Source organism: Artibeus jamaicensis, unplaced genomic scaffold, assembly GCF_021234435.1.
Source record: "Artibeus jamaicensis isolate MK-2021 breed Jamaican fruit bat unplaced genomic scaffold, CSHL_Jam_final scaffold_1019, whole genome shotgun sequence".
Taxonomy (NCBI): Eukaryota; Metazoa; Chordata; class Mammalia; order Chiroptera; family Phyllostomidae; genus Artibeus; species Artibeus jamaicensis.
Genome location: NW_026522025.1, coordinates 4,733,135 through 5,013,807, shown reverse-complemented (window position 1 = coordinate 5,013,807; position 280,673 = coordinate 4,733,135). Strand labels below are relative to the sequence as shown.

Here is a 280,673-nt window from a genome sequence, read left to right as displayed (position 1 = left end):
GGCATTTAAAATATTCCGCAGGGAGTGTGCCCATGGAGGAAGGCTCCGGCCATCCTCTGGTTTCATCTCCCATTTCTCAACTCCACACACCCCACCAACGGAACTGCCTGCTGTCCCCGGCCATACCTCACGCTTTCCCAGCTCCGTGGCCTTGCCCACGCTGTCTGCTCTACCTGGAAAGCCCTTCCCCCACAGCTTCATGCATTTGATTCCCACCTGGTCTTCCAGGCCTGTACTAAGTGCTAACGTTACAGAAAAAGGGGTCGGGGGTGACCAAGATCCTCTCTCCCACCCCACACACCCCACCCCTGGGTAATTTTGGCCTCCTGGGATCTCCCAGGAGCACTCCATTTGAACCCCATTTCCACACACCAATTTCCCAGTGTCCCTGAGCTATGTGTCTGTGGCCTGTCTCTGCCACAGCAGTGAGCTTCTAGGGGCAGGGCCTCAGCACCCAGCACAGGGCCTGGCTTGGACTGAGTGCTCAGGATCAACTGATGAGTCTTAGAGCTGGCTCAGAAGGAAGGACATTAAAATGGCCCAAAGAAGCAGGCAGCACGAGCCACTGCTTCCTCCGCAGGGCCCCTGCGCCCGCATCCAGGCCCTCACCAGCTCACAGGAGAAAAGGCCTCATCCCTGGTCCCTGCAGCCCACCTCTACCCAACAGCGGCCAAAGCAAGCCTTCTAAGCTGCGAGCAGATTCTGCTATTCCTTGGCATAAGACCCGCCTCACCAGGGATAAGTCCCTTAGTTCAGTGTTCCAGGCTCTCCACGACCACAGCGGGCACTGTGACTGCTGCCAGCACCGGGCACCGCCACACTCTCTCCTTTTGAAGACCCCACCCCACCACACACAGGCCAAGGCCCGAAACCGCAGGTTTGTACCTCACAGATGACTGGGCCTCAGCTGAACCTACCCGGTCCAAGCTCAGACTGTTGGGTTTTCTCTCTTCCCCTGGGATGCAGAACTGAGGGGTATAGAAGGGCTCAGGCCTCGAGGGGAGGTCTGTCTACTTGGAACCCAGAGAGGACGAATGAAGGGAGGAGCCTGAGGCAGGGGAGGAAGAGGGGCTCAGACAGACAAGGACCCAGACCCGGCTCCGTCGGGGTCCAGGAGAGGCTCCTGTCTCTTTTAAACGTTGTCCTTTCTTTCTTACATTGCTGTTAAATGTGTAAAAAGCTGGAGGAAATTTTGCTCATTCAAACACCTCAGCTGGGCATTTAAAATAGGAGAGGAAAAATTTTCCTCTACTTCCAAGTTTTTTTCTTGGTCTAATAGTCAAATTGACATAAGACTGATTAACAAGAGAGAAAAAAGTATTTTTTAAAGATTTAATTAATTAATTTATTTAAGATTTCATTTATTTATCTTTAGAGGGGAAGGGAAGGAGAGAGGGAGAGAAATATCAATGTATGGTTGCTTCTCATGCGTCCCCTACTAGGAACTGGCCTGCAACCCAGGCATGTGCCCTGACTAGGAATCGAACCAGTGACCCTTTGGTTCATAGCCCGTGCTCAATCCACTGAGCTACACCAGCCAGGGCAAGAGAAAAAAATTGAATTTCATATACAAGGAGGCCCAAAGATAGGAGACTCAAGGACAAGCTGGGCACAAGGCTTATACACCATTCTGAGCTAAGGAGTGGGATAAGGGCGTTGGTCTTCAAAGGGAAGGACGGCGATGCACAGGACAACAAGAAGGGTGGATGCTCGGCCCTGGCCGCAGACTGCGGTTTCTCATCTTCTCCTCTTCACTCTTCTCTCTCCCCTCCCCAGTCAATAAATAAAGTAATAATAAAATAATAATCATAGTAAAGGGCAGGTGTTTGGTGATTAGGTCATTCAGATCAAAGTTATCTCCAGTGCCCTGGCCTGTGTGGCTCAGTCGGAGCGTCATGCCATGATCAAAGGGTTACAGGTTCGATTCCCAGTCAGGGCATATGCCTAGGCTGTGGGTTCAATCCCTGGTCCAGGCACTGTTACACCAGGCAACCCACCGCTGTTTCTCTCACTTCGATGTTTCTGTCTCTCCCTTCCTCTCTCTAAAATGAAAAAAAAGTCCTCAGGTGAGGATAAAAATTTTGTTTTAAGTTATCTCTGGTAATAGTTCTCTTTCTGAGCCAGACTCCCTATCTAAAGTCTTTTAGGTAGTTATGGGAGAGGTAAAAGCTTTTCTGGACTCTACTGGATCTTGATGGCCTTTAGCTCAAAATAGTCCGCATGCCGAAGTGGCACATTTTTGGGTGGCCTGTTCTGCTGCCCCTCACATGTACAGTTTGCAACAAAAATCACACGTGTTAGAGAAAAATACTCTGAAAAGCCATTTGGGGAGCAGCGGGGCTGCAGGGGTGAAGTTCCAAGGGTTTGTCCACATTCCTTGTGCACATTCCCTCTGAGAGGCAGGCAAGAGCATCGCACGGCTTCTAGATTAGAAGCAGCCTGGAGTAGGGATTCCAGAGAACCAGCCATTCCATTTCAATCGCAGCCCTGCCACTTACTGACTGGCCCAGTGATCTCTGGCCTCAGTTTCCCCATCTGTAAAAGGGGCGTGCTGATAACAACAGTACTACCTCCGTGATACTAGTTCATTAGTATGAAGAATGCACACAGTAGTGCCCGTTAACGGTAAACTTCAAGGGTTTGCAACAGTGACAGCTATTGACATAAATCGCTATTAACTAGAGTTCTGAGGCAAATTCAGGTGCATAAATTTGAAGCCAGGAGCTGGCACACAGGTGAATTTGAGAAGAAAGGAACTTAAAGTGGATTATTCAGCACTGCATTGCTGGTGGCATTCTGGGCACTAGGCAGGCCGAGTCCCTGCTCTCACACAGCTTCTATCTAGAGGAGGGACAGGCCATCAATGAGGTCCTTTCAGATGACAGTGCAAAGGCAGCAGAAGCCAGGGAGGTGATGGGGGCGGCTGGAGGGCTCCCCTGGATCAAGGAAGGCCTCTCTGAGGAGGCGACTGAGAGAGGACCAAATGTTCGAAGGTGCCAGCCTTGTGCAGGGGAGCCGTCAAGGAGGGCACAGCATGGACAAAGGCTGATGAGGGAGGGAGAGGGGAGAGATGCCAGCGAGACGGAAGTAGTGCCCAAGAGGGCAAGATGGGGGGAGCCCCGAGCAGGCAGCAGAGCCGGTTCATGGGAGAACAGAGCCGCCCACAGATTCTGTCAGGTCCTTTGCTGTTAAGCCTCGTTTATCTCTGCTTTAATTATCTGTCCATCCCCGTGCTCATTCATGGGTTTTTTTAAGATTTTTTTTTCATTTATTTTTAGAGGGGAAGGGAAGGAAAGAAGGAGAGAAACACCAATGTAAGGTTGCTTTTCTGGTGCATCCCCTGCTGGGAACTGGCCCCTGCAGGGAACTGGCCTGCAACCCAGGCATGTGCCCTGAAGGGGAATCAAACCACGATCGTCTGCTTCGCAGGCCCACACTCAATCCACTGAGCTACACCAGCCAGGGTGCTCACTCATGTTTTGAGGTGGCTTGGTCTCTTAGGGGGATGCAGGGACATTCTGAGTTCAGAGAAGAACCAAAACCAAGAGGTACAGCTACCCAGTGGGCCAGGCCCCTCCAAGCCCCTCTTCCTCCAAACTTGGCTCTTCTTAAAAAAGGTCCACAAATTTCCAGATGCACTCAGAGCCCAAGGCTGCTTCACCTGCCACACAGAAGAAGTAGAGAGAACTCACCTCTGTCCTGAGGCCCTGCCAAGGGCTGGGAAGCCCGCTCAGTGCCCTCTGAGAACGGGAGGAAGGAGCGCTGGTTTGGGGCAGCAGAATGAAGTTCAGTCCTTGCTGGCCACTTGTGCTCTGGATGCCTGGACAAGTCACCCAGCTGCCCGGCTCTGTGAAACGGGGTCCCTAGGGAAGGCGTGGGCCTTGCTCACACCACGTCAGGGGCTGTCAGTCTCCAGAGACCCTTCGAGTTGTCCCTTTCTCCCACCTTGGGGATGGGACCAGTGGGACAGCCTCGTCTCTGATATGAAGAGCAGGCCAGGTGCCCCCGATGAATGCCTTTCCAGTGCCAAAGAAAAATAGCAATAGATTAAAAACACAAAGAATGAGCACTGAGTAGGACACTTTTACTACTGAGCAGGTCACCCAATCTGACACACAGTCCAAGCTCTCGGGGATATGGGTTTGATGGGGAAAACGATGAATTAGGTTTTTAAAAACCCAAATACCAAACACCATCTTTGTTCAATGCATAGAAAGTAAAGCTTCTGAACAGGCCAGTGATCCTCAGGTGGCAAGGACTGAACCAGAGTTATGTGGCCCAGTATGTCTGCCCCAAGGTCAAGGCAGAGTTTATCACTCTGTACAGAGCTCTACATACATTACTGCTGATCCTCAGAACAACCCATAAATATGGCTTCTTAAAACAGGAAACTGAGGCCTAGAGAGGTCCAGGACAGTCCCACCGTCACCCAGGTCACAGTTAGAAGGTGGCTGAGCTGGGATTTGCACCTAGATCTACCTGGCTGCATAGGACATAACTGTCATATCCAGCTGCAGAAATGCCAGCTCTGGGGGACAATAGGCAGTAGCTGGCAGGCTGAGCTCAGAAGTCTGGGCGGGGTGGGGTGGGGTGGGGTGGGGAGGAGCCAGGCCAGAATCCTCCCTCTCAAGCCCCTGGAGCTGGTGGGAAGCTGCAGCAGGAGGGCACACGAAGATACGTGGAACGCTCCCAGGGTGCCTGGGCAGGACCAGCCTCCCCACTCACTTCAGCAGCCCCCCCACTCCCCCACCACCACCACCAGGGGTTGATTTTCAACCCAGATTTTCCAACCTCGCCTCTCCCTGGACAGCAGAGGCCCCTGACCCCCCACAGACAGCTGCGTGCCAGCCCAGCCTCGCTCCTGGAGCTGCCGGAAGCCCGAAGTCGCTCTGCAGACACCCCCTGGTGGAAACAGCTCATTATGGGATGGGGAAAATGTGCTAGAACATTAGCTTAATAAATCAAGCGCTCCTGGAGCCCTGCAGCCATGCTGCTCTGTGAGGAGGGGCCTCAGCGCCCAGCCCTGCTGAGCCTGGAGGGCCCTGGCGCTCAGAACCACAGCGGATCCGCCCGCCCCTCCTGCCCTACAGAGCCAGGCTTGCAACCCTACCTCTCTGAGTTAGCACTCCCACCCCAGGGCTGCCTCCCCTATGGTACCAAGAAGACTGTGGAGGGGGCTTGGGAGCTCAGATCACCCAGGGTTTCAATCCCGGAGCTCAGCTGTGACCAAGAAAGAGGACCTCCTGGGAGCCTCGGCATCTTCCTCTCCACAACGAGGCAAGGACCGACACTGCTGATGGAGAGCTAAGGAGCAGGTGCCCTCCGAGGCTCACCACGGCCCTGCGAGGTGTGGGCCACCCCATCTTCCAAAAGGAGGAGGTTCAGAGATTGCAGCATGGTTATTTCCAGCCTTGCTGACCCTCTGCCCAAGGTTACTACCAACCTCTGTCCCCGCCTCTGTGTCTCGAGGGTACTGTGTGTGAAGAGACCTGCCAGGCGACTGGACCTGTGCGGCAACAGGCTCACCTCTTGGGTGCCTGGAGGCTGGTCGCCCCACCCCAGCCAAGGAAACCCCACCAATGGTAAAGGGGCTCCCTCCTTCCAGGAACTCAGGAGCCCCAGGTTTCCAGCAGGCTGTCACCCCTGTGTCCCTGCTACACACCAAACCGCTCCCAGTGCCTGCTCCCCACCTGCCTGGGCCAGTGCAAGACCAGCCCCTCACCTCTCCCTTCTAGCCCTGCTCAGATGCTAAACCACTGAACACCTGCAGCGAATCCCTCCCCTCCCTGGGCCTCAGTTTCCTCCCCTGTATAAGGCTTAGCCCAGAGAATCCTAAGAAGGCTCCTGTCTGCCACCCCGCCCCACTCCCTGCTGGTCTGGGCAGGGAGGGGTTGCAACACAGAGCTCCTTAGCAGGGAAAACCACTGTCTAGAGAGCTAATTCCTCCTGCTCTCTGGGGGGCAGAGAGAGGGCTGGAGAGAAAAAAATTCAATTACCAGACCGTCTATTTGTCAACTCCTCCCTCCCCATTGACTTCATTTTCTCCAGCCAAACCCAGAGTCAGAGGAGGCAGGAGGAGTGAGCCTGCCCACGGTGGGGGGGAGAAGCTAGAACAGAGAGAGGGAAGGAAGAACCCCAAAATGCACATGGGGATGGGCCCAGGGGACACACAGCAAGCCAGGGAGCCTCATTTGGGCGAAGAACAAACAAGCAACACCCAGAGACAAGGAACAGATATTCGTGTGAGTCTAGACCTGCCCAGCACCGCTTCCCCCAGGAAGCCGTCCTGGATCTCCCAGGCCCAGTTAGAAGCCTCCTCTGGGCTCCTACAACCCCTTGGGTTTCCCAGTGCCATGCTGATCTGTTCTGCTCACTTGCATTCATTTATACAACAAGTATCTGTGGAGCATAGTAGGTTCAAAGCTAAACACCAGGAACAGAGCTGAAAATAAAAACTATAGTTGACCAGGGAAGGCTGGTAACAGAATACGTGTAAACCTGTTTGGAATATTTACTACTGTGTAACAAATCATATCAAACCTTCATGGCTTAAAATAACAACCACCACTGTCTTCCCTCCCATTTCTGTGGGTAAGGAATTCGGAAAGGAAGCAGCCAGGCGGCTGTGGCTCAGAGCCCCCCAGACAGAAAGACAGACAGCAGCTGGAGACGGAAGAACAGAGGGCTGGGCAGCTGGGGGATGGCTGAGACTCCCCTCTCCATTTAGTCTCAGGACTCTCCACATCATCTAAGCATCTCTTCCTGGAAGCGAGCTTGGGCTTCCTCACAGCATGGCAGTTCCGGGGCAGTCGGGGCGGCTTCCACCACAATAAATTTTCCAAGAGAACAAAGCAGACAGGCTTGGCATCTTTACAGCCCAGCCTTAATCACAAAAACAGGGTCACTTCTGCCACTCTGCTGGTCAGGGCAGTCATAAAGGTCCACCCAGGCTCAAAGAGAGGACACATAGATCACATCTTTTGATTTTACGGGAGGGAGGAGTGTAAGAGTCACAATGAAAGAGGAACATGTGGGATGGGAGATATTAATGCAATGATTTTTGGAAAATATTATCTATTACAAAACCCACCTGGACTTAAATAAAATCGCTTCAAATGCTCACTCACCCTCAGAAGTTACTCCTTCATGTTTTGCGTTTCTGCAAAGTGCCCAGGGGCTGACTTACAGCCCCACGACCACCTCTGATTCTAAATTACCGCTTCAGCTGTACTGGATCAGTGTGCGGAGACGTCACTGGCCTGTGGTTGCTCATTCCGTCACAACTCAACCCCTGCCTCAAGTTAAACAAAACCATCACCTAAGGCAAGTGAGGACGTACTGGGCTTTGCTAAAGATTTAAGGAGGCAGAGGACAACTCTGGTGCCTTGAAAATGAATATCCGACATCCCTGCTTGTAGTGGAGAGTTGTTTCCGGGCCTCTCCGCTGCCCGTAGCTCAGCCGCTCTCCCATCTCCCCTTCCCCCTCCTCTGCCCTCCTCTCTCTTCCTCACACCTTCCTCTCAGTTCCACCCCTCCACCCAAATTTTCGTCAGCTAAGCAGTTCTCCTACACCCCTTGCTGCAAACTTGACCCTGGGCAATCTGGGCAACCTTTTGGAAGCTGAAGGCTTTCCAAGTTCAGAGCCACCTTCCCTAACAGTTTGGCGATGGATTTTTCCTCCATTCCCCAAGCCAGGACCATCGAATGGGACAGGGGGGCTAATGGGGAAGAGGCTTTGTATGTGTCGTATCATAAAACCTCTGGAATAACTCTGTCTACTCTGCCTCCCTCACTGCACTGAGTCCTTTGAGGCAGAAGCAGCCTAAGTCGTTTGGACCCTCGGAGCCCACGCAGGGTAAGCACACAGGAAAGGTTTATGAAAGGACAGCAACAGCAATTCAAATGGCAGTGAGCCAGAACTCAGGCCCTGTCCAGGGTCATGTATGGAATTCACTGCAGGGGCCCTGTTTTCAAAAAAGATTGTATTTACTTATTTTTTAGAGAAAGGGGAAGGGAGGGAGAAAGAGAGAAACATCAATGCATGGTTGCCTCTCACGGGCCCCCACTGGGGACCTGGCCCACAACTCGGGCATGTGCCCTGACTGGGAATAGAACTGGCAGCACTTTGGTTCGCAGCCCACACTCAATCCACTGAGCTACATGAGCCAGGGAAACTGCAGGGGCCCTTTAAGCCAACCTGACCCTTCCGTCCCCAGAGGACAGGCCTGTGCTGAGACAGTTGCTGTAGGTTGTCCTCAATGCTAACTGTGGAGCACCCAACAGAAAGATGAGGAAAACTAGCAGGAAAGTACACACAGGACGTAAACAATACATGGGAGGAGAAGCCCAGATGGCTAGCAAGTGCATAAGGAGCTGTTTGTATTCACGAATAATGCAAGAAACCCAAATCAATGTGTTGGCACTTTACATCCATCATACTGGCAAAAACTAGAACGGTGGGTAATACCAAGTGCTGGCAGGCACGCAAGGACGGGGAACACACTGCTGGCACGGTGCAAATGGTTCATTCATTCATTCATTCATTCCAGAAAGCAACCAAACAATATCGAGTACAATTAAGTAGGTGTGTGTCCCCATACCTCGCCACCGCACCCCTGGATATCCCAAGGACATTCTCACACAGGACCAAGGGGATACATCCATGATGTGTGCAAGGGTGCTTCGTCAGCGAATTATTTGGGGGAGGAAGAAACTTGAGGTAATGTAAATGTCCACCACCAGGAGAATGCGTAAGTAAAATCAGAATGGGTAAGTGCCATCAGAAAACTATGCAGCAACCAAAAGCAACCCGCCGTGTTGGGGTGGGGGTGAGAGACACAGAATGAGACCTCGAGCACCCAAAACAACACTCGTGTTTTACACACATACATGCACATTTAGGGTCCTACCTGGAATTCACTGATGTGGGTGCTCATGGGAAGAAGAGGCTGCGCCAGGGGACCGGAAGTGGGGTTAAGAAGAAGAAAAGCCCAACATAAATGATGCACTTTCTACAAGCCAGGCACCGTACGCAGAGCTTTGTATCACCTCATGTACTCTTTAGAAAATTCTACGAGGCGGGCACTGTCAGTATCTCCACTTGTTCAGTTGAGAAAACTGAGGCTAGGAGAGGTCATTGTATCATCCAAGGTCACATCGCTGTGGCAGTGAGAGGAAGTGCCAGGTCTCCACTATGGGCCTTGGCCATGGCAGTCACACCCTTCCCGCCCTGCCTGCCTTCACCCAATCCCAGCTCTGCTGAACTCTGACTTTGGTCCCCGAGCCTGGCCTTGCTTCACCATCTGGTGCTGTGGCCTCAGGGTGTCCACTAGGCTCCTGGCACTCACACCTCCTCGGACTCTGCCTTTCCTTTGCCTGTCTCCACGCTCTGGGATTTTCCCCACCACTACCGGCCCTGGTCCCTTCAACTCCAGCCCCACACCAGCCAGCAATCAGCACCTCTCACCCAAGAATGGACCTCTCCAAGAGAAGATCAGTGCCCTCTAGAAGCGGATGGCTCCCACCGCCTAGCCAGGGGTATTCAATGCTCCCCATCCTTGGACCCGGCTGGTCTGAGAAGCCTCATCTCTCATTATTCCCCTACGCGCTTCTAACACCAGTCCTACGTCAGACCAAGCTTCTGGTCTTGACATGCCATGGACATTCGTGCCACCTGAACCCCTCTTCCGTCCCCCTCTGCCAGTGGGACCCTCGAATCCTGGAAGAACCATTTTCTCCTGGGAAGCCTTCTTGGGGCCCTCCAGATGGCTTACTGGACAACAGTGACATTGGACCGACATAGGCTTAGAGAGGGACCTCATGGATCGGGGCTGGCCTTGCCTCTCATCAGCTGTGCCTTCTTTTTCTTTGGTAATAACAAAAAACTACTGATCAAAGATTTTTTTCAGACATAAGAAATATTATATGCTATATAATCGCATATAATGGTACTTTTCTTGCTTTTTAAAAATTTTTAAATTGAAGTATAATTTGCATGCACTAATCTTAACTTCAAGGAATTCAATGAGTTTTGACAAATACCTTAGTCATTCGGCTAGCCATCCTCCCTCTCTGAGTCACAGTTTCCCCATCTACAAAGTGGAATAACGTCAGCCCATAGCGTTGTTGTAAGACAGACAAGCAACATGACAAGGGGTTAGCACAGTGCCTGGCACACGGCAGGGACTCAGTGAATGTCTATCACTGTTATTCATCACAGGCAGCTCGTACACAGTCTTCAACAACAAAACCTTAACTGAGCATCGACTCTGTGCCCGGGCGTGTATGGCCTGCAGGGGACCAAGAGGCGAATCAGAAATGGAGGCTGCCAGTCTCCTCTGGATGATTAAACTAAGCTGGGATGGATGCTGTGACAAAAGATAAGCACAAGAGCCCTGACCGGTGTGGCTCAGTTGGTTGGGTGTCATCCTGCAAAGTGAAAGGTCGCTGGTTCCATTCCGGGTCAGAGCTCACACCCGGGCTGCAGATCCCGTCCCTGGTCGGGGTACCTACGAGAGGCAATCAGTTCATGTTTTTCTCTCCCTCTCTTTCTTCCTCCCTTCCCCTCTCTCTAAAATAAGTAAATAATTTTTTAAAAAATAAAAATAATTCTAAAAAAGAAAGCGCAAGGGCCATGGCTGGTGTAGCTCAGTGGATTGAGTGCGGGCCTGCGAACCACACGATCTCGGTTCGATTCCCAGTCAGGGCACATGCCTGGGTTGCAGGCCGGTTCCCTGCAGGCCAGTTCCCAGCAGGGGACGCACGAAAGGCAACCATACATTGATGTTTCTCTCCCTCTCTCCTTCCCTTCCCCTCTAAAGATAAATAAATAAAATCTTAAAAATAAATAAATAAAACTGTGCCTTGTTAAAATTATTTTTAAAAAAGAAAGAAAGAAAGAAAGAAAGCACAAGGGACCACAGGAGTTCAAAACAGGGACCCAGGCCAGCTTTGGGGATCAGCCAGGTCTTCCTCAAGGGGGTGATGCCTCAGCAGCATTTTCAAAAAGCCAACCGTTGAATGAAGAAAGGGTGAGAGACCTGGGTGAGGTAAGATTTGGGACAGAACAAACAGTACCAGCACAGACGTGATGGCCGGAGGGAACATGGTGTAACTGAAGAACTGCAAATACCTCAACTGGCTGGAGTAAAAGGACTGTGAAGGGTACGGCTGAGACAGGTCGGAGAGGCCAACAGGGCAGACCGTGAGGGACTCCAATGCCACAGGAAGGAAACCGCTTGCCCCTGAGGGCACCACGGAGCCAGTGAAGAGGTTTACAGCGGGGACAAGCAGGGCCACTCCGTGGATATATCAGAAAGGTCTCACTGTGCTTTTTTCGCTCTGCTTGACGCAGCGCATTCTTCACATACCCCAGTGTGCCAGCTCCTTGAAGGCAAGAACCATGTCTGAATTCTCCTTAGAGCCTTTCAGATCCTTTATGGAAAGAGACAGGGAATAAGAGGGTACATGGGTAAATGAAAATAGTCATTTCCGCCTTCCCAGGGCCTGGTTGCAAGAGAAATGATGTACCACCGTGCGGTTCAGCCCAGAGCTCAGCGCCCTCCCACGGCTCCCTGTGGCGGCACACAAGGACCACCTCTATCTGGCTTCCTCTCCACTGCCCTCTCCCTTTACACTTCAGACACACGGTCTCCTTGTTTCCTTAGGGCTCAGGCTCTCTCACGACTCGTGCCGGCCCATGCTGTTGTCTGTTCGTATCATTCCCTCTTCCTGGACTGTCTTCCCCTTTACCTCTGTGTATCTGCCCAATTCCTACTCCTCCACTGGGACTCAGCACAAGCATCACCTCCTTCGGGGAGTTTTCCTTGATTACCTCCCAGGCTGGGTAAGGGGCCTCTCAAGGCCCCTTACTGCCACAATCATTATACGACCCTGTGGGTCGTCTCTGCCCTGGTCTGTGGGCTCTGCAGGGATGGGTGGTCTTGTTCGCCTTAGTTTCCCCGAGACCTGGCAGGACCTCACGGCGATGAGTCCAGGGAACAGGGCAGGCTCTGGAAGTCACAGGCAGTGTCACCAGGAGACAAAGGATGTGTCAGAGAAAGGCCCAAAATGAGGTGGAGAGGTGAGGCTGATCCTGAGGGCAGTGGAAGGCAGGGCAGGAAATGTGATTCAGAAAGTTCAGGGTTGGGGACAGCTAGAGGAAGGCTCAGAGAGGCCTTTCAGAGCCCAGGGGAGACCAGCAGCTCTGCAGATTAGGGTGCTGGCTGACAGATGGGGGAAAAGGGATGACTGCAGAGAGGTTTCAGGAGAGAAAAGACTAGGCTTTGTGCCTGAATGTTCATGGGTGGTAAGGAAGAGGAAGGAATCCAAAGGGCTCCCAGTGCAGCTCCCCTGGCCTTAAGGGAGAGAGGAAGGAGGCCAGCAGCCAGCTCCGCACCAGTTACCTTGGACACAATCCCCTGAGACCCTTCCCCCACCAGCGCCAAGCTGCAGCCTCTGACAGCAGCCCCAACCCACCCAGTTTTCCCAAGGGGTTGACCTGACGCTCTGCTGGCTCCTTGCCCACTGCTCCCTCCCGCAGTCGGCTCAGCGCTTGCAGAAGGGCAGGGGAGGGGCGGCCGCAGAAGCCCTGCAGGGAGGGAGGAAGGGCGGTTGGAGGAAACCGCCTGGCCGACCCTAGCCGAGAAGCAGGGAGGCGCTAAGGAGAGGGCGTGACAGACAAAAGAGGAGGAGGAGACTCATGGTGTCACCTAGCACTGGAGAAGCCAGATGCCCTCCCACTCTCTTGCCCACCCCCCATTTTAGAGATGAGGAAGCTGAGGCCTAGAGACGGCAGCAGTTTAGGGGCCTGGAATCCAGGTTTCAGTAGACCTACACCTTTCCGTTGGACCCCCTCAACCTGAAGCAGGCACCTTCACCCAAATCTCATGGGCCCCAGTGGAAGGGCAGACTCACAGTTCAAGTCCCCCAAGTCCCCATGGTATAGAGGGCTGTACTGAAAAATAGGATACTTCGGGTCTAACCGTGACTGAGCAAGTCAAGACCACTCATTTTTCACTTGTAAAATGCCTGAAAATGCTTCTCTGACAAGGAGTCACTGAAATCGGGGATGAAAAAGGACTTTGGGAATCCAAAAAAACACAGGACCCCAGGACGATTGGGCTCAACCCTCATGTCCTTGTCCTGAGCGAGTTACCCCCCTCTTGGGCCCTCAGTTTCCCCAACTGCACATTGAGGCAACCATAGCCATTGATCTTAAAGGCCCCGTCCATTGGCAGCCTGTAGGATGCAGCCAACTACCCGCGAAAGCTTTAAATTCTAGAGCAAACAACTCTTCCCCCACCACACACCCCTCAAACCCTCATTACTGACGCTTGGAAGCCCTCCTCTGGTCTGTCACTGGTGGGCCACGGGATCACTGCAGCTTCCGCCAAGGTACTCCTGGCTCCATCCAGAACTAGCCTGAAATCTCAAGGCCCCTGGACGCCCCGGCTGCAAACCTCCGTCGGAGGCCCCTAGGGGGCAGTGTTGCCCCGAACTTGGGCTGTTGCCGCCGCTGCCCCCGCCCGAACCGGCGCCGGGAGAATACTTGAGTTCTGGGAATGTTTGACACCCCCAGCACACACACTGTCCCCCGCTGCGGGCCTCAGCCCCAGGGGCTCCCGCGCCGTGCGCAGCCCGCCCGGTGCGGACTCGCTGCTGGCATCCCATCCTCTCCCAACAGAATACACTTCGCTGGCACGGGGCTTTTGTTTTTGTTTTTGTTTTTGCAGGAGTGGGGGGACAGGTATTGGGCTCAGGCTGCTCGCGCGGACTAGGACGTTAGGGTTTAGATCACGGGGAGAAATTTGAAGGGCGAGGGGCTTGTTTTTCCAAGAGACTGTGAGCTGCTTCTCCCATCACCCATCATCCCTTTGACACCCGCTCCCCGACGTTTGGCTAGCGTCCACCTCCAAGGATCCCCCAAACCCTCCAGAAAGTGCCCCGGAGCTGAGAGTAGGTTCCTGATTCCGCCAGCAGCCTCGCTTTCCCCTGTTCAAAGCCCTAGGACTGGGACACAGCCGGGATTTGAGGGGTTGGTTTTGGGGGGTAATTCCTGCTGCGAAATCACCCCACCCACAGCTGTGAGCAGCAAAGTCAGGGGCTGGAGTGAAGACGGTAAAGGGGAAACGGAGGGAAAACCCCATTCAAGTTCGGTCCAACGGTTTAATGGGAGGGGGGTTTAAGGAAGAATTTAAAAGCCCCGAACCCACAAAGCAGACTTTTTTAAAAATTATAATTGAAAACATCTCGAAGTAGGGACCGCCAGAAGCGGACCAGCTCCCCCCACCCCGCCTCATCCCCCTCCCCTGCTCCCCGGAGTCCGATGAAGTCATGATAAGTAGGCTGCAACAAAAAGTGGGCGGGAGGGGCTAGGGGCACAGGGGTCCTAGGCTGGGGCCCCGCGCGGACACAGTTTGGATACTATGGTTACGCGATCCGACCCAAACAGCGAAACCGGACAACAATAGCGGCCGCCAGAGGAGGAAATTCCTTCCGGGGTGGACGGCGCGGGGGGAGGGGCGCCTGGCTGGAACGCCGAGGCGGCGGCTCAGCCAATCAGCGCGCGGCCGCCGGCGGTTTCAAGGTGCCCCGCGCCGCGCGCCCCATACCCCCCCGCGCGCTCCGCTCCGGCGCTGGAATTGCTGAGACGTTTCCCTGCACGCGCCCGGGTAACCCTGCGGGGGCTGCTGCCCAGGCCGACCCCCTCCCCAGTCCTTCTCCCCTTCCCCCCTCCCAGAGCCCACCGCCCAGAGAAGGCCGAGCGTTCCACTGCATGCGTTGCTCGTATTGGAGGGAGGTGGGGGAAAAAATCGCTCCAAACCACCCTTTTCTATGGGGTTGGTTCCTTGTACAAGCCTGTTTTCTATTTTAAAGCTTGTCTAAAGAAAAATGAGAGAAGGGGAAAGGAAGAGAGCAAGGAGAGCGAAGGTCCACCCCAACTCGTGAAGCTTGGGAGTCTCTGACCCCTGCCTGGCTGGTCGCAGGGGCTGTTACATAAGTTAGGTTATTGGTATTGGCTGTCCTGTCGGGGCATCTGACATGCAGAAGTCCAAGGGCAAAGCTGGCGTTTAAAACCACCCCCCACCCTCCAGTTAAAGTTACCTGTATTGTAGTAGACCAAAGAAGCCAGGTTATTTATGTGGTGCCCTTGGGTGACTGCCCTCCTCTCCCCTACTTAGTAGGGATTCTGTGCCCAAGTGCCCCTCATTTAGAAGCTCTGGAACTGGCTCCCAAACCTCCCGCGCCCCGCACGCCCGCAGCCAGGCCCTCCACCTTGCCTCCTGCTCTCCTGCCAACTACCCATAGCGGGCATGCTCAGCACTGCCAACACCAAGTTGGTCCCCGTTCTTTTTTTAAGCTCCCTGAACAGGGTTTCTGCTTTCTGATGCCCCCTGGGCATGGAGCGCCTCTTCGCTGAGGAGTAGATGCCTTTTTATTCATTTTACTTCTCCGGAAGGATCTAATGTTCAAAAAGTATTTGCCTCTCTCCCACTCTTTCTCTCCCTCTCTTCATATATAATGGGGATAGCCCTAATTCTCCAGTTCCTCGTGTGTCTCCTTATAAATAAATAATGAGATTTTATTAATTATGCACGTATACTATCTGCAAGCAGATTGCTATGTCTCTCGATGCTTAATAAGATAAAAATAAAGGAAACCCCTCCACACTGATGCTGGATATTTTTCCCTTGCAAGCAAACAAAAACTTCAAGGGGCCATATGTCCTCCAAGGGTGGGGAGGAAGGTAGAAGTTGGGGAGTGCACCGGCTAGGGAGGGAGGGATTTAAAAGGGTTACTTTGCAGATTTTCAAGGCAGCTGGAGGCGACCTGCTTCAGTTTATGATTGAGCTGCAGGTCTGAAAACACACCAAGCTTTCGCTTGGGCGTTTGTGCGCTAGGCGGGATGGGCAGCTGTTAATGGTAAACAGGAAACCAGTGAGCAGAGAGCTGGCCGCAGCCCAGTCCCTCTCTCAATTCTGTGCCCCTCTTCAGAGCCCCCAAGCCCCAGAGCTCTCAAAACACACTTGATTTCTGGGCATGTGTGCAACTATGTCCTGAGTGGCCAACACAATTCCTGGCCCATAGTCGTGGCTCAACAAATATTTGCACGTTGAGCAAATGGAGCATGGAACATATACAGGGGATGGGGGAATAGTTACAAAAGTGGCCAGTGGGTAGGTCTTGGGGCGCCATGCATTAAAGATGCAAGAGTTCAGACTTAAGCCCTCAGATAATGGGAGAGGGCTTCGCCCCTCAAGTTTTCTGGTCCAGGAAGTGGCACAGCAGAGCTAAGCATTGAAGACCTAATCTGGATGAGGGACACCAGAGAGAGAGGTGCAACAATACAGGGGACGTTAGGCAGAGTTAGTTTGGCTAGACAGAAAAGGGTGTGGTGGGGTAAGAAGGTTAGTACCTTTTTAGTTCCTGGAGATCAGGGAGTGGGAGGGGTCAGAGGTGAGCTTTAATTCAATATGTTCTGGGTCCAGTTCTGAATAGCAAGTCGGTAAGGAAGTAGGGATTTGAAGGGTGCAGAGGTGAGATGCTGGGTCTTTCATGGAACAGTCACCTCAGGCTGAAATTAACAAAACCCAACAGGAAGTGCATACAGTTAACTGTCCTTAGAGTTGTTTGTCCAGGGAATGGTCCCTAGGGACCCAGAGGCCCTAAGAAGACCATGGACCAGTCTTGGGTCCCAAATCAAGACAGCGGCAGAGCTGGCATACCAGCTCTGTGTCTTTTGCCTCTTTCTCAATAATTTGCACGACACCCATCTCACAGGAGAGAAACAGTTTTCTCACCCAGCCCAGGGCAGACCAAGCAAACTGACAAAAGGGTTAATTAAGCTGGGCATATGTTGTGCAAGTTCAAAAATAATTTTTTTTTCCAAGGGAGAAGTTCTGGATGCCATTTCTCCTGCCTGTGAGAGGTCTATATATTACTGAGGGGCTGAGACATAAAAATGAAGTTTGTGCTGGTTGAGGTTACCACAGAGCTATCAAGCTGGGTCTTGTTGCTGGAGCCCTGGCATCTGCTGTGTGATTTGGGGTGCATTTAGTCTCCCAGCTGTGGGTGGGGGCAGATGCCTGACTCCTCCCTCTCTACAATCCTAGTTAGAAAGCACCAGGATCCTTTTCCACAAGTGTCCAAGAACATTCCTTGTGCCTAGGGAAAGTAAGGAGAGGCAGGTGCCATAGGCACTTGGGATTTGGGGAGGTAGTGTCCAGATTTGAGCATGAGCCTCTCTCTCCGAGAAGCCATGACCTGCTGTGGGGCCTTGGGCATGGTCCTCAGGTTTCCCACAAACCAAATAGGAAGGAGGAAGAGAGGCTGGTTGAAGGTCAAGGATCCTTCTTACTGGGGTCCAGCAGGATCTCAGAGCTGTTTTCTGTCATGGTCTGTTGGGATGGAGCCTCTGCCCCCCACAGCAGCCATCATGCCTGTATCCTGCCCCCAGTTCAGATTCCGGGCCAAGACAAAAAAAACACAAACCACCTGTGGACTGCAAAGGTCCCTAAGTTACAGACATGACCAAGTTCCAATATTCAGTATGTTCAGTATCTCCTACACACACACACACAGCGCCAAACTGCACCGTCAGGCCCCACCTAGGCTGAGAGGGCATTTGGGACACACACAAGCCCTCTACGACACCCCAGGCTAGTGTGTGTCCTGCCCCTGCTGGAACACCACAGCCCCTTACGAACTCCAGCACAGTGTGTCCCAGACACTTACTAGTCCTGTGCCTGAGATGTCCTGCTGATATTTCAAAGCCCGCATGGAACAGCATTGAACTTGATAGCCTCAACAGACTCTCTCCTCCTCCCCTTCTTCCTATATGTCCTGGCTCAAAAAACTATTATAAAAAATTAATTAAAATAAAATAAAGTATAAAATGTAGACCAAAAAAAAACAAACAGTACCCCAAGCTAAAAACTTGGGACTTACTTTTGACTTTCAATTCCCCTTCAAATCACTCGGTCTCCAAGTCCCGCTGTTCAACCTTCTTATTGTGTCCACAGTCCTGCCTCCTCAGATCCACCGCCTCACGGTCACTCACCCCTGTGGTGGCATCAGCTTCCTAGCTGGTCTCCCTGCCTCCTCACTGTTTCCACCCAGATTATCCTGCACAATGCTGACCAGAGGGCTATTTCTAAAGCCTAACCTGAATACAACACTTACTCTGTTTATAAATAAATGATCTGAGTTGCCCACATAATCAAAATCCAAATTCCTTAGCACACTCTTCGGGGCTTCTCTCAGTCTGGCTGTAGACACACATGCAACCCCCCGCCCACCCCACCTAATGGGTTTTTTTGCTCCGGCCACTGCACGTGGCTGCCTCTTCCCCGAACATACTTTTCTTCTCGCGTGCCTGTCCCTTGGTCCACGCCAAGCTTCTGCCTGGGGCACCCCTCCTGGTGCTGAAGAAAGGGATGAAAAGGACAGGGACCCTGCCCTAGGAGAACCCACATGTGAGAGCTGCACTATCCACTCTGCTAACCGCCCCCACGCAGACTGACGTGCCCAGGAAATGTGCTAATCCACATCCAGGTTCTGTGAGCGCCTAACATGCGCCAGGCTTCAAAAAGGTAGTGAAAAAAACAAAACTGTAGATTACCTCACTAATAACTTGTTCACATCAATTAGATGTTTATAATATTTGGGATATATTGGGCTTAACAAAATATATTATTAAAAGTAATTCCAGCCTTGTCTGGGTAGCTAAGCTCAGTTGGTTAGAGCGCTGATCTGATATGCCAAGGGTACGAGTTCAATCCCCAGTCAGGGCACATACAAGAAGCAACCAATGAATGCATAAATAAGTGAAATAACAAATTGATGTTTTTGTCCCTCTCCTTTCCTCTCTCAATGTAAACTCAGTAATAATCTTTTAAAGTAATTCCATCTGTTCTTTTCACTTTTTAAAACATGTCTACTAGCCCTGGCTGGTGTAGCTCAGTGGATTGAGTGTGGGCCTTCAAACCAGAGGGTCGCGGTTTGAATCCCGGTCAGGGCACATGCCTGGGTTGCAGGCCAGTTCCCGGCAGGGGACACACGAGAGGCAACCATACACTGATGCTTCTCTCCCTCTCTCCTTCCCTTCCCCTGTAAAGATAAATAAAGTATTTTTTTAAAAAACATGTCTACTGAAGAATGTTACCCTGCAGATATACCTCACCATTGTGACTTGCAGGGGCACAGCATGAAAACAAGTGACAGTGGTGGGAGTGAGCAGGGGGGTTAGGAAACGCAACGTGGGGGGCTTGAGGCCCGAGTTAGGGGACAGCCCGAGCTGACAGTGGCCGATTCAGGCTTCCCAGCATAACCACAGGCCTCAGTCCCACCTGGGTCGCCCTGGCACACGGTGACCAACCCGTGTTGGTGGGACTGGTGCAGAAAGGAGGCGAGGCAGACACCCACACCCCAGCCTGGCTCTCACCCAGTCCCTTCCTCTGGGGGGCCGTCCCTGACCACCCCGTCCCTGCCCCCACCTGGGTTAGGTCCTCGTGAAGGCTCTGCACCCTCCTCCCCTTCTCTGTCACAGCAGGACCAGGACTCTGCCTTGTCTTGTCATCGCCCTTAATGGCTGTGACCATCTGCCCACCCCTCCCGACTCTGAGCCTGAGGGCAGTGCCTGCTCCCACACAGCGCTGTGTCGCAGGGCACACACTGTTGTGTCCCCAAGGGGTGCTCTGGGAAGTGTTGAAAGCTGAATGAATATCTTCGTTCAACAAACATTCACTGACCCCGAGCAACCTTTCCAACTACATCCTTAACTTCTTTGGACCAACCACGTGAACCCACACAACTGCTGTGACAATAATGGGGGTCAGCTTTCAGTGAGCACCAGCCATAAGGCAAGTACTTGCAGGTTATTTCGTTCCATTTTCTCAATGATTTTGTGAGGTCTCCATTTTTGTACAGATGAGGCACTTGAAGCTGAAGAAATGAAGTGACCTGCCCAAGGCCAAGGTCACAAGGTAGGTTTGAATGGGGCTGACTTTCACAAATCTAGCCTCCAACCCACAGGCCTTTGGCTCATCCAGGGTGTTCTTGGGACTCTCCCAGCTGAGCCCTCTCCATTCTCTCCCCTTCACTTGCTTTTCTGTCTTCTTCTATCACCTCCAGCCTGTGAGACAGCTGAGTTTAAGTCAGGCCCCAGCAACAGGAAGGGCCCCTGCCCCACACCCTGTGCAGGGGAGGTGCCTCCCCCCAGACCGCCAAAGGCTGAGCACCCTGCCCCCAGCTGGGGAAGGGAGGAGGGAGGGAAAGAGAAACCCACCGGGGGCCTCTGGGGCACAGCCCTGGAGGAGCCCCGGTGTTTGGTTTCAATTAGGAGGACAAATTCCAGGAAGCCAGGCCAGTGCTGGGGGGATGGGGGTGTGCAGTGCAGGGCTCAGAATGAGGAGGCTCCTGGAATCTGGCCGCAGGAAGAGGCTCCCAAAGGGCGTAGGGCTGAGGGGCCTGCTGGGAAACAAGCCCGGCCTGGCAGTTTAAGTCCCAATTCACAGTTACTAACTTCCAGTGCGTTGTCAGGAAGGTGGACAACACATGTCAGGTGCCGGCACACAGTAGGCTCTCATGGGCTCAGTAAACAGTGGCCAGCACTGCTTCTGTTCAAGCCCACGCACGTTGTTCTATAAATTCCAGCTCCGGGGGGTGGCGAAGGTGCCTGGTGTTCGACAACCCATCCTGCAGTGTACGAAGCTGAGGGCCAGGCCCTGGGCGTGATACGACCGCAGCCGGGAGCTCCGGCACAGCCCAGGGGCAGCAGGCACAAACAGAGACTGTGTTGCGTATGGTCAGTTAGAGAGCAGCACTAAGAGCAGGGGCTCTGGGAGGCTCAGAGGAGAACGGAAGATCCAAGAGGAAAGGAACCTTGTCTGTCCTGTTCATTCTTGTCTCCTTAGCCAGTAGCGTCATGCCTGGCACAGAGGAAGCACTCAACAGATCTTTGTTGAATGACAGGGTGATGAACTTTTCTGGGAAAATTTAGGGAAAGCTTCTTAGGAGAGAGGTCCATCTACACAGGGCTTTAAGAAAGGAATCAAAGCTTGGAGACCAAGAAAGGAAGAAAGGGCATTCAAAGCAAATGGCCGACGCGGGGATGAGGCGGCACGGAACACGTGGCAGAGCAGTCAGATTCACTCGTTCCACAAACGCTGATGGCGTGCTGCCTGTGACGAGGCAGGCACTGCGCTCGGCAGATGGCTGTGGCTGGGTTGCGAGGGGAAGAGCTGGAGGAGGCAGGGCCAGGCCATGGGAGTGAGGATGGGGGCGGGCTTGTATGTCTCGCAAGGGACTCGGGACTCTGTTCTGCAAGCCATGCAGTAGCACTGAGGGGTTTCTGTTTTCTGGGACATAATCCTGGGAACAAAACTAGAGCGTGGGTGTGGAGGGGTCCTGCCACACATCGAGGAACCCGAGGCTCTGGGCGGTGCTGGCACATGCTCAGGGACCCCCGGGGAGGCCATGGCAGAGCTGGGCCACTTGGGTTCCTCCCTCAGCGCAAATCTTGGGTCCCTGGCTCCAGCTGGCTAAATGGCCTTAGGGACATTTCCTCCTCTCTCCAGACCACAGGGCTTGAACTGTGACAGTCTCCCAAAGTGTGGGTCAGGTAGACCCAGTGGATGGGGATGAGGTCAGGGGGTGCATGGACCTGACCACACAGAACAGGCGACCTCAAGCTCCTCAGGGGAGTTATTCCTTTTCAGTTCTTGCTTCCCATCCAGTCAAGGAGAAGGAGAAAGGCCTAGTTTTCTAGAGGTAGGCGTGTCTTTAACACCTCTTGGCTGCTCTCTCATCAACCTTTATAGCAAAAGGAGAGGATTCCTAGCAAGACTATCTAAGCTAAAATTGTCTTGTTTGCATAGAATTTATTTTTATATTTACCTTCTGTTTTTATAAAGCCAAAATATTTAGAGTACCTGCACAGTTCCCTCGTTAAATTTTTGTAAAAGTGAGTTCATTTAAAGAAAAACACTAAGCAAATGAGGTAAGACAATCTGGCAAAAATTATGGAGGAGATACCAATGACAGGACCTTAGGGAACTGCTAGGGGGTGCATTTCAGACGCTTCAGCTCCAACATCAGCCATTTTTCTAGGGAACTGATTTAGAGTATAGGTGCTGCTGTTCCTTTTGACAGAGGAGGGAAAGGCTCATGGAATTTCACTGAGCATTTCATGAAGCAACTCTATTAACCAAGGAATTTCCCTCGACAAGCTTCCACGGCAGCTGCATCACCTTGGCTGCGCCCTCTGTGAAGGTGGGGATGAGGAAGGAACCCCAGGCTGGGGTGGCTGGTCCTGAGCCATTGTCAAGCTCCCTCTCCTGATACTGGTGGTGCCCTAGAGAGTTAACTCTGAGACTTCGACACCCCCAGAGTCCAGAGCAGCTGTCAGGAGGGCCGTCAGCAGGATGTCTGACCTTGCAGCCACTTGGAGAGTGAGTCCAGGGAGGGCGAAGACTTGCGATTTCACTGCCCTCACCTTTCTTTCTTTTAAGATTCTTGTGTCATCCCCAAAGTGTCTGTGCATATGTCTTGTCTACCTAGCTGATCCTTACTTCCCCTTCAAACTCCCTTGTCACCACTTCTGGGGGAGCCCTCTCTCAACCTCTCCGCCCCCCCCCCGTCTCTGTCTGAGTTGGGGCCTCCTGTGGGGTCCCGGCCCCCCTGACATCCCAGCCCCAGGCGCCCCGGGTCAGCTCTGTCTGTTTGTGCGCCTGCTCTCCTGGTCCATGGGGAGACAGCGTCTGTTTCAGCTCCATGTCTCAGCGCCCAGCACAGGGTCTGCAGCAGGGAATACGGTACTTCTAGAGCACGCAGTGGTGACATCAGTCCCAAGCCCCTCTGGGACCTTTCACAGGCTTCCTCCTCCTCTGCCAAGTCTCCTGTAGGTAAAGGTGCCTGTGAAGAGTAGTGAGAGCCAGGGGAAAGGCCAAGATGTGACACCGGGTAGGTGCGGGTTCAAATCCTGTTTAGCTGTTCAACTAATGTAGCTTAGCCAGAGTGTTCTTGTGAGTTAAAGGGGGACCCTAATCCCCACCACAGAGGCAGAGAGGGTGTGATGAATAAATGACATGATGCGAGGAAAGCAACAGCCACAGGTCAGGCACACAGTTGCTTATGGCATTATGGAAGCATTAGAACTGTAGAAAGTGCAGAAAGCCCAGATGCCCGGGGAAGACAGGAGCTCACTCTGCCCAAGGGACTGAGGCAGGGAAACCTCTCGACTTTTGAGGGGACTTTTGACTGGAGCTTTGAAGGATAAATAAAGGTTCCTCATAAATCATCAGGAAAAAAATTTAAGTGTTTATTTACTGATTTTTAGAGAGAGAGAGAGAGAGACGTAGACTTGTTGTTCCACTTATTCATGCATTCACTAGTTGATTCTTGTATGTGCCTTGACTGGGGGTCGAACCCCCAACCTTGGTGTGTCTGGATGATTCTCTAACCAACTGACACCCTGGCTGGGGCTTTCTCAGGCAACTGAGATCAGAAGGCTGAGGGCCACACAGGGCGTGTACTCCTGTCCTCTACATGGACATACAGCAAGAAGAATTTGGGTTAAGTAGGAAGGACTGCTCATTCTGGAGCTTTGGGCAGCATTCTCATCCAGAATTTGACCAACAGTGTAAAATGGCCTAAGAAACGTCAAGGGGCCCTTCACCATAAATCAAAGGTCAACTGCACAGCCACACAATTACTTTTGTCCCTAAACCTTGAGTGAGTAGGAGAAGGGGGACACTCCCTCCCAGTGCCTGGGTTTGTAGCCGACAGGCTGGGCCCTTGGTCAATCGACCCCCTTCTCTCCTCCAAAAGCCCGAACCCCACCTTGCCTGGGCCCTTCTTTTGCCCGTGAAGCCCTGACCCAGAGCAGTGACACCAAATTGTTAAATAAGCCCTGTTTCCTAGGCCAGGGATGGGCAGGAGGCAGGGTCCACCTCCTAGGTCAGAACTCTTTGTTGTTCCTTTCCGAGCCCGTTTTTCAAAATTAGACCTTAGGGAGGGAAGAAGAGAGTATGGATGTGTGCGTGAGAGAGAGAGGGAGAGAATGTCTGTGTGGAGAGAGGGAGAATGGAGCCAGGGAGTGTGTGTAGCTGTGAGACCGCATGGCTGTGTGCAAGAGAGACTGTGGTGTGTGTGTGGCACTCCAGCAGCCAACTGTACCTTAAAGGTACAGACCCTGCCTCTGCCCTGCTCCGCACCCCCCCACGTCCAACCCCAGCCAGAACCCCCCCTACACACACACACACACACCATCAGCTGGGAACCAGAGCAGGCCAGTCCCCAGTGACTCCTGCCTGCAGGGGAGAAGCAAGCCCAGCCCTCTCAGACACACCCCTCCCCTTCACGGCTGAGAGCTCAGAAATGGGTCCCACCAGAGGAAGGTGAAAGGGGCTTTATTCCTGAGGAAAGCAAGGCCTCCCAGACGACTGGGGGCCGGGGAGGAGGCCCAAATCTGGGGCATACTGGCTGGTTGGGGTCCCAGCCCTTCACTTACTAGGGGTGGGGTGAGTGGATGGAGGGCACAGCCTCCGCACCTCTCTTGCAGGGCGGGGACACCTGCGCAGAGCTGTGCAGCAGTCACGGGTGGAGACCACGAGGGTGTGGGCGGCGGCAGGACGACCACGAGGGTCTCTGTGGCGGACAGGAAGCCCCGACCTCAGGTTTGCTCTCAGGCAGCCTTCCTGCCGTCTTGGCAGCTGGAGCTTGCACAACAGAGCGCGGGGGTGTTTGTTTTCTTCCCACAGCGACCCGCCCCTCCCCCCACGCTCACACCCGGTTCGGGCTCCCAGGCTGCAGGTGATGACGGGTGGAGCACTGCGAGGCCAAGACCTCGTTCCTCATCCTGCCTCTACCTCCGCTCCTGCTCGCTGTGTGACTCTGGACAGGCCCCTCTCCTCTGGGCTTGCCGTTGCTTGCTCTATATAATGGAGTCGTTGGGGTCGGAGATTCTAGCAGCTTTTCTAACTTCAACCTTCCTAGGTTCTGATTCCTACGACGGGTGTAATTGATGAGAAAATGCCTTCATCTGGGAAGACAATGAGAAACTACCCAGCTCTGCATTCTCCAGCCCTGTCCCACCGACACAGAAAGTTGTGGCGCTAAACCGTCCGTGAAAATCTCGCGGCCCGACTGCTCCATTTCACACTTGAGGAAACTGAGGCAGTGATTTGGCCGAGTGAAGTGGCTTTCATAGAGAGTGAGAACCGACGCTGAACAAGAGCCCTGGTCCTCTAGCCCCAGCCTCCTGCTACGAGGCAGGGCCCAGGTCGCCCAGAGAGCAGCGGGAGCCGGGAGGCAGGGAAGAGGAGGAGGAACCGGGGGCGCGCCCCACCGGCCCCGGCGCCCCAGCGGGCCCCTTCCGGCCCCTCTCCCAGCCTGCGCACCGTCCCGCCACCTGCTCCCCCGCCCGGTGGGGCGGGGCCGCCGCCCTGTCTCCACGGCAACGCGCGGCCCAGCAGGCTGCCCTGGCCTCCCTGCCGCGGCGCAGCCCATCTGGCCCCAAGCCCGTCCCTACTGGGCTGCCCGAGGCCCCGTCGCGGGGAGGGGAGGGGAGGGGCACTTTACAGCCCCGCAGCAGCCCGAGCCCCAGGCAGGAGCTCCAGGCGTAAGGGCCCTTACCCGAGCCAGCATCTGGGCTGGCTGCCGGGCTCATCTTGACGGATTAAAAGCCTCCTACCCTCTGGGACCTCACATTCTAGAGAGACACCCTACCCCCAATATCCGCCCAGTGGGGCAGGAGGCAGAATCTCAGGATTAGAGGCCCGCTTTCTGGAGGCAGCCACCTGGGCTCAAATCCCCAAGTAGTGTGACCCTAGGCAATTTACTTAACCTTTTGCCCATCTGAAAAATGGAGGTGATCGTAGAACCTGCCTCATGAGGTGGCTAGGAGGGTTAAATGAGTCATTAAAGAAAAATACACGGAGTTAGCACTCAGTAAATATCAGCTATTATTATTACTGCAGGTGGCAAGCGCTGTAAGAGAGGTCTTCGGGAACTCACCCTGGGGGCAGCGGGGAAGGCTTCTCAGAGGAGGGAACAGCAGTGAGGATGGAGAGTGGAAAACAAGGGTGTGGGAAGGGAATAGGGAGACTCACAAAGCCTTTCCGTGTTGCTTGGCTTCATACAGAGGGCGCTGGGACAGGAGCCCCTGAGGGTTTTGAACAGAGTGGTGACGTGCCCCTTGTTTTCCTAGAGACTCCAGCTGCTATAGACATGCAATGGCTTGGGGGGTCCAGTGGTTCGCCTGAGAGATGATAAGGCCTGAACTAGGGGAGATACAAGGTCAATAGAAGGTGGGGACAGGTTCATAGCTGTTAAGGAAGTAGACCTGGCAGAATGGTAACCTATATAGTGGTTGGGACTGGAGAGGGCAGAGTTAAGAATGGACATGGAACCCTGGCTGGTATGGCACAGTGGATTGAGCGCCAGCCTGCCAACCCCAAGGTGGCAGGTTTGATTCCCACTCAGGGCACATGCCTGGTTTGCGGGCCAAGGGGAATGTGAGAGGCAACTGATTGATGTATCTCTCACCCACTGCTGTTTCTCTCCCTCCCTTCCCCTCTCTAAAAGTAAATAAATAAAATCTTGGGGGAAAAAAAGAATGGACATGGACACTTGGGTTGTTGGCTTGGGTACCAGGAGGGTGGCAGGGCCAGAAAGACTGGCAGGTGTGGGGCGGGAAAGATGTTGAGCTGTGAGGGTGTAGCCAGGAGCGGGAGGTGCTGACCGTGTGGGAGACATCAGTGCCTGGATGCTCACCAGTCCTGCCGTGGTCTGAGAGCTGCCCAGAGTCAGCAGCGGTAGGGTCCTCACCAGGACACTTCCTCCTCCACTGAGAAGGGGACTTAGGCTTCAGGATTCTACGACGTTTTCTCAGTTGCATTTCCCTGGGTCCAAGCAAAATTTGTCCAAGAGGAATTCAGGAATTCCAACCCAAAGTCTATGTTTGTCATTCTTTCTTTTTTTTTCTCTCTCTTTTTACTTTTGTTTCTTTTTCAAATTTTTTATTTATTTTATTTTTAGAGAGCAGGGAAAGGAGGGAGAAAGAGGGGGAAAGAAACGTCAGTGTGTGGCTGTTTCCCGCGCACCCGCCACCAGAGACCTGGCCCACACCCCAGGCATGTGCCCTGACTGGGAATCGAACCAGCAACCCCTTCATTCACAGCCCAGAGTTCAATCCCCTGAGCCACACCAGCCAGAACTGTGTGCCACTATTTCTTTCTGGGGTTTGAGGAGGGGATTTGGGAAGGTCGTTGGGGTGAGGGAGAGGCAGAAGAATGCCAGGCCATAGCATGTTGGGCCAGTCTGTCCCAGTTTGCTGTGTACCAGCTGTGAGGCCTTAGGCAATTCTTTCCTTCCAGCCTTGATTGCCTCGTAGCTACCTACCACACGGTGTTATTCTAGGGATTAAATGGGATAGTGGACACAAAGCTCCCAGCATGGCCTCCGGCCGTCTTTGTTAAACATGAAAATGCCAGCCCTGGCTGGTGTGGCTCAGTGGGTTGAGTACCAGCCTGCACACGAAAACAGTCGAGGGTTCGATTCTCAGGGCACATGCGTGGGTTGTGGGCCAGCCTCCAACTGGGGTGTGTGAGAGGCAGCCAATCGATGTTTCCTTCACACACCAGTATTTCTATCCCCCTCTTTCTCCCTCCTTTCCCTGCTTTCTAAAAACAAATAAAATCTTTAAAGAAAAGAGAAAACTCCAGAATCTTCCCCAAGACACACAAATATGAACTTCCATAGGGAGGGGTCTGGGAATCTCTAGGTAAAACTGGTCCATCGTTGGATTAAAGCCTCCAGCTGTCACCCTGGTACCCCTCTGACACCAGTCCACCCCTGACATTTGCAGCCTGGGGCAAGAGTACAAATGACAGCCCCTCCTGCCAGGTTCCTTCTTCTTTTCTCGCCTGCCTCATTTCGACTGCAGGAGTCCTTATGTGCAGATGTGAACTCAGGCTTCAAGTCTAAACTCTCAGGCACACCTGTCCCCTCCAGCCCCTCCCCCCGCCCGGCGAAACGGCTTGCTTCCTTGTTCAGCCCTCACCCCTGGCACATACCTGCACGGTCCACAGGAAGGATAGACTCAGGTCCTGGAAGTGGGCTCAGGGCCTCTTGGGCAGGAATTCCAGATTCCAGATACCTGGATAATGGTCTAGAATGATAAGCTTGGGCTCCAGATGGCTAAGCGCGTGTCCCCTTGACCCCATCCATGTACACCTCACCTTATGGGGAGAAGTGGGGCTGGAAGAAGGAGCAGGGGAACCCTATATAACAACCTCGAGAGCACTGCCCACCCTGTGAATTCCCTTGCCTCTGTTCCTGTCGACTGTTCCCACCAAGGCCCTCTGCCAGCCCCCTGGTTTCCAGCAGCCATATCATGGAGGCTGTAGATATTTGTCCATTTGCCTGGTCGCTGCCCTGCTGAGGTTACCTCAGATTTTGCCTCCAGCCTCTGCTGGCCCTGAGAAATTTGGGGTTCTGGGGCCTCCCACACAGCCACCTCATGGGCCATCATAGCCCCGTATGTGCCCAGGCCCTGGCTAGTCGTGGGAGGTTCCATTAGTATTCTCCTTTAAAAATGAGAAAACAGGTTCAGAGAAGGCAAAGGAGGAATTACAGAGCACCTACTAAATGCCAAGGGCTGAAGCTGGTGCTTTTTAAAGACATGACCACGCAACACCCCTGTAAGAATTATGCCCAATTTATAGGGGAGACCCTGCGGCTCAGGAAGGGGAGGTCCCTGGCCCGAGGATCACCCAGTTTGTAGAAAGCAGGGTCAAAAGTCAAAGTCAGACCGTTCAGACTGCCCAGCCAGGACCTCAGGGATGCATAGTAGGCCTGCAGTGAGGTCTTGCCAAGAGGAGCCGAGGCTGGTTGGAGACCAGGCCTACCGTTTCCTGTGAGGGCCGAGGAATGTGAGGAATGTTCACCCCCAGGGCGGTGCTGTGGGCAAGGTGACCTTCCGGGAGATAAAGTCAAATTCCAGTACTCAGGAGGCAACCTGTGGAGGTGGATCTGGGCTGGTACTGCCAGGGACCAGGACCCGCTGCAGAGGGGCTCCCACCCTCCCTGAGGCAGGATTTACAACCGCTACACCTCAGCCCCTGCTCTTTCCCCACCTGGAATTTCCCTTCCCCACCCAGTCTGCCAAGAACTCCTCAGTGGCTGTGACTCCAACCCCTTCCCCAACTGTCCCCTGAACATTTCCACTTGGAGAGGCTTGGTGAATCTCAGTCATAACTGTCCATAACTAAACTTACCATACCTTCTGCCGACCTCCCGCCCTCCTGGGAATGCCACCCCGACTTGATTGCTCCAGTATCAGGGTGCCAACCTTCCTCTTCCTTCTCCCTCCCACCTTTCCAACGCCACCTCTGTGGGCTGCCTCTGACCCCCAGCCTCAGACCCTCTGACCCGTCCCTGCGGGGCAGCCAAGGCAGAGCTGCCAGATAGAGCAAATTAAAAATATAGGACTCTCAGTTACATTTGAACTTCAGACAATGAATAATTGTTTAAAATAAGTATGTCCCAGTATTGCATAGGGCATACTTAGACACACAAAAAGTATTCTTCGTTTATTTGAAACTTCACTGGGCATCTTGTATTTTACCTGGCAATCCTAAAATGAGGTGTACTTCACCACTTAAAACTCTCTGGTGGCTGGCTGGTGTGGCTCAGTGGCTTGAGCACTGGCCTGCGAACTAAAGGGTTGCTAGTTTGATTCCCAGTCAGGGCACATGCCTGGGTTGCAGGGCAGGTCCCTCAGTGGGGGCCACATGAGATGCAACCACACATTGATGTTTTTCTCCCTCTTTCTCCCTCCCTTCCCCTCTCTCTAAAAATAAATAAATAAAATCTAAAAAATTGTAAAGAAAAGCAGCTCTCCAGTGGTTCCCTGAGGGACAGAGGGTGCTTGGCACACTGTTCCTGCACTGATCCTTCTCCGCCTGTCTCTGGCTGCCTTTCCATTCTCAGAAATCCCTTCCTCCAGGAAGCCTTGTGAACAGCTGTAAAACTGGGTCAGGGGCTTCTCTCTGCAATTAGAAGTTCCCATACTTCCGTTTTGAGGACCTAAAGTGCACTGCCGGACCCCCGTTGGCAAGAACTCATGAGACCAGCGTCTTGTCTTTTATCCCCTGTATTTTCTCCCCAGCCCCTAGCACCTCAAATGGCATTTGGAACTTGCTTAGAACCTGGCTAAGCCCATTGCCTTCTCCGGACCTCAGTCTATCCATCCATATGAGAAGGGGTTATTTAAAATGGTCTGTGAGACCCCGTACAGCTCTGATGTCTGCCCATCTCAGCCTGACCCTGCACTTTGACCCTGGAAATCCTGGTCGGGGGTGGCCTAGGAGAGAATTCTGAGTTCAGCCTGGAGGACTTGAGGACAAGTCCCAGCACTGCTCACATGTGGCCTTGGGCAGGTCTCCACCCTCTCCCAGCCTGACTTTTCCACTCTGCCCGGTTCTACACTTGTGGGGATCACACCACCGGCGGGAATAACCTGGTATGGCTGTTAGGAGGTGGAAATAGAGAGGTAAGGCATGTAGCACAGCACAGGGCACTTCGGAGGCCCTCAAAGACCACAGGTTCCTGCCTGCTCTTCCTCTCAGCTGGGAGGCCTGGATGCCCAGGAGGGCCCTGGAGAAGCTGCAAGAGCTCCCGGGGGAGAGAGGCAGGGAGGATGAAAGAAGCTGGACTGGAAGCATTCAGGCAAGACTTTAAATCTGGTCTTAGATTTATTTACTTATTTACTCATTTATTTTTTAAAGGGCCTGAGCATCTTCTGTGAGAGACCCAGGAACCAATCCAGCTGACATATGCACCACCCGAAGTCTACCCCCCACCCCTCTGTGGAGGGGGGGCGGCAGGGAATGTGTGGGGGAAGCCTGTGGGTCGAGTGGGGGCAGACTGGGAGACCTGGGTCCAAGGAGACACCCAGGTAGGGAGGGGCCTTTGTCCAGACTTCGTGTTCCTATAACCGCTGGACTCCCCAGGCCACCCCAGGTAAGCATGCCTGAGTGAGAACAGGATGCTCACTGGCTTCAGGACGAGCTTTCACCACCCCCATCCCAGCCCCCTTCCCACCAGCGGGCCCATGAGGTGGGGAAATCCTGGCAGGCTGCTGGGGGTGGGGCAGCCCCACCCGTGACCTTGCTCTTCCAGTGCTTGGATGGGGCCTTCCCATAGCCCAGTTTCGTCTCCTCATCTGGACGACTTGGGGAAAGGATGGGAGATGCTGGCTTCCAGGACAGGCAGTCCAGCTTCCTGGAGGGTGAGGCTACTTGAGTAACTCAAGTGTTATGAGCCCCCAGGAAATGAATTCTTGCTTCGAAACAGGAATCTTAATACAAAGCTCTCTCTCACACCACCTCCTTCTCTTCTGCACTTACTGCTCTTCCCTAGTTCCTCTCCTGCCTCTGCCTCCTCCCGCTCCCTGGCCTCTGCTCAACTAGCTTCCTATAGCCCATTCACTGGGCCTGATCTGACCTCAAGGCCAAGGAGGCGAAAGGAGAAGTGAGGGAGGGAGGAAGAGAGAGGGAAGGAGAAAATTAGCCTTCACTGAGACCTGGTCAGCTCTGCTCACCTCACCTGAGTGGTCTCCTGCGCCCCCAGCCCCCTGCCAAGGCAGAGCCTATTTACAGAGGAGCAAGCTCAGCCTCCCAGAGCCTCAGTGGCAGTTCTGACAGACAGCACACTGATAAGGAGCCAGCTTTCGTGCTTCCCTTCCTCACTCCCAGGCTCTAAGGTGAAGTCCAGGAACTTAAACTGACCCAAGAGGAAGAAGACAGCCTCCCGGATGCTGAGACTCCAAGTCCTGGAAAAGGTTGTTTCCTGTCGCCAGTCAGAGCAGGTGGGAGGACCAGGCTGGCCGGTCCCTGTCCCAAAGAGGTTCAGTGACTTGAGGCAAGTCGCTTCACCTTTCTGAGTTAAAATCTGTATCGGAGTAACCTTTGCCCTCAAGGGAAAGGTGATAATGGCCTGGGGCGTGGGAGCTAGATGATTTCAAATCCTGGTTCCTCTTTTCCCTAGTTAAGTGGCTAGACAAGTCACTGCCCTCTCTGACTGTCACTTCCCACACCTGTGAAATAGCTGTGACAAGGCCACCCACGTTGGGTTTTCTGAAGATGAGGCATATAGAAAGGGCCATACAGTGCTCAGTACCCTGAAGGGCCCCGTGGTTGGTGGGCAAGGGGTGGAGAGAAACCCGATGGGAAAGCTTAGTGGCTGTGATCTGTGGGATCCTGGCCTGCAAGGCTCCCGCAACCTTGCTATGGGCCAAGGGAAGTGGTTTCTCTGACCAAGAGGCCAAAACACTCTTGGGCTTGGGAGGGCAGACTAGAAACTCATGTGCGACCCTCTTGGACCCTCAGAGAGTGACCCCTCACCCATCCTACCTTGCCCCCGCCCCTACACATCCACCCTGCTCTATTCCTCCCCACGCAAGCCCAGGCTCTGTCTCCACCCTGCCCCAGAACAAAAGGGACATTTGACATTCTTTGTCTGGTGCAGACTCATTCTGTGAGCGTAGGTCCCACCGGGCCTTGCAGCTGGGACCTGCCACCTTCCCCCAGTCCTGGTCCAGCTCTCCAGAGAGCTTCGCTCTAAGAGAACAGAGTGAGGGAGAGAAGGAGGGAGGGAGGGAAGGGCCTTAAAGGAGCAGAGCCTTCTCTCGGAAGAATCAGCAGGAAGGAAACCAGGTGGGGGAAGGTAATAGGAGAAGAGTCCGAGGAGATTACAGTGTGTGACATGTTCGAGATTGGGGTGGGGGCTACATCGGGGTTCACAACTAGTCCTCTGGCTCCCGGGGCGGGGGGCTCTTTTCATTAAGAGGTTTCTTAGTATCTTTGAAAGAAACCGGTTCCAACCTTGCCCTGATTTCTGTATGACCTTGGGTGAATTCCTTTCCCTCTCTGGGCCTTGGTCTCCGTTGTATAACAAGATGAGAAAGAACTAGAAGATCTTGATCTCGCACAAGCACATGAGAGATTTCCTGAGCCAGACCCTGGCCAGGGGGCTGGGATGCCAGAGACAAGCCATACTCCCAGAATCTAGCTCTAGAAATCCACCAGGAAAGAGCACAAATGTCTCCTTCTTAAACAAGATTTATTTATTTTTAGAGAGAGAGGAGAAGGGAGGGAGAAAGAGAGGGAGAGAAACATCGACTGGCTGCCTCTTGTACGCCCCCAACTGGGTACCTGGACAGCAACGCAGGCGTGTGCCCTGACTGGCGATCCGACCCCCAACCTTTCGGGTCACAGGACGGTGCTCAATCTACAGAGCCCCACCAGCCAGGACACAAATGAGTCTTGAGGTAAGAGCAATGTTTCCAGGAAAGCAGGACCACCCCCTGCCAAACGATGAAGAGCTGACCTCCATCCCCTCAGACTGATACAGGGCCACACACCCTGCACAGCTCTCCGCCCCTCTTCTATTCATAGATGCATGAGACAAGACCAAATCGTGTTTTCCTTTTACAGAGCACAAGGCTGCAGGCACACACCCTGACCTGGCCTGAGAATGGGGGTCCTGGGAGATGCTGTCTGAGCCCAGTGGGAAAGATGGGCAGGATATTCTGGTGGAGGGACCCAGATGAGCGAGGGAGAGGGTGCTGTGCTGTAGTGTGTTTGGCTGAAGCCCTGGGTGTGCCTGAGGGCAGTGGGGAGAGGAGGCTGAAGATCTTGGCTGCCCTGGCCAAGGAGTTTGTTCTATGGGTGCAGAGGAGCCAGGGCGGGCTGGGGTGGGATTTTATGCCAGGTGGTGGTCATTCACCGCAGTGAAGGGAATGAATGGCGGGGGCCCTGCCGGAGACCAAGGGAGTCGGGACAGCTGTACACACAGGTACCTCCTGACAAAGGGGCCATGGAGCCTTGGTGGGGGAGGGGAGCAGAGCAATTCCTCCCGGGAAAGAGGGGAAGTGAGAGGGGAGATGAAGCAGGGTAGAGGAAATGAAAGATTAAGTGCATAAAGGCCATAAAGCTCAGGATCGTCCAGGCCGGATGGATTCCAGTTTATAGATACATTTATGTCCGAGGATGCCCAGCCAGGCCTGATGTCCCAGCAAGAGGAGCCACCCAGGGAGGCAGAGAGGACGCTAGGCTGGAAGGGATCCCTCACGCCCCGGTGTTCCTCTCTTCTGCTGCCCCCCTTACCTACCCCCAAGTCCTCGGGCTGGCGGACGGCCCAGCTGGAAGCAATTGTGGGAGCCTCCAGCCTGGAGAGCTGCATCCCACAAAGGGCCCTGGTAAATAGCAGCCCACACCCCAGACGGCCTGCAGCTCCCCCTCCTTGCAGCCCCCTGCCCGGAAATTTAAAACAACTGCTCAACACAGTCTTAAATCCTCCAGGAAGGAGCTGGGGTTGGCAGGCAGGAAGCACGAGGCTGGCCAGGGCCCTGCCTGAAACTCCCACTCTCCCCAGCTCCCACCCCGAACTCTGCTGAAATACCACTTGCCCCCTACCGAAGCCTTGCCATGGGCTTTCCATGTTGGTGTTCCTGGCAGGGCACTGCAGCTGCAACTTGGAATTACCAGGTAGACTGTGAACATCCAGCACAGGGGAGGTCTTGTCCCCTGATGATACCCAGCACTGGGTCTGCTACGGAGCAAATATATAGTGTGTATATGGAAAACGAATGAATGAATGAAGCCACCAAGTGATCCTGAGCCATTGCTCTGCTCTTTGGGCTTCAGTTACCTCATCTATCGATGGGCATGATATGAGAGCGAAGTAAGAACCTCTGTGCAAGTATTTTATTTATTTATTTATTTTTAAATACTTTTTTTTAGATTTTTTTTATTCATTTCAGAAAGAGAGGAAGGGAAGGAGAAGGACTGCAAGAGAAACATCAATGTGTGGCTGCCTCTCATGTGTCTCCTACTGGGGACCTGGCCCGCAACCCAGGCATGTGCCCTGACTGGAAATTGAACCAGCAACCCTTTGGTTCACAGCTGGAGCTCAATCCACTGAGCTACACCAGCCAGGGCTGCAAGTCTGATGAGTCACAATGACTCCACTCTTGCCTTCCTGGCCTCAGTTTGCTTGTTTGTAAAGTGAAGTCTAAAGTTGTGCTAGCTAGGGTCCCTCACAATTTTGATAAAGGTCTCGATGCCCAGACTTTTCTAGGCTCTGTATATACCAGCTAGGTGGTAATAGGGAGGGCAGAGAGAGTGATGCCAGGGAAAGAGCCTTGCCAAAGGTGCAGAAGGCCACTATTTTAGCTCCAGCATGACCCCTGACCCACTATATGAGCTTCTCTGGGCCTCAATATTTTCTTTTCTGCAAAATGGGAGTGGGTGGATGCAAGATGCCTGAAGTGGCCTCTAGCATTCAAGTTCTATGGTGATGGGACATTATCCAGAGGGCAGGGAGGAGCACTGAAGGGCTCTGGAAGGGGAGTGGCATGGTCAGAGGCATGTTTCAGAGTTCACTCCGCCAGCCATGTGGGTTATAGACCGGAGGCTGGGCAGTCCAGAGTCTGGGGACCTGGAAGAGGGCCATTGCTTTTGCCCAGGCGGCAGAAGATGGCAGCCTCCAGATCCTTCCTCATTCTATGCCCCGTGCCTTGGCAGCATCTCCAGCTCCCCCACCCCCACCCTGTGTATCCAGCTTTTTAAAACCCACTCATCTTTAAGACACAGTTCAGGGATTACCTCCTTCCTAAGGTCTTCCAAGATTGTCTCTGATACGGTTAGTCCCCTCTGCCACCCAGTGTCCTGGCTCTAGGTATCCTCATCACAGGACCCGCTTGAAGTAGTGTTGTGTGTGTGTACACATGTGTGCATGCGTGCCCACTCCTGGGCTGTGAGCTCCTGAGGTCAAGAGGGCTGTGCCGCCCATTGCCGTGTCATCCCCAGCCCTGTCACCTGGCCCAGCCCGGACCAGAGGAGGTACTCAGTACAAGCAGACAGGGTCCTGAGGATGCCAAAGCATCCTACACTTTGAGTCCGGCTACAGGGTAGGAGGCCAGACCCAGTTTAACAGCTAAGAGCCGTGTTATTTGGGCAAGTTGCTTCTCTCTGGAGTGAGGTCCTTCTTGGCCACATAGCAATTATCTCTATTATTCATTCTTAGGTCAGGACTCTGAAGGGAGGACCTGTCCTTGGGTCTCTTCCCCTGCACCTTGCTCGCCTCTGCGTTTCTTTCCCCGTGCCCTGGATCACAATGCCATGATGCTCTGCTCCCATGCTATTCCCACCAGAGCCTGAGCTCACCGAGAACCTTGTGCCTGGGTACTGCACAGTGCTCTGCACGGTGGTGGTGGTGGGGGCGGTGGTGCTCCACAGGCCTGTGTAAGAGGCGCTTGTCCACTCCTCAGCCCTGAGAGGGGGAGCGGTGGGGTCTCCACAAACAGCGACTTGCCATCAGGTATGTGGCTCTGTGAGAGACCAAGAGCATTCACTGTCCAGGTCCGGCTGCAGCCTTGCCTCTGTGTCCCTATCCTCCTGCCCAGCCACCCTCCTGGGGCTGGGCTGGCCTCTCCTGAGAGGTGTGGGGAAGGGGTGCTGTCAGCCCCTAAAGCATATGGCTCTCGAGCCAACACTACTCTGCCCCAGGCAAGCCTTGCTTGAAATCTCAGCCAGAATCCCCCTCCCGCTCCCCCACCCCCACGGGCTGGGACAGACCTCAGCCAGCAGGCCTCCCAGCTTTGATCAATACAGGGCAAGCAGCCAAGGCGGCTGCAGGCTCCATCCTCCCAGGAGGCCCTAGCTCAGCCGGGGTCACATGGGGGAGGGGCTGCAGCCTGGCTCAGGGGCTCTGGGGGGTGGGGCGGAGCAGCGGAGAGCAGGAGAGGCAGGCATCCCTGGCAGAGTCCTTCACCCCTTCACCCACCCACTCTTATGCACACAGCTGTTCAGTCCACAGATGTTTAGTGAGCACCAACTATGTACCAGGCCTGCCATCGGCTCTGGGGACACAGTAAAGATAAGATAGTGGCCCTCATGGACCTGATGTTCTAGTGGGGGAGAGAGATAATGGACAAATGAACAAATAAAAATAAGAGCTAATTTCAAAAAGAGATAAAAATGGCCCTGGCTGGTGTAGCTCAGTGGATTGAGCTCAGGCCCGCGAACCAGAGGATCGCGGTTTGATTCCCAGTCAGGGCACATGTCTGGGTTGCAGGCCAGTTCCCGGCAGGGGACACACAAGAGGCAACCACACATCGATGTTTCTCTCCCTCTCTCCTTCCCTTCCCCTCTAAAGATAAATAAATAAATAAATAAATAAATAAATAAATAACAAAAATGAAACAGGGCAGGGTGACAGAGAGATCAGGGCCACAGGGGATGCGGTGGCCAGGGGAGGTGGCACCCACCAGGCTGGCCCAGGTGAACTCCCAGAAGCAGGCGAACATGGAAACTTGCATGCAGGCAGCTTACTGGGGCACACACGTGGGCTCCATGCCCTGTGGTGAGTGAGGGAGGCAGGGTGGAGTAAAGGGAGAAGTCAGTCAGTCAGCCGACCCCCAGGGGCCTTTGGAGCAAAAGCCTTTCACAGTTGTCCCAGCTGGAGGCAACAGGGCCAGGACTTGGCACCCCATGCCGAGCAGCCGTTGGGTAGTGGCCTCCAGGAAGGAGCAAGGCTTTGGGCAAGCCAGCTACCTTCAGTGGAGTCACAGGTCTCTGCTGAGAGCTGCGGCCACCAACACTTTGCAGCTGGGAGATGAGGACCTTGGCCTTGAAGCGGGATCTGGGTAGCACATGTCAGCACCTACTAGGTGTGCGAAGACCAGGAGGAAGAACTTTTCAGTCAGAGGGAACAGCAAGCAAAAAATTCGTGAGGCAGAAATGAGCTTAGCCTGAGGCATAGGAGTGAGCAGAGTTAAGGGACAGTCACCTGCAGCTGCCAGGGAGGTGGAGAAGGCCAACCCCAAAGGGCTGAGGAACCAGGGAGCTTTAGGTGTGAAGGGCCGCCCTGGGGGGGCTTGAAGAAGAGAGGGATCTGGTAATTACCTGTTCACATTACTCTGATTTCAGGCTGGAGAAGGCCAGGCGAGAGGAGGGAAGAGAAGGGAGGGGGAGAACAGTTGGGAAGTGGTGGGAGGGGCCCGGGAGACAGCGTCACTGGTGGTTTAACTAAGGCGAGGACATTCTAGTCTCAGCGAGATGAGTGAGGGTTGAGGGAGGTCCGGTGTTACAGGGGCTCAGGGGAGGGCCCCAGATGAGTCCCAGCTGTCGTGGGATGTGGTGGAGATGCTTCTAGCACCCCATGGGGGATGTTAAACCAGATGATTTGATTTTTCCCAACTTGAAGGTCCCGAAATTTGTGGACTGGGGAGGAACCTCAGAGACCACTGGGCAGGAATCCCCTTTCCCAAACCCTGGGCTCATGGTTATGCAGCCCTCGCTGTGTCCCGAGGGAGATGAGGAGCCCCCGACCCCACGGATCACTGTGCTGCTAAGTTCTGAGAGCTGCCTCCTTGTGGTGACTCCCAGGGGCCCCTGCTGTGATCCAGACCACCAAACTAACCGCCTGTGTTGTCTCCACCCCAAGGGGCCCCCAAAGGTGAGGACGTGGCCCTTATCTCCACTTCCACCCCATGTCTTCTTACCTTCTGAGTCGCCCTGGGGAGGATCCCAGACAGTGCCTCCTCCCTGCCTCAAGCCTGGTTCCTTGCCCCTCCGGGAATTCATTGTTGCAGAAAGAACGTGGAGAGAAGTCATTTTGTAGAATTTGTAGAAGTACATTTTCTTCTGAGGCCTGTTGCCTGTGGAAACATAACCAGGCTCAGAGTTAGGAAAGCTGGCTTCTAACCTGCCTGTGTGAGCTTGGACCAATCACTTCCGCTTTCTGGGCTTCATTTGCTCCCCTGTAAATGAGGCTGGCCAGCTGGGTGGTACTCAAGGGCTGAACCAAAATACGGTGAGTCCATGTGTAGATTTGCCCTTTTCATTCTTCAAAGCCTGAGCCAAAGAATTTTCTGTTTCCTGTTCCTCTGATTCTTAGAGTCAGAGAATTGCAGAATGAAGGGCTAGAAAGGCCCTGAAAAGTCTAACCAACTTCCCCTGCCATGTCACCTGCTCTGCTGAACTTTGTTCCAACATCACTCTCAGCTGATTGTCTACCTTCAGAGCTTGTACACTTCTAGACATGGGAAGCTCACTACCTTACTTAGGACAGTTCCACCAGAAAGTTTTTCAGCTAAACACAAAGATTTTATGAGTCTATCATTCAGCAATATTTACTGAGCTTCCATCAAAAGGAGCAAAGCAATCACAGCCAAGTGATGGAGCGCAATCATAATTATGAAGGTAGTTTATCCCCCACCAGTGTGGCTTAGTTGGACGGGCGTCTTCTTACAAAGCAAAAGGTCCTTGGTTCAAATTCCTGGTCGGGGTACATGCCCGGGTTGTAGGTTCGGTGCCTGGCCAGGGTATGTGCAGGGGACAGCCAGCTGATGTTTCTCTCCTTCTCTTTGTCCCTCTCTTCCCCTCTCTCTAAAAAATAAATAAATAAAAGCTTAAAAAAATAAAGGTAGTTTATGTGCTGTGAGCACTTACCGCAGCCAGTACTGTATGCAGCACTTGCAGCCACACGTCTCATTTAATCGCCACAGCTGCCTCCCAGTTTACAAATGAGCAAAGGAGGGGTCGAGAGGATGCAGGGCTGCGTCCCAGCAGAAGAAGGATGGCAACTGAGGGTTTTTTGAACAGTTTAGCATGGGTACTATTTACAGAGGTGAGGGAAGGGTTAAAGAAACCTGTAAGGAACAGTGGGGTGCCCAAGGTTAGTGACAGTGAGGAGCTGTTACCAACTACAGGTCTGAAAGGGGAAGCATTGTCACTAGCACCTGGTGAAGCCAGGGCTGCAGAGAACCGGGTGGGAGGTGAGGAATTAATGTCCTCTTCTCTGGCTACTGCTTGTAGTTCCCATTGGTTGAATCCACAGGAAAGCAGGAGGCAAGGTTTCCTAGGTGATGTAGTCCACAGAGGTCAGCCTTCTGGGGCACACAAAGGGAAGAGAGCGATAAAGAATAGGTCTTTGGGAGGGGGCGGCACAAACTGAGAATAACCAGCCCAGAGAGTTAGGCAATTGTGTGAGGTCTCCAAGTCAGGAAGGTGTGGGGCCATAGACACAAAGACGTAATGATAAAGATGCTGTGTTCACGTTTTAAGAACATGAAGAAGTGAGTTGTGGGAGGGATTGGAAGGGCCTGGAGAATAGGCAGGAGTCTGTGAGACAGAGAGAGGAGAAAGGGCATTCCAGAACAACTTCTGCAAAGGCTAGACATGTGTAAGGACACTGCCCGCTGGGCAGGAGTGAGCCACTCTGTAGCGCTAGAGAGTGCTAGGAAGGTTCCAGAAACCTGGAAACCTGACGGGAGCTGAAGAGGGAGCTCAGAAATGTTGCTGTTGGAACAAGATAAAGCCAGTGCTCATGCATGAATGTATTAAAAAATATGTATTGGTTGCACATCTTCTCTTTGCCAGGAACTGTGCTAGGAGTTGGGGGTTACTGCAGTGAAAAGTGTAGGCAAGGCCCTGGCCTCATGGAGCTTAGTCTAGTGGGGGGACGGGCAAGAGCCAAACAGTGAGCTAATTACAGTCGGGTTTAGTGCTCTGCAGCAAAAGCGAGATTTTCTCTTGTAAGCAACGGGGAGACCTTGATGGATACCAATGGTTTAAACTCTTCACTTTTTTATTTAATTGAGGTATAGCTTACAAACAGAAGACTGTCCAAATCTTAATGCATCTTTTAATGAATTGTAACCACTGCTCACATCAAGATTCAAAAGGCCCTTCCATGGCCTTCCTGGTCACACCCTCTATAGAGTAGTCACTGTCTTGGTCTCTGTCACCATTTATTTGTTTTGTCTGGTTTTGAACTCCATATAAATAGCATCGTATAGTATGTGACTGTTTGTGCCTGGCTCCTTTTGTCCAACATTATGTCCAAGAGATCCATTTGCGTGGCCTCATGCAGCAATGGGCCGTTCCTGCCACTGGTTGTGTAATAGTCCATTGCAAACATATGTATTGTGTTTTATTTATCCACTCTACTGTTAACAAACACTTGGGTTATTCCCAATTTTTGACCATTATAATGCTGTGATGAATAGTCCTGGACATTGCTTCTGGTGAACATATGCACACTCATTTTTGTTGGGTATATACCCATGAGCGGAATTCCTGAGGTGTAGAATATACATATGTACCTTGCTTTGGTAAATACTGTAGTTTTCCAGAGAACTGTATTGATCTATATCCTCACTAACAGTGTATAAGAGTTCCAGTTTCTCCACATCCTGGTAGACATTTGAAAGTGTCCGTCCTTTTCGCTTTAGTCACTCTGATGGGTGGAAAATTGTACCTCATTGCAGGTTAGATGTGCATTTCTTTTTTTTTTTAAAGATTTTATTTATTTATCTTTAGAGGGGAAGGGAAGGAGAGAGGGAGAGAAATATCAGTGTATGGTTGCCTCTTTTGCGTCCCCTGCTGGGAACTGGCCTGCAACCCAGGCATGTGCCCTAATGGGAAATCGAACCATGATCTTTTGGTTTGCAGGCCCACGCTCAATCCACTGAGCTACACCAGCCAGGGCTAGTAGACATGTTTTAAAAAGTGAAAAGAACAGATGGAATTACTTTAAAAGATTATTACTGAGTTTACATTGAGAGAGGAAATGAGAGGGACAAAAACATCAATTTGTTATTTCACTTATTTATGCATTCATTGGTTGCTTCTTGTATGTGCCCTGACTGGGGATTGAACTCGTACCCTTGGCATATCAGATCAGCGCTCTAACCAACTGAGCTTAGCTACCCAGACAAGGCTGGAATTACTTTTAATAATATATTTTGTTAAGCCAAATATATCCCAAAATTATAAACATCTAATTGATGTGAACAAGTTATTAGTGAGGTAATCTACAGTTTTGTTTTTTTCACTACCTTTTTGAAGCCTGGCGCATGTTAGGCGCTCACAGAACCTGGATGTGGATTAGCACATTTCCTGGGCACGTCAGTCTGCATGGGGGCGGTTAGCAGAGTGGATAGTGCAGCTCTCACATGTGGGTTCTCCTAGGGCAGGGTCCCTGTCCTTTTCATCCCTTTCTTCAGCACCAGGAGGGGTGCCCCAGGCAGAAGCTCGGCGTGGACCAAGGGACAGGCATGCGAGAAGAAAAGTATGTTCGGGGAAGAGGCAGCCACGTGCAGTGGCCGGAGCAAAAAAACCCATTAGGTGGGGTGGGCGGGGGGTTGCATGTGTGTCTACAGCCAGACTGAGAGAAGCCCCGAAGAGTGTGCTAAGGAATTTGGATTTTGATTATGTTTGACGAAGCAAACACCAATCCACTGAGCTACACCAGCCAGGTCAGAGTGTTAAGTTTTAAAAAGCTGTTGTGTGGAAAAAATAAAATAAAAAGCTGTTGTGTAAGTAGCTAGGCAGAGGGCTTAGCAACACTCAAGCCTCCCAGGGACATTTACACCCTGTGCCTGTGAAGCTTCGGGCAGGAATGCAGGTGCTCCCCTTCTACGTGGGTCTCTGAAAAGAAGAGTGTAATTCATTCAGCAAATGGACTATTCTATTAATATCAGAAACACTAGGGCAGGATGATAGCCAATTACCTTACTCTGCCTGTTCAAGATTCATCCCCATTCTTTGGTGACAAAGCCCACCTTTCATTTCAGAAGCTCATTCTGTCTTACTCTTGGTTCCAGTGAGGTTGACTTCAGGCTGCCTAGCTTTATCAGAGCATTTTAAGGCACAGTGATTGGTCCTGGTGTGGTCATGTGACCCACACCAGGCCAATGAGAGAACAACCTGGGATTTTTGGCAGAGTAACCAAGAGAGAAATGTTGCTTTTTCTCATGGGAGAGACTGAGCTGGTAGAACATAAGCCTGGAACCATCAGTGGCTATCTTTGAGGTTTTCTAGGGAGTGTCTGTTTGACGAAGCAAACACCAAAGAAAGCAGTGCCAAGGCTTAGAAACACATGTTTCATTGTGGTGTTTGAGGGTCTGGACTCAGCCAAGCCTAAAGCGAATACTACTCCTGGGCTTTTCAGAACATAAGCCAAAAAGTTCCATTTTGTTAAGCCACTTTGAGTTAGGTTTCTGTCAGCTCCAGGTTAAGTCAATAGGTGTGGGAATCTTTTTCTATCTCAAAAGTCGCACTAGGAAAAAGCAACTAGCAAATTGGTGATAGTGGAGGTCACTGCGGAGAGTCCCCAGTGCTTGCAGGACAGACCTGGGCAGGAACTCTATCCATATACATAAAGCTTTGTGCCTTTCATTTTTCTGACCTTTAGAATGTATTTTCGATACAAATTCATCTATCGACATTCAAACCATGTCCTTTATTTAAAGAACAATGAAAACAGTTTGCTTACTACCTAAATTCATATACTTCTTTTCTTTTTTAAATGTTCATTTACTTATTTTTAGAGAGAAGGGAAAGGAGGAAAAAAGAGAGGGAAAGAAACATCAGAGTGCGAGAGAAACATTGACTGGCTGCCTCTCACAACCCCCCAACTGGGGACCTGGCCTATGTGACCCAGGCATGCGCCCTGAAGAGGGAGTGAACCACTGGCCTTTCAGTTTGCAGGAGAACGCCCAACGCACAGAGCCTCACCAGTCAGTGCGAACTTACCAAATATTATTAACCAATGTTACCCTAATCAATTTAATTAAAAAAAAATGAACCAAGACCAAAAAGGAAACAATGAAATATGTTTAGAATATGAGAAGACATAAAACAAAGGAATTACTATAGTTTTCCTATTATTTAAAAAAAAAACACTTTAAATTTCCACGTGGCCAAAACACTATAAACAAAGTCAAAAGATAATTAATATATACAGGGACTGTCTGGGGAAAGTCCGGCCATTGTTAATGTAATGAGAACAGTTTGCTTGACATCGATGTCACCTGGCGGCCAAGGAGAGTGGACTGGAATGCGCATGTGTGAACAATGACGACTTCACTGTGCTAGTCAGTGGGGGCAGTAGACACCATTGAGTGAGCATGTGTACTGTGTGGCTGTCACATTCAAAATGAGCGATGTTTTCTTTAATGTTTGCTTCAATGTTTTCTTTAGAGTCACAAATCTGCATCAAATTTTACATTAAGGCCAGAGCTGTGGGCAACAACTGGTGATTGGCAGCTACATCATGACAATGTGCCCACTCATATATCACAACTCACACGGAGGTTTTCTTTGACCAATACAAAAATTTATTTAACAAAAGTTCAATGTGAAAATGTACATGACTCAGTTTTTATGTTGTAGTAAAACAGGAGATGGGGAAAGGGGACGTGGAAGCAGCTGGTTTCTCTGGTGAACACAGCCATTCTTTATACTCATTCCAAGGCTTGTGACATGATGATACTCGTATTACCACCCAGTATTGTTCTGCTGCCCACTGGTTGCCATCTTCACACATTCATCTATCACAAGATTCATAAAGGGGTCAAAGCCCCACAAGATTCCTTGGATATGTCTGCCACCATTAATTTCAATGATAACTTCTTGTCTGTAAATTTTTTTAGCTCAGGGGGTGGTGAGCTTTGCTCATGGTGTCTGTTCAGTGGGCTCAAAGATACCTCTCACACAGAGGTTTTTGGTGAAACATCAAATCACCCAGGTGACTCAGGCCCCCTACAGCCCAGATTTGGAGCCCTACAAGTTCTGGCTTTTCCCAAAATTAAACCATCAATGACATTCGAGAAAATATTCGAATGGGGCGGCTGATGGCAGTTGATTGAACTGTGTGAGGTACCAAGATGCCTGCTTTGAAGGGGACTGAGGTATCATTGTCTCATGTACAATGTTTCCTGTATCTTGTATTTTGTTCAATAAATGCCTCTGTTTTCATATTACATGGCTGAATACCTTCTGGACAGACCGTGTGTGTGTGTGTGTGTGTGTGAGGTATATAGAGAATATTTGGAGGGATATACAAGAAACTGCTGCCCTATAGACTGTTAATTACCTGAAGGGCCCTAGCTGGTGAGCCTCAGTGGGTTGAATGCTGGCTTGTGAACCAAAGGGTCGCTGGTTTGGTTCCCAGTCAGGGCACATGCCTGGGTTGTGGGCCAAGTCCTCAGTAGGGGGCATGCAAGAGACAACCACAGATCGTTGTTTCTCTCTCTTTCTACCCTCCCTTCCCCTGTCTAAAAACAAATAAATAAAATATTTTTTAAAAAAAAGATTACTTGAGGAGATTTAGGTGGGTGGAAAGGACAATGGGGCCTATTCCTTTTTACTTTTTCTGTACTATTTGAACTTTTCAAAAAACATCACCAATATTTTCTTTAAAATATACAGAACGTGCATACACGAGTGTTATTTCCCAAATGAAATCTCCTTTTCCTACAGGATCAAGTACAGGAGCTACTCCCCACCATTACCGTTCACGGGGTCCCCTAACGCACCACGTGCTGTTTCATGTCTCTGTGATTTCATTCTGTTGGTTCCTTGTTTGTTGTTCTTTATTTCCCCATCATCTGCCTGGAAACTCCTCCTGGTCCCTCAAGGCCCACCTGAGCACTTCCTCCTCTGGGCGGTCTCTCCAGATTTCACAGCGTAACTTACTCCCTTGTGATACATTGCCTATTCCTGTGTCTTAGCTCTTATAACTTCCTACTAAGCTCTACATCTGTGTCTGTCGGCTTCATTAGACCTGGAGGGCACAGGTACTAGTATATAGGGGTAGTTGATGAAAACAATGCACACCACTTGGTGTGTCTCTAGTCACCGATTTATCTTTACTTGCCATTTTCTCCCTAAAAGTGATGTTTGGTCAGTGACTATCAGTATTGTTTCTGCTGAGGAAAGCTGGCCCAGTTGGCACGCAAGCGAGCAAGCGTATGCCATGAATACACTCCCCCCACCCCACACATGCTCATGTTTCACTTGTGGTGTGATTCCATCCTGGGCCCATAAACTCATGAGGCCCCAAACCCAAGGTCAAGACCTTGGTCAAAGCCAGCCACTTTTCAACCATTTTCACCTCACAGCACACATAAACTAATGACCAAAATTAACAAATACATTCTTGCTGATCTGACCAAAAAGAGATATAATTGTGATCCATTTGTAGCAGACACCTACTTGTTGCGTTGGCTGTTGTCATTATTTTATTTGAAAAACGAAGGGAAAAGAGGTCAGTGTGGCACACCTTGACCGGTGTGGCTCAGAGGGTTGGACGTCATCCCACAAAGTGAGCGGTCACCAGTTCCATTCCCGGTCAGGGCACATGCTGGGGCTGTGGGTTAGGTCCCGGTTGGGGGTGTGCAAGAGGCAACCCATCAATGTTTCTCTCCCTCCCTTCCCTTCTTGCTACAAAAATAAATAAATAAAATCTTTTAAAATTCTTGCAGTATACCAGATGAAAATTGCTGGTCTAAGTTGGCCCACCCTCAGAGGCTCTGCCTTAATGACTCTCTGGTAGCCCAGGAGCATAACCATCCAGGGGTGTTGATGAGACACAGGCGTATCCTGCTGTTCTTAGTCAGGAGCCTGGGTGATCAGGCAGGTGGACCCTCTCCCTGAAGTGTCCAAGTGTTCTCTTAGCTTCAGGGTGGGGGCGATGTGTAGGGAGGCCACACCCTCAGAAAACATGCCTCAGCCCTTCGTTTTTATCAAAGGACTTCTTGAGAAATATCACAGAAACATGTTTTGTTTGCTTCACATCAGTTTTTGAGTTGGCTCTCTGGGATGTGACGTGCTGCGTCCATTAGTGCTGTTTGGTCTCAAGCAACAGAAACAACTATGGCTGCTGTGAGCCCACCGGGAGGCTATGGTGTGGCCTGGAGAACTGTAAGAAGAGCTGGACCCCGGGGCCTTGCAGGCATAGTTCCGGAGATCTGAGCCGCAGGAGTGGCAGACGCTGTTCGAGGCCTGTACCACACATCTCTTGTGCTTTGCATACTTCCAGCCTCCCCTCTGCTACTGCGGTCTTTTCTGCACAGGTTTTGACCCAGTTTGCACTGACAGTGCTTCATCTCAAAGTTAAGATGCACTACAGCCTCTCACTTCCTGTCCCAGGCTTCTCTGGTGCTGCCGCCTGAGTTGCCTATAGGAGTCTTCTGAGCACACATGCATGGGCCACCCAGAGATGCGTGGATCACCCCCCTTACCAGTGGGGTCAGGAGCCAATGGACACACCAATGGAAGCTCCCTTCACCCCTCTTGCAGACTGTTCTGAGACTTACAGTCTACTCCTCAGAAGGTTCCAGTGGGCTGGAGCACCCAAATGGGACAGACTTTAGGTTAGATTTCTCCTCCCAGCTCCTCTCTCCTGCTCCCTGGAACCACTTCCCAAATACACTTCTTACACACCAAGCCCTTGCTCAGGCTGTAAGTTCAGGGGAGCCCAAACTAAGCCAAAATTTAATCTTGAGGGGATGATTGAATACTTTGATTGAGGCAGGTGGAGGCTCAGATTCCAAGAAAAGCATTTAATTGTCCAGGCTCGGATTGTGGTCTACACTTTGACCAGATGGCTGGCAGGTCCCCCAACTCTCTGTCTAGTGGTGGAGGGAGGGCTCCCCAGAGCGAATCAAGATGGTTAGCAAAAAAAAGGTGATCGATGCCCTTCAGTAGGTTTTCCTACACGTGTAGCATCTTGGGGCACCATGTACATGGCACGTCTACACCAACCAAGCTCCTCGTTTCCCACACAAGCCTGCCTCTGGCATTGCCTTTCTCAGGACGTGATGCCAGTGGCCTCCCAGACACCCAGGTGTGAACCCTGGGAGGGAGCCCCATCCCTTCTCCTCTCCACCACAGTCAGCTGAACACCCAGCCTGGCGACTCTGCCTCCTTCATATTTCTTGACTTTCTCTTGCTCTCCACCTCAATGTCATTGCCCAGTCATCTCTCCCCATAAGCAACAGTCTTCCAGCGGATCTCCCTGAGCGCTGCGCTTTCCCTCTCTCTCTTGCGTATTGTTCTTATCTACTAGAGTGACTTTCATAAAACACAGATTTGAGCAAATAACTTTGCTGCTTGTTACGGTTAACCAGCTCCCCACTGCTGTTTCATTAAATCATGAAACCTTTGATGACATAATTTTGTCATGACCCAGCCTTACTGGCCTGTCCATTGTCAGCCTGTGGCATTCCCTGCCTCCCATCCAGCTTCCCTGGCAGCGATACAAACTACAGGCTGTTCTCTCTCACCTGTTTTTGGTGCTTGGAAGGCTCTTCTGCAATAGTTAGCATGCTTTCAGCTGCAAGTAACATGACACCCCCTGACTCAAACCTGCTTGCACAATCAGGATATACAGTATCTCCCTTCATATAGAGGCAAGAGGGATCTCAGGCACTATATAATCAATGCTCAAAAATGTCGAGGAACCAGTCTTTTATGTCTCTTTTCTCTGCCACCCTTGGTATCAGGTTCACTGTAAAGTTGAATCTTCTCTGGGTTGGAAGAAGGTGGCAGTAAATTCAAACTTCACACCTAGATGTGAAAACATCCACAGAAATAAAGAAACCATGTCTAGTGTCTTTACTAGGCACTCAAAAACTTTTCCTAGAAGCCCCCTAGGAGACTGCCCCTTGCCTCATATTGGCCAGAATTGGCCACGTGCCCATTTCTGAACCAACTGCCAGCAGCTAAAATGGAATTATGGTTGGCGGAAGGGATGAGTGGTGTTCAACTTCATGACTACAACACTTTTGTAGTCATGTGTTGTATTTTACTTAACACAACACTGCGGTCTTCATTTTTCTGGCTAATTTACTGCAAAATTCAACTCAAGTGTTATCTCCTCTGGGGGGTTACCAAAGTGAAACACCCTCCTCTTGTGTATCTGTCTGCCGCCACCACGAGCACCACCACCACCCTGCCCCGGGATGTGAGCTCTTTCAGATCTGGAGCTGGTTCTTATTTGCTCTGTGTCCCTGTCCCCAGCGCCTAGCACAGAGCTGGCACAGGAGAAACTCAATGAGCCTGTGGAATATGTCTATAATTAAAGAGAAAAAGCAGCATTGTAGTCCTGACAGATGTGGCCCAGGGGTTGGGTGTTGTCTCACAAACTGAAAGGTCACTGCTTTGATTCCTGGTCAGGGCACATGCGTGGGTTCCAGGACAGATCCCTGTTGGGGGCAAGTGAGAGGCAACTGATCGATATTTCTCTCACACATTGATATTTTCCTCCCTCTTTCTCACTGCCTTCTCCTCTCTCTAAAAATAAAATCTTTAAAAAAATTGCATTCTTTAAATCAAAATATATCTTACCATATGATCTTTCTGCAACCGACTTTTCATTTAACAATATATTGTAAAAATCTTTCCATCCTATTATATCATCTTTCTAAATAGCTACATAGTATTCACAGTATCGACGCCGTGTGACGCACTGCACCACAAATCATGAAACCGACCCCTGTGGGCTGCTGGCCGTTTAGCTGGTTTCCAGTTTTTCGGCATTATGAACAATATTGGGACATAAACTTCCTTTTGCATACATCTCAGACACTTGTATGAATTCCCTATGATAAATCCCTACAAGCAGTGTGTGGTTTAAAAAAGAAACAAAAACAAATGGTTGCCCTGGCTAATGTGGCTCATTTGGTTAGAGTGTCATCCTGTAAACTGAAGTGTCGTGGGTTTGATTCCCGCTCAGCACACATGCCTGGGTTGTGGGCCAGGTTCCCGGCCGAGGGCATGCAAGAGGCAACCAATCCATGTTTCTCTTTCCCATTCGTTTTTTTCCTCTCTTTCTCTTTCTCCCTCTCTCCCCACCCCTTTCTAAAAATAAATAAATAAAGTCTTTTAAAAAATCAATAAACAGGGTGAGGAAATAAACAAATAAATACATTCATATTAGAAAAGCAAATGGTTGCGAAGTCTTTGTTACTCCTCCCATTGAGAGGTGAGTTCTACATTTTCTCTCCTGAAAGCTGGGTGAGACCGTGAAGCTGGGACCCAGGAGCACAGCAGAGGCAGTGACACCCGACCTCTGAGGCAAGGTCAGAAACACGGGCGCAGCTTCCACCTTAGATTTTTGGAATGCTTCCTGTACGGATTTTTTCTTCAGAAACTCAAGCGACATGCAGGGAAGTGCCCAAGGCATGTGAAGAGGCCGTAATAATTCTAGCTGAACTCAACTCTTGAGTCATCTGAAGCTAGGCACTAGATGTGTAAGAGGAAAAGCCTCTAGAATATTCCAGCCCCTCCACTGTTGGAGTCTTGCTAGCCGAGTTCCGCAGACACCGTGGAGCAGAGAGTAGCCGGCCCTGCTGAGCCCTGTCCAAGGTCTGCTGAAATCTCCTAGCACGACAAAACAGCTGTGCTACACACGACTAAGTCTGGGGACGTTATATAAAAGTACCTCAAAAACTTTATAAAGAATACACACATTGCTCTGACCACAGGCAACATCCCACAAAGCGGAAGGTCACGGGTTTGATTCTGGGTCGGGGCACATGCTGGTGCTGCAGGTCCAGACCTTGGTCTGGGCAGGTACGGGACACATTTGATTGGTGTTTCTCTCCCGCTCTTCTCTCTCTAAACAATAAATACTTTTTAGAAGAATATACATATTGTAAACCTCTCGATTCTCTATTTTTAGAAAATATTTTATTTATTTATTTTCAGAGAGGGGGAAGCGAAGGAGAAAGAGAGGGAGAGAAACATTAATGTGTGGTTGCCTCTCATGCGCCCCCAACTGGGGACCTGGCTGGCCTGCAACCCAGGCATGTGCCCGGACTGGGAATCAAACCGGCAACCCTTTGGTTCGCAGGCCGGCACTCAATCCACTGAGCCGCACCAGCCAGGACTGATTCTTTATCAAATAATTAAAATTTTAAAACTTAATGCAAAAACATTGTTGTCACCTTGAGAAACTGTCTTCATGACACGGTGGGACAGGCATATTATTGGGCTACTACCTCGAGCAAGTTTACCAACACGTCTGTTTCAATGAGCTTCTCTAGAAACTGACCCCGACTTTGAGAGTGTTGGCCTAAGGCTTTTTGGGGACTGTTCTTGGAAGAATGTGCCTGTAAGGAAGGTAGGAAGGCAAGACTGGTCTGAGGCCAGAGCCGACCTGTAATATGGCCGTGACCGAGGCCTCAGCTGATCCTAGTGAGAGTCTGGGAGCTGGCATGGCCCTACAGAAGTGCCCCCAGTCGCAGGTAGACGGGCCTGCAGTTCCACATCAGCCACTCCTGGGAGGGGGCAGAACGATTCTAAGCAGCTCAGGATGGGCGAGATCCAGGTGGAAGACCAGAGTGTCCACCACAGTCTACCCTGCACGCTGCCCCAATCCACTTGCTTCTCTGAACTTGGATCCATTTGGGAATCACTTCACATTTCTGGCTGGGTTTGCTTCCTGGGAAACTTGAAAGAGGTTAGTGGGTGAACTACAGCACCAGCTGTGAAGTTGATTTCAAGGCCATAACTGATAGCAGGATCGCCCTCCCACCACCTGATGTAGGTTCCCCTCACCCACTCTCCCATCACCTCTGCTCACATCTCTTCTGGTCTAGGCAGGCTTTCTGGTGGAGAGCTGGACCCTCAGCCGTGAAGGGTCTGAGTCTGGGTCACTGGACTCTGCTTGATGGGCCCAGGCACCATTCAAGCTGGGCATGGAACTCAGAGGACGTCCCCCTGGGTCAGGTGAGTGTGACATGCATCCCTCCCTGCTCCTGCGCCTTAGCCACACAGTCGTACCTTTGCCTGATGACCAGGGTCGAAGACCTCCGCCAGCATGGGCTCTCCTCCCCTTGCTCATGGTCTGTTAGCTCAAGGAGTTCCAACTAATCAGGCAGAAGCCCTAGTTTAAAGTTCATTGGAACCCTTACTGTGTCCCCTGATGGAAGCATTACTCCTTTGGGACCCTCAGACCTTCCGAGCAGGACTAGGAAGCCCCCTTGGAAGGGGGTGTGACTCTGGGGGATGTGGTTCTCCGTGGCCAAAGGCAGTTCCTGCGGAGGAATGCCACAGCCAGCAGTCTGCAGCCCCAGCCCCTGAGGCTGAGGAACGAGTGCGTGGCTCCCGGAGCAGGCTCCTCGGTGAAGCGCCACCGCGGTGTCCACGGCCGCATCTGACGTTCACGTTCCTTCCCAGAACACGAGGATAACAACGGCTTGTTGGCGTGGGTATTGGGAAGGAAGTGAGATCATGTATGTTAAAAATCCCAGATTGTTCTCGACAAGCATTAGTTTCTATCTCTTTTATGTCAAGAGCTCCATAAGTGATCGTGTTTCCCTTTTTGCCTCGGAGGTTAAGGAACGTATAACTTCATCTCCTGTTCAGTCACAGCAGATGTACTGCCCATTTTCATGCTCTCTCTTATTTCCTCGATCCTGCGTGTTTTTGTTTTTGTTTTCTCTTTAACGAACCTTGAACATAATCCCTTTGTTGCAAGCTCCTTGAACTGGAATCACGTTGCCAAGTGGCAGAGGATAAGTGAACAACTAGTAGAGAGACCTGCTGCTCTGAAGACAGTTCGTTTTCCGAGAAGTGGCAGTCCCTCACCCACAACACCGGCACCTCGCTCAGACTCAGCCAAGCAGCTCGCTACTGGGTCTTTGCTTTGTCTCGGCATCTGCCAGCCAACCAGCACCTAGACCTGGGAATCCCTTTGGGGTGACTCACAGCTCTAGCAAGTTGGACAAATAGAAAAAGGGGGGATTAGTGCTTATCAGGCACTGCATTCAGCCAAAGACACTGCTGGTAATCTCCATTCCCATCTTCCGTTTTCGGAAGGGCCCCTGGACTCCCCCCAGATGGCTCCGTTACTAGTCCCATCCTGCTATTGGGATGGAGCCATGTGGGGGCAGAATGGGGCATATGTGGCCCAGATGTTGTGACTGGGCTGGGTCCTCCCACTCCAGGCTACCCGTCAAATTTGCACCCAAACTCAAGGCACTGGGGGGACGCAGTCATGGAGTCGGCAGGTTCAAGGAGTGCCCTGCTGGGTTTTCTCCCTTGAGAGCCCTTCACCAGCTCCAGGAGAACTCTTGTGAGCAAAGGCCTCCTTCTCTTCCCTCCCTCCACAGAAGACCCCTGAGTGCCAATGGAGGGGGCATGCCTTTTATTCTTGATTCCAGGTCAGTATATCAGATGAACCACTCATGAATGACACTGCCCTAGAACTTCTCAGGAGACACTTTTGCTGAAGGACTTCATGTGTCCCACTGTTCATGGCTCTTGGCTCCCCGAACCCCTGGTCCCACCATTGGTGGTTCTATGTCAAGTTCAAGAGCCTGGGGTATCCTGAAGGAGCCTGGGTATTTAGCCTCCCAAGTCAGGTGTCTTACTCACCCAGGTTTGTTCCTCTAGCAATCACATCGTTACCAAGGAAGAGCGAGACACGAGAGTGGCTGGAGCTCCTGGGTTTGGGGAGCTCGGGGAGGAAGGGCGAGGGCTGAAACACTGCCACTGCTGACAAAGAGGCTGGGGTCAGGACTCCCGATTCCGTTCTCGCCCGGCCCCCCCCTGGGTGACCTAAGGAGTCACCTCTCCTCTCCAAGCCTCAACTTGCACCACTGGAAAAAGAGCCAAATAACAGCTACTTTTAGGATCCTGTGACAGCCAACAAGTGAACGTTTGGAAAACCAGTACCTAATGATTCCTGATCCCGCACCAGGCCAGGCTCGTGGCCCAGCCTTTGTTGCTGTTTTCTCGTTTAACCCCCTGACAAACCCGAAGGCGGTATGATGCCTCCTGTTTCACAGACGAGGAAACCAAGGCCCGGAGAAGTGTCGCAGCAGCAGTGGCAGACTCAGACTTCACAATGAGGCTTCTCTCACCCTGAAGTAACCACCGCACCAGCACAGGGGCTGGAGCCTCAGGCGCCTAGTACAGCTTTACTGCATTTTCTTCTCAGCAAACTCTGCGCACGGAGAGCAATCTGAGCGATCATCCACCGAGCGTGTCCTGCGTGTGAGGGGCTCCAGACGCCTTGCTCTCAGTCTTGCCCCAGAAGAATGGCAGCACGACTCCCAGTTTCCAAATGAGGAAACAGAAGTTCAGAGAGGTCAAATAACTTGCCTTAGGCCACACAGCAGATGAGGGGTAGAAGAGGCTGAACCAGGTCCTCGTTGGCCTTCATACCCATGTTCCCACCGCCACATCACACTGTCCCTGGACTATGGGGTTGTCTACAAGGTGGGTATCTGGGGACACGCAACCTCTTTCTCTAACCCCCGCACATACTGCCCCACATATTTCCAGGGACCTAAGACTCCACTTACGGGGCAAAACCTTCATCTTCCACCCCACACTCCACAGAAGAAACTTTGTGACAGACTCCCGAAGAAGTCTGCTGGTGACTAGGGTCACAGCAGGGCAGTGAGTGGCTGGTCTCAGGACCTGTCCCTAGAGCGGATTATTGGAAGGGGCGGTCTTTTGGCCCTGGGGGTCCTGCAGTTCCGAAGGGGCGCTGGGCAGAGAGAAACAGTGACTCGGGAGCCGGCTAAAGGCATTAGCAACAAATTGCTGACTTCCCAGCTTTGCTGCGGGCTGCCCAGGGCCTGGCCCTGTTTATGATGGTGATTTGGGAGAGGAGGGAATGTGTGTAGGCGGCTTGCTGAGGGTTGGAGCTGCAGGCTTGAAGTCAGGTTTCTGAAACCCACATGAACCTAGGAAACAGTTACAGGAAAGAAGGCCACAGATGGTTTTCTGCGTGTGTGAGTGTGCACGTAGGAGAGAGGCCGGCAGCGCCTGGGAGGCAGAGCAGGGAGAGACAGGGCGAGAGACAAAGAAAGGAGAGAAGAGAAGAGAAGAGAAGAGAAGAGAAGAGAAGAGAAGAGAAGAGAAGCAAAAGTCAAAAATTACACAATAGCAGACGTGGCCAAGAGCGGACAGAGAGAGGGGGCAAAAATATGCAAGAGGAAAGGGGTAGGAAGAGAGGGAAATGGCTATTTAAAAAGAAATTCTTTCAACAAATGCTTGTTGAGTACCTACTATGTGCCAGGTGCTGTCCCAGGTAGCGGGAATGCAACAATGGACAAAACAGACAAAATCTCCGTCCTTATGGATGTCAGCAGTGGGAGACTAGAGGCCCCCAGAAAGGCAGGCGAAAGTCTAGAGAAGCCCAAAGAAGGACGGAGAGAGAGCGATGGGAGGAGAAGCCGGGACGGGGAGACAGAGGAGGCAGAGACAGACGAGGGTACGTAGATAAAGAGAGCGATGGGCCCGAGACGGAGACAGGGCAGAGCGACAAGAAGGTGGAGGTGTGAGCACAGACAGACGTGTAGCATTTCGGAAGCGGAGGCAGGCAGAGCCCAGTGGAAGAGAAACCCTCCCGTTCACCCCTGCGGTGTCCTCTGAGGCAGGGCTCCAGCACTGACCGACCAGGGAGGCGGTCTTGGGTTCCCGTGCCAGCAGCCCTGGCGTCTGTGGGCAGCCAAGTTCCCAGACCCACCACCTCTGTACTCATTGTTCTGGGTTCGCCTGCACTGAGCGGGCGAGATCTGAGGTGCTCAACAAGCATGTGTTGGCTTCAAATACTTTCTCATTATTTGAATGGATGGGCAAACGAGGCCGAGGCTGATGGGCAGATGGCTGCGGGGCCTCCCAGGTTGGGGGCTGCATGAGATGAGCACTGAATTGGGAGCTGAGATGACGCGACCCAGCCTCAGTTCCCCTCCTCACAGCCAGTGGAGGGTGGGACCCTCGCTAAGGCTCTTGCGGCCTCACCATCGTGGAGTCTATGAATCATGCGAGAGCAAGTTTTGGAAGAGACCGGCGCTGGAAAGCTCGAAAAGCTGGGACTTTGACGGTTGCCGATGTCTGTTTCCGTGGAAACGGGGCTCGGAATCAGAGGCTGAGCCTGTGAGCTCTGCTCTGGGTGCCCCAGATAGCTGAGGGAGATGGCCACGCTGCAGCTCCTTCATCTCTGGTCCCTGGAGTCCCCTCAGCCTCACCATGCTGATCCCGGAGGGGGAGGTGACTGGGAAGGAGGCTGCGAACTCAGGGCTCCTAGGGACATAACTCACAGTTACGTTTACGGGGCGCTCACTGGGTGCCCCACCCCAGCACAGTGTTGGCACGTGGAAGGAACAGAATGGGTGATTCAGATGAAGGAACCTTCTGATCTCCATGATACTCAGCCTCTGGACAGACTTGCTCTATTCCAACATGGGTCCTTTTTTCACTCGGCACACATGCAGTCCTCGGAGATGAACCACAAACAGTCCCTGGCTTCCCTCAGGACCCACGAGTGCCCACACGGGGCCCTGAGGGCACAGACGCTCCTGAAGTGAGCGAGGAAGGGTCCGAGAAGCCCCGGTCCCCCCTGCCAGGCCCCTGCCGTGCCCGTGTGCCACTTCCTGAACCACTGTGGTCCTCTAACATGTTGTCCTCTAACATGTTGGCTGCGCCTTGCCTCCTGCTGCACCTTGCTCAGGATCAGCTTGTCACTGCTGGTGTGCCTACAAACTCCTGCTCAATCTTCAAAGCCCAACTCCAAGTGTACGTCCTCTGCAAAGTCCCCTCCCCTAGACTGCGAGGGCTGGTCTACTCGTCGCTGTTCCGAGGTGAAGGCATCTGTCCATCTGCGCCGAGTCCTTTTCCTTCCCACCCTCTCACGGGCTTCGCTGTGACTGGCTAGGTGTTGGCGCGGTGTCCACATGTGGAGTGAACAGGAGTTAGACGTGGAGACATAATGAGTCCAGGTCGGGACACACGGATTTCCACGCACCTAAGGGACATCCAGGTGGGAATGCCTCTGAACTAAACAGATGGCGGACCGGTGCTCAGAAGTCATCGTGGAAGTTCAGGTGTGGTCAATGCCATGTGCATGGCTGAACACACCCAAAAGAGAAGGTCAAAGACAGCGCCCAAGAAAAGCTCATTTGTGGTAGGTTGTATTACTGTTCAGCAAATACCCGCCCCCTCTCTGTGGGAGGCACACACGTACTTCCCTGCCCCGCTGAGTTGGGGCCGGCCGTGCCACTTGGGAGCGGATGCGGTGCTTGCAAGGGTGGGCTTGGCCTCTGGTGCCCCTCTCATCCACTCTGAAAAGAACCTGCCAGGCAGCCTCTGCCCTTCAGCCGGGCCCTGGCCAGGGAGGCCGGCAGAGCCCGCCACAGCTGCTCCCGGAGGGCGTGGCACCCAGTCAACGACAGAGCTGTGAGTGAGAAGTAAACGGCTTTTATTATGAGCCACTGAGATGTAGGGGCTTCTGGTTATGTAACCTGGTATCAGTAATAGCTTGACTAATAGAATGGTAAGAGGAGGCCGGAGAAAAAAGAATCCTTTAAAGCACCAATTTTCAATCATCTGCTGTAAGAATGTTTAAAACAGGCAACCCTGCCCCAGCTGGGTAGGTCGGTTGGTTAGGCTGCTGTCCTGATGCACCAAGGTTGGGGGTTCAATCCCTGGTCAGGGCACATTCAAGAATCAGCCAATGGACACATAAATACGTGTGGAACAACAGACTGATGTTTCCTCTCTCTCTCTCAAAAAATCAATTAAAACAAAACCAAAAATCCAACAACATGCACTGCCTGACAAAACGTCAGGGGCACTGACCTCTGTTCCCTTCGATTTTCAAATAACAAAATGACAACAGCCAACCCCACAGTAGCCGTCTGGTGTGGATAAATAAAAATTATATTTATTTTTATCAGATCAGCAAGAGATGTATATTTTGGTGAGCCACAGAATTTTAGTAACTGGTCTATGTGTGCCACGGGATGGAAAAGGCTGGAAATCGCTGCTTTAAAGGACAGCAGGAAGGACAGTCAGAGGGGAAGGAAGGACCTCGGGGACAGCAGAGTCCGGGATGGTGGAGGGGGGTTTAGAGGCACCCTGACCTCCGCGCGCACCCCGGGTCCTCACACCCGGTGCTGGGTCACCCGACTCCCGCCCGGGCTTGCATCTAAATCTCACATGTCGATGACCCGCAGGCTGCTGCACCTTCAGGCCAGACTTCTCCCCGGAGCTCCAGCCTCATCATCACCTACCTGCCTCCTGGATCTCTCTACCAGGACGTGGCGTGGGTCTGTCACACTCCACACGTCCGAGTCTGACCCCCGCATACTCCCTATCGACAGGCTTGCTTGGTTTCCTGGGCTCCCTGCCCGGCAGCCCCGCCGCCCACACCAGAAGCCTGGGAGTCATCTTCCACACCCTCACGTCCATCAGTTACCAAGCCCAGGAAATTCTCACCCATTGGCCTCTCTCCTCTGTCTCTCCATCCCCAGCACCTCTTGTCCCACCTGCTTGCTACTGGGCCCCTCGTCGCCCTCCAGGCAGGCTTGCTTCTTCCACTGGGGTTCCCAGAATGCTTTTCTGTCCCTGGTTAAAGCCCCTGCCTGCAGGGCAGAGACCAAACTTAGCATGATACTCAAAGCTCTGAATGGTCGAGTCTCAGTCAAATAAATTAATAAATGCAGTCCCTTCTGTCTGAAACATATTCCATACCGCATCCCCTCACCCCCTGACTCCCACTCAAACCTCAGCTGAGACGTGTCCTCCGCCAGGCAGCTCTCCCTGCAGCCTCCCACTCTGCCCCCCGACCCCCACCCCCACTGGGCTGGGCTGAGTGTCTCTCTCTCTCTCTAGCACCTCTTCTGAGGCCTCGTTACACCCTGCATCAGGTCCCTTTTGTGCTTCGTCTTGTAGCTCTCAGCCCAGTATTTTTCCTTTCTTTTTTAAATTGTGGGAAAGTATACATAACATCAATTCTACCATTTTAAATGTACAGTTTAGTGGCATTGAGTACATTCGCCATCCAGTCCCAGAACTTCATCTTCCCTGACTGGAAATTTGTACCCATTAACCAATAGCTCCCCACTCCCCCTGCCCCTAGCTCAAGGCAACAGCGCTGGAGTTTCTGTCTCTATGAATCTGATTACCTTAGGTGCCCGTGCCAGTGAACTTATACAATATTTGTACTTTGTTGTCTGCTTATTTCACTTAGCATAATGCGCTCAGGATTCACCATGTCGGAGGATCCCTCAGAGCTGTGTGCCTTTTTGAAGGCCGAACAATATTTTATTGTTTGGACACATGGCACTTTGTTCATCCCTTCATCTGTCGACGGGCATTTGGGTTGTTTCTGTCTTTTAGCTATTGAGGAAGATGCTGCTATGATTATTGGTGTAAAATATCTGTATTGTGCGCCTGCTTTCAGTTATTTGGTGCATATGTTCCACCCAGACGTGGAACTGGTGAATCACATAGTCATCCTGTGTTTAACTTTTTGAGATACCACCGTACTATTTCCCACTGTGGCTGTCTGTTTGACAGTCCCAGCACCGGTGCACAGGGGCTCCAGTGTCTCCATCCGGCCAACATTTATTTTCTCGCCCTTTCTCCCCAACAGGTACACGCCCTCTCTTTTCTGTGATGGCCACCATAACGGGTGGGAGCGCGGTCGGCCCATTTCCACTCCAGCAACCCCGTGCCCACAGTGTGGCCCAGCAGCACCTCCCCTCAGCTCCCCTCGTTTTCTGTCCTGGGGTTTCTCTCGTACCGTGGCAAGGGACACCAGGAGAACCTCGGGGCAATCCGCTCCTGCCAGAAGGGCCTGCTATCGATAACTCCAGTTGGCAGGGCTCCTCCCAGCTGCAGAGACTTCCCTTCCCTGCCTGGAACATGGTTAACTCTCTCACATCCTTTAGAACTCTGTCACCTCCACAGAGAAGCCCTCCCTGACCACCACCGCCTCCCCCCAGAGTCAGACTTACGGTTGGTTACTTTGCTCTTACAGCATCTTCTACTTGGCAGTTTGCGATGATGTGTTTATCTGTGTGCCGACTGAAGTCACCGCTGTCTTTCCCACTGGGGTGTAATCTCCATGCGGAAGGAGCCTGAGATCATCTCAATCATCACTGCATTCTCAGCACCTACCATGATGCCCAGGCCATCCCAGAAAGCCTTTGTTAAATGAATTCCTTACTCAACATTTAACGCATTTGTATTGAATACCTGTTCTAAAAATGGGGCTAAAATTCTCACAGTGCTTAAATTCTAATGAGGGAAATAGGTAATAAAAAATAAACAAACATAATATGCCAGGTGGTGGTTGTTGCCATGGAGAAAAACAGAACAGGATGGGGGGGCAGATGCAGTCCCATTGAGGTTCGCTGGGGGAGGGGCTCTGGTGGTGTTTGATCAGGAACCTGGAGGGAGTGAGGAAATGAGTGAAGCTGGGAGACAGTGTTCCAGGCAGAGAACACAGCATGAGTACTCGTGTGGCAGGTGAGCGGAAACAGAGACGTCCTGGTCCGAGGCCAGGTAGAGGACACAAGGGGGAACTGTAGGCTGGCACGCGCGGAGGCTGGGATGGGAGTAAGCTCAAGGCCAGCACACTCTGGAGCGGGGGTGGGGGAGGTGCCCCAGGAACCTGGGAAGGACCACAGCACCAGCTTCCTCTCTCCAGCTACTCCTGGCAGGACCTTGCCTTATATTTTCCTATACTTCCCAGCATCCCTGGCTCAGGGCCCAGCACTTAGTAGGTGCTTTCTAGATAGAACCAAACCCATTGAAGAAATTGCCTAAAACCATTTTGCTGTAAGTTGGCTCAGGATAGGTATGCGTCCATAAGAAGGTATTTCAAAACACATTTGATTTTAAACTTAAATCCACTACCTTTTTCCTTAGCGCCTCTTTATTTGCTGGCTCTGCTATGCTAATAACATCAGGAGTAATTTTTTTTCAATTTACAAAACGTTTCTCCAATCACTATCTCTGCTGAGCCTCTGAACCAACTTCAAAGCAGTGACGCCCCATTGCCCGAGGTGCTCAGAACCTGGGCTGGGCCAGCCTTAACGGACAGCCGAGTAGGTGGTTCCTTATCAGGGCTTGCTCTTCATCTTCCCGTCTGCCTGCCTTCGACGGAGGCAGTAACATCCTCCTTTCACAGCCAGGCTCAGAGAGGGGGCATCGCCTGCCCAAAGTCCACCTGTGAGCCACTAACCCAGGTCGAAGCCAGGTCTCTGGGTGCTGGATTTTGCAATCTTTTCCATGGAGGCCCTATCCCCTTGGGGGAACTTCCCCCCCTTTGTATTGAATTTGTCGGGTGACAAATTTATACAGGTTAACAAAATTATACAGGTTTCAGGTGTACAATTCTCCAACACATCATCTGTACACTGTACCCTTGGGAAAACTTCCGCTGAAACCAGGTTCTGACCAGTGTGGGCCCAGCCTCCCTTGGCAGAGTAGCCCAAGCTTTTAACCAGAGCTGTCTCTGCGCAATTCCAGCACCCAGCGTGCTGTGGGCAGGAGGGAGATGGGCTGCATGCTCAGCTTCCCAGGGAGGCCCCCATCCTCCCAGCAGCTGTGAGAAGTACAGCAGGAACCACAGAGAAGAAACGAGGTCCTTTGTATCCTTGGCAGGCATGGCCCCCTGGGTTGAGCCTATGGGTTTGAAGTCTCTTTCCACTGACTGCTACCTTCTGGAGGCTTACGCACCCCCCTTCCAACTGATCCCAGAACCCAGGATTTCTGCCCCCTTCCCCCTCGTTTCTGGCAGCTGCGAGAAGGGGTGGCCATTCTGGCCTAAGCTTGGAATTTACCTCTCCTTTTTCTCTGCTGCCTCCCCTGCCTGTCTCTTCACACTCTGGTCACTGCTGCTCACATCTCTGTTCCTTTCACTGCAGTCGTGGCACACTGGAAGCCCACAGGAGAACGGCTGTCTGTCGTTCCCTGGTCGGGAGCAGCCCACGTTTCTTGGGGGAAGTGAATACATGACCACGCCTGTTCAGTGTTGCTGATGGCAATCAGCTGTGGTCCAGGGAGGTGCAGGGGTCGCCAGGGGACACTTGGCCCACACTGGGAGCTCAGAGAGGGCTTCCCGGGAAGGTTTTCTGGAGAAGATGCTGCCCATCAGCCTGGATTTTAGAAGAATTAATAGGAGTCTGTTACAGGAAGAGACTTTTGGGCAGAGGATTTCACAACAGTGTAAGCTCCACAGGGTAAGAATTTTTTTAAAAAGATTTATTTATTTATTTTTAGAGGGCAGGAGAAAGAGAGGTAGAGAAACATCAATTTCATGCCCCCAACCGGGGAACCCAGCTCACAACCTAGGCATGTGCTCTGATTGGGAATGGAACCAGCAACCCTTTGGTTTGCAGGCCGACGCTCAATCCACTGAGCCACACCTTCCATGGCAGAAATTTTGTTTGGTTTATTACCCAGTTCCTAGAACAGTGCTTGGTACATAGTAGATGCTCAATAAACATAGCTTAAAAGAGAGGAAAAAAGGAAGAGAAGGAGGGACAGAAGGAGGGAGGGAGGGAACCAGGGGGAGAGAGAGAGAGAAACAGAAAGGTCTGGAAGATGTGTGAAACCCCTTAGCACATTCTAGGAGGAAGTACAGTAGTTCCAGGTGGCCAGTAGCTGCGGTGGGCGGGGCTAGGGGGAGTAGCCTTATCCAATCCTATTGTTTGTGGTGTCCATTTCTTATCTCCCCACTGGGCCCAGAGCTACTGTGGGGATGGGACCATTTTTCATCTTGTCCTTACATCCCTTGGTGTCTGAATTGAATGTTAACGTGCACACAGGTATTAAACCTGTGCTGGGTGCTGGAGACACATGGATGACTCAGAAGTAGTTTCTGCCCCTCCCCCACCTCCCCAGTCTGGCTGGGGAGACAGACAGTAAACAACTGATTGCAACAATGGGCAGAATGAACAGGGGGAGCTACTATGTAGATTCAAACAAAATGAGACCAAGCACAGGGATGGAGTGATAGGTTTTGCTCCAGAAGTGAAAAGCAGAAGGGGAGTATGCTGGGCGCGTTGTGGAGGAGATGGCATTGGAGGGGGTGTCAGACTTAAGTAATGGAAAGGTTAAAGAAGGGGGTTGAGGTGGGAGGCACTCTAAGGAGAGAAACCAGGCCCAAAGATGTGGTTCAGGGACGGTGGTGACTGGGGGACAGAGTGGGGAAGGACGGGTTGGGATTTTGAATGCTGTTTCTGGATGTTTGGATTCGATGCTTAGTGACTGCGTTTTGGATTCCAGTACCGGCAGCTGCACACTGCACAGTTAGTGGACCTGCTGAGTGCTTCTGCTTCTCCGGAACCCATCAGCTCCCTTCTCTCCTGCAGCCTGGGTCCTCCCACTGTGTCTTTTAGCTACACTGGGAACCTACTGACACAGGGCATCGTTCTATGTGAAGTCCCAGCAAAGGGACAGAGGGCCTGGCACAGGTTTCCCCAAAGCCAACCCTTTCTAATTGCCCCAAAGCCTCTGGAAGGAGGTGCTAGTCCTTTTTTAGGGGTGGGGAAATCAGCATCACAGAACAGTAGGCTCTCAGAAGATAGTAAAGATCTCTTAAAGCCCCTTCTCATTTGACAGATGAGGAAAATGGCGCACAAACAGCTACGCCTGTGCTGCAGCCCGTGCTGACAGTCCATGGCCAATTTGGTAGTGTCCCCGATTAGATGGGCCAGGGAAGGGCAGTGTTTTCCTTTGCCAGGACCTAACAAGTACTCACGATTTGTGGGCCTTGCAACCCAAGATGAGTCAGGCTTCTCGTGAGTCAGTCTGTTGTCAAGCCATCCCTGGCCCTTCCTACCCCATCAAAAATAGAAGTCCAGGGGAAGGGTATGAGCAGGCCAATTTAATTAGTGTGAGCTCTATGGTACCTTAAGTTAGCCCTGTTAAATTAAACTGCCTAGGGGAAAAAATAACTGTAATTATTTCCTTCTCTCCCTTATCGTTGTATTTCAACTCTCTCCCAACCTCCATGTCTCTCTCATTCACAAAACAACCTTCAAACTAGGGGCTAAGAACAGTCAACCGCAGACTAGGGTTCTGTGTTTCTCTTTTTCTGTCCTCTTCTCCTGAGAGCTCCAGGTCCCGCAGAGAACAGAGGCGTCCCTAGGGCCTGGCTGTATTCTAATTTAGGGAGGCTGTTACATTGAGTAGAACATTATTCCAAAAATGCATCCAGTGCCTTCTTCCTGAACCAACGCAGATCTGTTTGCTGCGGGGTATTTCTTTTTAAGGCTCCTTTTCTCTCTTCTATAGATCAGAATAAGCAAACTTTAATGGTAGGGAATTATTCTTTATTTTCTTGAAATCTAGTTCTGAGTTTTCTTACTCGAAACGTGTTTTCCCCAGGACACTGACCTACCCTTTAATTGTTTGGAGCTAGGCATGTTAGGGGGAGGGGCGTTACTTGTTTATTGGAACAGCGCAGTAAAAAAAAAAAAAAAAAAAAAAAATCAACCTAGGCTAACAGTTTCAAGGCTCCCCTAAAGATGTATCCAAACAGGCAGCCAATCAGCGCTTACACAGCTTTTTCTGCCTGACTCTTTTAAAGAGACAGTGCCGACGGTGTTTTATCACATTTAAAGAGAACCGCGCTCTAAAAACATTCTGAAAATGGGGCGTTCTCCCTATTTCGCTGGTTTCTGGTCTTAAGAGTCTCTAATGAGGGACTCACAGTGTGTCCTCGGGGTTCTCGGTGTGGGCAGAAAGGAGTCAGCAGCAAATAGCTGGGTCACTCTGCCAACCTTCCTTCAATTTCCCATTGTACACCTGGGTCACTGACAATGGAAGCTCCCCTCCCCCCATTCCTGACTCTCGTCACCCACCCCCAATTTAGCTCCATTTATTTGAAGTTCGCCGATTTCTGTGGCGCGCATTTTACGTCGCGGGGCACCCAGGTGACGCCCCCCCACCCCAGAATGGCACTGTCTCCCCAAGTCAAGGGCTAACTTGCCAGTGCTGTCCGATCTTGGAAATTAAGGGGCAATCACTCTCCCTTATCTTAGCCCAAGTGTCCTGTCCCCTCCCCCAGACTCCGCAAAGCAAGCCAAAGGCCATTTTCGCGCGGCTCCACTTTGGGGCTTTCCAAAGTATTTTAATGATCTAGTAAAGGAGCAGCCGCGCACCTCGGCGCCCGCTCCAGCCGCCCAGCTCGCAGCGTGGAACCCCAGGCCGGGCGCTCGGAAACCAGATTGGGAGAGAGGGAGGGCCGGGGGTGGGGTGCTGGTGTCTGGGCGGCCGGAGGGGCCGGGTTGTAGTCTGAAGGGGTGGTCAGTGTCCGAACCCAGGGGGAGAACCAGCGAAGGGGCGGCGGAGATAAGGTTTGGGCCAACACGGGCCGTAGCTGGAAGAGGCGAGGGCAGATAAGAGAGGAACGTGGCGGGAGGGAGACCGCGCTGCCCGGTTTAGGGGTCTGCGCCCCCTCTCCTCCGAGACTGCCGCAGCGCCCCCCCCCCCCCGCCCACCCCCAAAGGTCCACACCGCGGAGAGCTCTGGTCAAAACCCATCCTCGCTGGCGTCAGGAGGCCAGAGTTCCCCCACCCTGATTCGTGTCCCCTCCCCACACCTACAGAAAAGAGGCTCGCACCCCCCGTCCCCCCGCAAGAGCACGGGCAACGGCCCCACTGAGGTGGCCGCAGCGGGGACTGCCGCGGCTGGGCGCTGACAGGGCGTCCCTCCCGGGCCGCCCCGGGCCCGCCCCCACACGCCTATTGGCCGGAGCGGCTATCAATCGCGGGACGTTGACGCCCGCCTCGCTCCCTCGCCGGGGTAGCCACGTTCGGTTGAGCTCCAAGTAGACCAGCGGCAGCGGCGGCGGCGGCAGCGGTGCTGGAGGCGCAGAGGGCGGCGCAGGCGGAGCGGGGCGGGCGGGCGCGCGAGCGAGCCAGCGGGCAGCTGGGCCGGCGGGCGAGCGGCGGCGGCGGCGGCCGCCCCGGCACCCCAGGCCGAGCCGGCGCGGGAGGAGTTCCAGGGCGATGGGGCCGCGGCCGGGGCTGACGCTTTGACAGCTGGAAAGAGCGCGGAGCCAGCGCCTGGGGGGGAGGGAGGGGAGCGCAGCTAGGAGAGCGCGAGCGAGCGAGCGGGCGAGCGCTGGGGAGGGGGCCGGGAGCGAGGGGCAGCTCGGGAGCAGCCGGAGCGGTAGCGGCGAGGTTCGGCGCCCTCTTCTCTGCGAAACATGTTTGCCAAAGGCAAAGGCTCGGCGGTGCCCTCGGACGGGCAGGCTCGAGAAAAGTAAGCTTTATTTTCGAAGTGGCCGCCGGGCTGCGGGCGGGTGGGCTAGCGGGCGGAGGCAGGTGGGCGGGTGGGGGCTGCTGCGCCCCGGGCCCCGGCGCCGCCTGCCTGGTCCGGTCCCCGAGGCCGCGGCGGCGGCGTGGGAGAGCCCATTGTTGGGATCCGGCAGAGGTTGGGGTATCGGGGAAGGGGCGGCGGGAGGCGCTGCCGGAGGAGGGGGCACTTCGTGGCCGTGGGGCGTGCCGGGCATGGGGGCCAGCGGTGAGGGGTGGGCGAGGTCCCGTGAGCGAGCCGGGAAGGCCGCCCCACTCGGAGCGTTCGTCGCGGTGGCCGCACTTTGCCCACCGGGCGCGGGCAGGGGGCGCGTGGCTTCTGCAGCCCCGAAGGCTCCTTTTGTCCGCCCGCGGCGTGAGGAGTGCGTGCTGGGGGCTTTGTTCGGCTGGGAGCGTTCTCCCTTCCCTCCCCTCGGTCTCGCCGCCGGTCCCGTGCTCTCCGGGGCGCCGGTCTAGTCAGGGACGGCGGCGCCGGCTTGGCCCTAGGCTTGGGGGACAGTTGTTTGTGGGGGGAGGTGGTGAGGGCGGGCTTTACTGCTTTTTCCAGAGCTCGCCAAGCACCCCGAAGTCCAGGACTGAGTGTCCGGGATCTTCAAAGCTGGGGAGAGGGTGGCAAAGGAGTCGGTCTTGAAAAGGAAGGAGGCTTTGGGATCGGGTGGTTTTTGAGTTTGAGAGAGTTGGGTGGGTTTGTTCTGACGCCACTTGTAAGTTAAAGTTTGGGGCTCTTTTTCGGGCCCCCATGGCTTGAGATAAGGTGTCCCCTGATATCCTGCCGGTAACTACTTTACTCGCAGCTTCAGGCAGGGCCGAGGTAGCTGCTCACCTCTGGTCAGGGCCACAATGGGACAGCGCAGACAGGGCTGTAAGCCGGCTGGCAAGGTCCAGGAGCAGTTGCTCCTTGTGATTTGACACCTTTCTCTCTCTCTATGCCCCCTGCCTACTTTCCAGGTTAGCTTTATACGTCTACGAATATTTACTGCACGTAGGAGCACAGAAATCTGCACAGACCTTCTTGTCAGAGGTGAGTGGAACTCCCCCCATCATCCAATTTCTTGACACCCCCTCCTCCCCACCATTCTTAGAGCCTTTGTTTTCAGGAGCAGTCACTGTGGCCACCATTTTGAATTTTTATCACCTTTTGGCATTTATTGTTAGTTGGTCTTCACAACCTTTTGGCTCTGAGAAGCCCCCAGCCCACCCCTTCCCTCTGCTCCTCTAAGCTATCTCTGATCTCTCCTTTCTAGATTCGATGGGAAAAAAACATCACGTTGGGGGAACCGCCTGGGTTTTTGCACTCGTGGTGGTGGTAAGTTTGTGTGATAATCTTGTGTATGTGTATTTTGTCTGAGTCCCCGGTCCAAGCAAGCAAAGACGGGCAACCTGGAGCAGACCCCTGCCTTCCCCTCAGCACTGCGTAGAGCGGGCACCTCTGGGCCCTCAGCCCAGCATCTGTGAAGGAGGAAAACGGCAGAAGAGGCTGGTGCCTAAAGTTTTTGCCTCTTCTTTTCTCTTCTATTGAGAACCTACTAAATCATGTCTACTGTGTGGATGGAAACTCCTTACTTTTCCATCTCATTCCTATCCACTAGGCAGGCTTGAAAAAAAATACCTTGAAGGATTTTTGTCAATTCTGCATGCTGCTTTAATTAGAGAGAGTTGGGGGATGGGGTGGGGTGGAGGGGATACCAGGTCTGTTTTACAACTGGTCTATTTTTTTTTTTTACACCATACACTCAGATTCTTGAGAGAGAATGAAGGGGAATGGGAATGAGAATCTACCGGGGTCTTTTCCACGGCACCCTGAGAAAGCAAGAAGGGGCTGCCACTTCCTTTAAAGATACTAATTCAGACTGACTGGACCTTCCTCTGCTCTGTGGACTCTCCCTCCTCCCCACCCCACCCCCAGCATCCTTGAAACCACAAGTTTCATTTTACTGAGAACCTTAACTTGTCGCTGTTGACCTCACAGAGTGTCTGTAGTCGGTAGTTAGGGGTTGTCTTACTTACGTGGGACTCTCTCTCCTGCTCCTGGGCCCTGCTCCTTGTGGGACCACCTCAGTCTGTCTTCCGTTTGCCTGCTGGCAGGAGGGAGGCTTAAGGTCAGCGGGAGCCAGTTGCAGTACAAGGAAGACCTGGGTGTTTTGTGCGACTGATCGGTGGAGTCTTTGACATGCTTTTGAAAAGGAAAAGAAAGCACAGTGGCTTTTGATGTTTTGGTGGAGTTCAGGAAAATGGGAGTGCCATGTCTTGGGATCTTAGTGCATTTACCTGACCACCAGCTCAGGTTACTGTTTCAGATCTCTTTGAAATGCAGGGGGATGAAGTGTTTGTTCTACCTTAGGCAGGGAAAAATGAGTTTTTAATTACTTCTGCCAACCTCACCACTGCCAGTGTTGTAGGCATCTGGTGTGGTGGAGGGATTCTGCCTGTTGCAGTGGGTGGTGGGTTTTGGAGAGGGGCGTGGATGGGGTTAACGGGTCTGACCATCATAGGTTTTGCAAAAACCTAGCTTATGAGTAAAAGTTACTTAGAAGGAGTTGGGGAGTTTGTAGTGTTAGCAGCTTATAGTGTGTGAAAGAGTTAATCAAGTATGTGCAGCTTCACAGGACAGCAAGGAATGTTCTTGAGCCTCCCTCTGCAGCTAAGTGGAAGTAGCTGATTTTCCTGTTTTATCCATAATCTCCCTGAAACTTTTCCAGCCCTTGTCTGTGGTTCTGGGCTCAGGCAGTGGTGGCTCTGGCTGTGGTCTTGTTAGTTAGAGAGCACCTCATGATTTGACGCTGAGCAAATGACCACGGCTTGTGGGGTGGGAGGAAGCGGCGGAGCTGATCCAGAGAGGGTCAGGCTGTGTTATTCATACAGCTTGGTGGCTGGCAGAGCTGGCAGTTGAGATGGTTCCTTCTCTGCTGGCTGTGCACAGCAGGGGCAAGAGCACTGGACCAGGATTCAGACTTTCACTCTGGTGCCCATTTTACCCTTCAGTCAGTTCCCATCCCTGGGCTTTGGGCTCCTGACCCAAGGAGGGTTTACAAGGCCTCTTGTTAATACATTGAGTACCCCCGGTTGCATAGGGTTTTCTGGTCGACGAAGGGCTTGCATACCCGGTCTTATGTAATACAAAGTGTTGGAGTGACTGGACAAACTCCTGGGGGGGCTGGGGCAGAGATATCAACCCCTCCTCCCCGACACCAGATCCTGCCCTTGACGGACTGGTGGACAGTGCCTCTCTAAGGGGGGCTCTCTCTTTCAACATGAAAGAACAAGATATTTGGTGGACCTTTGGCTAATTGTTACTTGTTCTTTGGTGGGATGGGGTAGAGTGGTTCTTGTATAAGAATATTTTGTGGGGAGTCCTGGCTAGCAGTGGGGGTGAGGTGGGAGTGGTGGGGGCATGAGTTCCTGCATTAAGAACCTGTGGGTTTCCCTTATTGGTAGAGTCACCCAGTTTGCTCTGTGTGTGAATCATAGCCCTGACTTTGACAGTTTAATCTTTTAACCAAAGGGTGCAGCCCTTTTTGGTTGGGGGGGCCGTAAAAGAAGCCCAGACGAGACGCACAGAGTCTCATCCAGATTCCTACCTGTGCTGTCCGGGCCTCTTGTGCTTGCGGGTGGGCTGCACTAACCCGTGTGAGCTTCAGTGCTCCTGGCTAATGTGGGGATAAATGTCTTCAGCACTGTGGTCGTCACAAGCAGCATCACAGGTGTAAGGCGTTTTAGCACACAGTAGGTGCTTGATAGATGAGAGCCATTGCTCTTATCTCAGATAGCTGGCTTGCTAGAAGAGGTTAGGTCCCTGGTGATCTCCGGGCTGAGTCTACCCAGTGAGGGCTGGAAAGGAGGGGTAGAACCTTCGGGAGATGGTGCCACTAGCGCCTTGCATTGTGCACTTGCCGTTGTGTACACAAGTCATGATTAGTAACCCGATCTCATTTTATTTTTCAACTTGCAGTGTATTTTGGGACCTTTACTGTGCAGCTCCTGAAAGGCGAGACACTTGTGAACATTCAAGTGAAGCGAAAGCCTTTCATGATTACGTGAGTAACAAAATTTTAATCCTGGCAATAATTACAGGGTTGGATAGCTCTAACTTCTTCAGGACCAAAAGCAAATGCACGGCCAATTGGCAGTGGGTTTTGTTTTCTCCTCGCCTTTCTTTACTGCCCATCTCCCTGTTGCCCTCGCCCTGTACCCTCCTCCTGCACCGTTCTGACTTGGGGAACGGAGTTTTATAATGTTGTCATTATGCAAAAGAGCGTGTAGATACTTATCTGAGAATTAAATGGCGTTGAGCAGGGCTCAGCTGTGTGAGGTTTGTTCGGAGTAGACAGTTAGCTGGGAGGGGACTGAGCCTGTTTGGTGTTGGTTTAAAAAAAAATGGGCCACAACCAAAAAATAAAAAAAAAGCAAGTGTGAAACTTGTGTTTTAGAGTACAAGGGAGGTTGAGAATTTGGCGAAGTGTGCTTGTGCGTTACTTTCCGGGGAACGATCTTTCATTTTCTTTTTTTCTGAGATTTTACTTATTTTTAGAGACGGGAAGGGGGAGGGAGAGAGGGAAAGCAACATCGGTTGGTTGCCTCTGCCCCTCCGCCATAAAAACTGGACTCCAAACCTGAGTTGGTGTCAGACTTTATGGGCAGATGATATAGGTGAGTTAGGATGTTTTGGGGAAGGTGGAAGGGGGAGTGTCTTGAAAGTCTTCCCAGCCTCCTTCCAGTCTGCTTTCCATTGGCTGTAACCTTCTACAGGAAGGTTAAGTGTGTGCCTGCCTGTGCGTACATACGCACGTGAGAGAGGCACCATTGCTGTGTCTTATCCTCCGTGTGAGGTGGAGAGGAATTGGTCCCTAGACTCTGGGGCATGGAAGTAGTTTTTTTAGTGGCATCTGGGCACGCCTATTTGGTCAGGCCATTTGTGTCCCCTGCATGCAGAATTTGAAACTGGCCTAGGAGACCAGAACCCATCTTGGTTGAGTTTCACAAGTGGTCAAATCCCATTACCACGAATCTCTTCATGGTGAAAATTTTCTCCTGTAACACGAGGAGCTACAGACTCAGCCGGAGGCTGCCCGGTTTTGAGACTATTCAATGTGATGAAATTCTGCTTATGACTGAACAGTTAAGGCCCTTGGAGTGGAATGCTGAGGGCATTGACCAGTTCTCATGCCCTCTCTAGGGCTGAAAATGAGAAGCTGGCAAATGGTACTTACGGCCTGGTAAACTTCTAGTAGTGAAAGGTGAGGAGACTTGTTTACTTGTGATGTGGTTCTTCTGGGAAAATCCGTGGTGACGATCATAGGGTTTCCTGAACTGGAGGTCTGAGGAGGAGGCTAAGAGGTACATCACCTGTAGAAAAATAGTTGGTGAATTTGACCTTTCTGCCTAGTAAAAAAGTCTCGTGTTTGTTGTTTTGTCTTTTTCAACCTATGGACAGCCAGTTCCTGTGTGGCCAGTGTTCGACTGCTATGCAAGTAGTTTTGTTTTCGGGGGCGGTGGGCAGGTGTGTCTGTTTCAAGTCAATCACTTGATACAGGTACCTGTGCTATCTTTTGGAGTTATTTCTTCAGTGACGTTAATGATTTCTGACTGAGCTGAGTACTCGAGTGAATCATGAGAGCTGCTCCGGGTGGTCTGTGGTGTGGTCCGCCTCCTCGAAATGACGCGGTGGCGAGCGCTTGCATGGGTTTGCTTTCAGTGCCTTACTAAGGAATGGTGGTAGGGATTTGTGAGGTCGGCACTGATATTTAGAAGATGCAACTAAGAGATGAGGTCACGTTGAGGCCAAGGTTTTAGGGTCCAAACCCTTTTTTGGGGGTTTGGAATCCACTTACTGTTATGTGCCCAGAGAGTCAGGTCATGTGGGAGGAGGGAAGGCGTGATGAATGGGGACGGGAGAGGATCATCTCCGCTGTGAAGGAGTCAAGAGGTAGCATTGAGTTGCAGAGAAGACAGAGGCAACTCGAACAATTAAGAACTATTTAAGAAAACTAAGAAAAGAAACACTTTTCTAGATCTTTGTCCTTCTCAAATCTTCTTCTGTTCTCTCCACTCCCATGGCTACTATCTAGATAGCCCATATTCTTTCTGGACTCCTGTCTGGAATGCATGCTTCTTATACCTACTCACATCCTATCCATCTTTTTAGTTCTCTGTCCTGGAGGCCTTTCACGGTAGTTCTGCGTACCTGGATTGCTCCCTAATCTCAGTGTCTATAAAAACCACCTGTACAAAGCCTTTGTTGGTGGCTTTCTACCTGTTGGGTACCTGTGCTGGAGTGGTAGAGGTTCGGTGACTCTGTGAGAGAAGGCCTGTTGGTAACTCCATTTTGCAGATGGAGAAACTAAGGCACAGAGGTTAATTCACAGCTGGTAGGGGGTAGCATTGGAATCTAAACGCAGGTCAGAACTGACTCCAGAATCGGTTCTCTTTAACCATGCCAAGGCTTGGCCTCACAGGTCTGTGGCATTGTTTGTCTGCACCTATTCTGACGTTGAACTTCTCATTCAGGTTGTCTTTCCAACCACAGCTTATTAATTTTTTCCATGGCAGAGACCATTTGTCCACAGAGCTGCTGTTCATCTCTGTAGCTCCCACAGTATCTTGCACGTAGTAGGCAAGCATGCTAATTGAATGAAGGAGTGAGGAACTATGTGGGTAAGAAAAAGTAGGTAATTTGGGGTCAGTAAGTAGCCTGGTCTGGAACAGTCGATGGAATACTGGACGATGTTCATTTTTGGTGGTGATCTTGAGCCAAGAGATTTTATGTGGGTTAACTGGTTACTTTAAATCTTTTTTAGAAGATTAAAGCGGAATATCCATTTTCCATCAAGGAGATTTAGAGGTTCTCAGGGTTTGTGGGGGAGTCCTACTAGCCCAGGTCCCAGGTTCAGGTCGTGGTGGGTGCTCACTGGGCAGGGATGGGGTGGGCACCTGATTCCTGAGGGGCTGGAAAGGACCTCTGTCCATTCAGAAGATCTTGGTCTCAGCTCTCTTAGGGAAATGATTTTCTGTTGCTGGCAGGTCGTCTCCTCTTCCTGATGGGTCAGGGCCTTCTCAAAGGCTCTTTTCAGGTCAAGGCCAGGCTATAGGGCCTGGAATGAGCTGTATGACTCAGCAGGGAGGAGGTTTAAATTTTCTTTGAATTGGTGAGTTTTTATTTGAGTCACAGTCTATTTTCCCCCACACATCTGGCAACTTCAGGTTTCTTGGCTCATTGTTCATAAGCCCGAGTGCCCTGCTGTTGACCACATGCGTCTGTGGAACATTGGGGGATTTGGTACCTGGAGTGGACTCTTCTGGAAATTAGTTTCTTTTAAGCCAGAAGAGCTCTGAGGCCATGTACAGAGGCTCACAGGGGCCCAGCCTATGGTTTCCTTGCTGTTCCCCTCCGGCTGGAACAGTGATTGTGGAGTGGCGATGAGAGCCCTTGGGGTCCCAGTGGGTTTTCTTAGATGTCGCGGCCTGCGTTCTGGCCCTCTGTGGAGTGGATGTTCCCAGCTGCCTGCCGTGTCTCTGACTGTGGGCCCAGCGGTGTGCTGGCCTTCTTCCCCACCTTGCCCCCCAGTGTCTGCGTGGTTAGGAGGGTCCTAGGTGCCCTCTCAACCACCAGCAGTCCTTTCCCTCCTTGTGGGAGCTAATTTTGTGTTTCCCTTTTGGTGGTGAGAACTGAAGGGAGTAGATAAGGTCCTTGAAGTGGCATCTGAGTGGAAGGCGCTGGAGGGCAGTGATGGGTTCACGCACAGCTCATGTTGCTGCACTTCTCATGACGCTTTTTCAGTGTGTGGTTGCGGGCTGGTCTCACTGCTGCCTTTTTGTTAGGTTTTATTAAGTCTCATCACCGTTCTACAGGTGAGGAAACGGAGGCTTAGAGTTCAGATGCTTTGTCCAAGGGCATGTGGCCAGAGGGTGGAGGGAAGGTGTGTACTCTTGACTCAGAGTGTGCCTGCACATTTTCACTGAAGAAATGACTTGAGGACAGAATGAAACCCAGGTCCCTGAGAGGTGAGTTGCAGAGTCCTGGCAGAGGCGAGCCCTGAGCCCTGGGAAGGGGGTTTGTTACGGTGCGCCGGCTCTTTTGGCAGGGAAATGTGATAAAAGCTATGGCGTTTCCTTCCATAAAAACACACGTGTGTCTCCACAAAGGAGACTTTGTGATTTCAGGAGGTGCGTGGACTGCTGCCCCAAATTCCAAAGCCCTCTTATGATCCCCAGTGAAGAACTTAGGTTTGTAGTGGAGATAGAGTCCCATGATCTTGTGAGCCTTGAGCCTCAGTTTCCCTACTCTGAAAACCTCTGCCGTATGAGCCCCTGAGTCAGCCTCTCTCTGTGGGGCTGGCTCCGTTGCCTCGGTGCTCCTGCCCAGAGAGACTCTGCCGACCCCTCTGCCCCCTGCTGTGAGTGAGCCTGGTTCTCCAGGTAGGTTGGTTAAGAGGTCCTGGGCGTGCATGGGAATAGAGGTATTTGTGGCTCTATGGCAGGGGTCCAGCGTCCTTGGTGGGTTTGAAATAGCAAAGTGATATTTGAGAGGGCTCTCCTTGGATGTGCTGAGCCGAGGTGCCTGCCAGGCAGGGAGTGTCCACGCCTGCCAGAGCCAGTGGGAGCAGGGGCATGGGAAGGTGGCGGTGCGGGCGGGCATGGGCGGAGAAGGCTGCAGCGGGGCTCTGAGTAGCTTGGGGGAGCGCTCTCCCCTGGGTAAGCCAGCGTAGCCAGTAGCCAGCATCGCTATCTGCTCAGAGGTTCTGACAAGTTCACAGAGTTGCCTTTGGCTCTGACCCTTGTGTGGCAGATTATGGAAACAAAACATACACACAGTTGTTTCTGCCCCCACTCCCCTTGAAGCTGAGGCTTTGTGTTGTGTCCTTTCTTCAGCCTCCCACCCCACTTGCTGCAATTCCTCTTAACCCCCGGAGGCTGGCAGACTCCTCCATCGGTAGTTAATTAAACACTAAATGAGTAACTGGAATTGCATTTTGCCAGAACCCAGGCAATGTGGCCACTTTAATGGGTTTCAAGTGGCAGCAAGACCCCAAATTGCAAATCCTTGCCCTTTATTTCAAGGCGGGAGGTGAGGCGGGGGGAGCAGTGGGGACCTAAACAAAGTTTTTGGCAGTGGTCACTTCATTTGAACTCCAAGACTGGCCGTGCACACCAGTCTGCATAATACCATCCTTGTTAGCTAAGCATTTGCAAACTTGGATGGAGAGCCAGCTCCGTGCCAACCGCTCTTCTGAGGGAGCTGGGAGACACCCGGCTCTCCCTGCAGTGTCCCTTAGGTCGTCTTAATTTTCCAAGGGAAGCAGGCTCTTTGCTGGGGGCCTCAGGCCAGAGCTGCCGCGCCCCCTTCCCTTGACCTTCCCAGCTCTACGTATGAGTGTGTGTGTGCTTAAGTCTGAAGAGGGAGAAGTGGAAAGGAGGTGTGTGCGCTTGAGGGTCTGTCAGCCAAGATAACAGAAATGTTACACTAGCTGTAGCCTTTACTGTAGTGTCTGGGGTTTAGAGTATTTAGAAAAATGAATCTTTCTTAGCTTGGTAATAACTCTGACCATGGCACAAGTGCATTAGGCGATCCACATACACTGTAATACGTGCTGCAGGGGCTTCAGCAAATGGACGGTACTGATGGTTTCTCACTTGCCAGGGTGATGGGGTTTTTTGTAGGTTTGGTTAGAAGAGTTTTAGGAATGTTTCTCTCACTGTTATGCTTTTTTTAAAAAAATATTTATTTATTCATTTATCTTTAGAGGGGAAGGAGAGAGGGAGAGAAACATCAATGTATGGCTGCCTCTAGTGCGTCCCCTGCTGGGAACTGGCCTGCAACCCAGGCATGTGCCCTGACTGGGAATTGAACTGCGATCCTCTGGTTCGAAGACCTGTGTTCAATCCACTGAGCTATACCAGCCAGGGCTTCACTGTTATGCTTTTAAAAAAATACTCTATTTTTTTATTTTCCAGAGCCTTGAATCCCCTGGATTTTGAAGGGTTTGGGCTCTAACTAGCGACTGGGGTGCATACCTGAGCCCCATCTTTGTTCTGTCATTTCCTGGCAGGGTGGACTTTCAGGGACTCAGTTTCCCCATTTGTAAGGTAGGGAAATGGTGGTTCCTTTGTGTGGTTGTCATGGGGGTTAAGTAGTTACGTGCGCACACACACACAATGGTTGTCTCTCTGTGGCTAGTACTTGGTGAGTTTGTTCTGTTCTCTTCTACAGCTTTACAGCTTTAAAAGTTTTCCCCCCAAACTCTTACTGTCATGGAAACAATAGCATGTTTCTCTGGGAATAAGTGGACCCTAGGGAACTGGACAGTGGAGTTTCCCAGTGATGCCCTCTGGTCCCTGGAGTCCTCCCTCCATCCCAGCTGTCTGCTCTCACCCCCACACCCCTGCACAGGGCAGGGCAGGGCAGGGGTCCTGCCACAGGCTGGCGCTGATAAATGCTTCCCTGAGATGTCTGTGCCCCTTATCTGTGTGGGCCAGAGTGGTCCTGTCCCAACCCCACGTGTGGCTGCCACACAGCTGAATAGTGAGACCCAGAGGGCTGGCCACTTGACATTAGCGAAATCTGAGTTTAAATTTTGGTTTCCTACCTATAGCTGGGGAGGGGCTTTGCTTCACTTCTGGAGGTCTGTTCTCTTGACTGTGAAACAGGTGCAAAGGGTGGACCTTGCTCTGCCCACCGTGGGGGTGGCTGGGAGAAAGGCACGGAAGGCTGTTGTGCTGCTAAGTGCTGTGTGAATGTTTACAGGGACGAACAGAATTGAAAGCTCCCCCGGCAGGATCTTGTCATCATTCTCTCAGGGTGTATGCTGCTCTGGCTGGCCTCACCTAACTTCGTGACTGAGTGAGGTGTTCCAAAGGGGCCTGCCTGAAGGAGAAGGTGGGCTTGGGGAAGGTCCATGGGAAACTGGTTCTGGGTGCATTGGCTACTTTCTCCTTCACTTTCCTAGGCCTTGGTCAGCTGGCCCCCAGGCCAGGAGCAGAAGATACTGCCAAGTTTTGGGGTGTTCATTCAGTCCTGCCACGGAGTGGCTGCTCTGCTTAGTGTAGTCAAAGAAAGAAATGCAGCTCAGGATGTGCTAAGTGCTTGAAAAAACCCTTGTGCAGAATGATTTCATTCTTTGGAGAGATGGATGCAGAGTCAGAACAGGTGGCAGGAATAGGTGAACAGTCCCACCCCTGGTGGTGGCTGGGAAATTATTTAATGCAGGGTTGCAGCTAATGGAAGTGGAGGTTACGTAGTCATCATACAAGTAGGTAAACTGAGGCCTGGAGAGGAAAGATGCCTCACGCGATGTTACCAGCAGGACTCCAGTCTACAAACCCAGTAGGATACAGGACTTGTTCCTTTGCCCTGTGCTGCCCTGCCACATTTACAGGCTGTGCGGACTTGGGCATCTTAACCTTTTCTATGCTTCAGTTTCCTTAAGCCAAAGTGGGGTTAACAAAACACACCTGCCTCATCAGGTTGTCCTGAGGATCGAATGAGTCAATGTGTGTGTGTACATGCACACATGCACAGCACACATGGTGCCTGGTACAGCGTGAGTGCTGTATAAACATGTGCTACAATTGTCATCTCCCCTGGCCTGGAATGAATTCCAGCTCTGTGATGGCCAAAAGAGGGGTGGCAGCAGGGGCTTTGGGTGTGAGGAGTGTGAAACATGAGCCATCATTGGTTTGTTCACGTTGGTTAGTTCTCTAGGGATTCGATCGGTAGGTTTGAATCTACCTTCTTCAGGCTCATTCAGTTGACTGGGGTGGAGGTGGGGGGGTCCAACACCCAGCCTCCCTACTAACCCCCCATGCTCGTGAGGATGAGAGGAGATGAGTGCAGACGTTTCTGGCCAGCACCTGGTCTGTGCTATTCAGTCAGTGTCTGTTTTCTCCTTTTCCAGCCACTTCTCTTGCTCTGGGGGCTTGGAGCTTTCCCCAGCCCTCTCTGACCCTTCCCTGTAGTCCCTACTTGGTACTGCTCCGCCTGAGATGGGTGTTTTTGTTTCCGTGCCAACCATCCCTCCTGTAAAGCAGATGCCGGCCTGGAACGTGGCCGCCTCCACCAGGCCTGCCAGGACCACGCTCCTGGGAACGCCGCCTTTTCTCCTCCTTCCCCCAAGAACTTGGTGTCTTTCTTACTCATTTGCTACTTGCTTCCTGAAAGTGGAGTGATTGACTGGGTCACGGTGTGTCCCTTCCCTTCCTCCTTCTAGATTGGAAGCTCCTGAGGGTATCTTCGTGCCTTTCTGCTCTCCCACTTCTGGGGCCATTGCAGAATCATGAACAGACCCCGGGGTTGGTGAGCTGCAGTCTGGGCCTTGAGAAATGAGAATAGTTCGATTGCTGCCCAGGGATCAGGCACGTTAATACACATTTTGATGGAGATGGACGAGTGGCGCATGGTGACCCATTGCTCCGAAAACCGAGTTGGGACCCGTTGGTGTTAGTGCCTCATAAAGTCAGCTTAGTGGGCCAAGTTGGTAATTACAGAAAATGAAACAACTGTATCACAGACAGTAAACCTGAGTATTAGTGCAGGAAACTTGTTTTCCATGATTTATGTGTGCCTATAAATGAACGTGTGCCCTGGATTGCGATGTGAAATTTGCCTTATTGTGGATCTCACTCTAAACTTGGAAAGCCACTGTGCTGGAGAGGCTGAGATTGAACCTTGGGACCTGCAGGTTGGATGACGGAGGCAAAGTGACAAGCGATTGCTGACCTCAGTTCCCTGATCTGTAATAAGGAGGGAATCATCCCCACCTCTGAGGGTTCTTGAGAGAGTCATCTCCCCATTTTGCTTCCTGAGTGGTGCCTGGGGGGTGCTCAGCACCTCTGCCTTTGGTGTTGGCTGCCGTAGTGCTGGGTACTGAACACACGTGGAAGGTGCCAGCAGATGCTCGCTGAATGCTGAGTAAGCAGTAGCTCTCACTCGAAGTCTGCAACTCCATCCCTGCTGGCTGGCCTTGAGCAGCTACTCCTGCCCGTCTGCAGCTGAGGGGCGCTGGGGCGCTGGCCCCTGTGGGGGGTGTCGTCTGAACGTCTGCAGGGCCCGGGCTCTGGCCACAGCGAGAGTCTTGAGACTGGATCTCAGGGCATCCTGTCTGACCCAAGTTGGCCCAGCCTCCCAAATTCCCTTTCCCCTCCGGACGACAGCTGTTTGCATAGCTCCCAGGCAGGCTTTGTGTCCCCTGCTCTTTGTGTGTTTGGGTGAAGAGCCTGACATTTCACTTCTGTTTCACAGTCCTCTGACCTTAAGAAGCACGGCTGCTCCCTGTGGCCTCTGTCTGAGGTTTTTTTCTGATCCTTCTTTCCCGTCACAAAAGGCTGTTTGAGAGAGCAGGCTCTGGGGTGGCAGACCTCCCCCATGCCTGGGGCGTTAGCCTCAGCTTTGCCAGCTCTCTTGGGGTGGACAGTGTGGCTTTGCAGACTGGGCCGGAGCGGCAGTTGGTTGTTGGGGTGTGAGTCCTGCGTTCTTACCTTGTGCCTGGCTCTGTGGTGGTTGGTGATGGGGACTGAGCTTGTGCCATGGACAAGACAGTACATAGGATTTAGACTTGGAGGGCCAGGGTTCAAGTTTCAAGTTGGGATTCTTTCAGACGGCCTTGGGTAAGTCATTTGGTCTCTCTGAGCTTTAGCGTGTCTACCGTATGAAAGTATATGAAAATATATGAAATAAGCTTTTTTAATTATTTTAAGTCAGGTGAAAGCATTTGAAAATCGTTCGTAAATGGTCCCCTTTTGAGAAGGCGATTTGAAATTTGGACAGACCATCAAATCACAGAAACGTGTATAAAAAAGGAGCCTCTCTGTTTACAGGTGGGGAGACTGAGGCCTGGAATAGGGCAGTAACACAGCAAGTCCGTGGCCAGATCGGCTCCTGATTCCTGGGACAGCCACTGACGTTAGCAAACCTCCCCTTAAGAGCTTGGCGCCTGTGTCCGTGTCTGTGCCACCCGTTAGGAATTTTGCAGCTTTCTTTGGGAGATGCCCTGGGCTTCCCGTGGCTTTGGCCGCCCGGCCTGTGCTGGGGGGGCCAGCGGCCCAGCGGGCAGGCTTGGTGTCGGGCGTGTGCACGCTGCCCTTCTTTTCTTGCTGTCTTTTAGAAGGCTTCCAGTAGAAAATGTTATCCTCTCTCTGGAGGCCCTTGCTCTTGGCAGCGCTGCCGCCAGATCCCGCTCTGCAAGCCCACTTGTGTTACACGCGGCAGTGCTGGCCCGCAGCTGCGGACCTCCGGGCTGGCGGGCTTCTTCAAAAGGGGATTTTACAGCGTGACAGGGAATTTCAGCCACCGCGTTATCTCCGAATTGGCCAATTGATGGTTTCAGCAGAGCATTTCAGCATTGGGGAAGTCAATACAATTTGAGTTAGTTGTGATGGCTGCCACTTTAAATACCGCAGTGAATTTCTGTCAGCGAGCAATGTGCGGAATAGGGAATTGCAGAAAACTTGATCACCAGAGCGCTCCAGTCAATTCTGACCCCAAGCTACAGAAAATGAACTGAAATCTAGTTCACTGTCGCCACGTACTTTCTTTGGCATTATTTTGCTGGCAGCACCTTCATCAAGGGCAACTCGGAGAGGTGAGACTTGGTAAAAGTCGTGGTGCCCGACGCTGGCCCTCGGTTTTGGGGAGCAGTGATCTTTCCATGGGGCTTGGAGCTGTTGGGAGTCGGAGTGGCGGTTTCTTGCTAAGGAATAAATTACTAAACTACAGTGTTGTGGTTCAATAGTAATGAATCCCTTATTGAATGAAAGCAATGAGCGTTTATTGGGCACTTACTATGTGCCAAGACACTTAAAAGTGTTATTTCATTCTTACTCTGTTGGGCAGTGTAGGGAACAGGATTTTCTTCCCATTTCATGGACGGAGAACTGATAGCAGCAACGCACAGTTGCTGAGTGCTAACTGAATGCCAGGTACTGTTCTAAGTGCTATAGGTTTTATTTCATGTCACTCAAAACAGCTCTGTGGGTTAGGTCCCGTTTTCCTGTATGGTAGTGAAGGAAACAGAGGCACTGGAAGGACTCAGCAGTGTTGAAGATGGGCTTAAAATAAAGTGCTCTTCACTACTCCCTAAGAATTATACCAGATTTGACATCTTTACTGCCTGATTTATTGGTGACCCACGGCCCAGCCCAGGGTAACTGGGCACAGGCGGTGGCAGGACTAGGGTGGGAGGTGGGCCCTGAGGGGCCCGGGCGCGCTCAAGCCCGGGGTTACTTTGCTTCTCCCTGGGTGAAAGGGCTGGGCTGCTTTTCTGTGACCTTACCCCAGAAGCAGATACCCTGCTTTGGACCCGTATACCTTAAAGAAGAATTTCTGCATCTCTTTGCTTATAAGGCCTTTTTTATTAATCCTCCGTCACCCATTGAGGGTTCCATGCTTGGAAATATTTTGTTCACAAATAGATTGCATGCATTGAGTCACCATTCTTCTTCTTTTTTTTAAAGATTTTATTTGTTTATTTTTAGAGAGAGGGGAAGGGAGGGAGAAAGGGAGAGAAACATCGATGTGTGAGAGAAGCGCATTGCATACCTCCAACTGGGGACCTGGCCTGCAGTCCAGGCATGTGCCCTGACTGGGAATCCAACTGGCGACCTTTCAGTTTGTAGGACGACACTCAACCCACTAAGCCACATCAGTCAGGGCAGTCACCATTCATTTTGATGATAAAATAGGAACAAGAAGAACTATATAGTTTCTGATAATCAGAGCTTCTTACTAGCTCAGGGCAACTGATGTGAGCATACCAGTTTGGGGAAATTCTAGTCAACAGCAAACATTGGGAATTGGGATTCTAGTTCCATTGAGACAGAGCTGGTTCTTACTGAGCTTAAAAATAACAGCAGTTCTCCAGAATCCCTGAAATTTTCAGGAGACCTGAGTCCTCAGGCTGGGAACCTTCGGCGTAACCTCTGTGCTCATCACACCCATCTGGCAATGTAGGGGGTTCCTTCTCGCTTTGCTCTGGAATGGCTGGGGTTGGTCTGTGAAACAGCGGTGACCAGCGTTTATTGCAAATGCCCTGGGGCAGGCACTGTGCGTGCTTACAGCATTTAATCCCTGTAACTCTACCAGGCAGAGTCTGTTTTTATCCTGTTCCTTTGATAAACGCAACTGAGGCTCAGGAAGTGAAGTCATGGCCCATGGTTCTGAAGTCATTCAGTAAGGGAGTCTGGACTTGAATCTGGATCCCCATTCTTTGAGCCGCACTATATATTTTGACAAACTTTTGGACGACTTTAGGAGATGGGGACCTTGGGGGAAAAATGCACTTTGAAAGAATTAGATCACATCAGTAGAAACATATAAATAAATGCGTCTTTAAAAAAAAAGATACCACTGACAGTTTGCCTCTCAGTGAGATGAATGCAGATAAACCTATTTTGACTGTTAACTTATTTTGTTGCTTAAAAGCCAGTGACATGTAGTAGCATTGAATTTACTTTTCTTCACAGCATTTAAGTGTTTGCCATTTCTTAAGTGACGTGTGGGAATTGCCTGTACTTTGGGAATGGAGGTCACTGTGCGCACTTAAGGATTTTGCCTTAGGAGGGCCCTGTAGAAAAGTTGCTGCGGCCCAGGCTGTGGCCGAGAGGTGCTGGGGGCCGCGTGGGCACCTGTGTCTGAGGATGGCGATGGAGCTCTGAAGTTGGGGTCACAGCGGAGAGCTGATCGCAGGAGTCTTTGTGACTAGAAGCCTAAATATTTATTCTGTTCTGTCCCTAATGAAAACAAATTGTCAACAGTTGTTCAGTAACTGACTAAATTAAAATCTGTAATTAGTCAATTAGATTAAAGAGTTGGCACAACCTGATTGTATCATGCTGGTTAGGTTATTAAGAGAAAGGGTGTGATTTTTAATTACTGAATGCTAATTTTGACAGTTTCAAATGGAAACAGACGTGTTTTTCCCCCTTTCCCTAATTCCGAATGGTTTGGAAAGGAAAGACACTCAATGTATAAATTAGGTTTTTGGTTTCGAAGGAAAATGATGTGAAAAGGCTCTCCTGCAGGGGCGGTTGTGGGGCCGGGGTTTTAGTTGAGGGCCCGCTGGATTTTGGTGGAAGGTTTAGTTGGAAGTCCTTCCTTTTTGGAAGGAAGGGTGGCCTGGTGTTTGGCAGCTTTGCTTTTGCTTCAAAGGAGAAGTTGGATTTCAGTTGGGTTTCAGCTCCAAGCAGTCACGTCACTGAGTTAAAGTTCTTTTTAGGGTCTCCCCCGGTCTGTCACCCGAGGGGTTTTTCTGATCAGCACTCAGTAAGCTACAGGCCATAGGAGACAGACTCCAGTGAGGAAACAGGCTCACCGTGTACCGGGGTGGGCAAGAGTAGGTTTAAAGTGGTAAGTACACGAGATAACAGAGTTTATTCTGATGCCATTATTTTGTGATTTTGTATTATTTATTAGTATTACAACTGTAAACCCCTCTTGCCCACCCCGGTATACGAAGTATGGTGGGCCCTCAGACACTAATGCAGCTGAATAATAATATCCAACTTTTACTAAAATATTTTCTTATTCATGGGGCAGTCCAGTTAGAAGGACGAATGGAAAGAAAGTTCTTGCTGCCTCTGCTTTAGGACAGAGCTAAGTGAAGAGCTGGGGATGGGGAAGCAAGGTTCTAGGTGTGGGGTGTTGAGGAAGGAGGGGTGGAGACAGGCCGAGGAAACGAGGGAGTTTTATAGGTAGTAGTTGGGGGTGGACAGAGACCAGAGAGGAGAGGGGCGTCTGGCTTGGGAGGAAGACGGGATCAAAAGGTAGGGCCAGTTCATGGGTCCGGAGGCGTAGAAAGCCAGCCAGAGAAGTTAGGATGAATAGGGTAGGCCAGTTGGAAGTGGAGCAAGTGTTTTTCCTTTTCACGTTTCTGCGGGATGCCATGGTGTCACCCCTGGGGACATGGGAACATGGGTTATAAGTTGTGTCCTTGGAGCTTGGGGTGAGAGAATCGGGCTGTGGCCGGATACTGGCCGCAGCACACGGTGTGGGTCTCATCTGCCAGAAGGAGCCTCCCGTCACCTCATCCCCCTCCCCAGCTCCTGGATGTTCATGACGGGTTCAGTTCTAAGCTCGAAGGCCCTGTGCACGTGGGTCATTTTATCTGGAGAGCCTTAGAAGAGGTCTAGGGCCACTATAGAAAGGCCACCCAGCTCTCACTTCTTGCCCAAAGTCCTGTGGGCAGCAAGAGGTTGAGAGACTAACTCTAGGCCGCTGACCGGCTTGCTACAAAGCCACTGGGCGCAGCCTCCCTGTCTTGGGGAAGCTGCCCCAACCCCTGTGCCTGCAGGCTGTGCACTCTGCTGCTTGTGTTTTCCGTGCTCCTTTTGGGAAAAAGGAGTTCAAATAACCTTTAGCTTTCAGGATTTAATATTAGAGCGGCTGGTGATCCATAAGTGTCTTTCTTTCTTTTTTTTTTTTGGAGGAAGCAACTTTGCTTTGTGTCTGATATACATGGGGTGCTGGGGAGTTAGGGTACAGAGAACCAGGTGAGGCTGCCTGTGCGCTGATCCCCCTCTAGGCCCTCTGCTCACAGTGTAACCAGTGCTAGTTGCTTCTGTGCTTCATGTCCTCATCCGTGAGGCGGAGATTGCATTCAGCTGGCAGTACGGTTTTGAGGTAAAGTTACAGAGCGCCCTCAAAAGGTGCCCAGTAAATACTTCTGGAATGACCACATGAGAGGCAGATAGTGTTTTTGGGAAAGTGTCTGCTGAGGGTACTCTACTGGAGTATGTTCAGATGCATGAGTAACTGAGAGGAGCAGAATGAAAACCAGGAAGTATTTATAAGCGGTGGATTGATGTATGTTCTCAATTTGGAATTCTTCTTTTAGACTCAGGATCCACAGCTAAGGTTGAAGAAACCCAGAGGAGAGAGAGAGAGAGACAGAGAGAGTGAATGTGTGTGTGTGTGTGTGTGTGTGTGTGTGTGTGTGTGTGTGTGTGTGTTGGTGGTAGCAGCCCATAGAAGAAAGGAAGTGACAGCGCTTGGGAGAGAGTTTATTTTAAAAGCTTCCCCACTGATAGATTTGCAGCCCTGGGTAAATAGGGAAGCTTGTAAAACTTGATTCATTTTCTTCCTAAAGTCTGTTTTTGGTGGGGATTGGGGGTGAGGACAGAGTCCGCCAAGGGAACCAAGTGCTGTGAGGTTAGAAGTGTTTGTTGTACCCAGTGCACGCCATGAAGAGGGCCAGAGCAGTCAGCATTCGGACCCCCGCTCCCTGCCCTCAAAGGATCTTTCCCTTCCCAGGAGGGAGGAGGGCCTTCTGTTGCTGGGGTCTCATGTAGGGATGAGCAAGGACTTCCTGCATCCTTCCTGGCCTATGCTGCCCAGAGCAGGTCCGGTTTGCTTGTTTCTTTTGCTTAGGAAACATGTCCTCCCTCTGTCCCTGTCCCAGGCCTGCTCTGGAGACATGGACAGGCAGCTGGGACAGCCATTGGCCAGCAGAGAGCTAGGGTGTGTCCTAAACTGGAGGCCCATGTGAGCTGTTCAGGAATTAGAAGCTGCTGCTTCTGGGCAACTGCTGCAGAAATGGATGGTCAGCAGGGAAAGGTGAGAAGGTACTGGACTTGGTGCATTAGAAAAAAAATATTTTGGGGAATTTCACAATGTTTTGAAATAAAAATTACCACTGTATATTTTCGTAGTTAGGGTGGAGTGAACTGTGAGATTCTGATAGCACCCTATTGCTGGGCTATAGTAGCAGAAAAGAAAGGGCCAGCCTCCCTACGTCAGGGCCTTTGCACAGGCTGTCCTCCTTGTTCAAAGCACTTCCCTCTGTAAAGTCAGGGCCTGACACCTGATGGATATACCCAGTTCATATTTGTGGGCTGAAAGACTGATCAGGAAGTGCAGGAGACTGCCCACCTGCCAGGGCCATGTCTGTGCATTTGAACGGCTCCCTGAAGCCTTTATGCCCTCAGAACAAGGCCAAGTTTGGCTGCTTGGTTTGAGTCTGGCATTGGCATTCGCCTTTCTTTTCTGAAATAGGTCTTTGACATATTAATGTAAGTTTAGATGTGATGTGTCCTCAGAGATGCGTGCAAAAATGCTCAGTGTTCAGTTAGCCCAGCCTTTTGCCAACTAATGAGGCTGCTCAGGCTGGAAGCCCCATGACTCCTCTCTTGCCAGTTTTTGCCTCTGGTACAGGGGTTAGGGGGGTGGGTGGGCAGGGATGTGGGCTGGAATCCTGAGCAGCCTCCCAGCCCACGTCTTCGTGGAGTGTTAGCCTGCGATGATGGGAAGTAGCTGCTTCTGATTCCTCTAACTCTCCCGCTTATCTGAGCAGGAATATTTTATGATTTGACCCCTGTAATTCAGGGTTGGTGGCGATATTATCAGGCCACACAAGTCTACATTGTCTGAGGAGACTCCTGTTTGCTTAGCTGAGGAAGCTAACCAAGATTCTGGGGGCTGGTGTGGGCAGGAGGTGGCTTCTCATGGTGAGTAGCTCAGTCTATCCCTCAGGCAGGGGCCAGCCACACCCCGGCCCAGGGGCTTCTTTAGTTCTAAGTCGGCCATTCAGGCTTTTCCAGGGTCTTGAAATAAATGCTCACTTCCTTGAAATCCCCGGTTCCTGTCAGTACAGTCCTAAGGGGAGGACACTTTATCAAAAATCCACTGAAGGGGTCAGAGCAGAAACCAGGCTTTCTCAGGTAGTCACCCCATCACTTACCAAGTAGTTGACGCCTCTCGGGTGTGGCTGTAGACAGGACACTGGCAAAGTCTTTGCCCTCACAGACCTGAAAGACGTCCTTCCCCTCGAAATGGGGTTTGTGTGTTTAAGATGCTAATTGTGCATCTTTAAGTGGAAGATACATCCTGCAGCGTCAGCTGGTGCGTCCCCCAGGAAGGCACTGGAATGCATTCCCGCCTCCCCTCCCTGGTCACTGCTGCCGGTGAGGACCAGTGAGGTTACTCTTGCCTGGGCCGGCCCTGGCCCTGATGCCGCACCTGTTGGCTCGGTGACTTCTGGACAAAGTGCTTGAAGTTAATTGTGTACTCACTTCCTTCTGTGTGAAGTGGTGGTTAAGGGCACCTTCGAGGTTCCCGAGTTGGCGTGTGGCTGCTTGGGGCCCGGTAAAGGTATGGCGAAGAATTAGTTTGGAGAAGGCAGCGACTGCATCTTGAGGACAGAGGAGTTGAAACAAAGATGTTCTTGTCCAGCTTATTCTAGTAAAAATTTTTAAAAAATGGGTTATTGAGAACATATATCCGGGGGAACATAAACTAAAAGAATGAAGGATATCTAGTTTAGGGAAGCTTGAAGGGGCCTATGTTCTCTTAGATTAGAGCTAATTTTTCTAGGCTTTACCGAAAACAACAAATCCCCTCCTCATGGTTGGGGGTTGGCCATTGCAGCCAGGCCTTGGCTACCTCCTGGCCACGTCCCGGCCACCTCCAAGGCACAGGTGCCTGCCACAGCCCCATCCTTTCCGTCGAGTCAGCGAGTTGGCCCTGGAGTGTCCCTTCCCTGGTGAGGGCCGGGGTCATGGGCCGGGGCTGCTCTGGGCCGCAGTTTCTCAGGAATCTGGCGTCCGCCCCATCCAGAGCTGCCTCGCAGACTTGAGGTACAGATGGCTTCTCTCCCCCTTCCTTTTTTCTTTTTGAAGATGTTTTGAATTCTGAGCGTGTGTCACACCAGCATTCTTTCTTCAGGACAGAGGACAGAAGCTGTCGCTGCATGCAGCTGAGAGACTGGTTCCAATCCAGAGCCAACTGTGGCCTGATCCTTGGTCTGGTCACTTGGCAGGCCAGTTGTTAGGGTCCTCTCCAGGGTCTATTCGGGGCTCAAGCTTTAGGGTCGGGGCGAGGAGGAACCCTGGGGAGGGGCTGCTGCTGCCCTAGGGAAAGGGAGAGGAGTGGGAGGGGAGGTGTGACTGAGGCTGACCAGGCCACAGAAAGGGTCACTCCCCTCTGGAGCAGCAGCATTTGCTGCTCTGGGGAAGGGTCGCCCCTGACCTAATGCAGGCAGGGGCCACGGCCACCATGACCACCACCAGCATGGCCACCCAAGCCAGACCCCACGGGGTGGGGGGGGGAGCCTGGAGCGGCTCTCGTGGTTCTGGTTTGGTTGGCCCAGTTTAATTTTTTCTCCTCTGGAGATAGGCTTTTTTTTTTTTTTTTTTTTACCATTCCTCAAGCCTCCATCGAGAGACCAGCATGCCTCTCTTGGAGCCCTAACAAATGAGCGAGCCCCAGCACCTGGCATACAGTTGGTGCTCAATAAAAATGTTACATTTTTAAAGCGGCAGGCCTGAAGGACTTCACGCAGCCTAAATGATGCCCTGCTGGAAGGGCAGGGGCCGTACTGCCCTGGGCTGCACCCCGCACACGGGAGCCATGCAGCCATGTGGGTGAATGGAGTTGTGTCCAGGACAGGACTCCTGTGTGGGCAGAGGCACAGGGGGCAGCAGGGAGCGAGGGAGCCAAGCTTTGTGGCCTCTGCTGTTCTCTTGCTGTCCCTGTGGGTGGTGACAGCCAGCCTCCTGGCCTCACCCTTAAACTGCCCCTTGGTTGGCTTGGATCTCCATACGGGTGCCAGATTGGCTTTGTTAATGTAGAATGTGACTGCATTGTGACTGCATCATGTCTCTCTCCCTCACTAAAATCAAACCAAAACCAAAATAAGACAATTCAGAATCTGCCCTGAAGACAGCACTGAGGTTCCCCCGACTGTGGGACAGAGGCCCCAGACTGTGAGCCAGACGTTCAAGGTCTTTCTGGTCTGACCTCGCTCATGTTGCAGATTTTGCCATCTTTATTGCAGACTCGTCCTGCTGCTGGACACTCTCACCTTCAGTATAGATTAATCATCACAAGCATCTGGTGGGGTGGACAGTGGTCTCAAGGGGAGAAGTCCAAAGAGCTGAGTGGGTGGGATTTTAGGGAGCATGTGAGGCCTGTCGTGTGTGGTGACAGCGACTGCCCCCCACCCCAGCCTGGCACCTCACTTCTCTCTCCTTACTTCTTTGTAGAAAGTGTCGTGTCTGTCACTGGCTGGCACTTTGAGGGGTTTTCTTCTCTCCTAATAAATAATTCTTTGTCTGTCTTCAGGGTGGCAGATCAGGTTGGAGAGAGGCAGCTCATCAAACAAGTGGGCTGAGGAGGGGGCCTGGACAGGCAGGAGGAGGGACGAGGCAAACCCACGAGCAGCCGAGGCAGCAGGGGTGTTGGGGACACCTGAAGCCATGTCCTGAAACGTGTAGTGTGCTTTTCTTGCCCAGGGGTGTGAGTGAAATATTAGGCTAAATGGAGACTTTCTTCCTCAGAGGAGAAAGCGGCTCCCTTTTCCTGTCCCTTTGTCTCTTGTCCCCTTTGTCCCAGCCCTCGCCTCTGTGGCCTCCCCTCCCCCAGCGGTTCCTTCCTTTGTGCCCCCGCCACTCACCAGCGAAACTTAACTCGAGCCTCCAGCGTCCGTCCGCAGGGGCCCCTGCCTTCTCTGCTCCCCGTGAAACAAAAGTAGCTGGTAGGTCCTGGCCTGGCTGTCAGCACACGGACTGAAAGGAACCAGACAGGGGCCCCAAACCCCAGAGGTGGTGGTTAGTTTTGAAGTTTGGTGCTGGCTGGTGGCAGTCCCGACAGAGGGAGCAGCATTGTTGGGGGGCCTGCTGCTCTGGTCTGAGGGGCCTGGCAGAGGGAGGGGCGGACCCTTTCCTGGCGAAGGGCTCTGGGCCTTCCTTCTGAGCCACTTGTCCACTCCGAGTGGTTCGGGGCCCTCTCGGTCATGAGTTCTGTGTGCGACCCCTGGAAATAGGGATGTGTTGACCTGCAAGAGAGGCAGAGCCACGCTGCTGAGTGCAGAACAACCCCTTTGTTCCACCACAGTCTTAGTTGTCTTTGAGCAAGCGTTAGCAGTCACTTGGGGGTTAAGCAGAAATCGGGGGAGAAAAACTGAACATTCGGGAAGAATCTACCCATTAACTCAGTTTGCTGAGAAATATGGAAAGGGTGGGCTTGATTCCATTTTCCATGATGAAAATGGGCCCGCCGTGCCTGGTCTCTAGAGGTCGTGTGCTTTCTGGGGTCACGGGGCAGAGGACCTCCGTGTCCGCAGAGGCTCAGTGGAAGTGGGGGTGGCGTTGCTGGGGCAGAGCCGAACTGTGGTCCGTCCATGTAGGTTCCCTGTTGCCAGAGTGTCTTTACTTAAAATACTGGTTACTGATTTCAGTATACATGCTTGAAATCATATGTTCCTGAAAACATGTAAATTTAGAAGTAGCATGTTCTGCTCTCAACTTGCATAGTTTTTATGTCTTCACAAGAGTTTCTGACATCAGTGTCTTAAATGCTTTTGTCCAAAGCCACTTCGTAATCTAACCCCCCTCTCAGCACATGTTGCCAACACTCTCCAAGTTGTTTGAGATGTGCTTTTCACGTTTCTGTGTGGTTCTCTCTCTCGGATTTTTTCTGAGGCCACAGGGACCCATTATAACATTAAGACAGTGGATTTGTATAATTTGTCTCGTAGATGTTTACTGCTGGAGGTGTTCCAGCAGATCGGAGACTCTGTTCTGATGTGGGGGTGACACTGCCCTTCTGGAGTGTCCCTGTGTGACCCTGATATTTTTCTGAGCCTTAGTTTCTTTATCTGTAAAAAACACAGCAGTGTCAAAGGCTCACTTGTCAGGATTAAGAGTGAAGAACGTAGGACAGTGTCCTGTATACAGTAAGTACTCAGCAAGTGCACTGTTGGAGGCTGACTGGTGGGAGCACCCTGGCCCTTGCTGGTTTTGCAGGGTGACTCTGAGGGCTTATCAGGCGAGGCCTGGAGCAGCCCTTGTGGGGAAGAGCCAAGGACCACGGTGGTTTTTGGTTTTTGGTTTTGGAGTGGGGAATCTATTCCAGGGGAGAGAGGGTGCACTTTCAGCTGATGGGGACATAGTAATGGGGCCAGGTGAGGCCTGTGGCCCAATAACCATTTTATTGAGTCTTTAAAAGGAACTCCTGTGGTGGGCTCTCTGGCACTCCCAGAGTGGCATGTTTGAAATGTCCTGGCTTAGGGGCCTGTGTGCCCTGGAGGTGAGAGAAGTCTACCAGTCTGCAGATAGGAAAAACGTTTAGGCTTTGTCTTTTTACAGTCTTTCATTTCAAAGCTGGCAAAAGCTTAAGTGGAGATATACCGGGTGCCAGGTTCTGCGTGTGCCTGCAGATGCTTGTCATTGTCATGGTCATTGTTTGCCATCTCTGGGTTTCGGGTGACAGATGACACACTCCTGGTCCTTGGTAGGGATGGAAGCTCCTGGGATGGACGGTGGCCACAGTGTGTGCCGCCAGTGTCCAGGTTTACAGGGCAGATTTGCATCTCCCTTTGTAAGCGAGGGCTGCTTTGAATATCCACCTCTGATGCACCAGTGCCAGGGGCCCCGGGATCCCCAATTTAGATGACTGACGGTAATTTGAAACTGAAACAATCAGAAGTATTTATCTCTCTCTTTTTTAAAAAAGATTTTATTTAGTTATCTTTAGAGGGGAAGGGAAGGAGAGAGGGAGAGAAACATCAATGTATGGTTGCCTCTCGTGTGTCCCCTGCTGAGAACTGGCCTGCAACCCAGACATGTGCCCTGACTGGGAATTGAACCACGATCCTTTGGTTCGATCCTTTGGTTCGCAGGCCTGTGCTCAATCTTCTGAGCTACACCAGCCAGGGCAGAAGTATTTATCTCTTGAAAAAAGAAGAGCGTGTGTTTGTGGGGGGAATAAGAACTACCCTACCTCACTCCCAGCTGCTGGAAGTTGTCACCTGGCTGAAACTTCCCATGTGGACCGCAGGGGTCTAGACTGACCACAGGTCAAAGGCACTGCCTCGAAGCCAGTCTTTCCTTCAGATTCTTGCATGTCGCTGAGGGACTTAGTGAGATGAAATGGAAGTGGGTGGTGTGTTCAGTTATACCTTTAAGGGCTGCATCCTTCCAGTGTGTACTGTCTCCCCAGCCCCAAAGTGAGAAATGTGTAATGGTTTAAGAAGCTGGCATTGGTAAAATTGGGGTAAAATTAATTTCCAAAGACCACAGACAGACCTTGAGTGAGGGAGGGCTTGGGTGGGGGATAGGGGCAGGCTTCTGAATGGCCAAGGCATCAGGCCCCTGTGCCTGTGAGCGGGCGAGGGCTGGGGGGGGAAGGAGGGAGAGAAAAGAGGGAGACACCCGAGACTGAGCCCTGGAGACCCAGAGGGAGGGGGAGGGGCCAGGAGAGGTGGACGGCTCAGGCTGGGGGAGGGGTCACTATTTGCATAACTGATTGTGTGGCTCCTGGGGATGGTGGTGGGGGAAGGGAGGGCAGCACAAAGGCTCTTTCCTCCTTCTCCCCTCCCTGGCGGTCCTTTCCTGTTCCCTCCTCCTTCCCCCTTTCTTCTCCTCCCCTGTTCTTCCCGGCAGGCTCCGAGTCTTGTCAGCACCACCTGTGCCCCCTCCCTCTGATGGTGCAGGGTTGGCCTTGCCCTTGTTGCCCAGTGGACAGGGTTTTATGGCCTGGATTCCAATTGCAGGCAGGGCCACCGCAGCCGCCTGTCAAGTCAAGATAAAGTCCAAAGGAAGGCCTCTGGCGGTGCGTCCCTCTTTAAGAGCTAGTGCCTTATGAAAAACGGTTCCTTGTGTGAGCTCTGAAGTGCTTGCCCATCATCTTTTGGGGGGAGGCTGCGACGGGAGTCTCCGTGCAGTGGTGTCTGGGCCTGTTTCCTGTGGCCCACAGCTTGACACTTGGAGATTCATTAGAGTTGAGGGCACCTCAGGAAATGAAAGGGGGCTGGTGGCGGGGTGTCCTTTAGCAGCATCAACCAGGTGTCAAAATGGGAGTCCCAGGGAGGTGAGGCGGAGATGCCGGTGTCCGAGTTCAGAGGGTCTCTGTCTACTGCAGACCCCGAACATCACTATCTGGTGGGCCCACTACACGTCTCTGCTAAACCAGTGAGTGACGCACACATGTGGTGTGACCCCCCAGGTAGGAATAAACCTTACCTAGTGGTTTGTCACCGACCGTGGGCTTTCCTGCGTAGCGAGCCCGTGTCATCGAGTGTGCCCGCCCGAGCCTCAGTTTCCCCCATCTGTGAGATGGTGGTGGCTTTCCTTGGTCAGGTTGTCTGTCAGACTCCAGTCAGGTACTCCGTGGTGATTGTTGGAGTAATGCTGCGCCCAGTGAGCCCTCCAGGCTCTGACCAGAGGGTTCTGCCCAACGTCTGGGGCACAGGGGCAGAAGCAGGACCTGGATTCACTGTAGACAGGGGAGAACCCCCTGGCTGAAAGCCAGGGCCAGTGCCGGTTGCTGATCTGAAAAGGGCCTCTTCTGTAGCCACCACCCTTGTTTATTTTGCTCCAGGACAAGATTATTTCTTGTTCGGTAAAACTACAGTTTCCTCCAGGTGGTGAGGGGCTGCTCCATTTGCATCTTCCCAGGGGGTGCTGTCCTGCCCACACCCTCATACCAGATCTTTGTGCTTAGGTCATGGTTCTGTCACCACACGAGGACTGAAAACATTTGAAAGCAAGCAAGTTCAGGCCCTAGCGGCCCGTTAGTCCCCCGGTACCCTGGGTTGGATTGGGTGGGGTCACTGCTTTACACATCAGCTACAACTCTCTCTCTCGGGGTTCCTGGGGGCCAGGGCTGGGTGCTGCTTTTTCCTTGGCAGGTTGCCAGAGGGGAGTGTGTTTGCTCACACCCCACACTGCTAGGTGGGGTGGGGGGCAGAGGGAGAAGAAGGGCGATGGCCTGTTCCGTGGGGCACAGGCTTCACTGACTGTTTCACTTCTCTGAGCCGCAACTTCTGGGAAATGAGGAGAATGAAAGCATCCATCATAGGCTGGTTGAAGGTAGTTTGTGAGCAAATTTCATCTGGAAAGTGTTAGATCTTTGGTATTGACAGTCCCAGAAAGACCTGGACAGGTCAAGAACTTGCAGGTGGGGAGGAGGTGGGCCGGTGCTGCCTGAGGGGACCATGTCTCTGCCCTCTGTGGCTTGTTGAGGGGACTAATAACGAAGGTCATATGGGGAAACAGCTTTCCCAGGGTGTTTTCTCAGAGGGGCCATCTTCCCAGAGCTCATGCCCCCTCAGCCGTAGGAGCCAGGTCTCAGGCCTGCCAGCCACCCAGCTGCTCTGGTCACTGACCCGAGGCACCCTGTGTGCTGCCCACCACCTGGCCCCCTGCACGTGTTCCTGCCCTCCTGCCTCTGAACACTGCTCCCGGGAAGCTGCTTGGACTGCACGGCACTTCTCAGAGACAGGCTTCCAGCCCCGTGTTCGTGGCTCTTTGAGCCTTTCGGTCAGCTCATGAATGTCCTGGGCGCTGGGTCTAAGGGGAAGCATCAGTAGTAGCCTGTCTTCTCTGTCCGAGTGGGTTGCAGTCCGGAAGCGGTGATGGGATGGAAGCAATTCCTGCAGCTCTGGCTCCGGTGGTCCCGAGTTACACACGGTCTCAAACAGGCTCAGCTCAGGGCCCCAACTCAGACACCGATATGTGTAGCTCTGGGCGTAAGTAGGTGGGGGGCTGGGGGGTCAGCTGAGCTAGGGTGCTGAGGGACATCCCCAGTTTTTAAAAACACTTGCTGACACTTGAGCCCATCCAGGGCACCGTCCAGAGGCCTGCACACTGGGTTCCCTTAACCTTTCTTAGTTCTGCAACTAGAACCGTGGAATGGTAGCATCTGATACTTTACTAAAGAAGAGGAAACTGAGGCCCAGGCAGGGTAGAGGCCGCCTTGATTGACAGAAAAGGGGCCCCAGAGGCTGTTGAAAATTTCCCTCCAGCCCTCAGCAGTGGGCTGATAGGTCTCACCTTGCTCCCAAGGCCGTTGCCATTAGCAACCAACTTCCCCTGTTGGTTCTGGGGGCCCTCGAGGGGAAGAGGGAAGAAGGTGGAAGCCAGGCTGTCAGTCAGTCAAGTGGCATTTCATCGTCTGTGTCAGTGGGTTAGTGCCGGTGACACCGGGAGGAGGGTTGGGCACATCAGAGTCATCGGGTGCATAGGCCCTTTGGTTTGCTATTAATTGTCCCAGTAATGGGGGAATGATAGCAGGGACACCTTGCTTTGTGCAGAGAGACGCCTCCCCAACTCCATTACCCCGCACACACCAACAAATGGAGGAGGACAGAAAGCACGAAGGAGAGGGTCGCTGGGCAGTAAGGTCTCTGGGGTCTGGTAGGCCTTGCTCGTGACCTGGCTCAGTTGTTCTCCAGTTCTGTGGTCTTGGGTAAATCACTTGGTCCCCCTGAGCGTCAGTTTACCCATCCATAGAACAAGGGTCAAGGTACAGGTGTAAATCATCAGTGCAGGTGTACAGTGCTTAGCACCTTGCCTGACACCCCTGAACTCTCAGTGAAACATTGCTGGTGTGGGAAGCATTGGAAACCAGATGAGGGGTTGCCAGTGACTCGGTTACCATTTATGGAACGTCATCCGGGACCTGCCAGAGGCGTGGCGCTGAGGGGCTATAAAGCTAGGTGAGGGTCAAGGTGATTGTTGTTCAGACCATCAGACAGAGCAGTTGATAACTGAGAGGCAGCACATGGTTCATGCTGAGAGGGGAACACAGACTCTGGAGGGAGCCCAGAGAGGGCAGTTGCTGGCTGCTTTAGAAGATGGGAGGGCTTCCTGGAGGGGCTGTTGTTGCTGGACCTCAGAAGGCAGAGGAAGAGGAAGGCCATGCAGGTCTTTGTCTGCAAGGATTGTGGACAATGTACAGTGATAGCAGCTGGTATTTTTTGGGCCTTTAGTCTGTGCCAGGCCCTGGTCCAAGTGGTTGGCATATATGAAGTAATTTAATTCCTATAACCAACCCTGTGAGGCAGGTGTTATCCTGTTTTACACTTGAAAAATGGGGCCATGGAGAAAATTCAGGAACTTTTCCAGGCTCAAGCACATGCAAGATCCAGTGTTCAGACACCACCAGTATCCAGAGAGCACACACGCACACGGCCACTCAAGTCACTGCCTTGCCTGCCAGGACCCAGGTCTGGCTTTTGGGAGACGGATGCTCATTAACTAGTGGTGTGACCCACTAGCCACTGGTTGGGTGAGTTGTGGAGTCCCTCCCTACCTCCACCTCAGTTTCTTTATCTGTAAAATGAGAATAACCCATGTCCATAAACTGAGGTGTAGTTTGCCTTTTGGGGTTGTTCAGACATGCTCCGTGGGTGGGGAGCTGACACTCCAGCAACTTTACCAGGCTGTGGTTGCAAGGTAGAAGGTATTCAACTTAAGGCAGGCTTCCCTGCCCCGCCCCAACTGTCCTTGTTTGAGAGGCCAGGAGCCTGTGGGACTTAGACAGGATTAGATAAAACGTGGGCAGAGTGCCCAGCATAGCACTGGCACGCGCATAGCCCCTGTAAACAGTAGTCGTGTTCATTATTGTGTCTTATCTCTTGATATTAGTAATTATTATTGATGGTTCTCTCATCAGTTCTGTGGGGTGATTTTAGTCTTCCCTTGATAGAAGAGGAAACACTTGGAGAGTGGAAAATGCATCCAAAGTCATAGTAATTGGCAGACAGACCGACACTGAGTTGGGTGTGTCATAATCCTGTCCCTGCGCTCCTGTGTTACATCACAGGAAGGCTCCAGCAGGCCCTCCCGTGTGTCCTAAAGCAAGGCTGCAAGTTGCCAAGGCTTCCTCGGAGACGGCCTTCCAGAGCGTGCTCAGGACACGTGTCCACCAGGCTCTTTCTCCCTCGTGAATGAATACTGGACTCAGGATGGCGTCTGTGCCCCGCCGGCTGTGCAGTTATGCTCCGTGCCGGTGTGCGCGCATACCCCAAACCTAATCCGGGCTCCGAACAGCTCAGTCTTACAGAACCTGCAGCTTCTGTCTAAGGACTGTAGTGTTTGCCTGCTGGGTGACCCAGTGGGCTATAAAAATAATGTGGTGGAAGAAGTGGCCATAGCTTTGGGGTTGCCTGCAGGCCTCTCACTTTGGCCCCAATTTGGCACAGCCTCTTTGAGTGGTCTTTTGGCTGTGATAGCCCTGCTCTTTCCCCGCCCCTCCAAGGCTGGGAGGGGTGGGCCCTGTCAGTTTGCCGAGGGGCCTTTTGGCTCCAAACAGTCAGGTCCCTGGGCTGGTGTGCTCTTGGCCTTACATTGGACAGCACCTGGGAAAACCCAGTGAAGACATGGCGATCCTGTGTCACAGGAGTAGAGACTCGGGGCCCTGGGCTCCTCCTCAGTTTAAAATGGACTCATCGTGCCGCCACCACTTGCAGCCACCAACTTGGTGCTAATTCTTTGTTGATCTAGAAGCCGCTTCAGGATCATGTAGTGCCTTGGGGTCACTCTTGTGGAGAGGAACTGTGATCCCTTAAATACAATAATCCCCTGCACTGGACACTTTATAGAACAGTGTCCTGTGCATGGTTTGTTGTCACCCTGCAGCAGTCCCAGGGGAGCATTAGACAAGGCCTTTCATACCATTTTGTTGATGAAAAGACAGGTAGGTGGCTTTTGTGACTTTCCAAAGGCACGCAACGTATCCCGTATATGCTGTAGCTAAGATAAACATCCAGTCTGAGGCTAGTCATGGGGTACAGGCCAGATGGCAGATGCTTGGCACACACGCGGACGTACGTGCCTTGCTCACAGCAGACCCTGAAAGTTAATCGCACACCTCTCTTCCTTCCGACCCTGGTTCAGCATTATTTTCAGTACTGTATTCTAGTCGTCCATTGACAGTTGAATAACATGGCATGCAAGCTGAGTTCCTTGTTGTTGGGTCACAACTGGGCTGGAAGTTGGCCAGTGATGTGTGAGTTTCCTGGTTGTTTGGATTTCCAGGTTAGTGAAAGGTGGATCCAGAGCGTAGCTGAATTCCAGTCGGAAGCCCCATCCCTGTCTGACAGAGCCAGCTGCCAGCTTTCGGAAAGGCCCTAGAGAATCTCAGTGAGGTGTGCGGTGAGGGAGGGCCGCTCCAGGTGGAGGGCCAGATAGTGACCCAGACAGGCACGGACGGTGGGACAGGTGAGGCGCCAAAAAGTGATCGAACCCTTCCAGTTGGAAGAAGCATGGAGAAGGAAGGACAAATGCCTTTCTCTTTTAGATACCTTGATGGAGTTCCACTCTAAGTTTTGATTTCTCCAGGGATATGACCTTTGATTCCACACAGGATCCTCAGAGGACCTGGGTGTTCTGAGCAGTAGGGGGTGTGTGTGTCCGGGATATTGGGTGTGCAGTCCTCGGGAATCCCATCTCAGCCAGAGGGACAAGATCGAGTTCTCAGACTGATTGGCAGGCCTGAATACCCAGTGATGTTCAGGCATCATTGTACACCAGGGCTGAGCTGGAGGTTGAGTTTGAAGCTCTTGTTCAAGTGGAACCTTGAATTCTGCCTGTGCCCTTGTAGTCAGACACGAGCACAGGTGACTGTGGCACTTCTTCACCTCAGTCTTTCTGCCACGCTGAGCCACAGAAACGGTCTGCCATGGTCACCTAACTAGTGGCTCTCTTGTTTTGATCTCATAATTCTTCAAACACCAGCCGCTTTCTTACTGTCAGCCTCCATGTGGATAATCTTGACCTTGGTGTTCAAGATGCCTTTCATCTGTCCACGTACTTGCACGGTCCCTCTCATCTCCACCAGCAGTGCTCACCCCCACTCCCCGCCTTCCTGCCCAGAGCCAGGCTCCCTGGTTCGTCCCCAGCCTTAAACCCATGGAGCCTCTTTTGGAGTGAGTTCAGCTCAAACCCTTGCTTTTCCAGGAAGCCCGGCTTGGCCTCTCCATTTGAGAGGACTTTTTCCTGCATGAAATACAGATTTAAAGAAAATCAACAGTAATGGTTAGAAGTGACTTTACAGGACATAGCCTTTGGTGGCTTTTAACTTTTTTTCTCTTTTTAGCAAGAAAGCCCTTTCTTTAAATGAAGTCTTGTGTGGAAGTCCAAGTAATAAAACAGAAAAATCGGAGCTGTCTACTAGCTTAAGGAGAGGGGGATACCAAGAGTCCTACCTGTTGAGCGTCCCATCTTCTTTAAGCACCCCCACCCCCGTTCCCCCTCTCCTCTGTGGCTCCCAAGAGTTTCGCCCTCTCGTTCATCAGTTCGGCTCCCAGATGGACAGGTTGTGCCCAGGAATAGAAGAGGACATGACTGCAGATTCCCCAGTAAATGAGAGGCACAGGGGTCCCCAGGCCGCCCAGCCCCATCCACAGTGCTTTCTGGACCAGCCGCATTCCCAGCCCAGTGAGATGCTCAGATGTGTTTCAGTAAAATGTCTGCAGCCAGATGCTTGTGGGAAATGCAGGTTTAGGCAGTTTCTTTAATGTAGGGCTTCTCAAGGTTTATTAATGCATCAGGATGCATTGTAGGTCTCAGAAGTGGGGTGTAGAGTAAGATACGGGGTGGGTAAACAGTGTAATAGAGAGTGATTCTCAGACTTACTTTGACCGTAGGACCTCATCTGGTTAAGGAATCCTAAAACCGTTTCAGAAACATTACAGGCCGGGAGGTGATTGGGTTGTGAGCTGGTGCCTGGTATCACTCAAGACGTGGGCAGCTGTGGGTCCAGTTGGCAGTGTAAGAACAAGTCCCTTGTCCTGGGTGATAGCCTAGCATCTCCATCCTCTAGAGCTGTCTGTCTTTCTCCTTTAAGCACCTGCTTTGGCGTCGGGCGGAGGGTTCCCATAAACCTGTGCCCTCTGTGCCATGAGGTATATTCCATCTTTTTCAGTGATCACCTAGTATTCTGCTTCTTGGATGTCACGTAATCTCCTGGTCCCCCACTGTGGAACATCGTGATTGAGTGCAGTTTTCTCATGTTGTGAACAACACAGTCACGGACATCTTGGTGGCTAAATGTTTGTGCACTTTGGTGTGATAGTATCCTTACGTGTGGAACGGTTGGCTCATGTGATACAGACACAGCACGCTTTAAAAACACAAGTCCATCCGAACTGTCAGCACATTGCTTTACTGATGGTCCAGGTTTCACTTCCTGGCAAAAGCACTATGATGAGTAGTGTCGGAAGGTGTCAGCTGCAGAGGCAGCCTTGGCCTAGGTACCAGTGCCTGGGAAGTCAGAGTGGGGCCTCCTGACAGTGACTCTGCTGCCTCCTCCTGCCCATCCCCTCGTTCTGCCTCCTCTCACCCTTCAATGGTTGGTTCCTGTGGTGGGCCCTGTGGGGACTGAGCACATATTATTAATTGATTTAGATTTAGATGGTTTTCCCTATGTAAGATCCCAGTAGTGAAGACCCATTTATCTGAATGCTTTTTTATGTTCCTGAAACCTTGTGTGAGAGGCACAGATTGGACTACAGAGACAATGGGGCATCAGGGACCGAGTTGGTGAGGTTTCTGTCGCCGCTTTTATTGTCTGGATCTTGTCTGACTCCTACATGGCTGGTGTCTCAGAAGGGGAGTCTCGGGCAGGGGTTGAAGGGCTTGCGTGGTTGATGACATTCTTTTTCTTTTTAACCCCCCCCCGCCCCCCAGCTTTCTTTTTACCCAAATAGATCATTTTGGAGAAGGACTGCCTCGTGGATCTAGAGCAGGATTAACCCCTCACAACCAGGGGGAGGCGGCATACTCTGGCGCATGTGTGGCGCCTGTATCAGAATTTTGCTCACCACTTCAAGTCAGCCTCGTGAGAACCCATGGGTAAATAAATAAGATCATATTCCCTTCCTGCAGAAGGAACAAGTCTCCTGAGAGGTTTAGTGACTTCAATAGTGTCACTCGGCTGTAAAGAGAGGGATGGTATCGGGACTCGAAGTTCGGTTGGTCTGACTCTAAAGCTGGTTCTTAGCAGGTTCTTAGCATGCTTTTTGTCCAGGAAGGTAGAACACCTCTAAAGTTTTACTAGAATTAAATCTGAATAGTTCCGAGGTCTTCTGTGGGAGGTGAGTTTAACATGATTCTTTTTTTTCAAAAAAGATTTTAATGTATTTTTTAGAGAGGAGGGGAGGGAGAAGGAGAGGGAGAGACACATCTATGTATAAAAGATACATCAGTTGGTTGTTTCTTGCACACCCCCAGCCGTGGACCTGGCTGGCAACCCAGGCATGTACCCTGACTGGGAATTGAACTGGTGACCTTTTGATTTGCAGGCTGGCACTCAATCCACTGAGCTACAGCAGCCATGGCCATTTCTTGTTATTTTTAATTATATACGTAATATCTAAGTATGTTGTGTACTAAATATTGCTAAAACATAAAGATATATAAAGTAAAAAAGTATATGAATAAAAAGATATATAAAGTAAAGTGAACCCTTTCCCCCACCCCCCACTGACCTCTTCCTTGCCCTAACCAGATTTGACCAGGTGGAGGGTGCCCTTCCAGACCTGTTTTTGTGCATTTATATACGTTAATATGTCTTGATTGAGGCCCGAAAGCTGTTTCAGTTCTGACTGGAAGCCCCATCATTTCCCTACTTATTTAATTTCAATAAACCTGAATTGAATAGCAGTTTAATAACTCACTCTGTGATTTCGGGTAGGTCACCTATCCCCAAGACATTAAGGGTTGGATTCCTCCTCCGCCTACCTGGGGTAGCAGTCTGGAGTATCGCAGGTTTCGCCGAGAGGGTTGCAGGAGCACCGCGTGATGGCCCCGTCGTTCAGGGGCACGAGTGAAAGTTCCAGGAAGTTTGCTGAGATTGCGCTCCTGTGTTGCAGGATGCGGGAAGGGGTATGGTCAGGACTGCCTCACTCAGTTGTGTGGACAAAAGATTGCATAAATATCCATGAATATGAAATGATCTATAAATAAACTATACTCCATCAGAGAGGTGGTGGCTGCAGTGAGCCCACGGACGGAATTCGGGGCAGCGTTCCGGAGGAAGTGCCCTTTAAGAAGGGGCAGTGTGGGCCTTGGTGATACTAACTTACTTAGGTCTGACTTTGTGCCAGGCAGTGTTCTCAGTGCTCCATGTAAACTAACTCATTTAAACTGCACCATTAATTATAAGGTCAGAACTAGTACAGTTTTCTAGATGAGGAAACTGAGGCGGAGAAGAGGTTAAGTAGCCTGCCCAAGGTCACACAGCTAGTAAATGTTGGAGCAAGGATTTGAGCGTGGGCATTCAGTGCTTCTAATGGCTAGGTTGCACAGCCCACCGGATTTCAAGGCGAGTCTGGGCTGGGCAGAGGAGTGGAGGAACCAGTGTGAGCAAGGCAGGGTGGGGGTGGGGAAGAGGCAGCTGTTGGCAGATCTGGGAAATCGCAGTGTGCAGCCCAGTGGGAGTGGTAGTTCATGACATGGCTGGGTAGGGTGATTGCAGGCAGATAAGGGAGCACCTAGCGTCCCTGGGGGAGAGCATCCGCCCTCCCTGGCATCCTCTGCAGTGAGCACCAGCTCCCAGCCCACCTGCCTTCCTCTGGCAGGCCACTCATAGTTCATAGGCAAGCCTGGTGCTGTTCAGTTCCTCAGTTGTTGTCTTTCGTTGTAGGTCCTCTAACACAGCAGTTCCCAGCCTTTCTGACACTGGGGATCAGCTTCGTGGAAGACAGTTTTTCCACTGGGGTGGGGAGAGGTGGTTTCGGCCTGGTGAGGCCTGGTTCCTAACAGTGTGGACTGATACCAGTCCACAGCAGGAGGTTGGGGACGCTGCTCTAATAGTAGTTCGATATTTTAATTACTGCTTTTTTTCTTTTTTAAAAAATCTTTATGGTAGTTTTTTCCTATTAACCACTTAGTCCCCTTATACCCCCCGCCCCCCAGCAGTCACCACACTGTTGTGTTTTTTGAAATTAATTTAAATCTGACCTCAGACTCGTCTTACTACCAGCGTTACACATACAAGCACGCATCTTCAGGGAACCCTGTTGGTGACATGACAGAGCATGTCCTCACCTCTCGTACCTGTGGCTGCCAAGGGCCTTTCAACATTGTGTGTGATGCCCTTGCACTACGATTGCTTCACTGCGCGGCACAATGAGCCTCTGTCAACATGCCAGCTAATTAATTTTAACTTTGTGATGTTGCTTCATCTCTGTGCACCACTCACATTGTCCAGGGTTTTCCTCAGTGAGGGTTCAAGGAAAGCTCTGGAAATGGAGGCTGTGGATTCTGGTGCTCCCTCCTTCTGTGAAGGCCTGGTCCTTCCCATCTGCATTGCCCTCTCAGCCTGATACTCCACTGCTGCTTTGGGGGAATTACTGAGCACTGTGCGGGGAGAGGTCTTAGTTACTGGATTGTTAAAGTTGAGCACAAACCTCACTAATTTGGCCTCCTTGAGGGCAGAGCAGTGTGAGAACCAGGAAAAGCTGAAATTGCAGGCAACTGGTAAAGGCTGTTCAGGTTCAGTCCTGCCAAGTTCACTATCACTGCAGAGAGGAGTAGTGGCCATCTGCCTGGGCAGAGGGCGGAGGCAGGATTTGTAATTGGCACATGTGCTTTGGGTAGGTGGAAGGGGTATTTCTAAAGGGCTTAAAATAGTCTGTGCTTTTGGATATGAATTTGTTTAGACCATCCTGTGTCCTCCTCCTCCCTCCCCGTTTTTCACATTTTTGATGTTTAAATTTGGGGCAAGCACTAATATTTGTTTCTAGGATTTAACTTTCTATTTATATTTTTCTCTGCTGGTGTTGTGTTGCGAGAAGCCTGTCCTCTACTTTGTGGCGAGCAGTCTTTCTAGTAGTCTGACCCTGACAGGTAGGCCACTTTCTCCTTTCTAGGTCTGTGTCTCCATCTCCGAAGTGGAGCTGCTGGACTGGCTGTCTTCATTCTTTGTAACCTGTCTGTCACTACACCCTTTATAATGGAATGCATTTGCCTCTGGAGTAGGGTTCAGCATACTTTTTTTTGTAAAGGGCCAGATAGTAGGCTTTGTGAGTTGTGTGGTCTCTGTTGCAGCTACTCAGCTCTGCCATCATAGCACAAAAGCAGGCAGCAGTACAGATACGAATGGGTGTGCCTGTGTTCCAATAAAACTTTATTTACAAATACAGGCAGCAGTGGGCTGGATTTGGATCTGGGACCTTAGTTATCAACTGCAACTCTGGAGCGTTCTCTTTGGATACTCTAACGTCTTCTCATGCACCAGGCTGCTCTACAGGAAAGAAGTTCTTACTTGAGATAGAGACCAACACTTGAATCCTTCTGAGGCCCAGCCTTGCCAGAACCTGGTCTTTCCCCTGTGTTTCCCCATCTCATAACACCTCTAGGGAGTTGCCCCTTCCAGAAGTCTCTAGAGAGCAGGTATGGCTAGCTCTATGCAAATCACTCTACTCCTGAAGAATTGGGAGATTTGGTAAATCCCAAGTTAAGTCTGATTAAGGAAACTCTGCCACAAATAGTATACCTTTCCCTGTATATTTTTCCTGTGATATACCTTTCTAGTGGCAGAAAAAAAACCAAATCCTGTTTGCTTTTGTCAGTGTGGGGCTTTTATTTTAACATTAAAAAGAATCGGTGGTGAACAGGGTGGTTTCAGGGATAATAATGTTGTGCTCCCCCATCACACGTAACTTCTTGGTTTTTAAAGAAGCTGTTACTTTGAGGGCCAGAGAAGACTGTTGGGTGGGGAGAAAGGACTATAAATAAAGGGCACTCCTCTCCTTTGTAACTGTCCAATGTGGCACCAGATGGCTGATTTGGTTAGCAAGATTGTCTCTTACTTCTTTGAATCCGCTAAATACTTTTCCTCCTAGTGAAAAACGCTCTTCATTCACATTATTGCCGATGGTGGTGTGTGTTCTGCCCTGGCTTACCCCTCTGAGCTGGGGAGAAGGGAACACTTGTCCCACTTCCCAGATGAGCAGAACAAGGCAGGATGCAGTTAGGAGGTTTGCAGTTCTGGATTGGAAATCTCATCTGGCTGCAGTAAGCAAAGTGTCTTCATCATTTTCCCTTGGAAACCAAGATGTGACTCAGCAGTCAGTTCTGGGTGTTCAGGGACACTGTGCTAGAGTGGGCTTCCTGAGGCTTGGGGCCTCCCTTCCCAGGTATGCGCTGCAGAGAGTGGTGCATCCAGACCCCAGTGGCCGAGGGGATTATGGTACACCCCGCTGTGCAAGACTCTCCATGTAAATATGTAATCTAAATAAAGCAACAGTGTGCTGTGCAGACTGCTTCAAGGCGGTCTGCTCTATCCCACCACCCCCAGCCAGAGGACTACTCCCGCGAAGTATACAGCTCTTATGAATGTGAGGCCTTGGTATTGTCTGGGGGAGAGAATGAGGGGGAAAAAATCCTCCACTAAAAGCAGAACTAACCCCCAGGGCAGCCGAGCCTGTGGCGAAGGTGCTCTGACAAATATTTGGACAGCTTAAAAGATAAACTAGAACTTAAATAAATAAAACCAACTACCTGGTCTGAAAAAGTTAGCTTTGGGGGCTGCAGCTCTCAAGGCCAGGATCTTCCCCAGTGGGAGGTACACTGTAGGCTGTACCTTCCTGGTGGAAAAGGCTGTACCTTCCTCCCCTGTGCCTGTGTGGGGGCCCCTAGAGGAGTTGGGGTGGGGGCAGGCTCCCACCCATTGAGGTCCTCACAGAGTGGAAAGCCACTGCTGGTAGCCCTAAAATGGGGACCTGACCACAGGTGGCCTTCTGTCTTTGTTAGGGAAGTCAGTCCCTCACAAAGTGGCACTGGGGGCCCCCCACCTATTGCCAGGCCATTTTGGGCTGTTGGGGAGAGTCTGGTCTGCAGACCAGCACCTTTTGGCGAACATGAAGTTCTTAACTGAGTGCCTGCCTGGTACCAGGGCCTGTCCAGGGGTGCAGTTCTGGCAGCAGCCACCCAGCAGCACACTCTGGGGAGGGAGCTCCTGCTCCAGGGAGGGACTAGTGAAAGTGAGGAAAGGGACGGAGTTTTTTTCTTGCTCCGGTATTTGCATGGATGCATTTATTTGTGGTTACCTCTGCTTGTCTCTGCCACAGAAATGAAAAGCTGATGCAGATAATTAAATGAGATGGCAGGCTAGGAATGAGAGGTAAATTCTAAATTTTGCTTGAAGCCACCCAAGGCTTCAGTAAGGACTTGACCCCCTCTTTTCCCTGAAATTTTAATTATGTCCCTTCTCTTCTCAGGAGACCTTCTGGTTGCACCCCATTTTAATGAGGAAGGGAGAACTCCTGGAGTTGGAAGGCCAGCCAGAGAGAGTTAAAATGAGGCTTTTCACCCTTTTAATGATAACGCACATTGCCTGGCAGGATTGTTGTGGTGTGTGGGGCCTGGATGCATCTGGGGGCCCAGAAAGGCCACTTGTCTTGATTTTGGCTGTCACTGCTGCTGCTCGTAGATGCCGTGTCTGCATAGCCCACTGATCGTGGCCTTGCTTGTTTTCCTGGCTGTGGGGAGGAGGGAGGCTTCACACCCTCTGTCCCAGGCCCTGCTCAGGCCTACAGCTATCCTGGGGGGGAGGTCCTGTTCCACTGGGGTGAGCATTTTTCTGCTTATCCCGTGCAGGCCATCAGGGTGGGGTTGAGTTGTAGCCTTGGAATGGCTCCTCTCTCTCTTTTAGGGGTGTTCAGTTTTTCCCAATATTTCTTTCTTTTTTAAATTGATTTTAGAAAGAGAGAGGAAGGAGGGGAGGGGAGAGAAAGACATCAGTTTGTAATTCCACTTAGTTATGCATTCATTGGTTGATTCTTGTACGTGCACTGACCAGAGATAGAACCCACAACTTGGCATGTCGGGATGACACTCTAATCAACTGAGCTACCTGGCCAGGGCCTAATTTTCCTAATACATTCTCTTCTCTGCTCTAAACCACTGTCCATTCTCCTGAGAAAGGCGCAAAATGCTCGACATGAACCAAGTTGCAGATCGCAAATCTTTGATGTGGTTTTGTGATCTGGTCTTGATCATACTTTGTCTCTAATTGGCATTGCCCATTGTGGATAGAAATAATTGTAAGGTTCTTCGCTGGAAGTGACTCACAGTCACTCTAACCCAAACCTGCTACTAACCTGGTTAGAACCACCGCTAACCCTAACCCCTACAGTGTGCTTTTACACGCATTTTCATAGAATCCAGGCTGCAAACTGGGGAGTGAGCCAGGCTTGGTTCCCGCTTTGCAGATGAGGAGATTGAGGCTCAGAAGATTCAGTGGCGTCCTCAAGGTCCTGCCTGTGTCCTGAGCTGAGCTGAGACAAGCTTTTGGGCTTTAAAGCCGGTGCTTTTCTGTGGCACCACACTGCCTCCTAGCTTCTTCCTCGGTGGAAACATCTGGGGACACCCAGGCCGACTTTCTCTGACGGAAGCCCTTCCTCGGCCGGCTTACCTGGGTCACAGACTTTCAAACACATGAGAACTAGCTGGAGACTCTATGAGCCTCCCTAGGACTGTCACTTTACGGTTGAGAAGAGATGGCCTGGAGAGAAAAGTGACTTGCCACTGTCACACAGTAAATGAGTTTGCTGATTCTTTAGATACCCGTGGAGTGCCTGCCCTGTCCCCACATTGCACCACGTTGTTGGGGCTGAAGTGGTGAACAAAACAGATAAAAATTCCTACCCTTGTGGAGCTTAGACTGAGCGTTTTATATGCTAAGCTTGTAGGTAACCTCCTTTATCCCATCATGGACTCAGGAAATGCAAAAGAACTTTGGCATAATATTTTATTTAATATTTTGAGCTGAATGAAAGGAGATGGGTGAGTGAGTGGGGGGCGGGGGCTTGAGGGAGAAGTTATGTAACTGATTCAAAACTAAGAGAAAAGATACTTGGTTTGCTGACTGATTTTAAATATCCATTATTTCTACAAGTAAGAGGTATTTCATGAGCACATGTTATGTGCCAAGGATTGTTCTAGTTCCTGAGAACTCATCAAGCTCTGAAGGATGTGGCAGTTATAATGCACCCTTTTCCTACTGAAACCCACTGGAGGCAGAGGTCCTGGTTTATTTCTGTGGTGGCCACTGGTCTGTGTGATCTGAACGTTTTTCCAGGGTACGTGGTGCGTGTTTACTAATCTCTGTGCTAGGCCATCACACTCTGCATGCCAGGCCGGGTGACACTGGGGCAGGATGCCACCAGGGCAGCGTGTCCTCCCGAAACGATGAATGCTGACCTGCTCGCTCTATTCCTTACACAGGGTCTGCTCCCCAACCTTGTTTTCTGACTTCCTGCTCCATAGAAGCGTCTTAAAACATTTGTGTTTTTACATAATGGAGCTTTTCTTACCCAGCAGCTCAGTCACCACCTGCAGCTTTTGCCACAAAAACACAGTGACCTCTGCAGCCTTCAAGAAGGGTGGGTGGAGTCTGACCAAGATGATGGGAAACCTGTTTATAAAAAAACCACTCTGCAGGTTAGTTAGGGGCAGGCAGAATATTTTCATGTTCCCTTAGAAGTCTCTCTCTCTGTAAAGAAAAGTTGTTTTAAAATATGAAAGGCCTGAATACTTCCCTTCGTATATTTCTGATGTCAGCATTTTATCAGTTGGTAATCTCTAAAGTCCCATGAGAGTCTCCTTGGCCCAAGTTCCCTTTACAGCCTCTGCTTCACCTCCAGTGACGGGGAACTCACTACCTGACAGGGCAGCACATTCCAGTTTTAGGGCAGTTAGAATGGTTGTAAATCTTTGTTCTTGGTATTACCACCACCAAGTGGAAGGATTTCCTCTTCTTTATGACAGCTTTTTGGGGCTGTTAATTATAGCATCTCATTCATGTTCTCTGTTCTTCCCATAAAACTCCTCCGCCTCCATCAGGGGGTTTCCATTTAAAATAGCTCCTGTTTTGTTTTGGAAGGCATCTTGCCTGGCTTCTGGTTTGCCAATGTTCTTCTGAAAATGTGGCTTTCAAAACTGACCTCCAGCCCCCACTCTTTGGCCTGGCACCGTGGAAGTGTTGGAGTTCGCAAGTGGGAGAATGTCGCAGCAGCCGAAGATGCGCGTGAGTCAGGAGCTGGCCGTGATCCGCTTTGCTCTGCGGTAGGTATTAAGTGCATTCCCAGGCCCGTTTCCTGCTCCCAAATGCCAGCATCCCTGCCTCTTAAGTGAGGTTTAGCTTAATCCCTAACCTTACCTAAATGTTACTTCTGTTATTATTCAGAGCCATGTGTAGAATTTCTGTGTCGTTGAGAGTGTGGGTGGAGAGGTAGCAGCAGGTTGCCCACTCTGCCTGGAATCTGCTGCTGCACCTTTGGTTCCCACAGCCCTGTCCAGCCGGGGTGCCGCTGCTCTCTTCATGTTTTGTGTTAGTCTGTCTTTAGAGATCTGACTGGACAACCCCTTAGTTGTACCCACGGGGGAAACTGAGGGCTGGAGGGTGGAAGTCAACTTGTCCCCATTCTCCTGTCACACAGCAGGTTAAGTTAGTTTTTGTGGCTGGAAGCCAGGCTTCTTGTCTCTTGTTCCAGTGTTCTTTCTGCTCTGCAGCAAGGTACCAGCTGCAGCCCCTGAAAAATGGCCTTTAGTTCAGTTATGGAATTGCTTGTGGATGTTCTGGTTGGTCAGCACTGTCAGCAGTTACTGGGATTTGCACAGAAACGCCAGGACCCTGCCCTTGCTTTCCTCTCCACCCGAGCGGAGCGCAATGGCCGAGCCGTGGGAGCACGCCTTCTGGGAGTCTGGGAGTCCAGTGCATCCGTCAGATACCGAGGGCCAGCGGTGCAGTGGGCGGGTGGAGCGCTGGGAGAGTGCAGCGCTCGGTTGCCAGGTGAGAGGTACTCCTTGAGGGCAGACAGGTGTGCTAGTCTTCGGTTTTGTGCGCATAGTGCTTGGCACAAAGTAAGTGCCCAGTAAAGCTTTGTGGAATGAAGGTTTGGGATAGATGAGACCAAACAGTAGATGAGCTTGGTGGCCACCCATCCATCTGGGGGGTTAAGTTCTTTTTTCTTTCTTGCAAGTGTTGTTGGATCCGCTGCCCTGTCTGTCCACTGCAGAGGGATATAAAGTTCACAGCCCTGCCTGCCCTTGAGTAGGTTAGGGGAGTAGACCCTAATATAAGGGCACCCCTGTGCCTGGATGGTATAGGAGGTGCTCTGTAAGTGCTGATCGCTCACCCACCTTGCCTCCTCCATCAGAGTCCCAGATGTAGTAACACAGTGCCCAGGTGCCTGTTTTTTAAAGAATTTATTTATTTTTAGGGGGGGAAGGGAGGGAGAAAGGGAGAAACATCAGTGTGTGGTTGCCTCTCGTGGCCCCCACTGGGACCTGGCCTGTAACCCAGGCATGTGCCCTGACTGGGAATCGAACTGGTGACCCTTTATTCGCAGCCCACGTTCCATCCACTGAGCTGCACCAGCCAGGGCCCAGGTGCCTGTTAAGTGTGCAGCCCAGTGATGCGTCTCCAGCTGAAGCTGCACCCTCCCTCTCCCCAGGGACAGGGCCTGTACTCACCCTCTCCCTCACCCCACAGGCCTCTCCTTAGCTCCTTTTAACCCAACTGGCCACTGCACGTGCAGAAGGGCTAGGTGATGGGTGAGCGTGCTAATAAAAATTGTCACTCCTCGCGGGGCCGTTGTGGTACGTCTTGTTAATGACTTGGCAGAGAGAACATAGGGACTTTAATTCACTGGACTGGATTTCTTCCAGGGTGTCCCCCTGCACGGGTGAGAGGTGGGGGTGGCCAGCCTATCCGGGCAGCAGGCCGCAGGAAGATAAGGCGGGTGGGGGTGAGTGAGGGTGAATCTCTCTCCCTTCTCCCTACAGCGATGCTAGTACGCTGGGAGGGCACCTTTGCTCCCTTGCACCCCAAGCCCTGCTGAAGCACCGCCTGCCCCATTTTGCACACCCTGCCCCCATTCCCCCTCACCCCTCGCCCTTCACACCCATGAGGGAATTTGGAGCCTCTGTCTGGAGTGGGGCTGTGAGCTGTGTGCATTCTAGCAGCCTCGTTGACCAAGTGCCCTGGGCGGCTGCCCGTTGCCAGGCCTTCCTTGCCCCCTCACTGTGTTTTTCTTTTCCTCTCCTTTATCCTGCCCCCTTTGACTTTCTCTTGCCTCTTAGTGGGGGGCCCAGTTTTCTCTCCTGTTTTCCCTTCTTTCCTTCCCAGGCACCTTCTCTGGGTCCTCTAGGGAAATCACACAGGCCTCCTGTTGGCTGGTCGGTCGGTCGGTCAGTCCGGAGCCTCTGCTGCCCCCGGTGAGCCCCATTCCCTCCCCTCCGTGACTCCCCTGCTGAAGAACTGGTGTGAGGTGAGGGGGCTTCACCCCCAGTGGTGAGGCCATGGAGGGCATTTTTCTGTCTCTGTGGTTTTATTAAGTCTCTCCTGTCAAATCTGAGAGGCTGAGGAAAGTCATTTTGAAGATTGATTCTTGAAGGACCCCATGAACTCCGGTTGCTGAGCACAGAGACAGTTGATTGGTGAGGGCTGGTGGGGGAAGACTTCTGCTCTGACATGGAGAGAAGGAGTGGCCTGGGCAGTTTGGGGAGCGGTGGCCCTCTCCCAGAAGTTGCAGGTGTGGGGGCAGTACAGGCTGGGAGAGGTCGGCTCCCCCAGCACCAGCTTTTGGCATGGCGTCCCGTCCCTTTAGAGTCGCACCGCGGTTTCCAGGAGCAGTGTGTGGGATTGGGGAGGATGCTGCAAGGAGGCGGGGGCTTGGTTGGCAGCAGGCGCCCATCAGACAACTGGAAAGTGCCAGTGCTTGCCCGGCCATCTGTCCCCCTCCGCCTGGCTCCCATCCGCCTTCTGCCTCCCGCAGAAGGGCCCACGGTCGTCTGCAGCGCGAGGGCACGGAGCCTGGCCGAGAGGGCGGGCGGAGTCTCGTCTCGCCTTGGTTTCTCCCCATCCTTTTTTCAGCTGCTCCCATTGGATCGTTTGCCAGGTGTGCGAAAAGTTCTACGGCATAGCCAACAAGTACGGCGGTGGCACGGCCGTGGGAAGGAACGGTGGACACGTGCAGGGCTCCCTTTCCACTGTCTGTGTTTGCTTAACGGGGGGCCTTCCCCGCACGTCCCCCTTCCGGCCCCTGGCCAGTGTTTTTCTTTTTTCTTGCTTGAATCTGTAAAAGTACATTCAGAGGAGGACAACTCTCTGGGAATTCGGGCTCATTTGCACATCACCCTCCCCCAGCCAGTTAAAGGGTTAAAAATTATGGGGAAGTTCAGCCAGCACTTGCAAGATATGGTTGCCGTAGCAACAGGCCTTCTAATCTGGTAGGTGACCTGAGAGACTGGAGAAGATGTAGGGGTTGGTTTGGCATTTCATTATTTCATGAGGCTGCCTCTCCAGCTGGTTTCTCTGCTGAGCTTAAAGCTTGCTGTTCCTGCCACTAGAATCACTGGCACATTCCAAAACAACAGTGTTGATGGCGCGAGCAGTGCTTTAATGGGGCCCGGCCAGGCCGGGTGGGCTGGGCGAGAGGGAACTGGGTTCCAGGAGCCCAACCCGGTACTGCGTCCCTCTCGCAAAGGGAAGGGTGTGCGCCCAGGTTCACGTTCCTGCGTATAATAGCTGCCTCCGTGAAACACCCGTCGTCGTGTAAGCGGAATCCTGTTTTTTAGTGTCTGAAGAGGGACTGCCTTTTTAGGAAAATTTAGACTGGATTTCAGGAGAACCTCTTTAGTTTGCCAAGCATTCTCCTCAAATCCGTGGGGCTTGCTTCAAGTGGGAGGAGCCCCCCCACTGCAGTATCTGCACTTGGCGCCCTTCTCTTTCGTTTACGTCCAGATAGATGCTGTCCAGAGCTGCGGCGCAGTCCCGCACGCCAGCTGCGCATCTTCTGTGTGCCCGGCCCTGTGCCGGCGCAGAGAGGAGCAGGGTGCAACACCTGGTTTTGTTCACTCACTCGGCAGACGTTCATTGGATGCCGCGTGTGCCAGGCACCATGGAGGAGGGCAGGTTACAGCGGTGTCCTGGCCTGAGAGCCTCCCAGTATGTGAGGGACCTGCCACCTGACTCACTTTGCCTTTTTAGGGGATCTGGTATTGAGGGCCTCGAGTGGCCTTTCAGCGTGGGAAGGCATGACACATTCACATTTCTCACCCCAGCTCTCCCTGAGGGGTCTGCTTCATTTCCCCCTTTTCCTCTTGGCTGTAGTTCCCCACGTGTATGGCGTGTGTAGATGGTGTGTTCAGAGTCCATGCCTCCCTAAGCACTGTGTCCTGTGCAGAGTTGTTTTCTCCCAGACCCAGGTTCAAAGGGACTTCCGGTTGGGTGGCTTCTGGGGTTTCTGGCTCTTGAGTTCCTTCAGAGGTTGGGTGTTCCTGGGAGGGAATCGTACGTGGTTCACTTCCTCTCCCCATCGCAGTTACGAGCTCTCTGAAGAGCAGGCTGTGTGTTACAGGCGCAGCAGGTAGTTGTGGAGGGTCATCGCTCTGATTTCTTAGGTGCACGTGTTGAGGATCAGAGAGACAAGGTGGTGTCTACTCCTGGGGCTGAGGGGTCCCAGGCAAGAACGCGTCCCATGTCTTTGTAGCACCGGGCTGGGATGTGGGTCTTGATGGGTGGGGTGCGTGGCCTTGGGTGGTACATCTACACTGCAGAGGGCCAAGGGGCTGGCACCTCTCTGTAAGGCCAGAAGAGCCGCAGACAGTAGGATACACTGGCTGCGGACTTCAGCTTTTGGGGTCAGAGGATTGGGTTGGTGGCAGTGAAGTGGGAGAGTTTCTCCTTGCTGGCCAGCCAGGTCTGGTGTTGGAATGTCGGTGTTCCAGGGTCTGCAGCCGAGGGTCTGGGGCTAGCCCAGCTTCTCTGGTTGCGTGTGATTTGGGTAGTGAGTCCCCTCTTCGCTGTTGTCCTCTCTCTGTAAAACCCAGGAATTGACCTCACCATCCTCAGTCCCACTCAGGTCCCTCGATCGCGCCTGTGGACGGGAGCAGTGTGTTGGCAGTGTCTGTGCACCGCTGGGCCTCAGGCTGGCTTCTCATTGCAGAGGGTGGCTTTAGGGTTTTCCGGTTTTTTTTCTGGCTTGGGTGTAATTTGCTCAGTTCAGTGCATTTCAGTGAGGACTGTTGAGTGCCCCCTCCCTTGCTTTTTGGGCTGCTGCCTGGGGGAGACTAGGGTCAGGCCATACCTTGGGGACCCGCCCGCTTTTGCCGACTACTGTGGAGCCTGGGAGAAGGTGTCTGACTCAGTGTATGGTTCACCGGGATACTCCAAACTCTAATTTCCCTCTCGGAGGGTCTTCCTGGCGTAGGGGTGGGGCGAGCATAGTGGGTGCCTAGGGATTTTACAAATGGAAGCATCTTAGAACAGCTAAAGGGAGCAGTCTTCCAGTTGAAGCTGCTGGTGTTGGACTGGCTCTGTGTGTGTGTGTGTGTGTGTGTGTGTGTGTGTGTGTGTGTGTAAGTTATGGGGTATAGGGGGTGGGTTGAGCTGAAGATTTCTGGGACCTGTAGGACATAAAAGTAGAGGTTACTTTGGTCTTTACCACTTTGGCTTAGATTTTGGTCCAGAGTCCTTCCTCTCGCAATGGGCCTGATTTCTTTGGAAAGAGTAGATCTGCCCTGTTCTTATTGGAGAGCTGAGGCCTCATCAGATGCAGACTAAACAAAACAAACTGTGTTTAGCTCCCAAGTTGACTGAATCCCTGAGAGAACTGCCCTCCCCTGGCAGGGGTATGTGAGGAATGTGAGTGCTTACCTCACAGATGAGGAAACCTAGGGTCGCAGCAGGGATGGAGTGACTGCCCAAGGATGCGGGGCCAGCGCCAGGTTTCTCACATTCGCCGTTTAGAGTCTGCTGAGGGACCCAGTGCGGGCTCGTGTTTTGTGGGTTTTGTGCTCTGTTGAGGGGGATCTTGGTTGAGCCTCATGCATCCTGCTGATGTTTTTCTGTCATTAATCATTCTCTGTTATGCAGTGGGTCATCATGACAGAGAATTTACCCCCACACTGAAGTTCCAGACCAGTGGGTTGAGATATGGCGCGTCTCAGATTTGGTATTGCCTGCACGTTCCCACAGACGGTGATGGTAGTAGTGCAGTGCAGATTGTGGTGGATGCTGGGATGGTCAGGAAGGTGCGTGCAGTGCCGCTGCCTCCTGCTGCTGTGGATCCTCGTGAGGTGAGACTCGTGAAGAGAGCCACCCAGCTCACACTTGCCTTCCGTGTCAGAGTTGCCCCAGGAGGACACGGGGCCGATGGCTTTCTCTCTGGGGAGAGGGAGGCGAGGGGAAGGGAGGAAGGGTTTGGACAGTTTTGGCAAAGGTGCCCTATGATATTTTGTGAGGAAGTTTGACTTCACGATGTTGCTGGAGATGCCATGCCACCTTACCTACCTACCAGCCGAGAAATTTAGATCCATTTGGCCTTTCTGGAGAATGCCCCTTATTGGGGCAACAAGTGGATTCCTTGCTAGGTGAAGGAGGACTTCATTTTTTTTTTTCAAGCTTCCTGAGGTGTCCTGTGCTAGTTCTGAAATTTTGGTCTTTGATGAGCAAACTAGTATGTCCAGGTCTTCGGTCCTTTTACGTACTTTGAACCCAGGGCTATACAGACTGAGGGTGCTTAACATTTTGTCCTTCGTATTAAGGAAGCCTGTTAGTTTGCAGAGCATTTGCACTGCGTTATGGCTCACTAGGAGTTCCTTACAGAGAATGTATTAGAGAGGATTGGCTGGGTGGTGAATGGGTAGATGGGTGGGTGCGTGGATGCGTGGGTATAGGAGAGTGCTGATCCAGGCTGGGTTGAGTTAGGAGTCCTTCCAAAATGCCATGTAACTGAGGACTTTTCTATAGCTGAGTGTACAGGCAGCAGAGCAGGCCCCGAATTGCACAAAGGCCCAGCAGAGTTTCTGAGGGTCCTTAGTGGATCTGCTGGAGGTTCCTGTCCTGTGGGCTTGGTCCATTCAGGAACCTTGTGTGATATGTACATTCCACACACCAAATGCGTATGGAATGATAAAGATTGTTTTTAAAGTTTAATTTATATTGAAATGATTGCAGCATTACTCTTGAGATCTGCGAGTTTTAGCATTTGTGGCTTCAACAGTTCAGTTTACCACAAGTGACAGCAGTAATTATTTACAGCCTCCCTGAGCATAACAGATTCTTGGTCCAAATGGCAGGGTGGGTGCTTGAGTCGCTCAACTGGGGGGTGGGCCTGGCACTCTGTCCGGTACCCATGGCTGTAGGGGTCTGCTTGTCTGGTACGTACTTTCACTTCATCCTCACAGGACTTGGGTGTAATTGCTGTGGCTTTACACTTGAGAAAACTGAAATTTTGTGTCCTACATTTGCTTATTTTGAAAACTAGAAGGAAGAAAAATTCACCCATCATTCTACCACCAAAACTAACTTTGGGCTAACTTTTTTCGGGGGGAAGCATTTCCTTTCAGGCTGTTTTCCTCCTTTTTTTACTTAACATTTTTGCATAATTGTGTTCCAGTCTGAAAATTCTTGTCACCAAAAAAATAGTATTTAAGAAGCTATGTTGGCTCTGTTTTTCTTTTCGAATGGAGCACTCTCCCCGTGTCGGTGTGGCTTTCGGAGGGACCGCGCCAGCGCGCTGTGGGCCAGCCGGGCTGCAGCAGCCCGGGAGCAGGAGCAGCGCATTCAGCGCAGCTCCCTGGGCTCAGGCATTCAGCCCCAAGCAGGGCCCATTGTGTCTAAAGTACTAGTTGATTGGAGTGCTAATGAATCAATTAGAAAATTACTTGCTGCTGAGATCCTCAGCCAAACGAGGGTTGTGCACAGTCTTAGAAAACCATCTGAAGGCCACACGCGTGTAAATCTCTCTTGGCTGTGGCCCTCGTAAATTGCGCCGCAGCCTTTCTTGGACCTGTTAATCACTTGAGAAAAACGGGACTACTTCTGCTTTGCAGGGCTGCCTTGGGCTTGGCATGGTGTTCTAACTTGTACTTGGGTCCATTCTTCCACTGGTGAGAAAGAGAAGATTGGAGCTCCAAGTGACAGCATTTGTCCCCACTTTAAAAAAAGAGCCATTTAGGGGCACGTCTCCTGTTTTTTCCTGAATACCCTACAACAGCCCTGTTGGGAGGGACCATTGTTATGACGCTCATTTTTATGGACAGTGGGAACTGGGCTTAGTTTTCTTACCTAAGCGAGACAGTGCTTCAGCCTTCAGGTTCTCAAGTCCTCAAACTCCCATCTGCTATAATGCTGTTCCACACGGATGCCTCCTAATCATGTATCTTAGTGGGTTTTAATGGGCCTGTGGTGGGAGTGGCGGTTGGGACACAGCCAGTAGGGATGGAAATGGTTAAATACCTAGCGTTGGGGTTTGGTGAGGTTTATTCTGGGGCAGAAGAGTTGGAGTGACAGCTAACCCCTGTGGCTAAAAGGACCCTGGCTGGCTGGGTACCAGGGGGCTCCAGATGGCCATTGATTTGTGTTACGCACTTCAGGACACTCACCAGGTATGTTTGAACCTGAGATGGACATGGGTAGTAGAAGAGAAGGAAGTTAAAGAAGATGATGATATTGTGAATCCTGACCGAAGCTGGAGCTATCGTCTCTTGAAGAAGACATCTGCCAAATAAAAGGTTTTGATATGTTTTTGTGGCTCTTCCACACCTGTTTTCTCATTGGATACCCACTTGTGTGAACATGACTAAAGAGGCACTAATCTTTCACCTGTTTTCTTGAAGAGGCGCCATCACATTCTCTGAGGCTGAGCCTGTGGTGGTCTCCTGCTTTAATTTGGTTTCATTTTGGGGGAACCAGTGGGTGCCTGGCCATTTTGCTCCTTGGCCTGGGGACAGGACTACTTACTTACAATCTCAGATTCTGTCCTTTTCTCCCCCGTGTGTCGTGGTGGTTTTCAAATTTCTGCATCCACCATTGGTGCCTTGGCTACCTGACAGTTTGCTTCGTATAACAAACATCTGAGTGCCTGCCATGTGCCAGGCCCGTCGTGGGCACCAGGAGTGCGGCAGGGAGCAGCGTAGATGGTAACCCTGACCGTCCTCACGGAGCCCGACATTCTAGTAGACGGCACAGAAATCTGCTGCGGACCTTCTGTCTCAAGGTCGGACACGGAAGATAGGACCAGAACAGTTGTTTGAAAAATACTTACTGCTTTCTAGAGAGAGGGACAGGGAGAGAGGTGGAGAGAGAAAGAAACATCATCCTTAGCTGGTATAGCTTAGTGGATTGATTGCGGGCCTATGAGCCAAAGGGTTGTTGATTCGATTCCTAGTTGGGGCACATGCCTGGGTTGCTGGCTGGATCCCCAGTAGGGGGCGTGCTGGAGGCAACCACACATTGATGTTTTTCTCCCTCTCTGTCTCCCTCCCTTCCCCTCTCTAAAAAGTAAGTAAATAAAATATTTATGACCTTTTTGTTCATGGGCCACATTGACCAGGGCAGGACCATAACAATTCTAATCTTTTTCATAGTAGCTCTTTTGTGTGCCCAGCATTGTGCTGATATATTTATCGTGTTTCATGCTCAGAAGAGCTTTGTTAAAGTAGGTGTTGTCACTTCATTTTTGCAAATGAGGCCACTGGTAGCCCATAGTAAGAGCTCAGTAAATTTTTGTTGGCAGGATGACTTACAAGTGGTGGAGCTGGGTTTCCAGTGCAGTCAACTAGACATCAGGCTGCCTCTGTAGTGCCTGTCGCTTGGGGATGGCGTCATTTGTGGATTTGATTTGCGTGTGAGTGCGTATCAGAGCCTAGGAAGACTGCGGCGTGAGGCCCTGGTGGGATCTGCAACCAGCTAGATCTGTATGAGTCTTCATCACTGCCGCTGCTGGAGGATTCCTTTGTTCTGGTTTTAAAGGAGTGGGGGTGAGATTTACAGGTCACTCACTTCCTTGGCCCTGTTAGTCTCTCAGTTTCGCTGCTTGCGGCACATCCGTCAGTGCTGTGAGTATGGGAGAGGAGTGAGACTGGGACGTGTTCTGCTTCCCCGGGACCCCGGGTGACTCTGCTCCTTGACCTGGCACAGGTGAGGTGATGGGTCCGACTGTCTGCCCCATCTATCTGCCCAGGCAGCTCCTTGGTCGTTTGATGTTGACTTGGCCCCACCAAGTCCCAGATATTGCAAATCCAAAACAAATAAAGCCCAGCTTCTGGACGGAAGAGGGCTGGCTTTCTCTTTGTGGAAGCTCAAAGTACAACAGCTATGTGGATAGATAGTTTTCTGGGTGTTAACCTGCTTGGCAGGCCGTTGGAGTAAAGTTCCAGGCAGGTGTCTAGCAGGTGGGGGAGGGAGTAAGAAGCGTGGGGCTGGCCATTGGGGACAGTGGAAAGCAGGTCCTCTTCCTTTGCCTCTTTGTCTGTGCTACTGATCTTCAGGCTCCTTTCTGAAACTTTTTCCTCTTTTCTCCCCGTTTGTGCCAACTCTCCTAATTTCCACCGACCTTCCATCCCCATACCCCCCATCTTCTCTGTTTTCCCAACACCCTGTGCATTGCCTCAGAGTCTGCCACCCAGTAAAGATGACCTTGTGTTGCTGTGACTCAGACAGGGATGGGCACTCTTGACCTGTTCCAGATGGTGTTGGTAGAGGGTCAAGGCTGGTTGCACGTATGTCAAAGTACAGCTATGCTATTTCAAGTCACCTCACTCTGACCCGAGAAACAGTACAGAGGAAGAGGAAGGGGGTGGGTGGGTGAGTAGGTGAGGAGGGTTGGAAGGAATTCAGGGCGTACGAGTCTCCCAGCCTTCAGTAACAGTGCCACAAATAGGGTGACTTTAAACAACACAGATTTATTCTCTTGGAGTTCTAGAGGCTAGAAGTCCAGAATCAAGATGTCTCAGCAGGGGCCATGTTCCCTCCGAAGGTCCTCGAAATGAATCTGTTCTAGGCCTTTCTCTTTTGGTGTTGCTAGCAACTCTCGGCATTCTTTGGCTTACCTCAGTCCCAGTATTCTCCCTGTGTGTCTGTGTGTACCAGTTTCCCTTATTTTGTAAGTACATCAGTCATTGGATCAGGGCCCTGCCTACTCTAGGATGACCTCATCTTAACTTTATTATATCTGCAAAGGATCCATTTCTAACTAAGGTCACATTCACAGGGAGTGGGGGTTAGGACCTGAACGTATGTTCAGGGGGTCCGTAGTACAGGGTGACAGTGCTGGGCCCCAAATCTAGATGGCATATTCTAATTCCTGTTTTAAGGGATCTTAAAGCCCTAACCACTCTGTAATGTCAGTCAGACCAGTAAACTCAGGTTAGTGATGTGCTGCGCGCCAGGTCGTGGGCTCGGCCCTGCACAGAGGCAAGACACTGCTTGGCATTGTGGCGAGAAGCCTGGTTCTGTGGAAATCAGAGTTTTTAGAAGAAAGTTTAATGGAAACGTTAATGCATGTACTTCAGGGATGTCCTTAGAAATATATAGGTGTTTCCTTCCTGCCCTCTTAATTTTGAGGCAGCTGGATTAAGCTTGGATTTGTGGTCACTTGTTGTCTGGAAGGAGGTGACTCAGGGAGGTGGTCGGAACCTCTGGGTCTTGAGGTTCTTTCAGTGCCTCAGTTTCCTCTGTGCAAGTAAGGGGGGCACTTAGATGGTCATTAAAATGTGCTTCTTGGTGCTGTCTGCCCCAGGCCGCCTTGGTGGCTAGGGACCGTTTTATTGGAAGAGCAAATACTGTGCACTGTCAGTGAGGATGTGTTTTGTACGGGCTCCTGTGTTTTTGCTGCGGATAAACAAGAAGCAGCCAAGTGTGGGTTAGTGGCTCGTGGCTTGGGTCAGCCCCTTTCCTTCCCACACGGAAGTTTCCTGGACAAGCGGGAAGAAGTGAGACTTGAGTCCTCTCACCACTCACGGGAATTCTTCCCATGACTTTACAGTCTTCCTGCATTGGAGAAGGATTTCCATACGGGTGACAGGAATGGAGTAGAAAGCATTTGTAGCTATTGTGTTGGTGAAAACCAATGTAATGTAAATAGGAAGTCTGGATTATATGTGTCCTCAAAACACTGAGACTGAAAACCGCACACCCCAGATGAAGTTTACAGCCGTGTGCCTGCAGGGTTTAGAGCGCCGCCTGCAGGCGGCGAGGGAGTAGGCTCTTTCCTCCATCTTCCTCCTCTTGTCCTCCACTCCTCACCAAAAAAGTAAACTAGGCATTTTGTCCAGTTCTTTAATCTCTTTACAGGGAACACGTTGATTCATCAGGATTTGATGCTCTTTCTTTCCTTCAGTCATCACAGGGAGCCAGAGCACATGATGTATGTCCCTAAGAGACCAAACCATGGAGGGTCCAAGGAGCCATTTGGAACGTACTTCATCTCCCTACTCTGTCCCAGAGTGACACCTTTCCTGGGAGTGGTGTGGGTCACCCATTCCCAGACAGAGCCTTCCGGAGCCCATTTGGGGCAGAAGCACACGTACTTCCATTGTTCCAAGGCTAATTGTGTACTCAGCATGGGTAGCTTTGTGAGTACATTAGTTTCACGTTTTATTTCCAGAGGAGTACATGGGTATATGCTCGTTGTGAAGGGAATTAGATAATAAATGCAAAATTCTGGCACGTCACTATCCAAAGGTTAATAGTGTTAATACGCTGATTTATCTTGTTGGTATGATTTATTTTCTAAACACGTGCCTGTCCTGAAGAGGTTAAGTCTGGCAGGCTCGTGTCAGTCCCCTTGGCCAACGTGCCCCACCCCTTATGTGCTTCCTCAGTTGCCAGGTGCCCAGCTTCCTGCCTCCCTCTCCCCTCTACCCCTCCTGGCCGTCTCAGGGCCTTCTGACGTGCAGGCCACCTTCCTCTGTTTGCCGAGTTGAGTTTCCTAAGATTCTGGAACCTGTGTCACACAGTTCCCTTCCCTTCTAGGAGGCTTGCCCACACACTTAACTGCCTGTGGCTCTGCTGGCTTCTTCCTTCAGTCGGGAGCTTTTTGTAACTGATGTTGCCAAGAACTGATTTCTTCCCCTTGGGGAGAGGAGAGTGGGGCATAGTTCTTGCTCCAAATCCCAGAGTCCAGGACTGCTCTGCCGGGGGACCTCATGAGTGTCAAGCAGACAGAGCTCTATCTGGAGCTGTGGTTTCTAACCTTTATCTGGACCCTGGGTCCCTGCAAGGTGGCTGCGCTCTGCATTCTGGTGCCCTCTTCAGACACTGCACGTTCCCATAGACGAATCGCTGTGCATAAGAAGTCCAGGGCTTTGCAGACCCTTGGAAGCCCATCCCTGAGGCCCTTTGGAGACAGACATGCCCCCTACCACTGGTTTGCCCCGTAGCTGGCATTGCCTTCTGTAGGATAGCGGCGGTGGTGGCTACCTGACAGTCACGCTGTTGTGACAGTGACAGCAGTGGTTACAGCAGCTCACATTTGGTTGTTCACCTAATCCTCACTGGACCGGGTGAGGGAAGGTACTGCCAACCCCAACTGAAGCTCAGAGAGCTAAAGGAACTTGCCTAGGGCCTAAGCTGTGCGACCTGAGAGTGTGTGCCAAACACACTGCTCATTTGCACCAAGGGGGTGGGTGCCCAGTAAGTGGTTGTAACAGCATTAAAAGTGGCAGAGGGTTAGGGCACAGCCAACCTGTTGGTTGCGGGGCGGGGGGGCTTCCCCTCCCCCACCCCAGGCACCCCCAGTCTTAGGTATCCTCCAGGTGCAGGATCCAGGCTCTAGAGCTGGCTGGTGGAGGCAAGGGCAGATCAGCCAGTCCTGGGAAATGTGTAAAATCCTGTTCCTGAAAACCGGCCGGGTTCTCATGGTGTCCCGGCTGGCATGTTTTGCTAGTCACGAAACATGATCCATACGGTGTATTTTAGGACTCCCCATCTGTCGGCATTGGGCACTGGGAGGTTTTCACTTGAGGGAGTTCATAGCTTGCCAGCTCATGGGGAGTGGGGGGTAGGAGGGGAAGGGTAGGGGGTGGGGGGACCCAGAGGGAGGTGGGCACGGAGGATCTGTGACAGCAGGGTGGGTCTGCTCCTCCATGAAGGGCAGTCTCCTGGGGTGGGAGCCTTGGAGTCTGGAGATGGGGGTAGAGGTCCTTGGGGTTTGCTGGGTGGCAGCACCCCAGATCCCCTTTCCCATTACTTTCCTCAATTTTTAGATAAGATCCCCCACTTTTTAGTTAAGGAAACCGAACACTGGGAGGTAGAGGTTAGGTCTCTTGTCCAAGATTTCAAGGCTGTGAAGAGAAGAGGCGCTGAGATTTGAACATAAGTCTTGAGACTCTGTTCAGTGTTCTCACGTCTACCGGAGTCTCTCCTCTTGTTTCCCGGGCTTTACCTCTCTAGGGGGTGCAGGGCAGGGTGGGCTGTGAGGGCGGCCTTGCTCCTAGGCCCACCTTGCAGGGGCACAGGGCCTGCCCTGGTGCCCACCCACCCCTCTGGCCTCCTGGTGGTAGAGGAAGAATGCTAAGGGGGCTGTTGATCTGCCCATCTCCCCTGAGGGAGGGCCACGGCCTTTTTAAAAAAAAAATGCATTAACTTGACCATAAGCAGGCCCCGGTTTAAAAATAAATAAATAAAACCCAGTAGGAGTGGGGGGAGCAGGGATGGAGCAAACCCTTAGAAAAACCTTAAAAAGGGTATTTGGGGAGGCTTCTTGTCAGTGTTTGTGCCAGTGCTAGGCTGGGAACTCTGCCTGGATTTCGGAGCCCTCGGCTGCCTTGTTCTGCTGTGACCTGGGTCATCCCTACCTCTCCTGCTTGGTGTATGCAAGGAAACTACCCAAATCCCGAATTTTCAGGAAACCCCGCTGGGGTGGGAGTGGGACGGAGGGAGCCTCCCAGGGTAGTGGCAGGCCATATTTGACCTGCCGTGCAAGCCCCGACTTGGACTTGGGCGATTCCTGTCTCCTTCCTGCCCTCAAGCTGCGCTGGCCTTCTCTTGATTTCTGAAAAGTGCCTTTGCACCTGCTGTTCCCTCTACCTGGAAGGTGTGTTCCTCCCTTCCCTTTTCCCTGGTCTCTAAATTAGCACCTGCTCATCTTTCAGGTCTGCCTGAAGGGTGCATCCTGGCCCTCAGTGGGTCACAGGCTTCTTGTGTGCCCTAAGGCTCCTAGTACTTCTGTTTTGCAGCTCTTAGCACAAGCACAGTAAAACAATTAGCTTACGTTCTACAGCATTTAGCAGTTAAGCTTTGGGGGAGAAGGGCTGGTCTGTCCTGTTTGCTAAATGGCCATTGCCCAGCCCTGCACAATAGAGGGGGAGGGGTAGCAAATTCTTGTGTAGGGGATGGATGGTCCATGATACTGTTTGGGGGAGGGTGGGCAGGAAAAAACATTCTAGTCAGAATTTGGCCCATATTGAGGTCAGGATATGACTTCAGAGTGGAACCCAGCACTTGAAAGGGCATACTTCTGCCAGTAGTCTGTAGGCCGCCGTTCAGCATCCCAGCCTGTGAGGGCAGGACCATCTCACAGGTTGAGTGTTCAGCTGGTTCCCTTTGTGGGTGGAGAGATGTGGAGCCCAGTGGACAGAAAGGTCTTGGCCAAGATCACACAACAGAGCCTTTGCGAACCTTTTTCTGGACTCCAATTTAATTGATAAAAGATAATTAATCATGTGCCAGGTGCCTACCAGGCAGGCACTGCTTCATTGGCTCTTACAGTGGCTCAGTTGTGGTAGTGCCAGCGTGTGGAAGAAAAAATGGAGGCTCAGTGCACTTTGGTGGCTGGCTTCAGAATACAGCAGAGGCAGCATTGATTGGGACACGGATCTTTCTGATTTATCCGTAGCCTGGTGCCTCCCACTGAGAGATGGGAGATCGAAGACCCCCTTGCCTCCTGCTAGCCAGTGGAGCTGCAGCCACTTGTAGGAGTCTCAGGTGCTTCCAGCCCTTCAGGTTGGGTCTCCCGAGACTACCTTCTCTCCCCTTCCTGACTTCACCTTCTTTTTTCTGCATCCTCCCTCTCTTCCTCTGAGAGAGCCTCAGAAATTGCTCTCTCCCCTTATCAGTGGCCCTTTCTCTGGGAAGCCACCGGGGATCCTGGAAAGGTACTGAGGGTGATGTAGCAGATTTGTACCATTCTGGGAGTAACTGTCCATCATTTGTAGCTAAAAATAAAGCATGTATTTGCTCCTCATTGCATGTAGGCTTTTTTGGGGGGGTGGTTTCGGTGGGAGCCACATACCCTCTTGTCCCCTGGCTGACGTGTGGATTCCCACAACTTGGGCACGTGGGTGGGCCTGATGCTGCATACTCCCCCCTGCAGAGGGCCTGTGGGGTCTCCTCCTCCAGAGGAAGCACCTCTGCCTCTCTGCCGCAGCAAGCAGCTCTGGAGCACACAGGGATGCCAACTCCCTTCGCAAATACAACTGCAGCTGAAAAGAGTCAAGCCATGTTTAGAGGACTTTGTGCAGCCTGCTTCTTTTTGATATCTGGAATGCGCAGAGGCAAGAGAGATAAAATTAATTTGTTCAATTAGTTTTGTAAATATTGACTGAGCAGAAGTTTTATGCTAGTCACATGTTAGAGACCTGGGGGTTACCACAAAGTGACATGACACAGTCCCTTCCTTGAAGGCACTCATCCTGTAGATGGGGAAGAAGGATGTAAGGGTCAAGACAGAATTAGAGCAGGAGAGCCACGGGGTCCTCATCCTCACACCACCCTTCCTCCCAGAATTCCCTTATGTCTGCCTGCTGCATGGGGAGATAACTGCTGCACCATAAGGTTGCCTTTCCCCTCTCTTAAGGCGCTTGAAGTTTCCCACAGTCAATTTTTATTTTTTGGGTGCTTACTGTGTACTAGGTCTGGGCACCTTGGTAGTGCTTTACTTGTATTTATTTTATTGGATGCACCGTGACCCAGTGAAGTAATTACCATCATCCTCATTTTCCAGTTCATGAAACTGAGGTCCAGAAAGGTTAATTAACTTGCCCAAGATCCCACAGCTACAGTGTTTCAGAGCCTGGATTCAAATGTAAGCAGATTAATTCCAGAGCGCACTCCCCTAACCTGCTAGTGGTATAGACACGTCCACACTGAGAGTATGTGTCTATTAAGCATCCACTATTTGCCCAGCATGAATTATCCTAAGTAGGTGCTTTCTCTTTAAAAATCTTCACTATGCTTCCCATTTGATCTTTAATATACCTAGTAATCCTGTGGGATAAGAATTTCACCCCCAGCCTCCAATTTCCCTTTTTTTAATCCAAGTTCTCTGTAGTAGGCCCCCTACTTCAGAGGCCGGGTGGAACCAGAGCCCACGAGAGAGCGGAGGCCCCCGAGAGCAGTCTGGAAGTGCCCCGGGAACTGAAGAACGTGGGGGAGAGGGTGTGTGTGTAGAAGCCTGGCTTGTAACGTGGACCTCATGCATCATACTTGGGGGTTTCTTGCACCATTGTCATGGTCTTGCTTCAGGTACCTGTGAAAAATTATGGTAATTAAAATGTAATTTGGAATCCCCTGTTGGTTCACAGCAGCTGGTCCAGATGTAGGAGGCTGGGGCTGTCTGTGCTGGAACAAGCTAAGGCTTGTTAGGGGTGTCACTTTGCTCTGCCCTTTGTGTTGCTGGAGAGAAGGGAGGGAGCAGGAGATACAGGAGCTATTTTTACATTGTTCACGTCATGTTCAGCATTACTGGATGTTTGTGGCTGGGTCCCTGTTTAGCCTCAGCCAGGAAGAGAGAACTCCCTTTGCTGCTTGGGTCTGTTTGGAAACTCAGGCTCGTCCCCCCTGGGTATATATAGTTCTCTAAAGGTGGAGGGACCCAGAGTGACCATGCGGTCACCCCGGATAGTTGGAGGTTGTTTTAGTTGGGCTTGATTTTCAAGGGCTCTTCAGACTCCTAGAAGCCATGTACTCATCCACTCCCTGTTTACTAAACAGATGGTTTTTCAATGTGAGATAAATGCTAGATCCACTTCCAGGTTCTTGCAAAGTGAAGTCAAAGTACTGCTCCTCAGGGATGTTCACAGTCTAATCGGGGAAATGGCAAGTAAGCATTGGGTTTAGTGTATGCAAACCATGCACGTGTTTGGCTCCGTTGGAGGGACTGAGGATCCAGTGCTGTCACAGAGGGCACAGGGGCTGTGGCAGCACGGAAGAGGGGTGCCCAGATCACACAGGGGGGTCAGAGGTGGCTTCCTGGAGGAAGCGGTGTCTTGGACAGATGGGAGACAAGAGGTTTCGGGTGTGTACTTGGATTTATTTGCTGTTGAGCTTTATTCGTATACATAGATGATGTTATGGTTATGGTCATTACCTCTTCTTGTATTACTCAGTTGAGGTCTTGGGATTTTATTTTTATACCCAGAGGGGCTCACTGTCTTTGAAAAGTTTGAGAAAAAAAATGCGTTGTGTCAGCCAAGCCCTTGTTGCTTCAGAGGTCGGAGACTGGAGGTCAGCCTCGGCCACACAAAACCTGCCCTTGACGTCCTTGCCTCCCTTGGCCACTGGGCACTCCCTGTGCCACTTCCTGTTTAAAGGGCAGGCCAGAGTGGGTTCATACTGCAGGATTTACAGCAGTCCCCTCCCCCCCAGCCCTGGGTCCTGCCTTGCCTGTGCACTGGGCCTCAAGTGTGCGTGACAGAGTTGACCATGTGGTCCTGCCTGTGTGTCCTGCTGACTGAGGTGTGGTCTGGATATGGAGGGGTTGCTGGAGGACCCCGCTGTCCGATCCAGCTGTGGATCCCGTGACTGTTGGAAAGTGGAAGTGCAGAGAAGCAGGGTACTTCGCCTGAGGCAGCCCCGGGTATGGTGGCTGTTTGGGACTGGGGTTTACAAGTAGAGTTTGCAGAACGCTGGTTCATTGCCTTTTCCACTCCCACTGTATGCATTCATCTAAGAGGGCATCTCTCCTCTCCCCGGGGTGCCGAGAAAGCCAGTGAATTAGGTACAGCCCTGCCCTTGGGGGAGCTGGCAGCTCCCTAGGGTCTGTTCTCCCCTCCTCTTCCCTGCCCCACACGGTGCGCCTTCTGGGACCCTCTGCAGATAACTGGAATGTCCCCACCATCCTTGTGAGCCACATGCTGACACTGCAGCACTCCAGGTCCTGTCCTTGGTGTGGATTATTTGCAGTTAGTATTCCAAATGTCAAGTTCCCCTTGACTTGAGCTGAGCAGACAAAACAAAATGGCAGACAGATTAGAAGAGGCTTGAGAATCCTTTTAGGATTTGAAAAATTTACGCTGTTGACTTTGAAAAGCTGCTGAACCATGCCAGCTTGGTGCCCATTGGCTCCCTGCGTTTCAGGGGCTCTGGCTGTGTGGGTTCTTACCGCCCCACCTCCAGGGGTGCTCACTGAGCTTGGGCAGGAATCAAATCCAGTCCCTTCTCATTAGTGTCATGAAAGCAGGAAGGGAGGAGGGCAGGAGTTGAGGCAGGGTCTCTGAGGGCTTTAGCAGGGGTTTGGGCAGGTCCACCGAGGTGGGGGTCCATGTAGGTCAGTATCTGTTTAATCTCCTGTTTGCCTTGCCTACCGCAAAAACCTGGTAGGCGAAAGAGAATTAGGTAGCCTGTTATATTATAGTCTCTCTGAATGGATGGTGAGAGGTTTAACAAAGGTGCAGAAGTTTCTGGCTAGAACCTAGAGTGTCCAGTTGCCAGAAGAGGCTTAGAGATGGCCCTGTTCTTTCTCTCCTTTCTGTAGATGTAACTAAAGCTCAGAGAGGTTAAGTCATCTGTGTAAAGCCACACGGGAAGTGGTGAGGCTGGAATTCAATCAGTGTCTCTGGCTCCGGTACCCATACTTGTCCTATGACATCACGTTGGTTCCTGCTCTGAGTCCTCCCTTTTTGTGAGGCTCAGTCTTCTGCCCTTCCCCCAATGACTTCCTTTTCCTACCCAGATTCCCTAGGAATCCCTCCTACTGGTGCTTCCTTGTCCAGCCTGGAAAGTAGTAAGAGCTTAAGGGGTGAGTGAGGACCCAGCCCCCAGCTGCTTCTCTGCCACCTTCCTGGGGACAGACGCTTATCTTACAGGATTGTGTATACCTGTCTCCTGAGGACAGATCAAGATGAGTCTCATGCCCCATTGGTCTGCTCAGGGTCCCAAGAAAGGTTTATTGACTGACATCTGGGTTTGAGGGAAATATACTTGAAATGGCATGAAGCTTCGCAGACTGGCATGGTTTGAGTCGGGCCTGACACGTGTTCCTGACCCCCAGCCTTAGTCTGCCTCTGTATCTCCTGGAGCCGCCGCAGGGCAGGTTGTGTAGAGGTTCTGGATGTGGCTCACAGTTGCCTGACCTGGAATCTGGAAGGCAGTTTTGCCTTTTCTCTCCTTTTCCTTTGCACACTTATGCTCAAGTGCCTATTGTTCCCAGGAAAGGCAGCTTTCTCACTCTCCGTCCCGGAAATGGTGCGTGAATGTAGTAAATCCGACTGTGTTTATGGTGAAGAAATGAAACACATACTGCGTGGGGAGGAATGCAGCAGGGGCCTCGGAAGGGGGCTGCGTGGATGACGACAGTGTGCACATGTGGCTGTATTTTTGGAAGTGGTACTTTCCCTCCTCCTGATAGAGTTCTGGTAATAAGAGCTGAGCTGTCTGTTGTGTGTGGGCGTTGGACTAACGCAGGGCAGAGCTGGCCAGGGCCTCACAGCTGTGACTGTCACCTTCTCAGTTCTGTGAGTTTGGCTTCTCTGGATTCTGAGTTTCTCAGGGATTGCAGCTCTTTGGGGACAGCGCCTCTGTGCTGACTGAGTCAGAGCTGATTAGCAGATCCTCCCGCTCCCATTTCACGTTGCAAACAATAGGAGGAAATTTAATAGGCATAAATGTAAAGTCCTGTATACGGGTTAACAAAAACCAGCTTCATAGGCACAGGATGACGAAGCTACATTTGAACAGCGAGTGAGCTCGCTGTTCAAAAGTGACCCTCAGGTTTTACCTGATGGCTGTAATGTGTGCCAGCAGTTGGCTGTCACCAAAGGAGAGTGACGGAGGCTCGCTGAACAAGGACCACCGCCAAAACGAGAAGGTGAGCCTTGACCAATGTGGCCCAGTTGGTTGGGTGTTGTCCCACAAAACGAAGGGTGGCCAGTTTGATTCCCAGTCAGATCACAAGCTTAGGTTGTAGATTTGACCCCCCAGTTGGGGCACCTCTGAGAGGCAACCAGTCGATGTTTGTGTCCCTCTCTTTCTCTCTGCTTCCCCCCTTTTTAAAAAAGTGAATGAATAAATAAATACATATATAAATAAATATCTTAAGAGCAGAAGAATGATGTTACTGTTAATAATTCATAATAATAGCTAGGTGCTTTACATACATTATAATTCCATCTATAAAGTCATCCTTTGAGGTAGATCAGAAGATCTTTTTTTTTTTTTGGAAAAGGAAACCCAGACCTGAGAGGTTAAGTTACTTGCCCAACATTACATTGCAAGGAAGTGCCGGAACCAGCTGGAACCCAGAGCTTGTGCTGTCAACAGTGAACTGGAGTGCCATAGAGGGTGGTGGTTCTGATAGGAACCGATAGCACCCTTGACCTTAGCCAAAAGGCCGAGAAGTGGTGGTGGTGGTGGTGGTGGTTCTGAATGAAGAAATGCTGAGGGACATGGTGGCGTTTTGCTTGAAGGCAGTTTTAATAACGCTTGACTTTTCTATAGTCCCTGCTGTCTACCAGGCCCCATTCTAGACAGTTCATACATATGTCAGCTGCATTATTATCTCTGTTTTATAGATGAGGAAGCTGAGGCATGGAGAGGTTAAGTTGCTTGTTAAACGATAGAGCTTGTTAAGTGGCATATCTGGAACCCAGATAGAGTGAGTGGCTTAGGGTTCTTAGTTTCTGGGTCTTGTGGCTTTGGAGAAAAAAGACTGGGGGGAGAGAGAGCCTGCTGTGCCTGCTCTTTCGTTCTTTGAGGCAGCCTGTCTGCAGGATGGCTGTTGTGTTGGGGTCCAGGGCAGGACCATGGCCTGCGGGTGGATGTATATAGGGGAGCAGCTTCCTGCTCTCGTAAATCTAGACACCAGGTGGCCGTGGAGTAGGCCCCTTGAGGTGTAGGTAGTAACCTTCCTGCTGCCAGGTGACTGCCCACCTGTTGGGGGCAGTGCGGAGGCAGGATGTGGAGACCACCTTCGTGGGTCGTGGTAGGTCCCCAGGGCTCATCTGTGTAGCTGGCCGGCTCCCAGTCCTTTGTTGAGGACAAGCCCAGCTTTCCTGGCACATCCCCCACCCCCAGGCAGTGGTATGTCCCCATGGACCACTGGAGGGGAAGTGACCGGTGTCTGCTGGGTCAGCCTGCCCTATTAGGAAGACCCGGCTCTCATGCCGGCAGAACTGCTGACAGAGGCACTGGGAACAATGCTGCGTGGGAGGAGGCCTGTGCATGTGTTTGCTCGCCTCCTGACCTGAGTGCCAGCAGTGACATACTTTATTTGTCTCCTGTGGTCCCCTGTGGGCACCCAGTCTGACTCCTTGATGTGTCGGACTCCCACTCAGGTCCCTTGTTCAGCTGCAACTTTGGCTGCAGGGCATGGGAGCCGGTCAGCTGGCTCTGGTCCCTCGTGATGTCAGGGCAGTTAGGGTCACCACTGAGGTTTACAGAGCTTCCTTCCCTTGCCAAGGAACTCAGGGAGCTTGTCACCTCCTTGTCTCAGGTTAGGGAATGGTGGCACAGAGAGGTGAAGTGACTTTTGGAGGCCACAAAAGCAGCAAGTATGGTTGAAGCTATAACCAGGCCCTGGTGACTTGAAATGAGGGTGAGCGAGCTTTCCAGATCGTCTTGTCCAGCCTTTTTGTTTTACAGATGAGAAAACAAGGCCCAGATTGGCAGCTTGACCTGGTCAGAGTATCTCGGGTTGTCAGAGCTAGGAGTGGAACCTGCGTGTCCTGGCTCCACATTCTGTGTCCTGCCCACCCTGCAGCTCCCTCCTCCACCTGCGGTTTCCTTGAGTCTCATTTCTGCTCTGCTTCTCCTGCAGGGCTGATGCGATGGTTGTGACTGCCTTGTGTTTTAGCTGCCATTGTCTCAATTTTCCCAGTCGTCATTTTCTTTGCCTCCCAGGACTGGTGGCAGCAGCTGATTTACAGGACTTAGCTGAGTGGAAGGAGCACAGGCTTAGCTAGACAGCTTTGGGATCTAGTCCCGGCTCTTCCACTTGGGAGCTCTGTGACCTTAGGCAAGTCACCTGACCTTCTGAGCCCTGGTTTTTATCTAAGAGATAAGATGATTTGGACTAGATAATGCCCGGCGACCTTCCAGCCCCGCAGGTCTTTGACAGGTGATTTTCCTGTAAGGAGTGAGACCCACAGAGACCTGTGGTTGGATGCTGTCGGGAAGGGCAGGTGGCCTGGCCTAGTGGGAAAGGCCTGTGTCGGGAGGCACAGGGCATGTGTACGTGTCATGTTTTGGCTTCATCCAAAGACTGTTGCCTTGGCTTTGGTGCTGGAGGGCGATTTGGGGCAAGGGATCCCACCGCTCCTGGCCCCTACTCGGCCACCACTTCTTCTGCACTCTTGCTGTGTGCACAGACACTGCTCGTCCTTGGCAGTGACCACCAGGGTAGCCAGATTGCGGGTGCAGGGCCGGCCAGCTGATTGGCATGTCCTCGGAGGCAGAAAGGACAGCCAGGCACAGGCGGGCAGCCAATCTGCAACCTCTCCCCTGGATTGGATGCCACTGGATTTTGTCATGGGAAGAACTGGAGTTGTTACTAGGCCTGAGAGATCCCCCGCTCCAGATTAGATCACAGGTGTGGGGTAGAGGGAGGGGCGCCGGCACAGAACCAGAAGTCTTTGGCCTTTTGTCACTGTGCTCAGTCTCGCAGTTGCACTGGCTGTTTACAAGGTTTTCATTCTTTGGTTTTTCTCCTTGGCTGTGAAGTTGTACTATTTTCTGAACTAACCCTGTTTCTTGTAATCTGACCCCAAGTATCTGGACATGAAGGGTAAGCTTTTTTCCTCCTCTGCCTGAACAAAGGCTATCCTGCCCTGTAGCATCTGGAAATGATTCGGCATCTGGTTTAAGTGTGCGTGCGTGCATGCACACACTTCTGTAATGTAACATGCCTTTACCCAGATAATACGTCTTTGTCTCCCCAGCCAGGCATAGACCTGCATTTCTTTTTGCATAGATGAGATGACTTTACACGTAGGGCTATTATATTGGGACATATGCTTATGTGCACATACAGTCACATGTATAAACCTTTATTTCTACTTGGAATGAGGACAGTTTCAAGGGCTTGATGTATAGAAAAGCGTTTGCACTGATGGATGTTGGTGTATTTTTCTTTGCCAAGTTTAATAAACCATTTAACAATGCCTTCAGTGATTGTAATGAGCTGTTTCTTCATTATTCCCAGGCTTTGCCTTAACAGGCATTCCAGGACCCCCGTCCCTACCGCCAGTATGGCGATCCCCACCCAGTTTTCAAGTTCTGGAGAGGCCACATGGTTCGAGGTGGCCTTGTGGGCCAGCTGTTAAGGGTGCCTCCCTGGTACTGGCGTGGGTGGGAGTCTGTCCCAGGGGTTTCTGGGTTAGTTCTGTCCTTCAGATTTAGGCTCGGGAGAGCTCCTCTGACTGCACAAGGGAGGAGCTGTTGGTTGTATTGAAGTTTGAGTTATGTCAGCAAATAGAACCTTGGCGACAACAGACTGGGAGCACTGAGTTTCTCTGTTCAGTCAAGCGTAGAACGGCCAGGGCAAAGGGAGTGAGATGGCTGATGGTGGTGGAGAGGGACCCCTGTGAACAAGGGGTTGCCCTTGCTCCCCTTTGCCCCTAGGACTCCTGGCTGGCTGGTTTGTAGTAATATCCTAGACTCGATACCAGGAAGAAGTTGGTAACCACAAGGGTGAGTGAAACAGCACAAATGGACAGCCTTGGAGGAGGAGGCACACGGAGGCGAGTGAGGCCAGGCTGTGTGAGCCCTGGAGACAGAGTACCGGCTCTTCTCTGAATTTCAGGGTACAGTGGGACTGGCAGTGCCTTCGTTGTGGTCACCACTCATCCTTCTTCACCCAGCTCGAGTACCCTTGGAATAGGTGGCCTTCCCTCCTGGAAGTGGCAGTTAAGTTTATTGATTTCTGCCTTTTTTCTGTTGACAGTGGAGTTGGGCCCAGGTCTCCACTAGCTCAGGGCTGATGGAGAGCCCAGCGACGAGATCCCTTGAGAGCACTTTCCCAAAGGTTTCAGGCCTGCCTTCTCTGCTTTGGGGGCTGCCGGTGGGGGTTTGGTGCAGGTCTTTCCTTCTTTGGCTCAGTGCTGAGGGAGACAGAATGAATGAGAACGAGGGACTGTTTACTATGTAGACCAGATGACTCAGTAACCAGGCCATGCTGTGCATCAGAACACCCTCCGTGAATGTAGACTTGCATCATTTGGGGTGTACTCCCCTGGATATGTTGAAGGCTCTCCACCCAGCTTATGGAATATTGGGCTAAATCTACCCAAAAAGCCATTCAGGGTTTCTTTGCCCTAGAAGCCTAACTTGAATTATGATGGGAAGAGGACAGCCAACTAAGGCCATCGTCCCTCAGCTCCTGGGAGAGGTGCAGCTGGGGCAGCTGTGTTGTGTAGAGCATTTGCTGCCATGGCATCCAGATTCCTAAGAAGCTGGGAGCTCCCTGTTTGGGGTTGTGCCTTGGAACACTTGATGGGAAGCTAGATCCCTAGGTCTGGAAAGTGTCCATTTCTGCTGAACCCTTGCAGAGCCCGTGGTCCATGGGGCTTGTTCAGCACCCCTGTAGCACGGAAGCAGTTCCCTCCAAGGGGCTGCATGTGGTGGTGAGCCCCAGCCTGGCCCTCTGTCCTGTTGCCTCAGAGCAGGGCGCTCGCTCAGTTGCAGGAAGCCAGACTCTTATCATGTGCTGTGGTCCTTGTTCCACAGCAGGCGTGCTCCTTGAAGGGAGAAAGGAGCCGGTTTTGTCCCTGGTATAAATGCCTTTAAAAATGCACCTTGATTTAAGATTCAGCTTTTTGCAGCATATTTTAAAATGTCAGAAAGATAAATGTGCAGCCTTCTTAATGTGTCTGCCTTGAACAGCCTTCAAAAAAAAGTCTATCAGTCATCCTCAGGGTCATAGGCGTGTTCACACCCACCCCTACCCTCCTGCCTTGGATGGGGTGTCCGTCTCTCCCTCACCAGGAGAGGGTTGGTGGGGCTAGTACTAAACTCAAAGTCCCTTTCTTTCAGAAGTCCAGGAGATACAATGGTTTCTCCAGTTTTGAGACAGATAAAGCCCTACAGAGAGTTTCCAAAATATTCTGGCGACTTTTCCTGTTGGGTCTGCAAAACAGGCACTGGCTCTGGCTGCTTCTGTCAGGGGACCCTTTTCTCTTCCCATGAGAACCCACCAGCCAGAGGATCAGAGGAGGGAGGGTCCGTGCACGCCCCAGCCTTGGCCCTTTGAGACTGGCAGGCCCCCGCACCCTGTTCTTTGGTCTCCACTCTGTTTCCACGGTGGGCATGGGGTAGAAAGGGGCAGGGTCACAGGGAGGAAGATGCCACTGGAAGGGTGTCAGTCCGTGGGGTTTATGTCCTGTTGTCATGTGCTGTGTAGCTTTTACAAAGACACCCTGGCGTCTCAGCTGTTGATTTTCTCCCAGAAGGAATTGGAGGAACCCTGGGGTTTCTCAAAGTGTGAGTGAGGCTGTCAAAACATTGTTCCACTGGTTGAGGAACTTAAAAACCTCTGTGGGCACAGCAGCCTTCTGCCTAAAGGAGAGCTCTCAGGGGAGCTGCTGGTGTGCTGCTGGCTATGCCTGGTGAGGCCTGGAACAGAGCTGGAGGATTCTCTGTAGGCTAGGCTCTGCAATTAGGTAGATGAAGAAGTGGAGGCTCGGAGAGGGGCAGTGACTTGGTCAAGGCCATGCATATCAGCGGTGGAGCCAGAACCAGAGCCCAGCCAGGCATCCTGACCTCTAGTCAGAAGCCTCGAGTTACTTCCCTCTATGGTCTCAGGTGAGTCTTGCTGGTGTCGCAGGTGAACAGAGCTCTACCACACCTGCCTTGTGCAGGGCCACCTGCCCTCTTGTGGATCTGTGGGTTGTACCTCTGGGGACCATCCCTTTAGCCTTGTGGTCTTTGCCTGGGCCTGTTTTTCCCCTTCTGGGGGTGTGGCTCACAGAGGGCAGGCAGAGAGGGGGCGGGGTCTGCCTGGGTGTGAGCCATCTGTCAAGATGGCTGTAGGGCCCAAGGGCAGACTCGGGTAAAACCCCCATTCTCCTCCTAGGCCCTCTAGTCGCTCTTCCTCTCCCCCTGAAAATCATTTTAAGGATCATAACATTTATCATGAGCTTTATTATGGGAGACTCTTCTTTATGTTTAAAAATAAATGCTGGCTTAGAGAACTATATTTGGTATATGGAAGTCGTTTGCATGTAAATGTGCTTATAGGACAGCTGCTTTACTTAAGATGCAGAGTGAGCCCCAGCTAGACCGGGATGGAGGGGTAGGGTGCGGAAAGAACCCCCAGTCTGCCTTGCTTAGGACCGTCGGGTTGCAGTCTTTGGTCCTGTTGAATCTGCTGTCCCTTCCCTGGGGACAGTTGCAAAACAGGATAACTGGTACTTAAAAATTAATAGGAAATTTTTCTATCACAATATCATAATTTCGGGGACTCAGAAGAGTAGAATTGTGGTTCCACTCTGCCTGTCTGTCCTCATTTCTGTTGCCTACTGAGTCCGCAGCAGCAGCTGCAGAATCATGAAGAAAGAGCTTAGATAGAGGGGAGAGAAAAAGGAGAGAAATAAATAAAGAAATGAATGAATGAATAAATAAATAAATAAATAAATAAATCCAGGGCCATGCTTTATTTATGTTAACGGCTACATTTGACTTGAAAATTCTGTCCCCTGAGCTTTGAGGTCAGCACATTACTGGGTGATTGATGGCTGTCAAGGTCGGGCAGGGCAGCAGATTGCAGGGGGGAAGTGGACAGATGATGCCATGGCTTTTGGGGGCTTAGCAGAGCCCAGGCCTTTGAAAGGAGTACTGCGGGAAAACAAAAGCAGATGGAGAACTCCGCTTCAGCCCCTGCCTTCCCCCCTCCCCCCTTTTTCTTTCTTTCCTTTTCCCTCCTCAGTTTGTTGAACATTAGGAAGTGAGGGGGCACCTCACTCCAGCATACTCCAGAATGTATCACTTTTGGATGTGATGCTGGAGTAAGGCCTTAGAGAGACGGGCCCCCACCCCGAGCATGTGAGTCGTGTTGAGAACCAACGAGGCACTTCCTTGTGTTCCCTGTCGGTGAACGCCCCACGGACGCTTTGGGCTTCCCCACCTTCTCGCCTCGCTTCCCAGGTCCGAGAACCAAACAGGGAGGACCAGTTCCACTGGCAGACTGTCCCACCTGATGGTCTAGGCTACTTCAGGTTAGGTTTCCAGAGGGCTTCCTGGCTAATCCTTGTGTATTTTCACTGGTGGAAACAAATGCTATTGGACCCACAGGCCTGTTTACAGATGGGGAGACATGGGAGTGATGGAGGGGCTTTGAATTTTAAACATTAGTTAATGAAATTGCAGACAGGGGCACTGGGTGGAACAGCCAGTGTATTCCCACGAAACTCTGCCCAGTCGTAAGGGAGAAGCAGGCTGGCCTTATTCGTGTGCTCCACAAATATTTGCGGGGAGTTCTGAGTCTTGCTGGGGGGTCCCAGCCTGGTTAGAGAGTAAATACTCCACTAAAAGGGACGGGGAGTGGGCCCTGGGGAGCGGAGGAACAGCCCGGCCGCTGGAAACTTTCTGCTGGAGGAGAGCGAGTCAGATACCTCACTGAAAAGCAGGAAAAGGAGGCTGACCTCCTAGCTACAAAGGGGAATGCACCAGGGAGGGCATTCCGGGCAGATGCTGGTGGGGTGGGCTGGCAGGAGGAGCAGGAGGTGAGGCCGGAGCAGTGTGTCTCCTGTGTTAGAAATAGAATGCCTGTCCCCAGGCATGGGCAGGGTGGCCGGTGGCTGGAATTTGTCATTTCCCTTGCCTCCGCCTCCCCTGCACTGCTGCTCCTGTGTGCTCACTCCTGTCAGAGACAGGACTGGTTGGCTGTTCATTCATCCGCTAATTGTTTTGATAAGAGACTAATTATCCACCTCGATCATCAGATTACCGTGAGCTCCAGGAGGGAGATTTGAGAGTTTGAGCGGCTGCTGCAGCCACCAGCAGCACCATCTCCCCTGAAAGGGACTCAGCCTTAGCACCTACGCAGGTTGCTGCTTCCTATTCCTGTCTGCTAAGCCGTTGCAGGAAGGTGTCACAAATGGCTGGGGGTGGGACCTGGAGATGCACCCAAAAGTGCAACCCCTGATGTCAGACAGGACTTTCCCTGGGATTATCTTTGCCACTGTGTTAAGTCCACAGATGAGAGGTTTGGTTCTAGGGATTTCAAAGTAGGGCAAGGAGTGTGGGGAAAACACCAGGAAGCTGTAGTAATGCCCCTGATGAACTGACATCAGTAGTCGAGACGCCTGGGTGTTTTGGGGGCTAAGTCCTACTTACATGTGTCTTTGGCATAAGAAAAGCAGTAAAAAAAAACAAAAAACCCATGAAGGGAGATTATAAATTAATCCAGTAATTGAATCCCCAGCAAAGGTAATGGGGAATGATGGCATCATAATTGATTTGATACTGCCATCAGTGAGAGCTGCAAAATAAGGGAGGCCAGCATCTCTTCTTGGGAGGAGTGGTCGCGATCCGTGCATTGTGTCTCTGCTGCAGCCTTGGCCCAGGCACACGCAGGTGTGACCATCCCCCGTAGGGCTTGTCAGAGATGAGGGTTTTACCCTCCGTGCCTCTGTCTTTATTCAGGTCACATCTGTAGATCCCAAAGAACTGGTGAGCCTGGTGATCCTTGAGCTAGAGAATGAGGATTCCATCCTGCCACGTCCCTGTGAGGTCAGAGGCCCCTCGAAGGAAGGGCAGGCCGAAGCTGTGGGGTCTGGCTGGGTTTTGGAGGTTTGGGCGTGGGTGCACTTGCCTGTGTAAAAGTTAGATCCTGGTCCGAGACTCTGGGCTGGTGCCTGAGGTTCTGTTTTTCCATTGATAAGTTGGAATTGCAGTAGGTGATATCTAAGTTCCCATTTGGCTCTACTGTCTTTGGTTCCTTTGTTCTTGAACCCTCTGCTCCCAGCAGAGCAGAAAGCCAGAGAACTTAAAAGTCCAGCTCTCCTTGGTTCCCCAGCACTGACCGGCTGCTTCCACATAGTTTGGGGGCTGACTGCAGCCTGACTCTCTCCCATTGTCTTCACATTTGGGGCTCAGCTCTCTGGGAAGTTTGGCAACATGTCAGGCTGTATATCTTGAAAACCGCCCTCTGGAAATGACCTCGTTTAGCAGATTTACCGACATAGCGGGCCTGCCTGTTCTCAGGGGCCACTGTACTAAATCACACAGGTCCACTGGACTTGGATGCCTTGACACAGAACTTTTCAAAAAATTTCAGGCAGGGTATATCACTGCCCCATTAACTCCCTGTCATTAATCTACTTCTCCTAAAAACCTGGAGTTTTCCCAAAAGGACTGGAACGTGGTGAAAAACAGTCCCATTTGGTAAATTCTGTAAATCAGGCTGGTTTTCGCCTCTCCTTGCTCCCCAGCGGGACCGCCTAATTGCCTTGGTGATGGAATGCCAAGGGTGGTGGGGTGGTTGGAGCTTCAGCCTCGCAGGGTTGGGGAGCCTGTCCCAGGGAGGGACATGGGTCTGGTGGGTTGCTGCTCTTTATCCTGCCCTGTACTATGTAGGGTCACTGGGTGAAAGGATACTTGGGGTGGGGGAGAGGTGGAGATTAGGGCCATCTTCAGGCGGGGTTACAGCAGCTGCACAGGCCCCTTGGTACACTGAGGCTGAGCTGGGCTCTGGTCCTGGCAAGGGAAGGGCTAAGGACTGTCTGGAAGGGGCAGGCTCCTTCCCCCATTGTCCCCTGATTGCCGGAGGAGGAGGATTTTGTGGTGGTGGGCCTTTGTCCACAGCCTTGAAGACTGTCGAGAGTCTAACTGTGCTTCTGGTTTCAATGATCAGGGCCTTTCTCCTTTTGGAAGGAGATGGTATCCGTGAGTTGGGGTTTTGGAGCCCACAGACCTGGGTTTGAATGCTAGCTTTCTTGACCACTACCTTTGGAATTCAGAGGCACTTGAAAAAGATGTGCCTTTTTCTACATCTTCTACTGAGCGCCTAGGATGAGCAAAAGGAAGAAAACTAATGAACAGTTACTGTCTTCAAGAAAACAAGCCTGCTCCCTCCTCACCTTCCAGCCCCTCCATTCTGCATCTGTACAGTGGGACAGCACAGCCCGCAAGCATGCTGGGGGATTAAATGAGTTAATTCTTGTAAAATGGGTGGGATAATTCCTGGTGCAGTACTGGCGTTCTATAAATAATACTTAGTAAATGTTATGGTGGGGGACACATGGGCGTATCTGTTGTACCCCACTTGTTCATCCGTGCTAGCCTGAAAGAAGAAGACCCCCTTTTCCGCTTATTCCCCACCGTCCTCTGCGCAGTGTTAGCTTCCTCACTGTGTGGGTAGACACGGAGCTGAACCGGAGCTGGAGGTCAGTGCCTTCCCCTGTTCCTTCTAGTATCAGTCCTTTTTAACCTCTAGAACTGGAGAGAATTCCACGAATTCAATGCATGTGTCAGCTGTCCCTGGAATCCAGGCTTCTGGAATCCAAGACTGAACCCCACCGCCTGGGCAGGCCTTCGGCCCACCCTCTGCTTTCCTGAGGCGGCTAGTGTGGCAGGCCAGGCCAGGAGCAGACCCTTCCTACCTGTTGGGACAGGGTCTGGCAAGCAGGCCAGGACAGGAGGCTGGAGCGCCACCTTCTCCAGGGAAGATGGGAGCCTCATTCCAGTAGGACATCTTGGCATCCTGCCCTGCTGGAGGGACTGGTTTCAGGGGCCTGATTACCTAGTACACTTGCCTGCAGGGTGCTGGGGGCTGGCGCATCAGTCTTGTCTTTGTTTCCTGGAGTAGTTTACTCTCTTCTAGTCTTGGTGAAAGCACCTGTTATCTGTGCATCTCCTGGCCTTTTACAAAGTTAATTGATCCCTAGAGGCAGAGTTTTGGGGCTTAGATTTTTTTTTCATTCCCAACCAAAGAGTAGTTTTAGGTGCCCTGGGAGCTTAATTGACGTGTTCAAGGAGCGAACATTGTTCCGAAGACTGGAATGGGGGAGGGCAAGGACCCTGGACCTCTCTCCTCCGCCTCCCACCTAAGTCATTATTAGTAATGTCCCAGAATGCAGGAATCCTGCCTGTTTTTAATCCCAGCACCCCAGTAAGGGACCTGGTGCAGTTTCGGAGGAGGTGAGCGATTATGTGGGGTGCCTGCCCTGTGGTAGGCACTGTATTGGACTTTCAGCAGCTCCCGGTCGGGCCAGCTGACACAACACTGGAGGCACAAACGAGTTCCCTGCACCTGGCTCCCTAGTTGATTGGGGTGCTAGGCTGCAGGGGGTGGGGCAAGACAGCTGACTTGTTCTTAGAGACCATGGCTGTTCCTTCCTGTTCTTTCTCCGTGTCCTGGGAGTAGGGACCTTGTCTTCTGCTCTCTTTCACACACCCGCTGTGATCCTGCTTGACTTGGCCTGGCTGTCAACTTTCGGTATTTGAAGGTTGTCATCTTGAATTTGTGTGCCAGATGCACCCTTTGGTGGAGGTGGTAAGAAGGTGGCACACCAGATCCTCGAGGGGCTTACCTCCTGGCCCGGGGCAGCAGCGTAGTGGTGGGCACCAGTCAGAGAAGGCTGGCAGTTGTTCACACTGGTGGATGCTGGCCACAGCTGGTCGTAAACATACACCTCAACTCACCAAAGCATTCTGCTTGCTCACACCACAAAACGTCACAGGCAGCGCTGTGGTGGACCTCTTAAGACCACAGATCCACGTGATTCTTTAGTCCTCACCAGCACTGGCTTCCTCCACTCACCACTCACTGCCTGAAAATCTACCTCCTGGTTCTTCTGTTCCAGCAGCCATCCATGGGCAGGAGGCTTGTGACTGGACCAGAACTTTCATGTACAGTGATTTCATAAACTGTGTCTTGGGAAGGCTGGAACTAGGGCCATGGCTGTCCCCACCCCCCTTCTCTACCTTGGATGTCAGGTAGACCCACTAATTTTCTAGTCCTGAAGCTTTGGAAGGGGCAAGGTAGAGCAGTTTACATTCCATTTTTCCAGCCTCTTTACGGACCAGCTTTTCATAACCAAGTCACCAAGCATTGCCTAACACATTATGGCTGTACCCTCTTCCTTGCTTACCCAGACCCCTCACTTTATAGGCCAAAGGGCTCAGACACCTGCCCTCCAGTATCAGGGACAGTCTGTCGATTTTTATTCTGGTGGACTTTCAATCCCTTTAACTCATCCTGCCCTTAATGATCAGAACAGCTCGTAGTGGACACTCAGGTGTGTTCCAGTGAGTGAATGATACTGACCTACCATCCTCAGAGGGTTTACCTTGTGCACATCAGCATGCAGAACTTGTACACGTCTCCTCCACCTTACTTGCATAGCACCTCTCTGGGTTCAGCATTGATGCCCTCATCTTTCACAAGAGGAGGAAGCTGGAGCGCAGGCAGGTTAAGGACTTCCCAGGTCCCTGGCCTGTGAGCTGCACTGCTTGTTCATGCAGGCTCGTCCAGCATTGGTGGAATGAATGTTTAGGTAATGCGGTGACGCTTTTAGGATGGTAGTGGAGTGTGGTGAAAGGGGCCTGGACCAAAGCCAGGGATCGACACCATCTAGCCACTTGGCCTCAGGCAAGTGATGTTCCTACTCCAGTCCTCAGTTTCCTCACCTGGAAATGGGGGGCATTGGGATGAATGGAAACTGCTGCCAAAGTTCTCTCTCTGAAACGTCAACCTGGCCATGCTGTACCATTGTCTGTGCATCTCGAGGAGTCTCTTTTCTTCTTTAGAATGAAACCCAAGCTCCACAGCTAGGCCTCCAAGGCCTTGCAGGCTCAGCGCCTTTGTCCATGTCATATCTCATCTCTCAGCGTGAACGGAAGGGCTCCTTGGAGTTCCTGGATCCACCCGCCTCATTTTCTCAGGCCACTGTGCCTTTGCACACACCAACCCCCTTTGCCCCGGGGCACCTGGTGCTTCTTTTGCTTGCTTGCAGGGAAAGTTTCCCTTTTAGGACTGGGGCTCTGGGTTTTTTCCCCAGCAAATCTTTCTTGCCTCCTCAAGGTAGAATAAACTGCTCCCTTTTTTTTGTTCATCCATTTGTCCCACAAATTCGTAGGTTGGATGCCTGTATGTTAGGAATGCTGCTAATTGCTAGAGTTCCTGAGCCAGCCTTTGGAACTCACCTCTGTTGATGGAGATTACTGACCTGTCTCCCCTGCTCAGTTTCCTTGAAGTCAGAGCCTGTCTCTGTGTGTCTATCCCAGGTTCCTAGCACCTGGGTGATGCTGAAGGTCCTGGGTGACCGCCCAGCAACTCGGATATTAACCTAAAGCCTGTTTGTGCAAACATTGCCTTTGGTTTCTTTGAAACCAGGCCTTTCTCCTATTTGATTCTTTTTTTTTTCCTCTTTTTTTGTGGGGAGAGGGCGGCACGGTCTGCATTTCTCATCTCAGAAATTAGCTTTTCTTCCTCATGACTTTTATTTGGTGCTTTTCAGTCATTGGTATTTATGTTGAATTCCCTCCCCCACCACTATTGGAAGCCCTTGGAGGTCAGGGGCAGATCTTATTCATCTCTGAAGTCCTGCTCCCCACAACCTGCCTAGTGTGGAGCTGGTGCCTGGGGCATAGTGTGAGTGATAGCAGGAGGCAGCCTCCTGTTGGTGCATTCCAGAGGGATCTGGGAGCTAAGGGAGCTCCCTTTCTCCTGCCGGAACCGGAAAGATCGCGGAGTCTGTCTAGCCAGTGAGCTCGAAACCAGTCTCCCCGGCTCTAATCTTGTGGTTGCTCATTCCTTAAAACTCACAGCCACCTGCCTCCTTCAAAGAGAAGGGGGTCAACAAAAGCACAATAAAAATACTGAAACACCATGTCTTTGCTGCTTTTCTTTCATTCTTTCTTTAGGGCACTCTTTTACAACCTAATAAAGTGACGCAGAACTTGCTTTTGGCCATTTTTCCTGGAGGTGGTCATTGTCCCTTTGGAAAGCTGGCGCCTGCCTGGAGGGTCGATCATTAAACTCAGGGAGGGTCTGGGCGGTGAAGGTGGTAACATCTTGTACTGGGAGTTGGGGGTTGGTGCCAAGGACCTTCCCAATTATTGGGCTAAAGGTGGTACTAAGTGTGTTGTAAGGCTCATCATCAAGAAGCTGAGCCATGAGGCAGTGCCTTCTCCTAGGAGAACCCCTGCTCGATGTTGCTACTGCTTTTTGTGTGTTTGGAAGTTTCCCCCTTTAGAGGGAAATCATTGGGGGTTCCCCTTACCCTGTTTTGCCTCTTTCTCCCAATGAAAGCACATGTCTGAGCACCTACAAAGGGCCAGGTATAGATGTGGCTGGGAGCTACAGAGATGGTTTACAGTCCTATTTCCGCAGGAGCTTTTGATGATAGAACAGTTGCCATGTGGAGAGACATGAGCCCTAGATCTAGTTCTGTGACTTGGGCCCCAGTCTAGCTCATCACTTAAGAGCTCTGTGAGAAGGAAGTCAGCTTATCTTTGAGCCTCAGATTCCCACCTGGAGGTTGGTGGATGAGGATGTAGTCCCTGCTTCTCTGGGTTGTTACAAGGCATTAGAAAGAATACACGTAGAAGCACTTGGTACATACTTGGTGCTCAGTAGTGGTTGGTTCCCTTCTCTTTTTTGTTGAGCATGGTCTGCAGCAGTCAGTGTGTTGTAGCCTAGGTGAGCCTTGAACACTAAGGATTCAGCCACAGATTTGCAGCATTTCCAAGCCTCAAGTTGCTCATCTATAAAATGGGGATATCTACCCTTTGGGTTGCCAAGGGGAGAAAATGAAATCATGGGGAGGATGATGCCTGGCGTCTCCTGGAACAGGACAATCATCTCCCTCCTGTCACTCCCTCAATAAGTTTTAAGGATGTGTAACTGGTGTAGGCCAGGCTAATATAAAGTAGTTCAGAGAAAATATTTGCAGTGGCAGACCAGAGGAGAGAAGATTCCTGGCTTGGGGTAGGGGATCTGGAGAGGTTCCTGGGAGGTGGTGCCACCTTTTTCATCTGAAGGACACCTGGGGGAGGAGCCTGGGGACACTGTCCTTTCCCTGCCATTTTTGTTCTTTTAAGCCTGTGCTTCCAGCCTGTTCACCAGGAGGTGAGACTCTGCAGAGAGCTGCTTGGAAAGCTTTATCCTCCCCTCCCCCAAACTCTGGGGGTGCGAAGATGCGCTGGTGTAACTATAGCTTGGTGTTTTGGTGTCTGTGAGAAAAGCAGAATTGGCTCAAGCTACTTTCTCAGTTAAGGGGATTTAAGCAGAAAAAAAATTTAATCCAACCCTGGTGATCAATCTGACACCTTCTCTTTGAGCCCCAGATGGCTGATTGGGGCGGAAAGTTGGCCACTGCTGCTGTTGGGGAATGGAATGGTGTATCTATCTCTATATATTGAAAATTTTGGCTCTCTGTACGTGCATGCACACTATATATAAAGCCTGCCTGCCTGATTTGGTTTTTTGGAGGATATTTAAATATTCCCAGAAGGTTCCTGTTGGTTAAATGTCATTCTCAGAGGTGTCATGTTAACAGGGCTTGAAACCAGGTTCGCCTGCCACGGTTCAGTCTTCCTCACCTTTTCTCCCCTTGCTTAAGTCCCAGGCCCAGAAAGCAAGGAGATGGATGGAGATGCAGACATCGTCCTCCTCCTGCCTTAGTGTGGCAACCCCCCTGCCTGCTGGAGATGTCTCTGGGGAAAGTTTGGGAGCCGACAGGAAAACATGTGCTGCACCACGTTGTGTCCCAGCTTCTAGACTTGGACAGATGCTGCCTGGGTCTGCACCTCTGTCTGGGGTCTGCCGCCTTTTCTTTTGATAAGCATGTTTCCAAATACTCCGAATTGTCCTCCCTAACTGATAGGTTTTATGTAACCGTTCCTCTATTACTGGGTCTGTCCTCCCTTTTCCTGCCCCACAAATGTATAGAATGCTGTGTTTCCTTTTGGATGATTTCCTTGGAATATGTTCCCAGAAGTGAAATTAGCAGGTCAAAAAGTATGGGCCTCTCCTTTCAAGATTCTTGAGTTGTTTTGCCAAATCTTTTTTTTTTTTATTTTTTTAAATCAATGTATGGTTGCCTTTTGTGCGTCCCCTGCTGGGAATTGGCCTGCAACCTAGGCATGTGCCCTGACTGGGAATTGAACTGTAATCCTTTGGTTTGCAGGCCTGTGCTCAATCCACTGAGCTACACCAGCCAGGGTGCCAAGTCATTTTCAAAAGGGTTGTCTTGATTTGTACTGATGTTAGAATAGATAAATAGGTATTCTATACTTACACTAGGGCTTATACATAAACAAGTTTTCTAAGGAAGCCCTCTTGAGATGGAAAATGCTATAACCCTGACTTCTGCTTGTGGAACTGACTACCGAGTCCAACTGCTACGTGCTTCCTGGAGTGCCAGGTGGAGCGTGGTGGGCCCTTTTGTCCTCCGACTGGCGGGACTCACTCAGAGGACAGAGGAGAAACCGGTGGCTGGTGGCAACAGAGTAGACCACGTACGATCTTGTGCTGCTGTGCGCAGAGTGAGCCACGTGTGCTCACAGGAGCAAAGGAAAGCAGGTCGTGTGGCCTGCAGAGCCTTAGCCCGGAGGAACGGGCATGCCCAGGGCCTGCTCTTACAAGGCGGTCTGGTCGTGCCCTGGCTCATCATTTTCTTCCACGGTCTTTGTGGGGCCTCCTGGGCCGTGAGCTCAGTGGGGATAGGGAGATGGATAAGAGCCAGCAGTCTCGCCAGGCAGACAGAATCACACGTGGGGAATTTCTGTATGAAGTGGCAGATGGCTGGAGAGGGTGCCATCGATGATCAAGGCCGGAGTGACAAGCTCTGCTGTTCTTTTGTTTTTAGGATTTTCCAACTCCTTTCTGCCTTTCCTGTTTATCAGGGCCTTCCTTTACCTCCCAGGTTGGGCACGTCAACAAGTACCTCCCTCTTGTCCAGTGCTCATGCCCAGCTGGTTTTCAGCTTCATGGAATTGTTATACTAGGAAGGGACTTTGGAAACCAGCAGCCCAGTTCCTGTTGGGGTGTAGCCAGTGACTGGGTGCTCACTACCTAAACAGGCAGCTCACCCTGCGGTCCTTTTTAGGAAGGAGCTACAGAAATATTCGAAGTTACTGTCCTGGAAAGCAATGTTAGAGGTGTCAAACTCAACTTGCTATCCATTTAACAATCTCATCAACAAATCTTTTTTTTTTGGGGGGGGGGTAGGGTGATTATTGCATGTGCCAGGCCAGGAGACCCTGCTGCCCTGCCAGTGTTGGTGAACTTGAACTAGCTAGGTCTGGGTATAGCTTCGAGGCCACTGCTCCTAGTCATTCAGGGAGGCCTTTGTTCTTCCTGCTTCTTCAGGGAGTTTGTACTATCTGGTAGGTCCTCCAAAGTGCTTTTGGGATGTGTGTCACATACACTCGATTGGTGTGGTTTGTTGTTGCCCTCTCTCACCCGTGGCAGAGAACCAAGTAATCCTGTCTTACTCCTGGGGACTGGGTCTAGGGTTACAGGTTGGGGAATGGGTGCCCTTTGTGGGCACGGGAAGAGCCCTAGGATAGGATGGGAAACCTGGGTGGTGCTGGTCCCAGCTCTGCTGCTTTACTAACTGGCTGGCTAGATGCCTCCAGGCCCCCATTTTCCATCTTCTACACTCTGATACTGTCCAGGCCCGAAAGGTGAAAGTCGTAGGGTTTGTGCTTTCTGGCTGATGAGGGGTTTGGGAAAGCTGGTTTAGGGAAAGCCTAGCTATCTGGGTCCTGAGGCCCGTGCACAGAGGCGATGGGCACCCTGAAGCCGTGAGTGGGGAAGGGCACTTAAAGGCCCCAGCACTTGGTTACAAGACCGTGGTCTCGGACCTCAGGGGACTTGACTATTGATGTTACAAAACACAGGCACACAGCTGGCTGTGGTTGGTCATCTTCCCTTCACCCCCAAGTTCTTGGCTGGAGAGCAGAGAAGCCCCGAGGCAGAAGGGAAAGCAGAAACCCCAGACTGTGCCTGGGAGAAGGGCGGGTCATAGGACTGTGCTGCCAGCTGCCTTCCATTGTCTGGTGTGTGGTGGCTGTAGTCTGTCTCCCCCACCCCCCTCGTCTTCCTTTGGAGAAAAGACATATCAACAGGATTGATTACCTGATTGGCCCCTGGGCAGCTGGCTCTGGTGGGCATCTGGAGCCGATTTCTCCACTGTCACACACCCATTGTCTTGGATTGTTCACTTCCACAAATCAGAGGTTGGCTTCACTGCCCTAACCCTACCATGACCCCCAGATGCTTGTTTGTCCGTCGAATGAACACTTCCTGCTCAATGGAGGGGGAACAAAAAAGGCCGAAGCCACGTGGGTAGCCCTGGAGTCCTCAGCCTTCTCTGATGCAGACAGGATGTTGCCATTGCAGCCCCTCCCCGATTCCCTGCCCTGGGCCTGCCTTTCTGAAGTGGATTGAAAGTGGAGGAGACATTTCCAGGAAGCTGGACCGATTATCCCTAACCAAAGGGAAGCTGAGCAGGGAGGAGGTACCCAAGGGCTTCAGCTGGGCGCTGTCCAGTGGCCTCTGCCTTCCAGGTGGGACTAGCAGGTCTTGAGCCCTGGCATGTCCCTGGCATGTCCCTGGCATGGAGTTGGTCTGGTCTGAAGAGAGGCTCAGGACCTGTGACAAGATGAGAGCTTTAGGAGCATGAGAGGGTTGTGTTTTTCCTTTGGGCCCAGAGTGGGGACTGTAAGGAGTAAGTGGGAGTGTGTTCTTCAGCTCTCTGTAAACCCTGCCTATTTCTCAAGGCTCATCAGGAGCTATACCTTCTTAGGAAAGGAAGCCCTCTTTGAACTCTTGCCCCAAACAGTTTCTCTTTCTTGTGAAATATGACAAAGCTGAGAGCTGGCGGCTGTGTGCTGGAGCCCCTTTTCCTGTGGGTGTTCTTTGTTGCACAAGAATAAGAAAGGCCCATGGGCCAGTGAAAGCTGCAGAGAGGCGGTTGGGTTTAGGTCAAGACAGATGTGTGTGAGAGCCTCTGCCAGGCTTGCGGTGCATTGGACATGGGGGTGGGGGGGGCTGCTGTAGGCAGCCCCCAACTGTGGACCAGGGAATGCAACACAGAGCTTACTTTGTTCGGTAGAATAAGCCAAGGACTGCTTCTCTGTGCCACCTTCTTGCTTTATTCTAGTGGTGATCATTTGGTTCTTCTCCAGCTGGAGACTTTAGAAATTGGATCCTCTGCTACGCACAGGGCATGGGAGGGACAGAAGGGGGGTCACTTGTTCCATGTAGTTGGGCCACTCTCTGAGTTTGCGGCTCCTTTCCTGAGCAGTGGCCGTGATTATGGTGGTAATGCGGCTATGGATGTTTTTTACCCTTGTGGGCTGCATGTTCGGATCACTCCTGCTAAGACAGACTTGATTTGGGGATCTTGTGGGTCCTGCAGAGTTTTCAAGCCCCTTTGCCTCCACTAACCTTTTTGAGCTCCGCAGCAGTCCTGAGAAGTAGGCAGGGTTCTTGTCTTCACTCTGCCCAGGGCCTGGGAATCTGTAGAGGGTGGTACCCAGCTTTGATGTCCAGGTTTTCCACATCATTTCTCTGCCTTCTGGCTTTTGTTCAGAAGAAGAGTGTTCAAGTGTCAGCCCTCCCTGTGGACATTTTCAGCTGCTGGCCTTAAGCCTGCAACAAGGACTGTCATCCTCTCTCAGAGGTGTTGGTGGGTTTCTGCCTCCTGCCCGGGGCCAGACTGTTCCTCTGCTGCCCCCTTCTGGGATGGCTCCACCGCTCTCTCCCGGTGCCCTTCCCCACCTTGCTTTCTCATGAAAGACTCAGGCACGGCAGGAGCAGAAGTCTGTCACTGGTGGGTGTCAGTGAATAGACGAAGGCCTGTGTGACTTGGAAGACATCAGACTGCAGGTTTCTTATTGCTCGTGATCCCTGAGAGATGAGGGTGGGGACCTGCGCTTCTTCCAGGTGCCACCAGCTCTCGGTTCAGAGAAGCATTGGATCTGACCCCATGGACAGGCGGTCTCGCTATCGTCATCTGTAGCTCGCCCTGGTCGTGTGAGGTGGAGTAGTCCTCCCTTCCTGTCACACGTGCAGGCATTTCATTTGTTTGACAGACCAGCCAGTGAAATACTTTAAGGGGGGAACTCCTCTCTTCCCAGGAACAGCAGGGGTAGGGCCGGAGCCCTGGGCCTTCCGACTCCATCCCAAGATTCTGCCCAGCCCTGCTTTTCCACTTAGCTCTTGCTTGCTCCATGGTCTGGACTAGTACTTTGTCGAGTGCATCAGGGAACCACTTACCCCAATTAAAACAGCTGGGGTGGGGTGGGAGGAAATGGGCTGAGGTGTGCTGGGAATGTTTTAGCTAATGTAGGGAGTGCTTTTAAAAGGCAGGTAGAAAACTTTTCCTCTCCTTGTAGATCAATTAAAGACCCCTCTTAAAATTAACCCCTGGAAGGTGTGTCAGTAGGCTCTGTGTTCTGTGTATAGCCAGCTCTGTGCACCACCACCCCACGCCCCACCCCCAGAAAAGACATACTCTCAATGCCTTTAGAAATTTCTCTGAAAGGTGACCAAGTGTCTTTCAAAAGAGCTCCCCCTCTGTGATAAATGCCAGGTAGTGATTGAGCCTGCAGCCCCTGGGGAGAGAGAAGAAAGCCTGGCTGAGCCTTGAAGAGCCTTCCGAGAGAAGTTGGGAGGCTGGCTGTGCCTCCCCAAGGCCGGTCCAGCCTGCTGGCGGCAGCAGGCACGAAGACGGGCATCTTGTCAGAGCTGGGCAGATGGCGCTCACCTGCTCGGGACACGCTCCCTGGTGCTGAGGCCCTTGGAGTTGCTGGGATAATAACAGACAGCTGCCAGCTCTGGGACCGAGATCTGCAGGCTTTCAAAGGCTTGGAAGTGTGCGGGGAGAAGGAGCCGGCCTGGGGCCTCCCTACCCGGCAGCTCGCCTTTTGTTTTGAGATTTGTGCCCCCCCCCTCCCTCCCGGCATCAACATCTGAGCAACAAGAGCGGTTTAATAGAGGACAGTTCTGTTTTGGAAACGACAAGAAAGCGCCTTGTCGAGTGTGACCTGGCCTCTCCTTTGTCCAGCCTCCCCCCGCTTTGTGCACGCCTGCAATGGGTTTTGTTCTAAGGGGCAAAGGAGTTGGACATGGATTTGGTGTGTTCCTGGGGCTTTCTTTCTTTCTCCTTTTTTGGCAGAGGCTAAAGCTCTTGGTTATTTCTGAGTACCAGGCATTTGGGGGAGTGAGGGATTTTCGGGACTACTCCAGGGCCTTTGACCGCATGGTGTCAGGAATAGTGAGTGGCAATGAAGCCAACTTTCCAACGGCCTGGCGTTTTCTCAGCTCATTGTATACATGTGTAAGGGACAAATAATTTCTCACAGTGCAGTCGGCCTTGAGTCCTAATGGGACCATTTCCCCAAATGTCAATCGAATGCAAGGCTGACTGTTTCGAAAACCAGCTTCTTTTCTCTTTCCTTGCTGTTTGCAGAAGGGAGGATGATGTTTCCTTGTTATCTGGTTACGTGGTCATGGCTGAAGGCTACACTGACCAGTGTTCTAGCTTGTTGTAGCAATATTGTCTCTCTTTAGGCTACTTGCAGAATTGTATATTGGTGGGGGGGGGGCTTAGTATGATGGGGTCTGATAAAAATTTTATAACCTCCCTCATAGCAGAACTCACACCTCGCTCCTTTGGGCCAAGGCTGGAAGGCAGGTTTGCCAAGCAAAAGAGTGGTGTTAATAAGAGGCAGGAAGATAAGGAAACCTGCTTGATAATCTTACTGCTAGAATCTACGTGTTTGCTTACATGTGCTGGGTGCAGTATTGACAAAGGGGCCCTGTTTAGTTACTAAAGCTATATTCTGTGTATGTCTCATAGAGTTCATTGCAAGCGCGGTGTAACTTCGTTACAGGGCTAAGTCATACCAGCTTTTCCTCTTCTATCTCTGTTCCAAATCAGTGAGGTTTTTCTGGCAGAGATTGCCTTTTTCTTAGGTATTCTTAGTTTTCAGAGCCAACCTAGGAATGAGTCCCCTCTGATTGGTGGCCTGTCCTGCTCTTGTTATTTTAATTATTTATAAACAGTTTTGGTTGGAGGGAGGTGTGCTTTAAAACATTACTTAGTTTATTCTACAAATACTAGGGTTCAAAGATAAAATAAGACAGCACGTCTGCCCTCAAGCAGCCTGCGGTTGAGTGAAGCCAAACAGGACTGAACACAGGGCAGTGGTGTAAGTTTCGTACGGGGCCCAGGCCAGGGAACTCTGGCACAGAGGAGGAGGAGGAGGAGGAAGAGTTTGTTCTCTGGGGCCAGGGGAAATGTGGGGTGGGTATAAAAATTGGTAGAGAAGGTGATGCTAGAGCTGATTCGAGAGCATAGAGTGGGTGTTTGCCAGGCAGCCAGGATGGTGGAGAAGCTGTTTCCTTCGAAGAAGTTAGTGTGCCCTGAGGCTCCAGGACCAGAAGAGCAGAATGAGGAGAATGTGATGGGAATGTAGGGCCTCCCGAGATAGCCGGGCCTGGGTGGCCTGTTGAACGAAGCCTGGCTTCATTCATCCCAGGGGCTCGGAGTATAGAGAATGGCCTGAATCTGCTGTGAGTATTCTTTGGCTCACCATTAGAATCCGAGGTTGAGTGTCAAGGCAAGTGATGGTGGTGGGCTCCAGTGGAAAGGCCGAGGTTGTCGTCGAAAGATCCTGGTGCCAGTCAGACCTCAGCTGTGCCACCTACCACTGTATGACTCCTGGTAATATAAGCCTCAGTTTCCTGCTCTGTGAAATGGATCTTATAAAGTATTTATGTCTTGGGGTTGGTGTGAAGGTAGATAAAGAGAAGTGATCATAAGTGGTTAGGCCAAAGAAGCATCAAAGAAACATGTACTATCTTTATCGTCTTTATAATGACACCACCAGTAAACAGCTCCTAAGAAATGTCAGCATGCTGACCCCAGTACCAGCCAGCATCTTTCCTGTTCATCCAGGGACACCCCAGATCAGGGGTGTACATCGCGTCAGGTGAGGCCTCTGCGGCCGAGGCTTTTTACCTCTCTGTCACACAGCCTGGTTTCAAATAACCTGATATTTGCCGATAATGAGCCTGGTGTCCTCGCCTGAAACTCAATGCCTGTTTGGACCTGTAGCTTCTCCCTTGTCCCCCAGTGGATATGTTCTGTGGCACATGGCCGACACCAGCCGGAGGCTTATCGCACCTAGGTGTGCATAACTGCATTCCTCCCATTCTTCCCTTAGCAGGTGTGCGATCTCTGCTCACTCCCTGGGAAGGCCCCCTGGATTCTCTGCAAGATTTGATTGGTCCTGTTAGGAGGAGGAATAACAAAGGAACCCAGGAGCTTCCAGTCCAGATGGAAGGGTTCCAGGAGTCGGGGACAGGGTGGGAGCAGGGAACACATTCAAGTAGAGGAATCTGGGAAGGGCTGCTGAGGAATGTGGCATTTCCTGGGGGGCTTGAAGGTTAAGAGCATTTGCATAAGTGGGGGAGATGGGTGGGTATCCCTAGAAGAGCGTGAGGAACAGCCAGCAAGTAAGGGTGCCTGGGCTCGGGATGAAACTGGGAGAGGGTGTAAGAGTCTGCTGGATGGAGAACCAGATGGTAATGACCCTTTTGAGTCCTAAAACAAAGCGAATTTCTGCCTTTGGTGCATCTTTTATAAGAACACCCAAACTTGAGTCTCCTTTCTCTGGCTCTCAGCTGCCCAGCCTGGCAAAAGAAGTCAGTGACCTTAAGCTTAAAGCCTTCTTTCATTTTTTAAAAAAAGATTTTATTTTCTTAGAAAGGGAGGGGACAAGGGAGAGAAACATCTATGGACAAGAAAAATGTCGATCGGTTGCCTCTTGGACAACCCCTTCCAGGGACCTGGCCCGCAACCCAGGCATGTGCCCAGACTGAGAATTGAACCGGCAACCTTTTGGTTCACAGGTCAGCACCCAACCCCCAGCCCACTGAACCATACCAGCTGGGGCTCTTCTTCCATGTCTCACTGAAGTAACTTCCTGCTCTCCTTTCCAGATCTAATTTGCTGTTCCTTAGTCGTGACATCTGATAATAGAACATTTACTGTTTATCATTTGTCTGTCACATGCTGCCCACTGTGCTTGGCAGGTGCTGTGCTTCTACTTGCTAGGGAAGGGAGGCACTGAGGAGACCGGTGACATTGGGAAGGGAAGGGCTTGGGTCTGTGCCGGGTATTGCACATCTCCCGAATCTCTTGATTCCTGATAATGACCCTGGGGAGTAGATAGTGATTGATTCCCCTTACTCAGTTAACATGTAGCCTAAAGTCTCTCCACTTGCAAATATCAAAGCTGGGATTTGTTCCCCCTAGCCATGGTCCCTGTGCCACACCTTCTACCAGACCCTGGTCTGGTCTTTGCCCAGCCTTTCTCTGCGGTGGGAACCCCCAGTCAGGTGTGCCGGAGTGGAAACACTTCAGTCAGAGCAGCGTCCAGTCCCTTGTGTCCTTGCCCCTTCACAGTGCCTGGTGGTCGTGGGAGCTTGGGTTTTCCTGTGATCTCAGCAGACCAAGTTTAATCTCAGTAGGTGACAGCCGAGCAGCCTTTGGACCAGGTCTAGGGGCTGTTGGCACGGATGAGGGCCGGTCTTTTTTCTGAGCAGCCCCATCCTCATCCTGCAGCCTTGCACCAGCAGTATTCTCTATCAGCAGGAGACCTGGGGCCCGGCTCCTCCAGACTCTCTGGATGCTGCTCTTCTGTCTCTGCCGGTGGCCGCCCTCTCCCCACCTGGCCCACCTGGCCCACCTGGCCCTGTGCATGTAGCCTTTGCACACACTGGGCCTTCTGCCTAGAATGTTCTTCTAGAGCCCTACCTGCTATGTGTCCTTCATCCACCCCCACTTCCCAAACCCCCATTCAGCTTTACCATCCAGCCCCTCTTCTTCTGAAAGGCCTCTTTGGCACCCCCATGTGAGACCAGCCCTGAGCCCACAGGAAGTCCGCAACAAGTATTTTCTGGTGCTCAGGGGAGACCCACTCCAGAGCTCTTTACAGGAAACAAGGCATTGCTGCTGTGCTCTGGAAGGCAGCTGGGCGGGTGTGTGGCTCTGGGCCTCTGGGGTCGGTGGAGTCATGCTTCCCGGCGCCCTTCCCCACACGGTGGGCAGCTTTGCTGCCTGTCCTTCTTATCAGAACTCTCGGGTTGGAGCCCTGCTCTGCTGTCCCTGTCTTATGTCATGTGGCTCCGGCCCCTTCCCCACTTACCTCAGATTCACCCCTACGCAGCCACTTTGCACTGGCTCCAAGCTTCCCTTACTACACTGCCATCTTTTCCATTCTCCTGTCCTGGTGGTGATGCTTTGGGCTTGTCTACATCCTGCCTGTCGTTCAATGGGCAAATGTCACGGAGGCAGTCCTGTATGAGAGGGAGAGAATGCGAGCCACAGGTCATCTTAAATTTTCTGGGAGTCATATAAAAAGCATAGAGAAACAAGTGAAATTAATTTTAATAATATATTTTAATTATAAATGAATATGTCCAAAATGCTATTTAAGATGTAATCAATACAGAAACTAATAATGAGTTATTTTCTATAGTTTTCATACTAAGTCTTCAAGACCTCGTCTGGAGTTCACACGTCCCGGTTTGAACTGCCCTCATTTCTAGTCCTCAGTAGCTCCTCGGGGCTGGAGCTTCTTCCATCTCGGACCGTGTGGATATGGAGATTTGTAGAGTGGTGGATGTGTTACATGTTGTCTCTTGACTCCATTTACCGGGATTATGGCCTTGGGAGGGCGCCCTCCCCAAGTGGGGTGGTTGTAAGGGTTGAACAAGACGACGTATGCGAAGGCTCAGCATAGTGCCCAGCACACGGTGTAGGTGATTGTTAAGGCTGAAACGATGAATCCTGAGCAGCTACCAGGGGCTGGCTTGAGACCAGGACCTGCCTCCTGGCCCCTGGGCCTACCATCCAGGTAGTCCATGTCAAACTGAAGGGGGGCCACGAGTGACAGAGGGCTCGTCTAGCTGAGGGCAGGAGCTAGCAAGACTACCAAGGAGGAAGAGTAACTCAGGAGAGGCTTCCTGGTGGAGGCGACCCCACCCTCAGCCCACCACAGGTCCTACGGCCTCCAGAGCACTCTGTGACAACCCTGGCTGCCGTTCGCTAACTCTTTGTCCTGTGTAATTAGTGCGGTGTGCCTCACTCCTGTCTTTAATTGTGCTGTACAGCATGTACTTTATTATATCAGGGTATAATACCGTGAGCCCGGCAGTTATCTCGTTCACTAATTGTTTCGCGTGTTTGTCTCGTCTGCCCGCCAGATTACTGCTCCTGCTGAGAGCGGCGCGTCCTCCGCGCCTTTTGTCTTCCCCTGCAGGGCGGGCTGGGCATCCGGGCCCAGGTTCTGGTCCTGCAGCTGCCGCACGAACTTGGTCTGTGGCTGCGAACAAAGTCGCTCCCCCTTTTGTTACAGAGAGTGACGCCAGTGATACTTAAGCCCCTTCAGCCCTAACGTTCTCTGACTCGGTGGACACCCGTCCCTTGGTTGGTCTTCAGTGTTCCGACAGTGGTGCACGGCCACTCCTTGGTTCAGCACTGTTTATTGAGCACTCTGAAGCGCCAGGTATTCAGAGATAGTGAAGATGACACCAAATTTCTGCCCTCGGGGTGCTTAAGGTTTATATAAGGGAACAAATAAAAGGGAATAAAAGTGTTGATACCAGACTTAGAGCCATGGTCTACTTTCATTCAGCAGATCTTCAAATACGTTGGCACAGCCTTGTCCTGTTAACCACTGAGGTGCCACAGTGAGCCACACAGGCTGTCTCCGTCCTCATGTCATCTCGTGTCATCTCAGAGGTGCTTGGAGGGGGCTTAGGGGCCCCAGCAGTGGCGGAGCCCTCCTGGGGGGTTCTGTGCCCCTCCCACAGGATTCAGAGGCCCCCTCCCCCTTTCCCGGGGCAGCTAGTCCTAAGACTGTGCTCCTGCCTTTGCGTGTATGGTTTGGGGCAGGCTCAGGGAACAAGGGCTACAAACACAAACCAGATGAAGGCGGTGCCCGCGGGTGCCTGGGAGCAGGGGGCGGCTCGAGAGCATGTGGCTGGGTCACCCTTTATAATTACAACACTGTGGTGAGGGCCCCGGAACCCAGGTGGCAGCGGGCGGGGGATGCCGGCTTCCCATCTGCTCAGACTCTTTCGGCTCTGAATGGATTAGTTCTGTTTGGGTTGGAGCTTACTGTTGTGTGTGTTTTTCATCCCCCTCCCATTTGTTCTCTTTCCCTGGCCTGAGCTCCTTCTCAAGGAGCAGCAAGGGTCCCAGCTTGGGAGGGAGAATTGTGAAGTGGCCATTATCCAAACAAGAAAGGGAGTAATTGGAGTTTGCATTATTCTGGGCTTCTGTGGAAACTAGGATGTGGTCAGGGGGTGGTTGGGGTGTCAAGGTCTCGGCAGTGTGAGGAGGTGGGGTGCAGCGGTAGAAACTGGGACACGGTGTAGGCTGTGTGAGTGACCCTGTCTGGTGCGCTGTGACCCGTAGGTGGTCACTGCTGTGAAACCGTCACTGGTGTGCTCGTGGTGGCGTTTCTCACAGGTAGGATGTTGTTGCCTGAGGGGGCGCCCATTCATTCCCACCAGACGACCCTGGTGATGGCTCTGGAGCAGGAAACTGAGAGCAGAGAATTTGTATTACGGCAATGTGATGAGGTCCCAGGCTCCACATGGGCCTGCCGCTGACTTGACCAAGTGACCTCACTCTGAGCCTTGGTTTTCACAGTCTGTCCAGTGGGAATGTTGATCCCCATCTTACAGGGTTGTTGAGAAGGGGAAGTAGGCAAGGTGTATAAGAGAGCCACATCACCCACGGGACACAGGAAGTGTCAGCACATCCTGAGGGTGCTCGCTGCTTAGGCCACACCAGGTGCACCAGTCATTTAGATGCTGGAAAAACGTCCGCAGACACTGCTGCGTTTCTTCCCGGGGTTCAGGGACCCTCTGCAGGTAAGGTAGACCTGTGGGAAACAACGTTGCTTTTACCTCCTCTTGGAAGTAAAAAGGCATGGTCCATCACTCCTGTCGGAGTTCTCCCAGCATCTGCCAGAAGCTGCCTGTGGATGGGCCTTTTGGAGGGGTTGGGAAAGGCAGGGGAAGCTGCTGCGGTTTCAGGCTGTCAGAGTCCGCATTCTAGTTTAGAATCAAAATTTCACACATGTGGAACAATTAGAGAAAAATAACAGATGGTGTCTGATCAGATGTCACCACTCTGTGAAGCCAGCCCAGACTGCCCCCCACCCCCTTCCCCGTCCTGCAGAAATAATCCGTCCTTTCTCTGGGGTCTTGGAGCTCAGGGCAGGCCTGTGCATGGCACTGGTTGGCAATTGGTCATCTGTGCCATGAATTGTGTAGCAACTAATGCGTGTTGAGTACCTCCACATGCCAGGCCCTGCCGAGCACCTGCTCAGGTCTCCACCTGGGACTTCCAGGCTGGTGTGCCTTCCCTTCTGCTGGGCTCCTGAGCCCCAAGCCAGCTTTTCCCGTGCAGCCTCTGGACCTTCCTTGGGCCCCTGTTTCCTGCATGTTTGGTCCTGGTGGCCTGCTCCTTAGTTTGGTCTTGCTGCAGGGGGCTTTTGGCTAATCTGGAGGAGTCCATGGAGTCAGCCGCCAGTCCTGCACTGCTAACCAGGTACATGAGGTCCACACTCTCTTCTCCTCTCAGGGCTTTTGTTTTCTTGACTTAAAAACAAACAAACAAACAAGGATTGGATTAAACAGTTTTTCTCGTATTGGTCCTGAGACTTGAACTTTCTTTTGGAATTGTGTTGGTCTGGAAATGCCTTTGGTGTGCCGGACCCTTACCCAGGCCATGGGAGATGCCCAAGAGGCCAGCTGCCTTCTGGTATCTCATGGTCTAGTGGGAAAGATAGACAGATGTAAGCATATGCTAATGATGCTTCAAGAGACCCAGTTGCTGGACATCCCAAGGGAAGACCCAACTGGCCCTACCCAGAGGGCTACCCAGACACTGTGACATTACGTGTGAGTCTGCAGAAGAAAAAAAGAAATCGAAGTTGAATGACCGAAAGGGGAGAATGTGCTAGAGCATTCCAGGGCAAGGAAAGAGTCTCACGTAAATGCTCGGAAGCATGAAAAGACTTGCCGTGTTCAGGAAGGAGGGCTCGTGTGGGCGGAGCTGGACCTGTGGAAAGGGCCCAGCAAAGCCACGTGCAGCCGGGAGCAGAGAGTCCACCGAGGTTGTGAGCCTGCTGTGCCATTAGTGGCCTGCTTAGGTCTCTTGGGAGAAAGGAGTAGGGACCGGGGAAGACTGGGGCAGAGATACACCAGTGAGGAGGCCACGTCAGTGGTCCAGGCTGGAGGACCAAGTCTGGTGGGTGGTGGGGCAGATGGGCGCTGGGGTGCTGTGTGGGAGCTGGGACGCCAAGCTGGCCACCGCGAGCTGGCGTGAGTCGGAGCGTTGCCCACACCCTCTTAACCCTCCACCATTTTCCTAATAACTTGGTGTCCTTGTGCCCAAGGGGATTGTAAACAGCTTAGATTTGCTGAGGGCATTTTATAAAAGCCACTTCTATCTGAACTATCCTGTGAGTGACGGGCAAGCTGGAGTTGGGCACGTTGGCCAGGTTCTGGGCATCTGCGTCTCCTACCGTGGGCCTTTAGTTCCTCTCCTGTGAACTGGTAGGGGTGGGGGAGACGAGACCTATGCCTGAGGAGTGTTGGCCCGCCCCCATGACTGCAGCCTTTGTTTCCTGGGGTTTGAGGATTGCACAGGGGAGGGTGGCTCCGTTCTTGGCAGTTGGAATGGAAAATGCCAGTGTCTTAAAGTGAGTCCCTGAGGGGTGGGGATAGGTGTGTGTGTGTCCTTGCTGGGCGTGCCCTCAGATGTCTCCCTCGCACACGGCGTCTGTGCTAGCCCAGCTTGGGACCTGCCGGGAAGTCCCTTCCCTGCTAACATGCTGTCTTCTCCATTCAGTACTAGTAATAACCAACCGCTAGCCCTCATCCAGACCCGGACCCCTGCACACTCTGGGCAGTCATTGCCTGTGAACCTTTGTGTCTCCACACCCATCCTGGACCCAGGGTGGCATCTTGAAGAGCTACCCTCTGTGTGTGTGTGGTTTTGTTTTTGCTGCTCTGGAGCCACTGCAGGATTTCTTATCACTGCCAAGTTATTTCCTTGGGAAATATTTAGATGGAGTGAGATGATCAAGAAGTGGGCGATGTATATTCACACAGGGGTGTTTGCACACGGTGACCATGGTGTTTGGAGCTGGGGTACATCCTCTCAGAGCAGGTGGAAGGATGAGGAAGAAGGTGGGTGGGGGGCAGGACACGTCTTCTCTTTCAAAGATGAAGATTAGCCATTTGGACCCCAGACTGCACCTGCCATCCCCTTCCCGTTGTGAAAGACACAGGGATTGAGAGCGGGCAGAGAATGTGGGGAAGGCATTGGTGAGGCCCGTACTCTGAAGGGCAGCTGTCTCCTGGTGTGGGGTGGACTCTGTAATTGCACCCTGAAGAGATGGGAAATGAGGTCACTTGGTGGTTTGTATTTATTAAAGTCCTAGGGACAGCACGGGCTCCCCAGGGTGGTTAGGCAGGTGGGCCCTGCACCTCTGCCCTCAGTGCTTCCTCCTGCTTCCTTCCTGCCTGCCTGCCCCCTCTGCAGCGTGCCCTCCTCTTTCAGTCTGAGTTCATGCCATTCATGTGGCAGCACAGCTTGGTATAGCAGAGAGAAGCCTGACTTGGACCAGGGGCCCAGTCCAGAGCTGTCCTCTCAGTCCTCTGCAGACCTAATCAGCTTACAGTGGGGCATGGCAGTGCTCTTCTGTTATTAAATTCAGAGCTTCGGTCTGCATGATGGAGGCAGCTTTAATGAGATTAGAAAGCTTAACCAAGATGCCAATTAAATCTGGGCCCGTACCTGTTCGGGCGACTGTCTAAGCCCCGACCTGCATCCGGAGGCCTCTTGCAGGCCTCCTGGGGGCCTGGCTGGGGATGGGAGGGACAGAAGAGGCCTGCCCATCTGGCCATCTGGACCTGGGGTCAGTTATCCCAGGTCAGGGCAGAGGCAGAACCCAGGAGGAATCTGTAGGAACATTGATGCAGGAGCTCCCAAAAGCTAGATTTCTGCAACCTGGGGAGGGCAATGGGAGAGCACCCCCAGGTGCTCTGCAACACCTGGCTGATTTGACGTACAGCCAGGTTTGGGGACCAGGGATCACACCCACACCTTTGTTTTTATAAGTGAGTGGAAGGGAATCATGGGGACAGCTGGCCAGGGCCTGACCTCTGTCGCTGTAACCTCCTCCTTTCTTTCCAGCACCTTTGATTGTCAGCGGGCAGGGAATGCCATTGTCCTTCATTCGTACCGGTGTTGGCACGTGTTTCTTCACTTGTGCCTCACACACCTGTGTGAGGTGAGGCAGGCAGGCAATGGCGAGTTGCCATGTTACAGGTGGGAAGTCACCGTTGTACAGACTTCACCTGTTTGAGACCTGCCCCAAACTGGTGCCAGACCAGAGAGCTCAACTGTAGGGTTGCGGTTTTTTGGGTGTTTTTTTTGTTTGTTTTCTGAGACTGAAGTCTTCCTTCTGCCTCCCTCTGGAGGGAGCTGGGTCTGTGGGTTTGTGATGACTGGACCCAGCCGGGAAGAACTGCAACCTTGTGAAGGCACTTAACCATCAACATCTTCACCAGAACGGTAGGACAGATGTGAAACAAAGGAGCGGAGGGTGTCGGAAGGCTGAGGTCAGCTTCCCTCGGGGACGCCTGGAGTGGCGGTCTGTTTCCGGTCCTGGGACACAGGATGGGAATGCCCGGGGCCTCTGCAGGTGAGCCCTGCCTGGCTCCGTCCCCACAGGGCATGCGCCTTTCTCAGTGGAGAAAAGGCGGAGAGAAGGGTTTAGAAGGATTTCTATTCACCAAGTAGTTATGGAGCACCTGATGGACATAGGCCAGAAACTGACCTCTGCGAGGAAGCAGAAATTTCACTTTCCCAGCCTCTGTGAAGCAGGACTTTTTATCCCAGTTTTCTAGATGAGGCCACCAAGGCGCAGCCATCCTGGGAGACCCAAGTCCCAGGTCTTTTCACTGCCTGGGCCAGATCCGTGGGCCGTGTCCGTAGCAGAGGGGACTGTGGGACTCCTTGTTCTAGGGGTCTAGTTTCAAAGTCTCTACAGGCCTGTGGACTACCTAGATTGAATGAAAAATTTCTTTCTTCAGTGGAGAAGACTCAGGCCATAGTCTCAAATGCAATTAGATAAAAATAGAAGGACAACAGACTGCTTTAGGCCAGATTTGCAGTAGAGAGGGGAACTTGGTCATCCATCAAGGATGGTCCTGGAACGTCTTTGTAACTTACAGGTTTCGAGCTAAGAACAGATTCAAGTTGAGGTTTTTTCCAAGGTTTTCATGTTTCTATCCTTCAGCGATTGTGTGAGGATAGAAGCATGGAGATCTTTGAAAGATGAGGCCCCTCTTTGCCCCCTTAACATTTAGGGTCATAAAAGTATGTTCTGTTCTTTAAAGCTACATCCTTACAAAAGAGAAAAATGAGGAAGACATTTCCCAGCAGAGCTAAGCCTAGCTTTGTCCAAAAACCTCTTTCACCATCCTTACCCATCATCAGTGGTTATTGATGACCAGACATAGTAAAGATTTGGATTCCGCTTTTTGGAACCAATAAGGAGATCCTTTGTCCACAACAAGGCCAAGTAGAAAACATTGGAAGAGTCACAGTTAGAGTTTCACGTGGACTTCAAAGATGAAGAAATCATCCTGCCCAGTGCCCAGAGGGTGTGGCCTGAGGGATGGGTAAAGGGACGGGGGAATGGCAAAGACTGGCAGGGAGGTGAGCATTCCAGGTGGAGGGAATGGCATGTGCAAAGGCTAGGCACCAGCATGCACTCCCTGTGGCTGAGGCTGGAGGCCCAAGCAAGAGGGAGGTTGGACTAGGAGGAAGGGAGAGGCCAGGTGGAGAGCATAACCCTTTCCTTAGCTCCTGGTTGCTTTAACTCTGTGGCTGTCCCAATAAGGTATTGTCTCGTGTTTGGAAGGGAGGTCTGGAGTTGGATGAATGCCTCCCTCTCTGAATTACCTGGGGAGCTGATGCTCCTGTCCTTGGTTCAGTGCTCTGTCCAGATCTGGCACAGCCTTTGGTTAGGAGTTTGCTGGTATTGATCGTTTAATTGGGTTCCTTGTGAGAGGGGCGCGGGTGGAGATGGGTATCTTCTAATAGTGACTTCACCTCATGAGCCTACTCAGAGACTTGAGCACTTGCTCTGGACTGGGAAGCAGGGACATTTGAGCTGAGCATTGATGGATGGCTGGGAGTTCTATATGTAGAAAAATGGAAAGTGATGGGGGAGCTCGTGGAGCAGAGAAAATAAAAGTAGTGCGAACTGTTCCCCAGGAGCTGATTGGTGAGGGGCTGAAGCCATTCCAGGACACAGTAAGCACATGGGGCCGGCAGAGCAGCGATGTGCAGCCAGAGAGGTCCCTGCGAGCTCAGAGAGCCTGACTTCTGCCTTCCCCTTGTCTCTGCCTCTTGCCTGTCTCTTCTCTCTGCCTCGAAAGTTCTCCTTTCATGTGAAGTGAAAGACTGAACCAGCAGGGAGGAGGAGGAGGACGAGGACGAGGACACATTCCTCCTGAGTGAGCTCAGGACTTGCCCTGGGTCTTGCTGCTAATCCCAAGAACCACGTCTCTTATAAATCTGTGGTTCAGAGGGTCTAGCTGTGATTGATTGGCAGAGGATCCCTCTGTCCCGCGGGCGCATTTTCTGTAGGTACACAGAAAAAAGACATCTTCAGGTGGGACCTCTGCCTTGCTGTCCCTGTCAGCTACCACTCAGTTCCAGGAGTGGTTCGCTCTAACCTGTGCCTGTTCCCAATCCCCGAAGGTAGTGGGCAGGTTCTCTCTTTAAGAGGTCTGTAGAAAAGTGGCTCTTCGGGCTAGTGCTACAAACATCTCTCTTCAGGCAGGCCAGTGACCAGGGCATCCAGCCTGTCTGAGAGGAAACGGAAGGCTTTGCTTCGGGGGTGGAAAGCAAGCCGGGAGGGGCAGCTAGATCTTAGCAACTCATTAAGGCCCCTCAGATCCTCTCACTGCACCCAGTCCACGGGGCCCAAGCTTGACTTCCAAAGTGGGAACAACAAGGGGAAGGTTAGCCCCTCGAAGCCACCCCCACTCTCTGTCCTTGCCTTTGTTCTTTTTTGTAACTATAAATGCCGTGCCCGGCATTAGCCTAAGCAGTCTTCATAGTTGTCTTAGGAGGGGAGGCACAACAGTGATCTCATTTCACTGAGGTGACCAGTGGCTCTAGGAGAAGTGGCCCGTCCAACTCATTTGCCAGCAAAAGCCGAGTGGCACCAGCACCCAGGTTTTCTGAATACCCGAAGCTTGGGTTTCACAGGCAGAGGGAACAGTGGGTCCTGGGATGTGCGCGGGCATGCGTGGTGGTGCCAGTGGTGGTGCTGGTGTTCGGGGGGAGGGTGTACTTGCATTGATGTAGTCCAGTGGTAAGCTAGTAGTCGACTGAGTTAGCTAGTCTTGGAATTTCACCTTGGAGATGTGGTGACTATTCTTGAAAAGCAGGATTTCTGCAAGGACTGGATTCATCCAGAAAATATTTACTGAGCCAGCACCTTGTCCTTGCTGTGCACGCCATTCCTGCCCCTGTCCCTGGGAAGACAGCTGGCTGATTTAATAAGGAATTAACAGTCAGATGTGACAAGTGCTGTGATGAGGGACACATAACATAAAGGATGAAGAGTTATCATCCAGGGGAGAGAGTGGAGGAGAGTGTTCCAGAAGGTGGTTGGGCGTGTGCAGCAAGCACAGATAGGTGACAGAAGGTCTCTGTAAGTTAGCTAAGGGGACTCAACATGTGTAATTATAGTAATAGGGCTTTTTTCCTAAAGGCACTTAAAGAATCTAATTTGTGAGACCCCGATGCAGGTCTATATAAAGACCTTTGTGCTTTTAATACCGTATGAATTGATGGATGGAGGGTAGGGGTGGACACCTTCTGTGGGGAATCCCTTGTCTGTTTCAGAAACCAGGTTTGGGTCTGGTTCTTCGTAGATGAACTGCCCTATCCCTTCAGAAGCCTTTGATCAGTCAGGTATCACCTCTGGTCCTTTCAGGCTGGGCTCCTGGCTCTGCCCCTTCAGCAGGTTCTCACCAGGACCCTGAAGGATGTATGTGATCTAGGATGTTCTGGATTCTTTCTTGGGGGATGTTAGCAAGAAAGCCCTGCCTTACGTGCCTGGTAGACAGCCAGCAAATTTACGTGGGTCTCAAGGTGGGGAGCTTGGAAGGAGCAGCCCTGTCTTGCTGCTCCCATCAGACTTCAGCTGGCTGCAGGCTCAGAGCTCTGTGGGGTGAGTCTGGGTCAAGCCCTGGAATAGATAAGTTCTTGAGTTTTACTTTCCCTTCAACCCCCGCATCACTGTCTGGGCAGATGCAAACAGTCACCCACCCTCTGAGGCCTTGCCAGGCAGGCTCTGTCCTGGATGCCAGTGGTGGGCTGTGGGTGCGATGTGTCTTTTCAGGGGCTGAGAGTGGTAATCACAGCATTTGAGTCAACCAGACCAGCTGTATTTGGTCCCTTGCGGAGACTAGGTACCAGAGCTATCACCTTTCCTGCCTCAGACAGACACACACGTGCACACAAGTACACATGCATGCTCACACACAGTGTCTGTGACCAGTTGGTCCTCTTTTTCGGGCTCTTCACATTTCTGTAAAGTGACCGTTCCAGGCCCCCCACGTCAGTACCACTCCCTGCTGTTTGCTCAGGACCTGGGGACTGGGAGGAGGGAGGGACGAGAATTCTTCCTCTCTGGTCTGACCCAGAGCGGCAACCTACTGGGTTCCTGGCCGAATCCTGGAAGGCTTCCTGGGCCTGTTGTCGTTTGGCTGGTGCTTGAAGGGCAGGTAGGGCAGCAAGGAAATAATGGGAGGGCTGGCTCCCAGCCCAAGGAGCCTTCACAGTAGGAAGGGGACACGAGGTAGCATGACTCGTGTTGACTGCACGGCCAGCCCATCAGCACCACAGTGGCCAGGGCAGCTGGGGACTTGGAAGGTAGACGGTAGTGAGTTGTGCAGTCTCACTCCTCCAGGTAGTTTCCGGGCCCACCCATATCAACCCTGTCATTTTATGAACGAGGCTCCAAGATTGGGGGGGTTGGCCTGTTCGTGTTCCCCTGCTGGTTTTTGTTGGGGTTATCATTGAGGCTGAGCTGTGGCACCCTGTTGTGTCAGTCATCTACAGAGTTCAGAAGAGGGGGAGGAGATGTGGACTTGGAAGTCAGGTGGGCCTAGGCTCAAATCCCAGGACGGCCACTTCCTGGCCTGATTGTAACCACGGGCAGGCCAGCTCCTGGAGCTTCAGTTTTCTTCTCTCTAACACAGGCAGTAAATGCCACCTACATCCTAGGACTGTCGAGAGGATTAGAGATGAGTACTAAAGGGCCAGGCACTGGGACTCGCCTGTTACTGTCAGCTGTTCTTGGGCCCTGGGCAGTGCAGGGGGAGAGAGAGGTTGTGGCCAAAAAGAGGAGGATTGTGGAGGAGCAGAGCCCTCACTGGGGGGGCGGTTTTCCCTGACCTCCCTGGTGCCCTGGAGGGCTGAGACAGGCTCAGCCGTCCCCACCTAGCGTCCTCCTGGTGGACGGTCGTAAGCCGCCCTCTCCCTCACGCGTACTCAGTTGCTGGTGACCCAGCCTGGCAGGTGCCTGGGAGCCGGCTGCCAGAGTCCTCCAGACAAGGTTCTCTGCTTTCCACATCTTTGGCAACATTGGTGCCTCAAGTGGGAGGCAGGCTGGCACCCCTGTTTCAGGCAGGAGAGCTGGCTACACCGTCCCCCATCTGATAGCTGGGTGTGGAGAGCCGCTCGAGTAGACTCTTAAGTGCTCAGCTTCTTTTGGCATTCTTTGGTCCAATTTCCTTTGCGTTGTGACCTACATCATTCTTTATTTGCTAAACCCTCTGAGCAGGCAGCAGTAATAAATCAATTAATGACTCCGATGAATCGTTTAATGGCTGACAAAATAACACTAAAGCCAACAGCTTGCATCTCTCCAGCAGTACCAAAGGACGCTGGTTGACTGGGGTGGGGACGAAACAGAGACTGTTAGCTAAATTAGCGCAATTAGTGCATGCTTTAAAGGCTTAGGTGGCATCTGCTCAGCTCTGAGCCTGTGCATCCCACCCTGCAAACCACGGTGGCAGGCTGCTAGCTGGCTTCCTGGCCCTTCAAGAGAGCCCCGGGCTTCCCGGCCCCTTCCCCTACACACCCCTGGCCAGCCCAGTGTAATCTTCCTTGCTCTGATAACAGGGGACTCCGGCGAACTTTTCAGGTGAGGCACGTTTGTCCTGCCATGGCAGAGGATGAGCTAAGGGAAAGTGACTCTGTCCCCACTAACTTGGGTGCCAGCCGAGCCAAGTGTGGACTCCCATTCTTGAAAGATGTACTGGGGGCCATGCCTTTAATGATTTCTTTTAAACTTAAGGGAAAAGTTTCTAGAAGCAGGCAGTTTTTTTGTTCTCTGCACACCTCAATCCTGGCAAGATTAAGTTGTCATTGGAACTAAGCATGTGTACGGGTCCACGCCAGGGAATTTTCCACTTTACCAGAAGCAGCTGCCAGTGTTCTTGTTAAGGAGCTGTCACTGGCCTACTATGACATGTTTGCAGTTGTAAGTAGCTCCTTTAAGACAGTGAGGAAGGGTGTTTGTGTGTGGGTGTGGGTGTGTTGCTAATGGTGTAAACCAGGACCTGGAGCTCATCTCTTTAAAAAGAAAGCCAGCATTGTACGAATGGAGTGCTGTTGATCCACTCCGCACTGTTCATTTTCCGGGGGCACCTCTAGCCCTTATCTCCCTCGTCTTCAGTGCACACACCTAGGACCTGTGCCCTGGGCCGTACAGCCCAGCTAGGGGAGTGTTTGCACACGGAGGAGGGCGCCCTGGCTGGCATCCAGGGTATAACCAGGTATTAATTACACAGGGCTCCACCTCTTGCACAAACCGTGCCCTTTGATCCAGTTCCCAGGAGAAGCTGGATGCTTCCTGGGATGGACGGGCAGGGCCCAGGGGAATGGTGGTCATGGCCTTCTTGGCACAAGGAAGTAGTTCCTCTTTCTTTTGGAAATGTTCTGACTGGGTGCACCTTTTTTAAATTACTTAATTAAAAAGTGGTATTTTTCTAGTGTGGGGTCGAGAAGAGGCCACTCCTCACAAGAATGGCTTCTGTTGTGCAGAGGACTCTGTCTTCCAACATCCTCAGCCCCCTTTATTCTCGCCCTCCTCTATGTCTGTCAGCTGCCTGGTGCTGTGTTGCTGGCTCAGAGGCTTCTGTTTTCTGAGCACTTATCATGCCTGAGCCCCTGTAACTTCTGAGTTCCTTACTTGAGAGTCATGTTTAAGTTCCCCAGACCCCTGCAAAGGGCAGAGGGCTCCCCTGTTTTGCAGATGGTATTGAAGGACGCAGAAAGCTAAAGTGAGGTGCCCAGGAATGCTAGCCCCTGGGGCATGGGAGTGCTGGGCTTCAAATCCAGACTTCACCCCAGGCTACCACCTTTCTTAAGCATCAGTTTTAAAATGTAGACCAGAAACGTGTGGGCATAGCTAAGAGCCAGGCTCTGATTTTAGCAGATCTGGATTTGACTTCCATCTCTGCCCATTTCAAGCTCTGTGACCTTGGACAAGTCCCTTGACATCGCAGAGCCTCCGTTTTCTCATCTGTAGTCCCTGCCCGGTTATTGGATGGGCTGGGGACAGAAACTGGGAAAGCCACACTAAGGTGAGCTGGGCTAGCTGGGTCGGCAGTAGCAGCCTCTTGGACTGGGTGGATGGCTCTCCCTTTTTTTGGGGGAGGGGAAACAAGTAAGCCCCAAGCCCACCCTGAAACCAGAGGTGGGATGAAGCTCTGGCAAGGGCAGAGGCCTGGTGGGATTTGTGCTCTGAAGGAAGGGCTGTCAGAAGGCCTGGTTTTCAGGCAGGGTTAAGATGACAGCAGTAATCTCTCACGTCTGTATCACCTCCTGCATCTTCGAGTCCTGCCATCCTTTAAGGCCCTGGCTTGAGTGCTACCTCTTCTACAAAGCCTCCCTGATCCCCATAATCCCTGCCTCGCAGCACCTGCCCAGAGCACCCCCACATCCCTCAGTTCTCTGTCACCGAGACTCATTTCACCCTCCATACCCAAGGGCAGAGCCCTGCCTCTCTCATCCCCTGTCCTGATGGGCACAGTGCATACCCAGCAGCCTCAGGAGCCAGTGTTTGCTGAATGCAACCTGTGTAAACGCCCACCTACCTTGTTTCTCCTCCTCTGCCCAGGATAATTTGCCAGTTAGATCCAGCAGACTCATCAGCGGGATCTTGCATCCCCCCCACACACACACACACACCCCACCAACTCCACTCCCCATTTTCCTTAGTGAAGGCCAACTCTGAACTATTTGTCAAAAGGACCAGAGCTAGGAGTTCAGTCTGCTTAGGGACGAGCAAGACGTAGATGACGCCACATGCAGAGAATGCACTGTGCTTACCTCATGTTTGTAGTGACCTGTCTGTTACTTCTTTTCGTAAGCACCTGAAAACACAGAACTCTTAAGAACAACAGCAGGGTTTGGGGAGTGGGGTGAGACATGGTTGTTGGGGTTTCTTGAACCCGTGGTGGGGGTGGAGGGGCAGAGAGCCCGAGGTGAGCGTCACTTGGGTAACGTGCTTTTCTGTGCCTCCGTTCCCTCACTAGTGGACAGAAGTGCCCTCTTTCCCTGTCTCTGGGATCAGTCGCTGCTGCTTCTCTTTGCACGCCCTCTCTGCATTCCTGCATTCATCCCCTCACCCAGGAGGCAGAGGGGACATGGGACTTTCTCAGGAAGAAGCCCTGATGCAGGACACCTCACTTGGGCCTGGGGCCTGGCTCACCAGGTTGGGGCTGTTCTCCCCTACTCGTGGCCTTTTTTCAGGTGGCTTGGCTAAGAGCTCAGTGTGATGCCTTCTGCTTCCTCAGAACAGCAGGACCTCAGGTGCCTGGTTTCCAGCTGAGCAGTGGGCTGGAAGGTGTGTGCAAGTCATACAGTAGGTGGGTTCTAGCCCTCTGACCCCCGGTCCAGGCCCTTCTCTCATGTAGTCCCCGGAGACACCATCAGTACTGGGTATTGGCTTTCCTCTTTTAACAGAGGGGCAGCTGAGGCTGAGACAGGCAGCACGGCTCTGGTGTGGCAGAGTGGAGGTCAAGCCCACACAATTTTGATTTGTAATGGGGTCTTGCCACATCCCAAGTGTAAGCCACCGCAAGTTAATGTAGCCAACCCATGGCTTCCCGAGGCAGCTCACTCTCCTCCTCTGCCCTGGAGAAGCTTTTGGTAGACCAGAGCATGTCATCTGCCGCTGGACCCAGGCTGTCCCTTGGCTCTGGGAGAGCACGTCCTCCTCCCACGTGACAGCCTCTTGGCTATTTGGAGGCAGGGATCCTGTGTCACTCACTCCTGTGTGTCATCTGAACTGTTTTTAACACCAGCTGGTCTCGTCTCTTCACACGGCAACAGCTCTGCACCGTCCCCGCGCTGCAGAATGAGAGCCCCTGTTCTCCAAAATGGATTGTGGTCTGTGCGTAAAAGCCGGAAGCCACACCCTTTACCTTCCTTCTTTTGACGCCACTCTCTTGGTCTGGGTGACGCCGCTCCCTGCAGTCCCTCCGCAATATCTTCAGTTTGTGGACGCTGCTAAAATTCCCTCTTGGAAACTTGGCCCAGAGGGACCCAGGTCACCCAGTATTTTGCACAGAAGTCTGAAACCTCTGCCTTGATGACATCAGTGCAAGCATCCCTCTCACCTGGGACATGAGCGTCACTCTGAGGCCTTCGTTTCTCACTTGTCCTCCTCATCATGTAGTTAGCACGGGAGGGTCCTCACTCTCCTACTTGGCCTCCATTTCTGCACGCAGCCAACCCTCGTACCCCAGTGTCCTGGGTGCTGGGCACTTGGACTGTGTGGAGTTTCGGTCAAGGAAGGCCACGCTTGGTGCTTCCGTATGTGGGCCCCACGCTGCAGCATGCGGAGGCCTGAGTGTTTGGGTGGGGTGAGGAGGGAGGGATTTGCAGCCTTGTGATTCATCAGGAGGGGTTGCCGGCCTGGCAGGAGGCCCACGGCTCTCTCTGAGTATTTGCTGTTGTTCAGTTGTCCAGGAGCGTCGTGTGCACAGACCCATTGTTCAGACAGAGTGAAAATGAGTGAGGGGGGGGGGCTCATGCTGGTTTGTGAGTGAGGATAACTGGGGCTCTCCAGGGTGAGGCTGGAAGGTGATACCTTCTAGGGAATATCCCCTGGACCCTCACTTCTTGAAGGATGCATGAATGCTTGTCCCCTATGAAATACCACAGTGTTAGATGGGAGGCTTTTGTTTCTTGGTTTCTTTACAGGGTCCTCCTTCCATGGCGTGAGGAAAGGGCCCAGCACCACATCTGGGTCTGTTTGTGCTTGGAGCCTTGGGTTCTCTGGGTGTTGAAGGTTTGTCGGTGATATATTAGGATGCTAGGTACCAGGAAGGTGGGGTTCTCAGAGGCCACTCTTCTGCTTAGTATTCCTCCCTACTGCCTAGGACACAAAGTCCAAATTCCTTAGCACAGCTTTCAAGGCTCCTCACAGTTGCTCATTCTGAGGCCCCAGATTGGAATCCTGCTTCTCCACCGGGTGTGGGGCAGTGGGCAGAGAGAATATACTTAGTCTGGGGCAGGGGAGGCATTCAGGTGTCCTCTCAGTATCGAAAACCAGGTTTGGCTAGTGAGAGGCGCCTGCAGTTGGAGGGGCACCTGTGAAACCAGCTGGTGAGTATCTGAAGCATGTGAAGAGGCCCCAGCGGTTGTGGGACCACCCTGGGATCATAAAGAAACTCTCTGTAGGGAGAAAGTTGAGGGATCAGCCCTCCTTGGAAGTCTCCCAGGCTGTGAACAAAACTAAAATACTTCCAGAACCTCAGGCAATTGTCTGAAGGCACCTTGGACTTTTCCAGTTGACTCTACCCAGGAGGCTTAGAGGAGGCAGCAGCTGGCGTGAGCCACACCACCCTACAAGGCCTGTTTTCTATTTAGAAAGAATTTTAAGTTAGTTTTGTAAAAATGCATGCGATACCAAACTGCATGCCTGATGGGATTCTGCCTTTGCAGTCCACGTCTGCACACATATGCGGGTAAATGTTGGTGAGGAGGGCCTGGGGTGGGGGACCCAGATGTCATCGGCTGTTATCTGCAGGCTCCAGGAAGAAATCGGTTTGCGGGTGGGTTTTAACATTTGATCTCTAAGTGTTCTGTACTGCACAGGGGGGCGTGGAAATGCAGGGCCCTTTGGAAAGAGGACTGTCCTCCTGTTCATGCAGGAGCAGTTGTTTCCAGTCCCCGTCGCCCTGGGTGTGCAGACTGAGCTGGGGGAGAGCAACCTGGAGGAATGGCTCTTGGAGTCACCTTCTCTGACTCCTCCATTGGACATGTGAGGTCCTAGCGGGGGCTGAGCCCAGGGAGGGGCTGGGGGGCGTCTCTGGTTTCTGAGTCCAGCACTTTTTCTGCTCGAGTGGGGGTCTTCTGTCCTGTGCACCTTCCACAGCCCCAGCATGCATTAGTGAACTTCGGGGGGTTTTCAGTTCAGGTTCTGTGTATTTAGAGAAAACTCACGTGAGATGCTTTGCCAAGTGCCCTAATGGAACTTTAATTCAAAGTTGGAAACCACAGGGAGAGGCCAATTCCTAGCAACCTAGAAAGAAAGGCTCCAGATGGCCAGGTTTAGGCAGGTCTTTGAATAATAAAAGTTGTAATCATTTATTGAACACTTGCTGCATGCCTCACATCGTGCTGGCTCTTGGAGGTGGGTGAAACTGCCCTGCTGCCGAGGGGTAGGGATGGGGGTGGGGGTGGTGCCTTATTAACCCTGTTGTCACCCCATTGCCCCCGTTCCTGCTTTTTATTTTCTTCATGATTTTCTGCCCTTTGTAAAGTTTTTTGTTACACATTTTCCACTTCGTAATCAAAGAATGGCAATAACTGTTACAATTCAGGGCTCAGATTTAAGTACTGGAGACTACCTAATTTTGCTGTTAAAGGAGGCTTTAAATGATCAAAGTCACCTCTTCAGCTTCCTGCCACCTTAGTCACTGCCAGCATGGCCTTCCCGTCACTGAAGGGCCCCGGAAGTGCATGCTCCATCCAGATGTCAGAGTGGAGAACCACACAGTCCATTTAGTGGGACCATGGTTGCCTCATCCCTGACGTCCAGAGGACTGACCGTGGACCACCCACCCACCCCCAGTTCCTAGAACCGCTGACTCACTCCTGTTTCCGTGGAGAATGAGGCGTTGGAGGGAGGGGACAAGTCATGCTCTCAGGTTCAAGATTTCGTTTAGATGTTTTTAAAAAAATATAAGATATCCTTATGTTATATTCATAATATACAAAGAGCTTTTATATATCACTAAGGGAAAAAGTCACGTCCTAAATAGCAAAGGGCGTGGATGTTTTACCGTAAAAGTAAATGTGTAGATGGCCAGTGTAAACCGCTCTGAAAGGAAGTGATCCAAAAGGTAGGTCAGAATAGCGAAGAGATAGCAGTTTGTAATGACCAGGTTAGCAAACACTGGCGTGATGCCTGTTCATTAAATTGGGTCAATAATGATGCATCCATCTATATTAATAATAGGCCTAGTTTTAAAAAATCGGGTTTTCTTTGACCACCTAATTGGGTGGGGTAAGTGCTTATGACATTAACAAAATGCAGTGACTAAGTTTCCCTTTTACTTTGCTGTGCTGTAAAATACGAAAGTGCTTTCAACTGAATGGTAAATGCCGGGTTAAGGCCTCGGATTGGTGAAGCTTTCCAGATCTTTGAGACAAAGCGTTACTTCTGGGCTGCAGGTGGAGGAAGGCCTGGTCTGGACTCCCCGAAGTAGACAAATGGGAAAACTTGCTGTGGGCCTGCTCCCCATTCTCGTCTGTAAATTAGGGGTGCTTGTGTCTACCTCAGAAGACCCCCCCTTGGGGGTTCAGGGACAGACAGCACGAAAGCACCCCCTCTCTGAGCCTCAGGCCAGACAGCTACCGCCACCCACACCGCCTGGGGCCGGCTGCCCATCCTCATCCTCCGCACACCCCGCAGGAGTGTGCCGTTCTCACCCTCGTCTCATGAACACGTCAGTTCCACAGAAGAGTTTCGGTTTTCACAAATTGATGGCCTACTCCCACCTCTCACTGTCATTGTCCACCCACCCACCCAGCTTGGCTGGTGGACTCTGATAAAGTCGGGACTAATTGGAGGAGGGCACCTCTGCTTTGTAAAGATGTCCGATGTCCTTTAAATTTTTGTATACAGGGGTGGGCAAATGTAGGGTTATGTATCCACTTTTGTTGGTTTAATTGCCCGCCATCACTACTTAAAACATAAATCATAAGTGAGGATATGAAATAATAACAATAATGATGATAAGCAAGACAAATAATATAATGATTAATAAACAAATAATAGTATAAGAATAAACTTACATACTTACAACTGTGAACATACTTTTCCCCAACCCTGTATATAAGATTGTTTTTCTTTTGGGAAGGAGGTGACTTTTATAAATGGTCTGAAGTTTGGAGGGATAAGTAGATAAAAGTAAGCAAGAAAACTTCTATTAAGGATTGAAGGAGACAGTAAAACACACTGTAAAACCAGTCGTTGGAACGGAGTCTTAGAGACATAGGACAGAATGAAAATGCCCAGAAATAGACCTTGGTAAGAATTTTGTCTGCTTTCAGATGGGTTGGGAGGACTCACGGACATGGACAACAGTGTGGTGATTGTGGGGGGGGAGGGGGACATTATGGGGACAAATGGTAATGGAAAAATACAATTAAAAATACTAGGGGAAAAAAAGATGAGTAGGGGAAAATCATACTGAGGTCATTGGCTGTTTGAGGAGTAAAACCCATATTCTTTACCAAAATGACATCCTGAAGGATTAAAGAGTTCAATATAAAACCAGTCTCTTGAAAGAACTTGAAGGTGAATAGTTGCCTCACCCTGATGTTTTTTAAACTTTTCTGCTCCTGCTTCTGAGGAGTAATTGTTGGCTATAAATCACAAAAAGTTGCATTTTCACTGAGCCGCCAACCACAGACAGACAGTGCAGCTAATGGAGAACCTGGCGTGGCCCCCAGGCGGCCCTCCTCCCAGAGGACACTGGGCAGCGAGGCTTCTCCTCCTTCTGGGTGGTGCTGTGGCCTCAAACCCGCGGAGGGGAAGAGCTGATCTGTGACGTGTGGGATGCTTACGACACATTACAGCAGCGATTTTCAGCCTGTGCACCGCAGGGAGTTTTAAAACAGGCAATATCTGACTATTTGGTTGGGACACTGACCTCTTTTCTCTTAGGTGGTTAAGTAAAAAAATGACAACAGCCAACACAACAATAACCGTCTGGTGTGAATGAATCAAAATTATACCTTTTTCTTTTGTCAGATGGTAAAAAATATATCTTCGGTGAGCCGCAGAATTTTAGTAATTAGTTTGTGTGTGCCATGAGATGAAAAGGGTTGGCGATGGCCGCATTGCGGGAGGGTTGGCAGAATCTCTTTGGTGACAGAGAGCGTTGCTTTTCTGTAGGCAGACGGATTTTGAAATGTTGGGCCTGAATGGTCAGCCCAGCCCCACTCCAGTCTCTCTATGTAGGGTCTGTTAAGAACACCTACTGTGTGCCCATACTGAGTCCTCCTTGCTTCCAGATGACTGAGCTTTCCTGGTTTACAAAACAGGCTCCCTTAATCCTCTGCAAGCCTAATGACCAGGTGGGACACTAGCCACTCCCACTTTTTACAGGCATCTCATGCAGAAAGGCCTGTCGGCCTGCCCGCAGTCGTCTCCTGCCATAGGGGCACCAGCCCTTGAGCCCAGACGTGTCGGTTCCCACGGGGACCTGTTCATTCTGCGGCACGCATCGTGGTCATGGAATTCACACGTAGCTTCATTTCCTTCCATCAAGAGTTGGAAGTCAGGAGTTGTGGCTCCTGTTTTTGGCTGAGGAAAGGGAAGAAGTGACCCCTTCAGGGCGGCAATAGAGCAGGCTGCATTCAGGAGAGAAGAGGAGGCTGTTTCTGACCCCCGTGGCTCACACTTGTCTCGCAGCACCAGTCAGACCCCCTGGGAGGCAGTTAGTGATTCAGTTTCGAATTCTCAGCCCTGGTGGCACTTGGCCGCTCCCCCCCCCCCCCCCCGCCTGAGTCGGTGGGGGGGAGCAGGGCACAGGCCCAGGCAGGGTGGTCGGCCCGCGCCTTCCTGAGCAGCCTGCCCCTGCCTGTGCGAGCACAGGGCCAGGCACAGACACGCCGACCACACGAACAGGTGGGGCGCAGATTGTCTGGAAGGAGGCCAGGCTGAAGCGAGCAACGTCTGTTCACCCCTGGGAGGCATTTGTTGAAGCAGATGTACCAGGTAAATGCCAGAATAGCAGCGTTTAAAAGGAAAAGTAATGACCCCCCTCACCCCCACATTGTGTGGCCTACCTCCTGTCCTATGGCACCCAGGACCCTGACGGGACCAAAAACACACCTGCCCTCCCTCATTGTCTCCAGGGACATTTCCCAGCTGGGCTGTCTGTTTATTCATCAAGTTGTAGATATTTATTGGTCTTCGGCTCCGTATAGCATGCCAGCCTCCTAGAGAGGGGGTACACAACGTTTACGAAGCACGGAGCTTGCCCTGAAGGAACTTCACAAAGCAGCTGGGTGGGTGAGGCAGGGCCTCCGTACATTGAACAGCTGCTGCGAGTCGGCCACCCACTGCATCTCTGCAGAGCATGTGCAAGGCGGTGGGCACTCTCCCATTTCAGAGATGAGGAAATGGAGGCTCAGAGTCCATTCCTCGTGTGCCTAGGAAGTGACACCTGGAAAGTCGGCATTGAGAAGGGTCTGCGGAGGACCCAGGCAGACAGGGAGGGGCGGTGCTGGCAGTTGGAACTGTGTGTCTCATTGTGGGTGCAGCCTCACTCACTCGTCACCTTCCTGTCTCCACAGAGTGCAGCAGCCGCCCCGAGCCCAGTGCTTGGCAACATTCCCCCCAACGATGGGATGCCCGGAGGCCCCATCCCCCCGGGTTTCTTTCAGGTACGTGCTCCTCGGTTGGTCCTGTGGTCCTTTCACTCCAGGCCATCCTCCGGCAGGTGGGAGGGAGGGAGAGAGAGGGGGAGAGGAGTAAGTCGTAGCTCAGTTTGCCATGGTCTAAATACCGTTGCTTTATGCTCGTCAAAGCCCTTCTCTTCCCATCCCTTTTCCCACCCCATCCAAAAACCGAGGCAGGGAGAAAAGAGATGGAGAGCAGACACCTCCTGCATGTGCTGGAGTTTGTTTGCTTCACACCCGCTTCGCAGTCACGGCACAGCTGCCCCTGGTCAGGCAGGCGGCGGGGCTACATCCAAGTCCACGTGGAGCTGTCTTTTAATAGAGGCTTTCTTTCTTTTTTTTTTCTTTAACAAGTAAGCTGTTCTTTGTTTCTGTTGTGTTGCTGCTGTCGTTGTCATTGTTTACTTTGCCTGTCCAAACTACAAACCTTAGGCATAATCCAAAAAACCCCAGAAAACCCACCATCCTGGCAGGTCTCGGAACCCTTTCCCTCTGGTTAACCACTTGATTCTTTCCGAGTGCGATCACAGACGGCACCCCATGAGCGTCTGTGCCCGCGCTCTGCCCCGCCAAAGCAGGAGCAGATCCCATACTGGTCGAGAGCCTGGCCTTTTCCAAAGGACACTTTGTTGGGCTCTCAGGGGCTTGCTATGTTGTCAGGGTTGGGTGCGGCTGCCACCCACTCTGCGCCTCCTCCTCCATCTGGTCCATCCCCTCTGGGGGACTCATTTAAACAAGATTGAGACGGCGTGCAGGGCTGGAAGGAACTCGATGATGAAGCTCGAATGGAACATCCCATTCTTTCAAACCTGTTTGCCGCTGGGTTTGAGAATCTGCCTGGGGTCCCTAGGCCCTTTGCCAGGTTAACACTTCCAGATAAGAATATGGAAGGAGTGGTTGGGAAAGAAGGCAAAGATTTTGGGATGGGGGAAGCCCAAGAATTGTAAAATGTGACCAGTGAGGCAGAGTCCAAGGACACTGGTGCTTGGTGGAAGCCAGAATTCCACACCTCGTGTGTTCAGCAGGGAGCCGTGGGGGGCTCCCTGGTCTGGAGGCGTCTGAGCAGAGATAGGAAGAACACCTCCACAGGGGTGTCAAGGGTGGGAGGTGACCTGGAAGATACTGTGCTTTGCAAGATTTTACATTTTGGAGTTAACTCCCAGGAGAGGAGGGTCAGGACAGGCTGCTCAGCAAATGAGGGAGTGCGTAAAACATGGGTGTTCCCTGAAAGCAGAAGCAGCATGTAGCCCAGCAAGGTGGCAGTAAGCAGAGTGAGAGGGACCCAGGGTGGCGGCTGAAGGCTTTGGACGGCCACCCATGGTAAGCATGTTCTTGGCACACTGTCCATGGGGGTCTTGTCCTAGGAGTGGAAATCAGTGTGTGGGCTTCAGGTTAGACCAGAGCAGGCATAGGCTAGGGCTCAGCTTGGGGGTGAGGCCACAGGCATCAAGGAAGAGGGGCCAGACTTCAGAGAGAGTAAGACGTTTAAATCCTTAGAAACCCATGGATCCAAGAAAGACAGGGTGGACTCTACCTTTCTGCCAGAGGGGGGATTCCTCAGAGACTACTTTCTGAGATGGTCATCTGTCCTGCGGGGCAGCCGTCTTCTGGCCATTATACCCAGGGCATTCTACCCCCAGCTGGTGCTTTTCCCCATGGGTGTTTTATCTGCGGGGACTTCTTTCTGATGATGCCACGGGTGCCCAAGATAGAATTCAGATGTGGCTGTCCTGCCTGCTGCACAGAGCCCACCCAGGTCCCAGGCTCCACCTGTGCACATCCCTACCGAGGCTGCCTGCTGCCATCTGGGGGCCCAGTGCAGATGGCGGGAAGAGGCAGACAATAGGCAGCTATACTTTTAAAAATAGACCATTAACTTCTATTTTGGCCTGAGTCTGGGGCAAGGCAAGGTCTGCCTGATAAGTGGGCAGCTCCCTACTTCCTGCTTTGGTATAATTGTTCATGGTTAAGGCTTAATTCCAGACATACTTCTTGGGCCCTCCCCTGTGACGTTCAGGGGTGTGTGGTCAGAAAGTCCAGGCCGATTCCTGTCCTTATTTAGCTCCCACCAGCCACCATCACACAGAGATGACTTTTGGATCCTCTTGACTTGAGGTCTTCTCTGGCCCCTGTCAGGGTAAACCATGAAGAGCTGACTGGTTTTTTGAAAAGGGACCTGTGTGCCATGGCTTCTCTGCTTCCTGGCTGACTTTGGTGGACACCCCACCCCTCTTCCCAGGGCATCGTTCCCCCGTCAGTCAGATGAAGGTGGAAGGGGTCTTTCCTGGCTCTGCTGCTGAGTCACTGGGGCTGGGTCCTGCTACAGTGAAAGGGTGTCTTCCTGGCAGGAGTCGGTGGCTTCCCATTTCCAAAGCGGGCCATACAGTAGGAGTATTAGCTATCGATTGTCGACCCTGTCCCTTGCTCATCTTGTAGATGGCGACTACTCTGATATTGGAAGGGAGGTAGAGATGGTATCGAGGGTTTTATCTGCTGCCAGCATTTGCACTTCCCCTGCTTGGCCATGGCCTGGCGGGTGCAGCTCTGCTGTAGGAGGGTCTTTGCACTGGGGAGCCAGCCGGGGTTGGCTGAGCAGCTTTGGCCAGGCCTAGTCCCAAAGTGGCCAGCCCAGTTTTCAGGTCAGCACTCCACCTCCAGTCAGTGCTAAATTTAGAAGCCAACGAGCCTTTCCAGGGTGGGTGGGAGGGAGCAGCCGTCCACCCCCCATTCTGGCCCCTCAGGAAGCAACACAGGGGACTCCCTTCCTTAGGCCTCTGGCTGCCAGGCTGTGAGGCCGCTCCCGGGGTCAGAAGGTCTGGCCTTCTGTTTGTTCTGTTCACTCGGTGTTTGGGTTTCTGAGGTGGATGGTGCCTGCCTGGTCCTACGGCACGCGATTGTGTGTGGCAGCAGCAGGTTTGAGGGCTGACAGGAAGGTGGTTTGGGATCCGGCTGTGTTCACTGTGTGGGGCTCTCGGGGGTCATGGCAGAACGTAGCAAGGGCATTGTAACTGTGTATTCCTTGTGAAAAGATTGCCTTAACCTGGTATCCCCAGAACCTGGTGTGCGCTGGGACCCCCGGAGTTTATTTGTGTCACTTACATTATTATCAGGAGTAGAGCCGAACCAGCCCCAAAGCTCTAGATCTGACCAGGCTTGGAGCGACTGGGATGGGGTTCTGGAAGCCAGTGGGGAGCAGAAAACTACAGCTAGGGGATGCCTCCTTTAGTGCCCCTCTGCTAACACACTTGCCGAGTGACCTTGGGCAAGTCACTCCCCATCTCTGGGCTCAGTTTCCTCACCAGTAGATGAAACTGGGCAGACCAGATGATCTCTCGGGAGCCTTCCAACTTGGATTTTCTGCCTTGGGTCCAGATGGATTTCACATAATCAAGCAGTGGCATTTTTTCATGCGTCTTAAGTCAGTTGGGCTGCACATCTGGCAAACTCGCCTTGGCCTTGGCTTTGACCAGGCCCACTGGTCTGGGTGGGTCCCCAGCTCCTTGGCCCTAAGGTAGTTGTAAGGGAGGCACTGCCTAATGAGGATTTCTAGGTCCAGAGCTGGGGAATTGTGGGAGGACAGGGGTCATGGAGAAGGGAGCATTGGGTACAGGCTGTTTTTGTTCTTGTTTTGTTTTAAATTCCAATAATTGTTTTCAGTTATGTAGTGTTTTTAGACATGCAGCTACTTCTGGTCACAGTAGTTTGTGCCAGGGAGGCATGGCTGACTGGGAAAGTGAGACTCAGGAAGGCGGCCTGCCTAAAGTCACCAGCCCGGGCATGAGGAGAGTCCCGACCCAGGCGTCCTGGGTCCTGCTCCTGGAGCGCCAGTGCAGACCCGGGTCTGCTTGTCTACAGGAAGAAGGGTCGCTGGCGAATAGGGGAGAATGAACGAGGAGAAAGAATCTCTAGCCATCTTCCCTCGGAAGTGGCCAGTGTTTCCATTCAGATCCCAGCTGTGATTGTTCAGCGGCGGCTACTAAAAACACAGTTGAGAATGATTCTGAAGCTTGACCCAGGCCTAACAGATACTGGCTGGCCAGGTCTACCATGAACGTGGGTACGTCGTAAATGGTAGTTCATGTCCCACGCATTTTTCATCCCCGATCTAGTCCAGACTTCTCATCCATAGATGTAGAATGAAGGCCCAGAGGCAGATGGGACTGTGGTTTGTGACACTCAATGGCCACCTCTGACGTGACAGCACAGGGCTTGGCTCTAGCCCAGAACTGAGTTAACTGTGATCTGCCCATATGATGTGCCCACAGGAGCACCTAGCCCACCAGAGAGACTGACAGGTAGACCCATGCCGGCCCTGTAGCAGGAAGTGAGAGACCTGTCTGCCCAGACAGGAGATAGGGAGGGCTTCCTGGTAGCAGCACAGCCCTGGCTGGGATGGTGTCCAGAATGAGGCGGTGCCCAGTGGGGGGGTCGAAGCTGGAGCAGTTGCCAGAATTCGTAGATGGATCCTGTTGGTGCGTGTGGGCTTGGTCTGGGGGGCAGAGGGCAGTGCTGGAGTGCCCTGGTCTGGAGAGCACCTCGGCCGGGTCTGCATTCCAGCGAAGTTGCTCTGCAGCAGCTCCGTTGGCTGTGCGGGGGCGAGGATCTGGGTGCTGAGCACACTGGTGCACACTGGCACTGCAGAGACCCAGTGGGGGCGTAGGGCTGAAGACCTGTGCCTCCTCTGGAAAGACAGCCCTGGGGCACCCAGCTCTCTTTGCCCAAAGCTCAGTCCATCCTGCTCTAAACACGTTTTCTCCCACGATGGGCAGGGGGAGGTGGGGCTGACGTGTCTCCCAGTCCAGTGAGCCCCCGTTCCCACCAGCTAAGCCCATCTACCTTGGAAAGACGTTGAAGTCTCCCTCCAGAGAGCCCTCCCATCAGTTACAGGGGGAGAGGAGAGGGAGCAGATGATGTGTATAGTGCAGGAGCCAGAGGAACGATCCAGAAAACAAAAGGGAGAGAGAAGCACACGTGATCTTGGACCTTTCCTAGTGAGTATAGGGAACACTTCTCACCTCCTGTAGAAGTAGCTGGGGTTTCTGTAGGAGAGAAGCAGCCTCGGGAGGGTTCTGAGGACACGCTGGACAGTCAGTTCTGCCCTGTAGGAACCTCTGTGAGGCTTCAGCCCTTAGGTCTCAGATCCTTGAGAGAAAAGACGAAGACCGATTTGTGTCTTTATAGGGAAGACAGATCTACCACTCGGCAGTTAACAATGAAGTAGTGAGCTCCTTGGCACTGATTGTAACCAAGCAGAGACTAGATGCCTAGCAGAGAACCTTAGGGACTGTGAGCCTTGGAGTGGGGTGCTGTGTTTCCAGGGAGGGTCAAAGCCCAGTGAATGAGAGCATGGCCAGTTCTGAGAGCTGGGCCCAGGACTGTCCATTTCCTGCCTTCCTCTCCAGTGGGAAGCAGGCAGCGGTAGCCAAGTGAGCCGACATTCCTTCTGCCAGAAAGCCGCTGCAACAGGAAAGACTTCTCTATGCTGACTAGGGCAAGTCTGGGACTTGGGAGACTTGGGAAGAATTTAACTGCCTTGTTTTTGTGTTTTCAAAGCCTGCTCCTAGGGAGGCTTTGATGGTTGGGGGTTCAGATCCCCTTTTGATTGATAGATGGTGAGGCTGGAATCAAAACCATGTGAGACCTGGCCAGGCTGGTCGATTATCCCTTAGCCCGTGGGCCAGGTGTGGTCTCTGAGGGCACAGTGACCTGCTCACCTCAGACCTGGTGAGCGCTGCCGGCTAAGGAAGCAGACGTGGACCTCACCATCTGGTGGAGGAGGCAGGCAGTGATGACATGGAGGGGTCAGTGTCATGGGGGCTGGCGAAAGAAGCAGCCAGCCTGGCCTGGGGCTGCCTGGGAAGACTGCCTCCAGGGGCTGGCATTGGAGCTGAGGCCTGAGCTGGAGGCAGTTGGGGGTAGAGTGGGCAGGATGCCAGAATGGGATGTGAAAAGGCAGTTTGGGATGGCAGGCGGCCTGGGTGTCTGGCTGCGGTGGTGGCCATGGGCGGTGGGGGCGGATTCAGGTGAGCCAGAATTACATGCACAAAAGACTTGAGCCTAAAGGCAGAGGAGAGCCGTGGAAGGGTCCTAAGAAGGGTGTGAGATGATCCCAGGAAGACCATCAGCGGCTGGAGGGGCCGGGGTCTCAGCAGGCTGGCCGTCGTGCAGGTGTGGCGTCCAGGCTGTGGTGCCCTCACGAGGGGGCCAGCCGCTGGGCGTAGCGGCCTGCGCTTCCCTGCCAGAGCCTGGCGGGCCCTCAGTGGATGTGGAAGCTGGGGAGGAAGCAGAGCCCGGAGAAGGCCGGGGTTCTGGTCGGCACCGGACCGGGCCGGCTAGGTCTGTGAGGTCGGAGCTGCCTTCTACCTGTCAGGCCCCCGCGTGGTCCCGTGGCTCTCCAGCCTCGCCCTCTCTGGCAGCCCCAGCCAGAGCTCTCAGGCCCGAAAGCGGAGCTGTCTGAACCCTTAAAGTTGTTGGTGGAACACTGTGCAGATTAGAAAAGGCATCCCCAGCCTTGGCCAGGTAGCTAGATAGCTCAGTTAGTTAGAGCATTCTCCCAATACACCAAGGTTTCGTTCAAGGCACATACAAGAAGCAACCAGTGAATACATAAGTGAGTAGAACAACAAATCTCTCTCTCTCTCTCTCAAAAATAAAGAAGAAAAGGCATCTCCTTTTCTGATTTCCATTGACCCTGTATCGTGGGCCAGAGAGTTAACATCATTTGCACTGTATAGATGAGAGGAAACTGAGGCTCAGATTGGCCGGAGTCACTCAGGGAAGATGGGACGAGGCTGTGATCTAGAGATTCTTGATGAACCCCATCTGTTGGGAAGCAGGCCCCGCCCCCGCTGGGCCCCACTCTCTGACCCCAGGCCCTTGTCCTCTCTGCCTCTCTATGGGCAGGGGGTCTGACAGATGCCTCAGCCTGTGTGTGTGAGAGGGGACAGAGGTGTGCTGTGTCAGGGGCAGGGGCAGAAGCAGCCCCTCCCCGCAGCCCCTAGACCCGCTGTCTGGCTCTAGACTGACAGAAGGCAGTGTCACCCCTGCTGAGAAGGATTAGAGAGGAGGCAGGGTGCCCCAACTGCCGTCCCCAGCCCCCGCCCCTGTTCCAGGCTGACTTGGCTCCTGAAGTGGCAGCGCCCTCCTCTGGTTAGTGTGATGAAACTGCAGGCAGGCTGTAAGCCTGAAGACCCCCGCCATGGGAGTTGGGCACCCTGGTTTGAGGCAAGCTGTGCTGTCAAACTGCTGTGTGTCTTTTGGAAGCCATATTCCCCTCTCTGGGCCTTAGTTTGCGCATATGTCCAGTGAGGGGCACTCAAGAAAACTTTCCAAACCACTGGTCCGGGCTGGTCCAGTCACACACCTCCTTACCCACGTCCCCCATGCCCCCCTGCCCCCGCCATTGGACCTCCCCCAACAAGTCCTGGTCTGCATGGAAAGGCCAGGAGAAGAGGGAGGAAAAGCCTTTTTTTTCTTGCCAGTGCCACCTCCACAAAGGGCAGGCTTTGCTCCCACCCTGCCCGGCAGCCAGCCTGGTGCCTAACGTCTGCCCAAGAGGCAGATGACCGGCACCGGGTTCCTAGCAACAGTGGACAAAAGGTTACTCCTGACGTGCCAGGCTGCCTCTGGCCCTTCATCCTCCCTTCTAAAAGGGCGGGGGGTGCGGCCTTGACTAGTGTGTATGCCTCTGTGCACGCGTGTGGGCCTGTTTGTGTCTGCACACACAAGACCCCCCCCCCCAAAAAAAAAAAACCCGTGAACTCCACATATCACTCCGTAACTCTCGCTGATGAAATGGAAAGTTGAACATAAATCAATGTCCGCCACCCTGTTAGCTATGCATCAGCAGTCAGTGCCTGGGAGATTTTCTTGGTAACAAAGCACCCAGCTACTTCACGGGCCTCGGCTGCCCCCTAACGCAGAGCCGGCCCCACACTAAGGAGCCCAGCGGGGGCTGCAGCCACCTCCTGGTTGCCTGCCTCTGCCTCCCTGCTTCCAAATCCTCTCCCACCCCCACCCCCAAGTCTTTACTCTCCATTGGGTGAAAGGAAGGGGAGCATCTTCAGAAGGACCCTTGGCCCTAGGAGGCCTGGGCCATGTTCTTGCCCTGCTCCCTGTGTCCCCAGAGACCCCAGCAGCCTCGGCCCCTCTCTGGGCCTCTCCTCCTGAGCTGTAAGCTGACTCCCGCATCTCTGACTTTTATGGATCTGATGCTCGAGGGTTGGTGCTAGCAGCTGCCTTCACCTCGAGTTTATTAGGAGCTTGGGCTAGTTGACCCTTTGCCCCTTTGGGCCTGGTTTTTACTTTGGGTTTCCCGTTAGAACTGAGTTTCCCCCTGTGCCTGGGAGTTCTTCCACTGGTTGTCGGTTGCTGGCCTGCCCCGCACTGGGGCTGTGTCTCACCCCCCACAGGGTCTTCCCACTGCCTGTGGTGGCAGGTGGGGGCTGTGTTTTTGGTTTGTCCATAGTTATCTAAAGAGGCTGCCCTCCTCTGCTTCTGTTGTCCCTGCCTTTTTTTGCAAATTATGCTGAGGCTTTTCTCCCTAAAAAAAAAAAAAAGGTTAAATTCCTCAGCTCTTGTAGCGAAAGAGGTTTGAGGAAGAAAATTCCAGAGGAATCCTGTAATAACATGCCTTGGCATTATGCAGATCAAGGTAGACCCCTAAATAAGATCACACCCCCCAGAAGGAAGGTGCCCTTCAAGGAGTCTGGGCGGGGTGAGGGCCAGGGGCTGGCCTCGGTCTGGTCAGGGAGTGTCGCAGCCCCGCGTGTGGCTGAGTGCTCCCCGTGAGGCTGCGTTCCAGGAGCTGGGGGTGCAGCAGGAAACCCACGGTGTGGGAGCCGGGCTCGTTCCCTGTATCGCCTAAATTAACTTCTTAGCTGACCTTTCCTGACAGGTTCCCTCTCCCAAAGGAAGCCCCTGGGCCCACACCCATGGGTGGCTTTGTGAACTTGTCTCCCAGAAAGTCCTGTCTCTCACCGAGTCCAAAATGGTGGGATAAGACTTGGTAAGAGCATGGCAGGGGTCACAGCCTCCATGAAGTGCAGGCGCCATGCTGGGTGCTGGGACCCCCAAGTGGCTCTTCTACCCGGGGGACACGTTAGTCCTGTGCGCAGTGCAGCGATGGGGCAGGAGGGTCCCCAGCTGGGGCAGAGGCCTCCTAAGGAGGTGACCTCTGAAGGAGGTGCTGTAACATGCAGTGGCTGTGATGGGGGCGGTGGAGCAGGACAGCCCCCTGCCACTTCCTGACGGTGTGTTCTGGGCACGCTTCCCGACCTCTCCGGGTACTGGTTTTCTCAGCTGTTTGGAGAAGCAGTTAGTTGCTCAGTGAATCGCAATGTCTCCTCGGAGCAGCTCTGACGAGGACTGCCTGACTATACATGTGAGTGCATACAGTGCCCAGCAGTGGTTTGCTGCTGCCGCCGAAAGACGGCCCGCTGGCTGCAGGGTCCGGGTTGTGTTGGTCAGTGGTTAGTGGCCAGCCCTTTGAGCTCCTGTGGGCCTGTTGGCAGCCCATCTGCCTCTGCGTCCTGTTTCTCTCCTGCCCTCTCTGTGGAGTCTCTCGCTCCTTCCTTGTGGCCCTGGGATTGCCGTAGGGGTCGCCTGGAGAAAGTCAGCTAACCTGTCTGAGTCCCAGTTGTTTCACCTGGCGGTCGGGGCTGAAGAAAGCCCTGAGCTTTCAGAGCAGCTGTGAGGATGCCATGGAATGATGCCTCTGAAACCCTGCTTGGCGCCTGGTGCAGGAGACACTCAGGATCCTGGGTTGTGGGCACAGCAGGTGTGTCCCGAGGCTGTTCTTTTCTGCAGGCTAGAGGCCAGGTGGAGCTGGGTCTTCCAGCTCTTTCAGGAGCAAGGGCCGCTGTGGGTTTCCTCTGTGGGTGGCAGCGATGTGTGGGAAGAGGGTCTGTTCTCAAGATGCACAGGCTTTTTAGTGCTTACTCCTCCGATTTGACTGACATATTGGCACCTGCTAGGTACAGGCCCTACTTAGCTCTTTAACATGTGGCCTCACTTAATGACCTTGATTCCTTGGTCTACCCAACGGGAGCCAGTGCTGGCAGGGAAGCTGGCTGTGTGTCCAGAAGCCTGGGATTCTGGTCCTACCAGAAGCAGGCTTGTTAATGTGAGCCTGATAGAAACCCGCTCACCCACACAGGGACCTGGGTCTTGGCCTGTATTCCTGACTCTTGTCAGTAGAGAGTGTCAACTGAGTGTCACTTATTTGAGTTTCAGTTTCCCCACCTGTGAAATGGGAGCAGCTCCTCCTGCTTCACCAGCCTGGTGGGAATGAAAGGCCGATTGGAAATCTGCACCAGGACTCCTCCTTCTCGGGGGCTGGTGGGTGTGGAGCGGACTGTAGCCTGGGCTAACCACAGGTCAGTGGGATAGCGAGTTCCCCTCCGTCAGGTGCTCTTCTGGCCAGTGGTGTCCCTTCATTAAAAAAAGCAAATTCCAGTTCTTGGTAAGACAGGTCTTTGTGCTCTAGCACCTGCCACCCTTGCCTAGTTGCCGCTGCCTGGGACCGGGGCCAGAGCCGTCGCCCTCGAACCCGGTCTCTGCCCCCCACAGCATGTCTGTCTGCATGGCCTCATCTCTGGGCTGCAGAATCGCCCCCTTTCCTTCTTGAAGGCTCTTCAGTCTCAAGTGAGTTTTTATTCAAGAAGACTTCAGCAAGGTTTTCCCTCATCCATCCCCAAGGGTCTTAATAGATATGTCCCAGTTGTGGATCTGATTATGTGCCCCTCTGGTTACGTGGTGGCCGATTTGGGGAAGGTTGTTGTGGAGTCGTGGCAGGGGTCTCAGAGTTTGGAGAGCTGCAGTCTGTTCTGGGCCAGTGGCTTCACCAGCTAGGACTCGGTCTTTCCAGCTCTAAAGTGCAACAGCGTCAGCAGGAGTGGGCATGGGAGGCGCAGCATAAGCAGAAGAAACTGGCCCCTTCTCTGAGGCATCAAGGGCTTTGGGGGTCGAAGAAAGAAGGGACCACTCAAAGGGCCAGGCAGCCCCCACAGAGCTTGCTGAAGAGCACCCAGCATCAGGAGGGCCCTTGAGGGGCTCCCAGTGAGGGTCATTCTTTCAGCCTGGCATGGCCCAGGTTAGGACGGGTGACGTGTGTTGGTGGGCATTGGGGTAGCTCCCTGAGAATGGAGTAATAGTGAGGTTTAGTCGAAGAAAGAGGGGGTTCTGTGAGGCGGGGAGGACCACAAGGCACAGCTTGGTGTATCAGTATCCTTGCCTGGGAGAGGGCCAGTGCTCCAGCAAGTCCTGTGGCTCTCTGTGCAGCGGCGGGCAGCCCGTTTTACAGGAGAGGTGAGTGAGTTTGGGGGGCTCCAGGCCACTTCTGGCCCAGGGGTCTGGGGCTTTTTCAACGTCTCCCACCACACAGCTGCCCTTCGTGTTCCTCTGAGGCTTTATCGCCCTGGGCCCAGGTAGCAGGGCAGGCCTCCTAAACCGGTTTTTCCCCGGAGTCCTGGGATTCCTCATCCCCTCCCGTTGATTCTCTTCACCTGAGGAAGGAAGATGAGATCTTGGGCCGTTCCCCAAGTTTCTCCGGGAGGAGGCAGCCTGAGAAACCACCCAGTTACTCAGGCAGCTGCAGAACTAAAGGGGAGAGAGCCTTGGTGCACACGAGGGGCCGAATTCTGGCCCCCTGCATTTGTGGCTGCCAGAGCCCTGCGCGCCCCTTGCTAGTGGAATTTAATGATTTTCTAGTTGTTGGAATTGTCTGTTGGGACACCAGGGGGTAACTTAGGAAGGGGGTGCGCGCGCCTGTGTCTGGAGAGAGTAAAGTGGAGCGGGATCCTCTGGGTGGACGAGGCAGCGCCTTTTTAGTATGCGCCTCGCCACCTCTGTGCTGTCGTGATTCACGGCAGAGGCTGGTGGGCAGGAGCGGAGCACGTCTGTGCAGCACCATCTATTTTCGCCATAAAAGACCATCTTTGGGGGGCGGGGCAGATGATTTGATTCTCTTGGCAAGGTAGCTGTCCTCCCTACATGTTGAGTCCTGGGTTCGTCTCTACATCCCCACTCACCTGCAGAGCGGTCGGTCTTGACCGCCATGGAGGGTGGGGAGGAAGAGGTGTGCTGTCTGGATCTGCATCCTGGCTAGAAACCTACGCTGTTGGGACTTGGTGTTGGAAACCCTCAGCTGGTCATTTGATTCCAGCTCCTTTGCTAACATTTAGGAGGGCTAGCTGCTCGGGCCGGGAGTGCGGCTCAGTGGGGAGCAGGAGGGACAGAAGGGGACATTCACAGACAAGCTCTAACAAGTTTCCTCACTCGGTAGCCAGCAAGAGATGGGAATTAGCACCCTAGACAGCTATGAATTCGGCATTTTCCAGTGGCCGTAAGTCTTGATTTCTAATTTGAGAGAGGGCAAATAAACATTTTTGAAAAGAAACAGTGGATGCGTGACTCCCAAGTCGGTATAGGTCTGATCACCATTCCTTTGTACAAGCCACCCAAGGTTACTGCCCCTGCTCCATGGCCTGCCAGGGCCAGCCCCAGGGTCACCATCTTGTGGGCAAGGCCCTCCAGCACCACAGCCCTCTGCCCACCCCTTTCTCTGTCACTGGAGGCCCGTTTACCCTGCCCCCGGCGGCAGTTCTGTAATCGCCGCCTTCTCACTCCCTAGCACACCTGGTACCTGCCTCCGTGGGAGTGCTGCTACGGTTGTACTTACACCTTGGCTCTCCAGCCAGCCCGGGACTCTGGGGAGGGGCCAGAGCACTGCTGATTTGTGTGTCTTCAGCATTCATGCACACTCGGCCCGGGGCTCTGGTAGCTGGATGCACAGCCAGATGGACATGGGTTCTGCCCATGTGTTCTGGGTGTGAATGCTTTTCCTGTGTCCCTGAGAAGACTGCCCAGTTGTGTGGACACAGGCACATGCAGAGGAATCCCCCAGGAAGACCCAAAGAATTTAGCAGCTGGAGGCAAAATCACCTCTCCTATCTCCATCCCAACCACAGCCATTCAAGGTAGAGTCCCTGTGCTGAGATGGCCCAAGGGAATTCCTCTGTGATTTCATAACACAGGAGAAGGTCAGAGAGTGGGCACCTGCCGAGACATCTCAGGGCTGGAGTCAAGCCCCCAGAATGCTTTGTGCTAACAGGCGAGGAAGAGCTTCTTCCCTCAGAGCATTGTGGAAAGAAGGAAACTGGGGAGATGGTCAGTAAGGACATGCTCTGGGACTGGCCAGCTGGGCGTGAGTGCCAGTTTTTGTGCTGCTGATGATAAAGGGTTGTTTTGTTCAAGACTGGTGGCCAGGAAGACTGGGGCTCAGAGATGGGCCAACAGGACATGCCGGTAGCAAAACCAGACTCTGGTTTGCGGACCCTGGTACGGCCCTCGTTCTGCTTGTCCTCAATGGGATAAATCTTGGTTTCGATAAATAGTACCATGATGTCACTGGATTTCAGTCTTTGGTAAATGGGGTTAAATTTTGCTTGATTATATTGTTAGATGTGAGGTTAAGAATCAGAAAGTATAGAGGAACTGTTTTGGTTTTTTTCCCTCTTTAGTATTGAAAACCATTACCCAGTTCAAGTGTTAGCAAACTTTTCCTGTGAAGGGCCAAACAGTAAATATTTCGGGATTTGTGTGCCATCTGGTCTCTGTCGCAGCTACTGTGCAACTGTGCCATCATGTCCTGAAACCAGCCATGGATGACTGAGTGTGGCTGTGTTCCAATAAAACTTTATTTACAACCCTTGCTCGGTGACTCAGTTGGTTGCAGCATCGTCCCGTACACCAAAAGATTGTGGGCTCAGTCCCTGGCCAGCGTGTGTTCGGGAGGTAACCAGTGGATGTCTGTCTGTCTGTCTCTCTCTCTCTTCCTTCCCCAGCTTCCCCCCCCTTCCTCTCTCTCTCAAATCAATGAACATATCCTTGGGTGAGAATTAAAAAAAAAAACACCACTATTTACAAAAACAGGTGGAAGGCCAGATTTGGCCCAGAGCCATAGCTTGCTACCTCTTAACTGTAGTTCAGTGTGTGGCGGTGCTCATGTGTCCTTCACGCTGCAGCTGGCCCTTCCTCTACCCTGGCTTTGCAGTGTGGTGCAGGGAGCTGAGCCTGGACCTAGGGGTCCACATCTCCGGGCTCGGTCTTTCCTCCTGTGCACAAGGCTGGGGGAAGAGGAGAGGCATGGCATGTGGAAGAGATCCGCGTTAGGCCTTGGACACCGCCTGTCCTTTCATTGCCACGTTTCCTCCCTTTGTTTTAAAAACCACGGCCTGTTGATTCTGTGTCTTTTATCTTCTGTGGGACAAGCGTGCCTCATAACTGCTTGAGCCAAGTGTTTGTTGAGCGCCTCTTGGGGGCCCATCCCCAAAAGCCAAATTCACAAGTGTGCAGGACTCTGGCTCGCCCTAGCCGGCTGCCCAGCACTGTGCTGTCTCAGACAGGCACTGGGGAAGAGGGCTCAGCTGGAGCCTTTGCCCAGATGGAGAACAGTGAACCTTTTGCTGATCTTTGCTCAGAGTGATCCTCGGCGCCCACGAGGATTCCTGATGTTACCAGGGGATAGACATTTTGTACTGTCCTGCCCCCTCTAATTGGTGACTTTTCTACTGCTACCACCTGCCAGACTTCTCCCTGGCAAAACCCATTCCGCTTGTCCAGTGTCTGCAGACGGTTATGATCATTGTGGGTTCATCTCCAGGCAGCCAGGGGCCTGCTGACTGGGAGCTCCCTGGGGGTCATGCTAAAGCCCTGGAGGTTGCCGCCCAGTTGGCAGTGGCCCAGCCCAGCCCTTGGAGGACCTGCTGGGTGTGTGTCTGGCTTGCGTTGGGTGGGCATAAAGATGGCTCAGACTCCCTTGGCCCTCAGCTTCAACTCTGGCCTCCCCGCCACCCTCCACACAGAAACCCTGTCCCCTGAGGGAATGGATAGAAGCAGGATAGGAAGGTGACTGTCTGAGTCACTGCTGGGGCGTTCCCATGGTTGGAATAAGAAAATAACTTTTCCTTGGATGAGCTGCACGTTAAAGGGATGCAGAAGTACAAGCTCTTCCCTCCCTTCGCCCCACCTAGGTGGTCCGCTTCCCACTCCAGGGAGGCCGTGAGTGGCGCAGACAGAGGTGACGGATTCGGGTGTCGGCAGCGCACAGGCACACCTTGGACCTCTCCCCAGAATGGGTCTATAGCACTTTCCATCACCATTCGTGTCCAAGGAACAAATTGAATTGTCTGTTGTATGCCTTTTACCATGTATCTAATCAATGTAATTTTACATTCATTAAAGTGACACGCCCAACAGACGGATTACAGAGGCCACCGGTAATGCAAGTTATCCATCTCCCGCTGCCAGTTAAAACCCACCCCATCAGCCTTGGCAGACCAGTGGCTGGTGTCCCCAGGAGTTGGGAGGGCCAGGGGAGTGTGCAGTGTTTTGTCTCAGAGCAACTTGAAACCTCAAGTCCCCTTTCGCCAAAGACCTTCTGCAGAGATGAAAGGCAAATTCGGCCTAAATGGTAATGAAGCTGCCCTCTGTTTGGGCACCGTTGGGCAGTGTGCAGAGTCCTCTCCCAGCTTTCCTGCGAAGAAAGTATCTGCCAGACTCCTTTCCCACCTGACAGGCGAGAAGCCCGAGGCCCAGAGTAATAAGGCGGGGCTCCCACTCCAGTGCTTTGGCTTTCAAGGCCCATGCCCTCGCCCCTGGCTGTTGCCTGTCCTCGTCCTACTCTCTTCCAGGCTCGTCTCTGCCCCCAGAAAGCCTGGCACTCAGCTCTGTTTCTCTGAGGTTCTGAGATTTGTAGGCAGGGGAAAAGCAGCTTTGGGGAGTGTGGGGTGGCATTCGGTGAAGGAGCCGTGAGTTTTGGAAATAGTAAACTTAGCACATAGATTTTACTACTACTTCCAAAAAAGAATTGTCAGGGCCTTTTTTTTTTTTTTAAAGAGCTGTGCCCCCACCCCCACCCCATTACTCTATAACTTTTTCTGGTTCCTTGAATGCAAAGGTGTCACATGTACCCACACAGGGGCTGTTGACCATGGCTGTGGGTGTCTGCCTGTTGGCTGAGCGTAGTTGCCCTGTTTAGGCCCTGCCTTGACGTCCACGTGGGCTGCAAGGCCTTGTCGCTGTCCTTGAGGAGCCTGCAAGGTGCCCGCAGATAAGGCAGATTGTCCGACGTGGACGCCTCACATTCAGAGAGCGCCCAGATGAGTAGCAGGGCAGGCTCCACCGAGGAGGACGTAGAGGCTTTCAGTGGGCTGAAGAGGGTGTTCCCGGTAGGGCAAGTCCAGCTTCCGCTCTCCGTGGAAAATGGGCAGCGGGTGACGACTGGAGCGTGAGGCATGGGGGACCCTGGAAGACCGGGGAACCCTTCTGTATGCCTGCCACTGTCAGCTGGACTACTACCCCACAATATTTGTAGAACAAATATTTCCTTAAGAGGAAACTAGACCCGCAGTGTGTCCTGGAGGAGCTGTGGTTGGAAGCTAGGTCTGTGCAGCTGTGAAGCCTTCCCCATAATATACCGCAAGTCCACCTCTCGAAGGTGGCTTCTGGTGAAACACAGGGACTTAACCAGGTCGTGACCGGGAGGCACAGGTGGGTCCTGCTGACTGACGGTGCTGAAATGCTTTTCCAGAGACCTCAGATCTGCCGTGCGGTGAGAACGCTTGCTCCTCACCACGTCGGTGTGTTCGGCAAAGGCCCGTCCACGGAGCTGTGTATCCAGGCTGCAGGGTTTTAGCAGAATGGCCCAGTGTGCGCCTCGGGCTCCCCCATTACAGAGCTGCCCCAGAAGCTGTTAGATGTAACACACAACCCAGTGCCAAAATGACAGGAAAAAGAATAAAAAAGAAGTGCAGGAATAATGTATCTCCGGTTGGAGATCTTGGGAATGTCTCAGACAGAAGGGCAAGTCCATTAACAGGGTCTGGGGCAGGGTGAAGGCCCAGTGAGTGGGCACACTTTCTGCATCCTTTTTCTAGGCTCGCTAGAGAGATTTCCAGAGCTGGGTTCTCCTGCTCCCACCACTCCACCCCCTTGGCTCCAGGGAGGGTGACTTGCAGTGGAAAGAGTTCTGACTTCTGGGTTCTCATCCCAGCTTCTTAATGGCCTACATTCTGTGGCCACTTCATGCCTCAGTTTACTTGTCACCTTCTCTTGAGCTTGTTTGTCTCTGTATCTTCATCCTCCCCAATTGGTCTGGAAGCTTTCAGAGCCAAGACTGGCCTCATGCAGCTCAACACCCCTCCCCCACCCCCCCGCAGCATGGGCTGGCCATGGTTTGTGTGTGAGTGAGTGACTAGAGGTGCCCATAAGCCTTTCAGCCTCTGGTAGTTCTTCTCTGGTCCTTACATTTGGTACTGCTCACAGGCTTGTGGCACTATGACCAGCTGAGGTCCCAGGGGCTCTGGAACCATACTTTGCAGCCTGACTCTGCCATTTAATAGCCATGCAGCCCTGGGCAAGTGGCTTCACTTTCTAAGCCTCAGTTCCTTGTCTGTAGAAGGGAGCAGTGGGGAGCCCTTTCTGTGAGGGGTGGAGGATCACCTGAGCTAATGCAATGCAGGTCAGGGCCATGTTCGCCACGTGGGGTGTGCGGCTCCATTGTTACTACTCCAGCTGTCCCCATTTCACTGATCAGAGAGCACAGGTCCATCCAGTCAATGGCCGAGGCCTTTGAACCCAGGCCTTCCACGCCCTGATTCCTTATCTAAAAATGGGGAGTGGTTTCATGAAGAGAGTCCCAGGCTGGAGTTAGGAGTTGTGGCTCTGCCACCAGCTGCTCTCAGTGGCCTTGGATGTCACACCACTGCACTGGGCCTCTATTTTCTCCCGTGTAAGTGAAGAAAGGACATTGGGTAGCAGGATATTTCAGGGCCACCCAAAAAACAGGTGGCTGCCAGACAGGTGGTTCTTCCTAACCTTCTAGTGAGAAGCCCCCCCCCGTCTGTGCTGACATTCTCTGCCCTTCTGATGCATGCCCGTCCCCGCTCCCCTGTGGCATGCTGGGGGGTGTGATGGGATTTCCCGTCTGGGTGACCAGCTGGTCTGGGCCAGGGTACCCTTGCCCTCAGTATTCTGAACTCCACCTCCAAGTCAGAGGGGAGACTTCTGAGCTGCTGCTTCCTCTTCAGACTTACTAGCCCGCTCTGCACAGCTCCCACAGGCTGGGCTGGGGCCTCACTGACCAGTCATGCTCACTGCTCATCAGGCCTTTGTCTTGAGGCATCTGCATTGAGGCAGACTTGGGTCCTGTCCACTCATTCAGGGACCAGAGGCCGACAGGGAGCCTTGGAGGGAGACAGAGAGCCAGCCTCCTGAGCCTCAGAGGGTCCAAGCAACAGCTGAGCCCTCAGGTTCAAGTGTTGACCCTTCGTACGGACTGCCATCTGTCGGGCCCGTGGTGGGCACTTTGTTCATGTTTCCTAGTCAGTCACGGAGTCAGCCCCTGCTGACATTGCTGCGAGGAAGCGCTCCCTTCTTGCCAGGAGCTGGGGAACCGACAGAGGCCTTCTTGGCCCCTCTTGGCAACTGGACCTCACCCTTGAACCCCCCTCATCTGTTCTTTTTATTTTTCCTTTTTTAGGGGTTGGCTTCAAATTATCTTATTTTGTTTACATTGCACCCAAGTTTTATGGTACAAAAGACTTGCAGGTGCAAATATGTCCCGCCTTCATTAACTTCCCCTTCCTTTTTAATTTATGTGATTTCAATTTTCCTTCCCTGTACTGTTAATTAGGGGACCCTCTAATCAGTGCCATTATCACAGTGGTATTCATGTTTAGGAAAGCCGCTAAACAAATGCTTGCAAAATTGCTAAATGGCTAATTAATGTCTGTTAATTAAGAAAATTGCTCATGGTAACAAACCATGCCGTTGCTGGCAGCCGCTAGAAAGACACACACTTGTTGAAATTAGTAGCGTGGCAGGTATGGGAACATCTGCTGCACGGAGCTTTCCGGAAGTGAGCAGCCCCTGGCTTGGGGACACACTCCAGGCCTGTCCTTAGTGGCACCCCAGGGCTCCTGAATGGCTCCCTGGTTTTCTCTCTCACGTCTTCTCTGGATCTTCACGCCCACCAGCGTAGGCCCGCCCCTGCGTCCCCTCCTTGGGTCAGGGCTGTACTTCCTGAGTGGGTAGGAGACCAGGCAGCCTGGCTCCGAAGGAGGAGGCTGTGCAAGAAAACCCCTGCTGTATCTCAAAGATTCTTTCTTTGTCTTTTTTAATGTAACCGTATCCGTTCCCTTACACGTTTTGAATTTTTCTCAAAGGCACCTTCCATGGGCACCTGCAGTCGTGGGTGGGGGAGAGTGAATTAGGGAGGGGCTCCTCTGCACCTGCACCAGCATCCAGCTCTGAGTGCCCCCGGATGGAAGGAAGGCTGGCTGTGCCCTGCAGTGGGAAATACATTTGACATTGTCACCCAGTACATACATGCGCACACATATATTTACAAGTGAAATAGAGGTTAGTGAAAAATAACTTGCTGTAAAACACACCAAGCTGATATTTTCTATTATATTTTAAAAATTGTATTCCAGGTTAAAAAACAACGGTTGCAACCCACTAAATTGATTTCACCACCCACTAATAGGTTGCAGCCCACAGTTGGACCAACCCCATGGTTTAAGTGAATTTGTCTATTTCTTCTGTGGGAATTTTTAGGTCAGCATTGCCCAGGGCTTTAGGGCTCAGCTTGGAGCTGTGGATGGCTCATCGCCGATCGGAATGGAAAGCCCAGCCTCTGCACCCACCCACCCAGCACAGTAGTCTGGGCTGCAGGGGCTTGGGTGGACCTTGGCTCCGCCGTTGGCCAGCTGTGTGCCTGTGGCCAAGGCCCTTTGTCCCTTGAGACCCAGTTTCCTCATCAGTAAAAATAGGAATGAGAAACCCCACGTCACGGGGCCAGTGTCCAGTGAAGGCGAGCACACCGTACTGAGCGGGTGCCCCGTAGCTGTCTCTTCCTCTCGTTTGCCCATTTGTTAATCTCTGGCACCTCCCCGCTCCTCCTGTCTGTTCTCATTCAGCCGTCAGTAGACCGGTCTGTAGGTACCTGCGACCTGTGTCTGTACCCCGACTGGGAGTTCCTTGAGGCCAGGCCTCTTACAGAGTGGGTCCGCTTCTGCGCGTACTGTGTTCTCCCAGCCCGTGTCAGCCGACGTATTTAACATGGCAAACTCTGCTCCAACCACACGAGTCAATGCCGAGGCCCCCACTCCTGCTTGCTTTGACAGAGGAGCTGGATCTGAGTTTCCATTCCTGTAAATCCTCATGAGGGTGTACATCAGCTTCTCTCCCTCCCGCTCGCCATCTTCCAATGAGCCGGTGACCTAGGCAGCAGCTCGCACCTCCCTGCCAACCAGAGCCCGCACGCCCGCCGCCCACCCTCCGTTTTGGTTTAATTTTTGTTCTTTTAAGCTTCTCCTGCGCTTCTCCATGTGCTGTGATCTATAACCTGCCTCTACTGTCTGGCCTCACAGGGTCCTCCGGGGTCACAGCCCTCGCCGCACGCACAGCCTCCACCCCACAATCCCAGCAGCATGATGGGACCCCACAGTCAGGTAACGCACTTGGCTCGCCCGCCCGCCGGGGGGCGAGGGGCACCAGGAGGACAGAGCCAGCAGAGGAAAAACAAAAATCAAAACGTGCTCTCGCCATTGCCTTCAAGTCTTGATTGGCAAAGGAAGTGTTTTTGAAAAAACATATATACTATTTTCTAAAGAGAGTCTTCACTCCTTGGACATCACACCCAGCTTGGATATGAAACCAAAAGAAAAGAAAAACATTTCTGTGACCTTGTCAGCGGCCTTTGCGTTTTTGTTTTTTCCTCTCTCACTTTTGTTTGGTTTTTTGAGTTTGGTTAACCATTTGTGTGTGACTGAAGCTGCATCCCTAGCCTTTTCTTCGTGCCCTCTCGCTGCTGAGAAAGCTTTCCTGCCCATTCCCTGCATTATGTTAGGTGCCCGCTGCCCCGCACCATTTCCACTGTGTGTCCCCCTCCAGTCCTGGCTCCCCTTCCCCGCCCCTTTGTCAGTGGTTTCTGTGCGCGCGCGTCCAGCTTTGTCCGCACCCCCAGACATTTCTGTGCCGGTCCCTTTTGTGGTCCTTTGATTTGCCCTTCCCAAGAGCAGAGGTTTTCCCCCTGAGCCCCACGCTGATGTCGCTGCTCTCCCACGTCCTGTGCGGAGTCCCGGCTGCCGCCCTGTCACCCAGAGGCCACCTCCTTAGGCAGACGCGGACGCAGAGTCGGAGCTTCGTGGGTCGTGGCCTCTGTTGTTTCCTCCGCCCAAAGGGCCTCTCACCCGGAGGGGAGAGGCCGCCAGGAGAAAGGGAGTTCGAAAGACCATCAGTTGTAACAAAACTAGGCTTTGCGGAGTGGAGTGCATTTGTGTTTGTCACTGTGCAGGAGCGCAGGCTGTCATTGAACTAATTCCCTGTAATTGCAGCCTTTTATGTCACCGCGATACGCAGGCGGCCCCAGGCCCCCGATCAGAATGGGAAACCAGGTACTGTACCTTTTCATGTTCTCTCTCCCCTCACTCGGCCACCCTTCACCCTAGTTGGGCTTTGACTCCCATCAGAAATGTGGGAAGCCCTAGTTGGTATGGCTCAGTGGATTGAGTGCTGGCCTGCAAACTGAAAGGTCACTGGTTCGATTCCCAGTCAAGGCACATGCCTGGGTTGTGGGCAGGCCCCCGGTTGCGGGTGTGCGAGAGGCAACCGATCGATGTTTCTCTCCCTCCCTTCCCCTCTCTCTAAAAATAAATAAATGCAATCTTTTCTTAAAAGTGGGGAAAGGATTAGGAGGTAGAGGGGCAAGTTTTAACAAGGTAGCTTTATAAGCAGGTCTCCAGAGAGGGCCCCGTGTCAATTCCCTGTGTGTTCTGCAGCCCCCAGCCAGCATTTTACCTGCCCCTCCTGGGCGGCTTGGAACCTTAGTTCTAGAGCTCGGAGGGCAGCAGCAGCTGCCGCCAGGGTGGGAATGTAGGGTTTCAGCTATTCTAGAGAAGGTGGTAATACCCCTGCCCCTCCCTTCAGCCCCTTCTTGGAAAAGGGTCTTCCTCTTTAATGAAGTTAATTGACAATGTGCATTTTTTCCTGGAAGCTTTTGAGAATTGCCAAGGCTGGTAAATAGAACCCTGCTATTAAGGGGAGAAATGGCCCGTAGTAGCGCTCAGATCAGGGGCCTGTGGGCAGCAGAGCAGGACATTTGGGAGTTTTTCAGCGATGTCTGCCTGCTCCCCAGACCCAACTCAAAACAAGAAAGGATTTGTTCGTGTAATTAGAAGAGTGGTCTGCTTGTGGGGAGGGCTTTCAGCCTGGGGTTGTGTGCCTTATGTCGGCCCAGTAGGGTTGGCAGTTCCAGGCGGCCTGGGGGATCGGCCCCCTGCCACCCTCCCCAGTGCAGCCCGTCCAGGGGCCGGAGGGGAGGGGGTGGGTGCTGGTGAACATCCTCTTGAGGATGGACAACTTGACGTCATAAAGACACTTTAGGGAAATGTCTCTTTATGCCAAAATATTTTTTGGCATAATTCTTTGAGGGAATCTTGCAAAAAGCCCTTAAAGAATCTGACAGCAACACTAGTGCATCCAGCCCTTGCTGCCTTTGGAGCTGGGGATTCAGTCACTGACGAGACCGGTGTTCTCCGAGTTTGGCTCCTTCTGCTCTGGAGGCTCCGCAGGAAGGAGACGAACAGGCACTACGGAGAGGTGCTCGGAACCGGGAGCCTCGGTTGTGAAGTTAAATCGCCTCTCAGGTTGCCCCCTTTTTTCCCTTCCAATGTCCTTTGTTTCCTCTCTTCTCTGACACAGGGGGCAGTTTTGGACAAGAGGAATCAGAGACTTGGCTCTTTTTAGCAAGGAGGCCCGTGGATAGGTCGCAGATGAGGAAACAGAGGGTCAGAGTGTAGGAGTGGATTCCCAGAGTCCCCGGGGAGCTGGGCTCGAACCCCCCTCCGGCTCCCGGGCCAGGGCCGTTTGTACCGCACCTGTTCCTTCAGCTCTCGTGCTTGTGAAAGTGTCTTTGTTTTGACCCAGCCACCAAATGGGTCTCCTTTCTGCCATCGCACCCGTGGGCCCCAGCAGCAACTCTCCCTCTTGCCCAGCCAGGGTGCTCCTTGGCCTGCACAGGCCTCTGCCCCAGGGAGAGAACAGATGCTTCCTTATCACAGTTGTGGCCCTTTCTCCTGCCCACGAGAGCAAACGGAGGAGAAATCGTTGCCTGTACTCAGTGTTACGGACCAGTCTCAGCCTCCTGCTCCCCCTTCAGAAAATGACCCTAGTTTTCTAGTTTCCTCAGAACGCAAGACGTCTCCCCTTCTGGGGGCGCCCCTTTCACAGGTGTCACCCCTGGGGGTTTCTTGGAGAGTGCCTCATTTGGAGCTGCCAGTCAGACCAGAGCCTCCAGCCACCCAGTTAGCCCAGCCCTCCCCCAGGGCATGCAGAGGAGACAGAGGTAGCAGGACTGGTTCAGGCTCGGTGACCTTGGCCTCCCAGTTTAGGGCAATGAGAAGAGCGCTTAGGGGGGTAAAGGACCTATGGGTCATTGACTTGCCACAAAGTCTTGCAAGGCCAGCCTCTAACCTGCCTCCCTGGCCGAGGTTGGGTGCTGTGTGTAGAGCGTCGCTCTTTCCAGCGAGGGTAGCTGGGTGGGCGGTGACCAGTGGGGTTCAGCTGGAGTTGGGCGAGGAGGACCATGACAGCCCAGCGGAGCCCCGCCGGCCTGGCAGCTGACTTTGTAGGCAGCCCGAACGAGCGTGCAGACGCCTCTGGGCTGCGTCCGTTCCTGGGCAGATGCTGGCGCACCTGCCCCGTGCTGCCGTGGGAGGGGCACTGGCCTACTTCCAGGAGCCGGTGGGACAGCCTCAGAGCATCTCCCTAGCAGGTCCTGAGGTATGTGCACGGCACGCACTTGAGTCTCACATACGGACTGTTGCTTTTTTCCTTCCTCACGTCTGAAGGCCTGAGCCTTCTCAGTGCAGTGCCTTCCTTCCCCGGTGCAGCGGGCCCAGACTGCCCTGTCTCATCTCAGGGTCGCTCCAGTGAGGGGAGTGATTCCCAGGCCCCTCTTCCCGCGTCCTGGCACGCAGCAGGCTTACTGAAGCCTGAGGGGGAGCTTTCTGTGAGAACCAGTGGGCGGCACTGGGCTACCTGGAAAGGGGGTGCTCGCCCAACCCCCACAGCTGCCCCATCCACCTGAACATCCTGGGGTCCTCCAAACCAAACCAAACAGGCTCAAGAAGTATCTCTAACCCCAAGAGCAGACACAGACCAGCTAGGCGATTCAGAGAGGAAGCAGGGTTGGGAGAAAGCAAGAGGTCAGGACAGTGAAAACCCAGTGGCTGGAGAGACATCCTCTACCCCACAGCTAGGTAGGAAACAGTTGGCGTCAGCGGCCGCTCGTGAACATCAAGTACTCTTGAGACTCCTGCGGCGCTCCCACAAGCTTCCCCACCGTTCTCTACCCTAGACATACGCGAACACATCCCTTTAGTGGCTAAATGGTGAAGACTTACCCTTCGCTTCCCCTCACCTTGTCCCCAAACTGGTTCCCAGTTCCCCATCAGCCCGAAGGCAGAGGAGTTCTCCCCTCCGCCATCCCCACAGCAGTGGGCCGGTCTGGGTGTGAGGGTCCCTGTCAGAGGGGCTGCCTCAGAAGGGATGGGAGAGGGTGACCCGCTTTTCCAAAGGCTTTCCTGCTCAGAGGCAAGGGCTCACATTTAGTCCTAAGGCACGGGGTTCCAGAGTAAAACTTTCCCCACAGCTCTGCCTCTTTCTCTTATCCACTGGCAGCTGAAATAACTTCAGTCCCACGTAAATCACTCTAATAGGTTTGCACAGCGGGTGTGCCGAGAGCTCACTCAGGAAACCCAGGGCACCCTGTCTTCACCTTCTTGGTAGTAATCACACCAGCATCTGGCGGGCCTGCCGGCAGGCTTCTGGGAGCAGGTTCTCATTCCGCACCCTGCTTGCCCCTCTCCTGGGGGCCTGCTCTTCACCCCAGGGGTGGGAAGGTGGCATTTCACGTGAGCGGCCAAGAGTCCCAAGTGTGCATTCCGGCTTTACCAGATGGCGCCTGGGGGCTGTTGGTTTGGGACCTCGTTTTCCCGTCTCCATGTCAAAGCCACTTCCTCCCTGTTCCCCTTTTAAAGGGACCTCCTCTTGTTTCAGGCTTTTAGCTACTGGGTCCCTGGATCCCCACGTTTTGGAGGTGGGCATAAAATGTGTTACATGTCCATGAAGCAAAGGGAAGACAGGGTTGGGGTTTGGTGGTAAGAAGGAGGGGCACTGCTGCCTCCGAGGGGGGTGCGGCAGGCAGCAGGGGCCACAGCGTGGCCCCCTCTGGCAGGACACAGACACACAAAGACAACAGGGCAGGGCAGTGGTTTCTCTCTCGCTGATGAAGCCCCTCCTCACCCTTCCACGGTTTTTGCTGATGCCAGCTCAAGCTGACAGCCACTCCCGGGACCTTCCCCAGTTGGCAGGCAGCAGGGATGGTCGTAGGGAAGCCATGAGTGGCCCTAATTGGGCAGGTGGGAGCTGGGGCAGGCAGGCGTGTCCCTCTGTCCCCCAGCTTGGGGAGCGGCCGCTCAGCTTCTGTCTCCCATCTCTTTCAGCCTCCGGGAGGAGTTCCTGGGACGCAGCCACTGCTGCCCAACTCCATGGATCCCACACGACAACAAGGTAGAGAGGGCCGGGTGGGCCGCTGGGGTGTGGGGGGTCTGGAGGAGCGCCTCCTCCCTCCCGGGTCTGCCTCTGCCACTCACAGCTCACCTGCTCTCTCACGCAGGGCACCCCAACATGGGAGGATCCATGCAGAGAATGAACCCTCCCCGAGGCATGGGGCCCATGGGGCCCGGCCCACAGGTAACCCTTTGTGTCCGTCCACTTCCCTGACCATCTCTGCGCTCCCGCCTTCTCTCCTCTTGCCAGTCTGTCAGTCTTTCCATGTCGCTCAGCTTGCAGGGATAAGAGTAGAGGGCGTGACCAGATCCCCAGCTATTCCCTCTGCTCAGGGCTGGGCTGGCCCCACACTTAGCCAGGAGCTGTCCCCCAGCAAGCAGAGTTGAGGGACCCCCTGGGGAACTAGGGGTCCCTCTGGGAGCCCCCTAGGTGACAGGCCCTTTGAGGGGAGGCGTGTGCTGGCATGTGTGGTTTGAGGGATTTGGAAGGCAGGGAGTCCGGTACACAGGCAGTGGTGTGGGTCCCCCAGAAATCCCAGAGGCGGGACAAATGAGTGGCCGTCCTGGCTCTGTTTGCAGTGCACCGTGGACAAATCACTTTGACCTCGGTGGCCCCCACAGGCCTCCGTTTCCCCACCCGTCCAGTCGGGAGTGAGTCTGTATTTACGGTTCTCTGCAGTGCCGCTCCACGTGGGAGGAGGCCAGGCTGGCCAGGGGTCCTGCCTAGAAGTTTTTTTGACCAGAGGGCTCCATCGCAAGGAGAAGGACCATTTGGAAACCTCTGGAAGAAATTATTTTAGGTGCCCTGTCCACCCTTTTGTAGTTAAAACACAAAGTTTGCTCCCTGTCCCCTGGCTCCATACCCTGTCTCAGGCACAGGGTCCCACAGTGCCATCCAGCAGGAGTCTGCCCGGCCAGTCCTGTTCCAGAGCCTCCTCGCCGTGGGCTCCTGCTCCGAGTGTTTGAATGTGGCTCTGTTCTTCCCTCCTAGAGTGTTCCGGGGTCTGGCTGCCTGAAAGAAGCTAGAAGGCTGGGGGAGGGGAGGGGAGTGTGCTGTAGTGGGGGTGAAAGGGTTTTGTTCCAGGGTGTTTCTGCCCTGCCCGGAAGGCTGCTCGCCCCTCCAGCCAGCGGGTAGACGTTTGGGTTCTCGGCGCCACTCCCAGGTTTCCAGTTCCCTTGGGTGGAGTCTCATCCCACCACACACACAGACACCTCCCTTTTGTAGGAAGGGGCATCCGCACACACCCTGCAGCCCTCTGCTCCAGTCCGCTTTCTTCTCCGTGGGCTGCAGCGTCCACGGTGCTGAAAGGTCTCGGGAAGGGCCTTGACTTTGGTCGGCCCCATAGTCCTGAAAGGAGGCAAGCCTACACCAATTGCAGCTCTGGTTTCCCTGTTTTGTTTTGGTTTTGGTTTTTTTTCTTTCCTCGAATCCCTCAGAGCTCGTGTCTTCACCAGCCTCCTCTTAAGCCATCGGGGCAGTCCCTGCCTGTCGAGTGGCCATCTTGGGCTGACCTCTGCAAAGCAGCCAAGCCGAGGGACCCGTGGGAGGGTGGCAGAGTGTACAGAAGAGAGATTTCTCCTGAGTCACCCTCAGCCTCCACCGCGCATTACAGATACTCTTGGTGTGGAAATCGACAGTGGCCTTGGACTTCCAAAATGTTCTGGGGGGTGAAGACGATGGAGTCTGGGGTGGAAACTTCACTCCTGTACTATTATCCACCCTTCTGGATTTTTGGAGGCTTGGCAGCTGCATCTGTAAAACAGGAGGGAGAGCAACCCTCGTAGGGTTGCTTGAAGGGGAGGGCCAAGTTCTCGGCATGGCACTTGGCCTAGAGTAGCCTCTTAGTGAGCAATCTGTTTTCTGACTTGGGGGCTTAAATAGGTGTTCGGGATCCCATTGCTTGGGTTGGGCGGTTGTTTGTGTAGTTTCATTTTTACTTTTCTGTCAGAGGTCACTAGTATATTGAGGTTCCAGAAGCTGGGAATGGACATTATCATTATCAGACTGGCTGAGAGCAGAGTGTTCCCAGAACACTCTGGGACCTCCCACGGGGTTAGCGGGTGTATCCCCGTGTTAGCGGCCCTGGCCAGCAGTCCGGCACGGCTCTGCAGCCTGCTTTAAAGAGGCGGCGAGGGTGCCGAGGCTGAGGTCTTGGCAGCAGGGCTTCCTGGGGCCCTGTTGGCCCCCCCCCCCGGTCTCACCCAGCAGCGTGCAGGGTGGTGCTCTCCTGCAGGATCGGGGTGGGGGCGCGGCCCCTAGGGGAGGGAGATGCTAGCACGTGGGTGAGGCCAGCCGCTGCCCCCCACCCCCATCATCCCCAGGGGCTCTGAAAACATTTCCTTGTTTTTGACTTAGTTTTACCAACATGGCAATCCTTAATGCCTTTCCTGTGTCTTCTCTATACTCCTCTGGGTAGGGTGTGGTATTCAGTTCCGGAGTCAGACCTCCCTCAGAGCAACCCAGAGTGTCGGCACCAGCTCTTCACTGTGGGACCTGGGCCTGGGCAAGGCTGGGGTATGGCGTGGACCTCAGGGTCTGGGGTCAGCTAGGGAGTGGGCATCACAAAGCCTGGAGGTTTTGAACCCCAAGGCTGAGAGTGGGGAGAGGACAGACTCTCTGCATACCCCCCCAGGCCTCTCTGTTGTCCCTGAGGGTGCTGTCCTGGTCATTCATTCCCAGCAGTCAGGAGAGGGGTGAGCTGAGAACTTAGTGCTGGAAGGCATGGTTCTGGCCACGGCCCAGCCTGGTTGGGTCTCAGTTCCTCATCTGCAAAATGGGCGGCCAGGTGATGACCTCACAGGGCTTCTTGTGGGTTGGGTGAAAGGGCAGCTGCAGGCGTCCCATGGGTCCGTCCTTCCCTGGGCCCTCGGCCCTGGGCCACGCTGGTAGCAAGGCGGCCAGCCCCGCAGGCAGCCTTTAGTGAGTGCTTCTGCACGCACAGTGCTGTGCCGAGACCAGACACAGGTGGGGAGCCCTCAGCCTGTTGTTGCAACTGCAGAGTAAGATTGCTAATAGCCACAACTTTCCTAACAAAGAATAATAGGTGGAGTGTGGTCTTGGCTACTTTACAGATTTCAGATCCAAACAGAGTGGCATTGCACATTGGAAGCCTGTGTTGCATTTTAACCCAAATGTTACAAAGGAACCAGCAGCCAGGCACTGCCGTACCCTCTGCTCTATGCCTCAGTCCCTCAGACAGATTTTGCTCTGACTTTGTGAAACAGCCGGTGCCAAAAAAGAGGTAATATTTCCACTTAATTGTTTTCTCTCTGTAAAGAGTTATGTGTGTGGGTCGTGTCAGGTCGGAACCTTCTGGGAACTTTTTCAAAAGCGAATCGAATGAGGCGAAAAATGCAGGGGCTTCTAGCCAGATTGAGGTGCAGCCCGTCAGAGGTGCCATGGCTCCCAGACCTCAGGGACGCAGGTTCCCAGGGACGTGGCCCCAGGCGTTCCGGTTCAGGTCCCGCGGAGGCAGCACAGCCTAGAGCAGATGGCCACGTGTGCTGGACCCTGTGTGCGGAAGTGCAGGTAAAGGGTAATCCTCAGTCCCTAAGAGATCTCTGCCACCCTCCATGGGAGCGGCAGTGCCTTCCTGCTGGTCAGCACAGCCCCAGCTCAGTGCCTCTGAGCAGAGACCCCAGAAAGATGGGGGGACCAGAGCCCCCGAGGGCTGGGTGAGGAGGGAGCAGGCTAGTTGCAGGGACTTTCCTGGGGGGCTCCCAGCCTGGGACGGCCGGGCCCCCGTATGATTAGGGAGCGGGGAGGAGAGGTCCTCCAGCCTCACACCACCCTGCAGCCTGAAGTCCTCTTCCACAGATCTGTGATTGAGACTAGCAGACTAGACGGCTCTCCCCTAGTTCAAGTGCAGAGAGCGCTGAGCAGGCCGCAGGCAGCTCTGAGAAAGAGCCCCTTTGACAAGGTGTTTCGGGAGGTGGCAGCCGGCCCCTGCCCCTGCTGGCTGCTGGGCGAGTGGCCACGGCAGTGTGGACCCTGCACGGAGCACTGAGATGAGACCAGGAGGGTGGGACCTGATCCAGAGTCCCCAGCAGCAGGGGCCGTCATCACTGCTGCCTGTGGATCAGATCCCTCCGCCCAGGGTTGGGGGCGCCCCATGGGGAGGAGGACATGGGTGTAGTTTGTCCCTCGGCCCGCTGAGGACTCTGTGTCTCCAGTCGCCATCTCTGCCCCCGTGGAGCTGTGCTGGAGCAGAGGAGGGGCTAGTGTCTGGCTAGTGGTTACACCTTGCCACCCAGGGCCTCGGCAGGGAGGCAGGCACCCGAGTCTCTGAAACTGTGCTTCCAAGCCCGCCTGCCCTCTGTGAAAAGGCCAGTGTTTGTGATTTGAAGACTTTTCCCCCAAAGCTGACTTTTAGCTCCACTTCCCCCTGTGACTTACCACATGTGTGGCCTCCTTGGTCCTCCAGCTTGTCATCTGTGAAATGGGAAGGTATGAGTGACCCTCCAGGGTCTATGCTTCTGAAGGTGGGAGAACCTGGGCACAGTCCCTCCAAGGAAGCAGCCATACTGACTGGGAGGCTTCCAAGGGCGGGGAGGAGTCAGGACAGCAGGTGCAGTCTTTGGGAAGTGAGCGCCCTACTTGTTGTCTCCTCTCAGGCCACTACCCCGCCCGTCCCCACCCCAAGGTGGAGGTTGCTCTCCCGGGCGGGAGAGGCCCCTGGAAGATCTTCTCTGTCTCTGCCTTCCTGGAGGGGTGGGCTGTCTGGGAAGGGGGTGAGCTTCCTGTTCTGCAGGAGCACAAGCGAGGCTGAGACGTGTAGAGAGGATCTCAGAGCTGCACAGGGGCTCAGCGAGGGCCCTTTAATACTGAGGTTCTGTGATGCTCGAGGCAGCCCTGGGGTCTTCGGGGTTCTGCTGCCAACATCCCAGAGCAGTGCGCACCTCTGAGGGCTGGCCCCACTTCAGAGCTGTCATCTCACCTGACCCTCGCAGGGCCTGGCGGCTGGGGAGTTCTTTGTCCCCAGTCTGCAGAGGAGGCAGCCGGGCAGAGTGCTTCAGTTGCAGCCTTGCTGTGAGCATCGCTGCGCCGGACACTGCCACCCTGCTTCTGCACCTCAGTTTTTCAGTCTTTAAAGTGGAGATGGTAATGGGGTCGTGTGATGGTTAAATGTAGGTGATAAAAAGCATGCAGCACAGCCTGGCGCAGAGGAAGCATTGTTGTTACTTGGTTAGTTTGTTCAGGGTCACCAGCAGGTGGCTGAGCCAGGGTGCTAGCCTCCCCCACATTCTGGCCCCAAATCTGTGGCACCACTCACTGCCCTGTGACATCTCTGTCCAGTGGGCCTGGCCCCGCATGTCTGCCCAAGCCCGCCTCTGTTTGCTCGAGGGCGGGCGTGCATCTCCTCAGCCCCGATGGGGCAGGGGGGATGCGGGCTGGCAAGGGCGCCTCTGCCCTGCCTGCCCTGACTCCAGGCCTTGCTCACTGCCAGCCAGCCCGATGCTGCTTCAGCCACTGTCCACACCCTCTCGGGATTCTTCTGTGGACTCCACACCTTTCTGTGGGAGGCCAGGCAGGGGAGGCGGCCCCGAGGCAGTGAGGTTTGGGAGATGGCCCGGCTGAAGAACTCACCCGCAGCCGGCTGTAGCCTCTGAGGTGGTCGCTGTGGCTCTCGAGCCTCCCGTCTGCCCCAGCCCGCTGGCCCCTCAGGTGTGGGGCGTAGCCTGCACAATCCACAGCTCACAGATCCGGGTTGAAACCTCAGCTGTGCTGTGTGCTGACGGGGACTTTGGGCAGTCTTTCTCCTCTCCTGTGCAGCAGGGATAGCACCAGCCTCACAGCACTGTGACGAAGCCCAGACCAGACTGTGTGTGCACGCACCGTGTGCTCCGTAAAGAGCAGCAAGTGCTGCTCTTCCTCGGCCACCAGCCCCGCCAGCCTACTCCCGTCAGCTCTCCAAGGGCAGAGCTGCCGCCACAGCCAGACGCAGCAGACCCGTTTCACTTTTCCCTCTCTCCCGGCCTCGCTGATTGACTGGGCACCCGCCCTGTCCGGTGCAGGGAGGAGGGGGACTGAAGGATGTGGGACTGCAGTTCCTGTCTTCCACAGGTACTCGGAGTCCAGCAGGAGAGACTGCCGTGTGTGGCCTTGAGCCCTGCCTGTGAGGCATGGGCAGGGGAGGAGGGGAGCCACGTGGCATTACAGGAGCAGCTAGGCAGAGCATTTACCCCGAAGGGGCAGGACCGGGAAGCCTGCACAGGCAGGGCGCGCTGAGCTGGGTTCTAGAGGATGCGTAAGAGCCCGCCCGGTGGAGGAGGGGGGGCGAGGCATTCGTTCCTGCCAGGAAAGTAGCACTGGAAGAGGGGAGTCAGGTTTGTTTGTGACAAGAGAGGAACCAGGTGAGAGGCCTGGGGCCCACCCCACTCTGCCTCAGAGTGTTGCACTGAGCTGGGGCTCCTAGGAGTTTCCAAATTCTCTCTGGACTCTTCTCAGACAGAACGGTGATTCCTTCTTAGGGTAGAAACCTTTTCCTCTGGCTCCTAGCACTGCACCTGCTAAGGGTCCCACGTGCTGGGGGCTCAAATTAGGCAGCTTGATCTGGGGGTGGAGGACACCCCAGACCTGGGGCAGGGTGGGGTGTCTGTGCATGGCGGGCCTTGGGGACAGCTGCAGGCCGGGCCTTTCAGGAGCATTTCTTCCCCTTCCACTGTCAGCCCAGCCCCTGCCCACCCCCGTCAGCGGCTTCTTCCTCAGAGAGAGGCAGTGGCCCCCACCAGTCAGATGTGCCACCCAGTCCGTCCGCCTGGGCTGGAACCTGAGGGGAAGGTGCCCATCAGTGCCGTGGGCCCAGGGATGGGAGCAGCCTGCTTGCGTCCGTGTGCTTTTGAGAGAACTGTCTTGAAGCCCCTGAAGCTGTGTTTTGAGTTGTGACTGACTGTCCCTCTGTGCTGGCTTGTCATTGTGATCCCATCACTCGACTCCCACCCTCCCTCCACCTTTTTTAAGCAAACGTATTTTTTTCTCATCAGGTTCTTTCCACAGACTAATCCTCTTGCTTATATTCTGTCTGCCCCCCACCCTTTTTCTCTGGTTCCCCTTCTCCTTCTCATAGACTGACCCTTGGTTATCGTTGCAGAATTACGGCAGCGGCATGAGACCACCACCCAACTCCCTCGGCCCCGCCATGCCCGGGATTAACATGTAAGGCACAAACGACCCGCCAGTGGCTCAGGGCCCGGGGTTTTGCCCCCACTCCCCACTCTGCTGTCCTTCTGGAACACGGGTGATTCATTCAAGTCATTGCTGGCACCTCCCTGGGCCTCTGTGTCCTCGTCAGGAAAGTGAGGATGTTAAAACGCTGGTGATGAGACCTCATTCCATATGGTGCTTGGCGTGCCCAGCACTGTTCGCAGCATGTTATGTGGCTTAGCTCACCAAATCTTCATAGTAACCCCGTGAGGTGTTCCGCCATCTCCCACTTAGAGATGAGGCAGCCGAGGCACAGGGAGGTGGAGTCACTTACCCAGGCTCACACAGCATCAAGAAGAGGGGTCAGGGTTTGAACCCTGTACAGCCAGCTGTTCTAGTGCTTTAGTCTTTCTTAACCCCTTGTGGTGGTAGATCTGTAGGAAAGCGCACGTGCAGAGGAAACTTTGTGTACTTCACAAGTTTTCCATATAATTTATAGTTTGTAGATTTCTACCTGTGGAACTGCCCATTATGACCCCATAGCCAGATGGTCTCTGAGGCCCTGGGCTGATATGAAGGACGTCCTGCTAGTCGTTTCTGTCCTCTTGTTCTGCCCCTGCTGGCACCACCCCCGTGGAGTTGATGGCACCCTTTTCATTGTCTTGTCTCTCTCCCTCCATCAGGGGCCCGGGAGCTGGCAGACCCTGGCCCAATCCTAACAGTGCTAATTCAGTGAGTACCAGCTCGGCTGGGTGGTGTTTACCATGGAGGTCCTGGGGTGCAGGGGGGTTCCTGTCCCCAGGTTAGAGGTGTCAGCTGCAAGGGGAGCTGCAGCAGGACTGTACCTGATGCCTCCAAGGAGAAGCTCACCTATAGGCAGAAGGTTGGGAGTGACATGCTGGTGCCATCTTGGGCTTGGCCCCTGTCCAGCCCAGCCCACTGCTCTGCAGAAACTCGGGAGTATTAGCCGGGAGCTTGGCTCAGAAAGTACTGCTCCAGCAGGGCCAGCCTCCAGCACTCAGACAAAGGAGCCGGGAGGGGGCAAAGCACAGACAGCCCCGGGGGAGAAGGCCAGAGGGGTGGGGTGAAGTTCCAGCCTTCCTGCGCTCCGGAACTGGACCGCCCCCTAAGGCTCCCTGCAAAGCTCCCTGCAAGGCTCTCGGGATCGGTTCAGGAGCTGGATTTTGCTCACACCCCTGGCTCTCTTAGGGAAACTAACCAGTTGGCTCAGTGGGTCCCACAGCCTGTCCCATGAAGAGTGGGGTCTTGTTCCCAGGTGGGTTTGGAAGCCAAGAAGTGCTGCCTGTCAGAGGAAGTGACTCTGACACGTGGCTCCCCCACCTCTTACTTTTAGATTCCATACTCCTCCTCATCACCTGGTACCTACGTGGTAAGTGTGTGTGCATTTGGGGTGTTGTATGTCTCGCCACTTGTGACTGAGTGTGCAAGAGAACTTCTCGGGTCCCTGTCTTTCTCCCTTTCAAAACACATTCTGAGTACAGATTCCAACTGTGCTAGAACTTACTCTCAATATTGAGGCATTTGTACCTTTAAGTGACCCCGAGGTTTTTGAGCGGAACCTAGAACTGGGATCCCCATCTCGGGGTGACCTGTGGGTTGGCTAGCTTCCACCGCAGGCCTCTGGCTTCGCCAGTTGGATGTACACATGTGCACACACAGCCAACTGGTTTGAAGAAAGAAAGGAGGAGGTCCGAGTCCAGTTCCCCGAGGCTTAAACACTCGGGCTGAGTGCGGGCTGGGCCCCAGGTGTGCACTTGCTGCTGCCGTGGCTGGAGCTTTGTGGCCTCTCCCCACGTGTCACTACCGTGGGTTTCTCAGGTCAGTTTTTATCTTTTCTCCAGGGACCCCCTGGCGGTGGCGGCCCCCCAGGGACACCCATCATGCCCAGTCCTGCAGGTAAGAGGGCTCGGGGAAGGGGTGCCTTTGGGGGTGCAGGCACAGAGGCAAAGCTTCCTCGCCACTCTTCCTGAGTGGCACACCGTCCACTGTTCATCGTGGCATCAGGCATTAAAGGGTGTGAGACCCCCAGTGCCACAGAGCCATCGTGTGGCCTCAGCCAGGTCACTTCCCATCTGGCTAAAGGATGAGTGGAGCCAGGGAGGTGGGGCAGCAAGGGGTCTCACTGCCTCGGCTCCCACTGGTCAGAGAGAACCCTGTCCTGGTTGTGTGTGTGTCTAGGTTCTGGCAGCCTGGGGCCAGGGCTCTGCGCACAGTGCCTCTTGGCTTCTGGTCTTTCACGTAGGAGATCCCTCCTCCCTTTTTCCGTAGCCAGGGGAGAGCACACATGCACGCAGGCAGGCGTGTGCACACCTGCACACACAGCCTCACAGTTGTGTTTCTTCCCCAGCTCAGAACATCATACCCCAGCTGGGAAGAATCCAGGGTGCAACCCTCGCCCACCCCAAAGATAAAAAGTGAGAGGTGGTTGGGGTTCTGCCTGTGACATACAGGGCCTGCTCCTGACACAAACATGTTGGCCGATTTCCTGAGAAGTCATTTCAGGCTAATTGGGAGACTGGAGGGGTCCCTCTCTCCCACCCCCTCCTCAGCTCCCCATGGCAGGGAAGCTGCTCGGCTGCAGGGGTGGAGCTGACGGCAGCCGTGGTGCTCCGGCTCCCGCTCCGGCTCCTCCTTTCTGCTGCTGCATTTTTATGAGCTGCATGACCTACATTCAGACTGGGTCGCATTAAGCCACTCCATATGGTAATGTGTCTCCAGCCCAGTCCCTGCCTCTCTCTCCTGCCCCGTCAGCTTGGCGGGAGGCCCCCAGGTAATTTGTGGCGTGTCTCTTTTCCCCGATTTGATTAAAACCACAGGCAGGGCTGGGGAGAGCCCAGGTGCTGATCTGGCTGCCCCTGTGCCGTCCCAGCCCGCGACCAGACCTGGTTTGGGGTGGGCAGACAGGAACTTGAACCTGTCATCCTCCTCTGCCGCGGCCACACTGCTGTCCAAACACCCTGAAATTCTTTGTTTCGGGGGTGAGTGGTTTTCACAGTTGAATTTTCTGTGATTAAAAACTTTGTGAATCTTCATTAAATATAAATTAGCCAGAAAATGGCGGTACTTAAAGAAAATTTTAGGTGATAAAATACAAAAGAATGAGTTCAAGTGCCACGAGTTTGTTTTAATTAAGAAACGAATTAATCACCCCAACTTGCGGGTTTCCACTGTTCTACAGATTCAACAAATTCCAGCGACAACATCTACACAATGATTAATCCGGTGCCGCCTGGAGGCAGCCGGTCCAACGTAAGTCTGCTTTCTAATAATTTACGTATCTGATACAATAACAAATCATAATTAACTTCATCAGCTGAGGGGGAAGCGAGTTTAATTGATTTCAGCCATTTGTTACCAAGATGAATAAAATAAATGGTCAGAAAAGTGATTAGCTCTTGGGCACCTCGGCTCCCATCTCAGAGCTGCCAGGGGTGGCGGAGAGGGCAGGGGTGGAGCGGTTCCCATTCCTCGGTCAGAGCAGGGCGCCAGGCCCCACTGGGGGGACCCCTGCTGCCCGGGGTGGGTGTGGGAAAGCACTGGGGTGCTGGTGGGGTCTGGGCGGGTCCCTGCTCAGCTGGCCGGCTGTGCCACCCCGGGCATTCGTCACCGTCTCAGGTCTGTTCCTTGGCCACGGAGCTCAGCGTGGAGGCCAGAGCGGGAGCAGGGGCCCACTGGGGGCCTTTCCGCCCTGTGACTCCCGCGCTTGGCAGCCTCTTCGCCTCTGTTCAGGCCATTCCCTCGTTGAGAAGCCACTCCCTCCCTTGTTGGCCCCTCAGAGTTCCAACCTTCAGTGATATTGCAGCTCAGATACTACCTCCTGTGATCGCCCCGTTCCCTGGTCCTCTGACCCGGGTCACATGGGGCTTGACTCTGCAGCTGTAGCCTGTCACCCTCTCCCCACTGGGAGCTCCCTGAGCCCATAGCCAGTCTATCTCACCTCCAACAGCCCTTCCACATCGGCCCGGGCGCTGAACCTGACTCCGCCCTCGGGGTCTCAGGGTTTGGAGAGGAGGCTGGCGTGTGGTCAGAGCAGCAGCCTGTGGTCTGCAGAGCCAGCGGGTAGGCCTGGAGCCCCAGAACTGTGTGCCTTTGGGGCACGTTTGGTTTTGTTGGTTTAGTTGTTAATGTGACACCCAAACCATGCCACGTGCTAAAACCCCGATCGCGAATGACGCTGTGCGTGTCACTGCAAGTGTCCAAGCTGCTCGTGGCCTCTGAGGTAAGGGTCTGTGGCCTGTCTGCTAGGTTGACAAAGTGCCCGGAGGGGCTGTGACCAGGGTCACGTAACCGAGTGGGATGGGAAGCACACGTCCCACCACCCCCTCCTCCCCTCTTCCTCGCACCCACCACCTCCCAGCCCTGCCTCATCCCCCCATTCTCATTAGGACAACCGGCCATCCCAGCTTTAGCTCTACAACCCGATGACCCAGGCAACGACATACCAGGGCACAGAAGGCCTGGTGTATGGCAATGAGCACAGAAAGTTGGGCAGGGAAGTGTAGACCTACCTGTTCAGTGACCCAGACACGGGCACTGGGCACCCTGTGTTCGTGTCGTTGGGAAATGGCATTGATCACCCTGACCCTGTGGTCACCGCTGCTGAAATTTTCTTCACCACGGATTCCGTCGGTCATGACCTGTGTCTCTCAGCAGTGGTCATCCACACCACGGCGTCCCAGGGCGCTACTCAAGTGCGCCGCCGTCACGGGCGCAGGGGGCGTCCGTGTGGGCGGACGGAAGGTTGTGCTCCGTGTGGAGACAGTGCAGGGCTTGGTTTCTGCCGTGAGTGTGGCGGTCGCGTTTCCCGAGAGTTCAGATGACAGAAATGAGGACGACGACAGTGGCATCAGCACCAGACAACCCAGGCAGCACCAGGGAGGAGGCACGGTGACCGTGCAGCTTCAGTGGCCACGGGGAGGGCACACGCAGCCAGATCAGGGGCGTGAATCCCCAAGATGGAGGCACCACACAGCATGCCGCGAAGAAGGGGGGGGGGACGCGAAGGGGGCGGGGTGTGAAGGCGCGCTGGGGACTGAATCGCACAGGTCTGGGAGGGGACAGGCGTGTCCTTCTGGCTCCCTCAGCAGTTGTGGCTGCTGGGTTCACTCGGACGCACCCCTGAGGGATGCCATCACCATGCGCACCCCTTAATTGCTCCCTGAGCTGAGAAGGCTACCCTGATCCGGAGGCTGCAGCCGAGCCCTCCGGGTGAGCAGACGGGGGTCTGGAAGACCGGTGTGCTGGTCCTTAGTGGAGAGTTGGCTCTGTCAGATGTTAACCAGGCGAGCCTCCTTCCGGACGTCAGTTGGGGCACCAAACCCTGGCAGCAGAAACAAGTCCCGGCTCTTGGGTACTTCGACTTGAAAACTGGAGCTGTAATTCGTCTTGATTTCTGTGAAGAAAACAAATCAAAGATTGTTGTTCTCTTGTCCAATACAGACTGAGGCTTTGCTCATTTATCTGTGTATTTGGCAGACAGTACACAGTTAATTTGACAAATTTCAGTCAGTCTTTAAACATCTTACCTGCTGAATGTCCCGTGCACCTTGCCCCCCCACGGTGCTGCAAAGGGTTGTGATTTGCTTACCGGTGATTCAGGCTGTCATAATGAAAGTTCTTAGTCACTTGTCAGTTTCCTGAAAACATGCAGAAGCTCTTAATTAGGTTTTTTTACTTTCTAGAAATTGCGAGCCTCAGACAGCTCCCACGCAATGGCCATCATTGTTGCAGGCCGTAGGAAAGATGTTAAAATGTTGGCCTGCTGTGCCACGTTGAGATGAGAATGGAGAAAGGAACCCGCTGAAATAGCAGTGTGTGTGCTGGGTCGTCTCCAGAGCTGTTTGATGGTCTTTAAAAAGACCGTGAGGAGCCTAGATGAGGATGAGTGGGCCGCGGAGCCCACCTGAGTTGTTCAGAGCCGTGGAGGGGGAGGGTGTTGCAACAGAACCTCGTAACGGCCAAAGAAATGATGATTTCTTGGAAATGAGACTGCTTGAGAACTCAAAAAATGTCACCAGTAAGGGCAGCCCCATTAAATAGGACTTTCCCAGTTTCTTTATTAAAACCGCAACGTAATTGGAATCCAGCTTGGATCACACAAGTTCACATTTACCTTTCTGCTTTAGAACTGATTCTCCGAGAAAGGCAGGTTAGATCGCTAACGATGTCCAGTGTGCTTCAGCCGGTTGGAGATGATGGGCCTCTGAGATGCAGCTCGCCCGGCGGCCAGTTTACAGACTCGGAGGGCCCGGCCGAGCAGAGGCGGGCTGCTCCTTACACCAGGGCCGCAGCAAGGTCAGCTCGAGGCAGACCCTGGGCCTGAACGCAGAGCTGAAGCTAGGGCACAGAATAAAATGCAGGAGTAAATCTTTGGGACCTGGGTTACGCAGAGCTGTCTCACCACTGAAAGCACAAGTGATGAAAGAAAAGTAGATACATCAGAGTTTAATCAAGATTTGAAACTTCTGTGCTTCATAGGACACCGTCCACCCACAGAGTGGAAAAAAATATTTGCAAATCTTATATCTTTGAACCTAAAAGTTGTAAAGAACTCTAATAGTATTTTTAAAAAATGAAACAAAAAACCCATTGGGGCCAAGGGTCCAAAGAGACATTTTCCCAAAGAAGAAGCAACGGACAGTGAGGTGGTGCTTGTCATCATTCACTAGGGAAGCGCGCATGAGAAGGGCGCTGTCAGGTGGCGTGGCTGCTGTGGTCGGCAGCCTGGCAGACGGTTACCCCGTGACCCTTCCGTTCCACTCCGAGGTGTCTACCCCAGAGAAACGTGGGAAACGTGTCCCCACAATAACTGTACACAGTGCTCATAAGCATCCTTCATAATGGCCCCAAATCGGAAACTGCCCAAGTGCCCGTTGTTCTGCCTGGAGCATGTGAGGAGCTCAAGACAGGAGCTCCCGAGAAAGGAAGCTCCCTGAGGTCAGGAGTCCAGTGCTGCTGGGCTTTCGAGCGGTGAGCTCAGCGGGGGTGGGGCGGGGGGGGGCGGGCACTCAGCCACCACGTTCTGTGCTTCTTTCTCAGTTCCCAATGGGTCCAGGCTCGGATGGCCCGATGGGAGGCATGGGCGGCATGGAGCCCCACCACATGAACGGATCGTTAGGTAAGCCTGCCACCGCTGCCCGGCCCTGCCCAGCAGCCTTCTCTGGGCCTCAGGCCCCGGCTCAGCTAGGCCTGGCCCACAGTCCCAGCCTCCGCTGGGCCCACAGGAAGATCCCAAGAGAAAGATACTGCCAGGACAGAAAATTCTCTGTACAGAAACAGTGTGGGATTGGGGTGGAGCTGGTGGCGGCCCCTCCGCAAAAGATGGCCAAGAAACTCAACAGAATTCTTCTTTTCTTCCAGGGTCAGGGGACATAGATGGACTTCCAAAAGTGAGTGTGTGTTTGATGTCTCCTCCCCGCAGGAAGCCCTTCTCGCAGTCTGGCTGGGCAGGTTGTAGGGTCCCTGGCACTCAGCTCCTCTCCTCTCTCCCCTCCCTGCAGAATTCTCCTAACAACATAAGTGGCATTAGCAACCCTCCAGGCACCCCTCGAGACGATGGTGAGCTAGGAGGGAACTTCCTCCACTCCTTCCAGAACGACAATGTAAGTGCGCCTCCTGCCACCCTTGCTGCATCCCCTGACCGTCTTCTGATCCCCCGAGCCCTGGAGTCTGTTCATTGAACGAGTTTCAGACCTCCCAGCCAGGACCTGCCTCTGGACCCGTGTCCCCACAGCCACGTTGGGGCCTCTCACCGGGGTGGTTTTCCCACACATTGCAGAGCCCTCACCTTCGTCCCTGCTCCACGGCCCTGGCCACTGCCCCCTGACCACCAGCAGGCCCTTCTAGAGGCATCTCTGCGGGCAGAAAGCCTTGGGCTGGGACTCCGGGCCCGCTGGGTCATTGTCCCTGGGGGTCTGTTTCCAAGTGTGCTGGGGCAGCGGCGGTCCAAACAGTGATTTCCTGGGGCCTCGCTGCAGAGGGGCAGGCCATCTGCTTTTCCACATCAGGCTCCTGTTTACAATCCCACTCGAAGGAACATGGTTAAGCGGTCGGTGGTGGTAGGGGGTTGGTGCTGCTTTGGGCAGGGCTGATGTGTAGAGGGAAAGTGGAGGGTGAGTCTGCCTGCCAGAGTTCCTGACGGGGCGCAGACTGGGGTGCCTCCTGGCCCTGCTGGGCCCCCTGCTCCAGACAGCTCCTTCTCCCCGACCCTCGTGACCCCCCACTTCTCTGCTTCTCCCCTTCCAGTATTCTCCAAGCATGACGATGAGTGTGTGATCCCCCTCCTCTTCTCCGAAATGCTGAGAGAGCCGGCATTGCAGGCAGGAAGATGCCAGAAATTATGCAAGAAGAAGTGAGGTGTCATTACCCAGGAGCTGGGGGAGGAGCATCTCCCTGCTCCCCCTCTGCCCCCTCCCTTTTCTCCACTCCCCCTAAATCTTCCCAATTTTAGTTCATGCAATAAAAAGGCCGAACTTTTTATTCCATAAAACATGAAGGACAAAACTCAGAAATATATTTCAAGCCGATGGCCAGAAAAGTCCCACCCCTTGCCCTTTCCCAGGACCTTTTATGTACATGACACTTTTTTTGTTGTTTTTTGTTTGGGGATTTTGCCTTGTTGGGATTTTTTAATTTGTTTTCAGCGGGGGGCTTTGGGGGAGAAATTTTTTTAAAAGGAAGCTTCTAGCAAGTCCCCACCCCCCACCCCCCAATCAACCTCTGCTTTCTTCTTTAAAAAAAAAAAAAAAGAAAAAGGAAAAAAAGAACAGAAAAAACCCAGCCCTGCTGTCTGTGGCCCAGCGCTCCCCGCAGGAGCGCCGGTCTGGGTGTGAGTGCACGGTCTGGGTGTGAGTGAGTGCACGCCGTCTCTGTAGCCACCTACAAATGATGATGATGATGATGATGATGATGATAATAAACTGGGCAGTTTATAATCGGTGGTTTCTTTCGAAAGGCCTTCTTTGGAAAGGAAGGGAAGTCACCCTTTTCCACCTGGGGTTTTTGGCTTGTGCGAATGGGCGAGGGAGGGGCAGGGCCTTTTTGTTTCATTTTTTGCTTAGTTCCCCCTGGCCAAGGTGGTGGTAGCAGCCATGCCGCCTGGACCCCAGGATTTCCCCCACCCCCATTACGTAGCTGGGGGGGCCAGGCTGCAGAAGGCTCTTATGTCCGCCAGGGCGGAGACTCAGCTCACTGCAACCCCAGTCGGTGGCTTGCACTGCTTCCCAGGAAGGCGCCCCCTCTCCCCTGAACCGCCCCGCCCCCCAGCGCGCCCCGCCCCCTAGCGCCCTCCGCCCCAGTCTTTCGATCCTGCTGCTGCTGGTGGGGGAGGCCACCTGCAGCAGGATGGCTGTGACCTGGGACGTGGAAACTGTGACCTTTGCGTCCCCGTCCCCAAGGCCCTCGCATCGTCCTCGGGTGTGTGTGCTGGCAGAGTAGGGTTGGAGTTTGCGGGAGGGTTTTTTTTTTAATTTCTCTTGATTCTTCCTCCTTTTTCAAAGACGAGATATTGACCACAATTGCTCTGCATATGCTTGGAACTGGATGGAAAGACTTCGGAATTGCTGTGGGGGGTGGGGAGACACCAACCACCAAACAGACGTGCTGTTTCCGGTCCTGTTTTTATTTTCAAAAACCGACACGTGACAGTGGAGCCTGTCCCCTCCCAGGAGGGGTGACTCGGCCTCCCCCACCTCAGCACCCCCTATGGAAACCTCTGTGTCTGGCCCCGGAGACACCCGAGTTCTTTGTACATTTGCTCCCTCCCCCCGCCCCGCCCCCGTAGCTGGTCTTTGTTTCTCCCCCTTTCTGCCGTGTATATCATATTATGTGAGATATCATCTGCCTGAAAAAAGACCTTGTGCGGATTATTGGGAACATTGTAGCTGTTTCTGTGTTTTTTCTTACCTTGTAGTCTGGTTCTGAATTAAGAGAGGAAAAAAAATAATTATGATACATTGTAGTTTGTGTACGATATATGTCGATAACGTTTTATTAAAGGGACATCTTTTTTCCGCAGCCCTTCCTGACATGTTTGGGGGGAACTTGGGTGGGAGTTGATCACACCGATGACAAGATGCGAGGCAGCGGCTTGGGTGCAGAGTTCCTGTTCCCAAAGCATCATCAACTTTTGTGTCCTGCTCAGGGTGGTGGCCTTCTTTTCCCCGGGCACGTTAGTTCTGCGTTTCTGTGGAGGGCTGCAGGGGCCTTTGGGAAAGGTGGGGTGGGAGGGAGGACACGAGTCTTGCTCAAGGTGTTGGGGGGCATCCTGAAAGCCAGTTTTGGTTTCCTGTCTTGCAAGCACATTTTGACCTGCTAGAAGGTGTTTTTCTGGAAGTACAGAAAGGTTCCCGGAGGCCTGTGTTTTCCGAGGCGAGTGTGTCAGTGAACACGCCCGGCATGTTCTTTCCCTTTGCATGGACTCGTTCTACTGACCCTAGGGGGCTGGGCCACCAGGAGGTGGTAGTTGTTTTTTGTTTGTTTGTTTTTAATCTCAAAGGCCAGGGGGAGACAGTTTGGTGTGAATTCAGAGAACCGGTATGAGCAGCACCCTGGAAGATGGCTGGGTGGGCTGGAAACGTGGTGACTCGGCTGCAGCTGTCACCTAGGCAACAAGTACTGGGGGGGGGGGGGTCAGATGTGGCAGATGCTGACTTGAACTTAGGAAGTAGGACTCTGCGTTTCCTGGTACACCAGGGGCCCAATTCCAGGCCTTCAGCTGTGGGGAGCACAGGGGGCTCAGCCCTCCTCCAGAAGACCCGAGGGAGCAGACAGCGAATTGCCGGTTTCGGACCCTGCCTTTGCCACTGCCGTGCGGTCACAGGCAAGGCATTTTCTACCACTGTGCTTGGTCTCCTCATCTGTGAAGTGGGATGATGGTTCACCTGCCTCGTGAGGTGGTTGTGAGGGGAACTTAACGTGTGTGTTAAGTGTCCAGAGGAATGCCTTGTACAAAGTAACAGCAGCAGCATTTGCTGTCAGTGGTGTTGTCTCCTTTGGGGGGGGGTCAGTCCAGTGGGAGTGGTGGGAAGCAGTTGGAAGTGCCCGGAAGATCCGCTTTGCACTAGTCAAGGTTTTCTGGGCTCTTCCTCAGCACAGCACCTGCGACCATTGGGAAGACATGACTGAGGACCTGATGTGGAGACGTCGGCTCTGGTTGAGCTGCAGTCAGCTCTAAAGAGGCGTCTGTGCCACGTGCCAGCCCAGTACTGGACGGAGCAGGCAGCAATGCCGGGAGTGTCCCGCAGCACCCTGGCTGCCACCTGTGCTCCCAGAGCAGCACTTGGGACCGGGGTGAAGGTGTGGGGCGCCAAGCTGGAAGGGAACCCAGGGCACCAGGGAAGAAAGCAGTAAGGAGTGCCTGCCACGTGCCTCACTGCCCACCTCTGCGGGGGCTGAGAACACCTGGTGCCCTTCCCTGCAACCCTCAGCCTGTGCCCGCCAGCAACCCCTGTATGTCTGTGGCCCCAGTGAGGTCTGTCAGAGTGGGCCTTACCACCAGGGGCAGGTCTTGGAGGAGAGGACTGGCCAAAAAAATACTTCTGCTTCTCTGCCCTGGCCTGACCCAGGCCCTGCAGCCAGGATTTGGATCCCTGGGCAAGGGGCAGCAGAGAGGGGGCACCATTCCTACCCTTTCCCCGAGGGGGCTCTAGCTCACCCCTGACACTTGGGCAGGAGTCGAGGCCCAGGCCTGAGGCCCGGGCTCAGCAGCTGCTCTCCTGCTTGAGTCACCGCTGCCCACGAAGTTCTTCTAGGGGCTAGCCAGCCTGGGGGTCCAGAGTGAGGCCTGGGCCTCAGTCGGAGAAAGTTGGCCTGGCTAGAGACCCGCGCCTTCTCTCTCTGGCTGGGCACCCCTCCCTGCAGCCAGAAAACAAAGCTCTTGAGGCGAACCAGCTGATGTGCAAAGGGGTTGGGGGCACAAGCTGCCGGGTGCAGAGCCGGAGCAGGACGGAGGTCTGGGCTCAGCTGGGGCTGGTGCTGTTCAGCCTGATGTGCTGGGTGACCCTGAGGGACCCTTGGTCTGGCCTCTGCTGTCCTGTGCAGATTTCACAGGCTCCAGGGGCTGAGCCCAGAGCACACCCTGGGCTTTTTGAGGTTCTGCCCTGAAATGAGTGGAGCTGGACCTCTGGAGTGCTGGGGCTCCTGGGCAGGGGAGGAGGAGGCGTGATAGTTGGATGTGACTTGCTCTGCCCTGGGATCATTGGACATTGCCACCAGGGGCACCAGAAACAAGACCAGGCCAAGGTGTGGGATGCTGAAAGTTAAAGGGTCTATTTTGTTCGGTGCCGGTGCAGAAATCTCTGTTCCCGGGTGCCTGTGGAGGGTCCAGTCAAGCTCAGCACCTAGTAACCTGGACATTCAGCCACCTCCTTGCTTTCTTGCCTGCACCTCAGCCCTTCCACTGCCACAAAGACCTAACTCACTTCTGAGCATCCTTGTACCCTTCCATTCATCTACTCGTTCATGAATTCACTGAGCACCTATTATGTGCCAGGGACTATCCCGGCTGTAGGGATAGAGCAGTGAACAAAACACATGGGAGGATGCAGCTGCCCCTCACTGAGGTGGGGTAGGCTGAGGTGATGCCCCATTTTGGCAAGTTAAATTTGAGGTGCTTGTGTGAAAGCCATCCAGGTGAAGGTGTCGGGCAGTCTTGGACACACACCTTGGGAGCTGGCGTTTGGAAGGTTCGTAAGCCACGAGCCTGGCTGAGATCATCTGGAGAACGAATGGACAAGGACCCGAGGATCCAGCGATGAAAGAGGTGGGAAATAGGAACCAGCAAAGAAGGCAGAGAAATGGGTAGGACAGCAAGGTGCCCTGGAGACCACGTGAGGGCAGCTGCAGGGAGCAGAGGGCCAAGTGCTGCCGAGAGGCCCCAGAGTGCAGGACCCTGCTGCCCTATCTGTGTGGCTCCAGCCACATAGAACAACTTAGGGATTATTGCCACCGGGGGCCTTTGTTCTTGCTGTTCCATCTTGGCACACCCTTCCTGCTTATCCTTTAGAAGCCAGCTCAAATGGCCCCCTCTTTCAGGAAGTCCAGGTGAGTCAGAGGTGCTCTGGGCCCTCTCGGCCCTACACTGTGTTGGCTCAGCGTCTGCCTCCCCCACCGGGCTGGGGGCTCCTCTGAGCCAGGGACCATGTTTGAGTGTCCTTTGTCCCCAGAGCCACCCAGCATGTGCTCAGGAAGTCTTTGGGGAGGAACTGGGTGTTTGCCGAGCCGCGGGCCTGCACCCCTCCCCACTGCTGCTGTCGCTTGAAGGTCAGTGCTCAGGTGTGCAGAAAGGCGGCCTTTATGGCTGCCTGCGTCTGCAGGTCCAGAGCAGACTAGCTGCTCTCTGTCCACCAGCCACTGGGAGCTCCCCGAAGGCAGGGCCCATGCCTGTCTCATTCTGCATCTCATTCCCAGTGCAAGCCTGACACACGGCAAGTACTTACAAAATGGGCTGAACTGTTGGGCGGCCCCTGGAGAAGGCCTGTAGTGGGTCACCCAGGGCTCAGCCTCCCGTTCTGACCTGGTTGGGTCCCATCGTGGCCCAGCTGGGTTTGAGGAGACCCGTGGGGTGTGTGTATTATGGGGAGGGTGCCAAAAACCTGGGAGAGGCCATGCTGTTCCCTACAGGCTGGGCTCTTGCCTGGGCAGCAAGCCCATGCCTTGGATGCAGCAGGCTTGGGCGTGGGGTGATGTGGCCTGGGGTGTCTGGCATGGGCTAGAGTGGGGATCCCAGCTGGCAACCACCACAGCAGCGTCCAGAACACAGGAGAGGCTGGTCTCACTCCACCTTGCTGTACCTCATGGCTCCACCACTTTGCCTAATTTGGAACAGCTGTGAAGGGCCACCCAGCTCCAAACTTTCAGTGGGATCAGCTGAGGCCTCCCCCCTCACCCCACCCAGGCGCATGCTGCTTCTCCCTCCTCGCTTGCTTCCAGGTCTCTGAGGAGCGCTCCCCAAAAACCTGCCACACCCCCTCAGCCTGTTCTGGGAGCCCTGTCAAAGACACCCTGTTTCCCTTCTTTCTCCACCATCTTCCTGCGAGAAATGTGAACTCGGTGAGAGCAGGGACCCTATTCTGTTCATCGCTCTGTACCCCGGGGCCTTGAGCCCACCTGCCACATTCCAGATGCTTTTGGACACTCGGATGAATGAACGCTTGCCTGAGAACTCACCCGAGGTGAGGTCACTTGAAAAGACTGGTCTTCCAGCAGCTGAGCAGGTGGGCCCTGTGTTTCCTGGTGACTTGTGTGTTCATGCCAAAGGGGGGACAGTCTGAGACACTCAAGTCACAGGCAGGCTCTAAGGGCCTTTCTTCCGCTACAAAAGACACAGGGAGAGTCTGTGTAAGCCCAGAGGTACCCCTGGCCTTTGCCAGCCCTGGGTGCAGCTGAGCCAGGCTTGGGAGACGCCAGAGCAGCCTGCTGGGGAAGGCCCACCTTTTCACTGGCTTCCGAAGGGCTCCAGCCCTGGCAAGAACCTCCTGGTCAGATGCAGCTTATTCATCTGAAAGTGGGGAGAACCTGGAAGGGAGGTGCTTTGTCCCGTGTTGCAGAGGAGGGGCGGAGGCGCTGAGAGGAAGGCTGGGACACAGCAGGCTGGGAAACGGCTCCCCCACCCGGGACTGCAGCTCCCTTGCCACCGCTGGAAATGAAGTGGGGATGCTTCCTACGGCCCAACCAGACGCCAGTCTGACCACAGGAGAGCAGGTCCTTGTCTGTTCACAAGGGCAGTGTCAGAATTTTGGCTCCAGAAGTCTGTTGCTTACAAGTCCAAGTCCCTGCAAGTGGGTTTTTATACCAGTAGCATGGCCTCGCCCCTTCCTCCCCCAGACTCAATGACTGGGTCAGCAGTCTGCTCTCAGACCGTCACCCCGCCCAGGGTCTCGGAAGTCATGCTGTGTCTCCCCTTCCTGTGCTCGAGGAGAATGTACGAAAGCAGTGACGAGAAGGTAGGCGGGTGGGTACGTGTCGGGAGGTGGGTACGTGTCTGTGGAGCGGGCAGCTGTTGTCACTTAGGAGCCTTTCGGCTATGCCAGGTACCCTGGGCCTCAGCTTCCTCACCTGTGTGGGAAGGGTAACAGCCACCAGTCCCACCAGCTCCCCCTTGCAGATCAGCTGCAAGGGGCCTAAAGTGAGGGCGCAGTGGGCGCCCAACTCCACAGCTTAGCTCCAAAGAGGACACGCCAAGACCAGCCACTGGGGCCGGGCCAGGGGAATGCGGCTCAGGCCTGCCCTGCAGCAGTGGCCCCTTTCCTGGGCAGCCCTCAAGCTTCAAGGTCATCTCATCGCTGGCTGTCCAGTTCCTGTAGCCTACGTCCCAGCCTTCAAGACCCAGGCTTCCTTCTCACTCCCCTTCCTGCCACCCGTCTCCAAGAGCGCCTGCCTGCTCGGCCGAGCCTCCAGTCCTCACCACCACTCAGCCACGTCCCGTACTGGGCCCCAGCTGGGCTCTGTCTGGTCGCCCTGCCAGCTTGTCCTCCACACATGACCAGGGGTTTTTATTTTTTATAAATCCCTTTGACTCAGCAATTCTGCTAGGAATTCATCCAGTGGCTATGCTGGCAAACACTGTAAGATACTCAAACAAAGATGCGGCTGCAGCATCATGTGTAGTAGCTAACAACAGAAAATTAACCTGACTGTCCACGGTAGGTATTAGTGCAGCGCTCGGAAGAACGGGGAGCTCCTGTGTGCTGATGTGGCAAGATCCGGCGAGCCTAAGGTGTTAGGTGGAAAAGGAAGGTGCAGGCCCTGTCCAGGTAGTTCAGTTGGTTAGAGTGTCATCCCCACTCGCCAAGGTTGCAGGTTCAATCCCCATCAGGGCACGTACAAGACTCAACCACTGAATGCATCAATAAGTAGACCAACAAAAGCGGTATTTCTCTAAAATCAATAATTTATTTTAAAAAGGGTGTAGCTCTGGCTAGTGTGGCTCAGTGGATTGAGCCCCAGCCTATGAACCAAAGGGTCACTGATTGAATTCCCAGTCAGGGCACATGCCTGGGTTGTGGGTCAGGTCCCCAGGAGAGGTGTTATGTACTAATTATCTCTAAAATAGAAAGTAAAATGGGAAACAGGACTCAGTGAGCCCCCCTGCTCCAGGCTCCCTGCCATGGAAAGCCTGGGTACTTGGCATTCAAGGCCCCTTGGGAGTTGGCCACTCCAGCCTCCCTGCTTTCCCAGAATGCTTTGTGACTCCCTGCTTTCCCACGCTACCTGTCTCTCTCCAGGAACCCCTCCACCCCCTGCCCCCACCACCAGTGTGATCTTTTTGCTGGTAACCGCTCCTGCCCCCACACCCCTATCCCTGCCAAGCCCAAAAGTGGAAAGGACATGGGCCTGATGGTCAGACACGGGCCTCACACACTTCCTTGCCATCTCTCCAGCGGTGGGTGCGGCTTGTGTGCCACGTCTTCAGAGAGCAGCGCCAGCAGCAGGAATGCCCACGCCAAACCACCCCCAGCCAGGTCCCTCTGGGAATTGCACTCTGCCCAGTGACGCCACCTAGCCCAGGTTCTCCAGCTCTCGGGAGCAGTGTATATCCAACAACTGGTGACAGGCCAATGGTGTCTTTGGAAAGGCTCAGCACCTCACCTCTGGGGGGCCCACTGTCCCCCCCCCCCCAGAGCCCCACCCAGGGCCGCCATCACTCTCCACAGGTGCTGGTCAAGGACTTCCCCAAATGTCCACCTGCCAATCTCCATGTTTTCTGGGGAAGCAGACCTAAAGCACCAGCTGTGTGACCTTGGACATCTCCCTTACACTGCCTGTGTTTCCTCTTTAGGGCCCAGAAAGTGCCTAACACATAACACAGCACTCTCCATTTCTCCCGAACAGGGAAATGACATTTACCTTGCAAGGGTGTGTGCGGACTCAGCAAGCGGCTGTGGCCTGGAGTAGGCTTGATGCTATCAGAACAAACAGACACCAGCTGGACGTGGATGTACTAACCCGTTCACCAGGACACTAGTGAGGGATCTCTGGGTTGGCCAGAAGGACCACTCGGGTTTTTTTTATACAGTAAAAGACACGTTTTCACCTGTAACTATTGATTTGGATATTTTGAGTATGTCAGCTCTCTCCCATGTTCTAGAATGCTCATTGTTCTCAATTAATGTGTCGATTTGATCAGTATCCATTTCAACTGGTCTGCCTAACCATGGAGCATCGTCCAGTGAGAAATCTCCAGCACAAAACTTCGCAAACCAATTTTGACACATTTGATCAGTCACAGCAGCTTCTCCATACACTGCACACATTTTTTTTTTTGCATTTCAGTTGTTTTTACCTTTCTTGAAATAACAGCACAGTACACGAAAAACATTGCGTAATTTCTTTCATCTTCACTATTAAATTGGCTACACAAAAATTCACCAATTTTGATTTTTTTAATGCATACTAATAGGCCAGCTGTCACAATACAATCTAACAAAATTTTCTCAAATGAAGTTAAAGACAACAAAGCACTACTACAGCCATCTTACGGAAGAAACCAAATGAACTTTTTGGCCAACCCAATACAGCAAATACTATATTCAGACGCTACGTATACATAAGCTACAGTCTTCAAAACAAGGCAGGCCATATTATTATGCCCTAAGTTCCAGGTGAATAAACTGAAACTCAGAGAGAGGAAGGTTCTCGTCCAAAGCCAAAAACGGGTTGTACGCAGAGCTGCGGCAGCGCAGGCAGCAGGGCCTGCCCTTGTGCGGGACAGGCGTGTGGTGCGGACCCGCATGTGACTGCAGCCCCTGCGGACAGCGCCCTCTCACCAAGCACAGGCTCCAGCACCGGAAGTACTCTTCACTGTCACTGACCCCACCGGCCAAAAACAGCACTGCGGCCCCAGGCAGGCCCAGAAACGGCCTGGAACCCAGATGCAGGATCTTCAGCAAGGGGGACTCGGGGGGCTTCAGGCCTCAGAAGGCTCCTTGGCTCCCACAGCACCATGCAAATACAGAGCTAAAAACTTCTTGAACGTCTCTGGCTGGAAACCAGTCGGCCCTACAGGTTCCTGGAAAGAACGTAACCCATTAGGGTCCTGCTACCAGGCTTAATGGCAGCAATTAAAACAAAGGTGGTTTTATGTAAATCCCAAGTACCTGGGTAATAACTCTTTCTTTCTCTCACGGACCAAGGAGGGGCCCCGGAGAGTGGGCACCGCGGAGACGCCGGAGGGGCTGGGTGGGAGAGGACAGGAAGCACTCCTAGCTCCTTTCAGCCAGTCTGTTGACAATGACCTGACACTCCCCCCCCCCCAATCCCTCTGACTTCGACCACCACAAACGAACGGTCTGTTGCTCCTTTTCACCCCCAGGGACTGTAAGTCCTCACTCCTTCCTCATACTCTTACCCGGCACCCTCTCTGTACTGGGCCTGCACCCAGGGCTGGGAAGCCCCGGTGACTGAATCTGGCTCCTGCCCTTAAGGAGCGTACAGCCAGGTGTTCAAATGACGATAGTAAAAGGTGACAGGCCTTGTAACAGAACTAGGAAAAAGATGCTAAGAAAAATGGGAGAAAATGACTAACTCACTGCCTTTGATACATGGAAACAATACACGGAAACAACCGTGTATGAATCTTTTTTTTTTTAATGAGTTTTAAAGGGCAAGTAGAATGGGGCAGAAAGAGAAAGAAAAGGAAGGAGACTTCAGAGACCAGCAGGGAGCCTGTTACAGAGGCACATATGAAGGCAGGAGGGGCAAGAAGACTGACACCGGTGGGGGGGGCAGGGGCCAGGAGCTGAACTGGAGAGGAGAGGAGCCACTGACCAAACCAGGACAGCCTGGCGCAAGTGTTCTGGAAGGAAGAGGTTGGAGGAAGAGGACAGACGTGTCAGGGGGAAGGGAGAGCGTGACTCAGAGCAGAGGCCCGTGGAGGTGGCCAGCGTGGCTGGGCAGGGGGACACGGTGTGTGGGGCAAAGAGAAGGGCCCAGGCCTGGGAGGCATTTCAAAGGTAGAAACAACACTGATAGATGCTGGAGAACTAATTCCGCAACTGACGTGCTGATAATGTTCATTTAGCAAATCCGCTGAGGCTCAGTGTGGGACGTGGGTCAGCGGTGGTTGGGTCCAGCAGCGCCCCTACTGTCTCTCCCATCCCCCAACCCTGCGTTATGTCTCCTCAAAGTCCTACAACACAATTTCCGAATGGATTTTGATGCTGCCACTGCCCTTGCACAGGAAGCAGGCCTGCACTCGTTGGGTGGGCACCGGGGTGCAGCAGTGACATGCTGTGGGAGGGGCTCCCGTCTGTGGGATGAAATGAATGATCATTGCTCACAGGCCCTGCCTTCCAGGATCATGGAGCTCCATTTGATGGAGGAGAAAAACATGTAAACAGAAGACTGCAGAACAGCAATGCGATCGCGTGGGATGTGGGAATACAGGGGCTATGGGCACAGGCTGGTGGGTCCCGATGCTAAACCTGGAAGGACGAGTGGACGGCCAGACGGCAGGGAAACGGGGGTGGGGGCTGCCAGGGAGAAGCCTCCTATGCAGCACCCACTCAGATCCTGAGCTACCTAAGTGCTGGGCACACTGGGGAGCTGTGAGGAGCTGGGCATGGTGGGTGCAGAAGGAAGCGGGAAGGGAGGTACAGAGCTGGGCAGGGCCCAGGGTGGGAGCATTGCTGAGGTGACGGGCAGGGCTGAGGGAGTCCTGCAGTCAGAGGTCCTGGGCATGCGGCTCCTAAAGCCAGGGCCCCACGCAAGGGCATCCCCTTAGCCCCACCCCTGCTCTCCCTGGATAGGGTGAGTCATGGCCCTGCTCCAGTCAAAGGCAGGAGACTGCTGGACTTACCACAACCACCTTCTTTTTGATCACTGGGAGACACCAAAAGTGCTGGTAGAGGAGCTGGTCTGAGTCCACCCACACCAGATTCTTGACGCCCTCGTTGGAGGCCAGATCTGTGGTGTTCAGCTGTAACACCAGGAACTGGAAGACACGCCCATCGGTGCCCACACACTGCACAACTACTGGCTGCTCCAGCACCTTGGCGTCACGCTGAGGGGAAAAGAGGACGAGTAAATCACACGTGAAACTGGGTGTGGGGCACAGCACAGACAAGGTAGCTTCTAGTTCTGGCCTTTCCAACAGTGCCTGCTCCCATCTACTCCTTTCGCCACAAGACGATGGAAAGGAGTTTAGGGTGCTGAGCGGGGCCAGGCCCCCGGCCCTCTCCCAGCCTGGCTCTGCCTGCCTGCTGGGCAAGTTGAACACATTAAAGTAGTAATTCCTGCCACTGAGAGGTGACGGCTCGGCAAGTGGCACAGGACAGGAAGGTGAGTTGGGAGGTCAACAACAGGAAGTCCCTCACACTCTTGGCGTCACCTAATGGCAACAACAGTGACATCAGCTCTCTCAGTTGCGGGCCTGCAGGGTGAGGATGTATATAATCCCCTTCAGTTATTCCACTGGACAGACGAGCAAACAGATCCAGTGGGCAAGTGGCCTGTCTGGAGTCACCAACGTGTGGCCTTAGAACCCAGGGCAGCTCAGCCTCAGCCATGCTCACTTTTCACATCTGCCTGTGCCCAGGGGCCGGGCACCCGGGAGGCGGGCAGCGGTCTCTTCGGGGCTTCATGCCGTCAGTGCAGCTCTGCGAATAGGCCAGACTCCTGCGGTGGTCCAGCCCGCCACGTCCGCTTTAGGAATTCACCAGTCAATCCACGTGCTAACTATCTCTTTGAATTAGTGCCGCTTGGTAACAATGACTACACTGATAGCCATTTACTGAGGGCCTGTCATGTGCCAGGCACTGTGACAGTTTTACATAAAATCACTCCCCATCTCGTAAATGCAGTGGTGTATTCCCACTACCAGACGGGAAAGCAGGTTCAGAGAGGCGGCGCAACTTGCTCCACGTGAGCCATGAGGTGCGAACCAGACCTCGTGCTCTCACATCACTTAAAATACGACTGTTCCGTCTATACCTTGTCTCCCATGCTATCCCATAACGGCGCCTCTTTTCCTGCTCAGTGGTGTCCCCATATGGGTGACAAATCAGACGTCCACCCTACTGAGACCTTGCAGCAACCCAGTTCTGTGACCGCTACCCACTGGACAGAGACCTCGACTTGAGCATGCCGCCTCGGCTCACCCTGCCGGGGCCGCACCTAACATCAGGGACAGCTAATGCCAGACCTCGCTGGGGGCCACACTGGGACCGCTGGCCTTGGAAATACCTGTTCTTAGCTGCATGAGAAATAAATAAAAGAAAAGTACCTCTAAGTGTTAGCTGAGAATTTTGTATTGACTCTTATCTCCCTCTACAGATCAATAAAGCTGCGGGTAGTACATAAATTTCTCAGCAATTTTACCTTTTACACAGAGGCTCTTCCCATAATTGCTCAACTTCATGGCCCCAGGAATAATCTGTACCTGGAGGGGTCGGGGAGGCCCCCTTTCTACCCAACTGGGTAGCAGTTAGTGGCAGCGTTGCTACCCATGCTCTGCTGGCACAGAAGCGACGACGAACCTGCAGGCCTAGAAGCCCGTGATGGTCCCCATCACCTTCCCCGCCCCAGAGATGGGAGGCAGCATGAAGCTGAACAGACCAGAGCTTTGAGGCTGGGCAATCTGCTTATTAGCTGTGAACTCTTGGGCAGGTTAGTGAACCTTCCAGAGCCTTTGGGAAGTATGTAGAGAATGGAAACAAAGAGAACCTTGCAAGGACTGGGAAGGCACAAGAAAGTCATGTGAAGGTATGACAGCTGCAAATCCCTTAGGTACTTCAGACAGTTACTCCGCCTCCCTGTCTTCATCTGTGAAATGAAGCTGTTGGTACGAGGGGTTGCTACGAGGATTCAATGATGCAGCGGTTCCAAACCTGAGCTCGTACCGCTGTCCCCGGAGGGCTGTCCGACGCCGACTGCCAGCCACCCCCAGTTTCTGACGCAGCAGGCCCAGGGTGGGTCTGGGAACCTACACTTCCATCAAGTTCTCAGTTGATGCTGATGCTGCCAATCCAGGACCATATTTTGAGGACCACCCTAATTCAATGTCTGGCAGGTAGCAGATGTTCAATACAGGTAAACTCATGCCTCTCAGCATTTCATACGGCTAACCACCTCCCCAGCCCCACCTAGTTCCAGGCAGAGTGGGAGGGGCAACAGGTCGTGTTGAATTCCGCCCCCCCTCCTCCGGCCCTCCCTCCCCCACAGAAGGGCCTTAGGCTCTAAGCTGGCAGCAGTTCCCAGAACCTCTCCCCACCCCTTGCTCCCAGAGAGGCTTCCTCCAGTCTTGTGACAGCTCTGTATGACACCACTCAGCCTGCATCCTACACCATCCGAGGCCCCCGAGGCCTCTTCTCAGAATCAAGGTGCTCCCACCAAGGGGTACCTCGGGTCCCCAGAACCTGTCCTGACTAAGCAGACAGGTCTGGCCCACTCCTGCTCCAGGTCTCCTGCCTGCCAAGTGGAGCCCGGGGCTTCGGTTCGGACACTACAGCTCAGAGGGGAACGCTGCAGACAGACTACCGAAGCCTCGGCAGCTGGGTGTGCCCGGCTCCGGAACCCTCTCCACTCCTTACTGCTGTGTAACGCTGCAGACGCAGCTCGGCCTCCCTGGGACTCAGTGGCATGACGCAAACGCTGGGGTCACAGTGAAACTGCGTGGGATACTATGTCAACTATGGAGGCCCCAGGGGACGGCAGCTCCCTCTGCAGGTGAGTAGGGCGCCTTTCCCTGAAACTCCTCAATAATGCGAGGGACCCTCTCTGCCCCTTTCTTTCTCTGAGCTGTGTAAGGCGGGAGATCACCACGCGGACAGCAGCTCAGGGGTCTCCTCCACATACGTACCCCGTAGAGGAGCCGGGCCTGAGCCAGGGCACTGCCGAAGGCAAACAGGATCATCTTGGCCCTCAGCTGCTCTGGCGGAAAGCGGTAAGGTCGGATATTGGCTGCCTCCAGCAAAAACAGGGTGTGCGCATAGGGGTATGGATAACCCTCCTGGAATCCTGTAAGATACACAGCCGTGTGGAGGGCATAAAGATTAATGAGCCTGCTCCAAAGCCTCAGGAGAGTCACCCCACCTGAGCTCAGAGGCAGGCATTGCCCAGACTCAGTCAAGGCAAACACTGCCACGCCGGCTCAGGGGCTGGCAGACTCCAGCCTGCCAGCCAAACCTGGCCCCCACCTGTTTCTGAAAATAAAGTCTTTTACCAGAGCACACTGACATACAGTCCATTAAGTAGCTGTGGCAAAGGCCACACGTGGCCTGTAAAACCAAAAACGTTCACTACGTGGCTCTTTATGGAAAAGGTGCGCCGCGCTGTTATAGGCAACTCCTGCATGAGTCCACCTCCACCCCTTTCTCCCTCTCGTTCAGGCACATGGGTGACAGGGATATTAGCAGAAGGATAACCTGAAACCTATGGTAGTAATTTTTTTAAAAAAGCAAATCATTTGCAAAATTCAATACTTTCACCGGGAACAAATGACTTGCCTCAGACTTCACAATTATTAGCACAGCACTGGTACTGAGAACCCAAGTCTGGCACTTGCTCATCTCAGCCATGACCCTGCTGGTCACTGTTCTCCTCCCCTGCACGGCCTGGGTACACCCTTGGCAGTTTGGGGGATTCTAGAATGAGTAACCTGGACCAGTGAAAGTGGGTGAAAAGGAGGGAGAAAGAGGCCGGGACTACGTGGCTCTGAAAACCCCAGAGAAGGCACTACTTGGGAGAGACACGGCTCCCCCTGTCGCCTCGGGCCTTGCTTCAGGACCTCGGCACAGGCAGACACGACACTCGGCACCCCCTCTGTGCCGCGCTCTACACCAGGTACCAGAACAGAGCCTTGCAGAGCCGGCACTGCCGTTGAGGAGCTCAGAGTTCAGAGGGGAAGGCAGACAGGGAAACTGATCACAGCTACACAGAGAGACATGTCAACACACAAGGGGGCTGCGCAAGGAAAGACGAAAGTCCTTGAGGAACCTGAACAGGCCCAGGCACCCCAGGGAAGATGTGACTTCTAAGACAAGTTGTGCAAGGTGGGCAGTTATCAAGCAGAAGACAAAACAAGGCAAATGGTCATGAGTCCCAGGCAGAGCGAAGAGAATGAGTCCAAGCATGTCAGTGAGAAGGGGAAGGCGTGTTTGGTGCAGCAGGGACACGGGGGTGAATGAGGGGGTGAAGATGAGGCTGGAGCGGGGCAGAGGCCAGAGCTGAAGGCCCTTGTGTGGTAAGCCAAGGGGTTCAAACTTTATCCAACAGACAAGAGGGGAGGCGGGCGTGGAGAGAGACGGAATTACATTTGTATTAGAAAGGTTGGACTGTGCACTGGAGGGACACAGCCGGGGTCACAGTGACTGGCTGGGAGACTGCGGCAATGGGCAAGTAGAGGCAGTGGGTTGTGACCGAGGTCGCAGCTGTGGAAATAGAGGCTAAGGAAACACGCTGCAGCTCACAATGACTGAGGGGGCTGCGGGAGCCGTGGGCCTGCCTAGCCTGACTCCCGTTTCTGTCTGGGCTGACTGGGTGGTGCCTTTTTCGATGGTGTTTGTATAAATAGCCCCATTTAAGGCCGGTGGGGCTTCCTCAGTCCTGCCAGGAGGTTGGCCAGCATTTACATGGTACAGAGGAAGAGGGTGTCTTTCAAGGGACCTATCACGAATACAGGGAACATCTGGTCCTCATCTAAAGCCTCGCATGCCACCCACTAAAACTCCAATGTAACAGCGATGCTTCTCAGGTGCCCAGCTCATAGTAAGTACTCAATATACCCTTCCCTTTGAGAAAAAGCACGCCTCTCCTCTCCACACTGCCCGAAAGTCAAAGGCTGTGAGACGTACCCGTGTCGTCTTTTTCATCGTAGACATTGCACTCCTGGAGACCAATAGTGGGAGATATGGGATAGAAGGTCTCAAGAACATGGTTCTGAGTAGCTTCAACTTCCTCTCTGGAGGCGATGGCGGGCAGAGGGTCCCTGGCATTCAGTCGGGCTCCGCCGGAACCATGGACCTGCAGGAGAAGAGCTTCTGCAGGGGAGAGAGACGGTTAGTCCAGCCTGGTCTAAAGCCTCATCTCAGCTCCGTCCTGCCACGCTCATCTCTTAACACCTCTTGGGCTAATCACCCTGATCCCAGGGAACAAACCTTTGGTTAAGTTCTTAACCCAGGGATTCTTAAGAGGGAAATTGACCAATGCGTTCTTCTTCCTGCGTTCTCTTCCCAGCGACCCCTAAGACCTGGAGGTTTCTGGGGGTTCAGGGCTGCACCGCACAGATCGTACTAAGCCTGGCCCTACACTGGGGAACAAAAAATGAGAGCTGCGCTCTGCTATGAAGAAGCTCGCTGGGTAGTAAACGCTACAACGAAAGTGTGACTCAGGGACAGCAGAGGTGGGAGGACTGACCCCCTCCAGGCCTGGAAGCTTCTTGAAAACTGCGCTGCCTTCAAACTAGCTTCTGAAGGACAGCTAACGGCAGAATTTCTCAACTTTGGCGCTATTCACATTTTGGACCAGGTAACTCTTTGGTGAGGGAGGCTCTCCTGTAGATGTCCGAGAGCACCCCGGACCGCTACCCGCTGGATGCCAGGAGAACCACCCCCACTCCAACCTGGTTCGAGTCATGTCACAACAACAAATGTCTCCAGACGTTGGAAAATCTCCCCTAGGCGGCCAAACTGCCCTTAGTTGAAAACTGCTGATAAGAGTTTGCCAGGCAAAGAAAGGGGAGAGAAAGCATCCCAGTGAAGGAGTAACATGCAAAGGCACGGAACTGTGCTGCTCCAAGGCAGAGTTTAGGGAAATACAGGCAGACGACTAGGGTATGGCACGGCAGGAAGGAGAGACGAGAGAGCACCGAGGCTACAGGCTGGGAGAAAGGCTACTACACCCAGGGAAAAGGCGGGGCCGCCTTGCATGTGGCCTCCCTTACTGAGTATGTAAAAAAGGGATACCACATCTGTGGATGGATATACACTGATCCATTTGTTAAAATAAATCATACCCACACCTCGAGAATGGTTTTCTGAGTATTTCCTGTTTCCTCACATATAACCTGCAAGGAAGATAAATGCGCCCAGACCGACCCTGACCCTGGGTTTAGCCTCTCCCCACAGACCACTCTAGTGTGGTTTCCGGTTCCACCCCCTACACGCCCCTCCTCCAGTGACACCTCCAAATGGGGCAGTTTAATTAGAGGCAATCCTTGATGATGGGCCAAGGAGCGTGCCTCTGTTAATGAGGTGCACTAATTTCCTTTGTGGGGCCATTACCTCTGCAAAGCTGACTCCTTGCCAGGAAGTCCATACTCGAAGGGGCAAGCTGGGGAAACGTGACCAAGCAGATGCCCTTAAAATCCCACATTACTTCACGGATGGTCTCCCTGCTTCAGGTTTCTATGCATCAGGACACCCGTGCGCTCTGAACGTCCCTGCCTGAAACACCTGAAGCTCAGTGCTCACTTCACTCCCGTCCCTTCGGCCAGCACTTGTCATGGACCATGAATATCAGACGCCGTGGGCAGAGCTCACAGTTCAGTGAGGCAGACGGAAAACGTGCCAGGTAATCACAATACAGCACGGTGTATGCTGTGATACAAACATGCGCGGTGGGAGTAAGGACCACAGAGGAAGACCCAGCCTTGTGTGTTCACATTGGAAGGGGGCCTGAGTTGAGACTTACAGGTAAGAATTTACTCAAATGAGGAAAGTAGAAAAGAGCCTTTCAGACAGAATGCACAGAATGTGCAAAGGGGTAAAAGCTTGATGCCAAAAAGCTGCAAGTGGCTAAGGTGTAAATTTGGGCATGGGGGAGAGGCGAGTGGTGACAGGCAGCTGAGCAGGAGACAAGACTAGAAAGACTGCGTGCTGGCCGATCACAGAGGGCCTTGGGGACTGTGATAAATGGTTTAAGCTACTGGGGGACAGTGAACAATTTGAAAAAAGAAGGTCATAAGACATGTACTTTAGAAGGATCACTTGAGCAGCTATGTGGAAACTGGACTGAGAAGAGAAATGCATGCACAAGGTTAAAAGGCTCTTGAACAGAATATGGGCTTTGTGAGAGCACAGACTGTGTGAGGTTTGTTACTTCCTTATAGTCAACATGTAGGCACTTGTAGGCACTCAACTGATATGTCTGAATTAACAGTCTTGGGAAAAAGCGATTAAAAACGAAAAAGGCTGGGCTGTGGCTAATGATACTGAGAACACGCCTAAGCCCACAAAACTGGATCATGGATGATGGCAGTGAGGGCACATGTGGGGTGTGGGGGGCTGGGAATGTGAGCTGGTGGCACAATTAAGACAGAAAGAGAACAACAGACCACGGCTTGCTGGCATACAAGACGACTGACCTCGGTTCCAGGTGGTGGATAACCTGTAGTTTTTGGCACAGATCCGCCTGGCCAGAGAAGGATGTTTTGAAATCTGGGACTTACATAGCTGTATCAGACTGTCCACGATGACTGGGCTTGGAAAAAAAGAAGAAACATTTGGAGACATAAACAACATGGCGACTCCAAAATCAATCAAGCAGAAATCTTACTGACTTAAGGGAAACTTACCAGTAGGTCTCTCTCTTGGGGATGTCTCCAGTGCAGTGCCAAAGACGGGCGTGAGAGATCACATTCAGAACACGTTCATCTTGGTTGTCTATGTGGTTCCTTGGGTCGTCAAGGAGGCTAAGCACTTTCTTGGGAAGGCCTTCTATTAACTTGGCTTTGGTAAGCCAGAGGGCCTGCTTTACACCTTTGGGGCAAATAGTCACACACACACAAAAAAGACAATTCAGAATGAGATACCTAAGCGAGCCTGGTAGCATCTTGGAGAAAAGGCTGCACAGAGGGAGAGGAAAAGGGAGGGAGAGAGAGAGAGACAGACACACACGCACAAACCTCTGAGGGGTCAGAACTACAAATAAGGAGCAGAAGCTAGAATAGCCACATTTCAACTCTGTTTCAGGAAGGACTGTCTATTGAAGGACAGTTGAGATGGCGAGTGCCTGGCACAGCAGGAGTTAAAACAGTGGCAAAGATGGCTAAGATCATAAGCATCTGTCTATTCAGACATAGCCTAGACTATGGGATTAGATCAATGGATGCCAACCTTTCAAAACCTAGATCTCTTCTATTAACCCACATCCAGTCTCTGACCAGAGAAGGCCATATCTACCCAATGTACCTCATTTATTAGCATTAAGCCCCTGCTGCTTTATCAAGGGAAAGGAGCCTTTGGAAATAATGGAAATAACTTTAAAATCATGAATAACCTGAAGAGCCCTGAGTTTGGGAGCACTTAGATAATATTTCACATCTTATCTAACCCTGAGATTCTATACTGGTCTACTTAAACAGATTTTTGTATGAAGAAGGCCTCTGAAACATACCGCATTTGTCTCCCTGAGACCTTCTGCTCCTCTCCCTGGCCTTACTATATATGAAGGCTGGCATCGTTCATTCTTATGGACATGGTAAACCGCATAACTGAAAACGTTTTTCCCCTATCCCAAGGGTAAACAAACTTTAATTTCTTACAAGGCCAGATAAGCAAGTATTTTCAGCTTCTGGGCCATATGGTCTATCACAATCACCTCTGCCACTGCAGCCCAACAGCAGCCACAGACAAAAAGTAAACAAGTGGGCAGGGCTGTGTGCTAATAAAACCGTTTAAAGGAACAGGCTACTGGCCTAGTTAGCTGCTCCGGTCTCTGTGCCATTTGTTGTTGCTGGTAGGCTGAAAGCCAAGTTTGGGGATCTCTGTTAGCAAGCAGAACCTCATAGAAGAAAATTTTTGTATTCAGCTCATTGTTTTATCTTTCCTTTGTGCTGACTGCCTCATCTATCTATTTTTAATTTAATTTGGCTGTGTTGTAAAATTTCTCTAAAATACCCAAAATACTTTTCAGAAAAAGATGGAGTATAAATAACTGATATCGAGTTGATTCAGACTGCTTAGTCTTTAAACATTAAGGAACATCCACTCCTCTCAGCAAGATGGGCTGCGGCACCAGGCAAAAGTCCCTTGATTCACTTTCACCAGATCTGGCTTCCCTAAGGGAGGAACAAGCACAGACCTAGGGACCTAACTTCTGCAGTAAGCCCACACACCAGTCCTCTACCCACAGATCAAAGTTAACACTGTTCTATTCAAGGATTGTCCCCACCAGTCAGCAGAGGGCTGGTTACTGCTCTGGCTGACAGGGCATTCATCCCAGCCGGAAAAACACCACTTTGACTCCCACCACTTTGACTCTGGCGTATCTTCATTTGAAAAGCTATGCCTGGGATTAAAGGGCGCCTAGACACTTTTTCCGGAAGACACCCTCAGGCAGTTTCTTTTGTATTAATAAATGAAAGGCAATGGGGACAATGAGGCTTTTCACTTTAAGGCTCATAAAACACCAGAGTTAGACACGAAAAGTTAGGAATCGAGCTTTTGGATTTTGTGGTGGAGCAGAAAAAACCCTGGAGTGGAAGTTGGGTAACCTGAGTTTTAGTCCTGACAATGCCACTGTTCCTTAAATTTGAAAGTGTCCTTCGGTAAAGTCTAACAAAATTCTGCAAGATACAGAGCTAGAAAAGCAGACTGGGGCGCAGAGATCGTGAGCTTTAGGAGAGACAGCTCTTTACAACCCATGAATCCAGACGACTGTCAGAAAACAGGAATCATTATTGGCCCTACTTCGCAGACGAAGAAACCGAGCGTCTTGTCCAAAGCCACAGAATGCTAGGGTCAGTACAGGAGAGAGGAACAGGGTCCCATCCTGCCCATCGTGGGGCCTCACCCTCGAGGAGGCTGCAACGCTGGTGGAAGGTGTGGCAGACCTGGTCCTTGTACAGAGGATGTTCGTGAATCGGAGGAACGCGGCGGAACTTTGGATGCGTACAGCCAGGATCCCAGGGCGGGAAGATCGGCCGAGCCAGCCAGGGCACGAAGTGCATCTTCCCCAAGTAGGTGATGGGCTCCAATCCAGGGATTTCGTACACCCTATCCGGGGGAGGAGGCTCGGGCTTCCGCGTAGACCGGACGCCCCACTCGTACGCCCCACGTTTTGGGACCCCATAGACCCCAAGACCGAGCCGTCCGGGGCGAGTCAGCACCCGCCTTGTGGGCCCCGACGCCAATGCCATACCGATTTGGTCTCCTTAAGACCTCCACCTGGAAGCCGCCATCTTCCCGTGCGCAAGGTCTGCTGGGAACGAAAGGGGCTGGGCGCCAAAGTTTTCTGAATGGCAGCCACTCGAACCAGTCAAAGTCAGGGCATCCTAGTCTTGCCCCACCCTACATGCCGTTCTCATTTTCTCATAGGTGGGACTCGGGGGAGGGGAGGGAGCCTAAAGAATCCCTGTGTGAGAGAAAGCGAAGGAGTGTAGGTAAGTGGCCTTGGTTGTGACTGGGACGGGAACAGAAAAACGCCTAGACTTCACACTTGAACTCAGGGCAACCTGGACCTCGAACGAGCAGTTAGAGCTTGAGCAAGACACTTTCCTCTGAGACTCAGCGTCCCTTGCTGTAAATAGAGAGATAGAAAACGCCTAAGCTAGCACACCTGTACAGTGCCCGGCGCGTAGTGGGTGCGCTGTAAGTTCCCTTGCCTTTCCAGCCACTTCTGCCTGCTCTGGGCACTTTTGCCCTGCCCCTTCTCTAAGCCGAGAATGGCCCCGTCTTCCACTCCGGCGTCACAGCTCGTACTGCTCACCTCTTCCCCGGCCCTGAGAGTGAGTTACTTACCTCTCTTTTCCTCTGGACTTCCCTTTCCGCCTCCTTGGAAGCAAGGCCAAAGGTGGAGGCAGTCCTTTGCTCATTGAGCAACATCTGTTTATCAAGTGCCCACTGTGTGTCCGGCACTGTGCTGAGTATTGTGTTTGTGTTCGTGAATGAAATAGATGTGCAGCGTAGCGCTCACAGTTTAATGGGAGAAACAGACAGGTAAACAAATGAGCAGTTGCAACATATGCGTGCACACACACTTCTTATCTCTTTCCCCAGTTGGTTTTTTTTTTCTCTCTTTAGCATTTAACATAAATATACTGTATGTTTTCTGTTTTGGTCTAGTTTAATGACCCTCTCCCACTAGTTTCTGTTTCTTCGCTGATAAATCCCCCGCCCCTAGAACTGTACCTGACACATAGTAAGTACATGTTTAATGAATGAATACTAATAGAAGCAAATAGTGTTCCTGATAGAGTCTGAGAAAGGGGAGGTTCACTGAGGGCCTCTGAGGAGAGATGACCTTAAACCAGGTCTGAAAGGTGAGGAGAGTCATCAGGGCAGAGCAGTGACACGTGTCGAGGCATAGCTTAAAGGTGGCGCCTCCTAGACCAGAAGGTGCAGTGGGAGAGAGGCGTGAGCCAGTTTTTTCAAATTCATGACTACCCTGGCCAACTTCCCTACCAGTTTCCAAAATGCTGGAGAAAGTAGGATTATTAAAACATGAGAAAGGTAAATTTAAGACAGACTGATGTGAATAGCCCTCACAGTGTATAGCTGCTTACAGTTGATGGAGTTTTTTCACTTATCTCACTGTATGTTACAAAAATCAAAGTGAGAAATGGGCATAAAGAGGGGACCAGACCCTGTTCCCTCATATACATACCTGGCACATAATGTGCAATGAAAGTGGGCCAGGTTAATGCAACACTGTGCCAGGCTGCAAGCTCTGTGAAGGTGGGGCCCGTGTCCTATTTACTTCTCCGGTATCCCAGCACCTAGGTCTGTGCCTGGCCCCCAGACCTTATTTGTAAACTGAATGAGCACTCACCACTCACTGGAGCCTTTCAAATGCCAGGCCTGTGCTTGGTGCTGGAATACTACCCTCAAGGGGGTCCCAGCCTGTTAAGCCTTCATGAAATCATAGAACCAGCAGTAGAACCAAGTGTTCCAAAGCCAAGCCCTTTCATAAGAGATGATTTATTGCTTATAGAGGGAGGGCCCTTCTAAAATCTATGGTAGTGGTAAGAAAATTTGGACAGGTTCTGGTTAGGAAGAGCCTTGGGCATTAGGCAAGAAGGTTGGATTCAGTCCAGTAGGCAATGGGCAGCTGTGAGAAGTTGCTAAGCAGGGCTAGAAGCACGTCCTTGGGGCCCATGGGAAGCTGCAGTATAAATGGATGTGGGAAGCAGTAAAAGTGGAAAAAGTGTTAATGATTAGGATTTCTGGGAAGTCACTGATAACCAAGAAATGGGACTTCCTCCTCCTCTGACCAACATGGTGGTTCCACCTCTGCCCTTCCACAGACTTGGCCCATGCCTTGATCCTAGCACTTTATGCACAAATGAAATTAGTGCCATTGGGAGACTTTGGGATGCCCATTAAATTCAGTGACAGTTTGACAGGTTGGACCCCTGTTCTGGGCCAGCCCAGTGGCCAGGCACTGGGAATCAGAGATGAAGACACCCTCTTCCCTGCCCCCAGAAGCAAGAAATCCAGTGAGAAAGCACCAGCCTGGAGACATAAGAGACCCAGGTGTGCATTACTAACCTCACCACTTCCGGCTCCCTAACCTGGGCCTCAGTTTTATGTAAAATGAGGAAGAACGTGGACGGAGTGAGGCAGTGCAAAGTGCTGGGCTTAGACTCCAGCTCAGTCAGCGGCAACTATTTTTATAATGGTTATTGTCTGTTTAGCCGATGGCTCTCCCACTAGGCCAGGAGTGCCTCCAGAGCAGAGACGAGTGTCACTCACCTCTGCATGCCAGCACCTCACTCAGCAGCCCTGTTAGTAAGTGTCTGTGGCAGGAATGATTGGGAGGAAATCAAAGGCTGGAGCTCTTAGAGGAGCTGCATTTTAGAGAAATGACATTTATGTTAAATAACGTTTTGTGGTGTGAGACTTCCCCTCAGTTTGATTCTCAGGCAAGGGGAAGAGAACATTTTGATTTGCCTGTGGAATTTTTAAAAACTTCTTTTTTAAAGGTTTTATTTACTTATTTTTAGAGAGAGGGCAAGGGGAGGAATAAGAGAGGGAAAGAGACATCGATGTTCAATTAGTTGCCTCTTATACACCCCATACTGGACACCCAGTCCACAACCCAGGCTTGTACCTGATGGAATCCAACTGGCGGCCTTTCAGGTTGCAGGCTGACACTCAGTCCACTGAGTCACACCAGCCAGGACGCCTACGGAATTTTAAATGAATAGGTTGCTAATAGGTGAGACGATCAAGTCTATTTCTATGTAAACGGTAGAGTTCTACATATAAATATGGATGACCTTGAATAATCCCAAACTACTCTCACAGAAACATCTCTAGCCTGGGCTGGGTATGTTGTAAAGATAAAAGAGATGCAGCAATTTGATGGGCGATTCACCAACAGTGCTGAGTGAAAGAAACGACATGGTTCTTCATAGGTAAGAACATCATTCATGTGACTTGTAAAGTCTGAGCAGAGCTGACCCGTGGTGGTTAGGGCTGCAAACAAAGGAGGCAAAATTAGGGAAAGTGGGGGAGTGATTACATCAAAAGTCAAGATGCTGATTCCAGGGGTGGGGGCTGTGATCAGGAAGGGACACGCACAGGTGCCTTCTGGGATGCTGCCAAGGTTCTTTTTACTTGACTGAGTGCTGGTTACAAAGGTGCTCTTTGATAACGTTTAAATTTTTTAATGATTATTAAAATATATAAATGTTTTAGTTCATCATTTAAAATATATTTTAAATTTTTTTATTTTTATTTTTATTTTATTTATGTTTAGAGAGAGGGGAAGGGAGAAAGAAAGAAAGGAAGAGAAGTATCAATGTGTGGCTGCCCCCCCATACATCCCGCCCCTGGGGACCTGGCCCACAACCCAGGCATGTGCCCTGACTGGGAATCGAACCAGTGATCCCTTGGTTTGCAGGCTGGGCCTTGATCCACTGAGCCACAGCAGCCAGTGCCATCGTTTAAAATATTTTAAAAATTCAACTAGATTTCCTGTGTAAATTGCATAATCCAGTACTCAGAGCACAGGAAAAGTTTAGGAAACCTTGGTTGCCAGTTCTAATTGTTATGTCCTGTTTGCCTGCCTCCCCTGCCAGGCACCTCCAGGGCGATTCATCGTGTCTTCCATGTACACACAGAGCACTGCTCCTGCAAGTCTCAGGAGGGTGGGAGCAGTAGAGGTGACCAGAGCGTAACACACGTTTTTCCTCTCCCAGACTGGCAAGGAAACAGGGCCTGGGCCCATGACCTCACAGAGCCAGGCCAGCTCTGGAAAGAGCCCCAGTTGTCCCTCCCAGGCTGCCTGAGACCTTTGATGATGGATGAGAGGGAGGAAGATGATGAGGAGGAAGCCTGGCTGCAGCTTCGGCCCGTGGAGCCCTTGCCCTCCCAGTGCTGCGGCAGTGGCTGCTCACCATGCGTGTTCGACCTCTATAGCCGAGACCTGGCAAGGTGGGAGGCAGCCCGAGCAAGCAAGGACAGAGGCCTGCTAAGGGGGAAGGAGTCACAGGTAAGGGAGAGCTGCTCCTCAGACAAGAGGGCCAGGGTGGCAGCATCTATCTGGCCTTGACCCTGCACAGGGTACCTGCTCCGGGAAGCTTTCCCTGGCTCTACAGCAGAGAAGAGAGTGTGCTCAGTGGGAGCAGACAGAAAAGCCGGGCCCTGAGTTGGGTGTGGGGGAGTGATTGCGGGTGGGCATCTTACAGAAGAAAGAGATCCATGAGTTACGGCATTCAGAGATTCCTGGGGGAGGTGCAGTTGGGGTGGAATGTTCAGGGCAGTGGGCTGAGACCTAGAAAACAAGAATTTGAGTCCCTGTTCATGAGGTGACCTTGGACAAGTAAGTCACTACTGTAAATGCCTCACATGTAAAATAAGGGTATTAGATTTGATCATCTTTAAGGTCTCATTGATTTCTAAATTTTACAAATATGAATTTTAGCAGGTTTGAAAGATGGGTGGGTCATTCGTACATTAGAGATGAATGTTTTAGACAGTGGACCCAGCGTAAGCAAATAAAGGCTCACAGGTAGGAGGCAGTAGGTGTTCTGGGAGAGTGGAGAAGAGTCTGGCATCTGAGCATGGGAGGTCAAATGAGGTCTGAGGGTCATCCACAGGTCCCACAAGTGTCCAGTTAAGAAGCCCACACTTCATCCTGGGGCTGAGGGGAGCCATGGAAGGGGTAAGAGCAGGGTGAGCACAGTGTAAATTGCTTTGGCGTTGTTAGATCAGAGCGTGGAAGGGATGTAAGGTGGACTAGTCTCCACTGTAACAGAAGACTTCTCAGCTGGGGTGGTATCTCCTTGGGGAAAGTGGGAAGGTGCTTGTGGGTGCTTGCGTGTCTCTTGACCCCCAGCTTCTGGCTGTTGGATATTTTCCTATTGCAGAGCTGCCCCTCCAAACTGAGCCGAGAGACGTTCCTGGCCTTCCATATCAGTGCCATGGAAAAAGTCACTAAAGACACCTACCGTGTCCAGTTTGCGCTACCCGGAAACAGCCAGCTTGGCCTGCGGCCTGGCCAGCACCTCATCCTACGGTACACTCAGGAAGTGGGAGGATCAGTGCCTTGCAGCCCTGCCTTGCCATTTGCCAGCTGTGTGGTCTGAGCAACTGCTCGACCCCCCACTAGTCATCTTCGAAATAGACATAGTAATACGCAACTCAGGATTCTTGGGATGGAACCAGAGAATGCATTTTTTATAATAATGATAAGAGCAAACACTTTTATAGCACATACTGCCCAAGGCACAGTTCTGTTTGCTGGTACATATGAACTCATTTCCTCCTCACACAATCCTGTGTGGGAGGTAGTTACACCTGAGAAGAAACTGAAGTCGTAGGGGTTCAGTAACTTGCCTAAAGCCACACAGTTAGGAAGTGCTGGAGCCAGGATTCGAAGGCGACAGTGTGGCGCTAGAGCCGGTGGTGTAGCCCTAGTATGAGTAGCACCAGTGGGTAGAAACAACACTGTCACTGAGAACAAGGGACTTGCCCAAAGCACACAGCTAGTAATCATGGAGCCAGGGTTCAAAGTCAGACAGCCCAGCTCCTGAGTCACTCTCAGCCACTCCTCTGAAGTTCCTTCCTCCTCCTAGCCTACTTGTGTACTCTCCCTCCTGCCTCAGTCCCCACCTTTACCTGCCCAAGGATAAGACCCTTTGGGACCTCCCGATGGAGGCTTCTGCAGGCAGTTGACTCTGAGTATGAGGCTCAGCAGAGAGATCTAAGCTGCAGAGGTGGATATGGGAATCGTTAGCATATACCTGTATAGCATCTGGGAGCATGTGGCACGGAAAGAGGGAAAGGCGGGGAACCCAACCCTGTCTACTCTGGCATTTCCAGTATTGGCAAGAGGAGGAGCCAGCAGGGGAGACAGAAGGTGCAGACAGCAGATGGGGAAAACCAGGAGAGAGCATATTACTGGTCGCACTCTGGCCCCTTGCCTTGCACTGACCCCGGTGTTTGTGCCCAGCTTGTTCTGGCCTGTGGCTTGGCTGGCGGTCCTTACAGCTCACTGTTCCAGTGGATGGGAGGGGCCCCAGGGCAGGTCACAGCCCCTTGTGACCAACCATCCATAAAGCAGGACCTCCCTCCCTCTTCCCCACCCTCTCTGCCTCTCAAGTGACTCTCCTAACACATGCAGCTGACTCTGTCACTCCCTCTTCCAATACCTTCTGGTGCTCACTGGTGCCTCCCCAAAGACATCCTAGCCCAGCCTCCCAGCTTCCTTCCCACCAAGTTCTTCCCCCACTGCTGCGTGTTTGCCCCTGTTCTGGCCTCATGGATCCGTCCAGCAGTTCCTGCCGTATGTTATCCGACCTCAGCTTCTGCCCTGGCTGTTCTCCTGCCTGGAATTACTTCCCTTCTCACTTCCCCCATTCTCACCTGCCAGTGGCCTGCTCATCCTGTAAACCCCAGCTCCGGGAGGCCTCCGAGGTTCCTGGGGCCCCCAGAGAGGGTGGTTGCTCTCTCTACAGCATATCAGTTTTGCCTCTGTCGTAGCAAATGTCACCAGGCTCTTTGCATCCAAGTCATGTTATGTGTTCTCTTTATTCCCCCATTTGTTCCACAAGCATTTATTGAATATTTCTGTTCAGCCTCCATGCTTTTGATGCATTAGGATAGGGCCTTTTTAAAAATCTTTGCAAACATGGTAGAGCTTGAGAGAGGAGTTCTCAGGTGATTCTGAAAAGCCATGGGGAGTAGGGGCAACTTGGCTCTGCAGTCAGACAGAGCTACGTGCGGATTCTAGCTGTGTGACCTTGGGCAGGCGGCTTTCCTCCTCTAAGCCTTGTTTTTGCATTTGGGTCATTATTTGAATTCAGTAAGATGACACATACGATATACTCAGTGTGTAGTCGGCAGTTAAGACAGCAAGGCCGCTCTTGGCCCTGATGATCACCCCCTGTGACAGCGTTATGGTGAGGATTCGTGCATGGGGCCGGGCTCGGGCTAGGGCGCCCTCGAGGGCCCTTCCAATTCTGACGATCCTGGCACATGGTAGTAAGCGTTTAATAAACAACTTGTTAAAAACAGTTGTTTTTGTCTTCAGCATTCTATGGCTGACGAGAAGTCAGGAAAAAACCACAGTGATGGCCTAACAACAGCTACTTCATCAGTGTACTTCTTTTTTTTTTTAAGATTTTATTTATTTTTAGAGAAGGTAAGGGAGAGAGAAAGAGAGGAAGAGAAACATCATGTGGTTGTCTCTCATGCACTCCCTACTGGGGACCTGGCCTGTAACACAGGCATGTGCCCTGTCTGAGAATTGAACCAGCGACCCTTTGGTTCACAGGCCAGTGCTCAATCCACTGAGCCACACCACTCAGGGCCATCAGTATGCTTCTTGAAGCACTTTCCCTCTGTAACCCCTGTGGAACTACACAACAGGGACAAAGACGGTTGGCCTCATCTCACAGAAGGTGGAGCTAAGGGACTGCTGACCTGCCCAGGGGCTTACAGCCAGCATGTAGCAGGGGGACCTCAGTGCTTTTTTCCTGTGCCGTCTTGCTTTGCCCTTCAGTGAGGACCACTGGTGATGACCGACTCCACCTTCACCTTTACCAGCCTGGCAGAGTAGATACTTATATGGGTTTGTCGAATGACTGAGTGCTTCTCTTTCCCAGAGGGATAGTAGATGGCTTAGAAATTCAGAGAGCCTACACGCCAATCAGCCCTGCCAACGCAGAAGGATACTTTGAAGTTTTAATCAAGGTGAGCCAGAGCACACACTGCTCTAAGGGCTCCATGAATTCCCAGAGAAGGAGGCTGGCTTGAGGGAACAGTGGGGACAGCAAAGAGAGCCTTCTCCTGTCTCCTTTCCTGGTGAGGGGGCTGCCTGACCACCAGCAGAGGGCTTATTTCTGACAGGTTTTATGGAAACGAGGCTCAGACTGAGAAAGTTAAAGCCACTCCTTCCCATTTTCTTGCTGATGGAGACTGAGCGCTGAGTGAGGGGGATGGGAGGCCCAAGCTGCCTGGTACCTATTGTGTGGTAGACATGGGGGTCCAGATGCAACTGATTGTGTGCCTGTCCTCAGAGGAGCAGCCCAGAACAGTCCAATGTGACAGACACCAGGACGGGAGGCCCGCAGCTCGGGTGCTACAGCTGACGCACAGCAGGCTGGGCCTCTTAGCAGAAACATGGGTTTGAGCCGTATGTTCGGGAGAAGGAGTGGGGACCAGAGGGGTGATGTGGGAAGGAAGCTCTCTATGCTGGGAACAGCATGTAGGGTGGTAAAGGAGGCCTGACTGGGGAACTGTCCATCATTTGTCCTGGATCAGCAGGGGGCGTGGAGGACCAGCCTAACCTGAGATCACCTCTCGGGGACGTGGACAGGGGCCAGGGCATTTGAGCTGGGCCTTAAAGGCAGAGCAGAAATTGGCAGCGGCAAGGAATGGCATCCAGGCCAAGGGGGTGAATAAGCAGAGGCAGGCAGGGGCTAAACAGAACGGGGTCTCATGGGAACTATTCCCAGTCTGAATGGCAGGGGAAAGGGGCTTGTGGAGGCAGCCAAGTGGTGAGGAATTTGGCAGAGATGAGATGAACAAAGTGGGTTAGATACGAAATACCCCAGAGACCCAAAGAATAGGCACCGAATATATAAGAAGTCATGAAGGTCCAATTATGTGGAAAAGATAAATAGGCGGAACGGCACAGAATTGCTGCTACTCTAATAGTCGACTCACAGAAAGGGCAGTTTCGTGTGGGTTAACCTAACATGTGGCTCTAGATCATCATTTCCCAAATGGAATCCTAGGGAACACCAGTGTTTAGCTTTCACATCCTTTTATCTCCCTTGTAGGAGAGGAATTATTATCCCTATTTCATTGATAAGCAAACTGAGCCCCAGGAGAGCCCAAAGCTCCACAGCTAGTAAGAAGGATGGCTGGCAGCGAGCCCTGGCCTTCTGATGGCAGGACCCCAGCGCCGGCTCTGGCTTCTGCCTTCCCTGCCTGCCTTCGGAGCCCGAGTGTTTACTCCCTCACACATAACCTTGGATGGGATCCCTTCTCCACACAACTGTTTGTCTGGGAGATTCCACAAATCCTCTCCAAATGGCCTGCTTCCCCAGGCTGCTTGTCTGGGTGTGTTTCTGTTGAAAGGATAAGCCTGGAGACAGTTTTCTCCCAGCTGCAAGGCTGATTTTCTCCTTCGCTTACCGGAAAGCCTCTCTTAGAGGGATGCTCAATTATCCCTAAGCCCCTGGCTAGGAAGAGCTGGAAAAGATTGCACATTGGGAAGGTAGATGGGATATTTTTAGGTTTATCCTTTCTGGTACGAAGGAAGTAGGAACTCCCATTTCTCAGGCACTGTCTGGGCACCAGGCATGGCTTCTGGCTTTTTATTTCCCTAACCACCCTACAGAGTAGATCATGTTATCCCCATTTTACAGATGAAGAAGTTGATGCTCAGAGATGGTGTCATGGTCCCAAGGGCCCTTGAGTAACATAATTCCAAGTGGGAGAACAGAAGTTCCGTGTCGGTCCCGTTAACAAGTGTGTGTTGAGCAGGTTCTGTGGGGGCTGTGCCTCCAGGAGACCGGGCCAGGAAACACTGGCTGTGCTCTGAGACACGGCCTCCTGCAAGTTAGGAGAGCGGTAGCCTCCCTCCCAGACCTCTTCCCATTGACCCGAGGACTTCCCCTGCATTATGCATATGATGTCCAAGGAAGTCAGGGGTGGTACTGGAGGTGGCTGTGGATGCTTAAAAGCATGTCTGATGACCAAAGCCCAGTCTGGTTATAATCTCATCCCAAACACCCTTCCAGTCCTGTTACCCAGTGCTTCCCGCTCACCAATCCTGCTGTGTCCACTTGCTGTTCATGGCACATGACCTGGGCCGTTCTACCCTTGACCATACCACACTCGATGCCCAGAATCCTCTCTGCCTTCCTGCTCCTGTTCATTTCCAGTGAATTTGATTTTACCCAGTCTTCAAGGTCCTGCTCAAATGCTTCTTCCTCCAGGAAGATATCCTTGATCCTGCTCCATTGGAAGTGACATTAGTGTTCCCCTAGCACTTTATCCTTTTCATGAGTATTAGGGCATCTCTGCCTTGTGTATGTCTGAGACTTAAGTTCCTCCTAGATTGTGAGCTCCTTAAAGGCGGGTCCTGAATCTGATCAGTTCATTCATTCATTCAAATATTTGTCAAGTCTTTCCCATGGTTCAGGCACTGGCTACCTTCTTGGAGCTTCAGGCCCAGCTGTATCCCCTACAGCCTCAGCACGGTGCCCGGCATGGAGTAGGCAGGCCCCAGGAAGTGTAGATTGCCCTCCCCCCATGGAGGAACCCCCTTCACATCCTTCATGTTTTTTGTCCAGCCAGGAAACAGTGTAAGGTAATACAGGGATTTCAGATAAGTGGTCTACAAACTTTAGGAGCATTCACTCCCCAATTCACCACAGTCCCTACCCTTCCCTGCTGTCCTCTTACACTGAAACTGCTTGTTGTCATTAGTCATCTCGTACCCAGTTCTTCACTCATTTAGGGTACCTGTATGGGCCGTTGGTTATTTGAGTTTGAGACCTCTGTAGTCAGAGCTGGAGATCCTGTGGTCCTTATCCCGGCCTCACCATTTCCCTCCCGTGTACGCTTCTGAGCCTCATTTAAAAGTTGGGAATGACAATACCAATTTTGTGGGGTGATGAGGAGGGTTAAATGAGATAACACATGTAAAGCACTTAGCATTGCAGAAAGGGCTGCTGTGGTTTGTATCGGCAGCATGTGCCTGTCTCATTGAGGTCTCCCTGTGTTTGCTTCCAGTGCTACCAGACTGGGCTGATGTCCCGGTACATTGAGTCCTGGAGAGCAGGAGTCACAGCTTTCTGGCGAGGACCTTTTGGAGACTTCCTCTATAAACCCAACCAGGTTAGTGCCAGCACCCCAAATCCTCGGGGGACCCCTTCCAGCTGAGCCTCTAGGACTGCAGCTTTGGGTTTTGGGTTATAGAGCCTCACTATACCGTTCTTCCTGAACCCAGGAGTACCCTTGGGGTGGGATATGGGAGGAGGTGGAATAGGCACTAAGAAACAAAATTGTTTGCCTATGCCCCAGAAATGTCCGTGACGACCATTGCTTAGAAAATTCAGACTCATGTACTTGGTATTTGAAGCCCCTATCCCATCTTACCCTCAAATGTCTTTCCAGTTCTGAGACTGTAGAGACTGCCCCTAAATATGTCCCGTGGCTCACTGCTTGGGAGGCTGCTGCCTCTCAGCCCGAATGCTCTTCTCCTTATCTTCACGCTGTGTTCAGAGCCTTCCCTGAAGTTCCCAGGAAGAATTAACAATTTCTCATCAGTTGGCACATTTCTGGAAAGCAGTTTGGCAGTGTGAAGAGGCTTAAAAATTTTTAACCCAGTAACTGCACTTTTGGAAGTCTGTCCTGTGGAAGCAATCCAAAATTTTGCTGACTCTTGCACATGGTCCTTGCTGCTTTATTTATAATAGCAGGGAATTGGAGGTGACTGAGTGTTCAACAACAGGGGCACAGTTAGTGCTCTGGGTTACAAGTACTTAAAGGATATTTTCTTGGATTTTAAAATTATGTTAATAAATGATAATATGTGTTTATAGTATAAGATCAAGGGACAGACACTAGATACAAAACTGAGTGTACAGCAGGCTGAGAAGCTGAGGGAAAATGCACAGAAAAAATATAAAAAGAAAATAGCAGCTTTGGGTGATGAAATAGTGGGTAATTTTTATTTTCTTTGTTAGACTTTCTAAATTATCCACAGTGAACACCTATTACCTTTAAAATTAGGAAAACCAAGCAAAACAAAAACAAATGGAAAAGAATGAATCATTCCTTCCATTCTTTTTGTTTAATTTAAAAACAGCTCTTATTACTTTTTTCCTTATTACAAATGTAATACATGTTCATTACCCCCAAAATCAGCAGATATAGAGAGACAATCAGGAGAAAATAAAGGACACCTGCAGGCCATCTACCCAGACATATTGGTCGTACTACCTCGGCATGTACTCTTTCAAGCCCTCTTCCACACAGGGCCATATATACTAGTGTGCACACATATGTGTGTATAGTGACATCAGACATGTATGTGGCACCTCTTCTGAGCCAGGCTCTGATTTTAGTACTTACTCTGTAGTGACTCCTTTAATCCCCACCACCGCTCCTAGGTGCTGCTGCCCTCATCTTCCAGATGATGGAGGTGTGTGTATATTATGATTCTACAGTATTCTCCCAGTACTCACCATGCTGAGTCTGGCATGTTAGCTGAGCACGCCCCGTCCCCGGGCCCTTGAGAACAGGGACTGGGGATTTTCTGTTTCCTCCCAACCTCGAGGTGCACCTGGTGAAGGCCGTCTTGACCACCTTCTCCGGGTGGGGCCTCTCCATGCCTTGCGGCTGCTCCCGTGCACCCGCAGAACACTGCTGGGGAGCCCCTGCGTGTCTGCCTGGGGAGGCAGTAGGGCCCAGCAGTGAGGGAGGAGAGGGGGTCTTGCACACTAACGCTTGGGCCCTGCACTGTGGCTGAACTTGGCTCTGCCCCTCTGAGGAGGCTGGAGTGCACCAGCCTCGTCCCCAACCCTGTCTTGCTGCCCTGGACTTGTCTTCACTGCAGATGGGTGTCAACAGACACTGGCACGTTAGCATCTGTCTGTGCGCTCTTCCACCCAGGGCCAGGCCCTGGGTGGGTCTGGGGTCCCAAGATGGGTCAGACAAGGCCCCTGTCCTCCAGAAGCTCATGGTCCGATGGGCAGACACACAGACAGATGTGAACGACAGCATGGCCGGTGTAGTGAGGCAGGGTGCAGTGGGGGCTGTGGGGAAACAAGGAAGGACCCTTCACATGCCCCTGGCTCAGGGAAGGCTTCCCAGGGGAGAACCTGAGCAGCAGTGGGAGGGAGAGGAGGAGCAGGCTAGAGACAGGATGGTGGGCGAGCAGGAACTCCGGGTTGGGTGGTGTGGCTGGCAGTAAAGGTTCAGGAAGGGGACGGAATCTAATCGTTAAGCCCCAAGCCTCACCAGGCACTTAATGTCACCTCTTTTAATCCCCATGACAGTTCTGAGATAAGTTGCTATTATGGGAAGGTGCTGCTGTTGCTGTTGTTATTATTATTATTAATTATTTATTATTTATTATTATTACTTCACCAGGGAAGAAACCAAGGCTCAGACAGGAGAAAGCATTTGCCCAGAGCACGTGGCTGGGGATTTATGCCCAGACCTGTACGACTCCTGGCCCCCAGGAGGTAGTCCATGCAGTAATGTGTGTGTCAGGGCTGTCGGGGAAGCTAGTGGAGCTACCTGGGCTAGTGTATTGAAGCTGCTGGGCTGCATTCACAGAGGCCTGGTCTCTAGAGCGAGGGAGGTGGATACTTCACTGCATGGGTCAGGCACTAACCTGTAAGGCACTGACCATAAAGAGGCCCGCCTTTCTGTAAGAGGCCTAGAGACAGGAAATGGGTTCACCGGGGAGGGGCTGATGGAACTGGGGCCGCTTAGGGTGGAAGCTCAATTACTGCATGGCTCTTCTGTGCTAGGCACTTAAGTATTTATTTGGTCTAGAGTGGAGCAGTCTCAGGGTTCCAAGCCAGTGCCCTCAGATCTCTGCAAGCTGCCCTGGGGCAGAGGAAGCAGCCCAGAGGGCAGGGCTGGGGTCGGGGCAGTGGGGTGAGAGCAGGTTTGAGCTTAGCATGAGGTGGGAAGACCTCCCTGGCAAGGGAGTCAGTCCATAATAGAACAAACTGACTTGAGAGGGGGTGGACTGCCCGTCAGCAGAAGTATGCACAAGTCCAGTGGGGATGCTTTAGAAGGAAAACAAACCACTTATAGGATGGGCCACACCCTTACGCTCCCTTTCAGCCCCCAGATTCCATGATGTCTGTTACACAGACCTCACAAGCTATATAGACTTGAATGAGCAAATGGTTTCCTGGAGGAGGCAGAGAGGGAAACTCAGATGGATGAGCACCGGGAAGAGCCGTGCCATCTGGTTCCGGCAAGCCCAAGAAAAGGCCCCCTAGGGGGTGCGTGGGTGGGTGAGACCACCCCCAGCCCACTCTGTCACATGCCCACCCTGTTCCCCAGCACGGTGAGCTGCTCATGCTGGCTGCGGGCACCGGCCTGGCCCCCATGGTGCCCATCCTGCACAGCATCACGGAAAATGCGGACGACGAGACCTTTGTCACCCTGGTTGGCTGCTTCAAGACCTTTGAGGGCATCTACCTGAAAACCTTTCTGGAGGAGCAGGCCCGTTTCTGGAACATCCGCACCTTCTTCGTACTCAGCCAGGTAAACCCAGGGAGAGCACTTCCTTCCCTGAGTGAGACTCTACGGTCCCTTTGCACCTGTGGCCTTTGTGCCCCGTGCTGTAATAACAACCCTGCCGCTGGTGGGATCCCTTTCATCATGTGGGTGAGGAGACATGCTCAAGATGGTGACAGTGCCAGCCAGGGCCATGCTGCTAGCTGGGGCAGAGCCTGGATTTGAGCCTGGGGCTGTCTGGCTCCAGAGCTCCAGGTCTCACCCATCATGCTTTACTGCCCACCATCCGCCCACTGGCATCGTCAGCGGGGCGCCTGGTTGCGGAGTCAGTGGGCCAGGCCATGGAGTCCTTGAGGCAGAACCACCTTGAGGCAGATCCCCTCCTGGGATCACCACACTCTCCTCGGTGCTCAGCACAGGGCCAGGCGCAGGGTAGGCACCCTCCATCCAAGCTGCTGGAGGAGAGTGGGTCCGAGTTCACTGCATTCATGAGAGTGCCTGCCACGTCACTTTGCCCTGCCTGGGAGGAAAGCTGCTTCCAGCTCTCCAGGCCACAGACACTGTAGGCCAGGGGTATCAAACTCATTTTCACCAGGGGCCACATCAGCCTCGTGGTTGCCTTCAAAGGTCCCAATGTAATTTTGAGACTGTATAAATGTAACAGTTAAGCTACAGCTGGGCACTGCCACTGGGTAGAAACAAGGTAGAGGGCCAGATTCAGCCCGCAGGCCTCCTGCTTGCCACCTGTGCTCTCGGCGACTCTGCCCCCGACCCCTCTTCTCTCTGAGTCCTCATCCCCTCCTTCGCTCGGGCCTTCCCGGCGCCTCCTCTCTGGTCCATAGTGTGGAGCCCGTCATGCCCCTTATTGCCAACTTGGCCCTCAGCCCTCTGTTCACCTGCCTTCTCCTGGCTGGTAGCATTATTTCCCTTTCCTGCATCTCCTGGGTTGGAATGCTCTGGTATCACCTCCCTCCATTCTCTGTCTCTCAAGGTCAGCCTGCTCCTTGCCCTCCAGGTACTCACCTGTATGTGGGGAGACAGCCACAGGGGCTGCTGATAACGGCCCCCCCTTCAGAGCGCCCCCTTCAGAGCACTCTGTGCCTAGAGCTGTGCTAAGCATGTTTGTGTATTGGCTCATGCAGCCCCACACCACAATCTTAGGAGGTTTATACTGCCATCACACCTACTGTACAGATGTGGAAACTGAGGCACAGGGAGATTTAAGACCCTTGCCCAAAGTAACACAGTGAGTTGGTGGAGAGCTGGGTGTGAACCCTGGTGATCCTATTCCAGAGGCCCTGCTGTTATTGCCCATCAGTATAAGACAGCACAGAGATGGGTGCTGCTGAGGGTGTTCAGGATACTGCAGCAAGCAGGGAGGGCTTCACAGAGGAGGTGGCCTCCCAGCCTAGGCTTGTGGGTAGAGTGAAAGTTCACCAGCAATAGGGCCTACAGACCTGGGCTGGGGCTTGCTTGATGCCTGAGGCCTGGAATGTGGTAGGCAAGTGGGCTGGCCATCAATGGTGGGGGTGATGGAGTGAGAGGCACTCCTACCTGTCCATGCTCCCTCCACTCAGGATGCTCCCTCTCTTGTCTGCTGCCAGTGACAGCTTGAATCTTCAAGCATTCCCCTGCTCCAGCCACCCCGTATTGATTTGTCTTTCATCCTACCAATGGAAGGACCATACCACTGCCCTGCCCCGCTTGCAGCCCTTCCCTGGCTCCCTCTGTCTGGACAAAGTCCAAGCCTGCAGGGCCGTGCCAGTCCTTTGCGGCCTGTCTGTCTCCGAGCCCGCCCTCCCTGCATGCTGTGTTCTGGTGTCGCTGGTCTGCTTGTGGTTGCAGTGCTCGGTGCTTTCCTGGCTGCCCGGCCATTGCTCAGCTTTCCCCCTTGCCAAGAATACTCTCCCCCACTTCTCCACCCAACATTCACTCATCGCCACACCTCTCTGCTGAGGTTTAATTCCATTCCTGGTGCTTTCCCGGAGCCCCTGGGCTGGTGTCGGGGAGTCTGCGGTCACAGCCTGGGCCTCCTTCTCCACAGTGCCCACCCCGGTGCACCATCACTGCTCACCAGTCCCCACCTGTCCTGAGCAGTCGCCAGACCCAACTCATCTCTGGGTGTGCAGTTCAGGTGGGCTGCAGTTCAGGTGCAGTTCAGGTGGGTGTGCCCGAGGGAGTCAGGCAGTGGGAAGCGGGGGTGAGGCCAACGGCCCACCTCAACAACCCCCCAACCACCAGTCCTTGGCCTAGGGTGTGACAGAGCATGGAGGGGTCATCAGAGGGGGTCTCTGCCTGAACCGTGCTGTTCACAGAGGGCCCTCAGGGTCCCACGAGCTCTGGGAGGTGAGAGGCCTGCGCTCTCACCTCTGCCAGGTAGCTCCATCACCCCACACTTACCACGGTTGCTCAGAGAGGTCACTGTCACTCAGCCCGGAAGTGGCAGCAAAGCCCAAATTCCAACCCCAACCCCCTTCCTGCTTTTGCTGAGCCCCAGGAACAACTGGAACCTGCCTTCACAGGGTCTGCAGAGGTCTGAATGGTCCCATTCTGCAGGGGTTTCATTTGTTTCTGGTGCTGGTTACAGGAGTTCTCTTGGTTAACGTTCTTCAAGCTACATATACTCAATGATTTCTATATACATATGTTGTACTTCAGTAAAATGTTTACTTAGAAGAAACTCCCCCAAGTCAGCTAACGGTGGACCAGCTTTTCTTTTGTGACCCTGAGGCTGAAAGCCACACGCTGAGTCTAGAAGTGCAGTGAGAGCCAGGCCTGGGACCCTGGGGCACCTGCCTTTTTCTGTGGGACAAATAGACCTCTCTCCTGGTTAAGGCACTACTGCCCAGGACCCCGATACACAGGCAGGGTGAAGCCAGCAACTTCGCCTGTTCAGAGCAGCTGCCCTGTCCCCAGTGCCTAGCATAGTGCCAGGCACAGAGTGACTGCTCTGTAAATGTTGTTAAATCAACAAGCTGATGGAAACCCTAAAACAGATGGACTAAAGTTATGCTCCAGGGGTGATGGGCACAGACAACCTTGGAAAGATACTAGGGCGCCCACAGTAATGGGGAGAAAACATTTCCCCAGATGACAGGTACAGTGGCCCCCAGGAGGCCATGAGAAACAGTGGGACCTGAGTTCTAGGCCTGCCCCTGCCTTACTGTGTGCCCTGGGAAATGCCCCCCATGTGCCTCCCCTGTTGTAGGAGGGTAAGTGCCTGCCCAACGTGCTGGTGGCAAGGTTCTGAGTGCCAGCCTGAGCAGGCGCCTGGCCTGTGGTAGGGCTGGGTGAAGGTTGCCTTCCCACCCTCTCTGCCTCGGTTTCCTCATTTGGCAGAGAGCTGGCTATGTGAACTCCAAGGACCCCCCAGCAGTCACCCCCCTGTTTCTCATCACCCCAGGAGAGCTCCCCAGAGCAGCTACCCTGGAGTTACCGGGAGAAGACCCGCTTCGGCCGCCTGGCCCAGGACCTGGTTGAAGAGCTGGTTGGCTCCTGTCGGAGGAAGCCATTTGCCCTGGTCTGTGGCTCGGCCGAGTTCACCAAGGACATGGCCAGGTGCTTGCTGCGTGCAGGCCTGGCTGAGGACTCCTACTTCCTCTTCTAGGCCTGGCCTCCCTTCCAGAGCCCAGGCCAGGGGCCTGCCAGTGGGACGCAAGGAGGAGCACGGACAGGAATCATGAAACGTGGATGGAAGGCCACCACTGACTCGCCAGGCAGCCTTGGGTGTCTGTCTTTCCCTGTCCACACCACAGTTACTGTCTCCCTCAGGCCGGTCCTGCTGTGTGGAGGGTATGGGCTGCAGGGGCTCTGGGGGTGGAGGACCGTAACCAGCCTGGGAGTCAGGGAGGACGCCTGGTCCAGGACGGTGGGAGTTGGTAGGAGAAGGGGCTACAAGAGCTCCTCTGGTTCCTCAGCTTAGGGGGCTTGTGCAGGGCTCCTACCAGACCGTGCCCTGAATGTCTGCTCCAGAATCTGCTTCCCTGGAGACTGGTGTGCCCGGGGTCCTCAGGGCTGGCTCAGATGAGGTGTCTGTGAAGTGTCCAGGAGATGACCACAGGGGCGGCTGAGAGCTCTCTGGAGGAAGAGCTTGCCTTATGTACCTCCAGGCTGTGAGCCTGACACAGGGAAGGTCTTGGGCTCTGTGACCTGACCACCTTCTCAGAGCAAGGTGAGGCCCAAGTTACCCTTGTTTTGTATCGGCCCTAGGCCATTCCACTGCCAGTGACTTCACTCTCAGTCGCCCTTTCCTGGCTCTGGCTCCAGAGCCCAGCCCAGAGTCCTTTTTCCAGCCAAAGAGGCACAGTCAGAAACGCCCCTCCCTCCTGCAGGCAGCCAGCTCAGCCCTCCTTCAGCTCTGGTGCCCTGGTGATGGTTGCTATGGAGATCTAAAGATAGAGCAGGAGTCAGGAGACCTGGGTCCTTCTCCCTGCTCTGCCCACTGAGTGGAGGCTGATTCCATCCACCCACCCCCTCCGTCCTGCGTGGGGCATGCCCTCCCCAGGGAAGCCAGCGCCCCTGGGCAGCGCACTGCAGTTAATGAATTCTGCTTTCCACAGCCTGAGCCCCAGAGCGATGTGCCCGCTCAGGCTGGCTACAGGCATTCCCAGAATCAGAATATTAAGTCACAGATTCTCAGAATGAGAGAACCACAGAACCATGGAGTTAGAATTTTACAGTCATAGAATCACAGTCCTCATTGTATCAGAGATTCAGGTTCAGGACTCCAGAGAGCATCCAGTTGGCCAGACCCACTGTGTGCACGGGGAAACCAAGGCCCAGGGAGGCCAAGCGACCTGAAGACAGTGAGCAGTTCCCATCAGGTCCAGCCCCAGAAGCCAGGTCTCCCAGAGACAGCCCTGTGCTCAGAGCTCAGAGCCAGTGGTTTCCGTACTGGGCTCCACAGGACATGAGGGTTCCTGGCCCAGCAGCAGGGAAGGGACGGTTAGGTGGGGTCTCCAAGCCCGCCTTCCACCAGAGCAGTCTCATTTTTATCCCATTTATGTCTTAGGGCTTGGATTCATTTTCATTTGTGCAAAAAAGGTTTCCTTGTACTGCCTCAAAAGTTGCAACAAATCTCTGTACTGTGGCATGTTCAGTAAATAATCATGACAAGCAGTTGGGGGACAGTGCCAAAGGTGTCAGATTGTTTCACAGGCAGAGTTCCAGGTCAGGTACACGTGGGGATACGGAACGTGCCCCGCACCCAGAGCCCCATGAGCCCACACACATACACTAAAGGCTCTGGATGGTCTGGTGGTAAAGAGACTTTGTTTTCATTTTGTTGAATCCAGAGATTCCCAAGCTTGTTTAACCGTAGGACATTTTTATGCACTAGAATCTGTTGAGACCCACGACCCATGGAATACGCTTTGGGAAATGCCGATCTGTTGCAGAGCCTCTTTCAGCAGTGATGGGTGGGAGGCCCCTGCCCTGAGGCAGAGGTCCCAGCCTGTGGCTCGGGCAGGACTGGCTTCCTCCCTTGGGACTGCGGGAACCTGGGCGTCTTCCTTCCAGCTTCCTCTCCTTCGGTCAGCACATCCGACCCAGTCTCCTCACCAGTATTTCTGGAGGGCCTCCTGTGAGCCAGGCTCTGTTCCAGGCACCAAGGCAACGCAGTGAAAAGGCAGGTGCAGTTCTAGCAAGCGCCACCAGGGAGCCTACTGCCCAGATGGAGAGCAAAATTAAGTCAGTGGTTCTGAAAGGGATGAATGTTCCAGACGGGGAGATAGGGAGTGCTAGGAGAGTGGGGAGCAAGGGTTTGTGGCCCCACTCAGGAGAGGGCCAGGACACGCTTCCGCATGGAGTGTAGAGGCCTCAGAGGTAGTTTCTCACTCATAAGGGTGATAGGTAGGGGGTCCCTGCTTAAGGGGTAAGGAGTCCGGGGCAGTTCGTGCATGTGCCTTTGTCCCTTGTAGATATTGGATGTGCGGCTGTTAGAAAAGGCCACCCAGTGATAACCAGCAGCCTTCCCCCACCCTGCTGGTCCATCCGGCCTGGGTACCGGTGGGGTCTCTTACTATGGGCCGTTGGGAGGGCCCAGCCATGTCCTTGGTGCCTTGGTGTGAGGTCCCCGTCGGCTGGCCCGTACCTGCCGCCTCTGATAATGCCCCCACTGCGCATCCTGGGAGCCATGCTGTCGGGGCTCACAGCAAACGCAATGACTGCCTCACTGTGTGTGCCCGCATTGCTCCCCCAGCCTCCAGCCTCTCCCCGATGCCCCTCACACTGCAGCCAGACCGACTTTTTAATTGTGGTGAGAACACTTAACATGGGATCTACCCTCTTGACACACTTCTCAGTGTGCAGTGCATTGCTGTTGACCACAGGTGCGGACCTCCAGAGCGCATTCAGACCACCTTTTCTCTCTCCTAGGAACGGAGCCTGTCAGCCCCTTGCTCAGCCTCCTCCAGGGGCTGCCCTCTCCCCTCAGGACACTCAGCTCTGTTTACCTTCGCAGACTTGCTTTACGGTGCCTGCCAGCTCCTTGTCCCCGCCCCCAACTCTTATGTTCCCAGCCAGTTCTTTCGCATCAGTCATTCCCTTCACGTTCATTTGCTGCTCCCTCTGCCTGGTCTTGCCATCCTCCTGTCACCTCGGCCTCCTCGTCCTTCAAGGACTCAGCTCAGCACCGCCTTCTCTCGGAGGCCTTGCCTGCCTCTGCTGCCCCAGGCTAGGTTAGTGAGCAGTCCTGCCTCTCTCCTGTTGTCGCTCCTCTCAGAGCGTCCGGTTTGCAGTGAGTAGCAAGGGCCCCGCACCACGGCCTGGGCATTGAGTCTCGGGCGGGAGCGTGCTCAGCACATCCTGAATGTCGGCCACCTGAAACACAGACAGCTGATATTATCAGGGTGATTTACAGGTTGCAAAATGCTTTTTCATCTACACTGAAGCATGTAATTGTCACCCAAATGCATGCTATTTCAGTGCCCCGATTGCCTGATGAGGAAACTAACCTGCTGAGATGTTAGGCCGTTCTCCAAGGTCATGTAGGGGCACACAAGCTGTGACTGTTGCAATGGTCGTGCATGACACCTGAGTGCTCCAGGAGGTGTGTGTGAGGATTTTCACTGCTGCCCATTTGAAAGAGCAAAGAATGAAGAAATGCCTACTCTCCGTCAGATGGGGAATGGAGAAATGCACTGCTCTGGGGAGATTCATTAGCGGAGTACCATGCAGCAGTTCAAATGAATGAACAGGCCTGCGGGTAGCAACCTAGACCCCATCCTAAGAACGTAACGAGTGAAAGGCAATGGTAACAGGAAAGCTACGGTGAGATAACCATGTTTGGAAAGTTTAAAGACACTAAAGGGTACCAAACACTCAGGAAGGAGATCCAGGGACAGTGGTGGCCTCTGAGGGGACAGGGGAGGGGGCGAGGTGGGGTGGGTAGAGGGCTTTTGTCTTTGTCACTTTACTGTAAGAATGTGAGCCCTGACCGGTGTGACTCGGTGGGCGTTGTACCACAGGGCGAAGGGCTGCCTGGTGGGCTCTGGTTCGGGGCACGTGCCTGGGCTGTGGTGCTATCTCCTGTCAGGGCACATCTGAGAGGTGGCCGATTGAGCTTTCTCTCCCTCTTTTTCTCCCTCTTATCCCCTCTCTCTAAAGAGGAATAAATATAAAATCTTTTTTTAAAAAGAATATTTGAAATGAGTATGAGCAAATAGGAACATCTGGTGAATCTGGGTGGTGGGTTCCACCTTTTTTGTGTTGGAAATATTCCATAATTAAAGAAACTAGAGGCTTAAAAACATTCACTCTCTCTCCCCCACCTCAGGTTGCTATGTCCCTTTGTGCCCCCAAGGTTTTGTGTCTCCTTGGAAACACCTGTGAGCACCTACTGTGTGCCGCCTGGTCTAAACACAGCAGGATAGTGTAAACAATGTCCAGTGCTTGTAGTTTACGTGCAGTTCCTTCTACTCGTCCCTCTTCCCTTGCAAACTCAGACCAGAGTGACTTTCCAGGCACCACAGGCGGGATTCCTTTTCCCATCATTGACAAAAATGTTCCTTTTAATGTGCGGCGGGCCTGGGATTGTGTAAGTACTCAAAGCAGGTAACTCGGCCTCTCGGAGCCTCCGTTTTCTGTACACAAATGGAGGCAGCAGCAGGGGTGTGTGAGGGTGGCACCCCGCACGGAGCGCTGCGGGCCCGGGCCCCTCCTGTGCTTGTCCTGGCTGCCTCGGCCGCACCTGCCTCATGCCTGGCCTCTCAGGACAGCACCTGTTCTCAAACTTTTCACTGTCAGGGACTTCCCTTTTTCTCATTTTCCCCATGCTTTGGAAGATTTTTGATCCTAAATTGCATGTATTAAGTCATTATTTATCTCCCATTTCTTATTAATCAAAGACATAGATAGCTGCCCCTCCAAGCTTCTGATCTGTGCAGGCAGCTGGGAGAACGGGTGGGTGCTGTAATTCCAGCCAGAGGCAAAGCCTCTCAACAGCGTGTGTGGTCTGAGCGACCCGAGGAGGGTGAACGTAGGTGCGGCACGCTCCTTCTCTTTTAGCCGACCGTGAGCTGTGGAGTCTGCTGGCCTTGCCCAGGTGGGCGCTGCTTTTATAGGTAGATGAGCTGGCAGATGAGCTGGGGCTGAGTTTTCAGAGCCAGGCTTTAGCATGGGGCCCCATGGGGCTCAGACCCCTCACTCCACAGAGCTCACTCTGAATAAGTGGCGTGTACCAGCACCACACAAAAGAGTGTGGGGTTCACACAGTGGGAGGTGGCAAAGCCATCTGTGCACGAGTCCCACAGGCTCTGGCCCGAGACTACCACGTCACCCTGCCCCTTGCTGCCAATGGCGGCAGAGCTTGTATGGGGCGGGATGGCACCCTTGACCAGGGGTTGGATCTGGGCACTCAGCACTGCAGCAGGTGGGCACCCTGGGCTGGATGGCAGGCCGCACTGGCCAGCTTGGAGGGCGAGCGAGCCTGCATCACTTCCTCTGCCTGGATGCAGGGGAACTTCACCTCCAGCCTAGCCAGCCACAAGGGAACCTGGAAGGAGGAAAGGAGGGAGGTGATAGTGGGCAGTGTTTGCAACAAGGAACATAGAGTTTGGGCCTAGTGTGTTGAACACAGAGTCCCGAGTTGGAGCACACGACTGGGACACTGGGACAGAAAACAGAATGTAGAACCTGGAACATGAGAGGATGAGTATGCAGAGATTAACCTGGCTTCCTAGCGGCTCAGCCACAAGTGCCCTGGAGCTTGTGGCCCTGACTCCTCTCCCTCTTGCGCTGGCCCGCACCTGCTCCTGGACGGTGCTGATGGACCACAGAGGGCTCAGCAGGAGCTGCAGAGCTGTGGCCCAGCTCCCGAAGACATCCAGTTCTGTAAACACGAAAGTGAGTATGGAGGCAAGCAGCATTTACTGAGAGACTACTGAGTGCCAGTTTTCGTCTTCTGTGCCAGGCTGGGTTGGCCCTGCAGCTGGGAGGTGATTCAGGGAAGCATGGTAAGGGTGTGGGGGAGGAAACCCAACAAAGGGTGTGCTGAGGGGCAGGTTACGCCAGTTGGCAGCTGGAGCTTCTCTGTGGGGTCCGGCCATAAGACTGCTAAATGCTCTCGAACTCTCCAACCAAGGGGTGTATTTGTCCACCAACATCCATTATCCCTCAGGGGCTGAGCCTTGCTCCCTGTGTACCAGCTCTTGCATTTGTGGCTTCCCAGTGGTAGCTGCGTGCTTGGCAGCCAGAGATGCCCTCAGGCAGAGAGATGCAGGAAGCCTGGTGCACGTGGGAAATTTCTGCAGGTTCCTCCAGGTGATCTGGGCACGTCAACAGTGTCTGCTAAGTTATCTTGCTTCTCATCATCTTCAGAGAGCAGTAGCCTCCCTATTTTGTAGGCAGAGAAACAAAGGCTCAAGAGGTAAAGCAGCTGGTGGGGAAAGTGGTGTTCTTGCAGGAGGGCAGGCCTCTACCACGTGTCTGCTCCTACCCCACCACCCACCGAGTGTGACATCTGACCAGAGTATTGTGCTGGCATCTGCTGAATGAATGAATGAATGAATGAACGAATGACCTGGTGCAAGGCACAGGACCATGGGTTAGCTACCGCTCTCCTGTAAAATGCAGACAGGACTTTCTTTCCTCCCAGGCTCCTTTGAGGGATACAGGTGATTGTGTAAGTGAAGTGCCTACCCCTGTGCCTGGTCCTCAGTGGGGTCTCCATGTGTGTTAATTCCCTTCCTCCCTCTTGAAGCGCAGCAGGGGGTCTCTACCAAGATGTGACTACCTTCAGGGAGCTGCCCCTGAACCTCCAGATGAAGGGCCTCAGGGAACCCCCAGAATGTCTCTACTGGCTCCATCCAGCCAGTCCCGAAGCCTGTCCAGGTGTCCCCCACGTTAACTCAGCAAAGCATGGTGATAGCTTGCCCTACTTCCATGTTATTCCGGAGACAAACACACTCTCAATCTCTCTGTCTCCTGTTTTCAGCCTCGCCTTCCAGAGCTGCGCACTGCTCACAGAGACTCCTTTCTCGCCTCCCTTCGCTCCTCAGCCCACTGCCATCTGGCACCACCCTCCATGTGCTCTCGACAAGGTTCCTGGTACCCGGAGATTATTTTTCTGCAGCGTTCAGTGCGGTTGTCAATCCCCTCGTTTCTGGGCGTCAGTGTCCTCAATGGCGTAACAATTCCTGCCCCACCAGATTATTCTGAGGACTAAATAATGCCTCCATTCGGGTATTCAGCAAACATTTCTGAACACCTGCTGTGTGTGTGCAGGCTTTCTGCTGCCTCTGAAGACCTGACGTCAGAGGTGTCCAGTGGCCCAGGGGCACAGACGCGGTCATAACAAATGTGAGACAGCCTGGCACTCCGCCTGACACCTGGTGGACACTCAGCGACGTGGGGCTCTGTCTCCTTTTGGCCTTCTCCGGGTCTCCGAGAATGGGTGGGAAGAAGGGGTGGACTCGCTCTCTGAAGTTCCCTATAACTCGGATGGTCCGAGGCTCTGGTCCATCCTTCTCTGGTTTCTTGGCCCCTCCTCCACGGTGAGCCCATCTCTCTCACTCTGAGTTCCCACCTGAGCCTGCGTGCAGCCAGGAGGCCCCAGGGGCTGAGCATGGCAGGTTCTGTGTCTGGACTTTTTGGATTACGGCTGGTCCTTCTTCTTGATGGGGGACCAGAAGTACTGCTTCCCTGACCGGAATTTCAGTGGCCTGAGGGACAGTTTGGAGGGACCAGAGCTCTCAGTGAAGAAGGCTACAGGGGCTACTCCAGGCACCTACAACTTGTTACCCCAAGTCTGCACCAAGCTTAGTCCCCTTCTCCCACCTTGGCCCCCACGAGAGGCCTCCGCATGGGGAGCATCAGTGCCACGGGAAGAACACAGACTTTTGAGTGGTCCGATTGTGTCAAGGTTCTGCTCTGCCACTAAGCAGCCGTGTGACCTTGGGCAAATCATTTATTTCTCTGAAGTTCCATTTCCTCACTTGTAAATTAGGGATACTTTTACCCCATCTCTCAGCGGATCTTTGTTGAACACTTAATCTGCTCCATGGGCCCAATCACAGCAGTGATAAAATATAGATGTTTATTCTCAGTGGTCACGTGATGGTGGGAGACAGTAAACAGCTGGGAGTCTCCATCAGGGTAGCACTGCCCCCTGGGGCCTTGGGAATGTTGGGGGCACCAACACCTCCTCACAGAGCTGTGAGGATTAAGTGTGCACAAGTAGTGAGTATTGCCCTGGCACATAGTGGGTGTTCAATGCCTGTTGATAAATGAACTATTAAAAGCAATTCTCTCGGAGCCCTGATTACCAAACAGTGAAATAGAGCTGATAATCCTTACCTCACAGAGTCGTTATGAAGATTTCTAATTTTGTTTAAATTAATGAATTTAAGTTAGTAAGCAGAGCTTACTATATGCCATATACTCTTCTTCTAAATCCTTTGCAAATATGAATTCATTATTATTATTTTACAGATGAGGAAACTGAGACACAGAGGGGGAGGTTAAGGAACTTGCTCAAGGTCACATAGCTTGGATGTGGCCGGATATGAATGTACCTGGCAAACCTTGGGAGCTCAACAGTTGCTTTATTTTGTGTGGCGGGGAAGTCATAGGCTTGGTATCCAGCCGGGCAGGGAGCTCTGGAAGGCCCCCATGCGGAGCTGTTCTTGGTGCCCGAGGTCTGGGTGTGAATGTGTAGCTCAGGTGTGAGTGTGGTGGGAGGGACTGGAGGGCTGAGGACAGGAGGGCTCAGAGGTGGGAGGAGGAAGTAAAACCCCCCAGACGACAACACGGGGCCCCTACTCCTGAGACGGCCCCTGCAGCAGCCTCTCCTGAGACAGGGAAGGACTCCAAGGCAGTTTCCCCTAATGTATGAACTCCCTCTTACTGTTCCCGGAGAAACCCTGCTTCTTCTTGCTGGCACAGGAAAGAATTACAGGTGAAAGCTTGTTGGCACAAGCAAAGTTTATTAGTGCTGAGTTCTAATGGGACAGCAAAAGCAAGGTGGCCAGAGGCCGGGTGGCCAAAAAAGGGGTGGCCAGGGGCCAGCTGGCCAAACCACCCCCCAACCTGTGTAGCAAGAGAATCAAGAGGCCAAGAGAATGAGTCCTTTGTTCTGAGGACTTACGTAGTTGGTGGGATGGGGGTGAGAGAGTTACATTTTGATTGACGGGTAAAGGGGGTGCCGGCTTCCCTGAAAGGAGGTGTGACTGCCCAAACGTAAGTCGGTATTGTGGGTTCCGTTAGCCTCCATCCTTTTCTTTCTTCAGACTCTATTTGTTCATTTTTTAAAAGATTCTGTTTATTTATTTTTAGATAGAAGGGAAGGAAGGGAGAGAGGAAGAGAAACATCAATGTGTGGTTGCCTCTTGAGCACCCCCAACTGGGGACCTGGCCTGCAACCCAGGCATGTGCCCTGACTGGGAATTGAACCAGCAACCCTTTGGTTCTCAGGCTGGCACTCAATCCACGGAGCCACACCAGTAGGGCACTATTTGTTCATTTTGCATATGTGACAGGAGATAGGCAGTTAACCAAAGTTGTTTTAGGGGCTTTTCTTGGGGCAGGGTAGGCTCCCTCCCTCCCTGCCCCCCACTTCCTCGCCCTTACAGGCCTTGGGATGAATACACAGTCTCAAAGTTTTCCTTTTCCCAGCTAGTGGAGCTGATATACACAGACCTTCAAGGGCTGCCCCCTCCTGCACTGTCGTTGTTTGGAGTGCTGGCAGCCTTACTGAACCAGACTCAGGATGACGGGATCAACAGGTGCCTTTGCTTTTAGCCTCCTGTATTAGGTTCTTTATTAATTGCAATGGTGAGGGCCCTGCCTTTATTTCTGGCCGCTCATTCTACTGTAACATAACATGTCTTGGGTTGTTGAAGATCCTGGCTGGGCCAAAGGAGCAGGACTAATTGGACCTCAAAGGGGAGTGGGGGAGAGCAGTTGGGCCAGCAAGAGGCTTCCTTTGTGAGCCTCTCCCGTCCCCTCTGCCCCCTGGCCAGCACGTCCTCCTTCAGGACCCTCTCCATCAGGCTCCACCAGGGGGTGACCCCGCCTGGTGGCTCAGAGCACCAGCCTCGCAGCTGCACAGTCCTGGGTCTGAAACCTCCCAGTCCTGGGTCAGCCACTTGTAGGGCGTGTGACCCTGACCATCACTGCACGCCAGCTCCTCCATTTGTGCAGTCAGCAGCGGCGGTGCCTGCTCAGGGGGCAGCATGAAGGTTGAATGATGCGACCCACAAGAAGCACTTGGCCAAACAACCAGCTCAATGCACGGCCACTGCGGTCACCGCTCCGGGTGTCAGGCAGCTCTCCTCCACCTGTAAGTACAGACCCTGTGGTGTGCAGCTCTTTACCTCTTACAAAGCCCTTTCGCCTCTCGGATCCTGCATTCAGGCCTCAGGCAGCCCAGCGAGGAAGAGCAGGCGTGGTGACCTCGCTTCACATGTGTGGAACCTGGGGCTCCGAGGGGCATGCGAGCCACTTGCCTGAAGTCACGCAGTTCATCAGATGTGGCACATAGTTCCAAACCCAGGGAGTTCCTAACCCAAACCCCTGGTCACTCTGCCTGAACTCTGGGTAATGGCAGTGGCCCAGAAGCCCCCATGAGGGGCCTGTTCTCTGCCTGACCCCCAGCTCTGGCCCTGTCCTGGGGCTGTGGGTGCCCACACTGCCCCAGGGCAGGCCCTTTGCCACGGTGGGCTTGGTTTTCTCATTTGTAATGTGGGGACAGCACCCTCTTCGCTGGTGGGATGGGAGGTTCAGTGGAAGAGCCTGGAGCCCGGTGGGGTGATCTCGGCTCCCTCCTCACTGTCTTCCTGTTGGCCCCGCAATGGAGTCTGTGCAGGCCACGCCCTTGTCCCATGGGGGGGGCTGGGGCGGGGGCGTGTGGCTCTCAGGACACCTCATCCCTGGCCCTTCTGGTCTTCTGAGAAATCATTCCCAGGTGTGGCCTTCACACCCCAGCCTTCGGGAACAGAGGGTAGCACGACTGTGAGAAAGAAATAGACTCAGAGACAGGAGCGAGGAGGAGGGGATGTGGCTTCTTCCTCCTGGCAAAGTCCGAGCCCTGGGCTGATGTGTGGCTTCCTCCTGCAGTCCCCTGAGTTCCACCCCAGCGCACCACCAGCCGTGGCTTTGTCAGGGAAGTGCTTCGTCCTGCCTCCCCTGCGGCTAACTTTCCACCTCTCTCTGTGACCTCTCTCACTCTGCTGGCTGTTCTCTCTCTGTATTCCCACCCTCCTCTCCTCGTCACATAGGGCTCCACCCACCCCCACACCCCTGTGTACGCTGTGCTGCCCCTGCCCCCCACCCCGGGCTGCTATCTGGCCCGGCAGAGGATTTCAGAGGCACAGTTCCCACCAGGCCGAGCCGGCCCCTGCAGGCCAAGGGCAGAGTGCTCCCTGACCATTCCCATCTCTCGGGCTCTGCTTCCAGGACCCTGCACATGGGAAAACCCCCAAGTCCCCAGGGCTCTATTAATGGAGAGATGTGGCTCCCTTGGGCCCAACCAAAAATGCCCAGGGTGGCCGCCTCCCCGCTCCTTGTCCTCTGCTTCCCCTTTTCACCACCCAGACCTTTGTGGCAAAGGGAGGCGTTAGGCAGCACCCTTGCTTTCCCCTTGTCTCCACCCCCGTGCTTGGGCACAGGGACAGAAGGCATATATGAAGACAGAACTGGCTTCGTGTGGAACAGGTTCAGATGAGCACCCAGGACTGTGCGTGCGTGCGTGCTGAGCATTAGGGACTCAGGCGGAGATACGTGTCCCTGGAGGTGAGTCGTACGCAGAGACACAGACCGGTACATTGGCAGATAGCTGTGTACCATGCGGAGAGGCACAGATCCCCAAGGCTGACGTGCACGCATGTAGCTGTGACATTTGCAGAGACACGGATTCACACCTAGTGAGGTTCAGGAGTCCCTCAGAGGTCTTTGTGTGGATCCAGAGAGAGCTGGGCACATGCGGTGCCCTGGTGTCTCTGTATGGACACAGAGACGTGTGTACACAGAGGCAGAGTGTGCGTGATGTGTGTGACCCACGTCTACACACAAAGATGGGCATGTGAGCAAAGAGACACACATGAGGCACAGTGATGGGTGCAGCCATCAAAGGGCACATCCATACCCAGAAATAGTCACCTGCAGAGACTGGTGTGACAGTACCCAATGCACAGACACTAAGATGGTCTCCTGTACCTGAGGGTGCGGTTCATGGCCAGATGCCCTCCAAGGTGGACAAGGCTGCACAGTGACAGAGCAGGGACACAGGGTGGTGAACGACCCCCCACCCCTGCTGGACAGTGCAGCACCCCATCAGGGCCAGCCCCGTGTCTGTCAGCTCTGGGACGCTGCAGAGCCAGCCAGGAGAGGAGGGCCATCTGTCTGCTGAGGCACCCCGGAGTTTGATGGCAGGCCCTCAGCGCTGGGGGCACACCCCCGGGAAGGCCCCCAGGTGCCCTGGGCCAACGGTCTTGTGGGCTCAGATGTGTCCTAGTGACCCCGGTGGGCAGGTGACTGCACCCTCGTTGCATCTCCACCACCTCTGCTGGGGACCAGGAGAGAAGGCTGCTGACTGGAGGAGTGGCCACCAGGTGGGAGAGGCCTCACTCAGAGGTGACTTCAAAGGCAGGTGGGTTCGAAAGAAAAGTGCACAAAGATCTGAGGCCTCTGTAGGGTTTGGAGCTCACACAAGTGGGATGCGGGGTAAGGGAAAACACGCAGCCAGGCTTGGAGGGTCTGGCACTCTGCCGCACACCCCGAGGGTCTCAGCCTCTTCAGCCCTCACGGTGCCCCACAGGGAGATGCCACTCTCATTGCACAGGTGAGGAAGTGGGGGCCCAGTGGGGCCAGTGTCTTATCTAAACTGCGGCCCCAATCTGTTACGGGCTCGGTGGAAGAGCCCGTAACAGCAAGCTGCTCGTCACACAGCCAGTAACTGCCGGAGACTCGATTTGAGCCCACATGGTCCCGGTTCCAGGAGCTGCGTATCTAACCAGCAGATCGTTCTGCCACTCATGCTTTGCTCGAAAATGAACACGGGCTCTGATGGGTAGGACACTTCCCAGCTGGGTGTCCTTGAGCAGTTCAGTCCATAAATGGCAGCTGAGCACTTAGGATGTGCAGGGGGTGGGGTGCAGTGGGGACAGAGGCAAGCTAGAGTTCGTGCTCTGGGCTAAGCCCAGTGCTGGGCACTGGGGTGAAAGCCCTGGGAGACAGAGGGAGTTCACAGAAAAACCAGTCGGAGCGCAGACAGACCTCTCAGTGCCAGGGTGTGCCTGGGGAGGGGCACTCTCCCAGCTCGGGGTGGGGTCATGCCAGCGCCCTGGGGATGGTGACAGTGTTCTGAAGGACGAGTTGAGTCTGTCCACCCCGGCTCGGGGCACAGCGTATGAGGAGACATGGGAGACCTACCTGGTGGCTGGAATGTGGAGCTCAACACAGGGACAAAGTCTGGGGAGCGGGTCTGTCCTGAAGAGCCCTGAACGCCAGGCAGAGAACTTTGGGTTTTATCCTGAGCAGAGGGGGGACATGGTCAGATGAACATTCTATGAAGAGACAGTTTTGTCACCGTAACAGCAGCAGTCTTACGGATGGCTCGATTGATGGCCGTCGCGGCCCTGCCCACACCCTGCGACACTCACCCCTCCCGGGCACACAGACGCTGTGCCTATGGCCCCTGGACCACTGCTCCCCGTTCACAGGGAGGCTGGGGTGCCTGGGGCAGGCCCTCGGTGGCCTACACCCGGGGACAGCTGGCAGTTGGTAGACCGACACCCCGCTTCCTCACCCCTCGGTGGAAGAACTTGGGGTGGTAGGGTACACCGTCACCGGGGGTGCCCATGGGGGTCAAGCCTCGTTTGCCCGTAACAGCAAGCTGCTCGTGAACACACCCTGAACTGGCTGCTTTTCACCCCCGTCTTAATTCCCCACTTCCACACCTGGGCCTGCTGCCCTCTTTCCTGATACAAACTACTTGCCCTTTAGTTCTTGTCAAAGGTCTTCCTGTAGAACAACCCAGCCTGAGACAGCGGCTCGGACCCCTGAGCCCCAGGGCTGTCTTCTCCATGACAGGAAAAGTCTCCCTCGCACGTTCTGTGGGGGGCTCCCAGGACTTAGTAGGGACTGGGCTGGCTCTTTCTCACACATGGTGGTTGGTTCGTACGAATGCTGTCCCCTCAGACTGCCCAGGACAGCCGGACCTTTGTTCCTGCCAATCAAGCCCTACAGGTAAGCAGATCCCTCAGGCCTGACTATTCCTGATGCTCTTTGCTGAACACCTTCCAGGTGGCCTCCCACGCTGGCTGCAGAGGGCTCCCCGGGGACCTCCCGACAAGGGGACGGGCCAGAGGCAACATGAGGTCTGGCAGATGGACATCTGAGTTCCTCTGAGGTAAGTAAAAATCGTACTCGCTCCTAAGCCCTGGGCCAGGAGCTGGCCAAGACTTCCCAGACATCGTCTCGCCCGCCGACCTGCAGCCACCCGCTGCCCTGCCTCATGGTGGAGGAGCTGCGTCTCAGAGAGGCTGGGTGAGTGTCCCAGGCTCCGCATGCAGCCTGCGGCAGGTGGGAGCTCTGGGATTCAGACCTCGTCTGTCCATCTGTCCGAGCAGAGCCCTGGCTCCTCACTGGGAGGCAGGAACACGCCGCCTTCACCCCAGATGCCCTGAGCCCAGTGCAGGCTCTGGCAGGGTGCTGAGGAAGTGAGCATGGGGCCAAGGTGAACCGAACAGGCCCCCAGAGGAAGTGCAAAGCTCCTGTTTCCCGTTGGACCCCGAGCCCCGGAGGGCACTTCTGCAGCCTTGCCCCTGCAGGGGTCTGGCACTTAGGGATGTTCCAGCAAGGTGTGTGGAGCAATAAAGGAGTGAATATTGATGTTCTCAGCCAGCATTTAAACTGCGGCCCGGATCTGTGAGTGTGTTAGGGACTGCACAGTGTGATTACCCCATTCTGTCACTCCTGCCGTATTCTCCCACGACAGAGGCATTTCCCACATCAGCTGCCCGCCACCACCTCCCTCGCTCCCCCTCCAAGCTCGTCTAAGTGTGTCTGAAGGACACTTGTCCCACGTGTCCCACTGTTTAGAGGTTCCCTTCAGTTGCCCCAAGAGTGGGGGGATGGGAAAGCCCTGCAGCAAGGGCCCTCTGTGTGCCTCCACATGTTACCACGTTTCATGCCCACAGCAGTCCTGTGGGCAGGGCTGAATGGTCCCACTGCACAGATGGGGAAGGCTGAGACCCAGAGGTTCCAGGTCACTTGGCAAGTTGGAGGTGGACCTGGGATGGATCCCAGCTCTGTCTAGCCCAGGACTCAGGCCCTTCCTCACCGCCAGACTCCCTCCCAGCCCTGCTTACTTCCCTCCCTGGTACAGCGTGGCCAGTGCAGGTCTCTGGACGTGTAAAGCTGGTGACACCGGATCCGTCACCTTAGGGTGGAGTGAGGGAAGCACCTGGGGATCAGCTTACTAATTCGAGGGGCCAATGAATTATTCACGCGCCATTAACTTGGAGGCCCTTTCAGTCTCACCTCTCTTTCCCCTGCTTCAGACCCTCAGACCCGGGCCTGTAGACTTGTGGGGCCCCCCGAGAGGAGATGCTGACAGAGCTGGGGTGCTGCCTGCTGCTGGCAGTGGCACTGCTGGGCCCTGGACCCAGGGCCCGAGCCATGAAAGGTAGGAGCTCCTGGAGAGAGGCAGCATGCCAGTGGGGAGGGGGGGAAGGGGTGGGCAGGCAGCAGTGGGGGGCTCGGGGGGCTTCTATGTGGGAGGCCGGAAAGCAGGAGGCCTCCTGGGGAAGCTGGCTGACTGAGGGTGTATTTGCTTCTGAGGTGCGGGGAAGACAATACTCACCGAGTGGCTGCTGCTGTGTGCTGGATGCTTCCATTTATGATTGCGTTTAATCTTCACAATAAACTTCACAATGGGTGTTAGACCCCATTTTACAGATGAGGAAACTGAGAGTGAGAGAGGTTAAGGAACCTAGCTGAGTCTGCGTGGTTACCAAGGGCAAAGGGAATGGCTCAGAGAACCAGTACCAGTTCGTTGCTGGAAGGAGCCTTTGATCGGCTCCTGAGAGCCCGCTGCTCTTCCCGCTGCTCTTCCCGCTGCTCTTCCCGCTGCCGGCCGGATGAAATCAGAGTTCCCTAGGGTGGCAGTCAGCACACTCCCAGCACAGCTCCGATTTCTGAGCAATATCCAGCCTCTGGTGTGCTGGGTCCCCAGGGCATCCTGCGCTCTGACTGAGGGTCACAGCCCTTTCACCTGGGGGCTCCTCTGCCTGGAACATCTCTTTTGTCTTTTTCTACCTGAGAACATCTGGCTCATCCACCAAACTAAGGTCAAACACCACCTCCAGGAAGCTGTCCGCATCCCTTCTTCATCTGCAGGTGCTCCCGGGGCCCTCTGCCAGCACTGGTCCCAGGCCTCTTAGTACTGCTCTGGCCCTCTGAGCTGAGCGTGTGTGCCCATGAAGGGAAGGTGGCCTCATTCACCAGCAAGGGGCGTGCACACAGTCGGGGCTCAGCAAACAGCTGCCAGCGCCTCGTTTTCCTACAGGCTCAAAGCGGGCTCAGGAAGGAAACATAACTGGCCAGTCACCTAGCTGGTGGCACAGATGGGCTGGACACCCAGCTGTCTCATTCCATGCCTAGGTGGTGGGAAGAGCCAGCTGTTGCCGTTTTCCAGCCACCTGGGCTTCAGTGACCTTGGGGTGACCTTGGGGTCAGTGCCTGGGTAAAGTCCTGGGCCGTGAGAGTTTGGCTCTGACTCTGTCATGGCATGACCTGTCCTGTGGGCAGGGCTGGGGAAAGGACAGAACAGTGACTGTTCCTCTGTCCTCCTACCATAAAGGCCTGCCCCAGGGGCCGGCAGGGAGCTGAGAATGTGGACCGTGTATGCACCTTGCAGCCCCTGCATGGCTTTATGTCATCCCTGCTCACAGCTACCCAGCCAGGGAGGTGTCACTGTCCCCATTTCACAGATGCATGACTGAGGCTCAGGAGGATAAGTGATAGGGAGTCGGAGCCTTTGTTCATGTCATTAAACCTGCTCGTTCCTCACCAACTCAAATGCCATCTCCTCTGTGAATCCCCAACAGTGCAGGCCCCAGCAAGACTGGCCTCCCTTCCTCTGGACCCTGGAGCCCCTGTGTGTCCACAGCGCCATCACACTGTGTGCTTTGTCTCATTTGCCTGACGCCCCCTCCCATTCCCACCCCACCCGTGCCTGTGAGCTCCCAGGGAGGGAGGGGCCCATTCTGAATCAGCACAGCCCTGGGACGGGGCGAACGCTCGGTGAGGTATCTTCTCTCATGGGAACACTGGTTAAGGGTGTTGAACTTCAGATGGTTTTGGTTGCAAGCGACAAACCCAGCCCGGATGAGTTTAAGGAGGGGGAGGAATGCCCTGGCTCTGCATGCGGGGAGGCAGGAGTGCAATGAGCGAGGCTCAGGGATGCCTGCAGCCAGAGCGTCCTGGCTTCTGGGTCATGTTCACTTTTCACATGGTTCTCGCCACCTGCTGACAAGCTTTTTTTCTCAGTGGGCCCTGAGCATGGTCCCGCCCAGGGTTCTCACTCCCAGCCTAGGGACTAGAGAGGACAGGGCTCTCCTCCGGGTGTCCTGCAGCAGGACTCTGGCCCAATCCAGCACAGGCCCACCTTGCAGGCCGGTCACTGCAGTGGTCGCAGGAGCCCCGGGATTGCCCAGCTGGGTCCTGTGGTCAGGTTGTTGCCCCACAGAGGCAGGGGAGCCGGTATCGGAAAGAGGGGGCGTGTTGTTGCAAGAGATGGAGAAGTGGGTGCTGGGAAGACCAAAGCAATAGATGAGAGCTACAGCAAGTAACTTCCCTTTCTGGGCCTCAGTTTTCTCATCTGTGAAATGGAGACAATCACACCTGCTTTGTCTGTTTTATGGAGCTATTGTGAGGATGATGCAAGATCTGACACTCACTCGTTCAGCAAATGTGCATCGAGCACCCGCTCTATGCCAGCTACTGTTCCAGGTGCTTGGGATGCAGCAGAGGACCACACACAGCAGTCCCTGCTCTCAGAGAGCCTCACAGGGAGCCAAACGAGTGGGGAAACCACACAATGTGCTGGGCGGTGGTGAGCGCTGTGCAGACAACGGCAGCAGGAAAGGCTGCCGTCCAGGACGGGAGGTCACGCGGCAGATGGAGCGGCTGGGGGAAGCCCCACCGAGAAGGTGGCCAGGAACGTGTTGGGGTTGTTTTTTTTGAAACTTTTAATTATAAAAAATTTCAAACACACACACAGTAGAGAAAATAGCACAGTGAATCTCTAGTCTTCAACAACCATCTGAAGCGGTCGTCCACATGCTGCCTGTCTTGTTTCTCCTGCTCTACTTCTCCGTTTCGGGGCGTCTGGACCACTTTCAGGCCAGTCCCAGATACGTTATTTCACCGTAAATGTGTCAGAATATATCTCTAACAGATGTGTGTACTGTCCTCTCCCCCGGCAACCACTTTCCTACTCTGTTTCTATGAGTTCCACTTTTCTTTTTTTAGATGCCACATGTAAGTGATATGCAGTATTTGTCTTTCTCTGTCTGGCTTAGTTCATTTAGTAGAGTGTCCTCAAGGTCCATCCACGTGGTTGCAAATGAAAGGATGGCCTTTTTAAATTCCATTATGTGCGTGTATAGGGCCCAGCACACACGACGCCCCTTTTTATTACAGAATCTTTTATTACAAAATCATGTAACTCTGTAACATAACAGTGTCACACTCAAGCACACCACGTGACATTCTAGGTGGAATGTTCAAATTGTTGTCCGTCTCATGTGAGACATTCGCGTAGCCTACCAAGCAGGCTTGAGCCACACTCAAGCAGGCATTACTTCTGCCAGACCCCGTACACACACACACACACACACACACACACACACACACACACACAATGTGTGTATCACCTCTTCTTTATCCATTTATCTGTCGATGGACACTTAACGCATTTCCATAACTTGGAGATTATAAATAATGCTGCAGTGCACATAGAAAAGTGCAGTGTGCATTAAAAGTCTTTAATATTCTCTTTCCATTTCCTGCGGTGCGTACCCTGAGGTGGGATTGCCGGATCCTGTGGTAATTCTGGTTCTGATGTTTCGAGGACGCTCCATACTGTTTGAGTGGCGGCTGTACTGTCTGACACTCCCACCCACAGGGCACAAAGGTTTGCTCTTGCCCACATCCTCACCCACACTTGCTACCTCTTGTCTCTTTGGTAACAGCCCTTCTAACAGTGTGAGGTGACAAGTCAGTGTGGTGTAGATTTGCATTTCCATGGTGACTAGTGAGCTGGAGCACCTTTCCACGTCCCTGTCGGCCATTCCTATGTCTTCTTTGGGAAAATGTCTATTCAGTTTCTCTGCTCATTTTTAATGATTGTTTTTTGTTTTTTTGTTTTTGTTTTTGTTTCTTGCTATGGAGTTGTATGAATTTATATTGTGGATACTAAACCCTTATCAGATGTATGATTTGCAAATTCAGTATTTTCACCAGTTCTGTATGTTCCATTTTCATTTCATTATCTATATAAATATTTTGGTATTTTTTAATTATACACAATTTCAAATATTTAGCAAAATTGAAAGACTTTTACAGGGAGTACCCTTCGACCCAACCACCTAAGTTTTACCTCACCTAGTTTTTTACTCAGCTCTTAGCACAGACACTGAAGACGATTATTTCACTCGGGTTTGCCAAATTTCGATTTCCTAATGTGCTCACTCTCTCTGCAGTCAACCGTAAATACCAATTTTCCTTCACCGACTATTCGGTTACCCCGAAACACAGTACACAATAGGGAGGCAAAGTAGACGCTTAATTCTTTTTCTTTCTACATATTAATGGGGAAAAAAAACAAGTTTGTGCCCCAGATACCTCTCAAAGAAACTGATGAGTTTCTCTTTTATTTCTTTAGAGTTGCATTATGAGTTCATGAATTTTTATGTACTTAATGTGTTTTAATCCACTGCAGTCATCACCCTGTTTTGGTGCTCAAACTGTACCTGCTTTAGCCAGTAGGCGCCCCTTCCAGTAGGTTCCCATGACCTTTGACACAGCCCCTCGGTCTTTGCCAGCCTCTTGGCTTTCTGGAGCGACATGATGTCCCAAGTGCATGTTGTATGTTTCCTGCCCTGGACCCACCATTTCCCATTGCACATAATCATTCTAATCTGAGGCCCAGGGTGCAAAGTACTACTGTAGTACTATTACTTTTAAGCCTTTTTAAGGAACAATACTAAGACATTATTTTTCAGAAATTAAAAAAAATCTTAAATTCATATTGATGTTATCAATTCAACTTAAGGATCCAAGGGTTTTACTTAATTTTTAAATTTTATATCTGTACCATTCTTCTGTTACTCTGAAAAACTTAGTTTCTATTGACATTAACTTATTGCTTTGTTTCAATAGATAAAATACAGTAACAGTATTTACTACTATTACTAATAGTCTACTAAATATATTTTAAGATTTCTTTGTGGGTTTTTTTGTCCTTGGGATATATTCCACTAGGAATGTTCAGTCAAAATAGTGTCTTTCAAAGTCATTTGAAATCACTTTCTCCATGTGAATGTGCCTCTAACTTGATAATATAGTTAAGTTTGTTTGTTTCAGTTTGGGATACTTAAGGGTTACTTAATTTTTTAAAGTAATTTAAAAATTACACTAAAATCATTCATAATTACAAAGCCGGCTGCGTTTAAAGAGGTGCAGCGCTCACGCCTGTCCCCGCCCTTTGCTCCTCCCCCTGGTGGAGAATCGTTTTTTATTCGTTCCCTCCCACTGTTTCCTTTTTAAACTATAAGCAAATATGTACATATAAGAATATACCTTTTAAAAAAAGATTTTACTTATTTATATTTAGAGAGGGGGAAAGAAGGGAGGAAGAAAGGCAGAGAAACATCAGTGTGTGGTCGACTCTTCCTCACCCCCCACTGGGGACCTGGACCCAGGCATGTGTCCTGACTGGGAATCGAACCAACAGCCCTTTGGTCTGCAGGCCAGTGCTCAATCCACTGAGCCACACCAGCCAGGGCTAAGAATATACTTTTAACATTATAATAGGCTGTGCACATTTCCGCTCAGAGTGATGAGCAGTTATTATTTAAAGAATTTATAAATTCTCTCCTGCACGTATCCAGGGCCTGACATACAGCACTATTTTGTCTAAAACTATAGGCTCACCTGACACCCTGTCTCCTTTCCCTGCATTTTCTCCATAGCATTTCAACTATTTAATTTACTCTGCATTTTACTTATGATGTTTATGGTCTGTCTCCCCCACCAAAATGTAAATTCCATGAGGGCAGGGATTTTTGTCTGTGTTGTTCCTGCTAATAACCTCAGCACCTAGAGCAATGCCTAGCACTCAAGTGATGTTTATTGAATGAGTAAAATAATGTTTGGTGAATACATGAAGCACAAGTGAATAAATGAAAAAGCACATGAATAAATGAATTAATTTAGGACCATGGCCTCGGGCTCCCTCCTTCCATCCCGAAGACCCGGCTGTGTAGCTGGGCCCACCACCCACTGCTTCACTCGGACTCTGAGCCACTCTTCCCTCTCACCTCAGGTGTCAAATGTGGGGGTGTGCTCTCTGCACCTTCTGGAAACTTCTCGAGCCCCAACTTCCCCAGACCCTACCCCTACAACACGGAGTGCAGCTGGCTGATCGTGGTGGCCGAGGGCTCCTCTGTGCTGCTCACCTTCCATGCCTTCGACCTGGAGTACCACGACACCTGCGGCTTTGACTTCCTGGAGATCTACAACGGGGCGGCAGCAGACCCGGGCAACCTGCTGGGGAGGTTCTGCGGCCAGGTGCCCCCGCCACCCTTCACCTCCTCCTGGCATGTCCTGTCCGTCATCTTCCACTCTGATAAGCACGTGGCCAGCCGTGGCTTTTCTGCAGGCTATCAGAAAGGCAAGGGGGACTTGGCAGTGGAGACGGTGGTCCTGGGGTGGAGGTGGGGGAAGAGCGGTGGGGCTAGGCTGAGACCTGCTGCTCCGTAACCTGGATGACTTGCTCTCAGAGCTCGCAGGGCAAAGGCAGCCTGCACCTGTCATTTTGGTCGTTTGCAGGGTCCCATCTTCATGGCAACAACCCCCATGTCTCCCTCTGTTGTTCCCGGGAGGCCCCAAGTGTCTCGCTGCGTCAGTCCTCACTGTGCTCAGGAACGAGGCCTCTCTTACTCTTCTGTTCTTACCCTCCTGATCCCCTGCCCCGCGTCAGGACACTGGAGGGGACGCCACCCTGTCACCGTTGCTGGTCCCTCTGCGGTATCTCATTACTTCATGGGCATATGACCCCTGTGCCCCTTCAGGGTTGTCTCTGTGGCCCATGGAAGGGCCACAAGAGTCCGTGTGGAGCTGGTGATGCTCTCCCTCCCGAAGCCTTTCTTGAACTTGTCTCTGGTGTCTGGGGTCCTTAACCCCTCCCTCCTTCATGCAGGCCGGCAACCTGCCCCCATTCCAGTCACCTTTGTCCTTGACTCATTACTTCTGTCCTAGGCTTCTCTGCACAAACTCATTCGTGGCAGCTCAAGCAGCAAACAACCCCCAAGGTTCCTGGCACACAGGGTCCATCAACAGCAACCAGGGGGCTCAGGTGGAACCCCAGTTCTCTCTGGCTTTAGAGGCATAAAATGGTAGAATGCTAAACCACCAGACTGATTTAATAGCAGTTTTGGAATCTTAGACCCTTAGATTTTTTAGAATGTTCAGATATCAAAGTCATAATGCCATGGGCAAGATGTTCCAACATTTTTTAAAACTCATTTTTTAAAAAGATTTTATTTACTTATTTTTAGAGAGAGGAGAGGGAGGGAAGAAGAAAGGGAGAGAAACATCAATCAATTGCCTCTTACATGTGTCCCGACCAGGGACCAGGCCCGCAACTCAGGCATGTGTCCTGACCAGGAATCAAACCCACCGCCTTTCAATTTGTGAACGATGCTCAACCAACTGAGCCATGTCAGTCGGGGCCCAGCATTTTTAAAAAATGATATTTTATTGATTATGCTATTACAGATGTCCTGATTTCCCCCCCCCTTTGCTCCCCTCCACTCACTCAGGCAGTCCCCACACCATTGTTCATGTCCATGGGTCATGCATATTTGTTCTTT

General features: G+C 52.8%; 4 protein-coding genes across 12 annotated transcripts in view; 3 read left to right on the top strand and 1 right to left on the bottom strand.

Annotated features, from left to right (window-relative positions):
• Nucleotides 1–65,436: 65,436 nt before the first annotated feature.
• Nucleotides 65,437–219,487, top strand: SSBP3 (single stranded DNA binding protein 3). 5 transcript variants are annotated; one of them, XM_037161548.2, is made up of 18 exons: nt 65,437–65,885; nt 66,887–66,959; nt 67,183–67,244; nt 69,888–69,972; nt 176,567–176,656; nt 197,107–197,187; nt 198,073–198,132; nt 202,243–202,309; nt 202,416–202,492; nt 209,400–209,464; nt 210,136–210,184; nt 210,807–210,842; nt 211,315–211,369; nt 212,652–212,722; nt 216,512–216,590; nt 216,833–216,861; nt 216,973–217,074; nt 217,718–219,487. In XM_037161548.2, the coding sequence occupies exons 1-18, from the start codon at nt 65,830–65,832 to the stop codon at nt 217,745–217,747; spliced, it is 1,167 nt and encodes a 388-aa protein (XP_037017443.1). In that variant the 5' UTR covers nt 65,437–65,829; the 3' UTR covers nt 217,748–219,487. The 5 variants fall into 5 exon arrangements, with proteins under 5 accessions (XP_037017443.1, XP_037017471.1, XP_037017448.1 ...); XM_037161553.2 differs by lacking the exon at nt 197,107–197,187 and having other exon boundaries at nt 65,439–65,885; XM_037161576.2 differs by lacking the exons at nt 197,107–197,187; nt 198,073–198,132 and having other exon boundaries at nt 65,438–65,885.
• A 7,298-nt stretch (nt 219,488–226,785) lies between these two features.
• Nucleotides 226,786–239,615, bottom strand: MRPL37 (mitochondrial ribosomal protein L37). 2 transcript variants are annotated; one of them, XM_037161590.2, is made up of 7 exons: nt 239,201–239,615; nt 236,982–237,165; nt 236,772–236,887; nt 234,262–234,447; nt 232,269–232,426; nt 229,269–229,472; nt 226,786–227,480 (listed from the first exon to the last, which is right to left on the bottom strand). In XM_037161590.2, exons 1-7 carry the CDS (start codon nt 239,544–239,546, stop codon nt 227,379–227,381), a joined length of 1,296 nt encoding a protein of 431 aa, XP_037017485.2. In that variant the 5' UTR covers nt 239,547–239,615; the 3' UTR covers nt 226,786–227,378. The 2 variants fall into 2 exon arrangements, with proteins under 2 accessions (XP_037017485.2, XP_053511528.1); XM_053655553.1 differs by lacking the exon at nt 226,786–227,480 and adding an exon at nt 227,770–228,719.
• Nucleotides 239,616–239,771: 156 nt separating this feature from the next.
• Nucleotides 239,772–261,711, top strand: LOC119061143 (NADH-cytochrome b5 reductase-like). Of its 4 annotated transcripts, none has more exons than XM_037161611.2 (7): nt 239,772–239,789; nt 243,552–243,844; nt 244,722–244,870; nt 247,461–247,548; nt 250,603–250,707; nt 253,900–254,103; nt 257,480–261,711. In XM_037161611.2, the coding sequence occupies exons 2-7, from the start codon at nt 243,650–243,652 to the stop codon at nt 257,681–257,683; spliced, it is 945 nt and encodes a 314-aa protein (XP_037017506.2). In that variant the 5' UTR covers nt 239,772–239,789; nt 243,552–243,649; the 3' UTR covers nt 257,684–261,711. The 4 variants fall into 4 exon arrangements, with proteins under 4 accessions (XP_037017506.2, XP_037017510.2, XP_037017497.2 ...); XM_037161615.2 differs by lacking the exon at nt 239,772–239,789 and adding an exon at nt 239,977–239,997; XM_037161602.2 differs by lacking the exon at nt 239,772–239,789 and adding an exon at nt 242,620–242,765.
• An 11,409-nt stretch (nt 261,712–273,120) lies between these two features.
• The window catches only part of CDCP2 (CUB domain containing protein 2), a 17,170-nt gene continuing 9,617 nt past the window's right edge, over nt 273,121–280,673 (top strand). The window contains exons 1-2 of the mRNA XM_037161405.2: nt 273,121–273,199; nt 279,125–279,472. Coding sequence (XP_037017300.2) covers nt 273,121–273,199; nt 279,125–279,472 — 427 coding nt within the window. The remainder of the gene's footprint in view (nt 273,200–279,124; nt 279,473–280,673) is intronic.

Bases quoted from the DNA above. Each gene is read 5' to 3' on its own strand.
- SSBP3 (XM_037161548.2), top strand. From the start codon at position 65,830: ATGTTTGCCAAAGGCAAAGGCTCGGCGGTGCCCTCGGACGGGCAGGCT. The intron at 69,973-176,566 runs GTGAGTAACAAA...CTGTCTCCACAG, and splicing joins CGAAAGCCTTTCATGATTAC to AGTGCAGCAGCCGCCCCGAG. The intron at 212,723-216,511 runs GTAAGTCTGCTT...CTTCTTTCTCAG, and splicing joins CTGGAGGCAGCCGGTCCAAC to TTCCCAATGGGTCCAGGCTC.
- MRPL37 (XM_053655553.1), bottom strand. From the start codon at position 239,546: ATGGCATTGGCGTCGGGGCCCACAAGGCGGGTGCTGACTCGCCCCGGA. The intron at 236,888-236,981 runs GTAAGTTTCCCT...TTTTTTTCCAAG, and splicing joins CCCAAGAGAGAGACCTACTG to CCCAGTCATCGTGGACAGTC. The intron at 234,448-236,771 runs GTCAGTCGTCTT...TCTCCCCTGCAG, and splicing joins ATCCACCACCTGGAACCGAG to AAGCTCTTCTCCTGCAGGTC.
- LOC119061143 (XM_037161611.2), top strand. From the start codon at position 243,650: ATGATGGATGAGAGGGAGGAAGATGATGAGGAGGAAGCCTGGCTGCAG. The intron at 247,549-250,602 runs GTGAGCCAGAGC...GTTTGCTTCCAG, and splicing joins ACTTTGAAGTTTTAATCAAG to TGCTACCAGACTGGGCTGAT. The intron at 250,708-253,899 runs GTTAGTGCCAGC...CCTGTTCCCCAG, and splicing joins TCCTCTATAAACCCAACCAG to CACGGTGAGCTGCTCATGCT.